The sequence below is a fragment of the Barbus barbus genome (assembly GCF_936440315.1).
Source record: "Barbus barbus genome assembly, chromosome: 34".
NCBI lineage: Eukaryota > Metazoa > Chordata > Actinopteri > Cypriniformes > Cyprinidae > Barbus > Barbus barbus.
The window spans coordinates 9,044,395-9,262,917 of NC_136762.1; the positions used below are offsets into that span (position 1 = coordinate 9,044,395).

A 218,523-nucleotide genomic window follows, 5' to 3' on the forward strand; every position below is an offset into this window, starting at 1 on the left:
GTATGGCCTTGTCAACGCCCCCTCCGTATTCCAGGATTTCATGCACGAGATGCTCCGAGAGTATCTACACCGGTTCGTCCTAGTGTACATCGATGACATCCTCATTTACTCTCGGAGCTTGGCCGAACATCGCCACCACATTTGGAAAGCCTTGAGCGGGTGGATGGCCCCTTCCTTGAAGGAGGCCGCACGGCGCTGAATCATCATGGCTCGTTCCGCTGAGACAGTTGCTGTCATCTGCACCGAGTCGATAACTGTCCCCAGGAACGACACTCGTTGGCTGGGTGACAGTGTGCTCTTGGCAAAGTTGACCCTGAGCCCCAGGCGATCTAAGTGGCTGAGGAGGAGGGTCTTGTGCGACATTGAAACCGCCTCTGACTGGGCCAGAATGAGCCTGTCGTCGAGGTAGTTGAGGATGCGGATTCCCATCTGTCACAGAGGGGAGAGAGCCGCATCCATGCATCGCGACATTTAAGGAGGACTTCTGAGGCGCCGGATCCAAGACGATCTTGGGCCGGGGTCCTTGGCACTTCGGGAAGGGGTAGCGTCTTGCCGAGCGGGAACACCCTCTATGCTGCTGATCCTTAGGGGGTCGGGAGTGGCTGACATTGGTTTGGCGGGCTGCTGAGTCGGCACAGGCTTGGGGCAACTAGCAGCAGCAGAGGAACTGGAGCGTTTCGGGAGGAAGTGTCGCATCGCTTGAGACGACTTCTGAGCCTCCGTAAACCACTCTGCAAAGCCTTCCACAGCTGGCCCGAACAGGCTGTTGGCTGAGACTGGAGCATCGAGGAAGGGAACCTTATCCGTGTCCTTCATCTCCGTCAAAGTGAGCAACAGGTGGCGTTCCAACACCACCAGGCTGGACATTGACCCCCCCGATGGCCAGAGCGGTGACTTTGGTGGCGTGCAGGGCCACGTCCGTAATGCTCCTCAGGTCCCTGAGTGAAGCCGCGTCGAGACCGGCCTCCTCGCTGGCGAGCATCTTGGCCTGGAAGACCTGGAGGACCGCCATCGAGTGCAGTGCCGAAGCCGCTTGTCCAGCTGCCAAGTAGGCGCGTCCAGCGAGTGCAGAAGTGGCTCTGCACGGCTTGGACAGATGGTTTGCCCTCGCCTTCCATCCTATAGCCGTGGGCAGGCAGAGATGTGCGGCCACGGACTCATCCAGAGGGGGCAGGTGCTCGTATCCTTTCTCTTCAGAGTCGTCAACGGAGGTGAGGGCGGAGGAAGCAGAAGGTCGGATGCGAGACGAGTAGGGGGCGCGCCACGATTTAGTGAGCTCATCGTGGACTTCGGGAAAAAAGCTATCCGCGAGCGCAGAGAGACGAGACTAAAACTCTCGCAATGAGAGCAGTCAGTCCGGGGATTTCCCCAAACATGATACGCACTCAGTGTGTCCGTCATCAGCATGCAGAGGAGCTCTGCACGTCTTACAATGACGGCGTGGCATTTGAAACAATGTCGATTGATGTTTTTGTGAGGCTCTTTTAGACCGTTGCCGGATGGCGGCAGGGGATAGACTGGGATCGCGAGCTGTGTGCTGCAAAGCGTCCAATCTGGCTGCTGAGGCATTTCTACGGCGAAGTAGGTGCCAGCGAGGAAGAATCTTCATCGCTGAAGAGAAGAAATCTGAGATGCGGGCACTTATATAGCCAGACGCCCCGCCCATTATGGCGGGCTATGCAGGCTGTATAGGCACAGGCTCGCTCATCGCCACCGCTGAGCGATTGGTTTGATTTTATAGCACTGCACGAACCAATGGACGTGCAGTTTCACTGCGTGATTGAAAAGGCTTCAGTTGAAAAGAAAAAAGTAGTTTTTCCCATACAAGCGTCTTACGACGCAGTACGAGTGAAATATCGACAGGGAACTCCACATTTCATGTTTTAGAGATAAAAAAAAAGTTGAATTTTGTAATCTCCTCAGATTACCAATACTTTACGGAGCCTGTTTTAGTAGTCATAGTCATAGTCTTGCCTTGCCTGTTTCGGATCGTGTTTTCCCCTGCCTGGATTATTGCTGTGTACCTGGATTATGTCTCTTTGCCTTGCCCTGTTGGATACTGTTCGCCGATCGAAGGCCCACACTTGTCCTAGGAGTACTCTTTGTCCTGCCTCATTCATGTCTGTTTGCCGTTTACTGAACCATACCTGTTTGTGACAACACCTTTGAATAAAGCTCTGCACATGGATCCACACGTCTCACGTCTTGTTCGCCCCATAACACTTACTCCCTTGACATTCGACATGTCAGAGGATCTGAAAATATTGTTGCTGATAAACTTTTGCGTGCTCCTCTGGATAATTGAAGTGCAGTTCGTTTTTTGTTGTTGTTTTTTTCTTTTCGTTTTCGGTTGATGTCTTAAGCCCTGAAGTTTTGAGAAAATGTTGTCTGCTAATTTTTTGTTTTGTTTATTACAGGGATTCTTGACAGAAATCTGTCTTAAGGGGTGGGGTGTGACGATCCATGCTTTATGTGGGTTATCCATGGGTTGAGTTGTGTGGTTGCTCCACCCTTCCAACTGATTGTTCTTGGATGGGTTCATCGAGGACACCACCTGTTGATTTGACAACTGGCCAGGCGCGAGCTGCACTTTGGAATTGGTTTTGTTTGGTTTCTGTTTAATCTTGTTTTCCTTTGTACGTCCAACATTACTACAGTCCATTACATTTTCATGCATTCCCTTAACTTTACCCCACTGATTCCTGACTGTTTCATGCTACATTGTTTTTTCTGTACAGTTCTATTTTGTTAATACATTTTGTAAATTATTTGCACTTTCTTGTGTGTCCCCATTTTGTGACATCCTTTTTGAGCCATGGGGCATAACACGCAACAAGCTTTGCTCATTTGCATTTGGCAATTATCTGCCATTCTTCTACTCACCTCTTCACCTTTTGAGCTTTGTCAGGTTGGATGTGGGCCAACAGATGTTTTCAGGTTTCTTCAGAAATGATTGCTTGGGTTCAAGCTGGCTGGGCCACTCAATTACATTCAAAGAGTTGTCCATAAGCCACTCTTGCATTGCCTTAGCTGTGTGCTTAGGGTCATCCTCTTATTAGAAGGTGAACCTTCTGTCCAATCAGAGGTTCTGAATGCTCTAGACTAGGTTTTCATCAAGTCTGTCTCTGTATTTTGCTGTGTTGAGCTTTCCATCTTCTCTGATGAGTCCCCCAGTCCTTGCTGCGTATTGGTCACTGACATTGACTAGATACTTGGTCACCACTCTAACAAAGGCTTTCTCCATCAATTCTTCAGTTTAGGACACCAGTCCAGATCTAGGAAGAGTCCTGGTAGTTCCAAATGTCTTCCATTAAAGATAATAGAGGTTACATCCTTCTGTGAACAATCAATGCAAAACTATTTTTTTCTAAACTCGTCTCCAGATCTGTGGCTTGACACAATCCTGTATCTGAGCCCTACAGGCAATTATTTTTACCTCAGGGCTTGGATTTTGCTCTAATTTGCATTCTCTGCTGTTAGACCATTTATTGAGCTTTTCTGATTACAGAAAAGCACTGTAAATTGAACATACAATAATAAACTAACAAAGACCATTTGTTGTAGAGACTTTTTAATAAAACATCCATACAAACTACTGGCTAAAGCAAAATACAAGGATTACATCACTGTTTTCTGAAAGCTCTCAAGAGATGAATCAGAAGATATATTTGGATCAGTAATGCAGATATAGTGATCTCTGGTGTATGAGAGAATAGAGACACCTGTTGACTGCTGAGTAATTCAAACCAGCTCAAATTCAGACAGTCACTAAAGCTTTATGTTTACATATACAGGTGATTCAGATGTTATGCAGCATATCTGTTTAGGTACATTTTAAACATTTGAAATCACTTGTTAAGTGTGTGAAATTACAATTTTGTGAATTCTCTAATTGAGGTCATTTCTATTTTCAGCTTGTGCAAAACACCATGAGTTCTTTAAATGCAAGTTTTTCCAAGAATATTTCCATTGTTCATCCTGAATACTTTTTCATCATTGGACTTTCAGGTATACCATACAGCAATTATTACTATATATTCTTATTTATTATTTATTTTATTACTGTAATTGGGAACTCTACAGTGCTTCTCATGATTGCTCTTGAACGAAGTCTGCACAGCCCAAAGTACATGGCTGTTTTTAACTTGGCCTTGGCTGATATTGGTGAAACTAATGCACTGATTCCTAACATGATGAAGAATTTGCTGTTTGACTCACAGTACATCTCCTTCAATGCTTGTTTGGTGAACATGTTTTTTGTGTTTCTCTTCAGTTCTATGCAAAGTCTCACTCTTGTCGTGCTTGCATATGATCGTTTGATTGCAATTTGTTTGCCATTAAAATACCATGTTATTGTGAACAATAGCAATATGCGTTTTGTTTTCTCAGCAGTGTGGGTGTTTAATTCTGTTATTGTGGCTTCGATGGTGTCTTTAATCACCCAAATTTCATTCTGTAAATCCAATGTGATACTGAGTTATTTTTGTGATCATGGGCCAGTGTATAGGTTGGCATGTAATGATAATTACATTAATAAGATTATGGGATTTCTGTACACAACTTTATACCTTATAGCACCAATGCTCGTCATAGGCCTGTCATATCTGGGCATTTTTTTTGTTGTAAGGAAAATAAGAACTTGGGAAGGCCGCATGAAAGCTCTGAAGACCTGTGTTTCTCACCTGTTGTTGGTAGCAATATATTACCTCCCAATATTCTTTACATACCTCACTTCATTATTGCTTTATAGCACGCCCAATTCAAGGGTCATCAGTACATCTGTGGCTTATGCTGTTCCAGCAATGCTAAATCCCATAATTTATGTTTTAAATACAGTGGAAATCAAAGACATAATTCGAAAAGCGATTAGAAACAGATCTGTGCCAACTGATAGAATTTCAAAATAACTGAAATGTGTATTTAATATTATTATTATTATTCTTTTCCTTTAATCATTGAGAATTAATTGGCCCATGTGAAGATTATATTTTCAGACCTCACAGAAATCTGTATTAAAGTACAAAAATAAAGTAATTGGACAATATTTTTTTCAGAAATGCATATTTTAAAGAAACACCTTTTAAAACAACATTCCAGTAATAATTTTTTCTTTGTATTTATTTGATCATTTTAAGTGGATTAAAATGAATGCAACTGCACAACAGTGATATGCTATTTATTTATCTATAATTTATTTATTAATTCAGTTGGTTTCAAATGTCCTTATTGTAAAGCTTGTAACCCCAAGACAAACAGGAACAAAGTCACCAGCAATTTGAATGATATTTTTGAACTATCAACAGTTAACACTGTTCATGATGCTCCAAACATTTACTTTATGTTTTGCAAAACCATTTGATAAAATACTGGATTATGTAAAGAAAATACGTTTTCCTAATGTATTTATTTTTCAATGTGTAATCCAGGTGTCTATTTGGACGTGAGCACTTTGGTCTGAGGTTTGCTGATATGGCTAATTTTATAGTCTGTGTATCTTCTGTATTCATGTTTCTTTCTTTGATTAAATAATCAAACAGTCAATCAATAAACAAACACAAACAATCATCAGTCATTTACTTTGCAGGCTTGGGTTGTACCAATATCAGACCTACTGCCCTATTGAAGGGTGGTCAGATTATATAATTATATAAAGGCCTACAGCTTGAAGTCAAATATAATAATGACAATGTACCTTAATATCTGCTTTGAAAACTAATTAGGAAAATATTGACTATTTCCAAAGTCATTTAAACTATATTTATTTAAAAAAAAAAAAATGGGTTTTAACTTCACACTCTTAGCTGCATAAATGCCATTCACTCTAGTCTTTCACTGCCATCTAGTGGCTACATTTTAGTAAGGCTATGTAGCTTTATTCTGTGTAAAAACCCTGGAATAAAAAGCTTGCCAGTGTTGTATTCTCAGTATCACGTAAGAGTCTAACATTAATTCCATTTATCACTGAACTGCTGTAATATGATTGTGCACAAATGAGTACAAAAAGAGCAGTTGTAGTGAAGATTTGTGCACTGGTAAATTAAATGTCCATCTAAACCAGGGGTGCCCAACCCTGTTCCTGGCGATCGACTGTCCTGCAAAGTTCTGCTCCAACTCTAATCAAACACACCTGAAGCAACTAATTAAGGTAGGCTATTCAGGATCGCGTGAAAATTAAAGGCAGGTGTGTTTGATTAAGATTGGAACAACCAGGAACAGGGTTGGGCACCCCTGATCTAAACTATAGGGTTAGTGTTAATTTCATCGACGAAGACGACAAATATTCGTCAACTAGCTTTTTTTCTGTGACTAAAACGAGACGTTTACGAGCTAAAACTAATATCTAATGATAAAAACTATGACGAAATTTATAAAATAAAATGTTATTTGAGGACTACGGGAAATTCAAAATAGATCCTATAGGCTAAGTCAACTGTCTTGACTTTCAAAATGTGCTATTTACACCAAGTGCAAATAGCATATTTTTTTAGTGACAGATGCTATTTACACTAAGTGCAAATAGAGATAGATTCTACACTAAGTGCAAATAGCAATGGATTCTTTTTACACCAAGTGAAAATAGCAGTATTTTTTAACGATATGCTATTTACACTGTGCAAATAGCTATAGATGCTATTTACACTGTTAAAATAGCAAGATTTTCTGCTATTTATACTACTTATTGCAAATAGTGGCAATATCTGCACCTCAGTATTGTAGTACATTATAAAACAGTACGCAATAATAACGTACTGAGTGTAAATTATAATTTTAATTCAAATTTATTAAATGGATGCCACCTTATTGGGACAATAAAGCCCTCCCTACACCTACCCTAACCCTACCCGATACTTTATTTTCAACTTTTTTATTATTTCCTTCATTTTTATTGAAAATAAATGCCTTTCTGATGAGATATGAGATTTGAAAAGGGAGAAAAAAAATGTTTGGCAAAAGGTGGGCTCGAACTCGGGTCGATCACGTCAAAAAGCATGCGCCTTACCATGTGGGCTATTTGCACTTTGTGCAATTTATTGTGTTAATTTAAAGTTAGCGAAGGCCGGGGATAGGCGGAATCGCGCTGATATAGAGTCTGGGAATGTGTCGTCACAGCGGCAATGCATTCTGGGAATTTAGGTCACGGGAGCTACCGCGGAGACTGGATAATATAGTGAATATAGACATTATTTAATGTTTCTATTATTCTTCTTAAGATTGCGTTGGAGTGGTTAAGACTCACTTTACATCATTTGCCATAGCCCTTTGCACAGCAGGTGTGAAAAAACGTGCTTTTTTCAGCCTTAGAAAGCTGAAAGAGGTATTTCCTGCAGACATTAACAGCTGCTATAAGTTAGCCCTTATCAGTGTCTGCATGAAATACCTCTGCTTTTGATTAACGCTGTTGATACAGTAAGCTTTAATCATTCCAACGCGATCTTAAGTTGAATCACATAAAATAATAGCCTATAATACGTCTACATTCACTACTGAACTCGGATGAAAGTTAAACTGAAACTCGGTAACTCAAATAAGATATGGCTTAATAATTGACCTCTATAGATTTAATATATAGGCTACAGTGATTTGCATTAAACTGTAAGCCCTCACACTACAAATAAAAGAAAATCATATATGGAAATATTATCTGTGGCAGCTCTTTGATCCCAGGCCACTTGTTTGTAAGGATTAAGTTTCATTCATTCATTTATTTGATCGCTTATCATTGTTCGGCATCTCTAATAGTAAGGAATCTTCAACATGGTTCATTATTTATTTGCATAGCATCCACAATACACATCGTTTCAAAGCAGCTTACAGTAAATTCTGTTACCTGGCTTAATTCTTTACACTGAACAGATTTACTGGGCAATTTAACAATGCTAAACGATCCACGGTTTAAGATCTAGCTATGTAAGTTATTCTCCCCTTTAAAAAATAGTCACTGTTTTGCTAATCTAACCAAAGTGTTTTAGCAGTTAGTCTATATCAGTACCGCTGTAATGAAGGAGAGAGTCAACAAGGGTGTGAGAGTCAACATGATGGAGGAGCGACCTCTGGTGGCAATTGGACGGATGTCCATGAACCAGATTTGTGACAATATTAAAGAAAGAAAGAATAACATGACTAACAAAAGGTGAGAAACACAGGTTTTCAATGCTTTTAAACGTGCTTCCCAAGTTGTAATTTTACTTAAGGCAAAAAGGCCCATATATGACAGTACTATAATGAAGAATGGAGCTACAATAGACAAAACTCCAATGAGGATTGCTATACTATTTTTTTGCATTTCAGATAAAAATAATTGTTTCAGTTTAATATGTTGCAGGCTTATTTATTGGTAATAAATAATTGATAATAAATAATATTCATGATAATAAATCATCAAAAAAAATATTGGGCTTGTTTTAGAAGCTGCGGTTGCTTATTTGTCTCACGAGAGTTGGCAACTGTGATTGTTTAGCGTTTAACACTGTTTAGTTGATAGCTACTTTACGAAGCCTGCCCTAGCTTTCTTAGGGAGAGTCTTGCCTTGCCTTTTTTTCCCGTATTCTGATTCTCGCCTGTGTATTTTGGATTACCCCTTTCATCTTGCCTTTCGGACTCTGTTTGCCCTTGCCTGGACTATTGCTGTGTACCTTGATTATCTCTCTTTGCCTTGCCTTGTTGGATATTGTTTGCCGGAGTCTGATCACGTCTGTCCTTGGACTACTCTTGTGTTTTGCCCGTGCCATACCTGTTTGCTGGTGTTTCGACCCTGACTGTGTTTTTGACCATGTCTTTTAATAAAAAGCTTGCATATGGATCCGCACGCCTCACACCTCTGTCACTCCGTTACAAATATGCCTTTTCATTAATTCATCAAATAATTATCTCACTTCGAATTCCAGAGTCATTAGCACATCTCTGGCATATGCTATTCCACCAATGCTAAATCCCATCATTTATGTTTTAAAAACGGTTTAAATCAAGTTGTTAACTTGAAAAGTGCTTAAGAACAGATCTGCAGCATTTAGAAAGAAAATTTCAAGATGACTGTGATGATTGTTTATGTTTTTCCAATTATTAAGCATTAAGTCACTCTTATATATAAAAAAAAAAATTATAAATTATATTTATGTTGGTGATCAGCAGTGATATGCTGTTTATTTATGAATGAATCCATCTGATTTCAAATGTATGTACTGCTTGTGTTCCTAGTTACTGACCCTCAAGACCAGGACCAGGACAATGAGTATTTGTTTCATTTTCTGAACAAACAATTAATAAATATAATGATATTTTTGCAGAATACTGTATATTAATATTTGAATTGTAATGCAGGGGTCCATTTTGACATGAGAATGTTGGTCTGAGATCTGATTAGGTTCTTTTTGTTGTCTCTCTGAAAACCACAGATGATTTGGTCTTTCAAGTAAAGTCAATAACTGGCCTACTGACATTTTCAGCAGTTCTAATTTCCAACTAATTTCAAACATAACAATGAAAATGTACCTTAATAGCAAGAATTAAAAAGTGGAATAATACTGTATATAGTCATTTAAATGACATTTCATGAGAAACTCAATGTAACAATTTCACACTCTTAGCTGTATACCCTAGTCTTTCATTGTCATCTAGTGATAATATTTATGAAATAGTAAGCAGCCTAATTTTATGTAAAACCCTGAGATCAAGCTCAATCTTGCACAATGCTTATCAGTGTCACATAAAATAAAGTAAACAAAATAATAATAATAATAATAATAATGTAAATTAAGTTACCTATACAAAGATTACATTTTCAGGCCTCACGGAGGTCTATACAACAGTTGAAAATGTCAGTGAACAATATCTTTTCAGCAATGCATTATTTGATGCATTACAAATAGTCCAGTAACTATTTTTCTTTGTATTTATAGGAGCCACTTCGATGCCCTGAAGTAGATGACCGGCAGGGAACGACCGACCGACCTGACTGCTCTAGCACCCTCTTCTGAGGGGATGAGCTTTCCCGTGCCGTACTGTAAGTTGGCGGCAGCTGAGAAATGTACTCATCAGAGCTCACTGAGCCCTGAAGCACCGGGGGTGGCAGGGGTATCAGTGCAGCCCCTTGAGGGCACTGAGGAGGATCGGGCACCGTTTACTGAGGTGTGTACCTCTCCTCCCCAGGGTGGGCTACCCTCAGGGTCCAGACGGTGGTGAGGACCGCTTGGCCAAGGACCTCTTAGACAGAACAACGGTCCGCAGATCTATTTTCTGCTTCAAGGACTCTGGCCGAGAGCGTCGCCCCGCCCCCTGATCTTTTTGCGGAGGGTGTTCGGGTTGTGACGCTCTGTTTCTGGTTCTGGCGGTATGAAGAGCTGGATGGCCGGTGACTATTCCCGCTCAGCAGTCCCAAAGACCTGGGAACGGCGAGGGAGGAATCGCTGGAATGCCGCCTCCTGAAACCTCTCGACGACAGTGTCTACTGCGCCGCCGAAGAGGCTAGAGGGCGATAGCGGGGCATCCAGCAGGAAGAATCTGTCTTTATTCTGTAACTCAGACAGATTCAACCACAGGTGTCACTCCTTGGCCACAAGCGCTGCCATGGAACGGCCGATAGCTCTGGCCATTTCCTTGGTGGCCCGAAGCGACAGATCTGTGGCCCAACGCAGTTCAGCGACTACGTCGGACTCCTCTTTCCCCCACATCATCCATGTCTTTTAACAGGTCGGCCGAGATAGTCCTCACTGTAGAACACAAGAGCCAGGGGGTGTGGTTGGATCTAGATCCAACTCCTCCCACTTTACATTTACCTAAACTTACCCGTCTCCACCCCCTGATCCCTAAACCCACCCATCTCCACCCCTAAACCTACCAGTCTCCACCCCCTAGATGTAGATCCAACCCCGCCGCCTGGATCTTTGTTCTGCAGTAAGGGGCTACTGGGTCGGCCTGGTACGCCTGCAACACCACCATAGTGTGCAGGCATGCATCCTGTTTCTAGGCTGGCCATTCGATGTTCAGATTGGCTACAGTACGAGTCACAACCTCCACAAGCTCCTCATACGTGAAGGACTGTGGTGGCGAGTCCACAGTCTCCTCCGTGTCGACGCTCATCACATCAACCTCCTCAGAGGAAAATAGATGAAGCACCTGGCCCTCTCTCTGGGGGGAAGAAACCTTGGGGCGGGCTTCCGATCCCTGAGAGTGGGCCGTGGATCTAGCGGGTGAAGACCAAAATAAGGACGAGGCCGTCTCGGATCCCTCCACTAAATCCACTTGCGATCCCCACGATAGCAGCCGCAGCTGTGCCTCAGCAGCAGCGAGACCGGACCCAGCGGCCGCGAACCTGGCCACTATCATCGAAGACAGCCAAGTGGGAGTGGAGCACACGGAGCGGGAGCTGCCCGTGTATGCTCCGCTCCCAAACAGACGATGCTCAAATCATGTGTATGACGACCTGAGAGATAGCGTGGGCAGGGAGGAAAATGCCGTCCGCTCGCCACATTCTTAGATTTACACTTAGGAATTTTTCTTACTTTCTAACAGAGTCTCACTGACTGAGTGCTTTGCATACATTCACACACACACCACAAGACACGATCGCTGAAGAGCAGAAGCTAACATGTGCGCTTGATGCTGGTTGCTGGTTGCTCACGCCATGGGTGACGTCTTGCTTCGATATTGGACTGATTTCACACATGCTTCAGTACGGTGTCTCGCCGGGGGCGTTCCCAAAGTGTTCAACGCAGCTCAAGTTCCTGAAGGGGAACCATGTTTTACTGGGTCTTTGAATGGGATTTTGGTTAAATCCCTTAATTAAGGAATCCATGGTTCACACAGGCTCAATATACTTTCACGATTTATTCTACGACAAAACACACCAGTTACAACACATTCGTGATTTTTTTAAGCTGTTACGTTTCTTAAAAAAGACAGTTGCTAACAAATTGCTAAATGGGACTACAGGTGCTGTCGGAGACATTCAATGTCATCATGCCAAACAGTTTATCTATTCAAGATTCAAGATTTTTATTTGTCACATACACAATTATACAGAGAATAACCAGCAGTGAAATGTAGGTCAGGTCCGCTCCAGGGACAGTGCAATTATATAGTATACAAATATTTAGAAAAAGAAAAATAGAAAAAAATAAAAGAATAAAATAAAATAAAAGATAAAATATAAATATAAATGTGCAGGTCAGTATGTTGTTGACTTAAATAGTAATATAACAGGAATGTGCAAAAAGAATGTGCAAAAAAGTTGTACAGGGTATTTAAATAGCAGCAATATGAGGTAGAAAAAAATTATGAATAGCTTATTGATATGGTGATATTTACATGGAGTCAAGTGATGTTATGACACAGAGTTAGAGTTTAGGAGCCTGATGGCCTGGGGGAAGAAGCTCCTCCTAAGTCTCTCAGTTTTTGCCATCAGGCTACGGAAGCGCTTACCAGATGGAAGCAAAGTGAATAGATGGTTACCAGGGTGATTAGAGTCCTTGATGATTTTAACAGCTCTATTTTTGCAGCGTTTGAGGTAGATGTCCTGCAGAGAGGGGAGAGCAGACCCTGAGATGTGCTCAATACAATAATATGTGCTCAATACACTTTCTATGGTCACTGAATAGAAAGTTTTCAGGATTGCTGGTGAGACCCTGAATTTCCTCAGCTGTCGCAGGCGGTACAGTCTTTGCCTGGCTTTCTTAACCTGTGTTTGGATGTGTGTAGTCCAAGTCAGATTCTCTGAGATGTTTACACCGAGGTACTTGAAGTTACTCACCCTCTCCACAGGGGTCCCACTGATCATAAGAGGAGTGTAGGGCTGCTGCTGTCTCTTCCTAAAGTCCATGATCAGCTCTTTAGTTTTGCTCACATTCAGAGAGAGACAGTTGTCCTGGCACCATGATGTGAGTCTCTCTACCTCATCCAAGTATGCGGTCTCATCGTTGTTGGAGATGAGGCCCAGAACCACAGCATCATCAGCGAATTTGATAATGGATGTGGAGCTGTGAGAGGACATGCAGTCATGCGTGTAGAGAGAGTAGAGCAGGGGACTCAGGACACCGCCCTGTGGGGCTCCTACGTTCAGGGTGATGGAGTTTGAGGTGAACTGGCCAACTTTCACCACTTGAGGTCTGCCGGTGAGGAAGTCTTGAATCCAGTCACAGAGTGAGGAGTTTAGGCTGAGGTCTGTGAGTTTAGATGCCAGCTTGATGGGGACTATAGTGTTGAAAGCTGAGCTATAGTCAATGAATAGCAGCCTTACATAATTCCCATTGTTGCTGTCCATGTGTGTGAGGGAAGAGTGGAGGACGTGAGAGATGGCATCATCCGTGGATCTGTTTGGGCGATAGGCAAACTGAAGAGGGTCCAGAGTATCAGGTATGGAGGAGCAGATGTGGCTCTTTACAAGTCTCTTAAAAACCTTCATGACTATAGATGTGAGGGCAACTGGGCGGTAGTCATTCAGGCAAGAGGGTTTATTGTTCTTAGGCACAGGGATTATTACGGATTTTTTAAATGAGGTGGGAACCACAGAGGTAGCAAGGGACTCATTAAAGATGGAAGTGAACAAACCAGCAAGCTGATCGGCGCAGGACCTCAGAACACGGCCGGTTATCCCATCAGGTCCGGCTGCTTTCCTGACGTTCACTCTCTTTAGCGCCCTCCGAACCTCATCCTCCGACACGGTGATTACAGGATCATCACTGCTTTGCCTGCTGCTTCGTGAAGCGCTGGACGGCAGAGACGCGCCACCGCTGTTGCAATCGAAGCGGCCGTAGAAGATGTTTAACTCGTCGGCCAGCAACGGATCTGCTCTCACCTCCGCGGAGGATTTGTTTGCAAAGGCACAGATGGTCCTCAGTCCCTGCCACATCCGTCGAGAGTTGTTGAGCTGGAAGTGAGACTCAATTCTCTCTCTGTATCGGTGTTTGGCGGCTCTTACTGCGTGTTGGAGAGCATAGCACGATGCTTTGTACTCGCTCATATTCCCGGTCAGAAGAGCCTCATTGTAAGCGGCAGTGCGTGTGTTAACCGCAGCACGGATTGTTCTGTCCACCCACGGTTTCTGATTGGAGAATGTCCTTATAGTTATTGTTTCTGTAGCTTGCTCGGTTAGTGTGTTTACAAAGCTTAATGCTACATCCGTGAACTCGCTGACGTCAGAAGAACTCGCCCGGAACATGTCCCAGTCGACGTCATCAAGCGCCGCCTGCAGCATAGCCTCTGAGTGGGAGGACCAGCGCGTCACTACTCTCTGCACCGGAGGATCCTAAACGAGCCTTTGTTTATATCCCGGTGTTAGGAAAATGGCGGTATGGTCCGATTTGCCAAAAGCCAGTAGTGAGCAGGCTTTGTAGGCATTCTTGAACTGAGTGTAGCAATGATCCAGTGTGTTCGGTCCTCTAGTTGGACAGGATACATGTTGATGAAAGTTCGGCATGACCTGCTTGAGGTTAGCTTTGTTAAAGTCCCCCGCGATGATAAAGGCAGCGTCAGGATGTTTGTTAATGTGCCAAGCTGGTGTCTGCCTGTGGTGGAATGTACACAGCTGTAACAATGATCGATGAAAACTCACGGGGCAGATAAAATGGGCGGCAGAATGGAGATATTCCTGGGATCACACCATTTCTTGTTAATCATGAAACATACTCCTCCACCCCTGGATTTACCGGCCTCTACTGTTCTGTCCATCCGAAAAACAGAGAAGTTATCACTTGGCATTACAGCAGTGTCCGGGACCATGGACGAAAGCCACGTTTCTGACAAACAAAGGACGTTACAGCCCCTTACGTCCCGTTGGAAACTAATCCTGGCTCTAAGATCATCCATCTTATTCTCCAAGGATTGGACATTTGCGAGGAGAGTGCTCAGAAGAGGAGGACTGTGAGCCTTTTTCCTGAGTCTCTCTCGAATCCCAGTGCGTTTCCCGCGGTGTTTCTTGATCCGTCGCCTCGGGGGGTTATTGTTCATCTCTGCGTTCCGAAGAATCTCCAGAGGCCATGCTGGATTCCTGGATAAAGTGTCCTGGAACAGGTTAGTGTAGCGGTTTCCAATGTCCAAAAGTGTTTCTTTGTTATAGGTGATCAGTGCCGTCGTGGAATGTGTAAAAAGAGAAAGTAAAAGTAAGTAAAAAAGTACATAAAAACACAATCTTAGCGGAGCGACCTGGATGGCGTCCGAACAAAGCGGCGCCATCTTGAAGAGATGTATTTTCCAATTGTAGTATAATTTGTAATTCAATTAATTTTAGAATAATCAACGAATAGTTTCCCGCATTTTATATTGTTGTTCGACAATGTTTTTTTTGCTTTGATCCGAAATGTGACATGTCTTCGGATGGAAGATGCTCGTTTTATCGCTTACCGTTACTGATGCGGAGATTCTGGGATCGTACCTTAAGATAAACTCATATTACGATTATTACATGTAAACACCACATTTTCCGGCTTTACATGGTGAAAGTGAAACTTTAATGATGCATAGTGCTTAAAGCCACAATAAAATTAAATGTTAACGGCCACATGAAACTGTTAGAAAGCATATAGACTGAGGATATCCTAGAAGCAAGGATAAAATAACATTTTGTGTAACCACCCTAACAAAATGATAGCTGAAATGTGGTACTTTGTTCACTAAAATAAGTTTAATCTTACCATATCCAAAAACTTGCGCACTCTGCTGTTATTTAAAAGATTAAATATGCGGGGATACGTTTTTAATTAAAATATTCATATTAATCAAGGATTTATTGACTTTTAATGCATCTTATTTCGAAATGTACAGAAATACATGCTTTAAATGTCTATTGGTTATGATTATTTCATTTATTCGCTATACTATTTATTGCTTATTTTTTTCGATAATCCAAAATGCCTATGGAAAAATCCTATTGGCTTTTTGTAGAGGGAACCAGTTTCATGCTAACAGCCGAGCCACCTACAAAGTGAGGTCATAGTTCCCCCACATGTGGGCCGGCCCATTGCATAAATATAAGGAATGGATATTGAATTTACGTAGCCTATATCCGTCCATCGGCCCAGACGATGATTTGAATTTCGAGTTTATTCTCGTAGTATTTCGAATTTATTCTCATAATTTCGACTTTATTCTCGAAATATTACGACTTTAATCTCGTAATTTTAGATTAAAGTCTTGTGTGTGTGTGTGTGTACCAAATTGCATATGTTTGTTCAGTTTTGGTCTCTGAATAAAACTGATGTGTTTTTTCTTCTGTAGTGTGCTTTACATATTCTCACTATCATGTGAGTGAAAAAATACTGATGTATAAAATGTGATAACACAAAACACACCTACAGAAACTTTTTTCTTGTATATTTTGTCTAAAGGGACAGTAAATTGTTGCATTTAAACAGATAGATTTTTTTTCACTGTTATTTCTGTTACTGTATGTCAAGCTTTGCAGGGTTAAGATTGGTCCATGTCTAAATTTCACAACATATCTTTTTTAGTTTTGTGTCACAGAATTGTTTTGGAAGGACACATTTTCAATTTCATTATGACAGCCTAGTTTTAATTATTGTATCTGCCCTGACAAAATAGTTTGCTTTTTTGTTGCATGTGTTTTTATGCAGATTCTAACTGATTAGTTTTGTTATATAGGACAATGAAAAAAAATGACAGTTATATTACAGAAGCACCGCGGCCTTTATGCATAAAGAGCATGTGAACCGCAGCTTTGGAAACCATTATTAGAAAACTTTTATTCTGGGTCCACTGATGTGCATTTAAAAGATATATATTTTGTGACGAGTCGGCTGCCTCCCCCCTGTCCATCATCACCACCCCGTCCCGTATTCGCCGCCCTTCACCAGGCTCCCGACGGGAGTGGGTGTGTGAGAGAGGAGGGGTGCTGAACACGCAGGGCTGGCGGCGTGTGATGAGGCGCACCTGACGTGAATGGAGCCTCATCACCGCCGCCGTTTAAACGCCGAGCGCGCCTCTCCTCGGGAGACCGGTCTCTTCCCCGTGCATGCACGCTGGTGTCCTCGTGGGTCCAGGAAAGGGAGCGTAGAGGGAACTACCCGCCGCCGCCAGAGACGCGAGCGGGTCCGGCCGACACCGCACCCGCGATACGGCCGTCGGGCCAGGACGCCGGGCCGTGGAATCCCGTCGAGCACCCGGGGATTAAGGAGTTGGACGAAGCCGCCACAGAAGCCGCCGTCACCCGCGCCCCGGGACCTCCAGACGGGAGCGCGTGCGGCCGCCGGACTCCGCCCCTTACCTGGACCCTTCCCTCCTGAACACTGCCCTCCTTCACGAGCCCCGCAACACAACGAGGACACCAGATCCCTGTTTATTTTGGACACTTTTCCCCCTTTGGACACTTTATTTTAATATTTTGTTTAATAAAAACCTCTCTGAGGCTTGACGCCACGCCCACTGTGTCTGTCGTTGGCTCCTCCCGCCACAATTTTAATAATCATATGTTGTAAGTGCATTCTGCTTAACATGGATTATAATGTGAAATATTAAAAAGTATATCTCCTACTATGGGTAGACTTTTGTTAACCATTGGCCTAGTTTTTAATGATCTGTTGTGCCACTTTTGGCTTCTCAGAAGCTTGACTATCTTGTCTCGGAGTTCATCAGTCTTCAAGCTGTAGATGATGGGGTTCAGCATTGGTGGGATGGTAACAGAAATAGTCAGAACTGATGTTAAAAGATCTACATTCTGAACTAATCGCAGGTTTCCTAGTACATATGCCACCATGACAGGCATATAATAGAGAAGCACTAACAGCAGGTGAGTGAGACAGGTGTGTAAGGCCTTCCAGCGCTGTGATATGGATGCAATCCTTGTCACAGCAACCACTACAAACACATATGTGAAGATAATAAAATACAAAGGGCTTAGTAAAACAGTCAGTCTTAGCTGTAGCCAGTTGTCGGTTGTAAGAAATGTCTGTAAAAGCCAACCTATAGACTGGACTGTGTTCACAACAGCAGCTGTTTACCTCTCTCAAGCCACAGTAAGGGAGTCTGGCTGCTAAAATGATTGGGAAAATCTCAAGCAAAATAACCAGAGACCAAATCCCTACCATTATGAGCAGCATCCTCAGGTTGGTGTTTATGGTAGAGTAACGTAGAGGCCAGCAGATCGCAATCAGACGATCATATGCCAAAAGAGCAAGAGAGAAAGATTCCATGTCACCAAAAAAATGCATGAAGAACATTTGGGAAAAACATGCTCCAAATGAAACATAATTCTGATTGAACACAAAAACAGGCACCATTTGAGGAATAATAACACTATTAATTGAAATGTCAATAATGGCTAGATTACATACAGCAAGATACTTGGGGTTCTGTAAGCTGGAGGTCATTAGGACAATAGTCAGAAGAACAAGGTTACCCAGCAAGGTGACGATGTAGATGATCACCAAGGCCAAAATGAGGTAGTTTTTGTTCGTCAGCGTGCGAAAGGCAGTTAGATAAAATCTTTCATTGAAAGAATTTGTTACATTGCTAAAAGCAACTGAAAAAATCATTTGAACTCCAAATCTGAAAAGAGGAAACTATTACACAAGTAAAATATTTGATTATTATTACACAAGTAAAACATTTTCAGTCATAAAAGATTACTTGATAAGAAAAGCCACTTTGAAAAGCCGATGTCTTTCATTCACAAAGTATGAGGGGATTTAGGGAGTGGATGTAGAAGATTTTCATTAATCTTGGAGTAATTTAATACATAGAATTATGCCTATTTGTATTCTACTTTTATCTACTATCATCTAGTCTGACTGTGTGAAGCAACTGTGTGTCAAGGGCTGCAGTAAGCCTAGAAAAGAGTTAACGATTTGGGGCCTGAGGGTTACTCATATATGGAAAGAATCTGTTCAGAACCTAGAATTGCATACATGACAGCGATTGATCATCCTTCAAGAACTTGTATATGGTAAAAGAAACCTGTCCAAAAAAACAACGGTGCATATATGGAGTGCTGTGAAAACTTCAGGATGTTTATATATGAATTTGAGACAAGACTCTGGAGTGGTGTTCGAACATTACTCAGCCTTTTGTTAACTTGTTAATAAAGGTCTATCTGGCTTCAAAACCTCTTCAGAGCAATTTGTTTTGAACAAGGAAAATTTCACAAAATGGATTAACATTTAAAGTGTTACATTTTCCATTTCAGTGGTATAAAATCAATCTCACGTTGATTCCACATTGTCATACAATCATAAAAAGTACAGTATCGTACTGTAACAGAAAATAGAGAAAACCTATTTGAAGTGTTCATTCCAAATGGAAGTTAAGTGAACAAGCAAATAAAATACATACTGATTTCTTGCTTTGGGCCATGTGAAAGGAAAACATTTTTAAAGGGCTTCTAAACTGATGACCAGGGTCTAATTAACCATTGTTGTACAAACAAAAATATAATTACCTTGACTGAAGTCTTGTTATTTAACAAAAAGTTTTTCATGAGTATTTAATTAGTTTAATTATGTCCAAATAAAGCTTTTGTTGATTTGTACACTTTGTCCCATAGAGGTATACAAATTCAAAACAAAAATATTTTGCTCTCTTAACAAAGGCAAGATGTCACCATCCGAGACAATAAGAAACATGTTATAAAAGCATGGTAAGCATTTCCAAGATTGAATATGATATACATATAGGTTATAGCACCGTATGCTATAAAAGGCTATTGACACCTGTAACAAACCTTTACCTTTCAAATATTTAAAGAAAGTAAAAATAAATGTACTACATACTGTCAGTCCTGTGTCTTGTTTCCCCCTCCTCTCGTGTCTAAATTTGGCCTTCCTGTTCCTGTCCTCGTTCCCTGTCATCATTAGTTAATTAGTCCCTAGCCCTGTTTAATTTCTCCGCACCTGTTTCTGTTCTTCCTCATTAATTTCCCTGTGTTCATAAGCCCTGTGTTTCCCTGCCTCTGTGTCCGGTCTGATCATCATATCTGTTCGTCTCTCTCCAAGCTCCTTGTTCCATGTTCTGGATTTAAATAAATTGTGATTTGGGAATCTCTGCGTCTCCTCGATCCTTGTGCCCCCGAGTGTGATATGACACATTCTGTATCTGTATGAGTATATTGCAGATAATTTGGCATTTTAAGCTACAAAAATGCCATAGGTAACCAAAAAATTTAATTGTCAAATAAAATGAAATGTCAAATATGCCCAAGTTACTGTTATGTTATGAGGTCTTGTCAAATTATAACTAGAAAAACATGCGCCATACCTAGAAAATAACTTCACGCATGCGCCAGCGTGAGTAGGCGGCATTTTCAGTAGCTCCATCTTTGTGTCATGTTCTTAGTTGTTTTTAAAAGTTTTTTTCTTTTTAATTTTGTCATTACACTCCTGTGTAGTACTTATTATTATACTCTTATTATATCCTATGGATATGGATTTGCTACAACAGTCCCACACCTACCACAAGAGGTGAGGCGGCCGTACCGTGGATGCCGTGCCGGTGCTAAGGTGAAGACTAGGCACTGTGAGAAGAGGTGGAGATACAAGCCCTCTGTTCCATCGGTGGTTATGGGGAATGTCAACTCATTGGCCAACAAAACTGACGAACTGGCTGCACTCGTGAAAATGTGAGGATCTACAGGGAGTATAGTCTGTTGTGTTTCACTGAGACGTGGCTAACCGCTAGCATCCCGGATGCTAATGTGGATCTACCCGGCTTCAATACAGTCAGGGCCGACAGAGACACAAAAGGCGTGCGGGAAGCGCAAAGGTGGGGGACTTGTACTGTTTATTAATAATAGATGGTGCAATTCAGGGCATGTCACTGTTAAGATGATAACATGCAGTAGGGACATTGAACTTTTGGCTGTAAGTCTACGTCCATATTACATGCCCAGAGAGTTCTCTCACGCCATTGTTGTTTGTGTTTACATTCCCCCACGAGCGCAAGCGGAGGTCGCGTGTGATGTCATCCACTCAGTTGTCGCGTGACTACAGACACAGCACCCTAAAGCCTTTGTTTACTTCAATCACGTGACACTGGACTCCTCATTGTCTGCTTTCTTCCAATATGTGGACTGTTCCACCAGAGGAAACAGGACTATTGATATGTTGTATGCAAATGTAAGGGATGCATACACTGCCGTTCCTCTGCCACCACTGGGGAAATCAGACCACAACCTGGTCCTGCTTCCGCCTTACTACAAGCCCAAGGTACGGAGAGAATTCATCACCACACGCTCATTTAGGAAGTGGTCTCCTGAGGCAGAGGAGGTATTGAGGGACTGTTTCCAGTCTACTGATTGGAGAATGCTGCAGGAGTCGTATGGTGAGGACATTGAGGGTATCACCAGCTGCATAACTGACTACATGAACTTCTGCGTGGATGTTGTGGTCCCTACTAGAACTGTACACTGCTTTTCCAACAACAAACCCTGGATTACCAGCAATATCAAGGACCTCCTTAAATCAAAAGAAGAGAGCCTCCAGGGATGGTGACCAGAACGAGCTAAGGCGTGTACAAAGGGAGCTCAAAGTCCAGCTGAAAGAAGCCAAAAATACCTACAGAAGGAAAGTGGAGCAGAAACTGCAGCAGAACAGTACAAGGGAGGTGTGGAATGGTATGAAGACCATCACGAGATGCTGCTCTAAGCGGGAGAGCACAGTTGAGGGGGATCGGGAGAAGGTCATCCAATTTAAACAATTTAACAACTTCTTCAACAGGTTTGACTGCCCTGCCCCCACTGCTGCAATTTGTCCTGCTGCCACCCCTGCACCTCCTCCGACCAACACTGCTGGATGTGAAGAAGTCATCCCCCTACTACCCTCCCCATTATCCACTGACACGTTCCCCCTTCTGACACCTTCTGGGGAGCGCAACATCCTCCCTTCTCCACCTACTTTTACAGTAGCTCAGGTGAGTGGAGAGTTGAGGAGGCTACGCACCAGCAAAGCAGCCGGGCTAGATGGTGTGTGTCCCAGGCTACTCAAGGCCTGTGCTCTGGAGCTGGGTGGCCCCCTGCAGCACATTTATATCCTGAGTATGCGAGTTGGGAGGGTTCCAGTGCAGTGGAAAACGTCCTGCATCATTCCTGTTCCGAAGAGACGACATCCTAACGAGCTGAATGACTTCAGGCCCGCCGCTCTAACATCTCATGTTGTGAAGACCAGGGAGCGGTTGCTGTTACACCACCTTAGATCACAGGTTCAACATGCACTTGATCCACTGCAGTTTGCCTATCAGGAGGAAGTGGGTGTGGATGATGCCATTCTCTATCTGCGTCACCGGTCTTTCTCGTACTTGGATAGGGGCAGTAATGCTGTGAGAATTATGTTCTTTGATTTCTCCAGCGGTTTCAACACCATCCAGCCTCCGCTACGCTGAGTGATAAACTGAAAATGATGGGTGTGGACTCATATCTGGTGAGGTGGATCACAGATTACTTCACTGGAAGGCCTCAGTATTTCCGGCTGAGGGACTGCACATCTCAGACTGTGGTTAGCAGCACAGGAGCCCCACAGGGAACAGTGCTCTCTCCGGTTCTGTTCACTTTGTACACCTCTGATTTTAAATACAACTCGGACTGGTGTCACATACAGAAGTTCTCTGATGACAGAGAATAATGGCCATTATTGGGTGTATAAGGAATGGAGAGGAAGAAGAATACAGGAGCCTGATCGGGGACTTTGTGGCATGGTGCAGGTCTAACAGTCTGCAGCTCAACACCACCAAGACCAAGGAAATGGTGGTCGACTTCCGTAGGCCTAGACCCCATCTGCAGCCTGTGTCCATTGAGCGTGTCTGTGTAGAGATGGTCCGGACATACAGATATTTGGGTCTGGAGTTAGACGACAGACTGGACTGGTCCCCAAACACGGATGCCCTCTATAGGAAGGGACAGAGCTGACTTTACTTTTTGAGGAGGCTGGGGTCCTTTAATATCTGCCAGGTGCTGCTGCAGATGTTCTATCAAACTGTCATCGCCAGCGTTCTTTTCTATGCTGTGGTGTGTTGGGGAGGCAGCATTAAGAGGAGGGGCGCTACGCGGTTGGACAAACTGGTGAGGAAGTCTGGATCAGTAGTTGGTGCTGAACTGGACACCCTGACATCTGTAGTTGAGAAAAAGATCCTCGGAAAGATACTGTCCATTCTGGACAATACCCACCACCCTCTGCACAAAACCATCTCCAGGCAGAGGAGCTCCTTCAGTGACAGGCTGTTGTCCCTGGCCTGCTCTACAGATAGACTGAGGAAGTCGTTTGTCCCTCAGGCTATACGGCTTTTCAACTCTTCCCTGTGAGTAGGACTTGAACTGGACTGTTGCTAATGGATTTTCTAGACTGATGGACACAGAATTGGAGAGTACCGCCGTCTTTTATGTCCCATGCCATCTATATATTTTTATCTTTGTACTGGATCATCTTTACAGTATCTTTATTACCTCTGTAATCTTTTTTAATGTTTGTTGTTTGTTTTAATGTTGCTACTGGATACCTGAATTTCCCCTTGGGGATCAATAAAGTATCAATCAATCAATCAATCAAATTCACAAAATAAAAAAATAAAAAAAACTTTATTAATTTTAAACATCAAACCTTCATCCTAGACCAATAGTTTATATAAAGATATTAACTAAAATATACTTTTTTTATAGCCATATCAGATTTAATACTTAATAGTAATAAACGTATTCCATTCTCATAGTGTAACTTTGTTATGAAACCTTTGATTGATCATGCATATCCCTATGAGACTCATTATCTTGTTTTGACAAACCTACTGTGATTCCCTGTTGAGACACTAGAAACAAAACATGACTAATTTAAACTAAGTACATTCATTAAACTAATAACTAATTGTGGTTGCTACAGTATACAAAAGGTTGACATGCAGCACTAACAACTAATGGGTCTCCAGGTAGTAAATGAGGTCATGACGACACAGTATTTTGGCAGCCAATGAGAGAAGAGTCTGCTGTGGCATGACACTGTTTGATACAATATATTATGACATGTTAGACAAGCTTACACCAACATCTTGAAACATTGCATGCAAATGTCCCTAACAGCTGTTTAACTCATGTGTACACTGTGAACTCCTATATTAAAAAGCCAAAATAACAATAATTAAATGAACAAATAATCATTCAATGCACTTTAAAATTATATGACCATGAATTCATTGCAATAATATATATGTGCACATAGGCCTATACTGTACAGTGATTCAATATTATTGTCAATACTATGCGTTGGTGCACTTACATCCCGAAATCTGTTTATGATAAAAACAGATTAAATGAAACTCAATTCTTCTTGTAACAAATGTGCATCATGTGTATTACTTAATTACATGTATTTTTCACAACTTTTTATGAGTGTAAAACATTTGCCCTGAAAGATTAAAACAAAACCATTACAGACAAGTTTTACAATCACAAGCACAGACTTTTTAAAGAAAAAAAAAAAATGTCATTTTAATATGCTGTATTGCCTTAAACCTACTACACTCTCAGGGAAAAAAAGTACAAATCTATTTCTTACTTTACAAAAATATTTCTCATATTGTCTCAATATTAATCTACAAGCCTTGTCACTGCTTTAGAAATGAGTGTTTGTGGTCTGTGCTGCATGATCCTGCTATGGTTTAGCTTCCTTTATTCCATGATTACCTGCATTTTACTGTGGCCTATTTCTAAACTTAGGACAATATAAGGCCATATTTTAATTTGGTCACTAAATGGTTTAAAGAGTAAGACATTCTTTGAAGTGATAAAATGCTTTCCACGGAAAATTAAAAAATAAATTAAAGCCTGGGAACATAAAACATGGCATGGCTGAGTTAGTGCCTGAATTAGCAGCACTGTGGCATTACAGCATGAATGTCCCTGGCTCACGCTCAGTCAGTAGGCCATTGTATGCATGTTCCCCCTATGTTGGCACCAGAGATGGCAAAAGTACACACATCCTTCACTCTAGTAGAAGTACAGATACTAATGTTTAAAAAGACTCTGGTAAAACTTGAAGCACTGACTATACTTTTTCACTCAAGTTAATGTATCCAGGCTGAACAAAAACCATGTAGAACACAAGCAGAGAAAAGACTAAGCTGACAAGAAAAAAAACTATTTGCCATCGCCTAGGCCACATCCTAGTTTGTAGGGTAATTCTGCCTCTTGTCCTTGGAAACAACTCAAAATTATGATGCTTTAAAAATTGCAAATTGAGGTGAGTTATACTGTAAATTTTATTTAAATGCAAACAGAAAGAAATTCAGAGTGCAAGCATACTTTACACTTGTTTACCCCTGTTAACACGCAGGGGGCCTATAAATATAAATCATTAGAAATGTCTTAGGTTTTATTATTGAATATTAAAGTCTTATAATAAAAAATCTAAAAAAATCAGTGACAGTAATTTCTTAAATTGTGTCAGGAAATCTTAAGCATCTACTAAGAGAAAAAATTACTTTGTATGGATATCGGTATTTACTTCCCATTTCCGAGAAAAGTGTTATTTTTCCTATTTTTACTCAAAATAAGGTGTTGCAAGCATTAGAGACTACATACTTAATAAGATGTCCGTTTCATTCATACTCATAGCCAAAAACTCCATAAGTGAGACTCACAGAAGTAATAAGGTGCTTTCGCAAAGCGTAGTTCTAAGAACTTGTAGGGGTGGTGATGGCGCAGTGGATAAGACACATGCCTTTGGTGTGAGAGACCCGGGTTCGAATTCACTGTGACACCAATGTGTCCCAGAGCAAGACACTTAACCCCCTAGTTGCTCCAGAGGCATGAGACCTCTGACATATATAGCAATTGTAAGTCGCTTTGGATAAAAGCGTCAGCTAAATGTAAATGTAAATGTAAACTCAGTTCTAGGAACTAGCTAGCATGGTTGTCCCAAGAGAACCAATTTCCCCATTGGGCCGTTTTCCTGGTTGCATTCAGGAACTCTGAAGCAGCCGAATGCGACGTCTTTATTTGTGCCATTTACAAATGTCAACAACCGGTGAATGGAGGATGCCAAAATCAGAGCGGTTTTCAATGTGTGTCGTGGAATTCGTGATAACACTGATAAAATGTAAACGCACAATTTTATACACGATTAAAAATGGCACAAAAATTTTAAATATAATGATTATGCATACCAGGTTTTCACTAAGGAGCAGAGCCGGTAACCCAGCTGCTCAGCGGTGGTACAGCAGCCGTGGCGACCGGGCGTGATGTCTTCGTTCCCTCCTTCAGAGAACGATGGTAACATACATAACGGAGACATTCCCTTTAGGTCGGTCACTTTGAGTCAAATCAGTGACCGACAAACTGGGACCCCTACCAAAGTGCCAAGGGTGCTGCCCCATGTTTGGTGTAGGCCTAGGCTCGCAACAAGAAAGCCAGTCACTGTTGTCGTAGCACTACTCACTCAGTGAGATTGGATAACACTGGGAAACGTACCCATTCCACTTGGAACAGGAATGTTGTGGAAGCCCCATCCTTCCCGAAGGAGCTTTCATAATCACTTACACATATGGATAACCGTTTAGGTGCATATGGAAGATTTAGAGGTGATTGCAACCCTCTTGAGAAATGGCAGAGAAGTCTGCTGGGGCTGTGAGGTATACCATGGAACTTACGTATATGGGATCCACTCAGGTCACTACATATGGCAGCCAGCCGTCTACTGGCTCTCATGGATTCATTAAATGAGGGCCTGGCGCCAGACACTCTGTCACATCTGGCTGCCCCAGGTGATGGAGGAGCTCGACATGGTCTACAGCAGTGCTTCTCAAAGTCCGGACTCCGGTCCGGATCCGGACCCGGAGGGAATTCAATCCGGACCCGCTTCTATTTCATATTTCAAGAACACTAATTATATTTCCTACTTTGATAAACGCACGTTAAACTTGTAAATCATTTGTTTATTTATTCTTATTTTTTTTTTATGTCTTTTTGGAGAAGGTCCGAAATTGCAGGCGAGATATTGAAACTTTTCCTTCATGACATTTGTTGTCATCATGACATCCAGTGAGCGTATGACGTTTGACGTAATCGGGCGACATTTCACCGCTAATATTTTTATTTTTTTGTTTTGTTTTGCTATCACTTATATTATGGCAATTTGTCTTATAGCAGTGCCCAGTGTATACATTTATTTGTGGCGGCTTGTCACAATATCAAAACTGACCGCTACAAATAGATTTTCCAAAAGGCTTATACTTCTTTGAAAAAACTGAGCACTGCGCGTTTCAAAAATAAAATACTGCGCGGGTGTTTTTATATGAATGTATCTTTTAAAAGAACCGTCCGTTTTCTTCAGAAAAGCTTTGATGTCAATTTTCATTTGGTCTTTCCTGTAATGGCTGATAAAGTAGCGCTTATTTGATTACAGTCGTTACCGGGGAAACAGCTATATATCACGCTCCAACAGCGCCTCCTGCTGGCAGAGAATCAACTTGCATTTGCTAGTCTGCGGGAAACACTGGTGTCTGTCAGCAAACATAAACAAAAAAGCATGCTTCAGAACTGTTTTGAGAAGGTGCTTAAGTTTTGAGCCATGTATTATTACTATGAATTAGGCTACTACTACTACTCTTACTATGTTGTGCCCTGCAATAACCATTTACGCAAACTCTCTTTTGATATAAAGGGAAAAAAAGAGAAAAGAGAAAATCGGCCCAAAAAATCAGCATCATATATCGGCCATAGGCTGCCCTGATTTCTAAATATTGGCCAGAGAAAAAACATTATAGGTCGACTTCTACTGCTGACATTTAAATGAATTGTTTTGCCACTTTTGCACTTGTTATTAAAGTATTTTGAATGCAAAGGGAACCTTTTTTTTTTTTTTAAATGAGTATTTGTTATATGTTATGTATGTTTATTAAAAACACGTTTTGTAATAACCAATTGTTCCGGACCTTTGACACTGATGAAAATTCAGATTTGGACCTTTGAATGTAGACTTTGAGAACCCCTGGTCTACAGTATTAACCCTCTGGGGCAGTTTTAGCAAGCCGACACTAAACCGCGGCCTCTCAGTGCCTCTACCCATTTGAGGTGAGAACACAAGAGGATACCAGCTCAACACAAAGGCTATAGAATCAAGCGAATGTGTTGGGGGGGGGGGGGGGGGGGTCGCCCAGCCCGCAGCCCTACAAATATCTGTCAGTGAGGTGCCACGCGCCAACGCCCAGGAGGGTGCAACACTCCTTGTAGAGTGGGCTCACAACCTGCGCAGGCAGGGCTCCCCCCTGTGCCTGAAAAGCCAGGGTGATGGCATCCACTATCCAGTGGGCCATCCGTTCCTTGGAGATGGTATTCACCTTCTGATGGCCTCCGTAACAGACAAAGAGGTCATCTGAGATCCTGAAGCTTTGTGACAGACCAAAGCTAGGGCTGGGTCTGCCTCCTCTGGGGGCAGCGCTTGCGGGTTCACAACTGATCCCTAAAGGGGGTAGTAGGAACCATGGGCACGTAGCCGGGCCGGAGCTTCAGGATTACCAGGGAATAAGCCGGCCCAAACTCTAGGCACGATTCGTCGACTGAATATGTGTGCAAATCCCCTACCCTCTTGATGGAGGCCAATGCAATCATGAGCAGAGTTTTCATTGAAAGAAACTTTAGCTCGACTGACTGCAAGGGCTCAAAAAGGCCCTGCTGTAGTGCTCTGAGCACTAGAGAGAGGTCCCAAGAGGGTATAGATGGAGGCCAAGGAGAATTCAACCTTCTTGCCCCCCTAAGTAACGTGATGACCAGGTCATGCTTCCCTACCAACCTCCCTTCCACGGGGTCATGGTTTGCAGCGATCGCAGCAACATAGACTTTAAGGGTGGAAGGAAACAGCCTTCACTCTAACTCTTGCTGCAAAAAGAAAAGCACGACTCTGATCGGGCATCTCTCGACGACGCAACACCACTTGACGAACAGATTCCAGTTCAAGGCATAAGCGTGTCTCGTAGACGGTGCTCATGCCGAAGTGATGGTGTCAACTGTGCGTCGGTTTTCATTTATACTTCTGCGTCGTCGTCGACGTGCAGTACACATGCAGATCGCTAGTCTGCAGTGTCCATGAGCATGTTGTTGTTGTAACCCGCAGTACCATGGCAAAAGCTGAAGAAGAAGCGGTTCGTCGGAGAAGCAATAGCCGTGATGGCGGCAAATAAATAGCAGATCATTACATCATTATTTAAAACTACAAAAAGGGGACAACAATGGAACAGGAGAAGATAGCATTCTTTCAATCTCCAAAAGGACGTGTACCACGGCAGATCAATATTGTTTGTTGCGGACAACTAGTGGTGTATAAAGCTATGTAGTATAATAAATTATAAGACACTTGTCCTTTGCTTTTTTTTTATTTTAAATAAGGTGTAACATTAAACTATATTACAGTGCTCATAAACGCACAAAACTCAAGTACATACAGAGGGAGGGGTTCTAGCAGACCAATCACAGTGCTTGCGGTCCACGTAGAATTGATGCGCTGTTAGATTTTTGGAGAGGTGCACTTCAGGTACGGCGTAGGTTACGGCGCAGGCCTGTGCGTCTCTGTATAGGCTATGGCGTAAGTTCGACGCAAAAGTATAAATTGGGCTTTAGAGCGCATTGAACTCGTCACACACAAAAGTTTTGGCAGGAGCAGAACGATGTTGTCGCTCGGCTCTGAAGTGAAAAGCTAGTATGCATTGCACCTTCTGCCTATTTATGCTGTGATCAGCGGCAGCTGGATGCAATCATTGCATGCCAATGCGCATTGGCTCGTTTAGTTTAAACTCAAAGTAGATTGGTCTCTCAAAGCGAGATCCCAATTCGTCGGTCACCGACGTGACTCAAATTGACCAATTGAAAGGGAACTAAAAGCAGAGAAAAGTCAGAAAGAAATTGTGTAGTGCAATTGAGCAATATTGGCGAGAATGATTTTATTGCATTCCTTGTAAACGACAAATCCACCCGCATTTGGTGGGTTGCGGGTGTTAATGTCAAGCCCTTGTTGTAGCCTAGAAGACCAAGAAAGTGCTGTTTCCCAAATATCAGCATGATTGCAGATTCAACACTTATTTTATTTATTCAATAAACGAGTAATAATCATTCAATAATCTCTGAGCACACAGAGGTGTTTCATTACTGAATGCCTCACCACTTTTGAATGAATCATTTGAGTCAATGATTCAGTGATCCATTCATAAAGATACTTGAATGAATCTGTCATCTGAATTAATCGCTTGAACTAATGACTCAAATGTTCACTTATTGAAACAGTCACTTGCCACCACCTACTGGCAGTTTACTCTCATATTTTAAAGTATCATTTCATTTTTTTCAACTTTTTATATTTGCATATTAAAAATTATTTAAAATGCTAAGCTCAGAACTCTCTTATGCTTACTAAGGCTTCATTTATTTGATGAAAAATACAACAAAAATTGTACAATTGTGAAATATTATTTCAATTTATAATTATTTATAATTATAATTTATAACTTTTTTTTATTTGAATACATTTATTATAAATAAATAAATAAAATAAATATATTCTGGTGATTCAAAATGTTCAGCATTATTACGCCAGTCTTCAGTGAAATCACTAATAATATGCTGATTTGCTGCTCAAGAAATATTTCTAATTATCAATATAGAAAGCAGTTGTGGAAACCATTACGTTACCATTCAAAATACTATTAGTAAGTAAGTAAGTTTATTTATAGAGCACATTTAAATTCAGAATTACACATATTGTAAATAATTTCAACAGTTTTGTATAAATCAATATTGAATTTAAAATCTAAATTTATCGTCTAAAGGTAAAAGTGAACGCTGCCTCTTTAAAATCATCAGCTGTATTGCATTTGCGCATGAGTTCGCGCCAGTTGCCTCGTAGTCGCTGATGTCGGCTGATTTGTCAAATGGAAATATTCCAACTACTTCACTTTTTTAACACAGGTAGACAAGAATATTACCGTAAAATGTAAGCTATGTCCTGGTGAAAAAAAAAAAAAAAACTATCGGCCGCTGTCAATTCCACAAGTAATCTACTGAAGCACTTGACAAGGCAGCATCGACAAACACTTCTGAGTGATCCATGTTCATCGACAGATAACACTGCAGCAACCCCTGTTGAGCAGGCAAAGCTTGATTTTACATCGGCAGTGCAGAAAGTGTCTGAAGGTGAGCTAAAAAAAATGATTGCAGGCTACATAGTGGAAGAGATGCTACCGCTGCGTACGGTAGAATCACCGTCTTTTAGGCACATATTAAACAAAATACCTGTTTGTGGTAAAAAGGAAGCCCTGCCTGATCGAGAAACATTTTCGTCTTACTTAAGATAAGTGTTACACAGATATGGAAATTGAGCTTAAGAAGACATTCGAGAGTTTGGAATATATTTCCACCACTGCCGACATTTGGACAAGCCATAACAAAAGTTTTCTCGGAATGACAGCACATTGGATTGATCTATCTACTTTTGTACGTGGACATGCAGCATTAGCTTGTAAAAGAGTTAGAGGGAGACACACGTATAATGTAATCGCCAATGAAATCGAGCAAGTCCATTCAGTTTATGGACTTAACTCTAAAGTGACAGCAACTGTGACACAATGGGTCCAATTTTATCAAAACTTTTAAAATGTTCGAACAATCAGATTCTGACGAGGAGTCAGAGGAAGATGAAGAGGTAACATTTACTGATGTTGAGCAGACTCTCTGCACAGATTCTGATGGACAGTTTTCTCTCCCTCCACACTTAAGGTGTGCGTCACACACACTGAACTTAATTTTTCACGATGTTGAGAAATGGCTTAAAGCAAATGAGTCCAAAGTCATCTACAGAAATGCTGTTTCAATGTGTTCTGCACTATGGACTAAAACAAACCATTCCTCTGTGGCTTCAGAGTTGCTGAGTTAAAGACTGTTTGCACTCAGTTTGGAATAAAATGCTTCACGGATCGGGAGTATCTGTTTCTGAAGAAATATTGTATTGTGTTGAAACCACTGACTGTAGCACCAGACATATTGCAAGGAGAAGATAACTGCTATCTTGTAACACTTCTTCCAACTCTGGAGATTCTAATGTCCAGGAAACTGGCACTACGGGATGAGCTTAGGATAACAGCATCTCTCCCTGATGTCATTGTTCAGGTAATCTAATGTTTATACAGATTGCTAAATTCTTGGTTTATCCATGGCTTAAAGAAATGTTATATTATCTGTCATACTCTTGTATAATATGAAGATTCTGATTTATTTATTTTTTCTTCCTCATAGGCAATCAAGGTAGCTCTCCTGGCTGCAGCCACTTTGCCCAAATTTACACTACGCTGTATCAGAGAAGAAGAGAAAAAAGACACTGTTAGAGCAATGCTTACTACAGAATGCCGTGGGTTGCCACTTGAAGACCAACAGTATAATGTTCAACACCACAACAACTCCACTGATGACTTTTTTCATTCGATGAGGAAAATTGTGCCTACTCTGCTGAAACAGAGGTCATGGATTATTTGAAATCTGCATGTTCTGAGCTAGGTGTTCTTAGACTGTTTCCCAGGATTAAGGTAATTTCACTCAGGTACAACACAGCCACACCATCAAGTGCACCAGTGGAAAGGCTTTTCAGCTTGGGCAATCTTGTGCTCACCCCCAGAAGAAATAGACTGTCAGACAAACGTTTTGAGAGACTTACAGTAATGAGGTACAACTACCTTTTCAAAGGCAGCGCAGTCAGCTGAACACTAGAAATTAGTTAATTTGTTGAAAAACATGACAGCATACAGTATGTATAAAATATGGTGCTCTTAGTTTTGAAAAATAATGGTTACAGCCTGGATTTTAAAGGGTAATTAGATTTTTTGTTATTCCAATATGTTGCAAAGGAATTCTTTAGAAATTAGTTTATTTTGTTGAAAAACATATGACAGGATAAAATATGTATAAAATATGGTGCTCTTAGTTTTGAAAAAATGTCATGTTTACAGCCTGGATTTTGCAGAGTAATTTCATTTTTTGTTATTCCAATATGTTGCAAAGGAATTCTGTTGAAATTAGTTAATTTGTTAAAAAAACATGACAGCATACAGTATGTAGAAAATATGGTGCTCTTAGTTTTGAAAAAATTTAATGTTTACTGTTTGGTATTATGCAGAGTAATTAAATTTTTTTTGTTATTCAAATATGTTGCAGAGCAATTCTGTAGAAATGAGTTTGTTTTGTTGAAGAACATATGACAGCATACAGTATGTATAAAATATGGTGCTCTTAGTTTTGAAAAATGTAATGTGTACAGCTTGGTATTTTGCAGAGTAAGTCGTTGTTGTTGTTTTTTTGTTTTTTGTTTTTTTTGTTTTTTTGTGAACAATTATTTTTATTGAGAATAAAATAAGAATAATAATAAAAATAAATAAAATCCCCCTCCACCCACCAGGCAGACCCACACCATACATAAATTCAAAATAAATTATACATCAAAAAGAAGAAACACAAGATTTAACAATGTCAAAAGTGGCACTCCAGTTCTTCAAAGTTTTTGTCTTTGCTCCATGAATACGAGCTGTAGATAGTTCCATAGAAACAATGTCCAGCAAAGATAAGCCTCATACATGTCTGGTCATTGATTGGGGAGGAACCCAGCGACTGACTAACATTTTCTTTGCAGCAGTAAGAGCAGCTAAAAGTTTCTCTGTTGCGGAGAAAGAGTCAATTCAGAAAAACCATTTAAGAAGAAAAGATCTGGAGTCAAAACCACATCCTTTTCTAATAGGAATGATATGTCATGAGCAAGCTGAGTCCAGAAATTGCAGAGCATTCCCAAAAAAAATGTAAATATTTACAGAGTGCCCCCTGCGGACATAAATTGCAATTTGGTGAAGGTGACACATGCATATAGAAGCGTTTTAAAGGAGACAGATAAAGTCTAGTAATTTCCAATGGGTCATCTGATGATTTGTGTTTTTTTGAGGATGATGTGATTGTCTCCCAAATTTGGTCAGAAAATAAAGTTTGAAAGTCACCAATGATATCCTTTGACCAGATAGTTGTTATGGATAATGGTTGGTATGATTGTTTGAGGAGAAAAGAGTAAATAACTGAAGCAGAAATAACAGAATTATCAGTGGGGAGAATTACTTTCTGCAGGGGATGTACAGGTAATTGTGCATCCCAGGGAACTCCATATGCGCGAAGCACTGACCTAATACGAAGATACATGAAAAAGGAGGCTCCTTGTAGATTAAAGAGAGCCTTAATATCTTGAAATGATTTCAGGCCTTTATCATCATAAATGTCACCAAAGGAATTTACTTTACATTTAACCCATTGTGGACAGTAAAAAGGTTTTACCCGATAACAAATTATTATTATTATGGAACAAAGGTGAATCACGATGCCACCTCAAGTTTGACTCAATCTTCCTGGTACCCTTCTCGAAGTAGAAATAAAATGTGTTATGATGGGGCCAAAACGAAGTTAACATTGTCTAAGTGAGACACCAGCAAAAACCAAATGCTCTATATTGAGTGGAGAAACAAGAGACTCTTCAATGGCCCACCATGAGGTTGACACATTTGGTTTAAACCAGGCTGACAGTGCACGAAGATTGAAGAAAGGAGTCAGCGTATAATTTACCATTTGTAAAGTAGATAATTTAATTTGGGGGCGTTTACCATTACAAATATATTGAGAGATTACTGAATCGAGTTTTTTCCAATAGCCAGCAGGTGGGGGTAAAGGAATCATAGAGGAATAGACATTAACGCGAGGAAGGATGTTCATTTTAACAACAGATATTCTTGCATGGAAAGAAGTAGGAATACGCGTCCAATCTGCCAGATCTGAGGTGACTTTACCCAAGTTTTTGTTCAAATTATTTGAGGCTATATCCTCCAAGGATGGATAGATATCTACACCTAAGTATGTCAAAGAGCGCACCACTGGAATAAAACCAGAAAATGTTGCAGACCCAACTCAAAAATTGAGAGGGAGCAGATATGACCAATTAATTTTGTACCCGGATAGATTATTAAACTGACTTAATAAATTTAAAACGTGGGGAACTGATAGAACTGGATCGTCTAAAAAATAGCAATATGTCATCTGCAAATAAAGATATGTAATGTGAAGTGTTCTTAATGTATATAAGAAGTTCTGACTGACATATAGCTTGAGCAAGAGGTTCTAGAGATAAAGCAAATAGTAAAGGTGAAAGAGGTGCCTCTTCCAATTGGAAATGATTGTGAACTTATCTGGCCAGTAAAGTATGGTGGCTGAGGGATTAGCATAGAGGATTTTAATCATATTTATAAAGTTAGAGCCAACAGGTGATCTGGCACTGCCCACAGATAGCTCCACTCCAAATGGTCGAATGCTTTCATTGCATCTAAAGAGAGTATAGCAGCAGGAGAATCAATTGTTCAGATGAGAAGATTATGTAAAGTAGTCGTCGTAGATTATCTGAAGCAGAACGAAATTTAATAAACCCTGTTTGATCATGATTAACAAGTTTAATCATAAAGCATTCTAGGCGGCAGGCTAAAACTTTTGTATAAATTTTAACATCTGTTCCAATTAGAGAAAGTGGGTGGTAACTAGAGCATAAAGTAGAGTCTTTATCTTTTTTTAATAGGAGAGATATAATATTAATATATCTATAATATAGATATAATATGATGCAATCGAATATTGCATCAGATCTAACATAAGTGGCCCCAAATCGGAGCAGAAGGTCAAGTATAACTCAACTGGTGTGCTATCTAGGCCAGGGGATTTCCCCTTGCTCATAACTTTAATCGATGTTTCTAATTCAATAAGTGATAAAGGCCTATCTAAAGACTCAGAGTCTGATTCTGACAGATATGGAAGTTTAAGATTAGACAAAAAAGAATTGTAAACTGGGTTCACATTTACAGTTGGAGCTATATAGATCACAATAGAAGGAACAAAAAGTGTCATTTATGCTCTTCTGGTCAGTCAGAACCTCGCCGGTTTGAGATTTCACCGCTGTAATATTAGCAAATTTTTCACTATTACGCAGTCTTAGAGCCAGTAAATGGCTAGGTCTGCTACCTTGAAAATAATAATTTTGTCTGGATCTTTGAATAAGAAATTCGTCTCTCTCTCTATATAACAAATTACGTTCTTTCCTAACAGTTTCAATTTTAGCTGCCATACGATCCGAAAAAAATATGTTGGTTTGCCTGTGCTAATGATCAGAGATTGGATTCCAGGTCAGAGATTTTCTTACGGGGAATTTTCTGGCAAAAGGAAGCAAATGATATTGAAAAATTCATTATGAAGCCCTTTGTCGCCTCGCACAATATCCGTGGGCCATCTACCAAGCCTTTACTGATGTCAGTAAATTAATTTAGTTTACTTCTGAACTGATCACAAAAAAACTCATCTTTTAATAAATTAGAATTAAAGTGCCATCTGGGGGCTCGCGAAGGTCGCTGGGTAAATGAAAGCTTACTTAAAAAAATTACTACTTTGGTCTGAAAGAGAAAGGGGAAAGATATCGACTTCAAGTAGCATTGAGGTAAAGGAAGAGGAAGCAAAAATGTAGTCAATCCATGAATATGATTTGTGTCTAGCTGTGTCTAGATGTTTTTGTGGAGGGGTTGAATAATCGCCATGCATCTACTAATGAAAAAGAGGCTATGCATTGATTAAGTTGCTCAGTAGAAACAGTCTGGGAGTAAGAAAAATTGTCACCAAGTCTATCAAGTTCATTGGACATTACAGCGTTCATATCTGTACTATCTCAAAGTCTGTTAGATCAGTGAGATAAAAAAAAGTTGGATCTGGGCTGCATGGTGCATAAACTGATAGAAATGCTATCTTCCTATTCCCAACCATAGTCTTTATACAAGCTATTCTGCCAGCATTATCACCGTTTCTGTCTAAACTGGAAATATTTAAATTTCTTCTAACAATTATGAAAACACCTTTAGTTTTATTGTCAGTCGCAGCAAAAGAGACCACCTCGTAATATTTATTATTACATCTATGAACATCCTCCTTCCACAAATGAGCTTCCAGAATTGCAATGTCAACCTTTTTTCGTTGCAATAGTTCTAAAAAACTTGTACGTTTATGGGGGCCATTTAAACCATTGACATTACAACTTAGAACATTAATTTTAGTCATTACTATCAAACAAGTAAGTGAACTGAACAAATGAGAGAAAATAATAGCACTGCAAATGAATTATCTCAAGCCTGCCTTTAACCCATCCCTCCCTCACTAAAAAACCCATTAACATAAATAAAACCCACCCCTTAGAACTTTTACAGACTGGGGTGAAAACAAACCCCAGCCTACCGCCCTCCCCTGTGACATTAACATGAAAGCCAAAGCAATTCTCTAGAACACCGCCATTAGCCCTATTGTAAGAGAACAGAATAACTTAAAATTTGCACGAGCAATAAAGTGGGGTAAAAAAAAGGGGTATGTATACTTTCTATAACGAGGAAGCAAACACAAACAATTGCATCATGTGCCCCGAAAACTGCACATCAATGTCACAAATCTTCCTAGCCCACATGAGGAACTGCCAGTAGCCGATCGTCACATGAAGTTCCAGACCAGCAAATCAGAAGTCGAGTCACTCGGCATTATCAAACCCTTATTCCATGTCCATCCCAGGAGAATGAGGAGCAAGAATCGAGCTCAGGAATTGACAAGCTTCGTCCGGTGAGTGCATTAGTTTGGTCTCACTGTGTTTCATGACAATCTTCAGAGTAGCTGTATACTGAAGAAAGGTCTGCAGACCTGCCTCTTTCAATTCCTTCCATATTGTACTGAAGGAGCTCCGCTTCTTTGCAGTCGCGGGAGAGAAGTTGGGGAAAAAGCTCAACATCGCACCATCACCCACTTTTACAGGACCGCAGCGTCTTGCTTCATTTAGAATCAAATTCCTTTCATTGTAGCTCCAACCAGCTCCAAATTACACCTGCTTGGACGTTTCTAGTGATCCTGAAGACCTTGATTAGCTGGATCAGTGTAAATAACCCTCAGTTATTAGAATTAGTTTCCAGATTTTATATACTATTCTTACATTATGTAATTCTGTCCTTTCTTAATATTAGTTATGTGTTTATTATTAGATTAGATTAGATTAGATTCAACTTTATTGTCATTTATGCAGAGTACAAGTACAGAGCTAATGAAATGCAGTTAGCATCTAACCAGAAGTGCAAGAATATAGTGTTGTATATACATATAAGTGCAGAGTAAGTGAAGATATGATTTACAGAATATACAATTGCTATATACAGTATTGAGCAGAGTATATACAGAATATAAATAGGAATGCAATGTAGGGATTCTATGTACATTATGAACAGAGCAATGTAGATTATATAGATTACAGATTATATATACACATTATGAACAGCAGAAACGTGAGAACAGTGGTAATAAATAAATACAGCTGGATGAGTGTGCAAAGTATTGATAGAACAATGTATTCTATGCAAAATAGCAGTAGTGCAATATTTTATAGAAATAGTTTACTGTGCTTGTACAGTAACAACTTTAGACAGTTTATAGTGTAATAACTTTAATAATGTGCAGTCTGTGCAAAATATAAGTAGTGCAAATGCATGTGTGTAAAGTACTGTGACCAGTGCAGTAATAAGCAGGTGCAGGTTAGATTGGTGGTGTGGCGTTCAGAAGTGTTACAGCCTCGGGGAAGAAGCTCTTCCTGAGCCTACTAGTGCGAGAGCGTAGGCACCTGTAACGCCTGCCGGATGGAAGAAGGGTGAAAAGTCCATGGTTAGGGTGAGAGGCATCCTTGATGATGTTTCTTGCCCTGCCCAGACAGCGCTTATGATAAATGTTCTCAATGGAAGTTAACTGGGTGCCGGTGATCCGTTGAGCAGTTTTCACCACCCGCTGGAGTGCTTTGCGGTCAGATGCGGAGCAATTGCTGTACCATACTGAGATGCAGTTCGTGAGTATGCTCTCAATGGTACAGCGGTAGAATTCCACAAGGATCCTGGGATTCAGGTGAACTTTCTTAAGGCTCCTTAAGAAGTAAAGGCGCTGTTTTGCCTTTTTGACCAGAGTGGAGGTGTTATGGGACCAGGTGAGGTCATCAGAGATGTGGATGCCAAGGAACTTGAAACTCGACACACGCTCCACTTCAGCTCCGTTGATGTAGATGGGTGTGTGTGCATGACTCCTAGTCCACCTGAAGTCCACAATGATCTCCTTTGTCTTCTGGGTGTTTAGTTGTAGATTATTGGTGGCACACCACACAGCCAGGTGCTGCACCTCATCCCTGTAGGCTGACTCATCGTCATCCTTGATCAGACCTACCACCGTGGTGTCATCTGCAAATTTGATGATGGTGTTGGAGCCATAAACAGGAACACAGTCATGGGTGAAGAGGGAGTACAAGAGAGGGCTCAGTGCGCATCCCTGTGGCACGCCGGTGTTCAGGGTGATGATGGAGGAGGAGAGGTTATCTAACTTGGCGGACTGAGGTCTGTTAGTCAGAAAATCTAGAATCCAATTGCAGATGGGTGTGCTGATTCCAAGCTGGCTGAACTTGGAGATCAGCTTGGAGGGGACTACTGTATTAAATGCAGAACTGAAGTCCATGAACAGCATTCTCACATGTGTGTTTTGACTGTCCAGGTGGGTGAGGGCAGAGTGAAGCGCTGTTGAGATGGCGTCCTCTGTTGACCTATTGTGGCGATAGGCAAATTGGAATGGGTCCAGTGTAGCAGGGAGACAGGATTTTAGGTGGGATGCAACCAGTTTCTCAAAACACTTGGCAATGATGGGGGTGAGTGCAACAGGACGGAAGTCGTTAGGGACCGAGGCAGTGGAGTGTTTCGGTACTGGTACGATGGTGGAGGTTTTGAAGATAGTGGGGACAGTTGTTTGGGCCAGGTACAGATTGAAAATGTCCGTGAAGACCCCAGTTAGCTGCTCTGCACAGGCTTTAAGCACACGACCAGGTATTCCGTCAGGGCCAGCTGCCTTCCGTGCATTCACCTTACGCAGAGTGGAGTAAACATCTGATGTGGAGAGAGTGAGAGGCAGTTCACTGGGTTGATGCTCAGCTTTGAGTGAGATCTCCTTATTATTTTGATTATACAAACCCAATTCCAAAAAAGTTGGGACACTGTACAAATTACGAATAAAAAAGGAATGCAATAATTTACAAATCTCATAAACTTATATTTTATTCACAATAGAATATAGATAACATATCAAATGTTGAAAGTGAGACATTTTGAAATGTCATGCCAAATATTGGCTCATTTTGGATTTCATGAGAGCTACACATTCCAAAAAAGTTGGGACAGGTAGCAATAAGAGGCCGGAAAAGTTAAATGTACATATAAGGAACAGCTGGAGGACCAATTTGCAACTTATTAGGTCAATTGGCAACATGATTGGGTATAAAAAGAGCCTCTCAGAGTGGCAGTGTCTCTCAGAAGTCAAGATGGCAAGAGGATCACCAATTCCCCCAATGCTGCGGCGAAAAATAGTGGAGCAATATCAGAAAGGAGTTTCTCAGAGAAAAATTGCAAAGAGTTTGAAGTTATCATCATCTACAGAGCATAATATCATCCAAAGATTCAGAGAATCTGGAACAATCTCTGTGCGTAAGGGTCAAGGCCGGAAAACCATACTGGATGCCTGTGATCTTCGGGCCCTTAGACGGCACTGCATCACATACAGGAATGCTACTGTAATGGAAATCACAACATGGGCTCAGGAATACTTCCAGAAAACTTTGTCGGTGAACACAATCCACCGTGCCATTCGCCGTTGCCGGCTAAAACTCTATAGGTAAAAAAAGAAGCCATATCTAAACATGATCCAGAAGCGCAGGCGTTTTCTCTGGGCCAAGGCTTATTTAAAATGGACTGTGGCAAAGTGGAAAACTGTTCTGTGGACAGACGAATCAAAATTTAAAGTTCTTTTTGGAAAATTGGGATGCCATGTCATCCGGACTAAAGAGGACAAGGACAACCCAAGTTGTTATCAGCGCTCAGTTCAGAAGCCTGCATCTCTGATGGTATGGGGTTGCATGAGTGCGTGTGGCATGGGCAGCTTACACATCTGGAAAGGCACCATCAATGCTGAAAGGTATATCCAAGTTCTAGAACAACATATGCTCCCATCCAGACATTGTCTCTTTCAGGGAAAACCTTGCATTTTCCAACATGACAATGCCAGACCACATACTGCATCAATTACAACATCATGGCTGCGTAGAAGGAGGATCCTGGTACTGAAATGGCCAGCCTGCAGTCCAGATATTTCACCCATAGAAAACATTTGGCGCATCATAAAGAGGAAGATGCGACAAAGAAGACCTAAGACAGTTGAGCAACTAGAAGCCTGTATTAGACAAGAATGGGACAACATTCCGATTCCTAAACTTGAGCAACTTGTCTCCTCAGTCCCCAGACGTTTGCAGACTGTTATAAAAAGAAGAGGGGATGCCACACAGTGGTAAACATGGCCTTGTCCCAACTTTTTTGAGATGTGTTGATGCCATGAAATTTAAAATAAACTTATTTTCCCCTTAAAATTATACATTTTCTCCATTTAAACATTTGATATGTTATCTATGTTGTATTCTGAATAAAATATTGAAATTTGAAACTTCCACATCATTGCATTCTGTTTTTATTCACAATTTGTACAGTGTCCCAACTTTTTTGGAATCGGGTTTGTATTTTGGGATGTTACTTTGCACTCTTTAAGTTATTTAACCTATAGAGACTTTTATTTTGAAAGGCGGCTTGACGGAAGTGCTCAGAGCAGCTCACTACACAGAGAAATCGCAAATACAGAGAGAGCGCGCGGAAGACGGAGAAGGATCACGGAGTTAGATTAAGGATTAAGGACACTTTCAAGTGAATTTAGTCACTGTTTATTGTTTTATTTTGCAGTATTTTATTTTTGACTTTGTTGTTTGGCTCCTGGTTGGAAAGGAGAACAAGGTAGTCAAGAACATTTATGCACTTATATACACGTATATATTTAGTGTATCGTGTCTCTACACCTGTTTCATGTGTTTGTTTTATTTATAAGTAATTTATGTTGTTTAGGGTGAATGTTTGTATTAATTTCATAATTTTGATGCTATAAGGTCGATTGTTTGTTTTATTTTTTATGAATGTGAATTCATTACAATTTCCAATATTGTTTATTCATCTGTTTTAGCTCTTACGGTGTTGTGAAGTCTATAAGGACGATAAACACAGTAAGGAAGACAGTACAACATCAGTGCACGAGTCCTTTATTCTTCAACTGCTTTTAGCTATTATGCGGCCCGCAGTTGGAACCAGCTTCCAGAAGAGATCAGATGTGCTAAAACATTAGCCACATTTAAATCAAGACTCAAAACTCATCTGTTTAACTGTGCATTTGTTGAATGAGCACTGTGCTATATGTCCGAACTGACTGCAATCATTTTTATGTACAATCATTTTCTTTAAATTTATTTTAAATCATTTTCTATATAATTTTAAAATTCCTTGTTTTTATTATTTTTATTTCCATGTTTTTATTGATTTTAATGTCTATTTCACTTTCTTTTATGTAAAGCACTTTGAATTACCACTGTGTATGAAATGTGCTATATAAATAAACTTGCCTTGCCTTGCCTTGCCTTCAACTGGGCTGTTACAATCAGGTGTGCTTGATTAGGGTTGGAGCTAAACTGTGCAGAGCTGCGGCCCTCCAGGAATTGAGTTTGAGACCAATGCTCTAGAGTAAACTCGATGTGCACGTTCGATCTCGATATCTTTGCCCCAAAGTGATGGGATCCAGATCAACAGTGACCGTTTCAGAAAGCCAACGGAGTGTCTATTTACACTAAGTGCAAATAGCCCGCCTTGTTGGCAAAGGCTATTTACACTAACTCCGCCCACCAATATGTGATTGGGTTAGTCAACACTAAAAAAGACACCAACTTAACATCAGTTTCAGTGGCGTAGATAGTAAGGTGTATGCTTTTTGATGCGATCGACACGAGTTCGAGCCCACTTATTGCAAACTTTTTTTCTCCCTTTTCAAATCTCATAACGCATCAGAAAGGCATTTATTTTCAATAAAAATGAAGGAAATAATCAAAAAGTTGAAAATAAAAGTATCAGGTAGGGTTAGGGTAGGTGTAGGGAGGACTTTATTGTCGCAGTAAGGTGGCATCCATTTAATAATTGGAATTAAAACTATGCGTACTGTTTTATAATGTACTACAATACTGAGGTGCAGATAATTGCCACTATTTGCAATAAGTAATATAAATAGCAGAAAATATTGCTATATTAACATAGTGTAAATAGAATCTGTAGTTATTTGTACTTAGTGTAAATAGCATATCGTTAAAAAATACTGCTATTTTCAGTTGGTGTAAATAGAAACCATTGCTATTTGCACTTAGTGTAAATAGCATCCATCGCTATTTGCACTTAGTGTAAATAGCATCTATCGTTATTTACACTTAGTGCAAATGGCCGCGGCCGAAAACCAATTGGGTCATCCTTCTCGGCCCCTTCAGGTAGTCCCAGCAGGCGGAGATTACTGCGTCTGCTGCGGTTTTGTAAATCAGTCACTTGTCGCTCGAGGGCATCCAGACGCCCAGTGTGTTCGTTGATCACCTTTTTCTGCTCAATCTGTTCCCCGATTAAAAAGTCAACTTTGCAGAATATATTCTGGATTGTAGTCATGTGAGAGGCGAATTCGGTGCGCATTGCTGCTAATTTAGTTTTCAAAATGTCCTCAAATCACTTTATAGTGATCGCTATATTGTCCTCCTCCATGTCTGCTCGGCCTGCTGCGGCGTCTGATTTAGTTTTCTTCTTAATTGGCGAGGATGATGGTGAAAGATAAGCAAGTTTCCGATTGTGTGACATCTACAGACCAACGGCACACGAAAAAACTACCCCAAATGTAAAAAAAAAAGTTGAACAACAGTAAAAAAACAGACTACAATACGCGGAGCTCAGCTAATGTGAAAGCGTCACGTGATCCCCGTCTTTTTTTTTTAGGAATTCTGTTACAGGATACATTTTTTTACTAAAATGATAAGTATTAGAGTGTGTTTTAATAAAGCTAATATGTTGGCTTTAAACTATTCCATGTTTGACTCTATTGACCATGTGTGTTTCTATTGTCTATACAGTCAAGGTTTATAGGGATTTTACAAAGTAATTAGTTAAATTACTTATTGAGTTATTAAATTACTTTTCTGGCAGAGTAATTAGTAAAGTATTTTAAATACAACATTGATGATGTAATTAGTAATTAATTACTTTTTTAAAGTAACTTACCCAACACTGATTCCTGCCAGGTCTCATTTAACTTACAACAATGATGAACCATGGTTCACTGCAAAACTCAGACAGCTCCATCAGGCCAAAGAAGATACTCGCAGGAGTGGGGACAGATTGTTTTATAAACAGGCCAAATACACCCTGGAAAAGGAGATCAGAGTGGCCAAAAGGAATTATTATGGAAAGCTAAGGAACCAATATTCTTCCAGTGATCCTGCTACATTGTGGAAAGGTCTGAAAGACATCGCCAATTACAAGACTCCATCCCCCAGCACTGTGGAGAATCAACAGCTGGCAGACGATCTGAATGAGTTCTACTGCAGGTTTGAAAAAACACCATTCACACCTCCTGCAATACCCCCTGCACTGCAGATCAGTGAAGATGATGTGCATCAGGTCTTCAGAAAGAACAAGAGAAGGAAGGCACCAGGCCCAGACATGTGACACCAGCCTGTCTGAAAACCTGCGCTGACCAACTGACCCCCATCTTCACAGAGATCTTCAACAGATCACTGGAGCTGTGCAAAGTCCCCTCATGCTTCAAACACTCCACCATCATCCCTGTCCCAAAGAAAACCAAAATTACTTATTTAACCCATTGACTTAATGACTACAGTCCTGTGGCTCTAACGTCTGTGGCCATGAAATCATTTGAAAGACTGGTTTTGGCTTATCTGAAGGACATCACTGGACCCTTACTGGACTCCCTGTCTGCTTACAGACAAGAAGTTGAGCAGCTGGCTGTCTGGTGCAGTCTTAACAACCTGGAGCTTAACATGCTCAAAACAGTTGAGATGATTGAGGACTTCAGGAGAAACCCCCCTGTACTCCCCCCACTCACCATCATCCACAGCCATATCACCCTGTAGCCCAAGACTGGTTGCCCACTGAAGCTAAGCAGGGTTGAGCCTGGTCAGTACCTGGATGGGAGACCTCCTGGGAAAACTAGGTTGCTGTTGGAAGAGGTGTTAGTGAGGCCAGCAGGGGGTGCTCACCCTGCGGTCTGTGTGGGTCCTAACGTCCCAGTATAGTGACGGGGACACTATACTGTCAAAAAGCACCGTCTTTCGGATGAGACGTTAAACCGAGGTCCTGACTCTCTGTGGTCATTAAAAACTCCCAGGATGTCTTTCGAAAAGAGTAGAGGTGTGACCTCGGCATCCTGGCCAAATTTCCCCATTGGTCTCAGGACCATCATGGCCTCCTAATCATCCCCTTACATTGATTGGCTTCATCACTCTGTCTCCTCTCCACCAGTAAGCTGGTGTGTGGTGGGCGTTCTGGCGCACTATGGCTGCCGTTGCATCATCCAAGTGGATGCTGCACACTGGTGGTGGACGAGGAGACACCACCCCTCACAATGTAGAGTGCTTTGAGTGCTTAGAAAAACAGAAAAGCGCTATATAAATGTAATGAATTATTATTATCATAAACAGCACTGTGACTGCAGTGGAGTCATTCAAATTCCTGAGCGGCACAATTTCTCAGGACCTGAAGTGGGACAATCACACTGACTCTATTGTGAAAAAGGCCCAGCAGAGATTGTACTTCCTTTGGCAGCTGAGGAAGTTCAACATTCCCTCCCCCCACCTACAATTCCTGCCGGCCGGGGACTCGAACTCGCAACCTTTCGATTACGAGTCCGATTCTCTAACCATTAGGCCACGACTTCCATCTATTATTATGAGAAATGTTAGCTCTCTAAACAATAAAATGGAGGAACTAGAGGCTATTGTCCAGAATCAGGAAGTGTACCGGGAGAGTAGCCTTTTGTGTTTCTGTGAAACGTGGGTAAAAGACTATATTCCTGACTCTTGCTTTGTTCATAAATAACAAATGGTGTAATCCTGGACATGCTACTGTTAAGGAATAATTTTGTAACAACGACATTGAACTACTGGCAGTGAGTTTGAGACCCTATTATTTACAGAAGGAGTTCTCTGTTGTGATCGCCATTGTTGTTTACATCCCTCCATTTGCCCATGAGGAGACAGCCTGTGACTTGTTGCATGCCACCATTAAGGGACTACAAGCTAAATATTCGGACGCTTTCATTTTTATATCTGGTGATTTTAACCATGTTTCACTTTCCAATACTCTCCCTTCGTTTGAGAGGGAATTGGACAAACTGAAGCAGGGAAAGGCGGCTGGGCCTGGTGAGATTAGTCCTAAAGTTCTAAAAGCCTGCTCCAGTTAACTATGTGAAATCTTTTCCTAATTGTTTACTCTGAGCTTGCGGTTCCCTAGTGAAAAAATAGTATACTTAAGCACGATTTATTCGTATGTACTTTAGTATAACTAAATGTATTTGTGGCACACTATAAATTGGTATACTTAAAGTCTGTTAAATTGGAACAACTAATTTTCTCTCTTCTATTACCTTAAAGGATTTGCCAGACACACATGACAGATCTAGTCTGCTATAAGACAGCATTAATTAAACTCTTATGTGATGGCACAGAGGTGAACAATATCTTTGGGTTGAGTTGCATAATTTTTTATCACGGCCTTTCGCTTTCTGCTGTGCCATTTACATATATTCATATATTAATCACTTGTGTTACTAATAAGCAGTCTGATGCAAAGATTAAGGCACCTCAGACATGTGGTACTCATTTGGTCGTCTTCCTGTTGTTAGAGTTTAACACTATTTTTCCTCTTATTTCACATCAATCTGAGTTTGTTCCTGCTTTTGTCAGTCCTGTGTCTTGTTTTCCCCTCCTCTCGTGTCTCTATTTTGCCTTCCTGTTCCTGTCCTCGCTCCCTGTGATCATTAGATAATTTATCCCAAGCCCGGTTTAAGTGCCGGCTCCTCACAAGTGCTCTCCTGCGTCCCCGCTGGTCCCGTCCAGCACTCCTGCGTCCCCCCTGGTTCCGTCCAGCTCCGCGCTGCAAGAGCGCCCCCGAGAGTCCGCGCTGCAAGAGCGCCCCCCAGAGTCCGCGCTGCAAGAGCGCCCCACAGAGCCCGCTCCCACAGAGCCCGCTCCTCAGTAGCTCCCAGGGGGGAAGTTCCCCAAGAAAAATTTTTGGGGGGGGGGCCGAAGGCCAAGGCCACAGAACCTCTCTGGCGGCCCGAAAAAATAAGGCCGTGGCCTCCTGGGTCTCCAGTCCCGCCATGGCCTCCAGGGTCCTAGATCCGCCATGGCCTCCCGAGTCAATAGTCCCTCCATGGCCCCCTGAGTCCCTGGATCCGCCATGGCCTCCCCAGTCTATAGTCCCGCCATGGCCCCCTGAGTCCCCGGATCCGCCATGGCCTCCCGAGTCTCCAGTCCCGCCTTGGCCCTCTGAGTCCCGGGATCCGCCATGACCTCCTGTGTCTCCTGTCCTGCCGTGGCTCCCGGAACGGATCCCCGCTCTGGAGGCCGGTAGCCTGCCCCCTGATCCCTGGAGGCCTCCAGAGCGCCCACCCCCCCTCCCCATTAGATGGTATATGGTGTGAGGACACGCCTTCCAGAGGGGGGCGTAATGTCAGTCCTGTGTCTTGTTTTCCCCTCCTCTCGTGTCTCTATTTTGCCTTCCTGTTCCTGTCCTCGCTCCCTGTGATCATTAGTTAATTAGTCCCAAGCCCGGTTTAATTAGTCCTCACCTGTTTCCGTTCTTCCTCATTGATTTCCCCATGTTCATAAGCCCTGTGTTTCCCTGCCTGTGTGTCCGGTCTGATCGTCATCTCTGTTCATCTCTCCCCAAGCTCCTCGTTCCATGATCTGGATTTAAATAAAGTGTTATATTGGAATCTCCGCATCTCCTCGCTCCTTGTGCCCCTGAGTGTGATGTGACAGCTTTCCTGCGCAGAGTGTTTTCTATTTCCAATTTTATCTTTTCTCCTCTTGTAAATCCACTTGTGTATGGTATTAAAACTAATCTATGCTAAGTGTCAGTAGATAAAAAGTGTAAATTGATGTGCGTTTTATAATAATAATTTATTCTATTTAGTGTCCATTTCATTCATTTAACATATTTAATATTGGGGGCATTCAAGTTATTTGACTTATTTGAAAAAAAAATAAAGTAACACAGTAAAATAAAATAGTTAAATAAAGTCAAATAGTTACTTTCCCTGGAAATTGGTGAATTTTATAATGAAGTAACTGAGTTACTAATTCAGCTACTATTTGTGAGAAGTAATTAGTAACTATAACTAATTACTTTTTTTAAATAACGTGCCCAACACTGGTGGCTAATAATCACAAGCCTGATATGAACCTTATGATCGCAGGCTTGATCTGCACCACACACCTCCTTCCAGCAGTCAGCCTTGTGTTGTTAGCTGTCACACATAGTGCAATTGCCATGCATGGCCCACCTTTGGCTGATGAGGTGCATTTCAGAGATCATATTCACACTAAGATTGTCTGCTGTGTGGGAAGTCATAGCATATATTTATTAATCTAAATAAAAGATTTTCATCAACCAAAAGGGTTAACTGATATTTTATTTGTCAACAACCCAGGTACAATGTGATATTTTAGTATTTTTAGCAACTTTTGAATGTCAAAGCAGAAAGATGCTTTTTAAATCAGATTGTGTAGAGTGTAGTTACAATATCTACCAGCAGGGCTGTGCACATGTTACAAAACAACACCTATTCCCTTGGCTAATGCAACACAAAGGGGTTTATCAACCCAATTCCATGAGTATAAATCTTTTGCCCACAGGTGACATTCAGCAGTGCTGAATGGTGATCACTTAAGGTGAAATTATGCATGATAATTTGTGCAAATAGACAACATTATTTTAAAAACAACTGTGTACCGGTTTTAAGCAAATGCGGACTAGCAATTATTAATCTGCCTTATTAGCTTTATTAATCTGATGAGATGTGGATTTTAACAACAAAAACAAAAAAATTATTGCGGCAAATTTAAACCTGCTGTTGTTTAATATTTATTCCTTTTTTAGGTTGTAGCCTAAGTAAGATGATGCTGGATATGGCAAAATGAAAGGATGAAATGGATGAATGTTGGACACCAACTTCTCATAAGTTCTGGCAAGATTTTCATTTATTATTTTTGATAATTACTATATTTATATTGATAGAATTAACAGCTTGTTGCTGGTTTGTGTAGGCCACTAATAGTATGAACATTCACCATGTATCCAAATGGATCTGTCCTCTCGCTGGTCCTGACATTGCACTCTCTGGAACTGCCTGAGATGAGCATTTATCCTGCATTCATATTTGGATTAACAACATACTTGTTTATCTTACTCTGCAATCTCACAATTATTATTACAATTTGCTTGAACAGAAATCTTCACAAACCAATGTACATACTGTTGCTTAACCTGCCTATCAATGATGCAATGAATGCTTCAGTCCTTTTTCCTCACCTGCTGTATAGTATATGGTCTCAGGACAGATCAATAACATATCCTGCATGTTTTCTTCAAGGCTTTTTCACACACCTGTATGGTGGAGCATCTTATCTTATTCTTACCGCTATGGCCTATGACAGGTATATCGCTATCTGCTGCCCACTGAGATATGGAGCCATTATGACTACCAATAACTTGGTAAAAATCATAACTGGGATGTGGCTTTTTAATTTTACTCTTATATTTGTAGTTTGCTCTCTTCTGTTCCCTTACAGGATTTGCCAGACACACATGACAGATCTAGTCTGCTATAAGACAGCATTAATGAAACTCCTTTGTGATGGCACAGAGGTGAACAATATCGTTGGGTTGTGGTGCATAATTTTTTATCACAGCCTTTCGCTTTCTGTTGTGGCGTTTACATACATTCATATATTAATCACTTGTGTTACTAATAAGCAGTCTGATGCAAAGATTAAAGCACTTCAGACATGTGGTACTCATTTGGTTGTCTTCCTGTTGTTAGAGTTTAACACTCTTTTTCCTCATCTTTCACATCGATCTGAGTTTGTTCCTGCTTTCCTGCGCAGAGTGTTTTCTATTTCCAATTTTATCTTTCCTCCTCTCGTGAATCCACTTGTGTATGGTTTTAAAACAAAAGAGATCAGACAGAAAATTTTCACCTGTTTCAAAAAAAAGATATATAGTTTCTGATGTAAATGGCTGCTTGTGCAACTTTTTATGTTACAGTTGTGTCAGGCTAAATCTGTTTAGCATATTGTTATCTATTAAGTGTCCAAATTAAACAGATTAATGAAATAAAGTGAGTAGTATTCAGAATCAGAATCAGCATCTGAATTAGCTTTATTCGCCAAGTGTGTGCAGACACACAAGGGTTTTTTTTTTTTTTAAGTGCTCTTGGTACATGCATGCATACATACATATCTGACATGAGAACAACAAACATTTAAATAGTAAGACTTAACAATGAATGATATGTATGAATCTGGAACAGAAGATTTATGTACAGATTTGTGCATTATTTACTCTATACAGCTGTAAAAATAAAGAGATATGCATATGTATTTACATAATACTTAAGATAGAGGCAGTAATTAGAAATGGAGGATGAATTACAGAAATGAATTACAAAACACAGGTAATAATTCCTGTTTAAGCTGGAGATGGCATGGGGGGAAACTGTTTTTATGCCTAGATGTTCTAGTGCACAGAGATCTGTAACGTCTGTCTGGAGAGAAGTGCAAACAGCATTCAGCTGGTCATTTGATGATGCCACCATGATGGGACGACCTCCCGTGTATAAAACAAAAGCTTTTTCTAGACTGTACTGATATAACAGCAGTGTTTATGTGAGAGTGCATTATTTTTATTTATTTATTTATTTTTCATATCTGTACTATTCATTTTTATGGAGTGGAAAAAAATTTGTTTAATTTATTTTAGAAATGCTTTGTTTTCTACTATTGGTATCACTAATAGCAACTTTTAGTAGTATAAAATAATTCCCTTCGGGAATAAAGGTAACCAAAGCCTCAGATGTTTCTGTTATATTCAAGCTTTTTTGCATTAACAATATTTTATTTTATATTGCAGTCAAATCTCAAATTAATAAAGATTTGTATTTGCCACTATATTTTGATCATTTAGAATAGTTTTACTATGCAAATAGTCAAAGTTTTGATACATTTTCACTGCTCATCATTGTGTGTCTGCCAGCATTATAGAAATCCAAATCTTGCCTATGTTTTTTATTTTCTTTAATTGGTTTTCTCAGTTTAGAGGAAACAAAAGAGACTTGTACAACAACATCAATAGTCTTTGTGGGGAAATAATATTTTTGTTTGTGGTAGTTAGGTTTAAAGTTTATTTTCACTATGTATTATGCATTACCATGTCATTCTGTTTATTTCGTGACAATTCTGTTTCATTCGATCTGTTTTTCATTCACTCTATGGATGTTGACTATTATGTAATAACTGCAGGTCTGATGACTGTTAGATGAAGATATAGAATCAGAAGCACTCTGTTCATTCAGGGATAATATACAAAACGTCAGATCCGGTATATATCCCACAATTATTAGGGTAGAGTTGTGGAAAATGCCCCCTTGGGTACTGTTTTTCCAAAAAAAAAACACTAGATAGTCAAGTCAAGGTACATTTTTGTTATTGCTATGGACTATGTTGAAAAATGTGATGTAGAAGTATTCACCATGAAGCTTACACTGGTGATGTACCTGAGAGAAAACAGATTTCACTGTAATTGATCTATTGTCCAGCAGTAAAATAAAAAGTTTAAAAGCTTCTGTTTTGTAGAACATCACAATTCTACGAGAAAAGTAATAGGGAGTATGTGTTGTTTAAAGAGTTTGTTTGTTGTTTAAACTGTTTTTTTTTTCTAGGCTTGATTGTGTTTATGGAGTGTAGTCTAAAGGGCCCGATATATTTCAAACGAAATCGAAGAATGAACTCATATGACTTCATTTTGAACAAAATCAGGCTGAAACGAAGTTCGTTTTGAGTTCCTTTCGGCATTTCGATACAGCTGACCAAAGCAAACTTTCAGGGGGAGTTCGTTTTGGCTCCTAAACACCTTTGAGCTACCATTGGTTTGTGGCGATTACGCAATCGGTGGGTATGTTCTGGAACTCCACCTTCTTTGACGTGCGATTTGACCTCATTCAACTGAGGTCAGGCAGGAGAACAACATCTCTAAGTCACTGGCAACATAAATACACTGTGTCGAATATCTGAGCTGCCACAAATATATTCGCACCTGTACAATCACTCGCCGAGAGATTTTAAAGATTCAGAGAAATCATGTAATTCCTAGAAAGAAATTCCAACAAAGCTTGGTGTCGACGACCCAGAGTTATGCAAAAAGCGACGTAGAGAAACATCAGATGCAAGTTTTCCAAAGTCATGAAAAGAATGAAAGGAAAGAGTAAAGATATAAGGTAGCAAATTACCAAATACATGTGTTTCAAATAAATGTTACACCATACTGCTGCTGCTGCTGCTGTTGTTGTTGTTCTTTCAATAAGGGAATTTAAAAGGTATACAATAAATGAAATGCCAAAAGAACATACAATAAACCTTTGTTTTTATCAAATCATAACAACACAAAATATAAAAAGATGTAATCATTTATCCAGTTTAATACAATAATTGAACACTAATAAAACAAAGTAACAAACAGGTTTGTGTTATTGAGACGACTCCCAATATTTTTTTCCACATCATGCTAAAGTTTTCAGACTATGAGTCATTCACACTTAATGGACTGATTATGGAAATGGAATGGTTCTTGCAACATGATACTTGACTCAGAACTGCTGCTAATCATTATTCTTTTGTCTATAATATTCTGAACATTGGTAGATGTCTCACACCTAGATGTGTGGTGGTGATGGCGCAGTGGATAAGACACATGCCTTTGGTGTGAGAGACCTGGGTTCTCTCCACTGTGAGACACCAATGTGTCCCTGAGCAAGACACTTAGCCCCCTAGTTGCTCCAGAGGCGTGCGACCTCTGACCTATAGCAATTGTAAGTCGCTTTGGATAAAAGCGTCAGCTAAATGAATAAATGTAGATACACCATCATTGCATCGTTGTTGTGTTTAGGGCATACGCACAAGCATTGTGACACGTTTACATTAATCTACACCTGCCTCCAGCAGCGCGGGGGTGTTGGAACATTTGAAAACAGTCCGTCACTCAGCCTTTTCGAACTTGGCGTTGTCAATACTGCTTATCAGTTTGAACCCGAATAAAACCCAAAGGACATTAGTGAAGAGGATCACGCAGAACCTGTGCTAGCACGGCTCTTACAGGACGTTTCAGTATGTTGTTTTATTTGTTGTTGTCTCATACTTGTAGATACGCTGTTATTTGTAAATGCTACTGCTTATGTTATTTTTTAATATACAGTTTTATCGTGATTAAAGCTTTGATACAGCAGAATACATGATTGCGTTGTAGCATTTTTTGTAAAGTAATTGTATAATTTGTAACAGTTAAAAGTGTTTGCCAGCAAGTTTTGCTCGCTACCACGGCAACCGCGTGCGCTTCGATGTTTAATGCTTCTCGTGGCTTTGTGACTGGGGGGCAGTTACGAAAAGGAAATTACGAACCGCTGCTTTAGAACATTAATTTTGAAACTTGAATCGCAATTCATATATGAATATATTTTATTGTACCCCTAGTTTTCTCTAAAACAGCGCAATGTGGCCTCACCCCCTTTGTTGCATGTTACCGGGGGGTGGGATTTATGTACATTTCCGGGTTTTTGATGTCACCAACCCGCAAGTAGGGATCATAGACTGTAAAAAAAAAGATGGACGACGCGTCTCCGCTTCCTTCCATTATAGAAAAGTGAAGCGACAACATCTCAGTATGGCCAGAGGAGGCAAGATGGCGGACTGAGTGGTCGTCATGCTATCAGTGCCGTAAATGAGTCCTGTGTTTATTTAAAAGTGATGAGTTTGCACTCAACTCGTTAACTTCAAGTGTTAGTCCATTATACCCAGCATTGTTATTTTCTAGTTTGTTAAAAGTTTTCCGTTTGTAATCGATTCTAAATTCTAATTTGAAGATGGAGGAACACTGCTACGCAATGGACACAGATTAAGTCTCAGGTAAAAGAGAACGGGGAATTGATTCCAACCCATCCACTCCGTTGAAATCTCAAAGTGGGAAAAAAGCTAAAAAAATCATCTGGAACTGATCTGATTGACAGTGTGTCTAATGTTGCGATCCTTGATGCAATTAAAGCACTCGGTGTCAAAGTGAAAGAGCAGCATGAAGATATTAGCATGCAGCTGAAGCAGCACAGCGCGATGATTGCAAGTGTGGCAAAAGCGGTACAAATTAAAGCGGAAGAGGTAAAAGAATGTAAAGATAAGGTGAGCATGTTAGAAAAGCAAGTGGAGACGCTCACCAAAGAGAACGACAATCTGAGAAATCGAGTTCTACACCAAGAGAGATATAAGAGGAGATGGTGCCTTCGCATCAGAGGAATGAAGGAAAAATCCGTCGAGAACATTCGGGAAGATGTGATCCAACTTCTTGTTAAAATTACCCCAGAATTATCCTCTAACATGTGTGATGCTGTGGATGTTGTGCACAGGGTTGGAAAAAAAGAAGCCAACAGACCCAGGGAAGTGATCGTTCTCTTTGCGCGTAGAGGAGTGAGAGATGAGATCTGGAAAAGAACGAAAGACTCTGTGGTGTGCAGGGATGCGGGAATCAGATTCGCGGAGGACCTGACAAGAGAAGACAGACTAGCAAGACATGCGCTGTGGCCGAAGATTGAGCAGGCCAGGAAAGAAGGAAAGACAGCTGGATTTCATGGACCTTTCGGTTTCATAAATGGAAAACGTATTTCAGAAAATTAATGGGTATTTGGACAATGATTTTCACTTGATAAGTGAGATGGACGATAAGTGATTAGGGACTCTCTGTATTATTTCGTTGAAACTTTCTTCTAGCGTTTACAGAGTTTAATATTAACGACCGGTTCTATGTTCTCGTTACTATCTAATGTTTCATTTTTGTCTTTAAACTGTAGGGGACTGAAAGATTCAGTTACAAGGAAAGGTATTTTTCTTTTTTGTAAAAGTCAAAAGTCAAACTTAATTTTTCTTCAAGAAACTCACTCGGAAGCTTCGGATACTCCTTTGTGGCGTAATCAATGGGGTGATGATATATTTTTTAGTCACGGCACAAATAGATCTGCGGGTGTTGCTATTTGTTTGCATAATTGTCCCGGTAAGATAATTTTTCACAAAGCCGATGTTGAGGGACATTGGCTGGCAATCGTTCTCAGTTTAGACAAGTCAAGTTTAGACAAATTGGAGGGGATTTTAACTTGACTCCAGATGAGTGGCTAGATAGAGATCCTTCCAAATTAAAATTTTCCCAAGTGAATAACTTGGGAAAATTTAAAATTGTTTAAAATTGTTAAAATTTCAAATCTTCTGATTGATATCTGGAGAACTCAGAATCCATGCATTAGACGATTTATTTGGTTTAAACCCAATACAAATGTGAGATCAAGAATTGATTACTGGCTTGGCACTGAGGCTATCTATAATAAGCATGTATATAATTGCTTTATCTCTAGTGCTCCGTTAAGTGATCACTGTATGATTGAATTAACTTTAAAACAAAAGGGTGACTCTAATAATTCCAAAGGGTACTGGAAATGTAATGCTGACCTTCTAACTCAAGATGACTATTGCACATATATAAAGAAGATTATAACTGATATCAGTAAGAAATGTATGCCAGGGGGTAGTAAATGGGAGTATTTAAAATATAAACTTAGAGAATTTTCAATAACATACGGGAAAAATCTTAAGAAAAAGAGATTAGCGAAAGAAATTCAGTTAATAAATAAGATTAATACATGCTGCTGCAAATCTACTCTATCAGATGAAGATAAGAAAAAGCTTATTCATTTACATTCTTCACTGGATGAACTTTATGTAAGGAAGGCAAAGGGGGCATACGTGAGATCAAGAGCAAAATGGATGGAGGAGGGAGAGAAAAATAGTTCATACTTTTGTAATCTTGAAAAGAGACGTCAAGTAAGAAATGCTGTTGATAGTTTATTGATAAATCAGATTGAATGTTTTGATAACAATATTATTGCAAGAGAGGTGTTTAAATTTTACTCTAATTTATATACCTCATCTTACTCTAGTGCTGATTCTGAATATTTCTTTAAGAAAGTTAAAAATAATATCCCTATTAGAATTCAGAATTCATTTAAAGATCTTTGTGACTCTGATTTGACCATTCAAGAATTAGATTTAGCCTTAAAAAAATGAAAACCGGTAAATCCCCTGGGCAAGATGGCCTAACCTCGGAATTTTACAAGTTCTTTTGGGAAGAATTAAAACTGTTGTTGTTTGAAGCACTACAAGATTGTATTAGACATAATAATCTATTGCCTACTATGAAGCAGGGTCTTATTATTTTAATTCCAAAACCTGGAAAAGACAAAAGAATTTTAGAAAATCTACGACCTATCACGCTTCTTAACACTGATTACAAAATATTTTCTGGAGTGATTGCTGCCAGATTAAGGGTGGGTCTTCCTCAAATAATTAGTAAGACTCAATCTGGGTTCCTTAAAGGTAAATCAATTCACAACAATATTCGTTTGGTGCTTGATATTTTAGAATACAGTAATTTAATTGAAAATGATGGTTTTATTTTATTTTTAGATTTTTTAAAAGCGTTTGATATGGTAGAACATTCGTTTCTTTTTCTGACACTTAGTCATTTTGGTTTTGGGCCAAAATTTATTAATATCATCAAAATGCTTTACAATGACATTAATAGTTCGGTGGCTCTTCCCAAGGGAACTTGTCCAAGATTTCAGGTGAACAGAGGCATAAGACAAGGCTGTGGAAGTTCACCTTTGTTATTTATTATGGTTGCGGAAATGCTAGCCATTCTAGTTAAAAATGGAATTATTGCTGGAATTAATTTCATGGATCATCAATTTATTATTAGTCAGCTGGCTGACGATACAAACCTTTTTTTAAAAGATCATACGCAAATCCCATTAGCATTTTATTATGTAGAGTGTTTTGCCAAAGCATCAGGATTACAGCTAAATACATCGAAGTGTGAATTTATGGCTATTCACGAGCTTCCATTGACTTCATTATATAATGTTTCAATTAAGAAGGAGGTGAAATATTTAGGTATCACAATTTCAAAAGATGTAAAGAAAATTGAAATGTTAAATATTGACAAAAAAATTTAAAAATGTAGATTAATTATGAATTCTTGGTTGCAGAGGGATATCATAATTTCCGGGAGAATATTGTTATCGAAAATCGATAGTATCTCTAGATTAATTTACCCAGGTTTTTCATTGCCAATTTCTTCCAGAAAGATAAAAGCAATTAATAAACTTAATTTTGATTTCATCTGAAGAAAGAAGTACCACTATATAAGGAAAAATGATATAATAAGAGCATATGAGGATGGTGGGTTAAAGGCAATAGATTTTGATATTATGAATGGGGTACTTAAACTTAAATGGCTTCAGTCTTTTATTAGTAATGAGCATTCATACTGGTTTGCAATTCCATCCAGTTTGTTTAAAAAATTTGGAGGTATAAAGTTTTTTCTACATTGTGACTTTGAGATATCTAAAATTCCATTTAAACTGTCGGATTTTCATAAACAAGTCCTCTTGTATTGGAAAATGCTGTTTAAACATAATTTCAGTCCTCACAATGTTTCTTTATGGAATAATCGTTGCATTTTATTTCAAAGGAAATCTTTATTTTTGGAGGACTGGTGGCAAAGAGGTATTTGGTCAGTGCTGCACATTATGGATAAGAATGGCTGCCTTCTTGGATTTAATGATTTCTGCACTAAATTTAATTTTAAGTGTGAGGAAAAAGTTTATTTGAGAGTTATTAAGAGTATTCCTTTACCATTCCTTAATATGTTAAAGGGGATTTTAACATATTCTAGTATTATTCCCAAGATTTTGGATCTAAAATTAGGCAGTATAAATTGTGTAGACAAGAAATGTACTAATAAGTTTATAAGAAATTGTCTTGTAATGCCATCCTGGTCCAATAAGAAGGGACTATATTTTTCAACATCTAAATAGGAAATCAATTAATGAATTTAGATGCAAGTATTTGTTATTCCCTCTTCCACCAAAATATAAAGAAGTGCACTTTAAAATTTTGTACGATATTTTTCCTGCTAAGGAATTTTTGAGATTAAGATTTAATGTGGACGGTAATATTTGTCAATTCTGTAATAAGGATGCAGAAACTGTTGAACATCTATTTCTTCATTGTAATCTGGTCAATTCATTTTGGACTGAAGTATGTAATTGGATTAAACAAAGAATATCTATTTTTCCATCTATTACTTGGGACATGTTGAAATTTGGAGTTCATTTGGAGAACAAAAGTTTAGACTTTGTTGTAAACTGTTTACTTCTCATGTTAAAATACTTTATTCACAAGTGTAAAGTTTTGAAAATAGCACTACAGTTTATTGTATTTAAAAAGGAGCTTGCCATGTATATAGAGGCCCTAAAAATTATGAGAAAGGAAAAGGCCAAGAAATTATTTGATTTGTTTAATAAGTGTGATTTTGTTTGATCCTCTACGTTGCTTAAGGATGCATGAATGTATTCGTTATTTATTTTATTTTAATTTGTTTCATTTGGATTAATATCTGGTATGGTGGTTTATTTCTCTGTTATAGTATGAATAATATGAATGTCTCAGTCTGAGAGGATTTACAGTTGTATTTGTTAGCCTATTTTGTTCTGTTATGTTGTTGAAAATAATAAATAAAAAAAAATAAAAACATCTCAGTATGGCCGCTGCCATTGTGAGTAAATGACGTCATTTGGAGCCCGAGTCTGCGCAGTAGAGCTTCGTTTGGAGCCAGAGTTTGCGCAGTAGAGGTTCGTTTGGAGCCAGAGTCTGCGCAGTAGAGCTTCGTTTGGAGCCAGAGTCTGCGCAGTAGAGCTTCGTTTGGAGCCAGAGTCTGCGCAGTAGAGGTTCGTTTGGAGCCAGAGTCTGCGCAGTAGAGCTTCGTTTGGAGCCAGAGTCTGCGCAGTAGAGCTTCGTTTGGAGCCAGAGTCTGCGCAGTTGAGGTTCGTTTGGAGCCAGAGTCTGCGCAGTAGAGCTTCGTTTGGAGCCAGAGTCTGCGCAGTAGAGCTTCGTTTGGAGCCAGAGTCTGCGCAGTAGAGTCGTGAGGCGGAGCCGCAGAACCAAACTCCCGCCCAAACTCCCGCAGACCGGTAATGGCGGCGCTTTGAATACAACCGGCATCCTAGCAAACAAAAATTAGGGCTGCACGATAAATCGCATGTGATTGTCATGTGCATCTCGTCAGTAAAGCCGGTTCTGTGATCTCCATCACGTGCTTTCAGATGGAGCAGCATTAATACACAGAGCCGTAGATCACAGCATTATCGCGTTCATAATCGCAGATGAATGGCATTCGATTATGAACGCGATATCGCGTCGCTTGTCAGTGTGATAGTTTTTATTAATGCCATTAATGTTTTTGTTATATAGCCCACAGTGTATAGTACTAATTAAATGAATATAACATGGCAAAGACTGATTGATTGTATTTTAGTCCAATGCCTGTATATAGGCTAAGATTAGTATTGACCAAGTTCAGAGGCTGTCATATGTGGATCAACTTACTTTGTTGTGTATTTTCAATATAAAAAATAACTTTTATATTGATTCAATGAATTTAGTGCATTTTGAAGAAAAAAAAACAACATGTCATGGATTTGCATTTAGGGGAAAAATAGTTTTTATAATAAATCTTTGAAAATCTAAATCTGGATTTGAATTTTTAATGTTATTATAACCTAAAGATGCTATGTGAAAGTTTGACACAGAAAATAGTGGTTTTCATCTTGCCACTTTCTTGGTAAAGAAAACACATTTTTACTCAAATTAATCCAAATGGATTTCCCTTGTGAAAAAGAAGTGTGCTTAATTGCAGTAAAAGTGTACTTTTTGTGTACTTTAATTATTAAAAGTATAATTTTTAAAAAGTGCACTTGCAGATAATATAGGATAATATAATATAAATTAAAGGCCACTTAAGTGTACTTAAAGAGAGTGCACTTTAATGACAATAGATCTTAATATAGCCTACTTAAGTGCACTTTTTTAAAATGCACTTTATAATAATGTCTAATTATAATGTCTAATTATATATCTAATTAATGTCTAAGTATTACTTAAACACAAATTTTACATAATTATGATTTTATTGTGTTTTAAATAAGTACACTTATTTTGATATATTTATCAGTATCTAAAGTACATGTAAAATAAGGTTGGGCTGCCAAGATGGCGTCGTAGCAAGACAGGTTTGCTGGAGCTCTTAAAAAACTTTGCTCAGATCCAAGGTTGTTTAAAACAGTTCATGTTCAGAACTAACTGGAAGACACAGTTTATATTATGAGTTAAGTAGCCTCCTTTAATTATCTTTTTTTCCTTTGCATTTTTTTGCTATTTGGGCTTTACTGAAGACGCTTTTGCCAGCTAGTCGCTAATAACCCACGTGCTTTTGCTATAAATTGCTGTGTTGTCCTGTGAATATGGAGGAAAAAGAAGAAACTATGCACAGCTATGCAAGGAGAACTCTAAACGCTGAATTGGATGCAGTTGTTGGACAGGCTGAGTTCACGCTTTTACCCGATACAACTGAACTGAACCCTGCGAAATAAAGTAAACCAAGCTCCAACAGTCCTTCAGTGAGTGAGGCCATGCTAATGAGATTCATGCAGAGAATGGAGGCCATGCACGAAGAAACTTTGTGCCGAATTCAAGGAGTTGAAAAAACGATACTTGAAAACTCAAACTCTATTAAACAGATAATCAGCTCCCTCGAATTCCACGGTGAACAGGTGAAGCATTTGAATGATAAAACTGAGGAACTGGAAAAGAAAATCGTAAGATTGGAGAAAGACAACGTCGAACTTCGTGATAAGTATAATGATCTGGATGCGTACAAGAGAAGAATCTTCGCGTCGCTGGTACTCTGGAGAAAGCAGGAGAGAACGTAAAGCAGATGATCATCGACCTCTTCAGCCAGGTCTCCCCGAGCATCGCTGCAGATCTGCCCCGTGGAGTTGACATCGCTCATAGGCTGGGACCTCGTTCTGCTGCGGAAAGATCCTCTCGTCACATAATTGTCTTAATTTTCGTCACGGTCCCAGCGGGACAAAGTTTGGAGAGATGCCAAAACGTCCGTCCTTCTCAGGGAAAAGAAGATCAAGATCTTCGAGGATCTTTCGCAGAAAGACAAGGATGCAAGATCTCTCCTGTGGCCGATGGTAGAGAAGGCGAGACGGGAAGGAAAGAGAGCTGGCTTTCATGGTCCATTTGCTGTGATTGAGGGTAAAAGAGTGACCGCTAAAGATGTAGCCAACACTTAACATGTTGGCAATGCTTATTCAACAAGCAACTGTTTCTTCTAAGTGATTAGCTTGATAAGTGAAAGAATTTATTCTAAGTGATTAGCTTGATAAGTGTAAGTTTTTTTGTTTTTTTATACTTTTACTTATTAGTTGTTTTTTATCTATTTATTTATTTATTTTATAATTTATATATTTTTCTTTATTTTTATATTTATATATTTTTGTATTGTTAATTATTTACTTTTCCTTTGGGCTCTTAAATCTTTACTCAAGCTGAATTTTAAGTGTAGTCTTTGTTATTCTCTGAACTTAATTCTGAACACCTTATTCCCAGTTGAGCTGTTGTTGTGGTTGTTGCTCTTTTTGGAGGATAGTGATTGAACGAGTGTTCACTCAGACTTTTCTTGTTTCTTTTCTATATTGTTCATGGTTCATGTCATTGTCTTTAACATCCTTTAATGCCAGGGGCCTCAGGGATAGTGTCAAACGAAAAGCTCTTTTTTTGTTTGCTAAAAAACACAAATCTGATTTCTGTTTTCTTCAGGAATGTCATTCGACTATTGATGATTACAAATGGTGGAAATCTCAGTGGGGTAACGATATTTAGATTTCACATCAGAATCAGAATCAGAATGAGCTTTATTGGCCAAGTATGTTTACACATACAAGGAATTCGTTGTAGTGACAGAAGCTCCACAGTGCAACAGAAAAACAGCAACAGGACACAGATAATAAAAGAATAATATACAAATATCCAAATAGGCAATGTACGAAGAAGCAAAAACACAATATATAATATAGACAACTATGTATGTACAAGTCAAGTATGTGCAAATTAGAAATGAGAAAATAAAAATAAAATAAGTGAGTGTGATGAATGGATAATGTATTATAGTTGTATGTTCCATGGTACCAAACACTCAACTGGTGTAAGCATTTTGAGAAACAAATTTGGTGGGGATATATTAGGGTCAGAAGCTTACATATTGGTCTAATAAATTTCCTAATGCATTTTTCATTCTAGGAGGAGACTTTAATGTGTCATTTGATAATTCTTTGGACAGATATCCTCCAAAAAGGACCGCTTGTTCTTGTCCTACACTATTAGACCTAATAGACTAGTTTGAATTGGTGGACATTTGGAGAGAGAGATTCCCTAACAATTTAGAGTTTACTTGGGCCAATAAGAGTAGTTCAAGACAATCAAGTATTGATTATTGGCTCATATCAAAATGTATGTCAAATTTTGATCTGAATGTCAGCATTCAATGTACCCTGTTGACCGACCACAAAACTATCCTCACTAATACCACTTTAATGGCAGATTATGTAACAGGCCAGTGCAGAGCTTCTTTGTGGAAACTTAACAGTTCACTGTTAGAATTACCAGATGTAAAGGATCAAATTAAAGAATTAATTGCTAGCTATTGGAAAGCAGCCACAATTCAAAATTCTTTTGGTACCAATTGGGAGCTTTTTAAGTTTGAGACAGGTGTTTATTTAAGAAAAGTTGGAACACTTTTAGCCAAATGAAAAAGAAGCGTTCTTCAAGACAACCTAAACAAGAAATTATCTCCGTCTAATCATTTTGATTGCATGCCTCTAGAGGAAAAATCTGAAATTGCAGATTTGCAAATGAAATTGCATGAATTGCACTTATCAAAGGCTAGGGGTGCTTATATAAGATCCAGGAAAAAATGGCTCGAAGAGGGAGAACTCAATTCCTCATATTTTTTTCAGCTAGAAAAGCGTAATTTTACCCTCTCAACAATTTAACAACTTTGTGTTGATGGCAAAATTGTTAAAGATCCAAAGGAAATAGCAAACTACAGTACCAATTTTTATAAGAATCTTTATAGTTCGAGGTATTCAGAGCAGACAACGTCCTCATTTCTAGACTCGGTTAATTATGTTAAGGTTATATCTGAAAGTGATAGATTTTTTTGTGATAGTTGAACATAAATTTATATTTAAATCAGTGGAAAAATTTGGTTTTGGTGAATATTTTTGTAAGGCAGTAAAACGTCTTAGGTTATGTATGTAACCCCAGTTCCTCGAAAGAACGAGACGCTGCATCAGGAGACGCTTTGGGGAACGCCTTCAGCGTGACCGGCTCTGAATACCAATGAAATTTGTCCAATGGATGGGAGGGACGTCACGGGCGAGGTGACGTAATGACCAGCTTTTATAAAAGCATGTGCGGTAAAACCGGCATCAGCTTCTAGAATGAAGCAAGCGCTGGTAGGGATGCCGGAAGTGTGGCCTCGCGACGCAGCGTCTCGTTCCTTCGAGGAACTGGGGTTACATACGTAACCTAAGACGTTCCTCTTCAGGAACTCGAGCTGCGTCAGGAGACGCTTTGGGGAACGAGATACCCACGGCACCAGACTTCCAAGTCCCTGCCCTGTGTGTATCCATATGGAGCACAGCTAGGGCGAGAGAACGGAAGAGCCTGGAGTGGCTCGAATGTCCAGGCCATAAAACCTGACAAAGGTCAGGGGTGTAGACCATCCCGCAGTGTTGCAGATGTCCTGGATAGGGACACCTGCGAAAAAGGCATTGGAGGCCGCCACACTCTTCGTGGAATGAGCCTTGACTCCCATCGGCGAGGGAAGGTCAGAAGACTCATAGGCCATCTGAATGGCATCCACAATTCTCCACATGGCAGCTCTGTGGACGTATGCGTCCAGTGCTCGCATTGGACACATACGATTTAGCTTTTGCTGGTCAGGCTCCCGAAAGGGAGGAGGACTAAAGGCCTGCAGTACGACAGGCTGTGGCGTGACCGAAGGAACTTCGCAAAGTCCAAGTGAGAAGGGGCCACTGACAGGGCCGCAAATCCCCAACTCTCTTCAGAGATGAAATTGCCAGAAGAAACACGGTCTTCAGGGCGATCTGAGATCTCCTCAATAGGCTCGAATGGAGGCCTACAGAGAGCATCAATACCACAGCCAAGTGCCAAGGGGGGACCCGGGACCGTACTGGAGGCCTTAGCCTCAGTGCACCACGGAGGAAACATGTAACTAGCGGGTGTCTGCCCACTGTCTGTCCACCAAGAAGGGTGTGGTAGGCTGAAATTGCCGCCACAAAAACCTTCAAGGTGGAGTGGGATAACCCTGTGGAGAGTCGAGCCTGCAGGAACTCCAGCACTGTACCAACCGGGCAGTTAACTGGGTCGAGCTGGCGACCTCCGCACCATGAAGTGAAGAGTCTCCACTTCAGGGCGTACAGTCTCCTCGTAGAGGGAGCTCTGGATTGGAGAATGGTCTCAACAACCTCGGTTGAGAGACCGGAAGCTACGAGCCGTGCCCCCTCAGGGGCCACACCCACAGCTTCCACACTCCGGGCGGGGATGCACAAGGGTGAGATCTCCTCTCACAGGCTCCTCTTCCAGTCATCCCTCCTGACTGGAATCTCCCATGGAGAGCCGTCGAGGAGGGAAATCAGGTAAGAGAACCATACTCGGCTCGGCCAGCACGGGGCTACTAATAGCAGCCAGAGTCCGTCCGGGCGCACTCTCTCCAGAACTCCGGGGAGCAGAGCAATCGGGGGAAAGGCGTACAGACGAAGCCTTGGTCACGTCTGTACCATGGCATCCGGCCCCAGTGGAGTTGCATGACGTAGAGAGTACCAGAGGGGACATTGCGCTGTCTTCCTGAGTAGCGAAGAGGTCCACCTGAGCCTGGCCAAACACTCTCCAGATCTGCTTCACCACCTCGGTGTGAAGCATCCATTCCCCGGATAAAAGCCCCTGCCTCGACAGGGTGTCTGCTCCCACATTGAGATGCTAGCTGAGACGCTCAGAAGGGAGCAGCATGCTCAAGGTGACCCTCTATAGTGAGGGGAGCAATGCTAGCTCTACCAAGGCAGAGCTCTGGAGAGCGGAGAACTTAACTCTCAGCATGAGAGGGAACTCAGTCGCTCAGAAGGGAGCGGCATGCTCAAAGGTGACCCTGAAAGTTGAGGGGAGCAATGCCAGCTCGACCAACAAGGAGAGCTCGGCCTCATAGCCCACACAAGGATCTGGTGCGCCAGCCTGTACAGGGGGCGCGACCACAGACCTCCTTGGTGGTTGATATAAGAGACCACCGATGTGTTGTCGGTGCGTACTAACACATGGCAACCTCTTAGGTCTGGAAGAAAGTATTTCAGAGCCTGAAACACGGCCAGCATCTCGAGCCTGCTGATGTGCCAGGCGAGATGATGACCTCTCCACAGACCGTGGGCAGGGCGGCCACTCATGACCACTCCCCAACCGGTGAGGGATGCATCCGTCGCTAGCGTTACGCGGTGACACGGAGCTCCCAGCACCGGGCCCTAGGTCAAGAACCAAGGTTGTCTCCACATGTCCAAGGCACGTAGGCACCGCCGCGTGACCTTGATCATGCAAAGCGGGTTTCCCCTGGGGGAGAACCCCTTGGTCTTGAGCCACCACCGTAGGGGTCTCATGTACAGCAGGCCAATAGGTAACACGTTGGACGCAGCTGCCATCAGACCCAGCAGTCTCTGAGACTGCTTTACAGTGAGTGACTGGCCTTCTTTCACTCTCCCGACCTCCGTGAGGATCGACTCGATCCGAGCAGGGGACATACGTGCCTGCATCGTGGTCGAATCCCACATCACACCAAGATAAGTGGTTCTCTGTAATGGAGAAAGAACACTCTTCTTGGCATTCAGTCTTAACCCCAGCACTTTCATATGGGCGGGAACAACATCTCGATGTTGAGCCACCCTCCGCTCTGATTGAGCGAGAATCAACCAATCGATGTAATTGAGTATGCGGACGCCCCGTAGCCGCAGCGGAGCTAATGCGGCGTCCAAACACTTCGTAAAAGTGCGGGGTGAGAGTGCTAGGCCGAAGGGAAGTACCCGATATTGGTAAGCTTTGCCCCCGAAAGCAAACCTCAGGAACTTCCTGTGAGTGGGAAGGATGGAGACTTGGAAGTATGCGTCTTTTAGATCTACATGACAAACCAGTCCTCGGACTTGATCTAAGATACTTACCTGAGCATCTTGAACTTCAGTCTGCTGACTGAACGGTTCAATTGATGCAGATCTAAAATGGGACGCAATCCTCCATCCTCCTTGGAACTATGAAGTACCGGCGGTAGAACCCGGACTCTCTTCCGTGAGGAGGAACCACCTCGATGGCCTCCTTCCTTAAGAGAGTATCTACCTCTTGTTGCATTACCAGAGCCTGCTCTGGGCCCACTAATGTGGAATTCACCCTGTTGAACTGAGGCGGAGGAGAATCGAACTGGATTCTGTAGCCTCTCTCTACAGTGCGCAGGACCCATCGAGACACATTTGGCAGTAGTTTCCACGCTGCAAAATAGTCTACTAAGGGAACCAGTCTCACCAGTCTCAGTCGATCACTGTACGCTGCGGTGATCATCGCTCCACCCCAGCAGGGGCCACCCTCATAAGCTCTGGTCCATCACCATCAGGGCTTCTTGGCCGAAGACCTCTTCGCCTGAAGCACGGTCCGCAGATCCTGCTTAGGCTGGGAGGTCTTCAACCGTGCACCCTTCTTACCACCCCGCTTGCGCGGAGGCGCACGGGCAGCAACGCTCTCTTCCTGCACCTCCTTATGTGAGGAGCCAGCACACGGCAGGGGCTGCTCTCGCCCAGCAGCCCCGTGAGCTAGAGCGGCGAGGGAGAAACTGCTGGAATGCTGCCGCCTGCCTCCCGGTGCCCGTCGACAACGGAGTCAACAGCGTCACCGAAAAGGCCGGAAGGCGACAGCGGGGCGTCCAAAAGGAAGAATCCGACAGGGTCAACCAAAGATGCCTCTCTGCCGCCACCAGGGCTGCCAGTTTTGTTTCAGATTGAGTCAATTTCTGTGATTTATGTAATCTCTTATTGGAATGGTTTAGTAAGTGATATTCCCTGGAAAAAGTTTGGTCATTACCTCACAAATATTTAATTACTAACAAAATGAGAGAAATTGCATTTAAGTTGATTCATAGAATTTACCCGGATAAGTGCTCTCTTAAAAGACGTAAGAATGATATTAATACCAACTGTTCTTTACGGTGGCCGAGAAGTGCAAAACAAATCACGATTCTGAAAACAAAATAACAAATTACAAACGCAAATGCAAATCTAAAAAACAAAATAACAATTCAGAAAACACGACAATTCCGAAAACATTATAACAATAAGAAAACACAATGACAAATGTGAAAAACAAAATAACAAGTCAGAAAACACAACGACAAATCAGACAAACCGGAAGAGGTAGGTATAGTTTGAGACAGCGCCATTGGTTTGATAACTCATCGCTGACTGGACGAGACATCTGTCAATCAAGGTGTATAGGAAGAACCAAAAGAAGAACAGTAGAGTCCATTAAACCATCAGCTCTAGTGGTGCATATGATAGATCGTGTGTCATTCTGTGTCATTATTATTCTTTAGCTTGGGTTGAACAAATCATTTTTGCTTAGATGGAACAGCAGCTACGCTAATTATGTCTCTATTTGTTTCTCTGTTTCTGTCACGGGATTAACATCCCGTGGTAACTAGGAATTACAGAAGCTTCAGTCTGGATCCAACCCTTAAATGATCTGAGATGACCGAACACCTGAGAAAAGATGATGCCAACCCCTCAGAGGATGCCAATGCTCAGACAACATACAGAATTACCAAATTTTGCCGTAAGTTAAATATATTAAGGTTCTACAATATATAAATATATTGTGGAAACTTAAATTCCCATAGAGCTGCTTTGCAACGATTTGTATCGTAGAAAGCGCTATACAAATAAAATTTAATTTAATTTAATTAATGACTGGATATGTTTTATAACAATTGTTCTTCTTTCTATCCTCAAGGAATTTTTTTCTGACTTTCCTACCTCTTTGGAACATTTCCGTTCACAGAGACTGTGGAGAGATGGTGTGCAGCTTCATGACATTTGAAGTTTACTGCTGATGGAGAGCTTCTGGTGTTTGCCGTGATCCACACCGTGTCATCATTGCCACACACGACCCAGCTCTGGCTGAATGGGTACATATGCCATTGCCGACTGGAGGTCAGCAGTGCCAGCTTGAGGCCACATTTGGGCCAGGACCGTTAGCTATGTGGGTAGTTGGTGATGTCTTTCAGACCTTTCCACACTGATGCTGAATCACTGGAAGAGAAAGTTAAATGAGTCCTGGTAGGAATGCACATATCTTTACAGAAATTGATATAAGATGTTATAGTCTCGAGCTCGTCCAGATCATTTGCAGCAGCTTCAAAAACACTCCAATCAGTGAGGTCAAAACAGGCTTGTAAAACCCGCTCTGTTTCATTAGTCCATCTCTTTAAGGTCCTTAATACAGGTTTAGCTGATTTCAGTTTCTGCCTGTAGGTTGGCATGAGATGAACCAAACAGTAATCAGAGAGTCCAAAAGCTGCCCGTGGGACAGAGTGATATGCATCCTTTATTGTGGTGTAACAATGATCCAATATATTACTGTGTCTGGTGGGACATGTAATATTCTGTCTGTATTTTGGCAGTTCACGGAAGAGATCTGCTTTATTAAAGTCTCAGAGAATGATTAAAACAGAGTCCGGGTATTGTTGTTTTGTCTCTGTGATCTGATCAGCGAGTTTCTGTAAATCCAGGCTCACGTGCGCTTGTGGTGGAATGTAAACACTCACGAGAATGAGCGAGCAAAACTCCCGCGGCAAGTAGAAAGGCTTACAGTTAATGAAGAGCGCTTCTAGATCGGGACAGCACATCTTCTTTAACACATTTACATCTGTAAACCACATCTCATTGATGTTAAAGCATGTCCTGCTGCCTCGCGATTTCCCCGTTGATTATGTGTCGTGGTCTGCTCTGAACAGCTGAAAGCCCGGTAAATGGAGTGCGCTGTCCAGTATGGCATCATTCAGGCAGCAGAATGTGAAAAATCCTTGTTTATCCGGGAGCGCAGAAGAAGTTTGTCCATTTTGTTGGGTAGAGAGCATAGCATTTTAATAATTCAATTTTACTAAGTCAATCCGTAAATCAATCTGAGTGTGTGTGTGTGTGTGTGTGTGTGTGCAGTCCACTTCAGCTTGGATAGTTATAGAAATTTAATATAGCTTTGAAAATATATTGATATCTATGATACTAGCCTAACTTCAAATAAAATGTTTGAACTGTTTTAAAGGTCATTGCTTCATAATCTAATCAACTGTAATCCCCAAAACTGCCTACATTTATGCCGTAATTATTAAGAAAGAAATAAAACTGATCTATATATTCATAAGGTATCTATTGTAACTCAATCAGAAGATTAAATCTGAGGCTACTGCAAATGAATAATATTAAATATCCTGGCATATATTTGCTAACCTACTGATACTTTTACAAACGTCAGACCATTTCATCACCTTAAAATGTCTGATTGATTAGACCTGAGGGAGAGTTTATTAATGGCCTCTAGTTTTGTTTTGTCACTTATAATAAACCCTTTGATAATAAACCTCCCGTGCTTCAAGAAAATTCACCAGTTATCCAACACCCCAACTACAAACACTGTTGCTAATAAAACCTTGGGGATATATGTCACACAGCCACTTGCAAGTGCTCTCAATCATCTTTGAATCATAACCAAAACATCTTATACAACGAGACTTTCTTACCAAGGGAACAGTTTTTACAGTTTTGCTTTTATTAAATATTTCTATTATGAACTAGGACTTATCATTGTCAGACCTCCGGCTTCAGTTAAAAAATTTGGTTGTAATGAGAATGCAGAGCATGAACAAATTTAGTGAGAGTCATTGAACTATCTTGGTTACATATCAATAATTCTGTATCAATAACCCCATTTTACTGCACAATGTGAACATCTCCTTTCTATAACTGTCTGATTCAATTAATACATTTTCTTAGTGCATTAGAATAGAGCTCCCTGACCTTGATTTGGGAGTGTCAAATTAGTTAGACACATAAAATGTGCCATAATATGAAACACAGGTCTATAGGAATCCAGAATTCTCTAGACTTACAGCGGGTAAAAGAAGTATTAAACACGTCACCATTTTTCTCAGTAAATATATTTCTAAAGGTGCTGTTGACATGAAACTTTCACCAGATGTTGGTAATAACCTAAGTAATCCATACATACAAATAAAACAAAACAAATAATTTCAGAAATTAAGTTATGTGTACTAAAATGGAATGACAGAGAAAAAGTAATGAACTGCTGAAATTTATTTAAAGGTCCCATATTGTACACCTTTCTGGAGTTTTATTTTAGGTTGTGATGTCCTTAAGAATATATATTTGCGGTATAAATACCAAAAACCATCTTAATATATTTTTACAGCTCCTCTTTCAGGAGTTCTGCTAAGAACAGGTCGAGTTTGGCCTGTCTAATTAATATTCATGAGCCTCTCTTCTTATTGGCTGGTTGTTTTCTGAGTGACGCACGGCTAGGCCAACCGCAGGTAACTAGGGTCATGTAGGGTTGACGTCACAATTATGACACAGCACTAGCTGGAAGCAAAACAAAGAGAACTGGAGGCGGCCCATTCAAACAGCACAGATTCGGCTACATAAGGAGCTTAAAATATCATCTTGTTGTGAAGTTGGGTCCCAGAATCGACATAATACAGCCTCAAATTAGAAATTTGCTGCCACTGCCAGACAAAAAACCGACAACAGCTGTGGTTAAAAGCAATAAAAAGAGTGGACTGGACAGAAACGATCGTCAAAAATAATCGCGTTTGCAGCGCACACTTCCTATCAGAAATGGTTCAATAAAGTATTGTCTTTTGTTGTTATGGGCCTGTCTGAAGATTTCTTGCATCTCACGAATATTTAGTGTATTAAATACGTTAATGTCTGTGTGCCTGTGTGTAAAACAACAAACTGACGATTTATATATAATCATTTGTAACTGTATATACATTGTTGTGATTAATTGTGGCTGGAATAATAATGTAGCTGTAAAAATAGTTGCCTGCTGAAATTGAAATGTATTTACATCTTCATCATGACTAGATAGACACAGTGAGTTTGTCTTTACTATACATGTTAGACGTGATCCACCTCATAGTAACAATCCTGTCAGATCGTCCATACTTTGAGTGAGAGTGTAATGTTACAGGTCAGCCAATCTGGTTTTGTCAGTTAAAGTTAACCTTTTCAACATGTTTCCGTGTTGTTGTTGCTCAGCAATGTTATGGACGCAATGTTGTCTGGGGGTTTGGCAAAAGGACGGTGGGCGGTGCTCGGGATGGTGATTGAGTAGTTTTGACGTCACATTTTTACGGAAGTCACAAGGGCTCATGAAAAGGCATAGTTACTTTATGCAGGCTATGTGCACTTTACTGTGGATTTAGTGTTTTGAAACTAGCCCCTAGACCTCAGTTATCATTAAAAAAAAGCCAGGAAATTTCAGTTTTGACAATATGGGGCCTTTAATATTTTGTGCAAAAGCCTTTGTTGGTAATGACAGCTTCAAGTCGCCTCCTATATGGAGAAGCTAGTCGCATGCATTGCTCAGGTGTGATTTTGGCCCATTCTTCCACAGTGTCTTCAAATCTTGAAGGTTCTGTGGGCCTCTTCTATGAACTCTGATCTTTAGTTCTTATTTTCAGTTGGATTCAAGTCAGGTGATTAGCAGTTTCATTTTATTTTTCTGAAACCAATTGAGTTTCCTTGGCTGTGTTTGGGATCATTGTCTAGTTGAAATGTACTCCCTTGTTTCATGTTCACCATCCTGGTATAGGTGTTGGGACTGAACCAGCTAATATTAATTTCCACTGACTAGGGGCAGGATTGCTTTCTATACTAGTAGATTTCAGCTGGTGTCTTGGCTTTCTATGCCTTTTTGCCCCTTCTTTTCTTCATGTGTTCAATACTTTTTCCCTGTGTCATTCCATTTTATTACACATAACATAATTCCTGAATTTGCTTGTTTTGTTTTCTGTATGGATTAATTGGGTTGTTACCGACATCTGGAGAAAATTTCAAGTCAACAGCACCTTTAGAAACATATTTACTGAGAAAAACGGTGACGTGCTCAATACTTATTTTACCCGCTGTATGTCAATGTACCATGAAAACACTGACCCTACTGGGACTAAAGACCAGAGAGGAAACATATTAATTAAATCTGTGAAACATTGGTCAAGGGAAAGCTGCGGTGAGTTGATTAAGACTGTAGAGACCAAGGGCCTGAATTGAGTAAGTGAATTAAGCCCCAGGTCACTTTAAATGTTACTGGTAGCATAGGTTGCACCTGCTGGTAGAGTCTGTAACTACACTTACACATCTGAGCCCAGAAAGCCCAAACTGTTTATCCTGTCTTCTGCAAGGAGTCATATAGAGTGATCAGTCACATGTTTGGCTCAAAAGATGTTAGTGATTATGAAGTAAAGATGGCAGCATTCAAGCCATGTCAGCAACTGAGTTGAATAGGAATGCAAACAAACTGACCTGTCGAAGTTCATTAGACCTCTGTGAGTTGAACTAATTGTTTCTCAACGTTAAAGCCATGTGCATTTATATAGTAAGTGCTGCATGTAGGCCTGTAAACAGGTTGAGTCTTATTTTATGGAATTTCTGAAAAGACAGAAAAAAGAATGAACATTTGGATCATTTCAAGTATTGTAGAGAGGATCGTTTTACAAGGTAAAGCAATACATGACTTCATGGAGTCATTTTCTGTTGCAGTATTTTCAGTAAGCCTCTTGAGTCCAGGGAACACAATAATTGGCCCTCTTGGTTCTCTTGGCCTGCATTGTTTTGTTGTTACTGTATCTGTTTGCAGCAAGATTATTGCCATAACTGTTCAGTATGAAAGAATGGCATTTCTAACAGACAAACAATTGTAATGTAAAAGCAAAAGTATGAAAATAAAATCATTTTATAAATAAAACTAGCAACAACACTGTGTAACAGCAACAGACTTGAAAATGTGTGCCTCAAACTATTCAAAACATTCAAATTGTAAAAACAATTCAAATGTTCAGCCTGACGGTCATAAAGGGTGAATCATAAAATACAAAAATACAAAAAAAAAAGACTTTGGATTGTACATTAATTCATCATTTGTGGTGATGTTTTCAATCATTGTCAAATGTCTAATCTTCTGCCACCTTTTCTCAAACAAAACATACGCCTATTTATTTCATTTTATTATTTTGACAAAATCTTCTGCGTATTAAAAAAAATTATTTATACAATGTTAAAACCATTCTGTAATGTAATAGTTGAATGTGTTATCTTGCATTGACTAACATTCAACAAAGAGGCGAGTGGATTCTCTCATTCTTCAGCGTCCTCTAGCGGCAGTGATTTGCTATTACAAGTTAGTTTTTGGCCGGGTTACTGGTGATTGATTGTCTTGGGTTCACTCTTCTTCTTTTTTTCTTGCTTGTTAATATGAATTTCATGAGGTTTATAACTTTTAGTTTGTTTTATTTTGTTTTTACTTTTTTAGTGATTAACTTGTACTGACACTGCAATAACATGTTGGGTGATTGGTATAATTACATAATTCACGGACAGCTTTCTGTCTTCAGAATTTAGCAGAAATCAATATATTATTTTCTATATGCCATGCCTATCTCCCTTGTTGTCACTACTACAGGCCTGCAACTTTAAGAAATGGGTAATGGCCACTTTGTAACCTGATCAAGGCTTGAATAAATGATGGAGCAGTATCTGGGTTCATTATTGCCAAGGTAGTTGCTGTTTGCATTTCCAAGGACAGAAACCAGCTGAACAAAGATAATCAAGCTGAAACACATTCAAACAGCATCCTGCTATTAATAACCCCTAAGGATGAATCCTGAGTAGTAAGTACTTTTGGCTCAAGATTGCCTGTCTATATTATTGTGGTGCTAGTTTTTTTGTTTACAGTACATTGTGTTGCTAGCAGTCGACAGACTTTCTTCAGTTGCAATGAATAGAGGAGGCCTCTAATTTGTGCCATTAATATTAGTATTATCAATTTTGCCCACAATTAATAGGTAAATAAAAATGCAGCTTAAATTGAGCATGTATGCCAGTACAGTAACATGTTATTAATATTATAATGTTTTTCTCAGTGACTACCTGTTCAAGTTGCTGCTGATCGGGGACTCTGGTGTGGGAAAGTCATGTTTACTTCTACGGTTTGCTGTAAGCTTAATATTTTACCCATCATTTTCTGTTTAAAAGTTCTTCAGTGAATCATTTAAAGTAGTTGACACAAAAATGTAAATTATTTCTATTATTCATGATTCGTATCATGATGTTTCAAATCTATGTGCCAGTTGTTTTTATCAATGTAATTTTTTTTTTTTTTTTTTTTTTTTTTTTAAGAATCTGTTATGTAAGAAACAAGTTGATAATTCTGTTGATGACACATAATTATTGTAACAGGATGACACCTATACAGAGAGCTACATCAGCACTATTGGAGTAGATTTTAAAATCAGAACTATCGAAATGGAGGGGAAGACTGTTAAACTGCAGATTGTGAGTATAGATATTACAGACATTTACTGTATATACATTCATAATAAGACTTAGCTAGTTGGTTTGTGTCAGGCTCTGTGTTGCTTTTTGTTTCATATAATTATTAGATCTGTTTTAAACAAACGCTTGTGGAACAAGACATTTAAAATCAAATTATTTTTGTAAAATGACAAAAACTGATAATTTGTCGCTTAAGTGTTGGCAAAAAGGCCCTAAATGCTTGAAGGAAGAATGACATTCTCACATTTTCTTAGTCTTTTTGCAAAAAAAGCATGTGTTGTGCTTTTTTGTAACATTTTTTTATGTTTCTCTGTCCTGAAGTGGGATACAGCAGGGCAAGAGCGATTTCGAACAATAACATCCAGCTATTATCGAGGGGCACATGGGATTATAATTGTCTATGATGTCACAGAGCAGGTAATACTTTTAAATATTACAAAATGTTAACATTTTGGGTACAGAGAATGTTTAATGAAGTACTTTGCTTTTACAGGAGTCTTTCAACAATGTGAAGCAATGGTTAGAAGAAATTGATCGCTACGCCTGTGAAAATGTCTCCAAGTTGTTGGTCGGTAACAAGAGTGACCTTGCCTCAAAAAAGGTGGTAGACTTTACCACAGCAAAGGTAAGCCCTCTGCTAATGCAAACTTATGGTAAAGTCTGTTCTACAGAAATGGCAGATCCAAGCAAATATTTGAACTTTCATTTGCACTGTTTACAGGAATTTGCTGAGTCACTCAAAATCCCATTCCTGGAGACAAGTGCAAAGAACGCAAACAACGTAGAGAAGGCATTTTTAACAATGGCTTCTGAAATCCAGAAGAGGATTGGGATGGACAGCGTTCAGAATGAAGCTGTTAAAATGGGCTCCAAAATAAACAGTGCCCCCTTATGGCCTGGTGGAGAGAAGTCAGTGGCTGAGGAGGTCAGCTCTTGTTGTTAGTGCTCAGTATCTTTTAAATTCAGGGTAATATAAATTAATATTTTTGTTAATATTGTTGATTTTATGTTCTAATGAGCTAATAAAGATGGTACAAGCCTTTTCTGTAAATTGTTTTCTGATCAAGCATGCATTCTATTTTAAGTGCTCTTTTCTCTTTTTGGTGATAGACAAAACCTATCAGCATACACAACCGTTTAAAAGTTAGGGGTTGTTTTTATGTTTTTGAAAGAAGTCTCTTATGCTGCATTGATTTGATGAAAAATACAGTAAAACAGTAATGTTGTGAAATATTGTTATAATTTATTTTCTATATTTTAATATATTTTAAAATGTAATTTGTTTCTGTGATGGGAAAACTGAATTTTCAGCAGCCATTACTCACATGATCATTCAGAAATCATTCTAATATGCTGTACCATTTATGACTTTTTAAAACAGTTGTGTTGCTTAATAATATAATGTGGAATTTTCTGATACATGCCCTATTTTTAAAAGAAACAATACTATGAAATCTAAGAGAAATTCAGCTTAAAATATATTTACTTTTCAATTGCTCAAAAAATAAAAATGTGCATAAATTAAAAAGTAAGCTTTTTCTGATTATCAAGCAATCTCTCACTGTGCATTGCATATATAGAAGCATTTGGACTGCATATGAATCTAAATAAACACTCAGATCAACCTAATGTACAAGTAAGTATTACATGCGCAGATAAAGCACTGGCCCAAGAGTTGTTGTGCATGACACTACATTATATGCGTCTCAGTGTCACAAAGAAATAAATAATAAATCATGTTAATTATCTCATGGATGTCATTAGTGAGAAAACAATCAAGTAATAATACAATTAAGGAGATGTAATATACATAATGTGATGGTCATATGCGGACATTTAGCTGAATATATAATATTCGTTTTTATGACATTTCAAAATTTTTGAAAGGTGCGCATCATGATTTATAATAAAAGCTCTAAAAGGGTTAAAAAAAATGTAGGTCAAGCATTGCAAGCATTTGAATCAAACACAAAATGGCACTGAATGTTACAACTCAACTCAAAACAAGCTCAGCTGAAAAGATCACAACATAATGTTCAATCACTAAAAGTTTCAGGCCTGTTTCACATATCCTGTGGGCTCATTTTGAGCTAAACACTCAAAATGATTTATTGGGTTACAATGTAGGAGAAAGACACATAAAAAACGGAAAATAGTAATACCAGTAGAGAATTACCAGTACAGGCAACCCTAAAACACAATGCAATGCGTAATTCAAAATGAAACACCTATCAAAAATCAATACAGAAGATTCCCTCGTATTAACACAGTACACTGGGCCAAATATTTACAGAATTTCTTACATTAAGCAAGTTTACATTAAGTATTTCCTTTGAAAAACAAGTGTCTTTTTTCAAACAAATAGGTCGCTCCATCATTTTATGTAGCTGTAAATCAAAAGCTTCTCTTTAGATTTTGTTGATAAGAAGTTATTCTGTTTTCTGCTGATTTCAGCATGTAGTGCTCCAAAAGTTGACTTTCAGTGCTTCTTCTTGGACGCAGAACCGCCACATGCATTGTGAAAGCTGTAACTTGTTAAGATGGTCAGGGTGTGTGAAACAGGCTTCAAACTGTAATTTACAATGAGCTAATGTAACAAGAGAAAATAAAAACCATCAATACACATTACAACCAGGACTTTTTGCCAGTAAATCTAGCCATGTTGGCCAATTTCAGCTTCATGCGTTCCCTCTCCTCTGGGTTCCTCTTTGAGGAGCATTCAAGACTAGAGTCAGTCTCAAAGGAAATTGCTGGGGCGTGTGAAAGCAAAGCCGTCCCTGTCTTTTCTTCACACAAGGTGGTTGTGGGGGACTGCAGGACCAGCCTGCTCCGCATTGAGTGTCTGAGGCGTAACAGCAAAGGGTTGCGTTGAGAATACAGATCCCTCTCTGGCCTGATGCACAGGAAGCAGGCAGCACACAACATGCGGAAAATATAGATCCATCCGAGGTAGTGAAGTTCCACAATGTTCAGGAGAAAACAACCCAGGCTAATACTAAACATAAAATTAAGGAAAATGGTCTTTTCAGTGGCTCGTGACACAAAACAATCAGTCCGTGTCGGACAAGGGTACGTTTCGCATCTAAACAAATGAGGCACCTCAAATCCAAACAGGTAGTACTGACCGACAAGAAACGTGATCTCTAGGACGGAGCGGATCAAGACGTGAACAATATAGATGAGGAGAACCTGACTGGAGAGTGTGGTTGGATCCTTGCCGACCTCACCGAAATCATCCTGCAGGAGACTTTGCTCCACGCTTTCCTCATCCTGACCACTCCATTCTTCTCCCTGGTGTCCATATCCCAGTCTGACATCGTCCCCTTCCAGCTGCCCGGAATAGTCTCCCACGGGGTTCTTGGCCTCTGCCTGGACTCTCTCTGTCTCCAGCTTCTCATCTTTGGTGATTTTGTGCAGCACGTAGATGATGTAGAAGATGGAAGGTGTAGAGACCAGCACAATCTGGAAGACCCAGAAGCGCAAATGTGAGACGGGGGCGAAAGTGTCATAGCAGACGTTGTTGCAGCCCGGCTGCAGTGTATTGCAGGTGAACTTGGACTGCTCGTCGCTGTACACGGCGTCTCCAACAAGGGTCACCAGCAGGATGCGAAAGATCAGAAGCACCGTCAGCCAGATCTTACCGATGACCGTCGAATGATTCTGAACCTCTGTTAGAAATCGGCCCAGAATTGACCAGTCCCCCATTTTTTAATCTGGAGAAAACAAGGAAATAGTGGAAAGGCTAAGAATTTCTGTTATGTTTTCATCTATTATATAAAATTTAGTTTCTTGAAAGAATAGTTTACCCAAAAATAAAAATTTGCAGAAAATTTACTCACCCTCAGGTCATCCAACATGTAGATGAGTGTATTTCTTCATCGGACCAGATTTGGAAAGATTTAACATCACTACATCATCATTACATCACTTGCTAACTAACGGATCCTCTGCAGTGAATGGGTGCCATCAGAATAAGAGTTCAAATAGTTGCTAAAAACAGTATAATCTACAGCATGACTCCAGTTCATCAATCAATACTTTGTGAAGTGAAAAACTGTGTGTTTGTAAGAAACAAATCCACTTTAAACTGTCTTTTGTCCAAATTTGTTCCGATGAAGAAACTCATCTAGGCTACATAAGTTTTCAGCAAATTTTCATTTTTGTGTGAACTATTCCTTTAAGAGAGTTAAATAATCTACTCTTTAGGCAATTTAAAGGCAAAATTTCAGAAAATTTAAATTTTTGATGCCAGAGTGTTCATCATGCATGTTTCATGTTTTAAATGTATTTATGGTTAATCTAATTGCTTGATTATTTGTGTAAATTTGGACACTTTTTGCCATTTAGGTGAAAAATGTCTAAATTATCCTGAATTATCCTTCTTACAGTCATTATTTAATTTGGTAGGACAATGAAATGGCTCACTCATTTAACTAAATTGTACAACATCATGACCATTACATTGATTAATATAATAAAACAGACAAGAAAAAAACACTTACCTCTGGATAATTTGTTTACAAAAATGTCAAAATGTGCAAAAAATTAAATTTGCATTGCTACATTTGAAAAAAGGTCTGTTTGTCACCAGGAAAAGACCTCAGTGTGTGAGCTGGGCGAAACGGGCTGACCACAGCCTTCTATCCAAACCCTCATTGTACTGTATTCAGACAAAGAGTCCCAATGTACAATGTTACAAAGATTTAAAAATACAATAGGATGCAACATCTGTGAATGTCCCTGACCAGTCAAACAAATTGTTCAAAAGAACCTGCTGGAATGGAGAAACAATGCTAATTCATGAGAGATTTTGTCCTACGTGCTCTGAGAGTGTGAAAGCTAATGAAATTATTTTCTGCATGGTAAATCGTTAAACACACAATATGAAAATAAACCAAATTTAATCTGTACTGACCCATTACACTCATCTTTTTCTTATTGAATTATTGTCAAGTAACTCAGGCTTTCTGTTGAAATGTATTATTAATACACAACACAATATGTCATCCTCTGGGTCAAAACAAGGAAAACCAACAGTCTTTTAAAATAATAATAATTCAATTATGAAAAATTACTTTTGGGAAAATTTTAATTCTGTGAAGTCTTTTGAATTAAGAATATAAATATGCTTTAAAATATAGTTTTCAAGTGCAATACAGCACTTCAAAATCATAGTAAGAAAAAGTTGATCACTTTAAAGTTACAGTATCTGCTGTGCTAAAGGATGAAAATATTTCATATGCAAATAAGCAAATAAAAAAAAAATCTTCAAGCAAACAAAAGACAGACATATGCATTTTACAGTTAACATGTTGCACATCATCAGTGTTTTCCCTAGGATACCTCACCATCTGCCCCCGACACACAATATCCAGAGTAAAACATAATTTGCACTGCCTCGACATCTGTCTTGGTTACTCCATGTACATAATCTTAATATTTTGCATTTGGTCCTCTCACTTAATGGACACCAAAACTCTCTCTCTCACACACACACACACACACACACACACACACACAGGTTTGTTTTTGTGAATTATGGGGACGTTCCATAGACTTCTATTGTTTTATACAGTACAAACCGTATTTTCTATTGTCCTAGCTCTACACCTAAACCTACCCCTTACAGGAAACTTTGTGCAGTTTTACTTTCTCAACAAAAAAAAAAAGACTAATTTTGTAATATGGGGAAACTGAGAATGTCCTCATAAATCACCTTCTCTTTGTAATACCTATGTCATATCCATGTCATTATACAAATTTTGTCTTCATTTGTCACAAAAACACACGCGCGCACACACACATATAATAGTCAACATTTGAAGTGGATCAAAACCTTTCATCAAAGCTGTCCTAAAACCTAAAACCAAAATGTGTTCTTGTCTTAGGACAACTTTGATTAACTTTTTTGATTCACTTCAAATGTGGACTACTATATATATATATATATATATATATGTGTGTGTGTGTGTGTGTGTGTGTGTTTAATATTTATTGTATTTCATATATATTGGTCAATTATAAATAGATTGTCTTAGTTAATGCAACAGCTTTAACTTGATTGAAAACTATAAATAAATAAATAAATAATAAAAATGTGTAATGTTTTACATTTTACTTTAAGTCAGTTGCTTATGTAGTAGCTAAAATATGCATATTAATTTTACAGTTTTCTGGTTGTTACTTTCGACATCGTTGACATTCAGTTTAAATTGGTCGTGTTAAAAGTCGTTTAATGATAAAATGCATAAATGTTTGATTAAAAATAAATAGTATGGCTGCTCTAAAGTGTGTGAGTGCAGCGCTGTGATGGAGTGAGCTGGCAGAATCTCAGCAGCAGCAGCGGCTGTATATCAGATGAAATGGTTTGGCCCTCGGGGTTACAGGAAGTTGTAGCAGCTGCCATGTTTAGCTGCTTTGTTGTAGATTTCTTGTAGGTTTCCTGCAGATTTTTTTAAGTGTTGCAATGGAGCCGAGCTGGAGTTCATTTTTATTTCAGGTAAGCCAGCCGTTCGAAATAAATCCCAACCGCGCGAGAAAAATAGAAAATCGATCGGGACTCTTAAAAACAGCGCGAAGCGGGGATATTTGAGCTTTAAAAGCGGGGTTTTAAGGCAGTAAAAACAATGGCAGCTAGGCTAGCTCACATTAGCCGCTAATGCTGCATCTCTCCCAGACTTCCAGCTGTGAACTATGAGGGAGACATAAGGGATTTCTTTCCCTCTTTTTCCCCTTCTCCTTCTCCTTCACACTCTTTTTACGTGCTTTTTGCCGTTTTTATCTTAAGTTAAACACTTTTTGCTGACAGCTTATTCCTTAGTTTTGTGTACTCATTGATTTTGTTATGACACAATTTGGATGTGTTGACCAGACGCAACGTCCATGTCTGCGAATGCAATAATAGAATACGATGTTTATGTGCATTTTTGGCACAGTTTTTTAATACTTAATTTTCTTTCCCAATCGATCTTCTTGATTCTCCTTAATTTCCTGTGTTTTTTTTTATTTGTTGTTAACGCAGCTCCCTACTTTTATTGGAGGGAACATGGGGATAATGGCTGTGTTTCAAGATCTTTTCAGCTACATATGATGAAAGCAAAAATACTGTAGAGGTTCTCTACTGTAGAACATTACTATGATACCCCAAAATCTCACAGAACCTTTGTTGTTTAAGTTTGAAAGCAGCTCTTAAATTTGGACTTATTTTCTTACTCCAGCCATAAAAAGGTGTTTTGCAGTTGAACTTTACTGTATGGTCAGCCCATGCTTATGCATGTAATGATTGATGTTATTAAAGCATGCATTGCATTGGTATGTGAGGTGCAAATGTAACTTTTGCACTGATGAATGAGGAATCTGTGCATGTTTGCACTGAAATGTGAATGCTTAGGTTAGGGCTGTTATTGACAGCATGCAACTCTCTTTACCATTGATCTAATATGAGCTTGTACTTTAAACTTAACATAAAGGTAGCAAATATTGTTCACTCTTATGGCGAATTCCTGTGATGTTCCTCATTTGCTGAGTGATTCAGTGCCATTTTGTAGAGATCGACCAATGTAATGTTTACAATGATATTGATGATTGTATTTGTTTATGTCTCTTAATTGATATATAGAATCCATTTTTATGCATTTCTGATTTTTGACACAAATGATCAGACTATATTTATGCAAGGTTGTTTTTGCAGTCTTCGCTTCATTTAACCATTAAGATTAAAATGCTATGTAATTTTCATTTAGAATCAATGCATTAAATAAGTGAAAACCTGTGAAAACTGTTGTTACCTGTTGAATGCATTGGAATTACTAGGTGCTATTCTTTAGAGATCCACTGAATGATGTAATTTACCAGTGGAACCATTGGTAACATTTATGCATTTGGCAGAAGCTTTTATACAAGGCCACTTACATTGCATTCAAAGTACACATTTTTGTCTGTTCTTGCTTTCCTTGGGAATAAAACCCAAGAACATGGTGTTGCTAGCACTATACTAAAATTAGTATAGTGTTTTATATTAAAAAAAATATCAAACCAATTAATAAATGTAGACAAGATATGTATGTTAAGTTCTTATTATTCGGAGAATAAGAAAGTAGTGACTAAGCTTTTTTTATTAACTTTTCTCTTGGGAGAGAAACTATTTGAAGCGCTCTACGGCTCTAGGCTTTGTTCCAGAAAAGTTTCTCAAAATGCATTTACTTGGAAATAGAAGCAGACAATGTCCAAAATGTTGTTGGGATTTAACGGTAGGAAGGCTTGTAACTACTTCAGTGTGTGCTTCATCATCTTAACACTTATTTTTATTTGGACACACACTGAAACTATTGTGCAATCAACTCCAACATCAGATTTAGCTTTTTCTGTGAGCATAGATTCATTGTTAGACACTGTCTGAAACTTTCTTGACCACAATTATGCATGTTTGTCTACTGAATGATACTCAGAAGTTTCTTCACGCTGCTTATCTTGCATGCACCGTTCATAATCCATGTTTGATTTTGTGCAAGCTTTACCTCAAATGCTGATCTAGATATTGTCAGTAACGATCAGAATTCACAGACATTTAAGAGATAAACAACACAATATTTGTTTCCTAAAATATTCCTCAAAGTTCTAAAATGCCTTATAATTCCCTAATATGGCTCTATGAAATCTTTACACTGTAATAAACTTACATCAGTTTTAAAACCACAAGATCAGTGATTTATTAAAACTGGTATAAAAAAGTGCTTAATTGTTCTGCTTGATTCCACCCATGTGATGAAGCATCTAATGAGATGATGGTCTAGCGCGTCACTCCTCATTGTTCTGCAGGCGTCGGAGGTTATTCATGAGCGAGGCATTGTCCAGCTCCCAACAGGCATCTCCTAATCCGTCTGCAGCAAACAAGAATCTGATTCACTGGCTTCTGTCTTTGGAGTAAAGGAGTTCTGCTTGCTCTTGTTCTTGTCTTTGGTTTTTTGACAGATTACATGAGCAGATATGTTGGTTTTGATGCCATAGATGTTTAATTTTGGCATTGTTATTAAGCTATTTTTCTCTATTCCACCAACAGGAACGGCTGTAATAGGCTTAAACAGATTTAACCATGCATCTGCTGTCTTCACCGATCACAGTTCAAATTTTGAAGCTTGCGCAGCAGATCAGAGTGTGTCAGTTTTTATATCATATTATGAATTCCAAGTCCATTTTCCACAATATGGCTGTGTACACAATGCAGATTATCATATGTACCAATACGTCGTTCAAATATGTGACCCTGGACCATGAAACCAGTCATTTCATTTTTTGGAAATTGAGATTTATACTTCACGCCAGCTAAAAGCTGAATAAATAAGCTTTCCATTGATGTATGGGTTGTTAGGATCTGACAATATTTGGCCGAGATACAACTATTTGAAAATCTGGAATCTGAGGGTGCAAAAAAAATCAAAATAGAGAAAATCGCCTTTAAAAGTTGTCCAAAATGAATTTCTTAGCAATGCATATTACTAATCAAAAATTAAGTTTTGATATATTTATAGTAGGAAATTTAGAAAATATCTTCATGGAACATGATCTTTACTTAATGTCCTAATGATTTTTGGCATAAAAGAAAAATCTATAATTTTGACCCATACAATGTATTTTTGGCTATTGCTATAAATATGCTCCAGTGACTGGTTTTGTGGTCCAGGGTCACATATATAAGCTCACCATAGCAGCGTTTTATTTTGTATTTAGTCACGCTTGTCAGATTTAGATCTGCGTTTGGAAGTACCTACAAGTCTTGCATGTTTATGTACACTGTTCACCCTCCATATTATTTCTGTTGGAGTGACCTCAGCCTTCAGTGTGGATTTGTATTAAAATCATCCAAGCGGCATGAAGAGCTTGATGCTTGGCAAATTTGAATGCATGCAAATACAAAAACACTCATAGAACGACTGCTAACCCATATCAGCAAATAGTGCTGAGTTAACAATGTTCAGAGCTCCCAAAGCAGCTGTTTCCCATCTAATTGCACATTTTGTTGAGCAAGGCCACCTAATAAAGCTTACAAAGACCTCCTACGTGGTTTTTAGGTGAAAATGCAAACTGAACACGTCTGTTCTTACATACTTTTAAGATATGTAAACCTGTAAGCTTTAATGTGGCATAGTGTTTCCCCGGCCGTCGTCGGAGGCAAGTCCAGCCTGCAGGTCTCTCGTTACTGTAGGCTTTACTATATTTCCTCAGTGGTACAATTGTGTTGGTGAATGCCCACCCCCCACCCCACCAACTGGATGCCGTGACCAATGGGACAATGAAGGCAGCTGCAGAATGGGGAGCCTAATAGTCGTATAGTCTTTCAGCTGCTCTTGTTTTAGGCCTTACACTAAGGGTTGTCCCCCCCCCCCCCCCCCCCCCCAACCAATGGCCCCACCCCTTATGAGCAAGTTATGCTCTACCGACCTCCACTCAATCCCCCCCTCTGCCTGAAGACTTTTTTTTTTTTTTTGGATTACACAAAATATTGCTTTTATTTATATTTTTTGTTTTAATTTACTTTTTTTTTTTTTTTTTTTTTTTTTGAGTATTATTTAGTATTGCAACACTTGCTGATTATAAAACCTTGTCTATTTCACTTATGCTGGATTTTTCTGTTCTCAGTAATTGTTGTAACAGTTGTTTGTTCTTTAATTTATAATCATGTTCTGTTGTGTTTTTATTTCTTAACCTGTAACAGATTTTGGCCAACACTAAAACAAACTAAAATAAAAAATATTTTATCCTCTCCTATTTATTGTGGTATTTAATAGTTTAGCCCCAAAAATTTATATTTCTTGTTGTTTTTGTACCCTAATGTCATTTTAAACCAATATGAGATTGTTTCTTTTGTAGCGCACTAAACAAATTTAGAATTTTAACACTGCCTTTTTACTCCAAAATTGAATTAATGCATTCTATTGTATTGCACTAAATTCCACGTTTTTATTAGATGTAAAGTTGTCGGCGCCGATAGCCTTGTGGGCAGCACACCAACATACAGCACTGTAGTGCTACGGGCGTCACAAGTTCGAATCCCGATCCCGTCCCTCTATCTCTCTTCCACTTCACTTCCTGCTAGCTCTGATCTGTCCTATCATAATAAAGGCAAAAATGCCAAAAATAAATCTTGAAAGAAAAAGATGTCATGAACGCTGTTTTGCACATGTTTCGCAGTCGTTGTTTTGTATGACATGATGTAAGTTTAGCAGAACGTCCTGAGCCTGTGAGGCCAGTCACATGAGGAACCGCTTTCATTACAGGCTCAGATCATTTTACATGCAGTGGATTTATGTTTGCAGGCTGCAGGAAGCTGTTAATTTCTTGTGCAAAAACACTGAAGTCTCTGATATGATGCACACGTCTGCACATTCGCATTTTGCCCTGACGTGATCTAAAGAATCCAGTTGGTCACACAGGGATTATGTTTGGCAGGAATTACGTCTTTTTTTATGCATCTGCTTCTCATCTTGAAGTATGTTACTCTTTTCTTAAAGAGTTGCTTTTTATGGACAGTTTTTGGCATGTTCTCTTACATCTTACAGTCCACATTCCTTCTCATTCTCTCTCTCCCTCACTTTCTGTTCAGCTTTCTCAATCTCTCCAATATCTCATTAGTCATCCTGCACTTTACTGAACAGCTGACTGTCCCCCTGCTAGGTCCCAGTCAGGGCTTCTCTTGTTTTCCAAGTTACACAGATGCCCTGGAAATGAGTCAGTTTCTATTTTTGCTAAACATTTAACACCGTCTCTCAGCTGAGGTCGTGTCTACCTCATACTGGCCAATAGCAACACTGGCACATAATATCACAGCCAGGCTTTTCACACAGCTCATGCTATGAGTTTGCATCATGTGTTCAAAGCGAATGATACACAGTCGGGTTTTATTACAGTTTTTTATTTTGTTATTATTTAATATAGAATATATATTGGTTGGTATGTAGTATTTAATTTAAATCTTTGTCATCACTTAATGCTTACTTTAATAATCCTGTTACATGTAATCTTTAGAAGTCTTAAATTTTTTTGTTTTTTTTCATACTGTAATATTATGATGCCTAAATTCCCAATTTTTGGTTTTCATTTATTTAGTCAAAATGTTATAAAACTTGAATATCAGCCATTTATCAAGTATCAGCCATACCCTAAAAAATATAGTTAGCCTTAGCATTCTTTATTTATTTTTTTAAATAGAGAAAAGTTTAAAATTAAGGGTCAGAAATATTTTTTTCCCCTTCAATAAATAAATTTATATATTTATTCAGCAAGGATGCATTAAATTGATCAAAATGGGCAGGAAAGACATTTGTTGCACAGGATTTCAATTTCAAATAAATGCTGTTTTCAACTTTATATTCATCAATGAATTCTGAAAAGAAAATATCATGGTCTCCACAAAAATATTTGATGATAAAAAGAATTGTTACTTGTGCACAAAATCAGCTGAAGGATCAAGTGACACTGAAAACAGGAGTGCTGGACATTCAGCTTTGCATCTCAGGAATAAATTAAATTTTAAAATCTATTAAAGCAGAAAACATTAAAGTTGTAAAAAAATATTTTACAATATTACTGTTTTACTGTATTTTTGAGCATAAGCATCCTTCAAAAACTAGTGTTTGACTGAGATATCACCAAGGCTGAATTTTTTCAAATGTCGACATCGGCCATCGAGCGCTCTCCCTTTTCATTGTTTGCTGTCACAGTTTAACAGTTATTTTTAATAGGTATAGAAGTCTGTCTGATAATCAAATAGAATGTTAAAGGAATTAAAAGGTATACAAAAAAGTATTATAACAATTGCTTAAATATTAGTAATAGAAAGGCAAACATTATAATACTTTATCGTTTACCGTCAGTATACAGCAAATACGCATTTATATCATTTAAACAAATGTCTAATAAACATTTAATTCCACAGAACTTGTGGACTTAGTCCAGTCTAGTTGTGAGATCTTGTAAAGTGTTAATTTGTATCCTGCATGATCGCGTGTTTTCTGCATGCTTCGCTTTATCCATTTGCCCACTGTTATATTCATGTCATTTTTACCTCGTACCCAATGCACACAAACTTCCCAGAGTGCCCTGTTGGTTACAGTGTTTACTTTTTATTTATATATTTTTAAATATTTCTTTATTTGTGAAAAATACTGCAATAGATGACAACTTCCTGATTCTGTAATCCTAAAGTATGTATATTTTACACATTTATTTTTAATATAATTCAATTTCAAATTATTTCAAATTTCTCAAACATTCATTAAAATAAATACAGATTATAATTATAAATTATAATTAAAATAAAAATATATACTTATATATTCGTCATCCGCCACCCTACATCGGCATCAGCTGTCAAAAAAACAATATCGTTTTACCACTAGTGTTAAAATATGCTTTGTCAGTTTTGGTTTTGTTTCAGGTCTAAAAGCTTCAAAGAATTGTTCAATATGTTAAGATGTCTTCTCTTTCTACAACAGCAGGCCAATGAAGCCCTCCACCACCAGCACCAGAACAGCCTGCTGCCGCTGCTCAACTCTGAGCCGCAGGATCAAAAGCCTGTTCTTCCCATCCCACTCGACCAGAAACCCCCAGTCAGTGCGGCTGACCTCCTCAAAGACAACATGGGCGGTGGGACGGGAGGAGGTGGTGGCGGCGGTGGTGGTCAGGTAGTAATAAAGAAGGAACCCAAGTCAAAGACTCCCTTCATATGCGGCTACTGCAACAAGGCCTTTCGGGACAGTTACCACCTCCGGAGGCATGAGTCCTGTCACACGGGCATTAAGATGGTGTCACGGCCCAAGAAGACAACCCCAGCGCCCACAATGGTGTCTCTCATTTCCACTGTGCCACGCGACAACAATGGCAACCCTTCCTACGTCTCCACGATGGCTGGCATCCTCACCACCGCCACCACCTCTGCATCTACAGCCGCGGGCGTGATGTCGGTCCTGCCGCAGCAGCAGCCGGCCGTACCCAAGAAACCCCCCAAACCAGTGAAGAAGAACCACGGCTGCGAGATGTGCGGCAAGGCCTTCCGTGATGTCTACCACCTCAACCGCCACAAGCTCTCACACTCAGACGAGAAGCCCTTTGAGTGCCCCATATGTCACCAGCGTTTCAAGAGGAAGGACCGCATGACCTACCATGTGCGCTCGCACGACGGCGGTGTGCATAAGCCGTATATCTGCTCCGTTTGTGGGAAAGGCTTCTCTCGGTATGTACAACAATTCTAAATAATTCTAAAAAGTTATATTTTTTTGTTTACCTTTGTAAAGCTTCTTGTTGGACGAGTTTTCAATGCATCAGGAAACTAGATGAGGTGTAAAATAAGCCATGTGAGTTATGTTCTCTTGATTTGTGCTTATGTGAATGTGCAATAATTCATTTTAGACATTTAATTTTACAATAATAATGATTACTTGCGATTATCAGTTTAACCATTATTGTGCGGCCCTAATAATAATATCATTATGCAGTTCAGTTCATGTTTTGTTTTCATCCATGTACAGTGACATAATTTTTATTGTATGTGATTTCCTCTCCAACAGGCCAGATCATCTTAGCTGTCATGTCAAGCACGTACACTCCACAGAACGACCCTTTAAATGCCAAGTAACTGTAAGACTGCACATGCCCCTCGCTCTCCTGCACAATCAAACTGTTTCATTGGTCTGTCGCACTCTGTCCACACACTGATTTGTCTTTCCGTTACTACAGGCCTGCACATCCGCCTTCGCCACCAAAGACCGTTTGCGTTCACACATGATACGGCATGAAGGCAAAGTCACCTGCAACATTTGCGGGAAGATGCTGAGTGCCGCCTACATCACCAGCCACCTCAAGACCCACGGCCAAGCCGGCTTCACCTCCCCCTGTAACAAAGGTATGCCAATTTTCAGATGTCCTCTAGGATGACTTTCACACTAAGAGAGGTGCCACTGGTTTCTCTTGATCCTGCCACATAAATTAGTGCTTTCTGATGTTTTGCCACCTGTGTGATTTGATGTGGCCATTACAAAATGGAATTGTCCTTTTTGTTCACTTTTCATAATATTAGGTGCCAAACCTGGCCTTTTAAAGTCCACAGATGTTATCTGTGTACTGTGAATATTGGATATTCAGTTACAGGGTTCAGGTCAGAGGACTGGAATGGCCAGAGCAGAAGCTTGGTTTTGTGCTCAGTGACCCATTTTTGTGTTGTTTTTGAGGTTTTTGTTTGGATTATTGTATGGTTGGAAGATCCAAACATGGCCCATTATAAGATTTCTAACAAGGATTTTTTATCTGTTGGTATTTGATAGAATCCATGATGCCATGTGTCTAAACAAGATGTCCAGGACCTCCAGCAGAAATATAGGCCGGCAACATCAAAAATACAGCAGTATATTTCATTGTACACATGGGGTACTTTTTATCCCTGTGTTCACCAAACCCATCTTGAGTGTTTGCTGCTAAAAAGCTAATTTTTTTAGTTTCATCTGACCATAGAAGCCAGTCCCATTTGAAGTTCCAGTCGTGTCTGATAACTGAATATGCTGGAGTTTGTTTTTGGATTAGAGAGGAGAATTTTTCTTGAAACCCTCCCAAGCAACATGTGGTGATGTAGGGGCTGTTTGACTATTTTTTTTTTAGGTTTTCTGACCCCGAGACTCAACTTTTCTGCAATTCTCCAGCTGTGGTCCTTGGAGAGTCTTTAGCCACTCAAACTCTCCTCCTCACCGTGCATTAGGACGATATAGACACATGTCCTCTTCCAGGCCGTTTTGAAACATTTTCTGTTGATTGGAAATTCTTAATTATTGCCCTGATGGTGGAAATGGGAATTTTCACTGCTCTAGCTCTTTTCTTAAAGCCACTTCACTAATTTGTGAAGCTCAATTATCTTTTGCTGCACATCAGAAATATATTCTTTGGGTTTTCTCATTGTGATGGATGATTAAGGGAATTTGGGCTTTGTTTTCCCTCCTATTTATATTTCTGTGAAACAGAAAGCCATTGCTGGATAATTTCATGTTCATAATCACCCCGGAGTGCTCAAAACTGTGAATATGAATGAGAATATACTTCAAAGATATTTTACTCATAAGAATTTCTAGGTGTGCCAATAATTGTGTTCAACGTGTATTTGAGAAAAACACTTATTATATAATACTTTTTAATAAAAGATCAAAAGGATTAACAATGCAGATTAATTTTCACAAGCCTTCTTTGATCACATTTACCAAGGGTGCCGATATTTTTGGCCATGGCTGTATATTTATAATAACTTGAAATATTTATATTTTTCATGAAATGTTAGATTTTTGCCAAACAATCCACAATTTTATTTAGTGTTTACAGAAAATGTAAACAATTCCTTTTGAAACATTTATCTTTAACAATGTATTATATTTACTAGAATATTATATCTACTGTTTTTAAAAAATATATTTATTTACAAAAAAAATTATTTCTTAACAACAAGCTAATTTGAAAAAAGCTGGTATGTAATGCAAAACATTGGTTTGTAGTTTTTACTGATACTTTCAAGACCATCACAAGTAATTTTTGACAATCTAGCCATTTAAAAAAAATATATATGTTAGTGACAACTTTGCAACAGCAATGTGGAATACATTGCAGTAAACCGAATGTAAAAATAAATGTATAAGATCAATAAATGTAAAGTACAGGGGCATTAACAGCTGCTAGCCTGAAACTCTCAGACTAACCTTTGGCCATCTTTATTACTGAACGCTGCATTTTCTGTCTTGCCCACAGTGTAACACTAGAAATCACCCCGATGTTTTATTCACTCTTTCCTTTTTTACTTTTTCCGTTCAGACTCTAACAACGTGTGCAACTCTGCCTCAGTCACATCAGTCACTGCTTCAACCGCGTCCAACACTACGGCCATGAACCGCGGCACCGCCAGCAACCCTGTCACCATCGCCGCCCAGATGAACATCACCACCAACACGGTCAACATCTCCCCCGTCAGCCTTCAGCATCCAGTCACCATCACTGCTCCCGTCAACATCGCCTCGGTCAACATCCAAGCTACGGCGCCCATGAACATCGCCCATCCCGTCGCCATCACCTCGCCCATGTCAATGAACATCACCGGTCCGCTCAACATCGCCATGAGGCCGATGGAAAGCATGTCTTTCCTCTCGCAGGTCCTGCCTTCCTCCCCGCCCTGGTAGAACCCACCGTCCCACCCGCCTTCTCCTAGTAAACCTCATGTCTCCCGTTTTAGTCTTCCTCTCCAGCTGTGAGGGAAAAAAGAGCCTGGAGGAATGGCGAGTATAGGAAAATGACAGTCTGCTGCGGCAAGGAATCATGTGGATGTTAGCTGGCACTTTGCGTCTCCTTCGCTCAGCTGAGAGATTGTCTAGAGTTTAGAGACGGACAGAAAAAATAGTTATTGCATGGAGTGGAAGACTGACATGCTGTATGTTTGGTGATTTCACTTTTCTAGTGCCAGAGAATCCTTGCCAGTCGGCTGTTTGAAGCAGAGCGCTTCATTGTTAGTGTTAATGGTTTAAGGACTTTGGCAAGTATTAACTGTGAGGATTTTATTTTTGTTACGTTAGCTTGCTTATCAGTATTTCATAGTTTTATGCATATTAATGAGTCACGTACAACAAAAGGGACAGTGGCTTCCATTAATGGAAGATGAGAGGGTTTTATTTTTTTTTGAGACAATAACCTACAAATGAGGAAAATTTAGAATAAGTTTTTAAAAGGCCTCCTTTCATTGTAGGCCTTTTAATCTGTAGCAGTGTTTTTATTTTTATTATTATAATTATTCTTCTTTATTGGTAATCTTTGGAGTTGGTCATTCCTGATTGTAGAATAATTATGTTCTGTTTCAATAGCTGGGATATTCTTCTGCTTAGTGGGGTTGAACATTTACAGTTACAATCTTGCACTGAACATATCTCTTTGGTGATTATTCTGACGGCAGTATTATTTTAGATCAAATATTTTGAGTGTTCGCATAGATGCCTGGTCACCAAGTGGCCGACTTCAACACTGAAAGGTCCATTTTTATTCTTAAGAGCATTTAGTTTCGTAACCGTGATGTCTCTGCTCTTCCTTTCCGAAGGACGAGGGCTGTTTTTCCTTAGGACCTTTTGCTCAGGAAATTTGCTGAGGGTGTCCCAACTTACTCTGCTCCTGTTATGGACAGAATCACGCATAACGCTTTCTTCCAGACTTAATTTTCTACGCAATTAACACACTAAACAGTTCCCTTTATTGGCAAAAACTGAGACGCACCTCAAAAGGTTTGAGGTGCCATATACTCCTCAGCCGTTGACGTGATCGTCCGTCACAGGAGCGTAAAGTTAACCTCTGTTGCTTGTTCAGAGTAAAAACCAAAACTGCCTTCAAATTTTCAGGGTTTGTCATAATGTTTGGAGTAACCCTGTTTAAAAATAACCGAATCGGCTTGCGCAGATATCCCCAAACTAGTTATTCTCTTCAATTTTCTTTCCCTGTTGGATATAATAAGCAATATGCCTTTCTCAGTCCTCATTTTGACCGAGCCGGACAGCTGTCGTACCCGTTTTATGTTATTATATGGGGAAACCGATGCAAGGTATGTAGTCACACATGGCCCTCTAAACCAGGGTTGCGTGCGCTTGTGTGATGTGAATGAGTCTCAAACAAAGAGTAAAACCAGCTGAATGTGATCGTACTTTAAATAATGATGTCATAGCTACCACCGCCTCGGCGTAAATCGCCGGATAAGGTTTAGTTTGTGTTAACTCGCACCCCCCAGTGTTTCCCAACCAGCATTGACCTAGTAGCAAAGCATTTGTGGTCTTAAGTTAGTATTACATGGACTTACATGTAGGGATGTGAAAGCAAAAATCGTTTAATGGCCCGTTTTCGTTTTGTTTGTTTTTAAATGTTGCCTTCGGTAGAGGTGGATTATTACAACTGAGAACTGGAATTCGAGGAATGTGACTGAAAAAACACTACTACAACAACAAAAAACTAAAGGGTTTTTAATTGTGCTTGTGATTTAAATGTTTGTCCTTCCACAATGGCGTCACTTCCGTGCCTGAACTGCATGTCTGAAAATGCCACCGTGAAATGCATCAGTCTTCTCCCAGATAAGACGAGCAGTGCTCAGCGATGGGCGGCCAACTGCAGTTTAACTGTTTACCAAATGTGTGTGAAGATTTAGAATCTATTTTGCATATGAAATATCAAATTGCCATGTTTGAGGAATTTTTTTTTTTTTTTTTATATCCTATAATGTATTGCTCATGAAGTTACTCCTTATGCATCAGTATCTTTTAAAGAACATTAATGGGGCAAAAACAAGAAAAGACTTGGTGTTCGTTTTTGGATTGGAGAGTTTAAAATGAGTCCAGTCCTTTCATATCCTTTTGATTAAATTGGCAAACCCATGTGAAGGCCAATGAATGTATATCTTTGTACAAAAACATTTAGCTCAGAGAATGTGGTAGTTACGATAGACACATGCAAGGAAAAACACAAGTAAAATAACCTTTTATAAGACTTTTTGTATTAGAACATTAACATTGGTAATTTTGTATATATATGAAGACTAGGCTTTTTTCGGTTAGCAGAAAGGTAAAAACATTCCTACGTTTTTTTTTTTTTTTTTTTTTAAATGTATGTCAAGAATAATTATGTAAACACATTGCGCAATGTTTTATGTGCCTTTTATTTGGGTTGTCTAAATAAAAGAAAACTGTCAAATATGATTTGCCTCATTCTCTCAATGCTTTGCAGGGAATTTTGCTTTTGTGAAATGATAGATTTCTAATAATTTCTATTCATCAAATAACTGTTTCCAGCATTGATAGTAGTAAGAATGTTTGAGTACCAAATAAGCATATTAGTTTGATTTCTGAAGGATCATGTGATCTGAAGACTGGACTTTTTTCCAGTCTGAAAAGTTAATGAAAATGAATACATAAGGGCATACATTAGGCATCTGACCGTATAAGCAATGATTGATGCATAAATTACCTTTCATGTATGTCATACAGATTTAAATCGATCCATCAACTCACTGAGTATTTGTGGATGTCACTATACAGAATGACAAAATATAGTTCTCATATCTTGTCTGCTAATGCCATGAGCAATAATGATGATGGTGGTGGATAAACTGGGTTTTCACTTCTAATCTAAATCCAGGTTCCATTTCACAAAATGCTGATCAAAATTGTGAAAAATTTGCAGTGTTTTTAGAATTATTCTTGATATATATCCATTTTAAACAATCTTACTAAAGGTAAATTATACTAAGATCATGTTTGGGGGAATTCAGGATGAGGGCAAGTTATAATTTACAATTAAATGCTCTATATCCTTGTCTTTTTTCAGAATTATAATGCAGATGATTGCTTATTTGTAAATACAGTATAATATGTATACAATTTTAAGTATACTTATTGTTTGGAAGTTATATGCTTCTGAAGACTAAACAACTAAGTACAATGAAAAAAAAGCGTAAAATATTTATTAGTCTTAATTTAATAGTTTTATTTTTTTAATAAATTGGAATTTATAAAATAAATATACTTTCATATAATGTACAGGAAATTAATTTGTAGATTTAAAGGGACCCAAAAATGAAATTTCTGTACTCGCCCTCATGTTGTTTCAACCCTGAATGAATATTTTCTGTAAGATATTTTAAAGAATGCTGGTAGCCATTGCCTTCCATAGTATAAAAAATACATAAGTCACTGAGTACCTGCAGCTGTGTTCAGCAGAAGAATGACATTTATACAGGATTTAAACAACATGATTGTGAGTAAATTTTAATTTTGGGATGAAATATCCCTTTAATTTAACTGTCACGCAGACTTATTCATTCTTGTTTCATTCATATATTTTTCTTCCTTTGAAATAAATAATTATATTCATATTCTCAAACATTTCCCATCCGCCTTGATGTCTTCTATTTGGACTCAGCAGGTGTAATTCCGCTCTCTGTCCTCTAGGCGGCTGTGTGGCTCTTTGTTTCCTCGCGCACAGATTCTGCTTGTGACAGATTTTTTCCCATCTGTTTGATTCATCCCAATACACAACAACACACTGCTAGTTCCGTTTCTGTGGGATTTCAGACGCTGCGGCATGAACGTATCGATCGGGACCCAATCTTTGTCGATAGAGATGATGCATGCCTATGTGTATAGTCTTTTAAAGCCCAAGGAAATGCTCAAATAGTGTCTCTTTAATGATAAAAGAGGAAGACGGGACGGATTGGGAACGTGCTGCTTCTGTTCACCTAGAGTAAGTAGCTTTGTTTTTTAAACTGAAACATTGTACATTGAACTCCACGGATTGCACGATATGTTAGCCAACGTTATATAAGACAGGTAGGTAGTTACTGCACTGATAAAATCGCTATGTCGATGTTTTATGCTTGTTTTACACGTCTTTGTTTAAGAGTATGGCTGTTTGGTTGCTGTTGTTGAATGTGTCGTGAACTGCTCGCGTCTTATTTACACGTAAATTGTATGAGTTTATATATGTGAATGCTAATTATGCAGTACTCGTGTTAAAATGAAAACTGTGAAGTCCACATCTTGGATCTGAGAAGCGCTGTCCTGCCATTAATTTGGTTGGTTGTGTTTTATAAGCTAGCTAAGTTAGCTGTCTACCTAGACAACATTTTTGGCCTCTTTGGAATTAGTTGGTCTCAATGGAACGTTCGACATCGATATTCGATTCGTGAATGAATCGTTATTTTAAGTCAGATCTTTTCATTGAATCGGTTGAAATGTTCTTAAAACTGGTCTAAACGATTCGTTCACGAATCGATTCGAGTGGTTCTTGAGTCAACGACTCATCTCAGTGTCACTGCGAATCGAACTACATGCCAAGTCATTGAACCGAACATTATTCCGTAGTGACTTACATTAAAATGTAAAAACTCACAAAAATTTAAATTAATAAAGTTATTTTAAAACAAGCAAAATCTTTCATTAAAGATATGTAAATAAATGTTAGTAATTTTTCACACAATGGCACAGTATGATTAATTTAAACAATGCCACATGATAATGAACCGCTGAATCGTTTTGTGAACCAGTTAATTTTTAAACTTATAGGCCTGTTCTCAGTGTGTAAACCAGACACATAGTGGCTCAGTGAACGCAACAGGAGATTTTAATTGCACATTTTTACTCATTACACTTTTGACAGCTTCCTTACAACTTTACACTAAGGAACGAGTTTTAGCCCATTTAAAAAAAATAGTGCTCAGTTTAAAAACGTCAGAGATTAGATGCGCTTTCTTGGCTGAGGCTGACATGCTGTTCCAACCACCAAAATAACCATTTTGTTTGAGGCCTTTAGTTTTTCCAAAGGACCAACCAGAGGCCCATTCCAGTGTGTAATCACTTCACAGCTTCGTGTAGCACAAAGCATAGCGTTCAAAAAGTTAACGTAATATTTCTTGTTTGTATTGCTTTTTCACATTTGGAATTTGATTTTTAATCAACCAATGTAGCATATTTTTTCTTGTTATTTTTTGAAGTATAGCTTGTGCTTATGCACCTTGCAAGTAACCCTGCCGTCACATTTTAAGGCACGAAACAGCTGTGTTTGGCTTGTGAAGCACATTTCTGAGTTCAAAGATGTAGATGTCAGGCTGCCATATTCTAGCAATGCTATGTATGATGGCGGTGGTGAAGGTCTGTCTGTCGGACAGCTGGTGCCACTCCTCTCCCTTTAACAGAGCCTTGATTTGCATATGGCCACTAACCCTGTTTTTGCCCTTCTTGAGGATGCTGGAGGGGATAATGGACTCATTGTATCCTCTTACACACCTCCCATTTTGTATGGCATTATGGCGTTGAAAGCTTATAAGATGTCTCTTGATCTACCCCAGGACCTCAGGGGTGATGAGCTGGATGTAGATTTACCCTTCCTTATTAGTGGTGTCAACGCTCAGGTTACATGTGTTAAAAGGCGTGATTGTATATTAATGACTTTTTTGTTAGCATGTAAATAGTTTGCTGTCAGACTTTTGGGAATAAAGTTCAAGCAGAGCAGCCTGTATAGCTTTGGGATGTTGCATATATTCAGAAAGATTTCTCATCAAAATAGCAAAAAATAGCTCATCAATGTGTTTAAGCTTCTGTGTTTTTAAAATATGACCCTAGGACAACAAACTCAGAAGTGTCTTTCTTATTAAGCAATTCTCATAAACAGATTAGTTTTGATAAACTGTACGTACAAATATCAATAAATTAGCATTTTAATGCTTCAAGGGTATTGGTCTGTACTTATTCAAATCGAGGAAGGACATTTTAAATCTCTGCTCCACTGTTTTTTTTTTTTTAGGCAGCATGTTTGAAATAAAAAATATGCAGCAAATCAAAATTGATTCAGAACCAGTCGAACATATCTTAAAGGGATAGTTCACCCATTAATTACTCACCCTCATGTCGTTCCAAACCTGTAAGACCTTCGTTCATCTTCGGAACACAAATTAAGATATTTTTGATAGAATCTAAGAGCTCTCAGACCCTCCATAGACCGCAATGCAACTGCAGTGTTCCCATGTCCAGAAATGTAGCAAGGACATCGGTTAAATAGTCCATGTCCAACCGTGATTTTACAAAGCTTACGATAATACTTTTTGTGCGAAAAAAAAACAACAACTAAAATAAGGATTTTATTCAACAATTCTTCTCCTCATCCTGTCTGCAGTGGTGTACTGCCATTGTGGAAAGAGTGTGTTAATTACAGAGTACTTTTAATTTACTAACAATTTATGTGTAAAATTTGGTGTTTCTTGGTGGGGGTTTTTTTATGTACAGTGCTATTGAAAAGATTAAGATTAGTTTTTAATTTTTTTTTTAAAGAAGTCTCTGGTGCTCACCAGGGCTGCATTTATTTGTACAAGTCAGGGGCGGATCTACCGGGGTGGTAAGAAAAAGCTGTGCCACCCCAGAATTATCACTGAATAAAATATAAATGTAAGCAGTGTTTCATGTGCTACATTTCCGCCGCGGCGATGCCAGCGTAACGGAAAATAATGGCAAAAAAACACGTCTTTCACTTAACTGTGCACGATGGTTGCACACGCACGCAGCTCGCCCAGTGTAGTCGGCTTCATTAACAAATGACTCTTATGAACCGGTTCTTTTTGAGTCGAAAACACAACTATGCCATACATATTGTTTCTGCCGTTTCGGACAAAACAATAAAATGAAATCAATAAGAAGATGCCGATCACGAAAACTAATAGCAGAGTTAGGTAAGAATCTTGTATTGCAGTTTTCTCGATTGTTAACATAATATAACTGATTTTAGTTGGCCCATTTTCCCAAACCATTAATTCAGTTCTCAAAACAAAGACACGTTTCTCAAAAAGTTTAACAATGAGTAAGTTAAACATTAGGTAGCAAAATTGATGACACCAATCAGAATCTCTGCATCCTAACAACGGAGAGAGCTGAACGAATAATATACATGGGTTTTATACTTACACGTTCAGTATAATTACAGTAGCTCTTGCTATGCAGTTGCTGGGGTGTTGCTAGACTATTGATAGTGTGTTCTGGGTGATTACAGACATTCCCACCTCTGGTAATAACAGAAAATCAAACATTGTTTTCAAAACTGATCCAGTTTCAATGCTTTAATATTATTGTATTTCTTTCTAATGTTAGGAAATTCAAAAGTGTTCCTCTTAAACTTGCACTAAAACGTGATTTATAAGTATCCATTTTAAAAGTACCATTTAAGTAGCCTATGTAATATTAATAGAACTGCATGTCTTCTTTAATGATACAAGCTCAGAAACATTTATAACCTGTTTAAGTTTTTTTATGTTGTATATTGACTTGGTGCCATGATGAATATTGAAATGTTATTTATTTTTCATTTTAAACAGTATAGATGATTACTGCATTACGTAATGCAGTATTTGTGAACACAACTGTGCATGTCAGAAAATAAATCCCCAAAAACTATGCATGGGGGCTTGCTTTGGTGTTGCCACCCCTCATAGACCCCATGCCACCCCTTTGCCACCTTAAAACTTATTTTTTAGCTCCGCCCCTGGTACAAGTACAATAAAAGCACACTCTAAAAAATGCTGGGTAAAATATGGACGAACCCAGCGGTTGGGTTACTGCCCAGAAGGTTGGGTTACATATTTAACCCAACTGTTGGTTGAAAACAACCCAGCATGTGTTCTGTCCAATATTTACCCAGCACTGGGTTGTATTTAACCCAGCATTTTTTAGAGGGCACTAATATTATTACAATTTCAAATAACTGTTTTCTTCTTATTTTCAAATGTAACTTATTTGTCATGGCAGCGCTGAATTTTCAGCAGCCATTACTTCAGTCTTCATGTCATATGATCCTTCGGATATCATTCTAATGTGCTGCTTAATATTTTTGTGAAAACCATAATACATGTATTTCAAAAGTTCAAAAGAACATAACATTTATTTGAAATAGAAATCTTTTAGAAAATAGAAACATTAGAAAAGTCTTTACTGTCACTGATTACTGTTAATCAGTTTAATGCATGTTTGCTTTAAAATCAGACTTGTTTAGATGGACAACATTTTTATAGACCTATCACATCACCACATTAACAATATGTTTATGTATTTGAGTGGATAGTGGTAGTGTAGCTAAAAAGTGCTACTGCACTTTTAGAGGCTGTTTCTAGCAAATGTTTTGTGTGTTGGCCTCCCAGGGGACAGTGGCAGACTTTTGTTCCTTCTGTGGCAGATGGCCCTGAAAAGGTCTGTTAAGATCATCTCTATCATTATTGGGTTTATGGCGTCAAACCTCAACAGATGAACTCTTGTGACACTCTGAAGACCATCCAGCAGCGGGACAGTGGACATGCTGGGGGTGTCATAGTCAAGTCAGCCTTTTTCTTTCCACCTTCCTGTTTCAGAAACCCCAGTTCCCTCATGTTGACTGTGGCTTTGGAACCAGGTCAGAGGAAAGGAGGAAGAAAGAGGAGGAGGGGGATTGTCAAGCCCTACGCTATTTGGTTCAGTGCCTGCCTGACTGATTCCTGCTCATTCATCTGACCTGAGTCACAAATGACAGTGCTTTTCCACAGAAATACTGTGGATATTACCTCCACATACAAGCCTTTTCGAGTTGTGCTTCCAGAATGTATGCAGTAACAGCCATGACTCAAACCCGAACTGTTTTGTGTCCTTATTCAAGTGATTTTGCCAATGAGAGGCTCCGTGGCATCAATCCAGTCAGTGATGCATTCAGATAGACGCACATCCCATTACAGATAGCAGTGAGCTACTCCCTTTCAACCATGAATTCTTCTACTTTCCAGACTTCACACTTCCTTCATTCAGAAACGCATACGAGCAGAAGCAGCCAGACGTCACAGACGGCGTAATTGATTGTGCCTCTGTCTAAGGTCTGTTTTGCAATTAGTTTTGCTCTTGTCCGTCTGCCAAGGTGTTAAAGCTGACTGGCTCACTTGAGAGCGCGTGGAGGCTTTCCAGTTTCTCCCCCCCGTGGGTCCGTTCTGTTCATCTGCTTGCAGAACAGCCATATTTTTGCTTTTTACTGCTCCATTTGCCTCGGAATATAATCACAAGACCTAATATTGTTATTGTCTATTTGTTAGCTTCATTTTTGTCTGTTTATGACAGATTGATTTTGTACCCAACAGAGCAAGCGTTGTCTTTAATCTGTGTTTGACAGTTTGAAGCCAGGCGGCGTTGAAGGAATGAAACGGCCTGATATTTGAGTATCTAGATTTAGCATTCTTTTGATCATGGCACACACTGCTTGGAAAAGATCTGCTGTCAACAAACCCATGTTTTTTTTCCTTCCTCTCTTCAGTCTTGGTGAAAGAGTGTTTCTCTCACTTCTGTTTTTTTCCTGATTTGCTAGCCTGTTTGTTTTTTTGTTCTTTTTAGCTTGTGCTGATTTCGCCAGATAGTTTCCCATTTGAAAAGTGGCTTAGTCTCTTTGGACGTCTTCTGCATTTTCAGAGCGGTTTTAAACTGTACTCTCCCACTCTAATATTGAAGCACTTTGACGTTATTAGAGCTTTGTTAAATATTGATCACAGACAGCGCACACTTGAGGAATCATTACATCAAAGCTTGCGTGCCAATAATGCGTTTTATTCTCCTTTGAAGTCCTTCAGCCTTACAGCGTTTGGCGGACTGTCAGATTTACCATTATTAATCCAAAGTGAAACCTATTTCTGAAAAAATTGCTTCTTGATAATGCTTGGACAAGGCCTGTGAAAACACAACCTGCAGGCTTTAATTGGCCTTTATCGGCTGTCAAAACAAGTTGAGTGAGACCAGTTTAGTGCTCCCAATCAGGAGGGCTGGAGTTTATTTTGAAACTATGGCCATTTCTAAATATATTTATAACAAATAGCAAATAATTTTTTATAGAAACCATAGTTATTTTTAAACATGGTATTAAGCTATCCATGATTATACTTCCCAACTCAAAATCAGTGCTTTGTTGTCGAATTAGAATTGAAATAAGGCAAAGCAATAATATTGGTAAATCCACTTATTTGTTAAATGCTATATATTTTTTCTGCTCTTAATTGTTTCTTTTTTTATCCTCTCATATATTAGTCTGGGTTCCAGAAAAAAAAAAGTACACTTGAATACTTGAAAATACTCTTAAACTCAAGATGCCTCAACTGCATTAAGCATGCTTTCTGAGAGCAAATGTTTGGTTTTAACAAGTACACTACATCAGTTTAATTCTTTCTTATCCCCATCAAGATCTGCCCACTTTAATCCATCTCTGTCTAAACGAAAAGACTGAACAGAGCTGAATAATGCATGTGAAAGTGGACATCTCACATCTGAGAAAATATCCAGTGAGCGGCAGTTGTGTGGAAGAAAATGCCTTGTTGATGTCAGAGGAGAATTGGCAGACTGGTTAGAGATGATGGAAAGGCAATAGTAACTCAAATAACCACTCGTTACAACCAAGGTATGCAGAATATCATCTCTGAACGCACAACACGTCGAACCCTGAAGCAGATGGGCTACAGCAGCAGAAGACCACACCAGGTGCCGCTCCTGTCAGCTAAGAACAGGATACGAAGGCTACAATTAGCACAGGCTCACCAAAGTTGGACAACAGAAGATTGGAAAAACGTTGCCTGGTCTGATGATTCTCGATTTCTGCTGCGACAGTCAGATGGTAGGGGCAGAATTTGGTGTAAAGAACATGAAAGCATGGATCCATCCTGCCTTGTCTCAACTGATGGTGGTGGTGTAATGGTGTGGGGGATATTTTCTTGGCACACTTTGGGCCCTTAGTACCAATTGAGCATCGTTTAAACGCCACAGCCTACCTGAGTATTGTTGCTGACCATGTCCATCCCTTTATGACTACAGTGGACCCATCTTCTGATGGCTACTTCCAGCAGGATAATGCACCATGTCACAAAGCTCAAATCATGTCAGACTGGTTTCTTGAACATGACAATGAGTTCACTTTACTCAAATGGCATCCACAGTCACCAAATCCAATAGAGCACCTTTGGGATGTGGTGAAACGGGAGATTTGCATCATGGATGTATAGCCGACAAATCTGCAGCAACTGCGTGATGCTATCATGTCAATATGGACCAATGTTTCCAACACCTTGTTGAATCTGCAGTTCTGAAGGCAAAACCCGGTACTAGCAATGTGTACATAATAAAGTGGCCAGAGAGTGTGTGTGTGTATGCGTGTGTGTGTATATGCGTGTGTGTGTGTGTGTGTGTATGTATGTATGTATGTATGTGTGTGTGTATATATGTATGTGTGTGTGTGTATATGCGTGTGTGTATGTATATATATATATATATATATATATATATATAATAAATTGCGTAGTTGCAGAATATTATTTTAAATGCTGTTCTTTTCATCAAAAAATATATATTTATATATTAAAGCAACGCTATACTGTTTTCACTCAAAAATTAATCAAAACCTTTAAACCTCTAATCACTGTTCTGTTCAGCTGTAAAGCATGTGGTCAAAATACTTTCCTAGGTGTTTTTTAGTTTTATATATAGTCCCACTACCTTGTTTGTTAAACATCCCACTAGTCATAATTCCTAGGCATGTTACAGAACATATTTATGAAGCACATTTGACAGGAATAGTTTTTAATCTGCTCTGAATTTTTTGGCTGTGTGTGAAGACAGTGAGTTGGTTTTCTGGAGGAGTAAAATCGAGATCTGGCTTGCATTAGTAAATATAGAAGGTTCTCAGATGCAGATCATAGTCATGTGAAAAATAGCTCTGTGGAATGTACAGCCTTGGCTTTGTGCAGTCCGTGCCAACTCTGAGCGCACACATATACGTGCACTGCAACTCATCTCTGCTGTGTTCTTCAAGCTCTTTGATATGGAGTGTTAGTGATGGGTCAGACGGGTGCTTCACAACAGGAAGTGAGAGTCTCAAGCAGGAAGGGTGAGTGGAAAATGGGATGTTCAGAATTTCAGCTGATGAAAAGCTCATCTATTTATTGACTACAGCTCTTTGTACCTTGTATGCCTCAAACTCCAGAGGTTTACATCCTTGCATTCATTGTGAACCAGATTTACTAATTATCTTTTACACTGCTGAGTTGTTTGTTCATATAACATTATAGAATATACAGTAGTCTTTGCACTAAACGTGCTACAAGTTTCTGGGACTTTTAAAGGTTTTGTTATGGAGCATCTTGTTCCCTATTTCCTGTCTCCAGGGATCCCTGATGGGAGTTGAAATAATACAGAAAGAATTCCATACTGAAATACTCCACCAGACAACAAGCAGCTTTGCTCTAAATATAGGCCTAGTATTGCTTTTGAGGAGGAACTATTTTCAGGCTGAGTGTTTTATAGACCATGAAATTAATTTAAAAGGAATGTTTTTTTAATTATTATTAATACTTTTTAATTCATTGGTCTCAAACTCAATTCCTGGAGGGCCACAGCTCTGCACAGTTTAGCTCCAACCCTAATCAAACACACCTGGTCCAACTAATCAAGGTCTTCAGTATCACTAGAAACTTCCAAGCAGGTGTGATTTTGGGGCTGGTTGGAGCTAAACTCTGCAGAGCTGTGACCCTCCAGGAATTGAGTTTGAGACCAATTCAATTAAATTCAAGTTTATTTGTATAGCGCTTTTTACGATACAAATCGTTGCAAAGCAGCTCTACAAGAATTTAAGTTTCCACAATATATTTATATATTGCAGAACCTTAATATGTTTGACTTATGGCAAAATTTGGTAATTCTGTATGTTGTCTGAGCATTGGCATCTTGTTTTAATTATTTAATTACTGTTTTAATTATTGTAATTGCAGTGTGAACAGTTTATTTTATTTATTTATTTTTTATATTTTAATAGTTAAATAGACTACAGTTCAAAGGTTTGGGGTTGGTCAATTTTTTTAATGATTTTGAAAGAAGTCTCCTATGCTTACCAGGGCTGCATTTATTTGATCATGAATACAATTTTAAAAAAGTAATATTGTAAAATATCATTGCAATTTTAAAAACTGATTCTACTTAATATTTATATTTTAAAATGTAATTTATTCCTGTAATGCAATGCTGAATATTTAGCCAGTCTTCAGTGTCACATGATCCTTCAGAAATTATTCTAAAATGCAGACTTGATGCTTAAGTATTTTTTTTTTTCAGATTTCTGTGATTCAATAGAACGTTCAAAAGAACAGCATTTATTTAAAATATAATTTTTGTAGCAATGTCTTAACTGTCACTTTTGATTAACTTAATGCATCCTTCCTGAATGAAAGAACTAATTTCTTTAAAAGAAAAACTTACTGGCATCAAACTTTTGAACAGTAGCATAGGCAAGAAAGAAAATACCAATCAGAATTCAGTTTGCAAATAGTATGATGACATCATTGTTGATTACATTTTAAATGCTGTTGGTAAACATTTTAAAAATGAAAGTCAAAAAGAGATTTTCAGACTTTATTCTTAAATTTATTTTATGAAGCTTATATAATTTATAACAAAAAAAGTACATTCAGTGGTTCAGGCAGATATTATTATAAGAAGTTTAATTTTAAGGAAACACAAAATTTGCATGTTTTAAGGAATATCAACACAGCTTTGCCTGTGCACTAAAAGCACTATAATAAACTCTAAAACTTATCCTAGACCAAAGATTTTCCAGAAATCAGAGTTCTCCTTGGCTTATTTTTCTGAGTTGCCATTACTCCCAGCCAAATAGGTCATACTCTTAGAAAACCTCTCTTGTTTCGGTGACCTTTCTTGTTGTGTGTCGTCAAGGCATCGCGGCGTCTAAGCCGAATGACTAAGTAGATGCTAAATAGGCGCTTGGTTCAGTAGGGAACTAAAACAATACCTTTTCACTCCGAACGCAATCCTCAAGCCACTGAAATTGGCCACGAGAGGAATTTTACCTCAAGCATTAAACAGTGCTCCCCGCTCTCTTGCCGGCATCCCTGCAGGCATGCTTACGCTTTCATATCAGTGCACGGCGAAGCATCCTGTTTACATCACAAAATGTGTCCATGCCAACGAGAGGCTGGTGAGGGGTGCTGGGTCCTGGCAGTGCCATGTGGGCTTGGCTCGGGCTCGGCTGTGTGCATTGTTTCACCGAAGCAGGGATTTCTCTGCCCTGTACTGAGGAGAGAGAAAGGGAGGGTGGAATTGGGGCAAGTAAGGAGGCAGGCAAAGGAGAACATCACAGCAAAGTTGCAGCCGTGCTCTGCGGACTCTAAAATTTTTAGCATTCCTGTTTCGCATCATAACCCAAAGCAGATATATGGAAAACTTTGGACCACTAGATGTGGAGAGGACTGAGGCCTGAGGGTGGTCAGGATTTGCATTACGTAGACAAAAAAAAAAAAAAGGTAAATTAAATTAATTTGAATTTTAAATTAAGATTTGCTATTTGTATGGAAATACATTTATGGAAATAAAGATGTTGAAAAACGTCAAATGTGTAATATTAAAATTTAAATTATTTTATAAAAAACAATTATATTTGAAAAAATATATAATAAAATTATATATTTTTATGTATTTGAATTTTATTGATAGATAGATAGATAGATAGATATATATTTATATTAGGGGTTTAACGGTATACAACTATGACGTACGTTCGGTACGCACCTCAGTTTTAACGTCACGGTTCGGTATGATTTCGGTACAGCAGGGGTAAAAACTAAACTTTTTTTTTTTTTTTTTTTTTTTATAAACAATGGTTTACTTACTTACGCTCCGTTCTGCACAAGTCTGCGGCGTGTCACAGCCTCAGACACGGGAACCAGAGCTGATCGAGGTCGCTCGAGTCAATGCTTGTGTTGGGTTTATCCCAGCACGTTTCTGAACTGTCCCAGAAGCGGCTCTCCGAGGCGTTTATACAGCAATCTGTCATGCCACATCAAAGACTGTCAAAACGCCATTTATTATTTGAATTTCCTGAAGAAGAAAAAAACTGTGTTCGTTCGGTAAGCATGCGTACCGAACCGAAAGACCCAAGCTAGTGCTGTTACTGAAGCTGAACTGATGTTATGTGATAACATGTACCCTATGGGGCCAGTGTGGAAGAGTTCGGCCCAGATGATGGAACGGTCACATGACCTACTGGACCTGGGCTGCATTGTCACTGAATACTACCTTTATTGATCATGTGGGGTTTTTTTTTTTTATACCTTGCAGTTGTAAACGTTTGTTAAATATATAAGTCAGCAAATAAGGTCACAGTATGTTGCTGGCTAATATAGATAAGGGTTTTGTTGAAACTGTAAGAACTTTAGGGTTAGTGTATGTATGTGTATATATATATATACAGTGGCATGCGAAAGTTTGGGAACCCCTTGCAGAATTTGTGAAAATGTGGATAATTTTACCAAAATAAGAGAGATCATACAAAATGCATGTTATTTTTTATTTAGTACTGTCCTGAGTAAGATATGTTCCATAAAAGATGTTTACATATAGTCCACAAGACAAAAAAATAGCTGAAATTATTAAAATAACCCCATTCAAAAGTTTGGGAACCCTTGGTTCTTACTACTGTGTGGTTACCTGGATGATCTACGACTGTTTTTTTGTTTTGTGATGGTTGTTCATGAGTCCCTTGTTTGTTCTGAACAGTTAAACTGAGCTCTGTTCTTCAGAAAAATCCTCCAGGTCCTGCAGAATCTTCAGTTTTCCAACATCTTTTGCATATTTTAACCCTTTCCAGCAGTAACTGTATGATTTTGAGATCCACCTTTTCACACTGAGGATGATTGAGGGACTCAAACACAACTATTAAAAAAGGTTCAAACAATCACTGATGCTCCAGAAGGAAACACGATGCATTAAGAGCCGGGGGTGAAAACTTTTGAACAGGATGAAGATGTCCAAATTTTTCTTATTTTGTTGAAATATCATATTTTTCCATTTAGTACTGCCCTTCTGACGCGACAGAAGATACTTGCATGTTTCCTGGAAGACAAATGAAGTACAATTTACCTTGATCTTCAAATTCAAAAAGTTTTCACCAAAACAGTATGATGATGTCAAACAGTATCACTGTTTCCACAAATATTAGGCAGCACAACAGTTCAGTTTTGCATTTATATAATTCAGCTTGCATTTATATTAAATAAAGCATTTGCACTTTTATAAAATAAAGTAATTTTGTGGTTGGGCAAGTAAAAATCTTACCTATTGTCCCAACACAAGTGTAATAATGATTTTCCATATGTAGTATTTGGATACCCTTTCTGTCATCCAGCTCCTGGATTTCTTACCCTTGTATTTATTTTCCAACCTAGAATTCGACTCCACTCACTATAGCTTTGTTTTTTTTTCGTCTGCTTATTTCTGCCTGTGTCATTATATCTGTGGACGTCATTTTATCCGTCTCTTAGGGATAGATGACTTTGTAGCAACGTGTGTGGACTAAATACAGGCTGGCAGTTCAGACTATTAAACGGTTGATGTTTGGCAAAGATTTTTATAATGAACTGTACAGTTTCAAACCCTGTCCTTTTAACAGCTTGTCTGTGTTATTTGTTTTCAGATTGAGCAGAGCTAATGGGCAGATCACACAGTCGGACACAAAGCTAGAGCGCTCAAGACCAGACCGTCTACTTTCCTCGTGTCGACGACTCCGTACTGTCGTGTTGGATGCAGCTTAACAAGCAGAAGAAGCGAAAGAAAGGATTTCTCTCGCTCCAGTGGACTGGATTGTATTCGGAATGATGAAAAAGTGAACTTTAATAGTTTCGGAAACCAAAGAAACACGTGAGACGGACAGATTAATTTTGTGGGAGACTTTAGGTGGAAGTAGGCGCCAGCATTTCCCGTGTGGCGTCGTTGGTCGGGTAAGAAAACCGGTCTCCCTGTAGGATGACCAGCCTTTTCCGGCGCAGCAACAGTAATGGAGGGTCTCGGGGTGGCGGGGGCTCGGCTACAGGTGAGCTTAACAACTCCAGGCCCAACCGGCAAGTTCGACGGCTGGAGTTCAACCAGGCCATGGAGGACTTTAAAACCATGTTTCCTACCATGGACTATGAGGTGATTGAGTGCGTACTGCGCTCCAATAATGGGGCTGTGGATGACACCATCGACCAGCTCCTGCAGATGAGCATTGACGGACAAGGCTCTGATGACAGTTCAGATTCGGATGACAGCATCCCACCAGAGGTCAGTGTCTTTTAAAGCATCTATTGTAACCCATATTTCCTATATGTTATCACATTTCTTCATTGGAAGACAAAAAGTGACATTTTAATATATATATATATATATATATTTAAAAAGTGGTCCATACGGCTTGAGCTCTATATTACTGTTTATTTTAGAAGTCTCCTGAAGTCAGGAAACAGACTGAAATTGAGGCTAAGTTTTATTGCACTCTCTTGGGGTGTGATAATCAATAGGTTTCTTACCCACAATCCTCTTACACCTGACTGCTCCGATAAGAAAGTGCGTCAGTATTGGGCCCCGAGATGGATCTGAGACACATTACAGTCTATCTGTCTGTATCTCTGTAACAGTCTGCTTCATGGCCCAGTGGAGATGCTCTGCCATTAGACTTCGATGCGATCCTAAGTGAAGCATAAACTGCAGTGCATTTTGTTTATACGTTCTGCCGTGATTCTCTGCTTTTAAGCTCATTCCCCACTGGTGTATTTTTTTTTCTCTTGCATTATTTATAATCTTATGTTTAGATGGGGATGTGTTGAAACAGTATGTACTGTACTGCATATGCTGTTGGTATGAAAATCACTGCAAATATTGACCTAAGGTACAATAAAAATTATTGATAACTAATCACTATTTAATTTAAATTCAATTATGAACCAGTTAATTAAAACAATGGTTTTTAATTAAAGACATTACATTGTCATTGTTATATTTTTCATTTTAATATATCTTAAAACAGTATGTACACATGCTATACTGCAAATGCAGTTAGTATGAAAATCAAAACAAATTTAATTATTTTATTTACAGCTAAACAATCAAATTACAAGAATGTCTTTCAAGTAAAGACTTTTCATTTAGTTGATTTCATTTAGAACTTTTATTTTAAAATCAGCTTGGATGTGTTGGCTGTGTTGTAAATGCCGTTTATATGAAAATCACTGCAATCATTGATCTGAGATGCAATAAAAATAAAGAAAAAATCCATATGATTATGGATACAGAAGATTTGTCTTGATACCAGAATTTCACTAGCTAATGCTTATAGCGGTAATTTAATAAGATTTAATTGAATTATGAACAAATTAAATTAAAGCAATGTCTCATAGCTTTCGAGCAAAGACTAGTCTAGTTTTATGTAATTATCAACTTACCACGAAACCAATATTTTTGACATCCTTCTACCATTAATGGTTTTAGTAGCTGGCAACTACTAAATAAATGAATGCATCTGTGCAGTGTAATTTGGTATTTATTTTCGCAATAAAAAAAGTTGCTGCTTATTGCATTTGCTCTCTTTTATCAGATTCTTGAGCGGACCCTCGAGCCAGACAGCTCAGATGAAGAACCGCCCCCTGTCTACTCACCACCAACATATGCCATGCACATATATGACAGGAAATACCCAGATGCTCCTCCTGTCCCTCCGCCCAGGTTATAAATAGCTTTGATGTTCTCTACTTATCATTCTTTCCAATTTCCATAAAAAAAAAAAAAAGGAGTTTGAGAGCTGTTTTAAACGAATTACTGAAACGTCAGTCTTGGAAACATGTAATGGGGTCATCATGGGTCTCAGGCTCCTTGTTCATTTTAGTTACAGTTCTCTAAACGATGCCCCCTGGTGTTCAATAACCAAACTACAGTTCTTGTTGATCCTTGTGTGTGTGGTTTAATAAACCATATGCATGTGATTCCATTTATCCACGGATCATAATACCCATGAATTCACAAACATTAAAAAGGGCAGACACATCTGTAATTTAATTATGTGTCATCTGAAATCTGATCTGTAATTGAATTATAAGATGTGAGTGTTCTCATTGAAACAAGTGTCAGTGACACTGGCTTCTGTTATCTTTCAGATTTGAGGCCCAACCTCCCCCTGGACACAGACAAGTACAGGGTTACAAAAACTGGAACCCACCATTACTTGGCAATCTGCCTGATGACTTCCTGCGAATCCTGCCCCAACAGTTGGACAGTATACAGGTGAGGAGTAATTATCATGTAATGCTATAATAGGTCAAATAAGTAAGATTACGCTTTGTAATTCATTTATTTTAGATATTAAGTAATTTTTTGAGAAATTATTTAGAAATGAATGCTTTTATTCAGCAAGGATGTACTAAATTGATCAAAAGTGACCAATAGTATTACAGAATATTTCTATTTCAAATACGTTCTGTTATTTTGAACTGTCTGTATATCAGAGAGTTCAATCCTGAAAAAAGTATCACGCTTTCCAAAATATTTAAAATATATATTTAGCTGCAACTTTTTTTCAAAATTATTACTGTTTTTCCTATATTTTGATTGAAGAAATGAAGCCTTGGTGAGCATAAGAAACTTCTTTTAAAAATGTTTAAACAAAAATCTTACTGATCCCAAACCTTTTAACAATGGTGTATCTGATAGACTTATCTAGAGTGTCACATTCCCTTTAACACCTTTATACTTAAGGGTCAAAATGGGTCTGTATTCTCAGTTATCTATCTCAAACTCTGAGACCACGTGACCTCTGGGCTTGATGTCAAAAACTAGTTCATGCTTGAATTTTGGCCTTGATTTTGCTCCAGCTCTTTTTTTCTTTATCAGTGATATTAAAGATCCATTAATAGTTCAGTGAGTTCCAGGAGTCTGATCATTAAAACATGATAATGCAATACTGAAGTGTAGCTGGCAGGCTAGTGTACAGTTGTCTTTAAGCTCTTAAGCTAAGCTTTTTTTAAGCTTTCAGAAAGCCAGATCATGCTTTCTGAATAGCTAAATGAACTATAATGGCGTCCTTGTTCTATTGTACATACACAGCCATCCTGCATATGATGATCATTCATACATAAGGCATTGTATTGGTATTTTAAGGCAACATGATCTTTATCATGTTAAGGTTCTCACTTTAACAGTGAGTGTTTTGGGGGGATCACGTGACGCTTTCATGAGCCAAGTCGCACATTAACTGAGCTCTGTATATATTGCCGTCTTTTACTGTTGTTCGTCGTCTTTTTTTTACATTTGGGGTAGTTTTTTCGTTTGTCACTGGTCTGGAGATGTCACAGAGTCGGAAACTCGCTTGTTTCTCACCATCATCCTCGCCAATTAAGACAAAAACTAAATCAACCGCCACGGCGGGCCGAGCCGACATTGAAGACAACGTGGCGATCACTATAAAGCGATTTGAGGACATTTTGAAGATTTCCAAATTCGCCTCTCACATGAATACAATCCAGAATATGTGCTCTAAAATTTACTTTTTAATCGGGAACAGAGAGAGCAGAAAAAAGTGATCGGCGAACACACCGGCCGTCTGGATGCCCTCGAGCAGCAGGTGACTGATTTACAAGACCGCAGCAGACGCAGTACTCTCCGCCTGCTGGGACTACCTGAAGAGGCCGAGAAGGATGACCCGATTGGCTTTCTGAAACTGTCACTGCCGATTTAGAGCCCATCACTTGTAGGCAAAGATATCGAGATTGAGCACGCTCACCGAGTTTACTCCAGAGCTTCAACTTATCACTCCAAACCGCGAGTGTTTCTCTTCAAACTGTTACGCTACAACGACAGGAATTTGATTCTAAATGGAGCAAGACGCCGCCGCGGTCCTGTGAAAGCGGGTGACGGTGCGATGATACATTTATTTGTTTATTTTTTTGTTTTTAACCCCACTTTCTGGGGTTAATTCATGGAAATGAATGAATGAATTCAAAAGTTATTCTGTTCTCTTATAATAGAGCAAATGGTGTTCTAAAGAATGGTTCTGGCTGTCATGTTACTGTCACTGATTAAGGGGGCAGTCATGGCCTAATGGATAGAGAAGTCGGACTTGTAACCCGAAGGTCGTGGGTTCGAGTCTCAGGTCCGTCAGCGATTGTAGGTGGGAGGAGTGAATAACCAACATTCTCTCCACCCTCAATACCACGACTGAGATGAGACCCTTGAGCAATGGATTAAATGCAGAGCACAAATTCCAAGTAGGGCTGTGCGATTAATCGAAATCGAATCGAAGTTGCGATTTAAAAATGAATAAATCAGCCCACGTGACATGTAATACTTTAATAATTGATTAAAGAAATACAGTTTTTTATTTATTAAAAATAAACAAATCTTTCCTGTGAAATTCAGTAATTCTGTAAAAGTAGTAATACCATTATAATCGTCCCTGCAGAAAAAACAAACAAAAGATTTAAATATTTCCATTTTAGACAGAAATGGTGATAATGCTGGCAGAATTGCCTGTACATCCCTTGTGAAAAGTAATTCTCCTCGTACAATCATGCAGTCCATCATCCATGTTGTTTTTTTTCTTTCTTTTCATGTACAGTTTGACTTTGAAATAAAATAAAATAAAAATTGTTCACAAAAACAAACAGTGAGTGTTTTTAGTAGAATGAAATTAATCTTCCCTCAATCTTATTTCATAAAAAAAAAAAAAAAAAACAAAGCCTGTTTTAAGCATATTTCCATCCCATTAAGATAGTGTGAACAGTTCTCTTCTACATTACCATAATGGGAAAGAAATTAGTAAATATGAAGAGTTAAAAAATGGGCTTCATCTATTTATATGCAAAATCATTTTTCTTTGGATTTGGAGTTGAAATATTCTTTAAATAATTTAAATGTATATATTAAAATATTTTGTGTATAATTGGATGAAACTGTTAGTTGGAGAACTGGATAAAAAAAAAAAAAAAAAAAAAAAAACTAAATGAACCTCATTGCAGTAGACCGTTTTCTTTAATGATTCATATTTGAGATTCTGACTATGGGGAACTGTATCTGGTTTTTAAAGTTTACTTTAAAACTAGCTGTTGGGTTTTTCATGAGAATAAGTCTAATTTTTATTATATATATATATATATATATATATATATATATATATATATATATATATATATATATATATATATATATATATAATTGTTTTTTTTTTTTTTTTTTTTATATTTATATATATATATATTTTTATTTATTTTTTTTTATTTTTTTTACTCAACCCGGCTGTGAACGCTGACTGTTGCGGTTTCTCTCCAAGGTCATTGACAGTGCCTATTTCTCACAGCCAGATTTTATTATGATTGGTCATACACATTTTGTGCTTTTACACTTGAATGCTTCTCGTTGGACGATCTCATATCCTCGTTGAATGTCATATACATATACCTCTACCTTTCAATATTCTGCAGGGCTCTCAGTGTAGCATCTCCCAGCCTTCCTCATCCTCAGTACCCCAGAAGGTCCCCACTGTGGTGGCCGCCACGGGAACAGGTGGCACTTCAGAGCAGGAACACAAACTGAAGCAATATTTAGAGGATGAGCGTATTGCACTCTTCCTGCAGAACGAGGAGTTCATGAAGGAGCTGCAAAGGAACCGAGAGTTCCTCATTGCGCTGGAAAGAGGTAGGAAGACACTCGCCCACACGCTAAACGGGACAATGAGCTGTTTCTGGCATACTCCACTTCCCCTCCTTTCACAGTTCCACCTACACAAATCCTGAAGAGTCAATTCTTATTCTAATTTACTCAACCCGGCTGTGAACGTTGACGCTGACTGTTGCGGTTTCTCTCCAAGGTCATTGACAGTGCCTATTTCTCACAGCCAGATTTTATTATGATTGGTCATACACATTTTGTGCTTTTACACTTGAATGTTTCTCGTTGGACGATCTCATATCCTCGTTGAATGTCAAGGCCTAGTTTTCCTTCCGTAACACCTGCCTTCTATGTTGTAGATCGATTGAAATACGAGTCAAAGAAATCCAAATCCAGTCATTCATCAGCTAGCATGGAGAACTCCACAGGTAGATATCGTTCACCTGAACGGTGTGAGGGCATGTTTGTGTGTATGTGAGCATATACGTCACACTCTGTCTGTGTGCATATGCATAATTTTCTCTTTTCAAAACTATAAATCCTCACTATTTAACCCTGTAAAGCAGGGCTGTCCAAACTCGGTCCTGGAGGGCCGGTGTCCTGCAGAGTTTAGCTCCAACACACCTGCATGGAAGCTTCTAGTATGCCTAGTAAGAGCTTGATTAGCTGCTTCAGGTGTGCTTGGTTAGGGTTGGAGCTAAACTCTGCAGGACACCGGCCCTCCAGGACCGAGTTTGACACCCCTGCTGTAAAGCCTGACGTGATGTTTTTTGTTAATTATTATATTTGTTACATCGGGCTTTTGAAGGGGCATACTGAAGGGGAACAAAACATACATTTTCCTAAAACTGAGCAAAAAAAAAAAAAAAGATTATATAGCCAGAAAGTCCTGGAAATTCTGTTAGCTTGTAATGTAAATCAGTGAGATCTTAATAAAGTTATAGCAGAAAACTTGCATGAAATGCAAATAAATATCAGTCATCATTCTATTTTTTCTAATAATATAGTAAGGTGATATTTAAATACTTAGTATTATAATCAAAAATAGTTTTAATCGTGAGGTGGGGAACATATAATGCAATTCAGTATAGTGGTGTTTGACAGAAGCCTGCTGTATCATATTTGATCTTCACATTTTAGCATGATTTTTTTAAAATCTTTTTTTTATTATTATTATTAGAACATACTATAAAAGTTATGCATCAGAGCAAGTCAATAGGGGTGCATATTTCTGAAAAGATTTACAAAAATAGAGAAAAACAAATAAAAACCACAGTGTTTTTCACAGTAAGTGTTCATTTTAAAATACAGACAATCACATTTATTTCACTGCAAAAAGACATGCGTACCAGGACCTGAAGGGAAACTTCAAGGCCTTTTACTTGCAAAAAAAAATAAAAAATAAGTGTAATATCAATCATGCATATTGTACATTGTGTGCAAAAGGTTTTCATCAGTTTTGATCATGTTCATAATTCAGAGACCTGTGATACAGTAGGCTTCCCAATGGTAGAAAGTTTTGATTAACCTGTTTAAAATATAAAATTAACATGTAACCCATTTTGCAACATTTGTGCTGTAGACATCAAGATGCTTTACTTTTTTCCCTGAAACACAGATGACTGTGCTTCCAGATCTGTAGAGGCCTGCACAACAGTCTCAGATGATGCTCTGTTTAGAGACAAGCTAAAGCACATGGGAAAATGTAAGGGTCTTGCCTAAAACACCCCAGTTCTCTGGAAGATAATTGCTTTTTCAGGATTTTACAGGACATTAACATTTTTGTTGCGCTCTCATCTGCAGCAACCAGGAAGAAGCTGTTTGAAATTGCCAGAGGGTTCTCAGAGAAGACGAAGCGGAGGAAGTCTAAAAGAAGAACACTGCTACGACATCATTCGTATCTTTCAAAATGTGTCAGATAAACTAGCCTAATTCAAAGTGATCAGTATATTTGTAGGGCAAGTATGAAATAACAATTAAGATACAGATGAGGAAGCTAAAGGAATGTAAAATATTTAGAGATATAGGCTTTTTTTACTGTTAAACTCAGTGGCTCCCCTGTTTTGTGTTCAGAAGGCTGTGAATTCCCTAGCTAATGTTATTTATGATTCTTGGCACAGTAACTTCGATTCAGTTCAGTTGAGTAAATTTAGTGTCGATTGTTTACTTTGACTGCACTTTCTCAGATTGGGCACAGCCAACTCCACTGCCAACCTCCTAGACGATGTGGAAGGAAACCCATGTGGTAAGACTTTCTTTCCAACTTTCCAAGCCATTTTTTCTTTACATCTCTGGGTAATTGAAAGTATATTTTCTTGGGTAGAGTTCATTGCTAAGAATGCTGAAATATTAATATTTTCAGCAATCTCAGCAATAAACTCTATGAATGTAATCAGTTAATATTTTATACTATTATTAATATTTGTATACATATAAATTGTCCCTCTAAGATTAGTGTTCGCTGTTCTTTTTCTGTTCTATGTAGTTGTTTTTGTATTTATCATTTAAAAATAAATAAATAAACCTTGGTATGTATTCTGACTAACCGGGACTTGTCACAGCACATACAAAATATTGATTTTTTTTTTGTTGTTGTTTTTAATGGTTTATTTGCTTCTATTATCCTCATTTGTAAGTTGCTTTGGATAAAAGCATCTGCTGAATGTTTAAATTCAAGTGTAAATATATATACAAACACATGCAAACCGGTCCCTTTCAAAGGGTCATTAATATATATAAATTTTATTAATCAAGTATGTTTTAAATTAATCAAAAGTGACAGTAAATAATTTTACATTGTTGCAAGAAAAATCTATTTCAGATAAATGCTGTTCTCTTCTATTATATTCCTCAAACTTTTCAAAAACACTGACCCCAGGTATATAGTCAAGTCTGCTTTTTGTCAATTCTTCCACATGTACGGCACATACATAACAGAGAATTGAAATTGCATTACTCTCAGACCCTTGGTGCATACAGTTAACATTTAAGACACTGACAGTAGACGTTCAATATATTTATGCATGTTATTTCATTTTTATTTGTTTTATTTTTTATTTTATTAATTATTTATCAGCCTTTAATAATTGAATAAGGCCATATTATGGACTTTGGAGTAAATACCTGTTTAATTTTGGATTTTGGTGTGTCTTTCTAGATGAAGAATGTCCGCATAGACGATTGGCTGCACAGGAAGAGGAGGAGCCACATAAGGAACCACTATCATGGTGAGTGTCTCATGCAGTGAGATAAACCACTTTCCTGTTGTATTTTCTAAACCCATTAGAGGGGCTTTTAATATAACTTTTATACATAAATAATAAATAAGTTATTTAAAAATGAAAATATAGTGGTGTCATCAAAGTCTGTGAAAAGGGTCCATAGTCCTATAACTGACACGATATCTAGTAACAAACCTCTTGCTAATTTCATTCCAGATCCCTATGTGCTCTTGGGAAATTAAGGTTTCCATGGTGACCTCAGAATGACCCATGGCTGATAGCTCCTTATCTTAGTGGCTCCAGTGCTTAGCTCAGTGCCAGGCAATCGCAGACTCCAGAGCACCAGCCGAGGCAGGACTGCGTGATGATCATATTGTGTTGCAGCATTTTGCGAGCCTAAGATTATTGTTACCTACATTTGATTACTATTATAATTATTGTATTGTAACTGTTTGTTAATATTTGGTTTCGTATGTAAAACCCAACAGCTATAGTACTGATTTCCAGCTATGTATTTTTCTTTTTTTTTCCTGAATCATCTGAAACGAAATTCCCTTTGTTTGTTTAAAAATATATATAATTTACCTGAGGAATTTAATTTGCTCACAAATATTTGATTTGTTTATTACTGTCCAGTTAACGGTCAGTCATTTCAGCACATTAGTTTATAACACCTTTATTTTTAATAGACATTCGGAGTCTAATCTGCACATTAATCATCAACGGCATTTCCTCAAAGAATGTACCCAGATCGTCACGTCCCTTACTAACTCATAAACCTTTATTTATCTTTGCTATTAAGGAAAAATAATGGGTCTGTTGTGATTTTAGGGTGCTGAATAGTATTTCCATACAACTTTTTCATAGTTAAATTAAAGCCACTAGTTTGTTCAGATGAGATGCCCTTCTTTAAGACTTATGTGTAATACATGTTTAATGCCAAAATTCGATTTCAGTCATCTTTTTTACACAAAAAAGAAAGGCAAACTACTGATCGACCGAAGAGTTTGCCTGCTCCTCATGTTTGCACTGCCATATCTGTTTTATAAAATATTTCAATACTTTTTTCAACGGTTTCTTGGTAAAAGTGATCAGATCGATCGATTGAGCCAGTATAGTTATCATCTAAACATGTTTGTTATTTCAAAACGACCATAGAACAATTTGAATGATGCTGTCCTTGAACCAACCACAACGCTGCTGTGTGCTTTGCTTTATTCTTTTTTTTTTTTGCAAATCACACTGTATGATTTACCCTAACGCTGTGCTTCCAGTAGGTCATGTGACTCATGACTGGATAGAGGTCTAATTTTGATCCACCAATAAGAATGTGCCATTATATTCCTATTAGTGTTGTGCATCCCAGTATTGATTCAGTGTAAAGTGGCCCGTTGGAGAACACTGTGTAACATTTATGTTTGTTTGTGTTTTATGTACATCAGATTGTCCAACAGTTCAATCTATCAGGTTGAAACCATCTCGTCACAGTATTATATGCGGGAATCTACCATGTTCCACATGTCCTGAAATGTACCGATTTGGCTGTAAGAGCTTGCTTGTTTTGTTTAAGGAGCTTTATGTACGTCATATCAATATGTGATTGATTTTTACCATTATTACAAATTATATAGGTATTCTTAGGCATCATGAATGACGTGTATACCACATAATCATGTTCTGTAAATTGTAATCACCATTATGAAATATGTGCTCAGGCCGTGCAGATTTTTGCATGATTACTTTTTTTTCAAATCTTCATGGATGGCACAAAAAAGTCTGTAATCTGATTTGAAAATGATGTGAATTGAAAGAAATGTTTTGTAAGAGGCAAACCTTGTTGAGAGAATTAACGCATACAGCGTTGTCATCTGTGAGTCACAGGCACGACTGTGTGAGGTTTTCCCTTCCATCCTGCTTGTTAACTTATTTTATCCTCTCAGGGAACTTGCTCTAATTTCTCTTTCTGCTAAAAGCACAACCCAAATGGAAAACTTGTTAACGCTGCGGCTTCTTTAATAGGCAAGGTAGCACCGTCTGTTTACCTGTCATGAGGTAGACATGTAGAATTCAAGGATTGTGTGGCTGATCTGCTTCAGTATGTAGCCAAGTTCCTTTTCTTGATCACATGTCCTTGTGTGTTTACCTGAAATCTCTTCGAGATCTGTCTTTCCATCTTCAGTTTTTGTATGGGACAGATAGAGCCGAAATCACTGGCAGATGTGTTCAGAGAGTGTTGTGTGTGAGGTGAGCCACATGATTTTGAGTGGCTCTTAACTATTAGTGGAATGTACTATTTATACTGTATTAGAAGAAAGCAAGTAGTACATGCAAATTGGCAATTTTTTTATGAAATGTTTGTTTTAGCCATTATTTCTGTCCCCGTAGTTTCTTCTGAAGAATATGATTCTCAAATTAAGTTGTCTACTTGTCTAAAATCTATGTGATTGTTCTACATCGCATCATTCACTTAAGACTATTTCAAGTTCTGGACTTTTCTTACAATCCAGATGTTTATTAGTTATTGGAATAAATAATAAAATTGTTGTACTCCGTCTGACCATGTTGTTTTTTCCCCCCAATAAAGTCAAGCTTTCAACAGAAATTAGTTCTAGATAGTTTAAATGTATCAATAATTATTTATAATAACTAACTAACTTTTATAATAAATACATATTAGAATATTTTCTAAAATTTAGCTTTGCCATCATAGGAATAAATTGCATTTTAAAATATATTAAAACAATTCTATATATATATTATAATTGTATCATTTTAAGGGGATCATATTTGTTCTATATATATATGTAACCAGTAGATGGCAGCACAAGTCTTTATAATGGATGTGTTTTTCCTCATCGATGCATTTTTTGGATTTACATACATTTACATTTGTATATTAAATGATTTGCCTTTCTTATTACACAGTTGAATGACCTTCCTTGACCAACTATCTGTGCACTGGTATTCCTGGCACTACTAGGAAACCGGGCACAAAGCCCGATTCAACAACTCCATGGTCACAGTGCTTATCAACCAAAGACAAAATAAAAACACTTCACTATCAAGCATCAAGTGAGACACGATGGCAAAAACAAAGATAAAAAATAAAAACCTCTTGTATCAAACACACTGGTCTGTATGACACACTAAGTTAACCCTAAAAAGTTTTCCTCCTTAACATGCAATGATCTGGGAATAAATAAACATGCATTTCTCTTGACCCAGAAACATTATTTCAGAACTCTTTTTCAATCATCATTCTGCATTCTAATTTTTTAGGGGGAAAAAATCAAATAGCTGAAAGCACATTTTAAGATAGACAAGGTGAACAGACAGACAAACTGTAAGAGTGCATTCATCATACATTCATGTTCTGGCACATGTATGTCATATCATTGATATAAATGAAACCATAGCATCTAGAAGAAGAAAAAAATGTTAACATACTAATTTATAAAAACAATAAGAATATATTCTCTCTCTCTCTATTGTGTGTCATGCCAACTTTTAACTATATTCACAACATGGTTTTGAGAGCCTTATTGCAAAATCATTAAATTTATAATCTAACAAATCAAAATCAATCTTAACCTCCTCCCACAGCAATAAATTCAGCACACAAATTGTCTAACATTTATTTCACCCCCTCTAAGTAAATATTTCACACGTCACTTCACCACTTCACCTTCAATTATGCTTTCTCCAGAATACCAGTCATTCTTCCGAACGATTCCTACAATTTTGCTGTGTGCTTTGGGGTCTTTTTTTCTGCTTTGCAGCAGGTTCTACAGGAACCTGTTTTTATACGTTTACACAAATGTAAGTTTGTCTTTTCTTTGAGGCCATATACCTACAGTTTAGTCTTATCAGACCACTTTTTATTTAAAAATGTCTGCCAGCAAACCACAGCAATGGGGCTGGACTTGGCTCTACTTGGATGTAGCTATTTTCAGCCCACTCTTCTAAAGAGGTCGAAGGTTTGAAATGCCAAAGAGACTGATATCTGGTCATTTTCTCCTTTATAAGAACTTTGTAAAACTCAGTTGTCTCTTGATAGCTTTTCTGACAGATGACCTTCTTGCCTGGTTGCTGTTTGAATATTTTTTCACCCATTTAGTTTGAAAGGGTCATCACAGCTGTAGAAAAGTATTCTCACTTTCCCCAGGTTTACCTCTTTTCATGGCCAGCATGGTCATGTCAGTATGAATTAACTATTATTTTATGATATAATAAAATAGCCTACATGTATGAATGTGTTACAATAAAAACAGCCCTGTTTATGTGCAACCGTGTCAACAAAATGAACAGATATATTTTCTTTATTATCAAATAATTAAATGCCTATCAAGTTAAACAATTGTTAGCCTAAATTAATCAGTGAAAATTCGGATTTTCTAGGTCTAGATACAGTTATTAAAATAACCCTAAATACATTACATTTTCATGGTAACTTTACAGAGAGTTTCTGAACTACAAATCTTGGATATTAAACATTGCAACTAAAGTTTCTTTGTTCTCTACCTGCTTCAATGGAACATATCACAACATGAATCGTTAATAGGCACAACAGACCAAAAATAAATTGTACATTAAATTCCTGACACCTTTCAAGCAATTTCATCACTGAATTCGATATTTTGTTGCTTTTAGAGATAAATATTTAAACTGCAGCACTGGATTAGCGCTTCATCGTCACGCTCCTTATCAGCACGTATTCCACGAATCCATTCCATTCATAATCTCGAGCGAACAGCCAATCAGAGGCCACGCGTTAACGGATTTCCGCGAATCAGAAAGCGGCAACTGTAATGACGTCGCTAGAGTATCCCGCCCATCAGTGTGTGTTCGAGTAGTTAGGAGACACGCGGCCATTACTATACGCTGTATTCAAACCGAACGCATCGCGATTTGGGGAACTAAACTATCACTGCCTCATTTTCTGTTTAAATTTCGGTTTTATTAAACTAAATTTAAACTTTAAAGACGGTACTTTTGCCTGTTTTTCAAGCAGTCGTATATGTAAATCCAGTCAGCGTCAGACGCTCCGCACATACAGCCTTCTCCGTTTGTTCATCTGAACGCCTGTATTTCGTTAAACAAGAAGATTCAGATTTAAGAGACTCGCTAAGATTTAGATGGCAAGCTTCCCAGATTTTGTCAACGAAAATGATATAGGTGAGTTTCTCCATTTCTCGTCACTGTTTTGTGTGTGTGTTCATTTTTAAACGTGTGTAAGTTATTATCCTATTAATGTTTACATTTGTGCAGCTATGGATGTAAGGTTACTCAGGATTTCAGTGTCTGTCGTGTTTCAGCCATATTATGACACAATTATCACTAAGACGCGGACTGAACTCGAACAAATGCGTACGCCGTGTATGTCCGTTAAAACATGACGTTTAAATATTGACAGTTATTTGAATATTTCATAGTTATTGCCAGTGCTATAATTGTTGTGACCCAGAGCACACCCACACCCTCCCCCACCGTCAGCAGACCCCTGTGAATGACTCACACCACACCAGTGATTCACCAGCTCAGATACACGTTATGCCTTGTGTTAATTATATGAACTTTTACATTTTTTTTAATATCCAGGACGACGTATACATATAGTGATTAGTAACTATTCAGTTAGTCACTGGTGTGGTGCGAGCTGCTACTAATCATTAACCTGTTTACTGATTAGTAACATGATTGTTTCTGTTAAAGGGGAAGTGACCCATACTCGGAATTTGTGATCTGCATTCACTCCCCCACCTACAATCCCTGCCTCGAACCCACGACCTTCGGGTTACAAGTCCAACTCTATCCATTAGGCCACGACTAGAGTCTGCATGAATTAAAGTCTGCATGAAATCAAAATTGGCTGCACATTGCTAGTCTTGATGAGAACAATTAATCAATGCAAGTTAATCCGCTGAAAAAAAGTTTTGGTAATCTTTTAATCTAAAAAGATTAAAGTTACTTTTAAAAGTAATGCATTACTAAAAAAATAGGGCTGGGTAAAAAATATCGATTCTCCGATTTTAATCGATCTTCAGTTTAACGCAACGATATCGATTCGGGAAATCCCCGAATCGATTCTTAATGCGCGTGGTTCACGTAAGAGGATATGAATATTCACCTCTCGTCCTGAAGGTGTCACCATCTATAGATATACTTACCTGGCAGGGGAGACACCATGATCAAGAAGGCGGTTCACCCAGGGCGAGGCTTGGCCACGGTGTGTGTGTGTTCACTGCTGTGTGTGTGCACGTTGGATGGGTTAAATGCAGAGCACGAATTCCGAGTATGGGTCACCATACTTGGCTGAATGTCACTTCACTTATCTTTCGAATTGCTCCACTAAAAAAAACAACTGTGTGCACCCTATTATTAATGTAGATGTGTATTTCAGTAATAAACTTAAGTAGGAGAGTTTCAGTTACCAGCATTTATATCAAAATATGGATCCCATGTCTGCAAAACTAACATTTTAAATGAAATATTGATAGCTAATCGATATCGAAATCGAATCGAAACCATAAAAATAAGAATCGAATCGCAGAATTGGTCACAATACCCAGCCCTACTAAAAAAGGGGTGTAACTTTTACGTAACTTTTCTTTTTATGGAAAGTAATGTTACGTTACTTTTTAAATATGAGGAGGGCTTGATTGTTTTTAATATAAGAAGTTGTATTTATAGCAAACGTAAAAGCCTTTTCACACCAAAAAGTGTAATGAATAAACCTCAGGCTGAAGGAAGAGTAAATTCACGTCTGTAAAGTAGAATGCAGGAGAAAAAGGTTCAACACTCTTCAGCAATAAAAAAACAATGAAACACAATTGTTAGTTTATCTAAAGTAATTTTTGCTTGTTAGTATGGTTGAACTGGATCAGCAAATGTCAGCAGCAGAGGCATTTGTTAATAAAATGGGATTAGATGCATTTGTGTTGTTTAATATAACTATTGCAGGTTTGTCATATTCTGAGTTTGCATTTTACAGTTTAATTCATTTTGATGAATACTAAATCTGTTTTTTGAGAGTGGGATGAATTAATGCACATTCATATTTAGTCTAGAACTACAGTAACGGGGAAGTCGTGGCCTAATGGTTAGAGAGTCGGACTCGTAATCGAAAGGTTGCGAGTTCGAGCCCCCGGCCGGCAGGAATTGTAGGTGGGGGGAGGGAATGTCCAGCGCTCTCTCCACCCTCAATACCACGACTGAGGTGCCCTTGAGCAAGGCACCGAACCCCCAACTGCTCCCCGGGCGCTGCAGCATGGCTGCCCACTGCTCCGGGTGTGTGTTCACGGTGTGTGTGTGTGTGTGTGCATTTGTTCACTACTCACTGCTGTGTGTGTGCACTTGGATGGGTTAAACGCAGAGCACCAATTTCGAGTATGGGTCACCATACTTGACAATACGTCACGACTTTACTTTTTTACTTTACTTTAACAACATGTTCTCACAGCACACACAACTCCTCTGTACTTCCGATTTCTCTCAACATGGGGACAGGAGAACTGTCAGTCAATAAATGGGGAAAAAAAGTAACTGGCGTTTTAAAAAAAAAAAGTAACTCCGATATTTTCTTGTAAGTTAAAAAGTAGTGCGTTACTTTACTAGTTACTTGAAAAAAAAGTCATCTGATTACGTAACTCGCGTTACTTGTTATGCGTTACCCCCAACACTGGACATCAGTTTGATGGCTTGGGCAGAATATCCTTAAACACCCCTCCAGCCGAGTGAGAGACAGAGAGGAGCAGCGCAAAAATAAAACCCCGCCCTCTATTCAATATTCCGGTTCACGCGGACTTTAACGAATGTCTGGTTTTTGTCAATGAATTCTACAGACATTTTACAGACAACTGTTTACTTGTGTAATGTTATATAGGTTCCAATTGTTCCATATTCACTATTGTAATAAGTACCTGTCTAATGAATAGCTTCCAGTACATTTTAAAACTCTTGGATTGCTTGCTGTTTACTAAAAAGTACTATTAACACTACATTTTCAAAATTATTTGCATAAAGAGTCACAAAAAAATCATATAAATTCATTTAAAGGATTGTTCACCCCAATATCAAAATTCTGTCATTTACATTGGCTTTGTTTCTTCTGTGGAGCAAAAAATTGTTTTTTTGGTCCATACAATAGAAATCAATGGTAACCAACATTCTTCAAAATATAATCTTTTGTGTTCCGCAAGGAAAGTAAATCATACCAGTTTGAAACACTCAATTTAATGGTGAGCAAATGATAACAGAATTTTAATTTGGGGGTGAACTATTAATTAAAAGAAAAAAAGTAGATGGAAATATAGTTATAATGTAACTCAATGACCGCTATGAAGGCAAAAATGCATGTTTGTTGTAAAACAGTAACAAAAATTAGTTTGCCAACAAGTTTGGTTTTAGAAAATGCTTTAAAGTCTTAAAAATATGCTTTCTGTTGTAACAGGTAAAGCTAAGTTCATCGGGGAACTCCTACCTCCTGTTGCTCCCTTTGACCAGAAGTCTGGACGGGAGACTTGGACTGTAGCTTTTGCACCTGATGGTTCCTACTTCGCTTGGTCTCAAGGGCATCGAATTGTGAGACTTGTACCATGGAAAAAATGCTTAGCCAGCTTGTGAGTATACACACTTATCTCTTTGTTTCCCACTGTGGTGAATTGTTGCAATACAGCTTGTGTGTTGATGGACTGACAAAGGCAGTCTGTGCGTGTGCTGGTTGTCTGGTTTGGCCCTCTGGGCTTTCAGATGGTGGCTATACCACAGTGGTGCCCAGTGTTTGGGCTTGTTTAGCATTCAGCGGCATGGCATAGATCAGCAGTCATCATCTCACCTTACCCTGTGGATAGAGAGACCGCCATTGAGCATGCGGCCCTGCCAACCAGCTATTGTCCGGTATTGAATGCAGAGTCCTCATTATGAGGTTCACAGCATTGCCCTTTGGCTGCATGCCTTAAACTGAGCTACTTTTTGGGCTCTTTTCCAGTGTTAAATGCAGTAGGTCTTGTACTTTTCTGCAAGAGTTGGGTACAAAATGATCAACCCAACAACTACTTCAGCAGTCATTATATTAAGTGTTAAGTAATTATCTTGTGCTTTCGGTGCAGGATTTATTGACATGCTCATGCTAGTGTTCTTCATAAAAATACTAGAAATATCATTGCAACATAAACCATGCAGACAACTTTAAAATCTAAAGTAAAACTTTAACAGAAGTTATGATAGTTGGAAGTAAACAGTTTCTACGTGTCCATAAAAGAGAGCCATGGTATTGTAAAACTATTTTCAGTCATTTTATATTGAAGTGTAGTAACTTTATTAGTAGTTGTACACACAAAGGACATTATTTGGTTAAGTTTAGGTTCAGAATTGTACTAAAATAATTCAGAAATAATTGGAAAAAAAATACATTTGAGTTATAGTTAACTAAAAACATAAAGTTGATTCCATAAAATGACACTCTAAAACTGAAATAAGTTAACTAAATCGACATTAAAAATTGTTTTAGTAACAGTGACAAAACACCGCAAAATTACTAAAACTTTAAAGTTTACTAAAAAATTTAGCTGTGATAGTATTTCAGTGGCACTTAATTCAAAGGCACAATTTATACTGGTTAATTGAGTCTTTGGTATTCTTTTTAAATTAATTTGGCTTTAGAATGTACTGGAATTTTCCTTAAAGAGTTAGTTCATTCAAAAATAAAAATTTTCATCACTTACTCAACCTCATGTTGTTCCAAAACCATAAGACTTATTACTCTCTAAAACTCAAATTTGACCTGGATTAAAGCGCTCTATTCATATTGATTACTTTTACAGTGTCTTCATTTGTTAGTCTTCAAAACACACAAAAGACTTACAGGTTTTTGGGTGAACTATTCCTTTAATGCTAAAGCAGAATGAAGCCACTGTGCCATTAAAAGCTTCAGCTGACACGTGGCAGGCTGTTTCAGTTCTGTAGCGCCTGCTCTGTATTCACACAATAACCTCTAGTAATGATTCCAGAACCTTTTTTGATTAACTTCATGAACTGGCCAAGTGACGTTAAATGGGCCAAAGATGATGCAACACTTCTGTAATCTCTAAGGCTGGGAGTTTACTTGGTGTTCAAATACTTCTAAGAGTTAAATATGTGCAGCTTATTTCAACAGATGTGCTAGATAACATTTTTAAAAAGTAAAATGTCCTCTTGCTGTTCACAATTTTTAAACTTTAAGAGATTTCGTGGTCTGTTTTCCATCAAGCACAGACATGATTCTCATGCCAACACAACACAATAACTTTTTCCTCTTTCTCTCTCCCTAGTTCTGTAAGAAAGGAAGATCGGTCGAGCGGTGCAGGTCCTCGACGACTGTCCCGGCAGAACAGTGAGGGTAGTCTGCTGCCAGGCGAGCCCAGAGAGCACACCATTGACTGCGGTGACATCGTTTGGGGTCTGGCCTTTGGCTCTTCTGTTCCTGAAAAGCAGAGTCGCTGCGTTAATATCGAATGGCACAGGTTCAAGTTCGGCCAGGACCAGCTACTGCTGGCCACGGGCCTCAACAATGGCCGCATCAAAATCTGGGACGTCTATACAGGTGAGGTGTCCTTTCACTGAATCAAGTATCACAGACTAATCTAGAATCTTAGTTAATAATTCAGTTTTTTTTTTTCTGATGATTCTGCACTAGAGTAAATGTTTTAAAAATCACAGTCCTCCCATGCCATCTTCTCTCAAAACTTCTGCAGGCCAGCTTCCTGTTTTTCTATTTCCCAACAGACGCGTGTGTGCTCGCATGTGTGTGTAAGAGAGAGGGGAGGTGGTGGTTGTATAAGATGTTGACGTGATCTTTTTAGCCCTACCTTTTTGTCATTTTGACCCATTTCTGTCACTTAATCATACTTTTCATATTTTACAAATGTTTGTCTGTATACATATTGATTTTTTAGCATTTAGTGCTAAATTATTTTTATTACATATTTACTCAACCTTATAAGTACACTCTCCCTTACACAATAAATCTCCATTTTATGAACCTTTGTACCACTTTACCATTGGTTTCTTGACCACTTAAGTTCTACTACTGTGCCTCTGTTCAAGTTTCACATTTTAATGGTCATAACAGCATGTGTAAATCTGCTAGCGGAGAACGAATCGCTGTTTTTGCGAAACAGAGAGGTGGTTGTTGACTGCAGAAAAAAGTAGTGACTCTTCTGAGTTATATAATTAATTTTTTGCCCAGCTGTTAAACATATTAATAGGTGGGCAGGTCCTGCAAAGACACTGCCATTGGCTGTTCTGAGGGGTAAGAGATGTTTTCTTCAGTGGCTGACTCCACCTCCCTTCTAACTAAAACCGCAATGCCATAAATTTACCCAGCACATTTGCTCTTTTCAGGGTGCCAGACTCCTCCAGCTGCCTTTATTTTTCTCCCCTCTGAAAACATTCTAGAAATCTGATAGCTGTGTATTGTACAGTATCTCGACAGGGTTTGCGCCATGCACCTGTCATTCTATATGCTAAGTGAATGTATGTTTTCATGTTTGACAAGTTACAAATAGGCCCTGTTACTAAGCCTCAATCATATTTTAGAAACGCATGTTAAAGATTTGTTTTGTTAGTGTAGATGCAGCTAATTGTAGGGATTTAATCCGGATTAGCCTGTCAGTTGTCAGTGATTGTGCTTTTTTTATGTCTCTAGGCAATTCAGCACCTTTCATAAAGGGCTTAGATGTATAACCGCTCTATTTTTCTGAAACGCCTGGGAAGTCCCTTTTTTAACATCTGCTTTAATAAGCGTAAAAGCCACAAACATAATCTTCCTTTCTTTGATTCCTAAGAAGTTTATTATGTGTTAAATGCAGCTCCCAAGATTGACTCCGTTTAAATTGATTAACGTGGACTTTGGGCTGTAAACAGTGGTTGATCTGGAATTATTTGGCTGAAGGCTTTTTTTCTACCTTTATCCTCAATTGTTTCTTCTGTACAGGAAAACTTTTGCTGAACCTGATGGACCACACAGACATTGTGCGAGACTTAACGTTTGCCCCAGATGGGAGTTTAGTGCTAGTTTCTGCCTCAAGAGACAAGACTCTACGTGTATGGGACCTCAAAGATGACGGTGAGGATCAAATAATGAATTTGTATTTGGTGCAACTACCTTTTGTTTTTGTTTTTAAGCTTTGCATATTAATATTAACATGCTAGAGCTAGGTATTGTGTAACCCCAAGCTGAAAAGTCTCTGGAGTAGATGTTTCTTGCACAGCAGCCTGCTTTTGTTTTCTGCAGCCCATTTATTTTCATTTCATCTCCATAGAGTTCAGCACGCACACACACACTCGCACTCAGAGATTTGGGCATTAGGCAGGGTGAAGTAGTTGGAAAATAATTGGATGCCAAGTCCGAAAGAATGTTTGCTGATATTTTCTCTATTTCTGGCAAGATCCTTGGACAGACTTGCTGTTTTAATAAGATCACATGAATCTTATTTATATGCTGGGAACTTGAAGATAAAATGGAGCTCACTGTATTTGCAAACAGGTTTTTTTTGTTTTACTAATCATGAAGGAATGTTGGCCAGAGTTCAGCTAAATTGGACACTATTGGAACGTGAAAAGGAATTTAGCTACTGGCTAAAGTATATTTATTTTATTGTTATAAGGCATCAGCATTGCTTTCAAAGGATGAATATTGTATTGGGAAAAGTTTTTATTGTAAACTGTTTGCATAATGTTTATCGTAAATTGTAACAATTTTACTTTGAATTTTAGGAAATTTTAAAAGCCAACTATAAATGTTATAACAGAGAAACAAAGTATTACTATACATTAAGCAATCTGTATTCTTTGTCAATAGGTAACATGGTTAAAGTACTCCGTGGCCATCAAAACTGGGTCTACTGCAGCGCTTTCTCACCTGATTCATCTGTCCTTTGTTCCGTAGGCGCAGGCAAAGCGGTATGTTTAGCAGTTCTGTCTTCCTCTTCATTACCTGTTTGGTGTGTTTCTCACTGTTGATAGTTCTGCTATGACCAATCAATAAGTGCTAAATAAATCTTTGTCATCATAATGCTCAGTGCTATAACCTGCTTCTATAAACCTTGCCTGTAGTTTTGGTTTTTGGTTTGTTTTTGTTAATACAAATGAATGCCTGGTTTTTATGTGCATGTAGATAGAAATGCAAATGGCTTATGAATCTTCTTCACCCATAAAGCTGTTCTTGATATTACTGTTAATAACATTTTAAGAGACTTCAATAATACACATAAATAAAATTTGAATAAAAATGATGTCTATATATCTTTCCCACAAACATAGTGGTCTTAAATCTGCTATCAAAACTGGTATCAAGAACTTGAACAAAAATTCAAATGTTTGGGGTCAGTAAGATGTTAAAGTATAATTTTCTTAAAACAAATAACACTTTTAAAGTGTCCTTTTAGTTTAGTTTCAGTTTTAAAGAATCAGCACAGTTGTTTTCAACATTCATAATGTTTCATGGGCACCAAAATAGCATATTATAATAATTTCTGAAGGATCATGTGACACTGAAATCTGGAGTTAAAGCTGCTGGAATTTCAGCTTTGCCATCACAGGATTAAATTACATTTGAAAATTCATTCAAAAAGAAAATGTATATTTTAAATTGTATTAATATTTTCCAATGTTACTATTTTTACATTTTAAAAAAACTTGCTGATTTCAAACTTTTGAACAGTAGTGTATTGTCTGTAGCTGTCATGCTGGTTTTGTGTGAAAGCCCTTATGGCACAATGAAGAAAATATTCCAGTCAGCAAGTCATCCCTGAAACCAGCTCTCGAGTCTTTCCGACTCTTAGCTAACTCTCCTCCCATGAACATGCAGCAGTGGTTGAACTGTACGGTTGTGTGTGTCCATAAGTGTCTTGCTTTCCCTGTCCCAGGTGGTGGCAAAGCTCTGTGTTTGAGTGATTTTGAGGGAAGCGCCGCGCTGACATATAGAGCAGCCGGTGCGGACCACACGGGGCACGGCTGCCATCGAGGCCCCTGTTGGACGCTCATGTGCCCACGCCCCAGGGGCTTCCATGCTCGTGCCCACAAGGGCTTCCTGTACGTAGGTTCTGCTCCATGTCTGTCTACCTCCCGCTGTCGCAGTTCTCACTTCTTTTACCTTATCTCTCAGAAGAGTTGACAGTGAGATCACCTTCCCTTCCTACCCCCTACTTCCCTTCCTTAACTCTTTTGCATCTCTATATTCAGTAGCATTCCCATCATCTACACATTTGACCTAAAACAGGAACTCTAGACATTGTGTCTCTTGTACGTGTACACAAGTCAGCCAGTAGAACCCCCCCCGCCCCCGCCGCTCATTCCCCCACTCATTAGTGTCTATCTCACACCACCTCTGATACGCAACGCTCGGCCACTATTCGATTTTTCTGTTATTAAACCCCTTGTCAGACTCTTTTGTAATAGGGTTAGTAGTAAGGTGGGGTGCATTGTTGGCATGTGTGAGCAATGAAAGGGCTCCTTGTGGTCTCAAAAGACTGCCTGCAGACCGATAATATCAGTCTAATGTGGAATTACTCGGATCGGGAAAACGGGTTACGCAAATTTATCATTTCTTGTTGCATCATACATGAAGCCACCAGAAGCTAGACCTGTGGGTACTTTCCATGCTGGTTGCATTTACTAAGTGAAAGCGCATTTTGTTTTCTATTTGTGAATAATGTAATTGTCGTGTCCTGAAAGCAGAGGCTGTTTTAGCGATGCTAGCTCGAGAACTTCAGCATACACCAACTTGTTTTTCCTAATTTGTAAGGAACCACAGTAGCACTTGTTTCTCCTAAAGGTCGATAAAATAGTTCTAGTTCAACTTCCAAAAAAAGGTTGTAATGTTTCTTTCACGTGCAAGATATCTTGCTTAGCTTAACGTTGAATGCTGGCAGTAGTTGCACCCTGAAGCCCTTTTATCTCACATTGCCAAGTTAGAGAAAATGGTAAATTAGCCTTGTATAATGCACCGTTGTAGTTTCTCCAACAACACCAGAATGTTTAAACTGCAATTATCTATTGAATAAATAAATATATACACTTTTGCTCAAGTGCAATGTCTGTAGCTTATAAGAAATAAACAAGAATGTTTTCTTATAAAGACCAGAGAGACCTTGTTTTCTTGACACTCAAAAATACGCTCTCAAGGTGTGGTCACATTAAAGAAACGTTGCAGTCAAAAAATCTGTTATCATTTGTTAAAAGTGTAGCGATGAAGCATAGCTCACACTTAAGTCACTTTTGAACCAAGCAGCTTTTGGTTTCCAATCTTTCTGAAACCATTGTGAAATCTATGTGGGGAAATCTTTCGCCCTCACATGATTCCCGATTGTATGGATTCGTATTGAAATCAATAGATTTCGCCCATGACAATTTGCCGAAGCAGTGAATGTGATCACACCTTTGCACATTCTTAAATGTAAAAATTGTGCTGGAGCAAAATAAAGCACTAGAAAGTCTAATGATTCATTGGCAGAGTTTGCAGTTGTGACATGTCTGTATTCTGTGTTTGCCAAAGGAGTCAACCTTTTGGCCATCAAATGTTCTCTTCTCTTGCAGTATCTCGGTCTCTTCGTAGGCCTCCACCGGCGCGGTGCAAGCCTATTGTAAACTCAAGTGAACTAAAACTGAAAGGGGATACCAGTGGAGTAACATAATGTTACCTTAAGTTACTACTTGTTTGTATTTTTTTTATTTACACATTATGTAGTAATTCATGGAATAATGTAATTTTATATATTTACACTAGTATTTCTGTATGACTGTAGATTTTAATTTAAAAAATGTGAGCATTGATGTAAAGACTTGCAACTGCTAGCTGAGTTTGACATTGTGCAGTTTTGTGCAACTAAGCCTTGCTGTTTCATTGGCATGTGCTGCTTTTTCTGGGTTTGGTTGTAGTGCTTAAGATTTTCCTAAAAAAATGACACTGAGCACATTTTGATCTTGTTGTTTAATTTGAATTAATTGAATTCTTTGTCTCTGAACAGTGTGGAAGAGCACAGTAGGCTATAATACCGGTCTTTTGCATTGCAGGTCTTCCTGTGGGACATGGATAAATACACTCTGATCCGTAAGCTGGAGGGCCATCATAATGATGTGGTGTCCTGCGAGTTCTCTCCTGACGGGGCCTTGCTGGCCACAGCTTCCTACGACACCCGTGTCATCGTGTGGGACCCTCATACAGCCACCGTTCTGCTCGAGCTGGGGTACATGACTTGTTTTTCCACCCCCTTTTCCTCCTCTAGCTCTGTGATTTCTCTCTCAAGCTCATGTTGTTTAACTGATCTCTTCCCTTCAGGCATCTCTTCCCTCCGCCCTCACCCATATTTGCAGGAGGAGCAAATGATCGATGGGTTCGCTCTGTCGCTTTTTGTCATGACGGTCGGCACATTGCCAGCGTCACTGATGACAGGTAAGATAATGCAAACACTCAGTCATTTGCTTTTGAAAACTCAACACTGATTGTTTGTGTTGCAGTTAGTAGCCTGCATTAAGCGTTAGGGCGATAGGAGCTCTGGAAGGAGTGTGTGATTTTGCTTCAGGGCCTCTTTCTGAGAAGGATCACATGCCTCTCATATGACGTCCATTAATCACTATGAGGCGCCCAGTTTGCCTTCGCCGCGCCTCCTGCCGATTCTGGGTGGAGGCATCTCTCTCTCTCTCTCTCTTGTACTGAGAGAATGAAACCAGTTGTGCTCTACAAAATGGCGGATGATAAAATAGCATTTACTGTGCATACGATTTATTTTGCGGTTATGTACAAATGATAGGATCATTCTCTTGTCCACCAAGGCTGTTTACTTGATCAAAAATACAGTCATTTAAAACACCTATTTTAAATAGTAATATAATGTAATTTATCCCGGTGATGGCAAAGCTAAATTTTCAGCAGAAATAGAAAACTTTTGTAACATTATAAATGTCTCTACTGTCACTTTTGATCAGTTTAGTGTCCTTGCCGGAAAAAAGTATTCAAATCTTCCTGACCCCAGATTTTGAACAGTACTGCTTTAAAAGTTATGCAAGACACTGGAAACCGCAGTGGTGGAAAACAACAACAATCAACTTGTATTTTCATTTCTCAGGCTGGTGCGTTTCTGGAGAATTGATGAGAAGAGTCCTCAAGCCATCGCCCCTCTCAATAACGGCCTCTGTTGTGCCTTTTCTACTGACGGAAGTGTCTTAGCTGCTGGGTATGAATCTGTTTCTCCATTGTTTGCTGGGTAGTGTTACTACATAAACGATCGATTCTGTATCTTGGCTTCTATCTGTTCTTCTGTTTTGAGATGAAGCCGAAAATAACTTTCATAACACTTTAAAAGTATCCTGAACGATCTATTATAAAAGAAATGCACCAAACCGGTTCTGCAGCTTCCTTCATATATAAAATTATTTAGATGAGTTGGCTATCCCACATAGTCTCATACTTTTCTGCATGACCGCAGTCTGCTAAAGCTGAATTGGCAAGTTCTACTGTACAAACACAAGCAGACCCTGTTCAAGATGAAGTTTGATTGATATAGTTTACTGAAACAGCAGAATGTGTGTCGGTGCCAAGTTAAATAAACTAAATGCCATCCCGTTGTCTTCACACAGGTCTCGTGACGGCAGTGTGCATTTCTGGGCTTCTCCACGCAGCATTGCAAGCCTCCAGCACCTGTGCCGCCTGACCCTGCGGCGAGTCATGCCCACCCAGCAGGTTCAAACGCTGCCCATTCCTTTCTCCATGCAAGACTACCTAGCATACAAGACGCTTTAAGTTGGAACGCAAAACACTGCACTCTGTGAAACCAATGAAATGTGTGTGTGGGGTTTTTTTTCTCTTAAAAAAAATAAAAATTCTGCTCAAACCAACCTCCTAATGAAGGTTTGGTTGGTTCTTTTTGTATTTATTTATTTTTCAATTTTTTTTTAAAGTTTAGTTTTCCTATTTGCAGTGTATTTCAGTGCTTTGTTCAAATTTGTGTTTTTTTTTTAAACTCATATCAGGTAGTGGCCTTCAGACAGCCTTAATATATCATTGGACCACATTTTGTTTCTTTTTTTAATCTGGCACGATTTGTACAGCACCTTACAGTTGGTAAATGATGAAGGGTGAAAGTGGTGCTTTCTCTGGCTCAGTTTAAGGTGTTCCTAAACTGAGTTTAAAGCGATGTGACGGGGGGGTTGTCTCCCGAATGTTCTGCAGTGTTTTCTTTTTCCGTGCTGGCTGTGAGAGGGATTGAAGGGAAGTGACAATGTGAAAGTGTGTATGTGTGCGTGCATGTGATGTGCGAAAATATAGTTGGGTAGTTCAGGGACACAGGCAGTGCCTCTCCTTGACATGCCTCTTTAGAGAAAAGAAACATCCACATGCTTATGCTGCTTCAGTAACGGCCTTTATCATCACAAGCCTAAAACTTCTGTAACACATGGGCTAATCTGTTTCCTCCATAAATTGTATATTTTTTACCTGTACAGAGAACTGTAAAGGCACGTGTATATGCATATGTTTGTGTAAAAATATATATGTAGCTCCAATTTTTTTTCCATGCTTCTCATACATCACTTTATAATGCTTGTATTGAAAGTCTGCTCTGTACATGGTCTTTTCTCTTGTGCAGTGATGTTTTTTTGTAGGGGAATGACAAGTTTGCTTTGAGGAGAAACTGCCAGCCAGTTTAATGAGATTTTAACTAACCAGCAGTGAAATTGATGCCACATCTTTGATTTCTCGTTCCAAATAAATTGCCACTGACTTCCACTCGCTGTATCTGCTATGAAATATGGCACTTGTCTCACCACTTAACTCACAATCGAACCTCAGTCTGTTAACACTGATATTTAAGACCGCAATGTGTTTAAACAGAGAGCCAAAGTGAGGTTTTGGGGAGGTAGTTTTGTTTGAGCAGCTCTCATCTACCTCTCATTTTGAGGAACTGGTTTATTGGATGTCCTGGAACAAAAAGGCATGGTTCTGTTTATTGATTGCATAAAGCATGTGACCCTGCCTGTCATTTAAAGCAATTGAATGGTATCAATTAAGAATGTGGCAAATTCATCTGGTCATGCAGTTGAACGGTCTTGGCAATACAAATGTGTTGAAAAAGCTGATGCCAAAGATCCCCTTGGGTTCTTCTTGATGTGATTGGCACAGTCCGTTTTCTCTTACCCTCATTTATGGCTAAAACTTGAAAGTCTTTTTATGTATGTCTGTTTTTCTGCTTGGGTGTATGAAGAACACTGATGTTCAACAGATTGGATTTTCTTTAGAGCGATTCCTATAAAGTAGATTTAGAAAGGATACAGAGATGCACTTCAGTATTGAAGTGTTGGAATTTGGTGGTAGTAGTTTTCAATCATTATTGAATATTATAGAGATGCTTGGAAGCTAGTTTATTTATCCAACTCTTTCAGACAGAATACCTAATGCTATGCTCAACTGGAGCAAGTGAATTTATCAAGTCATTTTATGAGGTTGTATTTTTATTTTTTCCTCCAGTATGTGAGCATTTTGTTTGTTTTATGACTGTCGAAATAAAGTATTTTAAATCATTTTATTGTCTTGAAGCAGTTTTTTTTTCAAAATTTAATAATATTAAATATAATTTATATATGTATGAATTGTTATATGTAAATATAGTGCGTGTATACACGGTTGGTTTGTTTGATCATAAATGCTGTAACAACAGTCATCATTTATAAATGTCGAAAACAGTTGTGCTACTTTATTTTTTTTTTTTAAACCGGTATTTTTTAATGATTCTTTGTAAAATAGGAAGTTCAAAAGTACATTTACTTTTGAACATAAATATCTTTTTTGATCAATTGAATACATCCTTGCTGAAGATAGACAGACAGACAGATTGATTTAAAAAATTGACTTATTGAAATGTTTACATATTGGTATTATAATGCAATTGTGCAAAAATAGGCCTAGATAAATAGAAAAACCTTTCAATTCCTGTATAAGAACAAAAAGCAGCAAGGGCTTGGTAGCTGTCAGTTCCGTGGGTCATTGACCCATCGGAGATTGAACAAACAAGAATCACTGTGAGATTTCACAGCTGTGCTAATCTTCCCAGGCTCCACATAACAAACAAGTCACTCCTCAAGAACCCTTACAGAAAACAGCAGCATTCCAATCTCCTGTCCTATCGCCACCTAAATCTGCTAGAGTTAGGTAATGGTCACTTTCATTTTATATTTATATAATATATTATATTATAATTTAAGAAAATGTTTAAGAGGTTACATTCTACAGAGTGTGGAAACTTACTGAACCGCTTGAGTGTTTTAGACTCTGTCCAAAAGGCATGAAAGGTCATTATCGGGTTTATTATTGACTAGCAGCGGTAATGCTGTCGGGTTAAATATTAAGAACTGCTGCCAATAAAACTGAGGCTTCAAAGAGACCAAATCATTACTGCGGGAGGTATAAACCACTGCACGTTTCACACTAGAGTCTATACGACCTGGAATGGGAAGCTAGATCAATCTGAAAACTTCCTTGTGTTTCTCAGCTTGTTTTGTATGTCGCAACCTCTCTAGAGTGACTCAACTTCCAGATGTTTCTAGCATACAGGTGACAAAGACCGGTTAAGCGAGATATATTAAGCTCACAATGGTCTTTCAGTGGCCTTGAGAAGAAGAAAAAAGTTTACCAGAGGTTTACCAGAATAAGAAATAAATGATTGATGCCACATAATAGGTGTTGAGACCATGCAATTCAAAATAAAGCAGTCCAACAAAAGCACCGTGTGGAGAGATTCACTTACTGCACTGGTCTTGCGATTTATAAATTATAACCTTAAAATGTCAAACGAGCAGATGTATTCAGGGTTAAGCACTACATCTGCCATAGCACAGGTCTATCATTTAGACAGCCTGTGTATCATCAAGCCAAAATATATCACACCAGTATGACACATTAAATAGATTTGAGCTTCCTTGTATGATAGACAAATATGTACACCTATCTAGATATTATTGCTGTTAGATACAATTTTTGCATATGTACTTTATATATATATATATTATGCTCACCCTATCTGATCTTTCAAGCAGTCAGTTTTCTCTTACCCTCATTTATGGCTAAAACTTGAAAGTCTTTTTATGTTTGCAATTCTATAACACACTTATTGGGAAACACTACACACAATTTCTTACATTAGACACTTTGTTCCAAAATGAAATTACCTGTTATCATCGGGAAAACACTCTGTTCAAAATGCAAAACTCATCTGGCAATTGTAGGCACTTACACACACCTAAAAACACTTGCACAGAAAACAGAACAGCAATCGGTCTGAGCCTAAGCACTACAAATAGGCCTCAGGAAAGCCATTTTGAGAACTTTGCAAGCATGGAGGCAATGAGAGTCAGAGTAAGAGGAGGACAAAGAGAGAGAGTCGGACGTGGAAGAGGACGAGGACCAGTGCGGAGGCGTGTATCAGATGACATCAGGGCTACTCTGGTGGACCATGTGATAAATCATGGCCTGTCCATGAGGGAAGCTGGGCAAAGAGTCCACCCTAACCTCAGTCGCTACACAGTAGCATCGATAATAAGGACATTCCGACTGGAGAACAGGTATATCTTCAAGTTTCTACTCCAGACTGTACCTACTGTATGTGTCACATGATTCTGTATCATATTACAGTATTACTGCACTAACTGTACTATACAAAAATGAGTAGTGCTGTGAAGTATATGTAAAGGAATACCATTATGATGTTACAGTACTGTGTACAGTTTGAAAGTACAGTATGTGAAAAAGAACCTAACCAATGACATCTTGTGGTGGCATTTTCTACAGAATGGTTGGACGACCTCCTCAAGGTGGAAGGGAACGGCTCTTCTCTCAACAACAAGAGCTTGCCATCATTGAAATGGTGCGAGAAAATAATGCAATCCGACTTCGTGAGTTGCAATAACGCATAATTGCAATTAGAAATGTATTCAACAATATCAACAGGGTCAGCATTTCTAGTCGCATCCTACAGAAACATAACTTCAGAATCTAGCAGCTGTACAGGGTGCCATTTGAGAGGAACAGTGTCAGGGTCAAGGATCTGAATCATGATTATGTCACTTTAGTTTACATACTATATATTGTGATGTGGCAATGAGGGTTTATGCTGCCACCTGCCTTGCCTGTAGCTTGTAGTTTTTGTCTATACTGACCCAACCCAGCCCCTACTTGTGTGAAAATAGACATTGTAGTTACTGTATGTGTTTTCAGTAGCACTATTCAATACTATTCAATATTTTCTGTTACAGACATTTCTGGATTTTGATCCCGGCGAACTGCCACATGAGTTCATCTATGTGGATGAGGCAGGCTTCAATCTGGCCAAAACCAGGCGTCGGGCCGTAACGTAGTTGGACAAAGGGCTGTTGTAAATGTCCCCGGGCAGCGTGGGGGAAATATCACCTTGTGTGCTGATTAGTGTCCAAGGAGTCCTGCATCACCATGCCACTCTAGGTCCCAACAATACAGGACAGATCATTGCATTTCTAGATGCACTACATGCAGTTGTGCAGGACAGACCACAGCAGCCCAGGTTTGTTGTCATCTGGGATAATGTTAGTTTCCACCATGCTGCTCTGGTCCGAGATTGGTTCAACAACCATAACCATTTCACACTTTTATACCTGCCCCCTTACAGCCCCTTTCTAAATGCAATCGAGGAATTCTTGTCTGTGTGGCAGTGGAAAGTATATGATTGGCAACCACACACCCGCATGACTCTTCTGCAAGCAATGGAAGAGGCATGTGGAGACAATGAGGTGGGATCAATCCAAGGGTGGATTCGGCACACAAGGTGATATTTTCCCCGATGCCTAGCCCGCGAGGACATTGCCTGTGATGTTGACGAGGTCTTGTGGCCAGATCCGAACAGAAGGCAGGATCCATAAGCCCCCCAGCCCCCCACCACACACACACATGCACACACACACACACACAAAACAAGTATGTTTCCCCCCCCCCCCCCCCCCCCCCCCCCCAATACCAATTTATCCAGTAATTTTGTTGGTTTACTTTTGTTTTGTTGCTAAATTTGTGATTCTATTTTTCTTTATTTCTTTAAGAATGTTTTTTTTTTTGTAAAAACTCTTGTTTGATTACTGCAGAAATTCTACTTTTGAGTTTTACAGAAGAATGAGTCTGAGCAAATGACAATAAAAATAGAAACACAAAGACTGCAGTGTTTTATATAAAGCCCATCAGTGTGTTGCTGGTGATATGAAAGAGTAATTCAAATGGTGCTTGTGTGTATGGTTTTGTTGCAAGAATTTCATTTTTAGAAAGGAGTGTCAAGTTTTGATTGCAGTGTTTCATTTTGGCATAGATGTGAGTTGTTAATCTAAAAAAGTGCTATGTCTGATTGGCTTGTGTGTATAGAGTTTTGACATAATGAGCCAAATTCTGCAAAAAGTGTGTAGGCAATAGGCAAAACGTGTATTGCCAGTAGGCCCACCCTTTGAGAAGTTGGTCGTTTTCAAATGGATGTAATTGATTAAACGACAATAATAATAAAAGTCTTTCACTATAACCAGGGCTGGCACAGATCGTGAAAGCAGACTGCAGTTTTTGTCATTCATAATATCAAACGAAGTGTAGAAACGATGTAAATAATAGATTCATTGTGCATTGTAGAGAGATTCATTAATTAAAATGGACAGTTTGTGAAATCCCATTGAACTAATACGAGTTACTGCTTTAATGATTTTAACTAACTAAAAACTAACTGCAAACGTTTATGCAAAGTGTAAACTATTAAATATAATCTACAAATCATGCAATACTGTACGACTAAATAAGAAGTGTTTTGAGGGCTTAGCTAAACAGGCCAATTAGACAATTACTAATCATTCAAATTTTTTAATCATTCTTTCATTTCACTAATCAGTCTTTTTATTTATTTATTTATTATTAAACATATATATTTTATTATTTTTTATTAATCGACACTTAAGTAATGACACACGTTTTCTCAATAAATAAGAAACAAACAAAAAAACTAAAATTTGTATTGCTTTTAATTCAATGCCACAAGAACAAGAGGTATTACATATTCACATAATCAAATTAGCATTAGCTGCCAGAGCGAGAAAAGAAAGAGGAAAAAATAAAGGAAGAAAATTACATAAAGTTCAGTACATTCAGAGCGTTACATGTTTTCAATGCTTTTTTATTTTTTGTTTGTTCCAAGAGATTTACATATGATTTAAAGTCATTTATAAAATGTGCAAAATTTGGTTTACATTGAGCCCACTTCTTCTTATGTATATGGAATTTTCCTAACAAAATAAATGTATAATATGTTGTTCTTTACTATTAAAATTTTAATTTTCTGTATAAAAAAGTAAAATATGGTTTGATTTGATCGTCTTGGTTTTATCGTGCCCACGTAACTTCACAAGCACACTTTTCATCCAATCATATCATAGCAATTCCAACTACGTCACCTCTACTTTGTTTTTACGATTTAATCTCTGTTTTTACGATTTGTATTTTTTGAAACAAAAGTAATGTCGATTATGTTCAGTCACTAATGTCAGAGATTAAATTATATGAGTTGTAAAATGATGTTAATTACAGTATAGGCCTAAAAGATGTGAATTAAAATAAAATGATAGTCCCAAAGCAACATAATTATGGAATAAAAACAGTTTTCATGTTAATTTATTATTATTATTATTTTCTCAGCGAGTTTCAGTTCTGTATGGGAGTTCATTCCGTAAATGCTGCCAAGCTTCACTAGAATCTGAGACACAACGGTGAGAGAGCAGCGTGACCGTGTGGCTGTGCTTGTCATTCTCACTCTGTCCAGATTGCTTTAGCGGCTCCTGTGGCTCTCTGACTGGTGTGAGTGCGCCATCTAGCGGCAGCTGCTGTAGTTACTACTGTACGACTTGCAGGAAATGGCATGAATAAATTTCCATTTATGACAGCATGCAACAAAAATCTTTCTGGATGGTTTTTAAGCCAAATATATTTTATGCTGTAAACCTGTAAAAAGTATTTAAAATATGTATAAATATATTTATTATTTATACATTTTATTTTCTCATGATAAATTGTCCTGAGGTGTGTGTGTGTGTGTGTGTGTGTGTGTGTGTGTGTGTGTGTGTGTGTGTGTGGAGATAGAGAGAGTAACGTACTGTCAAACTAAACTACTAATAATTATTCTACAAACAAACAATTATTCTGAATTCTTAGAAATAATTCTTGGTAAGAAAGACCGTAAAACATTTAAGATTCTGTAGAAATCATGCTTTTTGCAATTGAGAAATAAGTGCTGTGCACGTTGTTTTGGCCTTCCTTCAATTGTCCCAACTTCCTGTGAACCAAATACTTTTCTGATTGTGAATCACTTCCTGCCTTGATGTTGCATCTAACGCTGCAATACCACACAGGACACATTCTGCGAAGATCGTGTGAAATATTTCAGGTGAAGCTGAACATACACATATCTGAAACTTCAACAGTGACATCAACAATACGCCAGTCTAAAGTCATAACAAATGACAAGTGATTGAGAGGGAGTTTAAAATAAATAAATAATAATTTACCTTCTTTTTCCAGCAGAAGGCACTATATGCTCACTCACATACATTTACTCATACTCATATTCAGGATTGCCATCCAAATGGAAGTGAAAGTCATTTTAAACTACAGCATTTGTCTTTTTTTTTCTTCTTTTCTATATTTGTTTATTTAAAATAATATATTTAAAAGCCATAATTTGTTTAAAACCATATGTTTATTTACCTTTCACATCTTGTGAACATATTTCCTTAAACACTGCTATCCATGTTATTAAGATGGTTATCAATTCACAGCCTGATAACAGGATTTGCAATCTGCTATAGTTTATATAACCTTCTAATAATATGCAGCACCATATTTGAACAACTGCCTGCCTCCACCTATGCAGTTTATGCCCGGTGTGTGAATGTGTTGACTGATTCAGAGAAAAAACAATGCTTACATGGAATAGAGGGAGTGTCTGGTTAAGTCTTTCTATCTTTTATTTCTCTATTAAGCCTAACCTGTTCTGCAGTGCCATTTCTCTGAGGATGCAGGGTGTGGATGGCTATAGGTTTAGATCACTGGCTAAGCAGCATTTCAATCGGCTACAGAACCATCAAACTTCTGTCATACATTTATCTTAGTGTTGTGAGCCTAAATAAAAACTGGTTACAGTTTTTCCTTTTAATTCAGTTGGTTAAATGTGTCTTGGCTTGAGTGGCTCATGGGGAAAGACAATTTGCAGTGGCTCTTCTTTGGCTTCAGCCCTCTTTACTGTTCATTTTGAAATTATGTCTCCTTCTTGGCAAGCTGCGGAGGAGAGGAGATTTTTCCCATGGGAAAGTGTATGCCTGTGCTGTAACATTTCTCCAGGTCTTTCTGTCACATTTCCTAATCTGCAGTCGCAGCACATGCATTATAGTAGTGCATAAATAACAAAAAGCAGCACTTTGCCACAAACACTTGCATGAACTCTGAACAGAAAGTGTTGTTTATTTACACAATCATATAGCCTATAATAATTGAATTACCATAACATTACTTAAACATTAAGGCAGGGATGCCCAGCAAGTCGTAACTCATTGGAAAGACAAAAAAAACTGTTTCTTCTCATCTGAGTGGGCGGAGAGCAGTACACACACACATACACACTCAACGTGTTTTTCCAGCCTTTATACAAAGTGTGTGTCTCTGATGACATAATGGGAACTGTATTACTAAACCAACAAGAGCAGTTATATGACAAGACAAGTTCCACCAAAGGGTTGTAAAAATGGTAACATATTGGTATTGATAATTAATTTAGTTTCTTGGGAAAAATCTAATATTTTATCTAACGGTGGGTCAAATTTAAGGTGATTTCAGATAAAAATCCCAATGGCCCGGGCCATTAGGTAAAATGAAGTATTATAGTTCTAAAGATTCCACTCAATTGTACATTCAATAAATTTCTATTAGCTAAATGTTATAGTTAATTTGATTGGTTCGAATTTGGTGGTGGGCGGGACAAATCAAAATTTTATATGGTTTGAGTCACCTAACATGCTAATTATAACTTTTCGCTTTAAGGGGGGTATAGATTATTGGATCATTTTAGTGATATGGTAATTATCAGGATCTGTTGATGTTAGATGTTAGATAGCAGAACTGGATATTAATTTATGGACTCTTATTAAGTTATCCACTCTTTTCCACCTTGTTTCATTAAACACCTGTGAGAGCACTAGTTAACCATATTCAGTAGCCTACAATATAAATTATACTTAGGGCCTATACTAATTAACTTATAGGCATAAATTGTCTCTGAGATAAAAAATTAATAGAATAAATAAAATACATGTAATTTTTTTGGTCTTTACTATGGAACTTCCCCACATTTTTACGGTTTATTGTTTTCAATTTGACTTTATTTATTTATTTAGGCCTATTGTTGTGCATTCAACTTATTGTCAGCCTAAACGCAACTTGGAGACAATAAAGTGTATTACATTTATTTTAAATTATTCTACCCATAATAATAATAATGCTTTATTTATAAAGCGGTTTTGACAAGTTCAACGTCCCTATACAGAATAGCAAAACGCATAGAAACATGTAAACAACTTTTCTTTTAAGTGAAAAATTGAACAAAAAATCAATTACGTAAGTTTTTCCTCAAACAATCCGATGCGCGTGGAAACCAAACTTCATTTCCCACACTGCATAGCATCAAACGCTTCTTCAAACAGCTGACTGAGGGTGAGACCTATGCGAGCGCTTCACGGGATATACATACAACGTTTGAGGCGGAACAAGCTGACAACGCGCCCTGTCTGGCTGTCAAACCAGTCCACGAGTATGTTTGAGGAGTATGCTTGCGCTCTGAACTAGTACATAACTCGCTTGGAGTAGGACTGCCACCTCCGTTTAGTCTGCATGCGTTTACAAACATGTCTTTGGACTAGTGTTTGCTGTAGTTCGAGCCCATGCCCCTAAAGCCGTGCCAATGCCGAGGAATGGATACTAGTGTCTCTGGCAAAGTTGGAAACATGGTCGCAAGTGATGAGGAGCATTTGGACGCGAGCGATGGCAGTAACGCAGGGATGGACGCGCGTCACCAGTGCGAACTCATCCAGAACCTGATCGAGATCTCCATCTCTAGTCTGAAGGGGCTTCGGACCAAGTGCGCCGCATCTAACGACCTGACCCAACACGAGATACGCGCTTTGGAGGTAATGTATTTGCCTATGTGTATTTTAAATATTAAGCTGCAGTGCATGCCAGGTTGCAGGTTGTTAAATCAAGTAAGACATGCGATCCAGTATTAGACTGTGAATGATAGTTCTTGATATGCCTAAATAATGAGGTTTGCTTTGTAGGTGCACCTTCAAGTCAATATTCATTTTATTGCCTATTCAAATATTGACACCAAATTCATAAATGACAGGGGTCATGGAAACCCCCTCTTGGCTGACATTACTTCCTGGATCTTAAAGTAGTTGTTTAGGGTGCATCTGCCTACCCCCTCCTGATGTAACATTTTACTTGTGTTGTGCATTGCTAAGAAGACAAGTTTTGCTTGAAGAAATGAACAGCACTTTAAGACATATAATGGAGCAGGTTGCTCTTTTATAGGCACCACCATGTTGAGATCACACGACCAGCTGTGTCATGAAAATAATAATATGTGCGTTTACTTTATATGGCGCTTTCAGCCATAAACAGACATTTAAGCAATACAACAAACACTTTCTGTAATTATTTTACAGAAAGTTATTGCAGTAGTGTAATGAACTTTTCCTTTTTTTGAACAAAGGTGTAAATGCTTTCATATTGAGTCATTTTCATACTCAACCTTATGATAATCACTGCAATGGAATACTTTTGTGTATTGTAGATGAGTAAACTAGTCAAAATCTGTAGCTGTTTTTAAACTATATGTTCCATGTCAAACAGCCTGTTATCTCAGTTTAGCTCTGCAAACAAAGAGGAGTATATGTCAGAGGAGTGTTAGTGCTATTTTTAACCATACGCAGGTATTTTACAACAGTGGTTAACCCCTCCCACAAAAGTGAACTGAAATCCCAAATTGGCCAAACCCGTGGAACAGCGTCACTTTTAATTTGATCATTGTTGTGTTTAATAAAACACCATACATGAGGGCTTTTCTCTGAAGATGAAATTATCTACTCATTGAGGTCAAGCACCTTCTTCTCCGAATCAAAACATGGCTTTCATGTTCACAGCTCACAAACTCTCACTTTTAAAGAATCAAGATGGGCTTGAGGCTTTGTTAAATAAACCGTTATTCTTTGAAATGTTTATGATGCTAGTTCTTACGGACACAGGTAATTGTGTCATTGTGGTGTGTCTGGTGCTTGCTTTGGTGATACTTATCTACAGGTTTTGTACATCTTAGGGAGGCACTTCATTGTTTCTCATGATAAAATTAAAAACTAACTTTCGTTCAAGTCATGTTGTCATGTTAAGTTTAAAAAAAGAATAATTTCCCTTATTATCAGCCAAGTGCTAGAAAAAGAATAAAATGCAAGTCCTTTGAAACATAGCAATATTTATATAACAGTAAGATAGTGTGATTTCCCAAGGCCACACAGTGAACTTTAATTACAAGAAATTTAAAATAAATATAAAGTAATATGTGCCTAGAATGATATATATAAGCTAACAAAAATGGTGTTAAATATAGTGCAGGCAGTGTCAGAGAGACTTGAATTGTAAGATGTAAACATAGAGTCTAGTGCTCATAAAGCGACTGTAATGCGGCAAAGATTGTGCTGAGGTAGAACAATAACAAGCAGAGTCAGGAGTATGGGTTGAATTTCTGCATTGGGTGGGGGTGGACAGTTCATTTGTGGATTGTCAGAGCTATTGGATAGTCTAACAACATGTGGGAAGTCCAGTGGTTTTGGATCCTTCAAGCTTCCTCTAGATGAAACTAACAAGTGATGGACTGATAATGTTGCTATTAGCCTTTCTGTTCAATCGTTGTTAGCTGGAACTCTGGTTCCAGTGAGGAACTGAGCTATTTTTACTACCCACAGCAGAGCTCTTTTGTCTAAAGCAGAGCAGTTGACATACCAGACAGTGATCCATCAGGTAACACAGGTACTCTCTATGACACACCTGAAGAAGCTGTTACATTTTAACTGGCTAGCCTAAGTCTCTTATGAAAGAAAGGTACTGTCAGGTTAAGGATGAGGTGTTCAGGGTTCATGTGTTCAGGGCATTGTTAAGGTGGCATCTTTGTCTGAACTCACTAATCGTGTCATTTTGTGATTGTTTTATTTTCACCTGACTTTGAGCTGTCTTACCTTTTCCCTGTAGTCTGTCTTGTTGATATCATCAACTTATGTAATTGCTTTGATGTTCCATGAAAGTCTCGGGTCAGCGAGGTGGGTATTGGGGTGGACTTGGTAAACAACCCCAGTGACACTGGTGTGAAGAAAGGTTGCCTTTGAAGTCAAGGAACAGCAGGTGGCCTTGGCTCTTTTGATACCTGTGGAGAGGTAGGTTCAGCTGAAGAGCTGTGGCCATCAAAAGCCTGTTGTGATAGGATGAGAGAAGATGGATACAATGAAAATGGTGTCAGGCCTCAGAGAGTGGCTTGACATCCCAAGGGCTGGCTCAGAATGAGGGACGTGGTGGCCTGGCAACCTGAGTCCCTGGCTGCAGCATCCAGGTGGTGGCACGGGATTCCCTTCCTGCTCACATCCTGAAGTGAAGAGACCAGTTTCCTAAGGTTATCAAAATGTTCCCAGAGAGAGCAAACCCAGCCCATTCTGATTGTAAAGCCCTTACCCCTAGAGAGCCACTTTTCTGTACAGTGCAACCAAAGTCTTCAGGGTTACCTGAAAGTTACAGGCTGGTGTGTTTGACTAGGTTTGGAGCTAATCTCTCTAGGACAACTTTCTCCAGCAGCCCCTGCTCAAAGGTTTCTAGTAACTTTGTAAGAAAGTAACCCTCCAGGAGCAGGATTGGGCACCCCTGACGTAAGGAGAAGCGGTCATTCCGTCACACATTGGATCTCAGCGTTTGTCCAAGGTCTTGTGGTGATCAACACACTTGATGATGTAAGCTATGACTGGGGGTGTGCAATGTGACGATTTTTGATCGTGGACGATAAAAATGTCTCCACGATCTGCTTTTGAAGTAATATCGTAGTATCGTACTACAGCGCACATTGTGTCAAACACAGTTCTGGCGCCTCCGTCTCTACTGCTGTATATCGTGTTGTACAGTATATAGAGTTACTCTGACAGGACTTATTCGCGATCGCAAAAGTACATTATTTGCACACAAGCCTTGCTGGTTAAATGTTTCATTCGCGCGCTGGTCTGACGTGCGCTTTTTCTGAGCGGATACACCTGAAGCACGCACACTAAAAAGCTTATCTAACAGCGCCTGATTACTCAACTAACTTATCTTTTGCGCTAATACTGTCAAAACACACAAGGTTTACATACAGACTCAGCTGATCATCTCTAAAATGAAAGTAAATAGTTGAGAGAGAAACGGATGGTGCCTGTATATAAGATGCGTGCAGGTCTTAAAGGGACAGGACACTAAACGTGCTGTCGACTGTCATTAAAGGGATAGTTCACCCTAAAATTTAATTTCTGTCATTATTTACTCACTCCCATGTTTGCTGTCCCAAACCTCTATTAATTTCTTGTGCTGAACCCAAAAGAAGATATTTTGAAGAATGAGGGTAACCAAACAGTTGTTGGTCCACATTGAATTTGATAGTAGGAAAAAAATATGTAAGTCACTGTGGACCAGCAACTGTTTGGTTTTCCACCTTCTTCAAAATAGCATTTATGTTCAGCAGAAGAAAGAAACTCCGGTTTAAAACAACTTTTGAGTAAATGATGGTATAAAAATAAAACATTATGACAGAATTGACAGACACATGACAGAATATTTATTTTTGGGGGAAGTATTAATTTAACGTTAACAAAATAACAAAACGCAAAGAGAAAAATCACACTATTCTTGACTGAAAAACATTAATACAGTTGCTTTAGGAATCAGTCTATATAGTGTTTTATTTTTATATTTGTTCATTCAATTTCATTGAATGCTGCTGCTAAATATACCTATTGTACATGAAAATAAAGCACTGAAAATAAAGTTTATTTGTATGTGTATTTGTAATGTGTATCTTTGTTCTTATATTTTTAATAAGAAAGATAAAATAATGACAAAGATTTTTATCTTCGCCCACTTTGGCCTAAATATCTGCCATGTCTCTTTTTTTGTTTTTTTGTTACCTTTAAAGGCTTTGTCTTTCTAGTTTGGCTGTAATGCTCAGACAACTTGTAAAACCAAAATAGTAAAACCAACATGACAAAGAATCATGATAAAATCGTGAATCGTGATATGATATTTTTTCCATATCGCCCACCCCTAGCTATGACTGATACATAGGCTATTCCTCCATTTAATCTTCATAACCTCTTTGAAAATATTCCAATCGGTGTCACCAAAACAGTTGAGCAGGACTTTGTTTGCTACGTCTGGACACACTTGAATTACTTGGTGACCTGTTTTCCCAGTACTCAAAGCGAAGCACAGAGAGATGGTGCTAAATGGCAATTATCGTTTAGATTCCTGTCAGTAAATCTCACAGAATTCCTGTGGATGAACTGTGGCTGTCTCTCTGTGCTTGTTCTCAAGAAGTGGAGACAATTCAGACATTGAAGGAATGACTGCGGTTGGCAGCTGAGAATCTCTGGTTAGTGGCTTGTCTTCTCTGGTCATTGGAAAGATCACTGTGTGTTTGTGCTATTGTGGCTGTTCCTATATTTAGCAAGCATGTTCCCTTCATATGCATGTGATTAGTGAGCAAGATTCCTCAATCTGAGGGAGGGTTTGTGAAAGTGAATCTGACTGTGCATGCTACAATCCCGTAATGCCGCAACTCCACTAAACACTTTTGTGTGGACAGAGGGCATCCATCAAAGGGCTGAAGAACAAAAGTGGTGGAAAGTCCAGGCAATGCGTTCCTCCCTCTCTCTGCTTGAACAATAAGCCTGCATGTGAGAGGCAGGCCGAATTGCATTAGGAGTAGGGTTACATCAAGCACTCAGAATAAACTGTGTAGACTGTGTGTTTATGGATATTGGAGAAGATAAGCAGTTTGCAAAATGACATCTCTTTTATCTGTCTCAATGGGGGAACAAAAGAAAATGCATAGGTTTTGTTTGATTTAGTGAGGGGAACAGATGCAGACCTGGACACTAGCAGATGTCCAACAACCATGTGTTACACAATTACTTGGCCAATGGGTGTTACGTTTCTGTCTGGGAGCAGACCCACACTCTCTCCTTGTAAAGATGTCATGCATTCATATTGATAGCGATTTTGAGGTCATCAAGTCATTTTACTAGTAGGTGATGTTGCTTGCCTGCTGTAATCAATTGTTTTAGGAAGTGGGTCATCTCAGTTGGACCTCCCATTGGCTGTTGCCAACTTTAATTGAAAACGCACAACTTCGTGGGTGCAAATTGTGAAGGACCCTTTAGGATTTATTTAAAAATTTCAGTGGCATTAGATCTAATAGTTTAGTATCATGTATGGTTCATGCGAAACATACTCAGCTTTAGTTCTTTTTGGCTATATCATGTATTGAAATAGTTCATTTCTTTTTGCCACAGAGATGTAAATCTTCTCTGTTGTATTATATGTGCCCTCATTTGGTGAGTTTTGGGACTGTTTAAAACTATTTTAGAACAGAAGTGTGTCATCTTTTTCATGCAGTTTATTTTCAGAATGAAATGTCTGTCAGTCTGCAATCAAGTGTGAAACTATACTGCTAAATCTTGCATATTATTTCTTCATCTTGTGAAAAGTCGCATCTTCTTTGACTTTCAGTGCCGCCATCTGGCTATCACTAAGTGTTCTTCACAGGCTCAGTACAGATCTGGCCACAACCACTCTGTGGCCTGAGTCTGTCAGTTTGCAAGGCTGTGTTCTCAGAAGCAAATCATGCATCTGTTTAAAATGTGTAGATGCAAGTTTTTTTTATTGCTCAGGAGTGCTGTGCATTGAAGTCACATTTCCTACTTGTTTTGCGCCGGCAAAAAAACTGTCCGAGTTGGTCTGCACAAAAACGTTGTATCTACTGACAGCTCACCAAAAATCCACCAGTTTGATTAATAATTGCGTTCAAGTTTTGGGAGGTTCATCCACAAATTCTAAGTAACCTTAAATATCAGTAGTCTTAGAATTTTTGTCTGCTAATGATGTCACTAGGGTCATCTTTGTTAAATTAGTTACCAGGATTTGAGTAGTATGATGGTTAAAAACCTTTTAATTTGTGGTTTACGGTAACACAAGTTTTACCGATGTGCACTAGACGTTGCTGGGTATTTGGTACTGTCCCTGCATGCTGCAGTGACGTCACTCTTGATGAAAGGGTCTCCCCCATCTGAAGGCAAAGTGGTAGATGGGTGGCGTGGGAATGTTTATTAGTGTCAAATTAGATGAACAATTCCAGCAGCATCATCTTCTCTTGTCTTTCTGTGAACTGAAATACACTGCCAGAACACATTATAAGTGATTGTTCTCCCAAAAATGAAATCCTGTCATCATTAACTCAATTTACTGTTACATTGTTCCAAACCTGTATGACATTATTTCTAAGAAGGTTTCACCTTCACCTTTTTTCCCCCTTGTAATCAAGATCAGTGGGATTGCAACAACATTTAGATCCCACTGACTTTCTGAGACTTTTCAGATGTCTTCATTTGTGTTACAAAGAGGAAAGCCATACAGGTTTGGGACAATTTAACCAAGCGCTTTTGGATAGAATATAGCATTAACCTATTGTGTCCTGTAGTCCATTTTAAAGATCCAAAGTTGTTTAACCTGGAAAGTACACTGACTCATGACAAATCTATTTCAGCAACCTGAATTCCTTTTAAATTACTACCTGCAACAACCTTTTTTGGCTCAATTATCTTGAGTACAGACCTGTGGCCTATATCAAAATCATTAAATTTGCAGTGGATGAGAAGAGGGGGATTGCCACATTTTTGGATGTGATAAAACCATCTCATCATGACACAATCTTGATTTCAGCGCCAGGGCAGTGGCAATCGTAAGCACTTGAGTGATATTCCCGGTTAATGCTCTTTCATGTAATAGACCCTAATTTACTGAAGAGATCTGGGAAAAACACATTTTGAAGAATCACGACTCCTTTGCGTCTCAGTTTTGGTTTCTGGGAAATGCCAGTCTTTGCTCGGTAGCGTGAGTGCTCATCAAAGGCTTTTTAAGGTTCATTTGCACTTTGTTTCTATGGATGGAAAGTTAACACATCATTGCGAGGCCCATTAGGTGCGGTGGAGCATAGGCCTCTCAACCGGCTAATGTTTGTTCATATCAGGAAATCCCCATGTGGTTTTTCAACAGCTTTATCATTCTTTTTTCCCCCTTTCTCTTTTCTTGTGTCTTATGTTCCACGAACCCTTGCACTTTTATTGCCTAGTGCTCCACATTTTATTATTTTTATTTTGTGCTTGCCTTTTATTAACAACTTTTCTTCCATGTTTTTTTACTATTAAACATTCTGTTTTTGATTTCATAATTGAGACTAATCATTTAATGGATCTATTGCCATGTGCCCCACTCTGCTGAAATAATAGCCCTATCATGATTTTTGGAGGTAGTCTGATTGTTTAAACCTTGCATGCATCATCCCATATGTTTTTATGTTATTGTCAGAAACAATAGGCGCAGGTTTGCTTGTATTTGTGACACAGTGTGTAACAGGATCCACGTCACTCCACTACAGTCTACAGTTACCTTATTATCTGGTACAACTGTGATGCTTCTTTTTGCAATCCTTTTATGCATGTCGTATTTAATGAAATCAAGTGAATTTTTAGATGTTGTGTGCATGCCTACACAAAAGAAAGTCGATTTGGAAATTACGTCATATAATCACATTTCTCCATGCACACTCTTCTTCTTGAAATGATTGCAGCACCGTTTTACCAGGAACCGTATTTATGAAATCAGCATCACGCTTGCTACACTCTTGATTGGCAACGTATGCTCTTTTTAGAACTTTCACAGAGGTCTGTAGTAACAGACACCGTCAACCTTTATGGATTGTGTCTCTTACCTCTCTAATGAAGCTCATTTTGCATCTAAGAGGCCGGGTGCTTTCAAATGTCACAAAAAGATTCTCAACATATCCTCTAGCAGACACTTTAGTTAAGCAAGTCCCTCCTGCCCCATACTCCAGCCACCCCTTGAGAGGTGTAACGGAGACGGCAGATGAGAGGAGAGATAGTCATTGAATACAGGAGCACTCCTGCACATTGTGCCAGGCTGTGTCTTGTGCAAGCTAACACCCTGTTGTGTTTGAGCTTCGCTCGTGGCCGACCGATGCATCAAATGGGGGCATTCTCAGATAGTACCTGATGAAAAGAGTAAGCACACCTTCTCAGACTGCTATAGACCTCCTGAAACTTTAATGATATGCTGCTCTCGTTCTCTTTTGAAGACTGTGCTACATTCTATGCTGGCAGTTTTGCCTGGGTGAGGTGATAATGCACTCATACATAAAGCCATCCACTGCTGTCTTGTCTCTCAGTGGAATTAACGGCTAGATACTGCAGCTGTGTTCTTCCCGAGCGCCGTGACCTTATATAGAGATGAGAATGGAGAGAGCTAATCAACTGCACAGGTGGCTGGTTGCTGGGCTACAGGTTCAAGCGAATTTGCCACTGTGACCTACCAAAGCTTTTGTAGACAACTGAGTGTCTTAGTGGTGATCTCTAGATAGAGCACGAGTTTTGATAAAAATGATGATGTGTAACATTGTGTGAAATCTAGAAACAGTTAGAATTATTCTTGCACACTGGTGTTTTGCATAAATGACTGATGCTACTTCTGTTCCTGCTCAACAATGCAGTCTGCCCTGTAGCACTTTAACTTTCTTGATTATTTATATGATTTGAAAGGTCAGGTAAATCAGAAAACTTCTGAAATGTGTCAATTTTTTGCCAAAATTTGTTTAACTATAGTTGCTAAATTAAAAAGTGTTCAATTTTATAAATGCAAACAGTTATAAATAATAATAAAAAAAGACAATTATGCATCCAGGATGTGTTTTTGCGTTCAGAAGCAGTAATGCAAATCTCTCCGGGATTTTTAATGCATGACTGCCCATTTTTGTAGTGTGTGTATATAGTGTTTTCATTTGCTATAGCGTAATGTCTTAGAATTTTCTTTACTTGGGGTCCTTCCTGAGCAAATAATTATGTATTTGATTTATGTATTAATTTGGTTAATTAGCATATTGTGTAATACATTTAAAGGCTTATCATAAATGCTGATTGTGTTTATACTCAGTATACTTTTTTCAGGATTCTTTGATGAATTGAAAGTTAGAAAGAACAAAATAAATTTATTTGAAATAGAAATACTTCAAAGCAATTTAATGCATCATAAATAAAAGCATCAGTTTCTTTCTTTCAAAAAAATTTAAAATTGACAAACTTTGCATGGCAGTGTTTACTATAGCTATATCTATAACTAAATATGTGACCCTAGACCACAAAACCAGTCAGAAGTGTCAATGTTTCGAAAATCTGAAAGCTGAATAAATAAGCTTTCCATTGATGTATGGTTTGTTAGGATAGGACAATATTTGTCTGAGATACAACTATTTGAAAATCAGGAATCTGAGGGTGCAAAAAAAGTCAAAATATTGAGAAAATCGCCTTTAAAGTTGTCCAAATGAAGTTCTTAGCAATGCATATTACTAAACAAAAATTAAGTTTTAATAGATTTACGGTAGGAAATTAACAAAATATCTTCATGGAACATGATCTTTACTTGATATCCTAATGATTTTTGGCATAAAAGAAAAATGGATCATTTTGACCCATACAATGTATTTTTGGCTATTGCTGCAAATATACCCCAGCGACGTAAGACTGGTTTTGTGGTCCAGGGTATATATACAACTACAAGAAACGTCTGACCTCTGTGATTGCCAACAAGGGTTTTGCAACCAAGTACTAAGTCATGTTTTGTGAAGGGGTCAAATACTTATTTCACTCATTAAAATGCAAATCATTTTATATTTGGACTTTTTGTTGTTATTCTGTCTCTCACTGCTCATATAAACCTACCATTAAAATTATAGACTGATCGCTTCTTTGTCAATGGGCCAACGTACAAAATCAGCAGGGGATGAAATAATTTTTTCCCCCAGTTGAAATCTATATCTAGCTATAACTATAATATATATATCTAGAGCTTTAGCAGAATCTATATCATTTATAAGAATCTATATAAATTTATGAGTAATCTTTAGTTTTGAGTCAGTGAAAACGACCTCTTCTTTATGAGCACAGTTGCAGCTGTGGTTGTCTCTGAGGTGTTTGAACTTGTACCTATAGAGGCAGGTGTGCGGTGGTTTCTGTTAACCTGCAGACCACAGTGTCTCACTGCTCCATGATGTCACATGGGACTCTGGCTGCAGCCTCCAAGTGTGTTCCAGCCAGGGTTGCTATAGTGGCGGAACAGACGCCCCTGTGAGAAAGTCCAGACTCCCTTGCCATGATAACCAGTGTCTATTTATAGACAGGACTGTTTATTGCAGTGGGAGCGTTACGGCAATAAAGGGATGTTACGTCTGAAACGTCTTTGTCCTGTGAGCGTTGAACATTATTGGCTTGCCTTGTTATATTTAATCCAATATCAGTCTAGTCATGGTAAGATAATGACGGATGGATGCACTGGCTGGTATTGGAACTGAAAAAGAGAGAGTGGTGTGTTTGTGTACAGTGTTTGTTTTCACTGTATTCGGTTGTTTTACTGACACCACACATACACAGCACACAATTTCATCGCCCACCGTTTACAATGAAGTCACACACGGGGATTTCCTTTGCTCTGTTCTCACTTTGCATTTTGCGTGCAACGCTCACTTGCGGACATGACGGTTTTGAGAAAAATGCTTGCACTGGATTATCAACATGCATGTCCCTCATTGCTGTACATACTTCAAACTTCTGTGGCATCTGACTAGGCACTTTGAAACAGCTCTTTTTCTCTGAAGGTTTTTTTTTGTGCCTTTTTGACGTCATCCTGTTTTTGCCTCAAAGGATTTTAATCTACAAAGAGCTTCATGTTAAGTTAATAAGAAAGGTTAATTTCTCTTCCTTTTTGAAGGTATAAAAACTCATTAGAGGATAAATAGTGTTCATTTAAAAAGCATGATGGCTCAATGAGTTGTCTCTCACAGCAATTGTTTCACCAGTCTAAGCCTGTGTGTGTGATCTCCATCTACAGGTGAAGCTGGTGAAGTACATCAGTAAACAGTTAGAGTGGAAGCAGAGTGTTCCAGAGAGAGACAGACCGCTGGCGCTGGACTCTTACCCACAACTCACAGACTGGCTGTACACCATCAACCTCCGGCCAGAGCTCATAGAGGTACCTATATTTGTGTTTGTACTCACTGTGTTTGCTTCTTAGTTCCTTTATTGACCATATTTCCCTGCTTCATGACCTTTATTCAGTTAATGGGCCATTTTAGGTATTATATTTTTGTTTTGTTCAGTATTTTATTTTATTTTATTATCTCTTGAGAGACGTTTGATCTGTTTCACTTAGATTTAGCAGTTTTTAGGAGTGCAAAACCTAAAAAAGAAAAGTAAGAAAACATTATCAAACTAGTTAGAACGTCAGCTCTTTTATTATTTATAATAAAACCTCTTTTGTTATTTTAATTAATATTTTATTTAATTTTATTTGACTTTATTAATATATTTGTTTTATTTTGTTTTTTGTTAGTGTGCTTTTATATTTTGTTTAATTTGTTTAGTTTTGTTCATTTTGGTTTACGTATATAAATGACTTTTTTTCACACATTACAAATGTGGAATAAATAAAAATACACACATTATTATTTTTATTATCTACTAACCATTTTATTCAACACTAAGTCACTTCTGTCTAGCATGGCCTCTTGTACCTTATTGCTTAAATCAGGAAATGTAGCATGTTTTATTATTCAGCAATATTTAACACACAGTTTAATTACAATTGAAGTATTTCTTTTTAAAATAGGCTTCTTAAACTGTAGCTTATACTTAACGAATGTCTTGTTTAAAAAAAAAAAAAAGAATGTTATTGGAGGATTCGGACAGGAGAGGGAAGATGTTTTGCTTTCTTGCTGCTGAGAGTCTCTGTGGTGTTTCAGTCCTCTGTGAATTCACACACCTGATCCCACTCCAAAGCTCAGAATGTGCAGCGTCAGCCACTGGGTCAAAATCTCTCTCATCAGTCTATTTTTAGACTCCAAAAGGGGTCTCTCTTTCTCTCTCTGTCTCTGCCCACCACCCCATACTGTCATAGACACAAAGCTGACCAGAACAGCACTGCATTCATGACTGCCTAGCAAATGCGCAGACTTGTTTGTCCTCATTAGGCATGGAAACAGACAACACAGGGAAATAGGCAACATATGCAAGACTGAGGAACAAAACTTTAAAAATAGAAACGGTTTATCCCAGTGGGGACAGAAGGGGTCACTTTGCGGCATGCCTCTGATTAGCTGACTGCTTCACTGCGGTAGGACAGCATGTTTTTTATTATGTCTCCTCCAGTTTTCCTCTCTTTTCAATGTCCCAAAATGCTTGCCTTGTCGTTGTATATTCACAACAGCCCATTTATGTCTGTCTGCATCAGCCTGAGGCCAGGTTTTGCTTCAGGACCCAGATTTTACATTTGATATAAGTGATGACCCACTAAAGTACATAAATTGTACAAAAGTAAACAAAAATGTCTTTAAAGGTGTTAATTTTACTTATTAAATTAATAATTTTAATCATTAAAGTAAAATAAAATCACTAATAATACAAACATATTGTGGTCATCATAAACTGTTTGTATTGTGAGAAAACATTTTTAATGTTGTCTGGGTTATATTTCTTTTACTTTGTATATTTGTTTTAGTTACATATGTTGACATATGTATATTGATGTGTGATGATAAGCCTAATTATTTAACCTAAATATGCAGTATTTTATTTTATTGTTCTTTTTTGTTCTTATTTTTTTACTTATTTTAATTTTGCATTGTTTATTTCTATAACCTGAGACCCAATTTTGAGTCGTGACTCACCACTTGTCAATCCCTGCCCTAACTCAATAAGTTTGTTCTCTAACATGTCACACCAGGCTGCTACAGTGTAATTCACGGGGCAGGTATGCATGCATGTGGCAGGACACACACGTGGGCAGCCGGCCTCTCTCGGAGAGCACAGCAGGGAATCCAGTTGCCCCAGTGCATCACAGTGTAATGGGATAGTGCTTTCTCAGGAAAAGCAGAGGAATTCTATTTCTCCTATGGGCAGGCAAGATGGGACTGGGGCCAGTGTGGTTGTATTTGCATGATTAGACAATTAGGGAAGCGTGTTCCATTGATGATTTTTACATGTAAGTTCTGGTGCATCTACAGAAATACCAGGAAACGCCTCTGCTGTTTTCTCTGTTATTGCTACTGCTTTGTGTGCATTTGTTTACTTTACAGTTACTAGAAATGGAGAAACTATCTAGGGTGTCATCATACTGTGACTGACTGATATCCATATCTGTTACAACAAAACAAAAAACATCTGTTATCATACCCCTCATATCTGATCATGTTCAATTCTGATTTCATGACATTTAGGTCACACCTAAACATCTGACCATCATTGCATTACATAACTAGATATCAAAGGGGTGGTTGACTGGTGTTTTTCTAGGCTCGATTGTGTTTATGGGGTGCAGTCAAACATGTTCATGCTTCGTTTTTTTTAAAAACACATTATTTTTCACATAAACATTAATTTAACAACATTAGATGTAACATACAACCCTAATAGACATAACTGATAAGAAAAAAACTTAGAAGAAACATAGTTATTTCAAAGAAAAAACATGAAATTCAGTTTACGTTTTTTCCCTGTAAATTTCCCAGTTTCCCTGATATTGTCTGTCATGGAATCCCCGATGTCATCCCAGGACCGGTTGTACGGGGTACTAGATGGTGCTAAATACCCTCAAACGAAATCACAAGCATTTAAAGGTCTGGCAAACTATCCAACGTGTTTTTGCAGAGTTGAGCAATGTAGCCAATCAAAGACACGTTAGAGTTTTCAGAATTCACTCACCGCTGAAAGCGCTGGAGTTTTGCACGCTCGTGAATCATCTTATAAATGCAGACACGATGTAAATAAGAGATTCATTGTGTGTAGTTTAGAGAGATTCATTGATTATAACAGAGCTTTGTGAGATAGAGATGAAATAAGTTCAGATGAGAGATGCTTTTAGTGATAATATTGGGAGCGCGCTTTGCGTGCTTTCTAGGCTATAATCCATTCAGAATTTGTATGAAACTTTCGTTTGTCGGACACATGGCTACATGCTGCAACATTTCGGGAATGACATCCGCATATTTATGCTGGATTCATTCTCGAAATATCAGTGATTGAAACTGATAATTTTGAAAGTGATAACTAAAGCAATGGATGGGACCAGGGCTCGAATTGAGGGGGGATGGCATCTCCCTGGTCGAAAAAAATGACAAAAAGCATCCCCTCTGTAAAACCACCATCCCCTTTGGATTATTAATTTTGTGTATTACGTAAAACTTATCATGCACATGAAATGAGACTGAGAGACCATACTTTGAGAAAGAAAAAAAAACACGTCTTGAGAGTCCAAAAGCATTCACTGCGCAATTAAGCCCATTATAATACAGTTAGAATGCCCTTATAATTCCAGCAATGAAACAAAAAAATACCCATTTATGAGTTTTTACGTTTTTATATTCATTGCACAAGCATTATACTTTTCTGTTTATCAGCACATGTGCACGAGGCCGCAAGCACAAATGTGCTATTAGTTTTATACAACAGTGCATAGCAACACAGTGTTTCATTCCGTGAATTATTCCTTTTTGAACGAATCGAGTGAGCCAGTGATTCAACGGTCCATTCAGATGCCCAGCATCCCAGTGTGCTTACTATCCACCCTATCTGCCCTAAATAGCATTGAAAATGACTACTGTCATATAGAATTTAGGATGGATAGTATGCACATTGGGACGCAGGCATGGTCTCACTTCTTTCGTTTCTATTGAATCAGCTGTTTTGACTGAATAGTTTGATATGAATGATTCAGTAAATAATTTATTAAAACAGGGACTTGCTGCCACCTACTGGTGGTTTTATTGTCATCTTTATTTATCCACGACAGACCTAAACCAACCAAGGTGCCAGCACAAAAACACATTCAGTATCAATAATGACCAAAATTCCTCTATTTCAAGCTGGACACATTTCAAGTGACACGGTAAAAAGACACGGAAAACTTATATTAACATCAGAAAAGCAGCGTGCATATTTCTGGTGAAAGGCCACTTAAAACGAAATCAGCATTAAGAGTAAAGCTCCACAGTAAACGCAGGCAACCGAAGTTATTCTTGACTGTGCTATATTGACTGCTTTAATGCGTTGAAATATGGTATGGCATTGTTTTCATGCATGCATCCGAAAAATATTTCTTTTGCTTTTGTTTTTTGTTTGTTTTTTTCTTGCCCCCCCCCCCCCCCCCCCCCCCCCCCCACACACACACACACACATACTCAAGGGTCAAATGTCACCCATGGTTATTATCATGAAATAAAGCGAAAATTATTAAAAACATTTTAACATTATTAAAGCTGATATAAGCTGAAATTAAAATCTAAATATTAAATTCAAAATTTTTACTAAGTAAAAAACAGAAATGTTGCTATAAATTGGAGCACTAAAATACCATAACTGGAAAGAAATGAAAACTAAAACTGAGCTAAAGATAATACTGAAATAAAGGAAATAATAAATGAAACATAAATCAAATCAAATTAAACTAGAATTAAAACAATTGAAACTATAAAATAATAATAAAATATGAATAAAAAACCATAATAGTATATAAATAATACTAAAAGAACAGATCTGTTGTATGTGAGAGTCAGTGAGTTTCAACTGACGTCACAAGTTGACGTCTTTTACACTTAAATAATTTTTTTTTATTGTGACTCATTCCTTGATGTTCCCAGCTGCCTCAGTGATGGGGTTTCCCATTGCTCAATAAGAGTGAGAGAGTGGATCATGTGCTGTGGACCATGGCCCACCATTTATGTGTTTTTTCTAGTTTGTTCCTGTTGCTGTATTTTGTAGTATTTTGGACCGCGAGTCACTTATGAAATATAATGCTTAATTTAAATCAACCAGGGTTTGGAGCATTTGAGTTTAGGCAGTCCACAACATGCCAGCGTGTGTTGAGTAAGTCTAAAGGGCACAGGCAGGAGTGGTTGTGGTTGAGTCATATTTTTTTGTGGGTCACATCCTGTGTGGATCTACCAGTGGCCTTCCTTAAGGCAAAGATAAAGAGAAAGAGATAGAAAGAAAGAAAAATAGACTGTGACAAATGCAATCTCACCCAAACCTCTGTTTCCTGTGCTGTAGCCCCTCTCTCGCTCTCCTTTGTTCCTCTGATGTGGCCTCTCTTTCGGCCCAGGATGAGCACTCATGCACAAAATGTATGGTGACAGGTCAAAGAAGGACTTAGGCCAGCCTAACCCTCATTAATCTCTGTTTCACACAGTCAAAAGACATCCTGCTCAGTTAATGGCCTCATAAATGAGTCTTTTTTTGTAGAACAGTGAAATTTGTGTGGTATCCGTGATGTCTGCTCAGTTAGTGGTTGTGGAGCTGATGTTAAAGATGTGCAAAATTGCATATTTTTAAAGTTGACCAGTCAGTGGGTTGCCTGAAAGAGTAGTTCAATAACCTGACTTAAGGAAGCATGTATAATAAGGTTGGTTGCAGTTTAATGGCTCATTTCCACTGAGCGGTACGATTTGGTACGGTACAGTACGGTACGCAGTTTTGTCCGTTTCCATTGTCAGAAGTTGTGAATGGTACCAAATAGCAAATAGTACCACTTTTTTGGTACCCTTTCGTTGGGGTACCTAGCACAGCAAAGGGTACCAAAAGGGTGGAGCTAAACTCACCGAAGAAGTTGACTGGTTTATTGAATCGTCACTTTTGCATGATACAAGCAGATAAAGCTTCTCCTTCACTCTTTCCGCTCTGCTGTGTTCGGCTTATTACATCAGAGTGCACAAAAAAAATAAGTGTATTTTATAATTTTATATTTTCACACAGACAATAGCCGTTTCTCAATATGCGTTCTTGTCTGTTCTTGGGGATTTGTGAAATATCATTGCCCAAAAACCCCACGTAATTTTCAAAATATTGCTGTTATTGTGTCATGAAATGTAGTTTTAAGAGTTTTTCAGGTGAGAATGTAGTTGTTTAAAACTCAGATCTGCGGTTCATTTATAAATATATATAGCACCTATTTGAAAATTTGCTGTGCTGATATCGGAGCTCAGTGCTCATGTATCCGCCTCGAGCAGCCTAAAAAAAAGTTGAGCCAACTTAAAATTTTAAGGTAACCAGCTTCAGCAGATTTTTTAGTTCCCTCAACTTATTTTTTAGGAGATTCTTAACTTTTTGTTGTATGAACTTAAAACAACAAGTTGAAAAAACTCAAAAATCTGCTGAAGCTGGTTGCCTTAATTTTAAGTTGGCTCAACTTTTTTTTTTTTATTTATTTTTTTTTTTTTTACAGTGTAGTCCTTCAGACATTTGCCGCTGGCTCTGGTGTCTCTGTAGTGATTTAAACATGAGATACAATTTGTTTTGTGTATATTTAACAGGCATTCGTGGTCTCATGAATCTATTATTTATTCCTGGTCATATCGTTTTGACTGAGCACAAAGTTTAACTATATATTTATTTTGAACTTTACCGTAGTAACCTACAGCGCTGACTTTGTAGCATAGGTTTGACAGAATTGTTTGCTTTTGTCTTTATTTCCTCTTATATAAGCCTCTTATACTTTGTACTTATACTTTGATAATGGTTATTATTGTTCATTAAAACTGACATAAAAGAGGCTTAGTTGTGCTTTATTGTCGATCGCTACTTTCCGCCATACACCACGCCTATAAAGTAAAGGGTACTGTTGGCAGTGGAAACACAAGCTGGATCAGGGTGTTGGGTCCCGAACCGTACCCGTACCGCTCGGTGGAAACGAGGCATAACTAACCACAATCAGAAGCATTTTTTAGAGGGCTTTTACACCAGAAGAACAGATTGGATCAGAATGCAGGGTCTTGAAAGACTTAAATTTAGCATTTTTTAGGATTGCAAAAGTAAAAAATAAAAGTAAGAAAACATTGTCAAACTAGTTTATAGAACGGCAAGTCAGTTTTATTTATTTTTAATTTTTTTCTGGGAAAAATTGTTGAAATTGACACTGTGCCAGAAAATAACACTTTTTGTCATCAGAAACACAATGTTGATGCTGACTATGCATGGTGATCACTGGCTATGTGTTTATTTATTTATAAATTGAATAAAAAAAATATATATTTTTAGTCACATAAAAGTTTTTAAAATGTGTCTTTTACAATTTTTCTAAAGAGCGAATGTATTTTATTTTATACCTGGGAGAAATTGTAACAATTTCCGCTTGTTGTTGTTGAAATAACTACTTTTTGCTAAATAGAAAAGCTATACTAATTTGACATTAACATAGAAGTTGTTATTCGTACCTTTGGTTATATATAAAAAGTTGCATGATGCCCCCGAGTTGACCATCATGACCCATTCTCAGTTGAGAGAAGGGATGTTATACTGCACACAGGAAAACCAAATGTCTGTATTGATGACCATGTGCTTTTAGGAGGAGTGTCCAGAGCTGTGGAGAGATTTCCCAGGCATGTTAACAGGAAGGAAAGAGGGATAGATGGGAGGGACAGTGGGGAAAGGGAGGAGGGACAGGGCGAGTAGGAGGGGAAGTTTGGGTTGGAAGGGAGCAGCTCTCACAGCGTGACTGACTTGAGACTTTGAGTAGAGACTTTGGTTTGTTGTTTCTGGGCTATGAGATTTAACAAAGGACAACTTCGGTGGAAAATCTCTCATGGTATAGTAAGCTTGACTGCTTCATGTTTTACAGTCTCATTTGAAGACTTTGTCAACTGTTTTGTTTTTGATGTTTTTCGGTTTCCTGCCTGCATGCAAGCCTCTGTGGTCATAGAAAGTCTGCAAACGGAATTACCAAAGGCAGATATCTGCTAATGCTATGTTTGCACATCAGCCTCATGTCAGACTCGCAAGCTTGTGAGGAAATTCCTTGTTTGCCATTTGTTTGAGATACTTCTCAACTTGAAATTCCACTGAAGAGCTTTGTTGAAGGCGGCTTGGTGATTTTTATCCGTTTAGTTCATTTGTAAGTACCCACTGTCACACTTTTTTACTGTAGTTTCATGTGAAGCTTTACTGACAGAGCCAGCAGTAACTGTCACTGATATGGATTTATTTGTTTGGGGAGCTCACCTGGGTGATTGCTTGTTTTCCTTGAAGCTAGCGTAATGCTGCGTCTTGCTTTTATGTTCAGAGCATCACTCCCTGTGTTACATCAGCTCATAAACTCAGGTAGAAGGCATGCTCAGACATCACCTCGGTATCGGTATGTGTCACTTCACCTGCTCTCTGCCCCAGCTTGTCTGTTTTAACACAGTAATTCACGTACTTATTAACTTGGACGTACACATGCCGTATAGAGCGACCAAGAGGTGCATTTTACACCCTCCTTTTCTGAATGACAGAAGAGAGAATAAACATTAATAATATTTCCATTAGATAAATATTTAGGCTATTCATGTTACTGTATGTTTGTGTAGAAATTATCCTTGTAGCTGTAGGCTAAATGAGTGGATGATGTTGTCTAGTATTTGTATTTGATTAGAGATCTGTGCTCTTAATTCTGATCTCTGGCTCTTGTTCAAAAAGGAAGTCTCCATGAGGATGCTGGGAGATTTCCATTCCCCTGAGTGTCATGCATGTCATTTAGAAGACCGTTTAACTTGTTTATGATGTGCTGTATTACACACACCCACCTCATTCAAACACAATTACGTGTGTAAATGGGGATATTCCTCCTCCTTATTTTTCGCTTTTGAATATCATTTTTATTTACTTTAATATTTTTAATTTATATGTTCCAGTCATTCCATGTCAAGTCAAAACCAAATTTCAAAAACGTCCCCAGCTTGTATTTTTGATTTTGGTAGTGTTTTTTAATTAATTAATTTTTATTTTTTTTCTGAATCCCAACGGGGGGCACTTTTCAAGTTTCTTTTTCCCCCCACAGAGTTGGTATGGCTGTAGCTCAGGAATTTTTTTTTTTTACCTTTTTTTTTTTTTTAAAGCCATTATAATGTTTGTTTCCAGAGACATTGCAGGGAAAAAAACAAATGATGGGTCACTTTGTACATTTGCATACTGCTGACACTTTTTTTTCTTTTAAAGAGGAAGAGCTGAATATTTACATGAATAATTATATATTCTTTAGTATTATTTATATATTATAATATTTGTTCATATTTTGATTTTATATAGCTTCTATTTTTATATTTTTAGTTTATTTGATTTTTTTCAGTAATTTCAAGTGCTTTTGCCATTTTTATTAGGTTTTTAAAAATATTTCTGTTTAACTTTAATTTATTAAAGTTTTTCTATTTTGTAATTAGTTTTAGTTGACAATAACAACACTGATATTATATATTGCAACCTTTAGTTCTGGTTCTATCATTTGATTGATGACAGTGAATAGTGTGAAATGAAAGTGTGTGATTTTTGCATGGCGTAAAGAGTGTTGGAGATGAAAAATTGAGCGGAAAGTCAGAGTGTCTGAGTTTTCTCTCAATCGAGGGTCACTCAAGGAGGGTCAATTTTTGGAAATGGAAAATCTTCCACAACGTTTAATTAGCTGTGTCCTTGAAGTGTATCTTATATAGTTATCCCTAATATCCTGCTACCAGTAAACACAGCAGTGGTTGTAAGATTCCCCTGGACCAGACACACAAACATTGCTGTTCACCTCATTGTCAATTTTGTTAATGTTTAGCAACGTTTGACTCCACAATCTCAAACTGCTTTACGTTGATGTGAAGTGAAGTGACATACTGCCAAGTATGGTGACCCATACTCGGAATTCGTGCTCTGCATTTAACCCATCCAACGTGCACACACACAGCAGTGAACACACACCGTGAACACACACCCGGAGCGGCCATTTATGCTGCGGCGCCCGGGGAGCAGTTGGGGGTTCGGTGGCTTGCTCAAGGGCACCTCAGTCGTGGTATTGAGGGTGGAGAGAGCGCTGGACATTCACTCCCCCCACCTACAATCCCTGCCGGCCCGAGACTCGAACCCACAACCTTTGGATTATGAGTCCGACTCTCTAACCAAATGTGTGCTACATAATCAAAACCCTGTATTGATGACTCTTATTCACCCCATTTTATCTGTCGATGGACTTTATGTACCTCCCTTGATCCTTTAGACCAAAGGGCCTGGTGTGTCCTGTTATCTATTCATTTACCATGGAGACTTAACTGACCACAATTACAACTGTTGCTGGGCAGCTTCTCAGTCATGCATTTGAGTAGAGTGTGTGTGTGTGTGTGTGTGTGTGTGTGTGTGTGTTTTGGGTGAGAATTGAAATACTGCAGAGAGACGCCAAAGAGTGCAGGAATGTTGTAGGGTGGAGGAATGGAACAGAGACAGGCGGACAGAGAAAGAAAACTGGTATCTGGACATTGGCTCAGTCTGGTGCCATGAGATGCCAGCAGTCTTAGTGGCGGCAGGGGGATTCCAGGGGGCTTTATCACCTAATCTTTCTCTAATTAGTATACAGACTCCATTCTGTCTGTCTACAGCCACAGAAATACCATAGACTCTGGTCAAATACTGGCCAAATAAGATAATACTGAGTCATTGAGTCAGTGCTATCAGTTTAGAAATATGATGTTGAATAATGCGCAATTAATCACCAGTGTCCCTTTCTGCATATGCCATTATTAATGTTTTCTTCTGTCTTCCAGGCAGTCCCTGTGAAGCTGTCTCTGGATGCTCTGCTGCAAATGTCCAGTGCACAGGTGGAAGACGCCATGAAAAGACTGGGCTCTAGCAGTGAGGAGTGTTCCCGCATCACTGCTGCCCTCTCCTGTCTCAAGAGCGCTACTGACACAGGTGACTGCTGACTCCTTCCTCCTTACTCTCTTCAAAAACACTAAGACTTCCTGCTCTAGGCTCAGATTTTAGCTGTTGGCCGTTTTAGTATTTTAGCATATAGACTAGCATATGAAGTCTACGATAATGCAAGTATAAAAAAAAAAAAGTAAACAAATTATATATATAAAAAAAAAAAAAAACATTTATTCAGCAAGGATGGATTTTATAATGACTTATGACTTTTATTATTTTACAAAATATTTTTATTTCAAATAAATACTGTTCTTTTGTACTTTCTGTCCAGAGAATCCTGAAAAAAAAATGTGTGTTTCCACAAAAAATAATTAGCGGTAAAACTGTTTTCAATATAAGTCTTAAAAAAAAATTAATACAAAAAAAACTTTCTTGAGCACCACATCAGAATATTATAATGATTTCTGAAATAATGAAGCTGAAAATTCAACTTTGCCATTACGGGAATAAGTTACATTTTAATATGTAGTAAAATACATGATGATGAGATACTCATGAATTAATATTTGACAACAATATATGGCGGCACACAAAGTTTTCCAGACCATCGCCAGTCGCAGTTAGATTTTAAATTATCGTAAAAGTTTAATTTTGATCGCATTGTGAACAACGGTTGTTATTGTATAAAATTATATAAATAACACTAAAATAACATTATACACATTGTGAGCAATCACTTTAATTAAGGTCTGGAGCCTGCTTTGATCATCCACCTTCTTCTGAATTGTCTCTCACTCTTTCTGTTTTAGGTGGAGCACTTAAGAAAGAGGGCATCCCGTGGATAGCAGAGCCCACTCACCGTGACAGTACCTCTGTTGACCCGCTGTCTTGTTCTATGCGTGCACATAAGTCTTACAGTCCCAGCCCAACCAGCTGGCCCCCTCCATCTGCCCTGCCTGCCCCTCGTTCCTGTGTCTCTGTTTCTGCTTTACCCTCAACGGACTTCCCTACAATCGTCCACCCTCACTGTGATGGGCTGCCGGACCCTTTTTCATCCTTCCCGCAGCTGAACCGCTGCACCCCCGGACTGCTGTCCACCCCTCCAGCCACACCACCACCGAGAAGGTATGGCAAACTAAAGCCCCCACGAACTCCACCACCTCCTTCCCGTAAGCTGCTAAACCTCCTGCCCAACATCACCCTCACACGCAGCAAGAGCCAGAGCCAACTAGCCAACCGGATCGATGACCCTACACCCAACAAGTAAGTTCAGCACTGAATAATATTTTATTTATGGATGTATTACTTCATGGATGATGATCTCTTCTCAGAGTTGTAGGTTCACCAAGGCTGCATTTATTTAATACATATAATATTGTGAAATATTATTGCAATTTAAGATAACTGTTTCCCATTTTGACAAATTTAAAAATGTAATTTATTCCTGTGATGCAAAGCTCAATTTTCAGCAGCCATTACTCCAGTCTTCAGTGTCACATGATCCTTCAGAAATCATTCTACTAAGCTGATTTTCTGCTCAAGTTGCATTTCTGATTATTTTCAGTGTTGAAAACTGTGATACATTTTTTTTCAGCATTCTTTGATTAATAGAACGTTCAAAAATAGAAATCTTTTGTAACATTAGAAATGTCCTTACTGCCATTAAGTTAGTGCATCCTTGCGGAATATAAGTATTAATATCTTTAAAAAATAAAGTACTGACACTAAACTTTCAAAAGGTAGTGTATAGAAAAACCAATTGCAATTCATTATATAAATATAATGAAGCTGTCATCGCTGTCTGTAACCAAAATGCATCTATTTGACCCTTAGCCTGCATTATGTATTGTTTTTTTCCCTCTTCCTGATGCAACCTAATACTGTATAAACATGATGTCAGATTCTCAGAAACACTTACCGCACGATAAAGTCATGCAGTAATGCACTGAGATGGGAATGGAATATATTCATCTGAAGGGTGTAGATAAAATCTGAAGCATTAGCATAATCTTCCAACCATAAGATTATTGCCAGCGTTAACAGCAACATACAGACTTGAAACTGCACAGAAATATGCAGTATGCTGACATTTCATTTCATCACTTTGATTCATCAATGCTGGTTGGATTTTTTCATACAGTTACAATGAATTGCACCTGAGAGTTCAAATTTCAGAAATTATGCAAAAGTACCATTAAATATCATAAATGGGGTCCATATGATTTGTGCATTTTATTCCAAGTCTTCAAAATCCATATGACATATTTGTGTGAGGAACAAGCTGAGAATTATAATCTTCCTTTTCCACTGTGACTTAATGAATCTATCAGAGATTTAAACAAATTAGTGCTGTCAAACGATTAATCGCATGCATCCAAAATACATGTTTTTATTTACATATATGTGTGTGTGCGGTGTATATTTATTATGTACAAATGCAAACACGTGCATGTATATATTTAAGAAAAATGTTATGTTTTTATATTAAATATATGTATATAGCCTTTAATATAAAATATAAGAATGTACTAAATATATAAATGTATATGCATGTAAATATTTCCAAAATATATAATGTATGTGTGTGTATGTATGTATTTATATATAAAAAATAAATATACTCAGTACACATACATATATTATGTAAACACAAACTTTTATTTTGGATGCTTGACAGCGCTAGAAAAAATGGTTAATTACAGTTTGCATAAAGCTATGGAATCATTTTAAGAATTTTTTAATATAGCAATAAAGTCATATGGAACACTTTTATGATACTTCATGGTGGTCTTTTGCATTTCGGTATTTCGACAGCCCCATTTCTCAATTTAATTCAATTTAATTATACTAAGAAAATTGGACAGAATATATAAAAAAAATTGACCATTTGTGTTCCACAAAAGAAAGAATGGGAAATAAATAATGATAACATGTTGTATCTTTGCCACATAGCATGTAAAATGAGCAGGATGCTGACTCTTTATAAATCCAGCCAATTTTTGTTATACATTGCACAACATTTGCTACTCGTAACAACATGTTGCCTAGCTCAGCAAAAATTTGGAACGATTTTTAGCCCTGCAGCATAAAGAAAGAAATCCTTCTTAGACAAAATGTTCCACATATTCTTTTAGCTCCCACTGTTCATATGTGTACCATACTGTGTTGACCTGCCCAGTGTGTGTTCGGTCTGTGGGAGTGGACTGCTGTGACATCTGAGATCACTGATGGCCCAGTTCCAGGCAGGTTTTAGAGAGTAATTCAACACTTCCCGTCCTTCCGCCCCTTCACGTAGCCCCAGTGTTTCCCGTTACCACAAGGCCGAGGTCAGACCCCTTCTCAGACTCGCTGGCGTCCAGTGCTTGATCATTCCTGCTCCTCTGAGCCAATAAACGTCCGCAGGATTGGAGCTCCTCCTCATATGTGTGTGAACTGAAGTGCACCACAAAACTCCCTGCCTGTGAAGCTACATGCCTGCATTTGCACCACATTTTTGAAATATTTTTGGTGGACAAGCTGCAGAAGTGTGTTTATTTGAAGTACTATAGAAAGATTTCTTGCTGGGAGGTGCAGAGCGAGTCATTATGAGAGCTTTCTGGGAATTATGATTGGCTGCATTGTAATAATTCCAATGAAAGGTTGCAGGTGATGAGTCTTAATGATTTTAGTTTAAATTGTATATGCTTTTTGTTTTACACAAGTTCATATTAAATGGTTCTGCAGAGTAAAACTTATTGTTTCGTGTTCAAATGTTCTATTCATGTAGTAATATAAGGTCATAAAAGCTCAATACCAAAGTCATTTTTAATAATTAAATTAAATGATTTAATTGTTATTATAATCATAACTATTTATTTTAATTATTAATTATTTTTAATTTTTAATTTACATTTAATTTACAAAAACACCAAAATGCTATTTAAATGGTATATAGCATATCACACTAATGTCAACTACCAAGATGTCAAATGCTGACTTGTGCCCTTTTGCCTGCAGGAGCAGAAAGAAAAGCAACCCGCTTCTGAACGTGCAGGTAAACGGTGGAGGAAACGGCTGGGACGACTCACCTTCACGGTCACCACTGTTGTCTGCCCGTTCCCCCTGCATCCTACCAAACACCCCCAGTCACCTGGGAGATCCCGCGGGTATAAGAAGTAAGTGCTGTTTAGTAAAAGACAAGTTTGTGCGTTCCAAAACCTAGTGAGCTCCCTACCTAGATAACATTTTCAGTCATCATACTGTAGGTGCACTTCAGATGAAAAGGCTACAGTTAGACATCTGCGTTATGTTTGCTAATGAAATATGTTGATTTGGCTAAATCAGCTTTACACATACTGTTCATTCCCAGAATGCACTGCAGGGAAAAATGAATCCAGTAAACTCTAAAGCTAACGCCAAACTCAGTTTTAATCCATTTTGAGTACATTCTGTTTTCTTTAACATCATATAGATAATGTTGCATCCCACGGAAGCTCTCCGCTAATCATGAGGAAGGATATTGGTCTGGATGTCACACACAGGTACTGACCATTTGAACTTTTGCTTGTTTTCATTCTTACGTCCATGTTTGTCTTTCAGCTTCCAACACAACTGACATTGGCTTTCTTATTGCGCCTCCTTAAAGGTTTTCCACCAAGTCCTGGTTGTCTCAGATGTGTCAGGTGTGCAAGAAGAACATGATGTTTGGTGTTAAATGCAAACAATGCAAGTAAGCAAACAGGAATTTTTTTTAAGAAAACCACATCCGAGTTCCCAGTATCTTCTTGCTGATGTTTGCTTTCATCTCTTTTAGGGTGAAGTGCCACAATAAATGTACCAAAGAGGCCCCTAAGTGCAGGATTTCATTTGCACAATGTAAGATTTTTTGTACAATCTGTAGTATATTGTATATTCAGACAGCTTTGCAGATGATGTAAAGTTATTTTCTTTTTTTTTTTGTTCAGTTCCAAACAAGATCAGAAGAACAGAGTCAGTACCATCAGGGATCAATAACCAGGTGGAGCGACCGACAGAGTCTCAACAGTATGGAACATTACCGAAGGCAATAAACAAAAAGGCATGTAGCAAATCACACAAACCAGGAAGTGGAGAGTCCCATCATAATAACTTAGTATTATTACTATATAAATATATATATGTTAGTGACAACACATAAGATTTGAAATGCTGTTATATTATTTGTAAAACTTTTTAAAATATAATTTTTATACCTATATACTTGTTTTTGGGGGGGAATTTATTATTATTATTATAATTAATGATAATAATTTAGGTAATTTACTTTTTTCATTTATTTTGCAATTCCATTTGGTTATTCTAGTGATTGCCAATGAAGTATGTAATTATTTGTGTACTGTAAGTAAATACTGTATTTTTATGTTACATAGTAATGAGGAAAATTAATAGTATTATTAGTATTATATAAAGTAAATAAATAATAGATCAGATCATATAAATAAAATGATAATTTAAAAATAAATGTTATTTCATTTATTAAAATTTTTGCACTTTCATTTAGTGATGCTCGTCAGTGCCCAAAATATTTATTGAAATGCTATTTTATAATATGGCATACTTGTTTCAAACATCCATTTTTATATCCTATATTTCTATTTTATTTTAAAAATACATTATTTTATATCTTTATATTTCTTTTTACAATTTCATTTTATGATGCTAGTGACTACCTATAAGATGTCATTAAAATGCAATTTTATAAAATGTCTTAATTGATTCAAACATCCATTTTTGCACCTTATTTGTTTATTTTTTGGAAAAGGTTTTTTAAGATATGTGTCCTTCCCTTCAGGACCACCCTCCGTCACTGAGTCACCTGGACTCCAGTAGTAACCCCTCCTCCACCACCTCCTCCACCCCCTCCTCACCTGCCCCTTTCGGTCAGAGCAACCTCCCAAGCGCCACCACACCACCCAACCCCTCCCCTAAGGGTCTCGTTGACAGTCGATTTCACTTCCCAGGTTAGTCTTCTTTACACCAATACCACGGTATCTTATTTGCCGCCCGCATGTAAACCCATTTAAACCTCTGCACTACAGAATGTCACTCTTTTTGTAGCACAGCATTATTAAGCACTCCTTTCTTGTTTCCAATGCTCAGAAATAACCTCTTCAATAATTGCACGCTAACAAACTAATACCTGCTTAAGTAACCCTCGCTGACGCATAACAACTATAACAAGCAAGTTGTTTAACCTGGTCTTTCTCTTTTCCTTGTGGACATATGTCTGTTTGTCCCACTCAATAGCTGCCTGCTACTTTCAGCATAGACAACAGTTTGTCTTCCCTGGTGAGTTAACAATCCTCCACACCACAAAACTACTCTTCAGGTGTGGAGTTCCTAGTTGGGTTATCACTGACGTTTTGGGACAACTCAACTCTTGTTTCCCAATCCTGAGAGCTTCAGCTGTAGTGAACTCAAATTGAGATAAAGTTGCTAGTAGTGCTTTTACTGTGGTGTGTCGCCTTCTAGTGGTCATCTATGAGAGTTGCTATATTTTTTGGAGTATTTTGCAAGTGCTCCAGAGTGCAATCTGGACGATTGGTTTCCACCCCCAATTCCATTGGTTTATAACACGGCAAATCTTATTGGTGTAGACCCCATGCGCATTCCTTTGTGAACGATTTTGTAATTGATTTGGCCGTATTACAGAAATATTATGTACTAACTCTAGAATCATAGGCATATCTTAATTATTATCTGTTTAGTAACCATGGTAAATTTAGTCAGATGATGTCATTGTTTACAAATAAACTCTTGATGACAACACGTCTGGGTTGTTCAAGAAATGGACAAACACGAACATAAGCGACTGATTTTACGTTTTAAAGCGCAACCCTTTTTTGTTGTTGTTTAAAGAGATGAGTTAGCCTATATGTTGCTCAATGCGTCACAAACTTGTAGGTTATAAAGTGCTTATAAAATGTTTTCATGGCAAGCTCAATGTTTCCTTGTTTATATCTTAATAAAATATTTGAGCGCATATCGATTCTCTTACAGTTTTTAAAGGTTCCTATCTTATAGTAAGTAAGTGTCTGTGACATCAGATACTAAAAATCCAATTATTTATGTATCCACAATGTATTGTGTGTGCGTGTTCTAATCTGTGTACGGGATAAATTTAGATTCAGTTATTGACACTTGATCATTGTAGCCATATAGATCTGCATAACTATCAAATATTAAATCACTCAGAGCTGTAAATCTGTGCAATCCATACGTGAGCACTTTTAATGAGTAAAAGAGACCTTCTCTGTGATTTACAATTTTTTTCAGTAGGCCTAATATAGTACAGTGATTACTGGTTCTTTTTAAAGGATTGAGCCACAAAACCAGTAATTTAATTTGTGCATATAGCCTATATATAAAAGTATAAATAAAAATGTTGCAGAGAAAATATATGAACATTTAGGCCTATTGCTTAAATACGCACTAAAGCACATTAATAATAATATTTGCTGTAGGTCAGATTTAATAACAGCTGTTTTAGTAAACAAACATTTAAGATATATATATATATATATATATATATATATATTGTTTCAGCAAGGTTTTTATTCCCATTATCCACACATAAACCCCCAGTTCATGCTAATGGGCTATTTGGTATTATGTCTTATTTGTCACCGCAGTTCTTTAAAAAAAAAAAACATTTGCGGGTTTGTCCTATGTCTTACTGAACTACAGTGAATTATCATCATATCCTAAGTTTTTGCTTATCCACTGATCCTAAAATAAAGAATATAGGCTACATATAAACAGTGGATAATTTTTATCAACATCGCCCAGCTAAAACTGCTCAATGTTAAAGTATGTCTGCTTCGTGTACTGTGAAAAGTGCAATAATATCTGACTTAATTTAATGTGCTATAGCATAGGCAGGACTATATCATGGCCACGAATTAAGCATTTGTTCCCCAGACTTAATTCGTGAGCCGCACATATTACACTGCTCTGTTCTGCCCGAAGTACTCGGAGATGCCGCCACCAAGCGTTTGATAGGAACTTAATCTAACTAATTCGTCATAAGTAAAAAAACAAAAAAAGAAAATACACATTTGATTTGAACTAAAATCGCTGTTATTAGCACTTAATATTTCTGTAGTACAGCCAGACAGCGTAGATCATTCATAAAAATGTATATAAAGGAATGTTCATGCGCAAACATCTGCACCAATAAGCCCTGCTGTATTATAAACCAATGAAATTGGGGGTGGGCGGAGCGACACATGTCGCCCCACCTTAATGTGTTGCCCTGACCCATCATCCAGGGTGCACTCTGGGTCTACTCGTATTTTGTGCTTTCAATTCTCTGTGTGCATCTGGTGCTGTGTATAGAGAACCTAAAAGATATATTATTTAGTTTTTAAGTTGTATTATAATAAAGGTGCACCAAGTTATTAGTAAGCATCACTATTAGGGGAAGTCGTGGCTTAATGGTTGGAGAGTCGGACTCGTAATCCAAAGGTTGCGGGTTCGAGTCTCGGGCCGGCAGGGATGAGTGAATGTCCAGCGCTCTCTCCACCCTCAATACCACGACTGAGGTGCCCTTGAGCAAGGCACCGAACCCCCAACTGCACCCCGGGCGCCGCAGCATAAATGGCTGCCCACTGCTCCGGGTGTGTGTTCACCGTGTGTGTGTGTTCACTGCTGTGTGTGTGCACGTTGGATGGGTTAAATGCAGAGCACGAATTCCGAGTATGGGTCACCATACTTGGCTGAATGTCACTTCACTATTTCACTAATATTGCTCAAATCCCTTAACTTTGGCATATACACTGTTCAAAAATCTTTGAATAGTTAAAAAAATTAAATAAATAATATATACATATATATTTATTTATTTATAAATGATGTACACAAAAATGTCTATATTCTATATAAATGTTTTTTTTTGGACTTTCTATTCATTATAGAATCCTAAAAAAACCTAAGATATCAGGAAGCTTTGAATAGCAACTACTTTCAACTTCAAAACTTTAAGTGGAGTAGAATTACTTGGTGCACCTTTACATGGAATCTGAACGTTTAATATTACGTATGACTCAAAAATCCCTTTTCTTCACAGACATATCCAGTTCCACGCATTCAGATGGAGGTTGCAACACCGGGTAAGACAAAACTTTTTGATTGCTGTGTCTACTAGGGATGCATCGATCCGATACTCAGGATCGGTATCGGCTCCGATACGGTCATTTTCTGCGGATCGGGTATCGGTCAGACGAGACCGATCCAAATCCGATATTGTGCGCATATTATTCTGTGTTATTGTTAAGCCCCACAAAAACATTAGAAAGCACCATAAAGTTTTCGTGCACTATATTTCAAGTGTTCTGAAGCTGTTCCATAGTTTAATCTGAGGTACAGATGAATATTTAAGTCTTTAAATTCAAGTTCAGATAAACTCTTCTCTCTGTTGCGGCTGTCTGTCATGCTCCATTCAGCAATCAAACTGCGTGTCGCGTTCGGTTATTACAGTCAAACTCTCTTCAAGAGCGCACAGTTACTGAGGGTTAAAACTGTTAAAAGAAAAGGATTAATAAACGTACGCACAGATTTAATACACTACGCATCAATATCTCTTTGTACTTTGAATGTTTCTATGCGAACTCAGAGAGAGCTGCGCGCTGTGACTCCGTGTCGCTTCAAGCGCATCATTCTGCGCATAAGCTGCTGCTCTATATTGGAGTCTTACTTATTATAATACTTTTGCGAATGAACGATTATTAACAGTCTTTCTTTTTCTGTCCTATCTATCATATGTTGCTGCCTTCATTACTGTGCTATAGATTTAAAAGAAATGTCTTTTAATTTTATAGTAGCCTATATATTTATATATAAATGTATTTGCTTGTTTTTTCATGAATGTATTTTACAACAATTCAAAGAGCAATGTGTATAATTTCACCAGATTTAGTCCTACACTTATTCACTTTTATTTGTAAATAAAAATGTTTCACTAGGTTTTATAAAATTATTGTGCACCCATGATTTTTCTAGAGTATCTTTTGCTGTATTATAAACCAAGTTTATAATAGTATTTTCGTCATAGATTGATTGATTATATATTTTTTCATTAGTTATTTTTCTTTAAAATGATGTTATCTGTAGATTGGTTTTAACACACAAAAGAGTAACACACACAGACAGACAGAAGTATAGAAATTCTACATCGATTTAAAAAAAAACTGCGCTGGGATTGGATCGGTATCGGCAGATACTCAGAATTTTCAGGATCGGATCGGTTCTGAAAATATGGTATCGTTGCATCCCTAGTTTCTACAGTATTTCTAGAAATGGTTTTGGTTCCTCATGGTACATTATACTTACTCTGCATATTTCTTAACTGTAGCTGAAGAGCAGACAGTTATTGCCTCATCTTGAATGAATCAGTTGATTCACATGGAACTAATGCAGCACTGACTTCTGCAGAATGTTTCCTGCAAGTTCAAACTCATGATGTATGCTTCAAAGATGCTGTAAAGGAATAGTTCACACAAATACTTTCCATAATTTATTCACCTTTATGTTAATCCCAACCTGTTTGTTTGATATTCTTCAGTGGAACACAAAAGAGGATGTCAAGCACCAAAATTGACAAAAAAGCACTGTAAAAGTAGCTTGAAGCCATTTGATACCTTTTTGTGAGGAAAGACCAAAACTGAAGTAATTATACGCTGAAAGACTTCTCAAATCAATGTTGTTATTGTTAACTAAAAGTATATATAAAAAAAGCTATAAATAAAGAATGAACAATGAACAAAGTAAATAAATATATACGCGTAATATATATATATATATATATATATATATATATATATATATATATATATATATATATATACTGGGGCAGTACCCTAAGCGACAAACGCTAAAAGGTAAAAAGCACATGTTAGTACCTATAGTTTACATATTAGTACCTTCAGAGGTTAACGGTACAATGACAGTTCTGCCAGTATATAATAGTAGGCTATATAAATATATATTTAAAATACTAAAATAACACTACCTCAAAAATCATTTAATTCAAACGTGGACTGTCAAGTTGTTTCATATGAGGTTTTTTGTGAAAGACAAATGACATTTGACATCAAACCATGATATGTTCTGCGGTATTTCCTTTATTTGCGATCCATATTAAAAGTCACATGGCTTCAGAATAGCATAATGCTGAGTAAATGACAGAATTTAGATTTTTGGGTGAACTATCCTTTGGTAAATGGTCTAGAAGATCATACTGTATATCATACATAGTTCTGATAACAATTTAAAAGTGATTAGTAAATGACCACTAAGTTTAGTATATCCTCTCTTCCATGCAGAGAAACAGACCAGTTGGAGGGTAATGTCAACCAGTTGTCAACAGGCCAAAGGGAAGCTGTGGTGAGTGCCGCAAGAAACATGTCTACCCACAGAGCTACTAGGAACTGAAAGTATTTGTGGGCAAAATTTCCAGTTTATCGTGGTGGTCACATGATTTTGTGTGGTCAGTGGTGTTAGGTAGTGACGCTAACCACTAAAAAAACAATACTGAAGCTTTTTATTTTACATCTAAATTTTGAATTAAAAATCAAAATGGATTTAGGATTATCTGATTATGAAATATACATTTAGCCCTAGAATTGACTAAATTGGTTATTATATTCTTCTCATTCAGAATCAGGAGCAGCAAGAGGACGACGGTCAGGGTCAAGAAGGTTCAGACGATGAAAGTGAAGACGATGAGGTGGATGACCTGCCCAACTGCAGGGGCTACTGGAAGGACCACATAAGCCGTAAGGCCAGCCAGACCAGCGTTTCCCTGCAGGAGTGGGATGTGCCTTTCGAGCAGCTGGAGCTCGGAGAGCTGATCGGTAAAGGCCGCTGGGGGAAGGTGTGCAGGGGCCGCTGGCATGGAGAGGTGGCTGTTCGCTTGTTAGAGATTGATGGTAACAACCAGGAGCACCTGAAGCTGTTCAAGAAGGAGGTGATGAACTACCGGCAAACGCGTCACGAGAACGTCGTGCTGTTTATGGGGGCCTGCATGAACCCGCCTCATCTGGCCATTATCACCAGGTTCACCTCTCTCAGCTCTCTCAATGTTGTCGTTTATGTACACTGTAAAAGTGTAACATTTTCATATTGTAATCAATTTATGTTGTCCTGCCATAGCTTTTGTAAAGGACGGACGCTATACTCGGTTGTCAGGGACTCTAAACTTGACATCAACAAGATAAGACAAATCGCTCAGGAAATTGTAAAGGTATGAAGAATCACATGTAATACATGTTCTTGGCTTTATTTTGATTGATTTATTATCAGTGCATGATATTATCCAAAAAGTGTCTTTGTAGTCTTTCATCAAAGTGTAATAACTGTAAAGCAGCAATAAATCTGACCATTATGTCATAAAGTTTGCTTCTTAAACTCAAATCTTATTAACAACGGTTTTGTTCCATTTTGTTTTTGTTTCGTGTCTTTTACCTTTTGCAGGGAATGGGTTACCTCCATGCAAAGGGAATTGTGCACAAAGATTTAAAGTCTAAGAATGTTTTTTACGATTCAAACAAAGTGGTCATCACCGATTTCGGTCTGTTTGGGATGTCTGGAGTGGTCCAGGAGGACAGGTAAGTTCATATGTCATTTACTTCAGTGGTATAAAACTAAAAGTCTTGTTATACAGTATGCTTTAAGAACTTCATTATCGTATGTGTTTGTAGGCGGGAAAATGAACTGAAGCTTCCGCGAGGGTGGATCTATTGCCTGGCTCCAGAGATCGTGCAAAAGATAGGACCAGGAAACCAAGAAGACTGTTTGCCTTTTTCAAAAGCTGCTGATGTTTACGCATTTGGGTAAAAACCACATCTCTTTTCCCACATCTGCATCACATAAACAGGGCCTCTAATGCAAACATTTGGTTTTGGTGTTAATGTTTAATTTCTGCAACAACAAAAAATCTCCCAAAGACAAAGCAAAGGCTTTATCTGATACCTCATTGGTACTAAATTGTAAAGGCTTCATCGAAATCAAATTACAATATTTTGCAAACCAACACTGAAGATGATCAGTTGACTTTGAATGTTTCTGTCTCAGCACTATTTGGTATGAACTTCAGGCCAAAGCATGGCCCATCGTTAACCAACCGACTGAAGTTTTGATCTATCAGCTGGGAAGTGGAGAAGGCATCAGAACGTTACTGACCCAGAAGGGTACAAGCTTGGGCAAGGAGGTTACGGTGAGTCCAGCCCTGGTATATTTAAAAAAAATATATATATATGTAAGTGTGTGTGTGTGTGTATATATATTAACATGGTCTTTGTACTCGCACTGCAGGAGATCCTGTCAGCATGCTGGTCCTTTAAGGTTGAGGACAGACCCACATTCACTCAGCTGTCAGACTTACTAGAGAAGCTGCCGAAGCTCAATCGCAGACTCTCACACCCCGGGCACTTCTGGAAGTCTGAGGAGTATGTATCCTAGTCTGGAACGCTAGCATGCTGTGGATCCCCCTTTTTTGGGGGGGGTTAGGGAGCATGTAAACTAACTGATCGTTTGGAGCCGACCTGTGCATTGTTTTTTGACTCTATTCTGAGCCTACTTAATTTCACACCATTGGATTTTTAGTGTAACAAGAGTTAGAAGGATGCTGTGCATGGAATCAACCGTTCTATAACTGGTCAAACTTGGTATCATATGGTGCGGAAAATAACAATAAGTGACTAATGGAAAAGAGTGTATGTTTTTCTGCTACCAGAGTTTTTGCCTGTTATATGAATGATTGGTCTGGTTTGCCCATGTGAAGATTTGTGTGATTAATCATTTATTATTTACTATATAGAAGCAGATAATAGGAGTGGTTCAGAGGGAAGGTGCTTATTGAATTAACCTGTTACACTTTCAATATGTTTATATGCCCAAATATCTGGCCTGTGGTCAGTTCTTCACCTTTTACATTTAAAAAACGATGGTGGTTAAAAGAGTATAATCTGAATTTATAATAATTAAAATAATATTAATGGCAATAACTATATAATATATGTTTATATAATGTAATACATAATATAATATAAAATGATTTATTATTATTTATCAGTACAAGCAGAAAAACCTTTTCTAATTTTTTTTTTATATATATTTGTGTATGTTGTCTCTGCTGTTTTTCTTATGGGTTTCTCTTCGCACTGGGAATGGGCCAAACTTGTGATCCCCTTTCTGTCATCTGCCGTTCCTGTCTCCATCTTGACATCTCACCCTTTCTTCTTATCACCAACCTCTTCCAAATCTTCATATTTCACGTTACTTTATGTTCTCCTCTGTATTTTCCTTCTTTCTGTTCTCTGATTGGCTGAATGTTCAGTGCATGGCATCACCACTGTCTGCGTGAGCACTGCAGTCCAGGCCTCCGCTCTCGCTGTCCTTACGTCTACAAATACGATGATTTGTCCACAACTCCTGTTAACATTAGCATGGCTGCTGCATTCAAAGAAAACAACTGAGTAATTGAGTGTCTTACAAATTTTTAGAATGTTCACCTTTGTGATGCTTTTTCTTATAGTAGTCCCATCTTTGGCATCTGTTCGGCTTTTAAACTTTTGCCTGTTCTAACACTGAGTAAAGTCATTTCAGCTAAAGTTTGTAAATGGAAAATATGCTGATAGGATTTCATCAGATTTATTGAGCTAGCAGAGCTTTGCCACATTTTGCCGTTCCAAATTGCTCATGTGCCGTCAGATGAATGGAATGTGATTTCCATTGCTCTTTTGATAGGACAGACCTTAAGCTTTTACAGTCCACAAACTTTCTCCTGTACTTTTAAAAAAAGTGATTTATATTCCATGTATTTGCTCAAAATTAAGATTTAAATGAATAATCATTTACTGGATGCTAATCTGACCTACTGAGCCCTTCCAGGATGGATAAGTTATAAGGTATTCTGATGAGGTATTTGTAATATCATAAAGAATGAAAAATATTTTGACCCAGCAGGATGATGTTCAGGAACTTTTAATATCTAATACCTCTCGTTTTAATTTGTGCGTGTGTGTGAGAGTGAGAGAGAGTGTGCATACAGAGTTTTGAGTGATTTATTTGTGGTCTTATGAACAATGAGAGGACGTTAATGGCAGTGACTGTTCCCATGACAAACTTAAAGGAATTTGAATAGAGAACTATTGTTTTATTTATTGTACAGCTAAGATTTCTTATATTATTTGTACAAAATTTTATATGTTTCCATCGAAAAATTTTGAAAAGGTACTTTACTCCTGTTGTACAGCTCTTTATATACAAAGTGTGTCGAACACAAATTGTACATTTCTAGAATGAGATTGTGGTTTTAATGTTATGCAATTATGAATTCATATTTTTGTAAAGCTTATAGCCTCTTGTCTGTAAACACAATGTAATTTTATCCTGGCAGAAATAAATAAATGAAACGTTTAATTTTTTTCCTTTTCATGAAAGAGAGTGAGACTGAGCAGTGTTGCAAAATACATTACATTTCACAGACTGGGCTACGTTTAAGCCAGGACTAAGCCATGGTTAAATTAAAATATTTAAGCAGCTTTTAAAAATGCCTTTGAGCTGTGTATCTTAAGAACGAACAATGACACTGACATATTTTAAGATATGTCAGAACAAGATATTTTAGTCGAGACAGCTCAAACATGCACTTTACTCTGGGACTTAAGCCTTATTTGTGAAACCAGGGGTATGTAATCTACTTCTAATCGTATCTACAGTTATACATATTATGTATATATAAAATCTTTATGATGTTTTTCAGAATTGAAATCAGAAATTGCATTTAGTCTTTTATTTACTACTTAAGTAATTTGACGGACATTTTCCACAAATTCACCTTGTTCAAAAATAAACAAACAGTTAAGCCAAGTTCACACTACACGACTTTACACGTCGGCAGATCGCTGTGCCGTTCAGACTACATGACTTGATTGTCTTTTAGTCGTTGTGGTGTTCACACTACATGACTTTATGTAAATGATCCGCAACCAGGGGTTACACACTACTGACAACAACTCTGTCACCCAACTACTCGATTCGGTCCCTAAACCACGTTTTGTCATGAAAACACGCGAGAATTGACCTTTCACAAAGAGCTTGATTGAGAGGTGATCTGACCAATCAGAACATGCCTGACAGCTGGCCAGTCTTCATAGAAATACATTTTAAAACGGGGTGAAAAAGATCGACTGAATTGAAACTTTTTCAATATAACTAAATATAAATATGTGCGGAGGGTTAAGCTGTGCTGTTGTTGGCTGCCATGGTAACGGCAATAAACTGAGGTATTTAAAAGTGCTTGTTTTGCTACCAGAAAATCTGGTCATGCACTGTATGCATAGCTTGCAGTGCTAAAGTTAAATGCTGAGTGTTAAATAATAAAATACTATTTTAAAAAGTGTGCTCTTATCATTCTGTGGACAAAATCCCGTGAACTTCGCCCCGATCGGGAGCTGTATATATACATGTGCGCTCATCTGTTTACAATGCAGGTTAACCGCGAGCTTCATGTCATCCTCCACTCATTAAACTATGACAGGTCCTTTACTGCAAAAAGACGGTCACTGCGACACTCGCTAAGTGCTGAAACTATGGCGCTATATGCTTTTTAAAACCATTTTCATAGGTTTCACGTTATATTGTGGGCTCGGAAAATATGTAAATGCGCATGCCCAGTAGCCGCAGCTATATCCCTTCAAACCTTAACCACGAATCAGACAGAAGAGTAGATTATCTTCGGTGGACTTAAAATGATGTGTTCCGCGGTTGAAATTAAACACCTTCTGATGTTTATTCATGTTCATTTCGTGCATTAAGTAAATATGAAAAGATGATCGGTTCACGTGTTTGAACTGAGGCAATATAGTGATCTGTCACGACACATTGAAGAGCCACAAAAAGGTATTTATTGTTTGAATTTCTTTAAAAATGACTCAGTTTAAAAGCTGAGAGTCCTGAGACCCTTGTTTCATATCAGCAGTAACCTGCTCTGTCTTCTCTGTGGGTGTGTGGTCAGTTTCCTCTTTGCTCTGCGATGTGTTTTTCACTGCGTGAGATAGAGTGCAGTGTGAGTGTTTGTCGGTCATGGCAACAGTAACTATTGGTGGTTAATAAAAAAAATATAGCAGCCAAAAGCCTGTGAAAGATGCTTATGTGCAAAAATATAAGCATTTTCTTTCAGCGAAGTTGCTGTTGTTTTTCTTCCGGTGACCTCAACCCATGCCTTGCTCTTTCATTGGCTGTAGCTCGTCAACACACCTGACACCACGTGATGTCGAGTCGGCCGACCGGTCCAGATATTTGGCATGCTATATTTGTTTGGCGTCGGCGAGGTGTCGGCGACGCGTCAGCGAGCGTCTTTGATGCATCGTTGTGTAGTTCACACATAAAGATCGCGAAGCGCCGATCACCCGCAGATTTCCCCCCAATTAACCTACAGCCCTGTTGCAAGCTCGTTAATTTGCAAATCGTTTTAAAATCCTGTAGTGTGAACTAGCCTTTAGTTGTTATTGTTTTGTAGCTTAACATGCTTGCAGGAGTTTTATGTATAAGAAAGAAATGTTATGATATATAAAAAAATTGGGTGATTCTTAGACTATGGGCACTTTTAGGTTCTTTGGTCATATTTAAAAAAATACACATAATTTTGGACAAATTCCTCTTTCTTTGTCAAACTAACAATAAAACCACCTTAAAATTTTTTACTACCTTTCTATTATGATTTTTTTCATACTTTTCAACCTCCTTATAGGTGTCAAAATCACTGTTTTCTCCTTGTCGCACACCCAGACTTTTAAACTTCAACAATGAAAATACAGTTTAAAAATATGACATATCTGGTAACTATTAAAGTACCTGAATTAAGCACTAGTGAAAATAATTTTTCCCGCGATCCAACAGAAGATAAGAGGTATGGAGAATGGATCAGTTTTTTTTATAGGGAAAGACAGCCTAGTTAAATCTTTAGCCATGCCACCTCTGATTTTTGAACTAATCAATCATGTTAATAACTTTACAGCACTTGTTGTGAATTTCACTGACACTGTAGTAGAGTCGCTTTGTGAAAACATCTAAATGGTTAATTATAGATCTAGTAAGACAGAAACTCACCTGTTCCCTACTCATATTGGTCTGGAAAGGTAAAGAGGTGTTTCAGGTCTCGGGAGACTAGCGTAAATTGACCGACAGCGCCATCTGCTGTTTTTGGAAAAGAAAGTTGCTCAATTGCACATGTGAGAAAATCAGCCCGCACGCATTTGTGAGAAAATCTGCCAACACCATTTGTGAGAAAATCAAGCCAAGTTTCCTCATAAAAAGGCAAATGAGTCTCACAGTTGTAACACACAATACATATATTTATCCATACCTCTGCATTTTCTCTCAAATAGAGTTTTGTATTTGCACATCACTTTGCGTTTGTTTGAAAGTCGAGTTTTTCTTTGCAAAGCAGATTGTGTTTATTTGCAATACACTGGATTTGTTTGATGAATATTGGCACAAAATTCGCTCCATAGAAGGGATGTGTTAACGATGTGAGTGAGTGCAGGTACAACTGCAGGAGAAATGGCTTGAAGGAGATGAGATGGAATAGGATCAAGCGGACAGGTAGGATGACTGAGTTTAGAGACTTCTGCCTGAGAGAGTGGAGAGAAGGATGTGAATGAGTGTATGTTTGCTGGTAAGATGTGTTTGATAGATTGTGGTGTGGAAAATTGTGCAGTGAGGTTTGTAATTTTATTAATGAAGAATGTGGCAAAGTCGTCAGCTGTTAGAGATGATGAAGGAGGGGGAGGAGGAGGACAAAGGAGGGAGGAAAATGTTTTAAAGAGCTTGCGAGAGTTAGGCGAATTGTTAATTTTGTCATGATAGTATGTCTTTTTAGCAGTGGAAACATTAGCAGAGAAGTCAGAGAGGAGTGATTGATATAAATTAAGGTCAGTAGGATTTTGTGATTTGCGCCATACCCTTTCCGCAGCCCTGAGTTTAGAACAATGTTTTTGGAGAACATCAGATAGCCAAGGGACAGAAGGGATGGTACGGCCTGGCTTGGAAGATAAGGGGCAGAAAGTATCTAAAAAAAATGTCAGAGTGAACAGAAAGTATCACGAAAGATCATTCAAGTTATTTATTTTCTAAAGCTCTTACCCAAACCAATATAAAATTTGACAGGTGTACAGTTCAGCATTTGGTCCTTAGGGCAGTTATTTATCTCATTGATAAATGTATAATTATTGCACATTGTGGAAAAACTGTTAAAACTAGTAACAAAAATGATCTTAGACAATTCTTGAGTGGCATAGTTATTCTATATTTAAATAACAGCTGTATATTAAGATGTGGTGGAAATGACATTTGTTCATTGCAGGTCGGAAAAATTTAAAATATTAACAATTTCTCTTGTAAGTTTGTCCTCTTACAGACCTTAAAACTAGACAAATTATGAGACTGTGTTACGTTACTTTTGACGAGTTTTTATATCGCGCATTCTGAGAGAAAAAAAAAAAGTCAGCTGTCAGCTGAAAATATTCAGAAGGAGCAAATAAATACCTTGAGAAATAGCCTATAACTTCCCGCTCATGTCCACCGCAGTCATCATAGCCTTCGCATATTTCTGATTCGAGTGATCCTTTTCTATCTAGCGGGACACTTTTGGCCTGTAGCCCGACCATGGGCTACAGTTTAACCCTCAATGAAAAGCACAGACTTAATAATAGTGCTATTTTGCACTTCTCACGGGAGAACGCTTCTGGAGTTTCGATTCCGTTTACACGCTGTTAAGCAAGAAGTACTTTGCAATTTGGAAAATGGGAAAGATGGGATAAGATGAAATACAAATAGTCCTAAAATAAATATTTAGCACGCCGTGAGACGTGACCTTTTCTGTTTTAACTCTCTCCCCCCAAAACCACCATCTGTCTATTTTATGTAGCCTAGCTATTGATATTATTTATAGGCTATATAACATTCCTCCTCACAGCAGTTTGGGTTTGATCAGTGAATAAATACATTGTTCAACATTTGGAAAAGCAAAACTTAGAGGCCCATGTAGCCTACAGCCAATGCACATTGGCCAAGTTCCTATTTTATCGAAACCTGACGCGTTTTCTTCGGAAACCGGACATGTGGGTGGTTCTTAAATCTGCTCACTTTCATTTTATTCACCTCTCTTGACTAACTTGCACAATTAAAGGCGCAGGAAAGTAAGAACTGAAAGAATGGCTTTTTATCAGCAACAACCGTTTTACAACCCGGTAAGTGACTGATTGCTTTATAGTTTTGTTTTGCAAAAATTATCATACAGCGTTATAATACGCAATTGCTTATTAGTATATCTCCTTTATTTGCTATTTTATTTGTCTTCCTCTTTTCGGAGTTATTACACTATTTGGGCTCCAGTTATGTGGTTTTGCATGCACAATTAAAACTCTGCAATGCAACAACAGGCTGTATTTAGGTGGGGTTTCTGTTTTCTCTTTTTCTTTGTTTCCCATCCTCCTTCAGTAGCCCTTCACAGCCGTTACGCACGCTGACGACGTCATTTTTGGTGTAAATTTTCACATTGGGATTATGCCTTGAATAGTAGAATAAATAAATAATTATAAAACTGCAAAAGGAAAATTACAAGGTGATATTGAATTTTAAGTTTGGAGGGCATAAATCACGTAGGCTTTTCTATATCTAATAAGTTTGAACCACATACATTTGTGTAGCGAATAAACAACAACAAACAAACTCTCCATATGACATCCATGCCCCAATTTCGTGTAGCCTATTAAACAAGTCATTTTAATAATTTATTCACATTATTGGGTATTAGTTCATCAGGGCAGATGCAGAGTACGTATGTGTCATATAATACTATTTACATCAACACAGAGAATCCCATTTAGTGGCCAAATCCAGGGAGGCCTGCAGGACGGGAAGAGCATTATCATAAGTGGACGGGTTTTACCAGGGGCTAACAGGTGAGGAATCATGTTTAATGATAGTTTTCAAGAATATGAAAGTGTTTTATACTCATTTATGGGAATAAAATGGATTAAATAACTACTTTTTATTATGGATACTACATACATAATTATTTTATCTGTCTTAGCCTATATCTATACTCATTTAGGTTAATGATCAGAGTCATGATAATGTCAAAGTGCTCTTGATGTGTTTGTTTTTTTTAGTAGTACAATGCTAAGTTTGAAAGAATTATTTACCAATTCAGGTGTCACTTCGTAAGCCTTGCAAATATTTTAGAACATATCAGATCAGAGATGAGATGAGACGATCCCATCACACTTTCCTTGTTACCCGTTCCTTTCTCACGCATTTCTTTTTGTCCTGCAGATTTCATGTGAACCTTCAGTGTGGTAATCATTCTGGGGCTGATGTTGCTCTGCACTTTAACCCTCGCTTTGAGAGCCCTGGATATGTAGTGCACAACACCTTCCAGAGCAGGTGCTGGGGCTCAGAGGAACGCAAATATGAATCTCCCTTCCCCCAAGGCCAAACATTCACCCTCCAGATCCTTGTCGAGCTGGACAAATACAAGGTACAAGGTCATTCACTCTCAGATTTGCAGGTTCTAAGTAGCATTAATCCATTGGCGTATTTCTTTTTAATCAGCAGAACAATAAATAGTTAATTATTAGAAAGGCATTTCACCTCTTTAAATGTATGACTTTTATGATGGTTCTCTTTAGATATCTACTAATGGGAGACACTTCTTGGACTATAGACACCGCATTCCATACACTCAAGTGGACACCATCTCAGTGGATGGAATGGTGGAGTTGAATTCTATTGCCTTCCAGAATCCTGCGGTGAGAACAAAAATATTGTGTTGTCACTGCAGAACTTTTCACAGAACTAACTTCACTTTTGAGCTAGTTTTGAAATGAGTTTTGTCTGTGCCAGTGTTTTTTGTAATGGATGTATGATGTAATCACAAGTGCAGTTCCGCACATTAAAGCAATATTCAGTATGCGTAGTGGCTGAATACTTTTAGGCCCACTATTTATTTAAATAACATCTTTGTTACATGTAATATGACATATAAACTTTTTTTTTCTTCTTTGCAGCCTTATGTACCTCCACAACCGGCCTATCCGGTGAGTACTATCACCCTGTACCTGTAAGACAGATGGATATCAGTTCATACTGCATTTAACTTTTGAGTTCAAACTCAGATACAGCTCAATACACTAGCAAGCATAGTTTTGCAATGTCTTTTGAATGCATTTTGTATATTATCTTTCCAGGGTTATATAGCAGCTCAAGCAGGATTTCAGGTGAGAGTAAAATATATTTGAACAATAGTAAGTAAGAACATTATTGCAGTTTTACTGTCATAAACAACTGCTGTTCCTTTCATCTCAGCCTCAGTATGCTGTGCCTCCAGGATGTGGGGTAAGTTAATACATCTTGCAAAAATATGTAATGTGACACCTTTATGGTGATCAACAGAGATCAAAGGTTCTTAACTATGAAGGTTATATCTGTCTTTGATGATTTAATTGGTGCTCTACAAAACCCATACAATGCCTTCTTGGATTCTACGGCCTGCAAACAATGTAAACGAAAGGTTGGAAGAAGAAACTACTAGAAAGAGAATATATTTGTCTTTCCTCATTTGGTGTGGCATGACTGGGATAATGTGTCAACTATGATGACATCTACTTCACCTCTGTCAAGTGTTAATGCACACAACTTCCCGTTTTAGTACCATGTCAGCATTTAGAAAACTCCATTGTTCAATGTTATCTCTGTTTAACAGTGCTCTTATTTGGGATGTTATTAATAATGAATAATTTATTTTATATCGTTCTGATGTGTTGAAAGTGCTCACTAAAGTGCTGTTGTTTGATCAAGCGCGACATTTGCAATCTCCCATATCTTTCAGTAACAGTTTTGAGATCACATTGTGTTTGTCCTGAATGAGGAAATGATACAAATAGTGTTTGTCTACCCACAGTTCCCGGCATACCCATCTGCGCCCAATTATGTAAGAGCAACTCTCACCACAAGAAATCACATGACCATACACAGCTAAAAGTCATGCATGAAGAGATTCAGATACATATGAAAATCTGTGCTTTCAGTGTGACACGTCATATGCTTTTAACCTATTTATGTTTATAGTTATAATTAGATTTTAGTTTTTGTGGGTATCTGCCAAGCTTCTTGAAACTTGAAAATTGTATTTTATTTTATTTTGCATGAATACATGTGTTCATGACTTCTGATGGCCACTCTAGGACATTCACCTTTCTGTCCTTCTCTTTTTGCAATAGTTCTGCAGTTTTTCTCCATTAACTCCTTTTGCACTTCTAATAAGATTTTAATTCATTCATTTATTATTTCATTTTAGATCATTTTGCCATATGCTTATTTAGGTTTCATCAGTAAACAAGATTTAAAAGTTCTAGATGTTGTTCATAAAACCAGTGTCACTTTAAATCAGGCATTTTTTATTTTCAATTTAATTAAACATTTGAATTAATTGTACATTTGAACATTTGAAGTATTACATGACTTTAAAGTCACTAATTCAAACTCATTTATAAATATCTCTTTATTTTGACTCACATTTAGACTGTCCCATACAAAACCGTCATCAATGGTGGGCTTCACCCTGGCAAAAACATTGTCATTCACGGAGTTATCAATCCCAATGCTAACAGGTCAGACATCAGATGACAGACTCACACTGTTATTTTAATTATAACTTATGTCACGTATTTAAACAAAAATGTAAATCTGTTCATTTTAAGATGTAAGACTTCTGTTCCTGTTTCCTCCATTAGAATAATATTTAACCTGCGCTACGGAAGTGGGATTGCATTGCACTATAATCCTCGTTTCGATGAGAAAGTGGTTGTGCGCAACACCAATCTGATGGAGCAGTGGGGTACAGAGGAACGGTCCGGAGGCTTGCCGTTTCAAAAAGGACAACCTTTTCAGGTAGACAGACTTACATCCATGAACATTTATTGCTTTATTGATGCTGTCATTGTGAGTTGAAAATAATATTGATAATATTGTGTGTGTTGCAGGTCACCATCTCCTGCAATCCCCATCATTACAACGTGTTTGTCAATGGCAAACAAGCACACACTTACAAACATCGCTACACAAAGCTGAACGACATTGATATCTTGGAGATTTCTGGAGATCTGCAGCTGACTTTAGTGCAGGCTTAACAGGGATCTGTGATGTTTAATTTTTAAATCACTTTTAAAAGAAAGATAAGGGAAAGCATTGTTAATTGTTAAAAAAAACTAGAATTGCTTTCAAATACAGAAAATGCCTTACCGTAAACACGAACAGCACTGTGAATTTGCTATGTACAATTAACATAAAACCCTTTTTGTTACTTTGGCTTTCAGTAGCATTATGTAGTATGTTATGTATAGGGTATTACAGTATGTACAGTTGTGTTCAAAATAATAGCAGTCCAACATGACTAACCAGATCAATCACTGTTTTTGGTATAAATCATATTATTACATGGCAAATAATTTACTAGTAGGTGTCGTAAACTCAGAGAAACCAACAGACCCAACATTCATGATATGAATGCTCCAGAGTCTGTGTAATTGAATAATTAAGTGAAAGGGGCGTGTTCAAAATTATAGCAGTGTGGAGTTCAATCAGTGAGGTCATTCATTATGTGAAGAAACAGGTGTCATTCAGGTGGCCCTTATTTAAGGATGAAGCCAGCACATGTTGTACATCCAATTCTCTCTGAAAACCTGAGAACGATGGGTCGTGCCAGACATTGTTCAGAAGAACAGCGTGCTTTAATTAAAACGTTGATTAGAGAGGGGAAAACACATAAAGAAGTGCAGAAAATGATAGGCTGCTCAGCTAAAATGATCTCCAATGCTTTAAAATGGAAAGCCAAACAAGAGAGACGTGGAAGAAAACGGAAGACTACCATTCGAATGGATCGAACAATAGCCAGAATGGCAAAGATTCAGCCAATGATCAGCTCCAGGGAGATCAGAGATGGTCTGAAGTTACCTGTGAGTACTGTGACAATTAGAAGACGCTTGTGTGAGGCTAATCTATCGGCAAGAAGCCCCCGCAAAGTCCCACTGTTAAAAAAAAGACATGTGCTGAAGAGGATACAATTTGCCAAAGAACATATCGACTGGCCTAAAGAGAAATGGAGAAACATTTTGTGGACTGATGAGAGTAAAATTGTTCTTTTTGGGTCCAAGGGCCGCAGACAGTTTGTCAGACGACCCCCAAACACTGAATTCAAGCCACAGTACACTCTGAAGACTGTGAAGCATGGTGGTGCAAGCATCATGATATGGGGCTGTTTCTCTTACTTTGGTGTCGGGCCTATTTATCGCATACCAGGGATCATGGATCACTTTGCTTATATCAGAATACTTGAAGAGGTCATGCTGCCTTATGCTGAAGAGGAAATGCCTTTTGAAATGGGTGTTTCAACAAGACAACGACCCCAAACACACCAGTAAGCGAGCAGCATCTTGGTTCCAGACCAACAAAATTAAGGTTATGGAGTGGCCAGCCCAATCCCCGGACCTTAATCCAATAGAAAACTTGTGGGGTGACATCAAAAATGCTGTTTCTGAGGCAAAACCAAGAAATGCAGAGGAATTGTGGAAGGTTGTCAAATCATCCTGAGCTGGAATACCTGTTTACAGGTGCCAGAAGTTGGTTGACTCCATGCAGCACAGATGTGAAGCAGTTCTCAAAAACAGTGGTTATACAACTAAATATTAGTTTAGTGATTCACATGAATGCTAAATCTTAACGTTTTTTCAGTTTATTGAGTAAATATTTGAGTTTGTAATGAAAAAATGCAGACACTGCTATTTTTTTGAACAGCCCAATACCATTTTTTTTCTTCATTTTCTGTAAAGTAATTAAAATATTGATAGTTTTTCTTCATGTTTTGATGTAAAATATAATGTGCAGTGTTCCCAATGAATGGAAATAAAAAATATTATAAGGATTTTGAGCTTTACTCACGTTTTAAAAAACACTGCTATTATTTTGAACACAACTGTAGCTGCTCATTTCTATATGGCCAACTTTAAAACCTCAACACTTTGTGTATGTATAAACTAATAAACTATAACACAAATAAACAGCATAATGTTCTAATTAGTAGACCTTATATATCTCTCCAAAATGTCATGAATTATGTCAAGTTAAGAAATGCTAGCCTGTTTTATTTTTTCAAAATAGTGAAATAGATGGTCCTGGTGATTACACTGACACCATGTTTTGTCTTTCCCAACAACAAGCTCTAATAAGTAGCTGATCATCTCAAAAAAACAAAAAATGCAATAAAGTTTTTTAGCAAACTTCCTTTCGTTGTGATTCATTACTTAAATTTTGTTCCACAGGCTCTTTTTAAAGATATATGCAGCTTGCTATAGCTTATACATGCCTTGTGCAGACAACTGGATTGTAGGGCCTTATTTTACAATGTCAAAATGCAAAGAAGGTCTTAATATAAACTCATCAAATATAATATAGTAACTACACTGTAAAAAAAAATCCACCTATTTCAACTGTTAAGTATAATCAACTTGATTGTTTTACAAGACAAGACAGTTAAACCTTCACCCTGCAGCATCTGGACAGACCAGGTACTTATGTGAGGGTCCTATTTGAAGAATTCAGCTCCGCTTTTAACACCATTATCCCGAACACCCTTCAGAATAAATTGACAGCTCTCCATCCCCACCTCTGCCTGTCAGTGGATCACCAGCTTCCTGACAGACAGACAGCAGTTAGTAAAACTTGGTAAATTCACATCCAACACCCACACCATCAGCACTGGAGAGCCTCAGGGCTGTGTTCTCTCCCCACTGCTCTTCTCCCGCTACACCAACGACTGCACATCTAAACACCCCTCTGTCAAGCTCCTAAAGTTTGCAGATGACAGCACACTGATCGGCCTCATCCAGGACGGTGACGAGTCTGCTTACAGACAGGAGGTTAAGGAGTTGGCTGTATGGTGCAGTCTTAACAACCTGGAGCTTAACACGCTCAAAACTGTGGAGATGATCGTGGACTTCAGGAGAAACCCCCTGTAACATTTGGACCAATCAGACACACAACTATTTGTTATATTTAACAAATAATCTCTTATGCCCCCTCACCTAACCCAAAAGGCCTACTATGAGGGTCTATGGTCCCTTCCCCTGAAATGCCTCTAACACCTAAGGAAGGCAGAACAGGCCTTTGGTTCCATGGCAACCCATCTGATAACACTTCTTCTCTAATTAATTCATAGAAAAACCTTTCTTTGAATGAACACACATACCTTCAGGTCATTGTGTATATTATTACTGTTCTTGTATATGTTTTCGTGTATCGTATCCTGTTTTATGCATGCTTATTATAGAACACTACTTAATATTACCTCATGTATATCATGTTTGGTCTCTATCAACTCGTCTTCAGATCATCTAATTGAGAGTGTATATTATATGTCGATACCTATGCAACATATAAGTGTTCTAAGAATCTTTAATAGTTTGTATATCAACTTCCAATCACGTTCATATGCAAATTACCATGCATGGAGACAAAGAGTCGTAAACTTTCCCTCCAAAAGTTCAAGTCACCATAGGCCCTTTGACTCCCAGAGGTGTGATCTCTATAGCAGATAAAGCTCTGACGTAAGTGACGCCCCTGCAGTCTGCGGTTCTGTTAGATTCTGAGAAGATGAGGATGTGAGCTAAAACTCTTCTGAACACTCTTAAGTTTTGTGCCAGGCCTTACGGCCTTGACTTTCCATTCAACAAAGGATCCTCGGACCTCAGCAGATCTCTTTCTTCGCTCTTTTCCACTTTCTAACATCTTTGGAATTCATCACTCCTCAACTCGAAAGAACGTGATCGGGAGTCCAAAACCTTGAAACCATTAAGACTTTCATCTGAGACTGCATTCCGGACACTTGTCACGACCAAATGCATTGCAAGTATTGTACATTTAACTAAACAAAACAGAGGTTATTAGTACAAGTTATAGACCCCCATATAAACGGCGCTGATGGTTTTACTCAGGTGGTTAAATTACGTTTTCCATTACTGCATTCTCTGGTTTTCCTGATGGTTTCATCCATCAACTCTCATTAGCCCTTTCCCCATGTATGAGTGATTGTATGTATGTTTGTTTGCTTATTTGTTTGCTTGTTTGTTAGACTAGTTTGCATTAGTGTTTAGTTAATAAAAGTTGTGTGCACAAATTACACGAGTTTCTGGTTCTGCCTTGCAAATTAAATGTCTCTTTACGATTTTGACTCTCGCTACATGCTCTAATGCATTAATAGGAAAGTATTTCCTGTGGCCAAGGAAATATCCTTTCTTAGAGTTGATACTGGACGGACAGATCAGTTGATGGCAATTTAATTCTGCTACAGTTATTAATGTCAGCCGATATAAATAATTGTAATTAATCATAATTAAATGTAATTATTTATATACAATTCCCTTTTGAGCTTATAAATTGTTACAGAATGGTGGAGAACAGTGGCAATCGTTTAAACATTATTTGCAAGCAGACTCAGTGTCAAACTTGTGTTCGTGTCTCATAATTTTATTAACATCTTACACATGCAGTTTCTGATCAAATCAGATAGACTATAGCTTGAATGCACCTTACTACGAGCAGTAGAAAGTTTGTCAATGCTATGCGTGTTTAAATCGTATGATAAGGAACTAACCTGATATTTGTGAAGAAACCCTAATTTCTGTTGTTAGTAGAGCGTAAGCCTTCCCTGACGAAATCTCAGATTAGCAGCCCGTATAGATGGTACCTTTTTAGAAAGTATGGTCAATGAATATCAAACATATTGTATCCCCAACAGAACAGTAATGGACAATCTGTTTCTTGTAAGACACATAATAGGCATTGCAAGGTTGAACTATGAGGCCCCAGACAGCAAGCAGTGTCGGCCCAGATTAGGCCCATATCTGGCCCACGTGGATTTCACACGGGCCAGATGTGGGCTGGATCTGGGCCAAAACTATGTTGCTCTTGCTATCTGGGGCGCCACGTAGGATTTAAATCAAACTTCGCTTATCGATACATACATAAAACACGTGCATATATGCCTATAAATTAATCACATATACATTGGTTGTTCAAAATATATATATGAAATACACGTACACACTAATATGAAATCCATACCAATACATCTTAAGTTAGTAATGAATGCATATACACTTGTGAATAACTTGCATATACATATAAACTTGACGCACGCATACACCTATAGACATTCGCTTATTCATATAAACTCAATCCATGCATATACACCTACAACACCACACGCACATACATATAAACTCACTGCATGCAGACACACCTATACATACTCGCATATACATATAAACTTGATCCATGCATATACACCTATAAACACTTGCACATACATATAAACTTGATCCATACACCTATAAACACTTGCACATACATATAAACTCGATGCGCACATACACACCCATAAAACACTGGCTTAATGCATTAAAAAATAGTTTTTAAAAAACCAAACTCAATAAACACATTATTAATAAAGCATACGATGTACAGACAAGCAGATGAGTCCAGAATAAGAACGCAACTTCACAGTACAAAACGAAGGCCAATAATTGATTCAAATTACAGTTTTTCTCAATTGCTTTGGCACATTTTTCGAAACAGGCTTAACATTCTCTAAACTGTGAGTGCAAATGTCACAGCTGTTTGCTGGGACTTCAGAACTTTATTGCATGTCTGCAAAATGTAGTTACTCACCCAAAATATTTCATTCATGCTTCAAAACCTAGTTATCGTGTCAGTAATTTGGCCAAGGCCACCAAAATATAAAGTACTTTTGTCATCGTGTGAACCACACTGGTCAAAATGTTCAGTTGTATTTTCACCATGACAGTCAACTATGGAAATTAAGGTTTTATAAAAACAATCTGATATTTGTTGAGAAGAGTCAATAGTACATAGAAAAAAAAGTATATGAACATTTGTATTTATACAGTACATTTATTTTTTGTACGAATTTCTTACATGTAAAATGGAAAAATGGTTGAATGGTTGATTCAAATTGTATTGCAATTGCAAACAATGTCAATGTCGGATAGTTATGGAATATACATATGTGTATACCAGTTTTTCATAACTGAATGTATCGTTTTGAATGTGATGGCTTACACGATGAAAAATTATTGAGAAGTTGTGAAGAGTTTGACAGTTTAAGTGAGAATTGACTCATCAGTTTTGATCAACAAGCCATATGCAATTAGTTGTTGTGTAAACTGCAGACAATTGTACTTACTGTTTGCACACATGTGCCAAAGCATTTACAATTTGCTCAACTCAATAAGAAATTCCAATCTGATGTGAACTAGAAGCTAATTGTTCAGTTTTATTAATCAAAATACAAATTAATCATATGTAATCAATGTGAATATAGCCATTTATGTATCAGGTTATTCTACTATTATAAAATTGTATCTGCCTGCATGTGTAGAGGCCTGCAGACGAATGGAATGTGCAGACGTATGGTTTAAGGTAAAGCTGCACATCCTGTTTTGTCATGATAGGGTCTCTTCCTTTAACGTAACATAAATTGGGGCCTATTGTCTGCTCTAGGAAACAGATTGAGACATAGCCAAAAAAAGGTAAACAATAACGATATAGGAAATGTATTGAACACGCCTTAGGGGAAAAAACTGTATATAGTTTTTTAATATTTTATATTTTTTAATGCATTAAGCCACGCTAATCGTTTTAAAATGTCCCGGTATCTAGAGATGCTGTAAATGTGTAAATGTGACTTTTATCCTATTATCATAACACTGTACAACTAAACAGCATGTGAAGCAATAGGACACCAATCCGGGTACAGCTGATACACTGTGTCTCAACCGTACCCCACTGACATGCTCGCACATTGCTCTAGATCAGTGCTTCTCAAAGTCCGGACTCCGGTCCGGATCCGGACCCGGAGGGAATTCAATCCGGACCCGCTTCTATTTCATATTTCAAGAACACTAATTATATTTCCTACTTTGATAAACGCACGTTAAACTTGTAAATCATTTGTTTATTTATTCTTATTTTTTATGTCTTTTGGAGAAGGTCCGAAATTGCAGGCGAGATATTGAAACTTTTCTTTCATGACATTTGTTGTCATCATGACATCCAGTAAGCGTATGACGTTTGACGTAATCGGGCGACATTTCACCGCTAATATTTTTATTTTTTTGTTTTGTTTTGCTATCACTTATATTATGGCAGTTTGTCTTATAGCAGTGCCCAGTGTATACATTTAATTGTGGCGGCTTGTCACAATATCAAAACTGACCGCTACAAATAGATTTTCCAAAAGGCTTATACTTCGTTGAATAAACTGAGCACTGCGCGTTTCAAAAATAAAATGCTGCGCGGGTGTTTTTATATGAATGTATATTTTAAAAGAACCGTCCGTTTTCTTCAGAAAAGTTTTGATGTCAATTTTCATTTGGTCTTTCCTGTAATGGCTGATAAAGTAGCGCTTATTTGATTACAGTCGTTACCGGGGAAACAGCTATATATCACGCTCCAACAGCGCCTCCTTCTGGCAGAGAATCAACTTGCATTTGCTAGTCTGCGGGAAACACTGGTGTCTGTCAGCAAACATAAACAAAAAAGCATGCTTCAGAACTGTTTTGAGAAGGTGCTTAAGTTTTGAGCCATGTATTATTACTATGAATTAGGCTACTACTACTACTCTTACTATCTTGTGCCCTGCAATAACCATTTACGCAAACTCTCTTTTGATATAAAGGGAAAAAAAGAGAAAATCGGCCCAAAAAATCAGCATCATATATCGGCCATAGGCTGCCCTGATTTCTAAATATCGGCATTGGCCAGAGAAAAAACATTATAGGTCGACTTCTACTGCTGACACTTAAATTAATTGTTTTGCCACTTTTGCACTTGTTATTAAAGTATTTTGAATGCAAAGGGAACCTTTTTTAAAAAAAAATGAGTGTTTATTTGTTATATGTTATGTATGTTTATTAAAAACACGTTTTGTAATAACCAATTGATCCGGACCTTTGACACTGATGAAAATTCAGATTTGGACCTTTGAATGTAGACTTTGAGAACCCCTGCTCTAGATTATGAAAAGACCTTGCATGGCACAATTTCATAAAATATGTCTATTTTTAGAGTACAGAGTAACATTTGCAATGAGATAAGTTTAACAATCACAAAAGAATAATAAGCTATTCATTATGGAAGGGACATGGTGAAATGAAAATTTCACCTTGGAAAAAACTCCCCTTGCTGATATCTTTGGAGTGGAAAAACACACACATTTAAAATTCCTCACGATCAAAGAGAACACTAATATGTGGAGCAAAAATCATGGCTCGGGGTTCTTGTGTACGCAAGTTATTTAAGGTGTTTCAACTGTACACATGTCTCAAATGTACTCAGTCTACCCTAATCAATATTATTTTTATGGCTCCTTAGTATTGTTGTTCTTTTGAATTTCAATGGTTTTGATACTGCTCCATTATTTTATGCCCTTTCAAATGGTACAGCTTTTTACCTTATTTAACCCTTTATTCACCTTTTTCTCTAAGAGTGTATGATATCTGCTCTTATCCATGTTTGCATTTTAGTTGTCTGGCAGACAATATTTCTAGGCAATTTCCAAGTTATATCCATAGATATGTATATCTATGGGTATATCTATCCAAAAAGCAGAAATATTCCAATGTAGGCTATACCTTAGATATCCACCAATGATTGTGGCCCTCGTGCATTTTTGGTCATTTTATCAGGCATCATGTTCTACATTATCACTGTCAAGCCAACAGTAGCCTACATGACTGTCTTATACTGTTATCATTTGTTTGCATTTCAGCTGTCTGTGAGAAAATATTTCAAGGTAGATTCCAGTAATTTCCAGGTAAATATACCCAAAATGACCCATGGGTGGGCTTAAAATCACAGCTATATTTAGGCTACTCAGCATCATGCTTTCACATCCGTGGTGGTCCAGCCTTGGTCTTGATTACCCAGCTGAAGATTTGCATTTATAAACCAGTAAGTGACATGTATATATATATATATAGTCTATTATATACAGTTGGGCAAAAAAGTATTTAGTCAGCCACCAATTGTGCAAGTTTACTAAACTAGAGGACGTCGATGTTGTTGAAGTTTGTGGAGATCTACAATTGCTTTCTGTGGAAGCCTAACATGAATCCAGGTTCACAAATGGATATTTAAAACTTTCACTAATAAGTTCATATCTTATGCTTAAAAATACATTTTCTGTTAATGGGTCTGATAAATTCAACTGGTCAAATGTCTTCTACTGGTGATAACATTCACATATAACTTTCTAACTAATACTTCTGCAGTGTTTTGCACTTTGTTGAATATGGATCTACATTTAAATCAAGGTGGAGGTAGCATTTCATCACATGATCAATGGGACCTTTAATTATTGTGAAATGTAAGGTGCAGTAAGTGATTTTTACAGACCCAATTTAATGTGTAATTTAAAATACAGTTAAAATATTTGTAAAAATATTTCAGTGCTGTTGGCATTAGAAAAACAGTTCAAATCTCTTACAGCACTTTGACATCTGTTACCCTAATATAGTTGTGCTAAGAAAAAACAAAACATTGCAGAAATATTAAAATCATATTATTGCTTGGTTTTAATGAATTAATGGTGTGGCCTGAGTCTTAACAATATATTGTTCAATAGTCTGAATATTTCAAAAGTCATGATGACATACACGCCCTCTAGTGATCATAAGTAGGTTAACTATAATAATAGGCTACTTCTTTATGTTTTCTATTGACAGATGTATTTTGATTGATTTCATGGTGGTAGTAGCTTCTGTAATGAGCATTTCTTTGCTTTCATTACTTTAACAGCTATTTATCTAATATTATTATATGAAAACACAATATGCTAGGTGATATATTAAAACATTTGTGGCTTTCATCTTATGACAGTTCAGCTTTTGATTCTTATTAGGTCATGTTTCAGGTTTCCTTACCTTAGAAGTCTCTGAGAACCTGACACATTTTACTTCTAGAAACTCCAGGTAGTTTGCAGTTCTGGAAAAAGGTGGCACTGGAGAGTAAAGAGTTTCTGATGGTTTAATTCTTGATTTAACACCTAATTCTTCACTAAAGTCTTTTGCAGTTCATATCTTGTCTTCTCAATCTGTTTTTCTGTGATCCTGCTGTCCCATTGAGGATTTCTTTTTGTACTTTTGCTCTAATTCTATAGTATTGAAAAACAATTATATAGCACTTAGAAAGGATTAAATACAAAATTAATAGTAGTTACAATATTGATGTGGTTTGGATTTGGCAAAAAGTAAAAAAATATATATATTTTGCATGAATACTGATGACCTTTGATGGCCACGTTCACCTTTCTGTCCTTCTCATTTTGCAATAAATCCTGCAGTTTTTCTCAGTTATCTCTGTTTGCATTGAATTCATTCTTGCCATTTCAAAGAGGACAACCTTTTCAGGCATACATCCTCGAACATGTATTGCTTTATTGCTGTCATTGTGAGTTGAAAATAATAGGCTATTACTTGTGTGTGTCACCATCTCCTGCAATCCCCATCATTACTATGTTTGTCAATGGCACACAAGTACATTGATATTTTGGAGGTTTGTGGAGATCTGCAGCTGACTTTAGTGCATGCTTAACAGGGATATGTGATGCTTAATTTTTTAGTTACTTTTAAAAGAAAGATATTTAACAAATTGTTAAAAAGTAGTATTGCATTGATGTACAGAAAACTGTCTGAACAGCACTGTGATTTTGCTATTTTGAATTAACATAAAACCCTTCTTACTATTGGCTTACTGTACAATTCTCTTTTGTATATGATATGATTGCCTTTTTCTATATAATTGTCTCAAAACTCGCATCACTCTTGCTGCATGTTTAAATGAATAAATTCTAACACAAATAAACAGCATATATTAAAATCACAACGAATCCTATTCCTTATATATTTGTACAAAATGTAGTTTAATTATGCCAAGGTTTTTTTTTTTTTTACGTTTTCATTTATTAAAGATTGTGAAATGAATGGCGCTATCGATGATAGCAATGAAAATAAGTTTTTTATTTTAACATACTTAAGACATGTAGGCCTATATTTATCTAGGCTCTTTCTAAAGATATATGCAGCTTGATTTAGCTTAGGCTATATGTGCCTGCAGGAGAAGACAATTAGGGTTGGTACAGGAAGCGTTTTTGCATTACATTGTGCCACGTTTTCATTGTTTTTCAATGTAAACACGCTAGACGGACGCGTTTGCCATAGCGTTCAAGTCAAGCATTTTTTTTAATAGAGTCTCGTATATAGGTCGTTTTAAATTCGCTCTGTTTTTAGAATGCTTATTTAACCCTAAAGGTATTAGGAGCCTATACTGTATATGTCACTTTTGAAGGGGTCCCTCCTCAGTGACAATTTTTATAAAAAATGATCTGTTGTCTGCTCTTATCCAGGTTTGCATTTTAGTTATCTTGCAGACAGCACGTCCAGGTAATTTCCAGGTAGGTATATCCATCCAAATAGCACAAATATTCCACTGTATAGATATCCACCAATGTTTGTGTCCCTCACACCTCATGCATTTTTGGTCATATTATCAGGCATCATATTTCACATTATCACTATCACGGCAACAGTAGCCTACATGACTGTCTCTGGACTACTGTTATTTGCCTTTACCATTGTTTTCATTTTAGCTGTCTGGTAGACAATATTTAAAGGTAGATTTCAATCATTTCCAGGTAGGTATATCTACTCAGAATTGTGAATTAACTACGTATAATATATGGGCGGGCTTAAAATTATAGCTATATTTATACTTAATATCATGTTTTACTATCATTCGTGCTCCAGCCTTGGTCTTGAATACCCAGCTGAAGATTTGCATTGAGACTGCTAAAGAATAAGAACTAGCAGAACAGCAGGATGGCAATTTATAAACCAGTAAGTGATATTTTTAATATTAGCCTCTATAATGACGTTTATATATATATATATGCTCTTTCTCTCTCTCTCTCTCTCTCTCTCTCTCTATATATATATATTTACAGCAATATTTATGGCATATTTAGATCTGTTTGAGGTATTCAGCAACATTTGGTGTATCTTGTCAAAATAAGTTATTTTATCTGCCAGATATTTATCATTATTATCATTGATATTTAAAACAGAAATGCAGATGGTTACAGTATGCACATCTCCAACATAGATAATCCCAGTTATGTCAATCGAGGGAGGCTTGAACGAAGGGAAGAGTGTTATCATAATTGGACGGATTTTGCCAGATGCCAGCAGGTCATTATTATTTGTCATGTTGCTCTTAAAGGACAAATTAATCATGGTGTCTTATTTAATGGAATGTTACCATTGCCGTGGCTAGTTTTGTGCAGTTTTATTCTGTGTTCTGCAGATTACATGTGAATCTTCAGTGCGGTTCGGATTCTAAGGCTGATATTGCTCTGCAAATAAACCCACGCTATGAGAAAGGCAGTGCACATGTAATGTACAACACCTACCAGAACGGTACATGGGGCTCCGAACAATCCACGCCTGACTCTCCTATCGTCAAAGACACACTGTTCGCCATCGAGATCCTTGTCACCAAGGAGGCATACAAGGTATGCACTCTTTGTAGAAGTTAAAAGTTAGCCATTTATTTAGATGTAAATAATGATTGTTTTCTGCTATTTTGCTTATTATACAATGGCTCTCCATAGATAAGTGTCAATGGGAAACATGTAATGGACTATGAACACCGCATTCCAATCACTCAAGTGAACACCATCTCAGTGGACCAAAACATCAAGCTGGAGTTCATTGGCTACCAGAATTCTCTGGTTAGAAAATAATCAACAACATACACTACCATTAAGCAGATGATGACTGGCCTGTCATTCATATTGTTAAGACCTGTATTTTCTGTATTACACAATCTTATAAGAATCCTTTTACTCTAAACAGCTGGTTCCGTACAAAACCCTGATCAATGGTGGGCTACAATCTGGCAATAACATTCTCATTTATGGAGTTCCTAATACTGACTCTAAAAGGTTAGAGAAAACCACACTCAAGACAATACACTTTTACATAAACATACATAAACACATTTATATACAGTGTTCTTTGTAAACATACACTGGTGTCCAAAAGTTTGATTTTTGGCCAAAATTATTATTTTTAAGCATGTCTCTTATGCAGTGAAAAAACAGTATTGTAACTTTTTTTATTTAAATATATTTTACAGTAAATACCACAACTTATTGAATGGTATAGTGTATCATGGCTTCCATAAAATGTTAAGCAGCACAATTTTTTTTAACATTGATTATAATAAAAAACATTCTTGATCCGCAAATCAACCTATAGCACTCTTAAAAATAAAGGTGCTTTATGATGCCATAGAACAACCTTTTTGTCTAAATGGTTCCATAAAGAACCTTTAACATACGAAGAACCATTCTGTTTCACGAAAGGTTCTTCAGATTATAAAAATGTAAGGAAGAGATGGTTCTTTAAAGAACCTTTGACTGAATGGTTCTTTGTGGAACCAAAAATGGTTCTTCTATGGCATCGCTTGAAGAACCTTTTGAAGCACCTTTATTTTTAAGAGTGTAGAATGATTTCTGAAGGATAATGACACTAAAGACTTGAAAAAAGGCTGCTGAAAATTCATCTTTGCCATCACAAGAATAAATTAGGTTTTAAAATATATGCAAATACAAAATGGTTGTTTTTAACTGCAATAATATTTTCATAATATTACTGTTTTCATTGTATTTTGATCATATAAAGCAGCCTTGGTGAGACTTCTTTCAAAAACATAAAAAAACTGCCAGTGTACAAACATACAGTTTCTGATAACATATCCACTCTTCTGGTCCGTTCTTCATTAGGGTAGAGTTTAATCTGCGCCACAGGTATGGGATTGCATTTCACTACCTGTCACTTTTTGATGAGAATGTGGTTGTCTGCAATACCTCTGAGAATGGGAAATGGGGGGCAGAAGAAAAAAGTGGAGGTGTGCCTTTTATAAAAGGTCAACTATTTCAGGTAGGCATATACTCACATCCTTATGGTACCTACTTTTCTGTTGAAATGGATAGTGTAAGACAGTAATAGGTTTTTCTTTGTTTTATGTTTGATACAAATCTGAAGGGTTGTTTCTGTTGTGATTTGCTCACCCTCATGTTTCTCCAAACCCATCTCTGGAACAACATCAACAACTACAGAGCATTGTTAAATGGACAAAATTAAAAAGAATATTAAATGAATATTAAAAATATAATTTATGTTCCAAAATGAACAAAAGGCTTATGGGTTTGGAATGTCACAAGGGTGAGAAAATGATGATAGAATTTCCTTTTTTTTTCTGTGAACTGTCCCTTTAAGAGTTAAGAGTAGGAGTTTATTTGTGACATGATCTTACTGTCAGTTTTTGTGTGATTCAGGTCAAAATCTCCTGCAGTAGAGCGCATTATGCTGTGTTTGTGAATGGCCAGCAAGCACACACTTACAAGCATCGCTTTACTAAACTGGACGACATCGATGTCTTTGAAGTTTATGGACAGCTGCAGCTGATTTTTGTGCACGTCTAACAAGGATCCAGGTTCCACAAATAAATTTATATCATATGCTTAAAAACACACTTTCTGTTCAATGGTTTGCAAAATTCAACTGGGCAAATATCTTACACTGATGACAACATATAGACATATAACTTTCTAACTACAGATCTAATACTTTTGCAATCTTTTGCACTTTGCTGAATATAGATCTACATTTAAATCAAGGTGGAAATAGAAAACTAGGGTGAAGTCAGCTAAAATGGGCTTTCAGGTAAAATGGGCCAAATAAGAATGTAGCATCATATCTCTTTAAATTTTTACAGAAAATCACAATAACTGATCTTGCATTGTTGCTTCAACACTTGTTGACGTTTAACAATAATTTTTATTGGTCTGAGTTTTTGAAGGCGGGCAGGGCAGAGTGTTACACAAAGCTTGTCAGAGAAATTGTAAGGTAATTTACAGACAGAGTAAATTTCATTCATCACTAATAAGGGTGCTAAAGCAATTTTAAATAAGCTTACCAACAAAGAAAAGGTTTATGAACAATGTTTTGACATGCTCTTTCAAATAAAAAAAGTTTAATTTAAAAAAGAAACTTCAATTTTTGTGAAAAAGGTCATTTTAGGTAGAAATGGCTGGTTAAGCTAAAATGGGCCACAATTTTCAGCTAAAATGAGCTGCATACACACACACTTTTAGACAGAAATTGGAGTTGAAAATAGGTTTATAGGCCTAGATATGTATCTTATTATTTTTTTTTTTTTAAACCATTGCATTGCAGACAGTATGGCAGGAGGACAGGCAAAGAAAGGAAAAAGAGAGACAAGAAGAGAGAAGAGAAAGGGAAATAATGGAAGATGTCAGTAAAATGGGCTGCATGCATACACACACTTTTACACAGAAATTGAGGGTGACAATAGGTTTATAGGCCTAGATATGCATCCATACAAACTCTTAACAGTCTTAAACAGTCTAAAATACAAGCATACACACATGCACACAAAAGACACTAATGCACAAAAATACACACCTATACAACATGATCAGTTCATTTTTAATGAAATATTCATTCAACTTTCTGTTTAATGAAATACATTTATGGTGTTGCCATGGCACACTAAAGACAATAGTGTCAATTTACTGTTAAAAATAAAATGATTTAAGCTGAAATTACTTATGTTCTTCTCTTTTTATATTGGCCCAATTTACCTGAATGTTGTGCCGTGGCTCAAGAAGGTATCTGCTGATACTCTAACTCTCATCATTTTAAAACTTTGTACCTTGGACTGTGTAATATAATTTCAACTTTATATTTAACAACATTCAAGATGTTTTTTTAACATTTCAAAACTCATGCTCATGTTAGCATTACACTTTCACATGTGACCAACAATTCCATAACAAATATAAAATATCACAATGAAATATTATCAAAATATTCCTCTGACAGAGTTGACACATCTGACAGTGGTTACGAAGACCTGAATTTGTAGTAATCAAATACATTGAATCAATCAATTACTGTATTAAAACAAACACAACAAACAGTGAGTATGTTATTGTTTATAAAGCTTTTATTCAAGAGAGTCACATTTAAGGATTTTGATATATTATATTGGAAGATGGTGTTGACATGTCATGGTTGTGACCAGGAAATATTAACATTAGGATTTAAAATAATCTAAAACTATAAAACTGACCAGAGTCTGTCTGACACTGATGTACTCTTCAGAGGAGGATTGTAGCAAGGCGTTCGTTTAGAACAGTGCTTCTCAAAGTCCGGACTCCGGTCCGGATCCGGACCCGGAGGGAATTCAATCCGGACCCGCTTCTATTTCATATTTCAAGAACACTAATTATATTTCCTACTTTGATAAACGCACGTTAAACTTGTAAATCATTTGTTTATTTATTCTTATTTTTTATGTCTTTTGGAGAAGGTCCGAAATTGCAGGCGAGATATTGAAACTTTTCTTTCATGACATTTGTTGTCATCATGACATCCAGTAAGCGTATGACGTTTGACGTAATCGGGCGACATTTCACCGCTAATATTTTTATTTTTTTGTTTTGTTTTGCTATCACTTATATTATGGCAGTTTGTCTTATAGCAGTGCCCAGTGTATACATTTAATTGTGGCGGCTTGTCACAATATCAAAACTGACCGCTACAAATAGATTTTCCAAAAGGCTTATACTTCGTTGAATAAACTGAGCACTGCGCGTTTCAAAAATAAAATGCTGCGCGGGTGTTTTTATATGAATGTATATTTTAAAAGAACCGTCCGTTTTCTTCAGAAAAGTTTTGATGTCAATTTTCATTTGGTCTTTCCTGTAATGGCTGATAAAGTAGCGCTTATTTGATTACAGTCGTTACCGGGGAAACAGCTATATATCACGCTCCAACAGCGCCTCCTTCTGGCAGAGAATCAACTTGCATTTGCTAGTCTGCGGGAAACACTGGTGTCTGTCAGCAAACATAAACAAAAAAGCATGCTTCAGAACTGTTTTGAGAAGGTGCTTAAGTTTTGAGCCATGTATTATTACTATGAATTAGGCTACTACTACTACTCTTACTATCTTGTGCCCTGCAATAACCATTTACGCAAACTCTCTTTTGATATAAAGGGAAAAAAAGAGAAAATCGGCCCAAAAAATCAGCATCATATATCGGCCATAGGCTGCCCTGATTTCTAAATATCGGCATTGGCCAGAGAAAAAACATTATAGGTCGACTTCTACTGCTGACACTTAAATTAATTGTTTTGCCACTTTTGCACTTGTTATTAAAGTATTTTGAATGCAAAGGGAACCTTTTTTAAAAAAAAATGAGTGTTTATTTGTTATATGTTATGTATGTTTATTAAAAACACGTTTTGTAATAACCAATTGATCCGGACCTTTGACACTGATGAAAATTCAGATTTGGACCTTTGAATGTAGACTTTGAGAACCCCTGGTTTAGAATGACAGCTGCCACTGATATTCCCTGATTTTATTACCTTTTAATGAATGTCTGATGGTGCTGACAAAAAGTGGGGACACAACTTTTGAAACATGCATGTGTCACTGAAAAACAACCTTTTTCATCATTAAAAAAACATTTTTGTCTATAGCTGACAAAATTAACACTAGATGGATCTCATGGTGGCAGTAGAGGTATGCTTAATTGTAATTACTCTAACAGCTATCAAATATTATTATATGAAAATGCAATAGGTGCTATATTAAAACAGAATTATTTGTTGCTTTCATTTAGGTTACAATTCATGACAGTTCAGCTTGTGATTCTTATTAAGTGGAAGTCATGTTTCAGGATTTACCTTAGCGAAGTCTCTGAGAAACTGACACCTTTTAATTCTTGAGACTCCAGGTAGTTTGCAGTTCAGGAAAAAGGTGGCACTGGAGAATAAAGAGTTTTGGAGGGTTTAATTATTGATTTACCACCTAATTCTTAAAGTCTTTTGGTGTTTTTGTCTCTCTGTTTTTCTGTGACCCTGCTGCCCCAAAGAACATTTCTTAACCAGTGGCCACACCTTAATTTTTTTTTTATAATTTAACATTTTATCATTTAATAATTTTTTACTTTCCAGCCTTTGTTAGCAATTATATATATCACTTATTATCAATTCTATACCAAATTAATAGCAATTATTATGATTGATGTGGCTTGGATTTGATCAAATATGCTTTCAAAAAAATTTACGTACTGTACAGTCATGTGTCACAGATCGACCAGGCTCCCAAACTAGCCAATCACAGCAAACACCATCACCGGAATTCTAATGAAGCACACCTGCACACAATCTGAAACTCATCACCCCTCACCATAAAGCCACACACCTCACTGCCATCAAACGTCCGGTCTCGTTTCTACGAAGTGGACTCCTGTATGCTATCTCACCGACCGGCCTGCCTGCCTGCCTGCCTGCCTGTCTGTCTGTCTGTCTGCCTGTCTGCCTGCCCGTCTGTCTGCCTGTCTGTCTGCCTGCCTGCCTGTCTGCCTGCCTGCCTGTCTGTCTGTCTGTCTGCCCATCTGTCTGCCTGTCTGTCTGTCTGTCTGCCTGTCTGTCTGTCTGTCTGTCTGCCTGTCTGCCTGCCCATCTGTCTGCCTGTCTGTCTGTCTGTCTGCCTGTCTGCCTGCCTGTCTGCCTGTCTGCCTGTCTGTCTGCCTGTCTGTCTGTCTGTCTGTCTGCCTGCCTGTCTGTCTGTCTGCCTGTCTGCCTGTCTGCCTGTCTGTCTGCCTGCCTGTCTGTCTGTCTGTCTGCCTGTCTGCCTGTCTGTCTGTCTGCCTGTCTGTCTGCCTGTCTGTCTGTCTGTCTGCCTGTCTGCCTGTCTGCCTGCCTGTCTGCCTGTCTGCCTGTCTGCCTGTCTGTCTGTCTGCCTGTCTGTCTGTCTGTCTGTCTGCCTGTCTGCCTGTCTGTCTGTCTGTCTGCCTACCTCTTGTGATCTCTCCAAGCGTTGTGTTTGTCCGTCTCCTGGTTCTCCAGTCAAGAAAGTTGTCTTCAAACAGTGAGGTGTGTGGTCCTCTCTTCGTCCACGAGTTCCTGTCAAGACAAGTCAGTCAAGTTATCCACTCATCTCTTCATGCGAAGTATATCTGCATTCCATACTCACGGTCTCATCATCCGTTGAATTGCTCTGCTGTCAATAAACATCACTACTTTGTATTAATCCTTTGTGTGAAGTCTGCTTCCCTAACATCATGATTAAAATGTCATCAATTATGTCAAATTAAGAAAAGCTAACCCGTTTTTATTATTCAAAATAGTGAAATGGATAGTGCTATTGATGACGGTATTTTTGGTGTTTACCAACAACATGCCCTAATAAGCAGTTGCTTATCTCCCAAAATGCAATAAAGTTATGTATTTATTTATTTATTAGTTAACTTTGAACCGCAAGATCTGGGCAGTTTTCAGTTTGTAGTACAGTGATAGATAATCTTAAATATTAGAAGAGAATTCAGTGTTATGAATTCAGATTATTGAGGTGCTTTATTGCAGCATGGTTACAGAAATGTTTCTGGAATTTTGATGTTAGGGGAACATTAGGGGAGCATTCTCCTTATGCAATTGTTATCCACAACCTAAAACAAACATTCTAAATCCTTCAAGGCACTATTTGGGCAATGTTCTGAGAAACAAAAACTAATATTTGTAAGACTGCTAGAACCAATTTGCAGTCCTTTTCAACATTCAAGATTTTTTGTTTATGATTCCTGTGACCTTAGTATTATCATTCTTTTAGATTTCATGATTGGTTTTGACAATGTTCCATTATCTGGTACCCTTTTAAAAGGGGCACATTAGTAACTTTTAAAAGGGTGACAGCTTTTGCAGCGTTCTTCCTGAGGGTGTATTTTTTCTGCTCTTATACAGGTTTGCATTTTATGGCAGATATTTCTAGGTAATTTCCAGGTGTAGGTATATCTATTCAAAAAGGACAAATTTTCCACTGTATATCTTAAAAATCCACCATGTTTGTGACTCTTAGGCATTCATGCATTTCTTTGGTCATATTATCAGGCATCATATTCATTATCACTGCTACTCCAACAGTAGCCTACATGAATGTCTCTGTACTGTTATCTGCCCTTTATACTTGTTAGCATTTCACAGGTAGAAAATATTTCTAGGTAATTTCCAGGTATAGGTATATCTATTCAAAAAGGACAAATATTCCACTGTATACCTTAAAAATCCACCATGTTTGTGACTCTTAGGCACTCATGCATTTCTTTGGTCATTTTATCAGGCATCATATTCATTATCATTGTTACGCCAACAGTAACCTACATGAATGTCTCTGTACTATTGTTATCTGCCCTTTATGCTTGTTAGCATTTCACAGGAAGAAAATATTTCTAGGTAATTTTCAGGTAGATATATCTACCCAGAGTCTTATGTATAACATGTGTAATGTGTATCATATGGGCGGGCTTAAAATCACAGCTATATTTAGACGACTCATCATGCTTTACCATCCGTGGTGCTCCATCCTTGGTCTTGAATACCCAGCTGACTATTCGCATTGAGACCGCAGAAAAGCAAGAATTGGCAGAATGGCAGATTCTCGGGAACAGACTTTTTACAAACCAGTAAGTAATACTCTAACTAAATACTTCACATCAACATGTTCATATACCAATATTAATGAAAGATTTAGCTATGCAGCAATGTTTTGAGTGTCTTGTCCTTTTATTATTTTATTCCCCAGATATTTATCATATTTATAATGTGACATTCAAAACAGAAATGCATAAATATGTTTATATGCACATTTATACACAGACCACAATTACTCCAATCGTGGGGGGCTTGAAGGAAGGGAGGACTGTTATCATAATTGGACGGATTTCGTCAAATGAGTATATTTTTTCTTGTTAATCTAAAAGGACAAATTAATCTTAGTGTCTTTGTCTTATTTAAAGGAATATTACCATGGATATTGCTAGTTTTGTATACAGTTTTCATTGTGTTCTGCAGATCAAACATCAGCCTTAAGGATGGTTCTCATCCCGATGCTAGAACTGCTCTGTGCATTAACCCATACTTCGAGAATGATGAGATAGTGTACAAGACCTTCCAAAACGATTGCAGGGACTCAGCTCAATCCACTTCTAAGTCTCCTCTCCTCCGAGGCCAACTGTTAACCATCAAGATCCTTGTCAGCGCACAGACATACAAGGTATATATTATTTAAAAGCCATTTATTTTGCTGTAAAATTACTCAAAATGACATTCAGTCAAGCTCCAAACATGACTGGAAAGTAAGATTATGACTCCTCTTTCATTACTATGGCAGGTCTTTTGCCAATTTAGTGTTTTGTTTTGTTTTTTCTTCACAATTGCTAGGACAACTTTCTCAATTTGGTCACTTTAATTCTATTTACCAAATTCCATCTTGGCACAGCAGTAAATTTCACCTACAAAATGCATTAAAACTATACAAAAACACTTCACACATACTTCAAATCAACTCATTCTTCCATAAAACTGGCAATCAACAAACACACTTTGTCACTCATAACATTAATGCACTTAAACAATAACAACAGGTAAGCAGCATTATACAATAAATGCATGTTTGCCTCTCAGCTGTTCAGTATTCACTGCAGTATGTCCACATTACAGTACAAAATTATTTCTACATTGTGCCGTTTGTATAGATAGACATATATCACACACACACACACACACACACATATATATATATATATATTATAAAAATTTACTGAAGAAAATAGTTTGCAGTTTCATCAGCAGAAGTCAGCTTCAACACTCGCAATGGAGTTCGTAGGCCGCTCTGCGTACATGTTCTAGATACCAATAGTTATACTCTAACAGAGGTCACTAATTACGTCAATACATAGGTAAGCAAGATTCTGGTTGGCAGATAAACTTAGAAAATCTCCACATATGGACGTAAAACTCGAAGCATATCTTCTAGTGATTATTTGGAAGACAACTGATCAGAGGTCAGATGCAATAGGTCTCTCCAGAGACGTATATCTGTTACCCTGGACATCAGGGTGACGGCAAATGACGATTTCCTCCTCAAGCTCTTTCTCTGCATCTAGCTGCAAAGATAGACATTCACACACATGCGCAGAGAACACTTATCTGGACTTCAAGGTTGCCGGGCTCTGCCCTGAATCTTATCAAATATGGTTAACTACACACACACAATGAGAGCAGCTTTTTATGTAACTGTGATAAATAATTATCCAAGAAATATTATAATTAATATTATTATGTGGGCCATTGTCAATCTGCAAACCACTCCTTCAATATATATATAAATATATATATAGAGAGAGGTCGCGTTAGACTTTAATATTGTCTGTCATTTTGACGGACAGGGTCGTAAAAATTCCGTCATAATCTATTATTACCCATCATTTTAATTTTCATAATTTAATTATAATAATAAGCCATTTAATTGCTGTTATTTTTGTTCACATTTTCATTTTTAATAATGAACCTAAAGGACGAGCATTTAGGCTTACGCATTTATTTATGAAGAGAACAGATGAGCAGAGACTGCGTCTCTTTTCATGTTCAACACCGCAGTGACAGCGGAGGACACTAAAAACAACAAAATATGCTAGTGCTGGGTAAAAAAAAAACGATTTCTCTGTTTTAATAGATTCTTATTTTTATATAGATACATACATATATACAGTATTGTGTTACTGTAGAATTGTTGCAAATTGCTGTCTTATTCAGTTTTGTATTAGGTTTTATACAACAAGAATGTATATATTCTGAAAGATAAATGCAATTCGTGCCAAAAAAAAATGGAAAAGGATCCATGGTTTATAAAGCAAAGGAGAAAAACTAAAACACTTTTACAAAAAAAAGAAAAGAAAAAAAAGTTAACTTTCTAGCCATAAATTTGTTACAGAAGTAGGACTCGGACAGAGAGATGGATGAATTGACAGGTATTTATTGACAAATCTTTATTTAGTACACTACTGTTCTGTTTCTGTACTAGCTGAATGAAAACAATGATTGATTTCCACTGTTTGGCTTATTATACAATGCCTCTCCATAGATAAATGCCAATGGGAAACACTTAAAGGACTATAATGACTGTATTCCATTCAGTCAAATTAACACCATCTCAGTGGAGGGAATGGAGCTGGATTTCATTGGCCATCTGAATCTTGTGGTTAGAATTAAAATATACTACCACTATTAAGCATAAAATTCAACATGATTAATATTTGATATACTTTCCTATATTTTACAATTTCATAAACATTCTTTTTACGCTTTAAATTGTTTTTTCCCTGCAATCAGGTGTCATCGTTCAAAAAAGAACTGATCAATGGACTAAAGCCTGGCAAAGTCATTGTAATTTATGGAATTGCTAACCCTGACTGTAAAAGGTCAGAAAAAAATCCTTTCTTTCTGACATACATCACAAGCCTTTTAAAAATATGTATATATTTTTTTGCAAACGTACAAATTTATCATAAACAGTTTATGTTTATGATAACATATCCACTCTTCTGTTCCATTCTTCCTTAGGATCGAGATTAATCTGCGCCACAGGTATGGGGTTGCATTTCACTACCTATACCGTTTTGAGGAGAATGCAGTTGTTCGCAATACCTGGCAGAACGGGGATTGGGGGCCAGAAGATAGGAGTCAAGACATCCCTTTGAAAAGAGGAGAGTTCTTTGAGGTAGGCATACTGACATGTAGATGCTTTTTCTATTTAAATGGACAGTGTATGATAGTAATAGATTTTTGCGCAGTTGAATGCACAAAAAATTATTAAAACATTTTCAAATTAGGTTTGCTAATGGGTTGCGAATGACACAAGGGCAAGTAAATGATGACAGAAATTTAATTTGGGTGAACTGTCTCTTTAAGAGTAGATGTTTGTTTGTGACTTCAGTGCAAGCATCTTACTGTCAGTTTTGTATGTGTGATTCAGATCAAAATCACCTGCAAAGCAGAGCAGTACGATGTATCAGTGAATGGCCAGCAAACACACACTTACAAGCATCGCTTTACTAACCTGGATGACATCGATGTTATTGAAGTTTGTGGAGATCAACAGCTGTTTTCTGTGGAAGCCAAGGATCCATAGGAAGTGCATATTTAAAACTTCCACAAATAAGTTCATATTTTATGCTTAAAATACTTTTTTTTTGTTCACGGCTTTGAAATATTCAACTGGTCAAATAGCTTCAGCTGGTGATAACATATACACATACTTTCTTTTCTGCCACTATTTTAACTATTGTGAAGCTTACAGGTCCTGTAAGTGATTGTTACACACGCAATGTCTTAGCTTCCAGATAGATATCACTAAAATAGGTGTCCAAAGAAATCACAACTGTATGCAATATGCTACCACACACCTTTTATTACAGCACTATATAGTACATGTTCTGTATGCATAAAATAACCTTTGTCAAACTGAGCAGTGACCTATACAACAGATAATATTGAGTATAGTATGGAATGCTGTATCTCATAATGCAGTGCATACAACTGAAACTTTTAATACATTTCCAGCAACAAAAAAAAAAAAATATATATATATATACTATATGCTTTTCAGTATGATACATGAATGGTAAGTATCTGTTTATCATGGAGTAACATGTAGCTAATGACTATTTTTTTTAAAAGTGTGTCTTCTGTTTCAGTTACTTTTAAAACATTTATATTATCTGTGAAGTTAGAAAGTGGCTGAAAGTTGCTTACAGCACCTTCTGTACTATCTGTTCCACCTATATTGCTGGGTTAAAAGAGAAATGGTTGCTGTCATGTTGTTTAATGATTGTATTCACTTCCATGCAATTAAATAATTAAAGAATACAAAAATATGATGCTTTTTTAAAGATCATTATTTTGTGTATTTGGTGTAACAAAATATGTTAACATGTTTTATTCAAAAAACACATTATAAACACTACTGCGGTTACTGAAACCACACTTTCTCTCTTTGCATGAAAATTTGGGCGGCATTAAGCAAATATTTCCACATAGTGATGTAGACATGTGGGGGCGTGTTTGAATGAGCCGTTTTAGGGGGGCATGGCCATGGTCTTAAATTTGATAAAGAATATCTCTTTGGTTTTGAGACTTTAGTCTTTGCAACTTCAGGGATCTTATCTATGCACAATCAGCTTGTAACACTCCAAAGAGAAAGGAAAACTTGAAATTGCATGTATGACCCCTTTAAAATAACCACAAAAACATGTTCACGGTGTGATGTTTAAGGGCAAGTGAACAATCTGATGATTTATTTCATACATTAAGGAATATGGCTTTCTAATCAGAAATGATCAGAGTTCCAATAAAAAATAATTTTCAGACAGTTCAAATATCTTTGGGGTGCAAGGCATATTTAGCAGATAGAATTAGACAGAGAAATGCAGAGCATTATATTCAAATCTTGTTACTCCTTAAAATAAAAGATCTTTTTTACTGAATTTTTACTTAGTTGGTGGGGCATAAGACTTAAAATAAATATAGCCTTTTCTGGATATTTCAAAAGGCTATGATAACACATAAGCCCTCTAGTGACTATAAGTAGGGTAACTAATACTGCTTTCCATTGACGTTGTGTTTAGATTGATCTCAAGGTGGCAGTAGAGGTCTGTTTTTCTTTCTCATTAAAGCCTTCTGCGTTGCTATAACATTAATCCGTCCAATATTACTACTATTACTAAAGCACAATAAAGTTTCACTATTTAATATCATTATTTCTGACTTCAATTTACACAATTAAACAAACTAGTTTAGTTTAACAGTTAAAAATGGTTTGTCAATTTTGTTAAAGGAAAAAATAATCCGATTCTTGAAAACGAATTTAAATTGTAATGTGTTGCTAATTGTATTTAGCCTACTTGTATTAAATATTTCATGTTTAAATGTCATAAATTCTCTAAGATCATTTTATGGTTCAATGTAATTCTTAATAAAGAAC

At 38.1% G+C, this 218,523-nt stretch overlaps 9 protein-coding genes, 1 long non-coding RNA gene and 1 pseudogene across 16 annotated transcripts; 9 read left to right on the plus strand and 2 right to left on the minus strand.

The window, feature by feature from the left end:
• Positions 1-3,929: 3,929 nt before the first annotated feature.
• Positions 3,930-4,907, plus strand: LOC306853801 (olfactory receptor 52E4-like; the record flags this gene model as incomplete). The annotated part of the gene is made up of 1 exon (XM_079391454.1): positions 3,930-4,907. The coding sequence occupies one exon, from the start codon at positions 3,930-3,932 to the stop codon at positions 4,905-4,907; it is 978 nt and encodes a 325-aa protein (XP_079247580.1).
• Positions 4,908-17,434: 12,527 nt separating this feature from the next.
• Positions 17,435-18,479, minus strand: LOC306853802 (olfactory receptor 52K1-like; annotated as a pseudogene). The gene has a single exon. The product of its transcript is annotated as an olfactory receptor 52K1-like (transcript).
• Positions 18,480-49,317: 30,838 nt separating this feature from the next.
• Positions 49,318-50,256, plus strand: LOC306853804 (olfactory receptor 52J3-like; the record flags this gene model as incomplete). The annotated part of the gene is made up of 1 exon (XM_079391456.1): positions 49,318-50,256. The coding sequence occupies one exon, from the start codon at positions 49,318-49,320 to the stop codon at positions 50,254-50,256; it is 939 nt and encodes a 312-aa protein (XP_079247582.1).
• A 24,034-nt stretch (positions 50,257-74,290) lies between these two features.
• Positions 74,291-75,911, plus strand: LOC306853874 (ras-related protein ORAB-1-like; the record flags this gene model as incomplete). The annotated part of the gene is made up of 6 exons (XM_079391538.1): positions 74,291-74,304; positions 74,557-74,629; positions 74,873-74,968; positions 75,290-75,385; positions 75,462-75,593; positions 75,690-75,911. The coding sequence occupies 6 exons, from the start codon at positions 74,291-74,293 to the stop codon at positions 75,909-75,911; spliced, it is 633 nt and encodes a 210-aa protein (XP_079247664.1).
• A 1,682-nt stretch (positions 75,912-77,593) lies between these two features.
• Positions 77,594-78,673, minus strand: LOC306854002 (gap junction delta-2 protein-like; the record flags this gene model as incomplete). The annotated part of the gene is made up of 1 exon (XM_079391775.1): positions 77,594-78,673. The coding sequence occupies one exon, from the start codon at positions 78,671-78,673 to the stop codon at positions 77,594-77,596; it is 1,080 nt and encodes a 359-aa protein (XP_079247901.1).
• Positions 78,674-81,262: 2,589 nt separating this feature from the next.
• LOC306854019 (vascular endothelial zinc finger 1-like) lies at positions 81,263-94,706 on the plus strand. Its single transcript, XM_079391800.1, has 5 exons — positions 81,263-81,467; positions 88,459-89,195; positions 89,530-89,599; positions 89,699-89,864; positions 91,805-94,706. Exons 1-5 carry the CDS (start codon positions 81,435-81,437, stop codon positions 92,164-92,166), a joined length of 1,368 nt encoding a protein of 455 aa, XP_079247926.1. The 5' UTR covers positions 81,263-81,434; the 3' UTR covers positions 92,167-94,706.
• Positions 94,707-96,001: 1,295 nt separating this feature from the next.
• On the plus strand, positions 96,002-120,826 carry LOC306854319 (CUE domain-containing protein 1-like; the record flags this gene model as incomplete). Of its 4 annotated transcripts, none has more annotated exons than XM_079392221.1 (11): positions 96,002-96,250; positions 109,016-109,641; positions 110,951-111,078; positions 111,507-111,633; positions 114,825-115,038; positions 115,371-115,439; positions 116,630-116,716; positions 116,815-116,908; positions 117,198-117,256; positions 118,169-118,238; positions 118,449-120,826. In XM_079392221.1, coding segments are annotated over exons 2-11 (1,146 nt in total). In that variant the 5' UTR covers positions 96,002-96,250; positions 109,016-109,344. The 4 variants fall into 4 exon arrangements, with proteins under 4 accessions (XP_079248347.1, XP_079248346.1, XP_079248349.1 ...); XM_079392223.1 differs by having other exon boundaries at positions 96,218-96,336; positions 118,449-120,786; XM_079392222.1 differs by lacking the exon at positions 96,002-96,250 and adding an exon at positions 106,681-106,847 and having other exon boundaries at positions 118,449-120,786.
• Positions 120,827-123,068: 2,242 nt separating this feature from the next.
• LOC306854014 (WD repeat and SOCS box-containing protein 1-like) lies at positions 123,069-137,783 on the plus strand. Its single transcript, XM_079391792.1, has 9 exons — positions 123,069-123,407; positions 126,682-126,850; positions 128,540-128,811; positions 130,204-130,335; positions 131,071-131,171; positions 134,283-134,455; positions 134,548-134,661; positions 135,335-135,442; positions 135,846-137,783. The coding sequence occupies exons 1-9, from the start codon at positions 123,368-123,370 to the stop codon at positions 136,006-136,008; spliced, it is 1,272 nt and encodes a 423-aa protein (XP_079247918.1). The 5' UTR covers positions 123,069-123,367; the 3' UTR covers positions 136,009-137,783.
• Positions 137,784-138,354: 571 nt separating this feature from the next.
• LOC306854548 lies at positions 138,355-142,386 on the plus strand. Its single transcript, XR_013782850.1, has 3 exons — positions 138,355-139,832; positions 140,047-140,122; positions 140,511-142,386. It is a non-coding gene; the product is annotated as an uncharacterized lncRNA (long non-coding RNA).
• Positions 142,387-146,069: 3,683 nt separating this feature from the next.
• On the plus strand, positions 146,070-183,828 carry LOC306853868 (kinase suppressor of Ras 1-like). Of its 3 annotated transcripts, XM_079391525.1 has the most exons (19): positions 146,070-146,480; positions 157,585-157,725; positions 168,290-168,437; positions 169,202-169,655; positions 172,389-172,546; positions 172,843-172,912; positions 173,017-173,100; positions 173,185-173,246; positions 173,336-173,448; positions 174,202-174,370; positions 177,478-177,520; positions 179,732-179,792; positions 180,067-180,464; positions 180,561-180,651; positions 180,882-181,015; positions 181,109-181,240; positions 181,482-181,623; positions 181,722-181,855; positions 182,746-183,799. In XM_079391525.1, exons 1-19 carry the CDS (start codon positions 146,235-146,237, stop codon positions 182,882-182,884), a joined length of 2,919 nt encoding a protein of 972 aa, XP_079247651.1. In that variant the 5' UTR covers positions 146,070-146,234; the 3' UTR covers positions 182,885-183,799. The 3 variants fall into 3 exon arrangements, with proteins under 3 accessions (XP_079247651.1, XP_079247649.1, XP_079247650.1); XM_079391523.1 differs by having other exon boundaries at positions 181,722-183,828; XM_079391524.1 differs by lacking the exons at positions 146,070-146,480; positions 157,585-157,725 and adding an exon at positions 165,209-165,324 and having other exon boundaries at positions 181,722-183,828.
• Positions 183,829-187,252: 3,424 nt separating this feature from the next.
• LOC306854017 (galectin-9-like) lies at positions 187,253-194,753 on the plus strand. Its single transcript, XM_079391798.1, has 11 exons — positions 187,253-188,662; positions 189,288-189,376; positions 189,750-189,954; positions 190,106-190,225; positions 190,484-190,513; positions 190,664-190,693; positions 190,782-190,811; positions 191,377-191,406; positions 191,997-192,085; positions 192,209-192,365; positions 192,458-194,753. The coding sequence occupies exons 1-11, from the start codon at positions 188,627-188,629 to the stop codon at positions 192,602-192,604; spliced, it is 963 nt and encodes a 320-aa protein (XP_079247924.1). The 5' UTR covers positions 187,253-188,626; the 3' UTR covers positions 192,605-194,753.
• Positions 194,754-218,523: the final 23,770 nt, after the last annotated feature.

Coding starts and splice junctions, on each gene's coding strand:
- LOC306854017 (XM_079391798.1), top strand. CDS start 188,627: ATGGCTTTTTATCAGCAACAACCGTTTTACAACCCG. Junction 190,694..190,781: donor CAGCTCAAGCAGGATTTCAG/GTGAGAGTAAAA, acceptor CTTTCATCTCAG/CCTCAGTATGCTGTGCCTCC. Junction 192,086..192,208: donor ATCAATCCCAATGCTAACAG/GTCAGACATCAG, acceptor TTCCTCCATTAG/AATAATATTTAACCTGCGCT.
- LOC306854014 (XM_079391792.1), top strand. CDS start 123,368: ATGGCAAGCTTCCCAGATTTTGTCAACGAAAATGATATAG. Junction 130,336..131,070: donor ATGGGACCTCAAAGATGACG/GTGAGGATCAAA, acceptor CTTTGTCAATAG/GTAACATGGTTAAAGTACTC. Junction 135,443..135,845: donor GGAAGTGTCTTAGCTGCTGG/GTATGAATCTGT, acceptor GTCTTCACACAG/GTCTCGTGACGGCAGTGTGC.
- LOC306853868 (XM_079391525.1), top strand. CDS start 146,235: ATGCCCCTAAAGCCGTGCCAATGCCGAGGAATGGATACTAGTGTCTCT. Junction 146,481..157,584: donor ACGAGATACGCGCTTTGGAG/GTAATGTATTTG, acceptor CTCCATCTACAG/GTGAAGCTGGTGAAGTACAT. Junction 181,856..182,745: donor CACTTCTGGAAGTCTGAGGA/GTATGTATCCTA, acceptor CTGAATGTTCAG/TGCATGGCATCACCACTGTC.
- LOC306854019 (XM_079391800.1), top strand. CDS start 81,435: ATGGAGCCGAGCTGGAGTTCATTTTTATTTCAG. Junction 89,196..89,529: donor TGTGGGAAAGGCTTCTCTCG/GTATGTACAACA, acceptor CCTCTCCAACAG/GCCAGATCATCTTAGCTGTC. Junction 89,600..89,698: donor CCTTTAAATGCCAAGTAACT/GTAAGACTGCAC, acceptor CCGTTACTACAG/GCCTGCACATCCGCCTTCGC.